Here is a 278092-nt window from a genome sequence, read left to right as displayed (position 1 = left end):
CACGTCGCGAAAGAACTATTGGCTGGTAAAGGTAAAAAGGTTTGCTTTAAAAACTGGCGAGGAAATGTACATTGGTTGCCCTGGATATGCTCTGTTGGAATAATGACTGGGGACGAAACTCTGCAGGATGGAAATTCCGTTTTTAGACACTAGAGAATCAAGTACGAGTTTCGACGCTGCTGCGTACGGGAAGGCCGACCCGAGCCGACCTCCGTCGCCTCCGACATACGTGTGGTCGCGTGGTTTGAAGCGAGCGGCCAGCCGCTGTTGCAGGCGTGAGGAAGTCCAGAAGTCGGGCAAGACGTAACTGTTTACTTCATAGCGAGAGATGAGCCGAAGCCAAAGAACAATGCCCCGACGGGCGAGGTTACATTACAGGACTTGAGCAGAGTGACAGCATTGATTCACTACTCAAACAGGAATGGTTTATAGCGCTTGAGGGGCTCATATTTATACCCAAAAGCGCCAACGGTCACAACAGCGTTCCCTCTAGATTGTGCACCCCACACGAACGGCACAGACACACACAACACTCTTTCCAGAGTTCGTGAGCAGTCGTTAGTAGCGGCGCACGCTGAGTCCGAGAGAGGGGAGAGAGGAGTTCTCTACAGTGGACGCGGGGCTTCTGTGTCCTTGGGGCAAGTGTCCACGTGTTGCTTCGGCACGTCATCGAATGTTGATGGCACCGATAGATAGGCGCCAGAGATCCTAGGCTTGTCGAGACGTGCGAGCGTGAGTCACCGACAAGGAGTGCCTGCCTGAAAGGCACACGTAGTGGAGGCTTCGCCGCACAGCCGAGGAGTATTGAAACGAAGCCCAGCGGCGGGCTCAATCGTAACAGCGGCAAGCAGTTCTCTGCTTTGGTTTGTTTGTGACCTTATTTAAACCTGGCTTGTTTTTGTTCATGGAGAAAATAATCGTTTCGTGAAACATGGTGCTCAGTCACTCGACAAATATGGTCACGTATGACACCGTCCCATGCGTCAATCGGCCAGTGTCGTCTACGACAACCCAAAGCCCCACAGCGCTGTGCATCTAAACCAAGCATAGTGCGCGCAGTACCAACAGCACTACGCATCGGTACTTCTACGTTTACGTGTTCTTTCATAACTTCCACTGTTTGTCCCACCATTCTTACTGATATAAAAATAATGTGCCCTAAATTTAAGCACAAATAGCTCGTTCGGCAAGCTTATCAGCTCTGCCTAATTTGCGTTTGCTTTTGCCGGCCTCCGCCAATCGCAGAGCTGGCTTATATGGCGTCAATGGTTCTGTTGCGGGAAATAGCTAGTGGTTCGCATGGCCATTCCCTTTTTTTCCTAATTATGTAGCTTATTTGAGCGAAGTTTCCGTTTAAAGTGGTCAGACGGTGATTCTCAGTATGATTCTAACGAGGCAATCTTTTGAATGAACAAAACTTGTGTTTTGTCTTCATGGCCCCTTTAAAGAGCATTGAGGGACTCTGATAAAACTAACATCAAAATGTGCGTGAAAATAAACTCGTAACATTCCTTTTAATGCTGCTTTCTAAACTTCACGTCGGAAATATTAGCAGCCAGTCCCATGAATTCAACCCCGAGCACGGCTCGCTGCATTAAGCCCGGGCCCACCTATAGGGAGCATTCACAAGCGGTTCAGCCGCGATGCCGCAAGGCCTTATGGGAAGGGCGACCGGGCGATCCGCCATAACGTTGGCGGTAGTTTTCTGGTGTGCTTGTTGGTTAGCAGCTTGCGGGTGGAGGTTCACAGTACTTCAGTACTACGTACACGGCTGCAACACGTCGATGCGATCGAGGTGGATGTGAAAACGATCAGCTGATCTTCCTTTTGGCGACTGAAGCTGTGAACAAGACGAAAGAGATGTCGACAAAGCGTCGCGCCGAGTGCACTCGGTGTGGTTTTGTCCTCTCAACGGCGGTGGCATCAACAGACAAGATACACACCAAAGTTTACTGCGATCATTTCGTTTCTGGTAAGTATATTTACAGCTCCGCATGTGCATGCGCTGTTTTCGTGCGTGCCGAGCGAGCGCGCTGGCGGGACAAGCGCGCTGGCACTGTATCGAGCTTCTCCCTTTGCTTCTTGGGCGCGATCTCGCTGGGCCTGAAAACAGCAGAAAAATGAAATGAACGATGCCGTCTGGTCCTAATGTCGCGTGTGCGCGCTAATAGGTTTGAGTCGCGTGATAGAAGGGTAAAAAAGTCCCGCGCCTTCCCGCGAGGGGAACACGAGTAAATGAAGAGCATTGGGGCCTCAGTACTGATTGAAGGCAGTGTTGCTTCCATCGCTTTTTCCGTGATGCTGGAGTAGCAGACACGAGTAAACGTGGGCACGAGCGTCAACCAAGGAAGGAAGGAGCAACGCAGTGACTGAAACATGAGCGACCGCTAGCCGCTATATTTGCAGCGCGCGCAGTAGAGGGAGAGCAGTACGGGGGGGAGAGCGCGCATGCGCAAGCAGCGCGCGCCCTTCCACGACCCACCGCGCTGCTATCACGCACCTGTTAGGCCGAGACCGCGACGGAGCGAACGGGCTGACTACGACGCATGCGCGCGCCAGCTGCTGTTGAGAGAGAGGAGGGAAGGAGAGGCGCACCTGCTGCGGACGCGAAACTGTTGACACCGTCCGACGCAGGAACAAGCGAGGCTAAGAAATGCTCTGCATTTAAAAGTGCATTCAATCGCCTAACCGTTACTGCCAACGACGCGCACAAATAATGCGCAGTGACAATCGTCGAGCTTAGGTACTCGCAGTCGTGCAATTAACAGCAAATTCATCTGACAGTACGTGTCACCCTGACCGTAGTAACCTGCCTTATGACCCGGGTTTTTTTCCACGGGGAAAGTGCGAAGCAATGGCAGCTCGAAAGTTCTATGAAAACGCTCGAAACGTACGCTGTTATGTTCCCACATGCACCGTACGGCTCGGCGCTGATTACATAAAACCCCTCGATGTCCTGATTGTTTCCTCTTATCGCCGCCAACAATTCTGCGTCGGCTTGCATTTTTCAGGGGAACTAAGCTGTCTGATTGATGACACTAACTCAACGCTGGGCTCTAAGACTGAACCTAAGCTACGTCAAAGCTGCTTAAATTGAGGTATTTGCTCACTCTTTGCAGCACAAGTTGGACACACGGTGTCCTGATTGTCTGCCTAGTGGTTATGAGACAAGTGCAGTACATAGTGAGGAGGATCTTCTACCTTGTATTTTATTACATCCACCAGTTAATTTCTAACAGTAGCAATGACAGCAGAAAGCCTACGTTATGCCCTAATTACACTGTGGGGACTTGTTCTGAAAGCTGCCCTGTTATGTTTATGTGCATGAACATTTGTGCTGTTGTGCCATGGATATTTTCATTGGCATCGCATAAGATGCCAGGTGAGGAATTCTCGTACAATTGTTGCAGGCATAAATGACGGTCCATGAGAGCCGACAAAAAGAAGCACCATGAAGTTGCAGGCCCTAGCTGAGTACTGCAACCTTCCAGCACAAACTGTCCAAATAATGGCAGTGTGAATGAATGTGTTCACGTCGGGGACACAGCTAGAGGTCGTACTTTATTACACTCACGTTTTCATGTTTCTTTATTTCTTACTGGCTGCCGTTTTGTTTACAGGGCCCTGTGTCAGAACTACAATGCTTGTGAAAGATTTACATGCATAACAGGGCGTTCAAAACAAAATAGTGTAGCTTGTAGTTCCATTTGAAGACAAGACGTGCAACCATGCCACAATATACACAGCCCTTCTCCTTCTATGCAGGTGAGTCAAACAACTCGGACAAGGATTGTGGAACACCGGGGGGCTCAATGTTGTGTATGTGCACCTGCTTAAATTGCAAAGGGGCGAGAACAAGGATACCTGTGGCACACCGTGCCCACGTGCTTCAAACAGGCATTTGCAACTTTGGTGGCAGATGTACCATCGGTTTCGAAGTGTTACAAGCCATCTTTAGTGCAAAGACGTGGTCTAGCCACAAGAATCACAATACTGGCACGTTTCTATTTGGGATTGCCCGACAGCGAGTCACGAATTTTATTTGTGAAGGCTGGAGAGGCAGGAAAAGGAACAGGAAGGTGCGAGAGTGCAACATAAGCTTGCCACCAGGTGATAGCGTATTATTGGCAATTGTGGGTGGTTCAAATGTAACATGAGCTCGACTGCTTTAGGAATCAGAGACTGACACTTCGTCTCTCTGATACGTGTGCCTACATTTGCTCTTCTGGACATAGAAATTCACGTATGTAATAAACGTCTCCCCTTTCTCATAGACCATTCTGTGGCTAAGTGGTTCTCATAAATATTCAAACAATCAAATTTTACACCAGTAAGAAGACACACTGCTCGGGCTGCTTCAGTGTGAAAAACATGATGGCAGTTGACATCAAAAACCAAATGCACACTTACATATCAACATTTGCAAACATTAAGCGATGATAGCGAACAAAGAACGACAAGACACATTTGGAGTACAACTTTCATTTTAACCTCACCAGCGGCAACTCCGGCAGAAATGCTGCGACTGCATACAAGAAAAGACCCTAAGCAATGTGCTCACGGCATGGTGCTTTCACTAAGCAACTACTAATTGATACAGACGCGCTGGGGCCAGCGCATGTGCAGTACTCTCTTCCACGGTTTCCTCTCCTTCGGGCGCGCTGCGCATATAACCGGTGTGCCGTTCTCCGGCGAAGCAACATCCACGCTTGGCTCAAACACCTAGAGTCCACGCCACTATACAAGTACGCCAACGTCGTCATCGACTGGGACCGACTTACGCAGTCCCCTCAACGTTATGCGCGCTATAAAACGCGGTCCCTTCGCCGCTCCGCCTATGCGTCGCATCTACACAGGGGTTCCCGCGAGGGGAGGTGGGAGTTTTTTCTTCTTTCGCGCTTTGTAAAATAATTACCGATTTGTCAACCGGCTAAACGATGAAAAGTGTGCTAATTTGAGCCAGTCCACGCAGTGCAAGCAAAAACGGGAGGTTGACAAATTCACTTCAGTGTCCCTTTAACAGCCATTTTTTAATTGAGTATATAGAAGACAAACGTCCTCACGATGTTCACTACATATGAGAATTTCGCTTAAACTAGTCTGTCTTAACGGGAAATGACTGCACATATATTGTCACATAGCCGAAGATGCTGCAGTTGTCTTGAAGGAAACACAGGTTTATTGCAGCGAACTTGTGCTCCCCTAACAAGAAAACACAGGCGGCGAAGCAGCAGTCAACAAAGTGACCTGCGCAGGCGAGTGTCGGTGAATCGAATACCGAGGCGGCAGCCCATGAAGTATTCATCTTTCGGCGTGGGTTGTCCTCCAAACGTGCTCGAAACGTCGGATTACAACTAAAACACTAGAGATAAAAGAAGATTATTCTAGGTGGTGACGTCAGGGCCAAACACTCTCCCGATAAAAATACGATAGCACGCGCGGAATTCTAAAGGAAGGAAAGGATACACGCACTTTGCGTGAAACACTGCTAACACAGCCGGGCGCCGCCGGGTGGTAAAAACTTCGCGGCAATATGCAAAGTAGGCGCACACACATCCTCCCCTAGGAAGGGCAGGCGGAACGTGAGATACAGAACATGAGATGAGATACAACGTACAGCTTTGAATAACGGGCCGCATTACATCCACAAACAAGGGTGGACAGGCACAATACGCACCAATGAATATACTGGAGTACGGAAGCACACAGAAAAAATCACAGCAAATTCACTCGCTCTCGCTTGTCTGCCACGATAAACCCGAGGTACATTGTGCGCTTCAGTTCCACTGGCAAAATCTCATGATCCCATCCTCGTCGTTCGTTCTGTGAAGTACATGTTTCATTTATATAAAAAAACAGACATAGTTCAAGCATGGAGATTATAGGTTTCCAGCTGCACTGGTAAACTTACAGCAAAATGTCAACTGTCGTAAAATATGGTGCACAACGCTTGCATGGATATCCACCCTTCGCAAACTACCTGATGGCGTTCTATCGGCTTCTTCGTTTGCAAAGTATGTTCTACCGATGCAATAGCGAAATTCAAACGACAACCCTGCGGAGACGAAGCTTATTGAAGCGACTGTTTCTGTGGTTTGTGATTAGAGTGTTAGTTTTAGGCAACTTCCCCTTTTCATCTCGCTACCTTCACTCCCCGTAAACAAGCATCGGCCGGCTGTCACATTCTACTCTGCCTTTGCTCTCCTTCAAAGTTGCCGCACCAAAAATCAGGCGAGCCCATGGTCGCGTTCCGTATCATATTCCGCTGCATGGCTTATGGGAAAAAATCGCAATAACAGTAATGCACATGACGTTTATCGAGCGTTAAAAATCCGAGATCACTTGGCACTTGTTATAGGCGGCTAATGGGAAAGTACCACAATACACTTCAATACTAGGACCTGGACAGAGCCGGACTGGACCCTTACAATGAGATCACATCATATTACCGCCAATACCGCCAGGTCTCCCCTCCTGTGGCCAACAAACTAACTACCAAGCACACATTTCGTGCCTCCTACGCAGAAATGCCTTCCCGAAACCCGCATGGCTAACACATTCCCCCATCCGTACACCCCACTCCTAACTGCTCCTATGTGCCGCCCAGCCAATCTACCTCACATAATGTAAGCCCTCCCATAAAATAACTTCCCCCTAATCATCCAGTTGAAGCCGTGGGAGACAGCTCTACATTGCTCGTACCCAGACGCGCCAGCCACTCTGGACCCGCTAGCTACAAAGGTCACACAATAAATATTATATCCGGCTCCAAAGAAGCCTGCCGTAATTATGCGCAAGGACGTATCTTCCCGACCGCCCATCACATCCTGCAATAAAACCGACACATTCCACCAGTCCATTTGATTTGGGCACATGGGCATGCTTCCCACCCTGGCAATGAGCGCATTTATGAGCCCTCACCCTCTGGGCACCAGCGGAAGACCAACCTAACCCAGACAATACAAACCATCACACTCACATACGCATATACTACACAGCCGCTGCACGGCGCTAGCTCCAAGCTAACACGTTCCATAACCTCTCGCCCCGACACATATTCTACCATACCGTGTACCCAGTCAGATGCCCATCCTGTGGAAGACACCCAAACTACTATTACTCCAGATAAAAATGTCCCAAACTCCCGACCCTAACTCCCATACCCAATCCCTCCCCCTCGTTTTCCAACGCCTCCTGGTAGAACGTTTCATCTTCATGCGCAAGAACGCGTACTAAAAGATCACACCGAGGCACTCGTTTTCCAACTCCTCGCGCTAGAACGCTTCGTGCTTCAAAGACACGAGGCTTTGCCGCAAAGCTGCAGACCTCTACATCCCAATGGTTTTATCTCCGTGAGCTTCAACGCCAAGGCGCCAAGAATGCACTTATACCCTGAATGCTTCGCTTATCGCCACGTTTCGCGTCAGTGGAGATGGCCCGGGATTTTTTTTGCAGCAACCGTGATTTATTCACGGCAAATAGTTCTCCTGGCTCAACTATACGCATTCCTTTTGTCGGTAAGGGTGGTTTGGCATCTCTTAGGTTGGTTTGGGGGCGGGTCCCCGTATATCAAAACGTTCACTTGGCATTCTGCATCGCAGCAGAATCGTTTGCCTTCTATTTATCTCGGTACGGAATAACACCTCACAGCAAGAAAGGCCTGGTGCTGTGGGACACCTCGCGCTATCCAAAACATTTTAAGCAGCCGTTTCGTGGCTTTCGACGTCAACGCTGGCTTTTTTGCTCAATGGCCATCTAATCCTTTCGCATGAACAATAACAAGGGGTACCAACTGTGTACGGCAGAGCTACGGCCATACCTGGAAGCAAACCCGTTACTCCCTGCGTGCAACCACTGAATTATGTTTCGACAGCGCCTGCCGAACAGCCGAAATGTTTATCAACGAAAAATAGCCCTGTCCCGTTTCGGCCCCACATCCGCAATTGCACTGATAGCGGTAACAGCCGCTAGTTGAATCGTTTGTTCCGGCCTTTTTTGCAAACATTCCGAGCGGCGAACGCCTAAATATCGTTCCCGGACAATCCGAAACCAGGAAGGATGCGGCGAAGTTATTTTCAGCACCGGAGGCACACCGGGCAACGAATCAGCTCTAATAATATATGCTGCACTGCGCGGAGTGTGCAATTAAAGGGGCTATATTTAATACACACCCCGATACCAGTCTATTTGTTACGTTGACCGATTTTGGATTGCGTTTTTTTTTCACCAACACATAACTTACATCGCTTCCACGCCATACCGTGCACTGCCGTGCGCACGCGCTTGCAATATTCTTGAAAACACTCAACAGAGAGTCGCACTTTCCTCTAACCATCCATTCTGCCTCGGTCACGCGTCTGCATCTATATACATAGCCGTTACTTATGTTCAATAAGCCGACACGTCGACACTGTCATGAAACGAAAAGCTCGCATCCTCTTTCCGTATCGGGGAGCGTTAAAAAAGGAAACCAATTGCGAATGTCCAGTTTTGTTTGTGGATAACCTGTACCTCCTTCCAGCTTTCCAGCTTTGCTGATGTAATCAGAACCCATGAAAAGTATATTGAGTGGTTTGGTGTTTCTTGAATTTTTCAGTTATTTCTATCTTTACTTCTGTATTCACGTATTACCTTCTTACGTTCATCATTTCATTCGTTGCTTTCTCTTTTTTGCCCATTTTCCCTTTCCCACATGCGGGATAGCAAATTAGGCTCTTGCCAGGTTAACTTTCTTGCCTTCCGTCTACACCCTTCCTTCCTTGCTTCTGTTTATTTGCGTTCATTCTTGTACGTACAGTCGCCATTCCCGCGCATACACAAACAGCCTCGTACATTGTTGGCGCTGCACTGCTAAACACACACCAGACGACTCAGGCCCGCTACAGAAGTTCCGTTTGTACGGTATGTTGACTCCAGTTACAAAAGGCATCCGGGAGACGTCAACGCAACACTGTTACGGTCTTTCTCCGCGCAAAACAGTTACTTTCCCTCCTAGTACTCGAGGGAAGCGGAACGGTCCATTGCGGCGGGCGGGGCGAGGGGCGCGTGCGAGCGACCAGATAGTAGTAGTAGCACCTTTATTGGTAAGGAGGGCCAGAGGCCGGTTTAGGGAAGAGGAAGGGGGAGTAGGGGAGGGGAATGCAGCGTCTTTTACAGGGACGTGGCAGCTTGCAGGGACCAGAGTCGATCCCAGCTACACTGCCTGTGCTAGGGCACTTTTGATAGCAAACAGCCCTATTTTGTGCAGTAGAGGTTTCTCCATAGTATGATAGTCTTCTGGGGTGCTTGTGGGCGCTTGGAAAGATGTAATGATGTCTGAGCGATGTTGCGAGAAGAAGGAGCAATCCCGAAGGAGATGGTTGAGGTCTGCATATGTGAGGGTATTGCAGAATGTACATTTTAGAGGGAGATTGGGTGAGAGCCATTTTCGGATTATGTGCGGGGTGTAGGCGGCATTTGCTAGGAGCTTGTTGAGAAATACCTCACCGGCTCGTGGCAGGGGAGGGATGCCGGATAAGTACCCTTGTGGGGTGGCAGCAATGTAGCGGTTCCTCTTGTCGCGTTTATGTCGAAGTAACTGCAGGGAAGGAGGTAGCGGTGACGGAGTCGGCGTGCAGGGAACCAGCGGAGGTGTGATACTGCTCTCCTGTGCCGCAGAATGGGCGGCCTGGTTACCCGTTCAAGCTGTCTCGTGGCCGGGAACCCAATCAATCCGTACAGATACCCCGTTGCGACGGAGTAGGGCAACATGGGTCAGGATTTTTGTGTGAGGGGGTTGAGAGAGGATTGGCGTCTGAGTTCTTGAACTACGCCGAAGGAGTCCGTGAGGATTCTAATGTGGGATGGGGGCATCTGCGAGACGTCGAAGCTTATGTGGTTGAGGGTACCGATGACAGCGTGGAGCTCAGCCTCCAACGGCGTGATGTGGACTAGGTTGAGGCTTGCTGTGCTGCTGAGATCTGGGTTCTCCGAGCAGTGCCAAGCCAGACCGACGATGTGGTCCCTGATGCTGGCATCCGTATAGATCTCAATCTCTCCGGGCAAACGGGACCGCTTGAGCTTTTCCAGGCGCTGTTTGCGCAGCATGGAGTGACCGCGCGGGACTGGTTTTGAAGGTGCATTAGGGACGACATCCGGGAGAGTCCATGGAGCCATTGGGTTTAGAAGGTTGTGCACCTGGATGGGCCGTTGGCTGTCCCAATCTGAGAGCGCCAGTCCTTGCAGGGTAATAGTCCGCTTGAAGTCCGCTTGCATTCGAGTTTCCTTCATTACCAGATCGATGGGGGGAAGTGGAGCAGCTTGTTCCAGTGCCGTAATTCGTGTATGCCGAGGTAAGCCGGTTATGGTTCGGAGTGTGGCTCTGGGAAGGGTGTGGAGGAATTTGAGATTAGTCTTGCTGAAGTCATATACAGGGGCACCTTATGCGAGGGCACCGATGGCCACAGCACGAGCCAAAGCAACGCATGAACTTTGTTGTGCACCGCCGTACTTGTTAGAGAGGCGCTTAATAAGGTGAAGCATCGGTTTCCATTGCTTTTTAATTTGGTTAGCCAGATCTTTGGGCTGTTGTGACTGCCCAGCGGGATGCCAAGCAGCCTTATGTGGCCGCAAGTGGCACGGATAGTGTTATTTGCGATGTGGGGGGCGGTTGGTTCCGTATCAGGCGAGGACTTGGTTCCGTGAACAAGGAGGAGTTCAGTTTTTTCAGGCGCCATCTCAAGCCCGAGTTGAGGCAGATGGTTCTCAAGGCTTGCGACAGCCGCCTGAAGTTCAGTAATCATACTGTCCGTGTTTTCGAAGTCATTACCTTCTGTCCATATCGTAATATCATCCGCGTAGATGGCGAAACGGGCGGATGTGTCTCGCTCGAGTTGACGAGCCATACGGGTCATCGCCAGATTAAAGAGGACTGGTCCGAGTATAGACCCTTGAGGAACTACTCTGTCCAGAAAGTAAGTACGGGGTGACCAGCCCGGATGGGAACCGTTAAGTTTTATGGGTCTACTCTGGAGAAAGTGGCGCACCCAGTCTTGATTTTTTTGGCTGGGATACGCTGGGGCTAATTCCTCTAGAATTGCGGTTTGACTGACTCTGTCGAAGGCCTTGCGGATGTCGACGGCTAAAACGTAGTCTGGTAGGCCACAACTCCTTGCCGAGCGGTTGATAACACGACGTAGAAGCCACAGACAGTCGTGTGTATCGAGATGAGGGCGAAAGGCGGTTTGGGAGGGGTGAAACCAGGGTTGAGCGTATTCGAGGTAGTATTGTAGCCGGGCATGGATGAGGCGTTCTATTAGTTTGCACAGAGTAGGAGTAAGTGAAATTGGCCGCAAGTTTGTGATAACATTTGGGTCTTTGTTTGGTTTGGGAATGGGATGGACAAGGGTGAGTTTCAGGTAATCAGGGACCTCACTCATCTCCCATAGCTTGTTCACGTGGGCTAGTAGTCGTGTCAGGGTAAAATCGTCCATGTTCCTAATTTGTTGCCAGGTGATGCCGTCATGGCCAGGTGCAGAACGTAGTTTTCCCTGCATTATGGCCGCCCGGAGTTCTGCCAGAGTGAACGGAGAGTCTAGGTCCTCGCTTGAATGGGGGACCTGGATGACCGGTAGTGAGGGGGGCTGGGCGAGTGATGCCGTGGGGAAGAAGGTAGTAATAAGTTGGTGCTCTACTGTGGCTGGATCGTCCGTCAGTGCAAGGGTGGAGAACAGTGGTTGGGGTTTTTTCGATTTCCCGGCGAGGCCTCTGTAAATTCGCCACAGCTTGGAGAGGCCACGTTCCTTGCTAAGTGAGGAGCACAAGTCATTCCAATGATCATTCATTAATTCCTTCTGATACGAATTAATCAGTTTGTATTGATGCCTGATGCGCATCAGGTCCCGATGGCGATGGCCATTGTAACGGTAGCGGTGGGTGAACTTCTCGACTCGCTTCCACAAATTCGATAAATGCCCGTCAATGGCAGGGGTGTCTTCATAACAGGTGACTTGTTCGGAAGCCGTGTGCGAGGCCTGTTGGACGCCAGCGATGAATGCCGAAAGATCGTGGTCCTCATGTGCATTGAGAGCTTGCCGAAAGGCACACCAGTCTGTTCGAGTGAGTTTTCGTCATGCGGAGTCGCTTGCCGCGTAATGTAATGGATATAGGATAGTGGTCACTACCCCACGTTGTGCTGTACGTAGACCAATTACGGATGAGGCCTGCAGTGGTCCATGTCAGGTCAGGGATGGTGTTCCGTTGAGATGGATGAAGCCCCACCCTTGTTGCGCAGGCGAGGTCGTTAACAAGGTGTAGATTGCATAGTTCAGCAGTTTCCTCAAGAGCCGCTCCTCTCTTGTCTGTATTGGTATAGCCCCAGGTGTGGCTCTTTGCATTGAAGTCGCCTCCAATAACCATATTTGTGCAGGGAAATTGAGACTTAAGTTGGTTTATTCAATTAAAACTGACATTACGGAGGGATCCTGTAATGGGCCTGTAGTAGACCGAGGCAACCACTATGGTTTTTCCACTAGGTAGTCGAGCATGAGCGACTACGACTTCATGCTGAGTAGACGTGAGGCCCGGCACAATGACTTGTCGGCTAGCGAGGTCTGCATGGACCAGTACGGCCGCATAGCCGGGTGTGAGGGTGGATCCATTTGAAGCAAAATGGAGAGGCGTCGGCCAGACCGGCCGCTGTCTTAATGTACGCCTGAGGGAGCATCATTCCTCTTTGAAAGGAAAGCCCTACACACACCTGGCTCAGAACTGTTCAAAATGCGGTTTTCAGCCACGTTGTCAGCCACTCTTCACGGACACGGTAGTAGTTTTTAAGCACAGAGACCGTGCCACCAGGGAACTTGCAGAAGCCTTTCACATCCGGATTAAGGGTCCCGATTGCATAAGTCACCCGTCACTGAGTATTTTAGATAAAGAAGTGCAACTTCTCAAGGAGAGGGGGTAGAGGATGAGGGAAAGGAGAAGAGAAAAGGGAAGGGGTTGGGGCGGTTCTCTTGTACGGCCGTACGCATGTGCGAAGGGCACACGTGCTGGGTTGTTCAGTCTGGGGGTGGTATATATGTGTTTCGTTTTCATTAAAACTTTCAGTTGATAGTAAGCGCCTGTGTCGTTCCCTTTCTCGTCCCTGTGAAAAATTTTGCGCTTAAGTTTCACTCATGGGATCCATTTGAGTTACGATGCGGTTTGCAGGTAATGCAGGGGCTGGTGTAGGTCGTATAGCCGCGAACGTTAGGAGTTGTGCGAGTTTCTTGGAGCAATATAAATAGCGGTTGAATTTGCCGAATACGTTGTAACAATGTGAGATGATTCTGCTGGTAGCTGCGGCAATTCCACTGTAGAATAGTAGGAGTAGCCATTATTGCTGAATAAGGACTTTACGCGGGGGTTCCTCTGGAGCCTCTGTTGGGGTTAGCCCTTCTGAAAAACGTTGCAGTAAGGCCGTTGCTTGTTGCACATGACTTTCGAGAAGACTTCGAATTTTACCGATGTCCTCTTGCCGTGTTGTACGTTCACGCTGAATGTCGGTTCGGATAGCGTGGAGAGCCTGCGTGAGCGCCGGGTCGATCCTACGTTGTGATGTGGGAGTACGTTTGATGCCGGGGCTCCGGCTAGGGCGCGTATTGTTGCGCTGAGATGGTTTATTGGGGTTCGTTTTGGCCAAATTCTGATTCTTTGCGGCTAGGGCTTTTTTGAGTTCCTGGTTTTCCGTCTTGAGCTGCTGGATTTCTTCTCGCAAGGCAGAAAGCTGAGCCAAGACGGCGGCGTAAGGGGGGACCGGTTGAGTGTCACAAGAACCTTGGCTCTTGTTTGGTTGGCGCTGAGTTTCGTTCTCACGTATTCTGTCCGCCCAAGAAATGCCCTTGGCAGAATCCTTAGCGGGTGTGCTATTGGAGGGGAGCCTGCTGGGGCACGTTGGACTGACAGCAATGTGGCCTGATTCATCACATGCAGCACAATATACTGTCGGACCGCAATCCTCACGTACAACATGTGGTCTACCGCAGGTCCTGCACACCGTCTGGCTGGGACAGTACTTGGACATATGACCGATGCGGTGGCAGTTGTAACATACCATTTTCTTGGGGATATAGCGGCTCACTTTAACGATGGCCATGCAATACTTCACCGCTTTTGGCAAAGTTGGGGAGTCGAACGTGACTACCGCACGGTTGGTTTTGCCGATGCGATGTACCGAGAGAATTTCTGCATGTTCGCAGCGAAGCCATTCGAAAATATCTTCGTTGGAATCTTCAGGCTCAACTGTAATTACTCCTCTTGTGGTATTTGGACGGTGCGGGGACTTTTTGATCTCAACTGGGATAGAGGTACATTTGCCATTTTGTTTAATCGTGAGTTGGGTAGTAGTCAGGATGCGTGAGGCATGTTCGTCATTGTAAACTGTGATGTAAAGGCAATTGCCGGCGGCGTCGTACTTGTGAGAGGCTATCTCGGAATGAAAGGCTTGTGGGGCCGTAGTGCCTATAAGGTTAGCGAAAGCACTCTTAGGTATTTCGCGAATGTTGATTTTGCATAGTGGCCTTAGCACTAACAGTGAGCGGGGTCGACTTACCCGGTCAGTCTTGGTGACGAGTGTTGTTCCGGTGCTCTTGTTGCAGTGCCAAAAAGTCCAGGGCGCTGGCTGGCTCGGTAAGCCGGGCCCTTGGTCGTGTTCCATTTCAACAGGTTCTGGTTGTTGTCCGGCGTCAGCAGAAGTGGTTGCTACTTGCGGCGAGGAGGTCGGAGGACCGTCTTGAATAACGGGATCCCCACCGAACGCTGAGGCAGACGCTGCTTTCAGCGGCGCTCCCAGCCTCGCGGGCCGGAGCAGTGAAGGGGGGACCGACGGCGTGGCGGCGGGTTAGGCTTAGCTTCATCCAAAAAAGAACAGGGCAATAACTGGCCCCAGAGAGGTCGTTGAGAGTCACTTTTGGCACGTACGTGTAGCGCTGCACTTCACGAGTACGTTGGTACCATTTTCAACAAGGAGGAAACACAATGTCCGCAGCAGAGGCCACTTAGAAGCGAAGCAGACTTGAGTGCCATTCACACAGATGGCGATCGCAGCGCCTCCCCCGCGACCAGATAACGTCACAATGAAAACCAACACGGAGTTCAATAGCTGCGAAGGAGAGGTTAGTGGCACCTGATGGACAAAATGAGAGCGGCCACAATTTATTGCGGGGTTGCGCAGGGAAATGCCGATTGCGGTTGCCGCGCAATTTCTCCCGCAAAAGAGGCCGTTAGCTTAGCCTGAGCCAAGCATCTAGGAAGCGAGATTTCCCTTCCTCTGTGGTTCTTACTCCGTGTACTGGGTCGCATGATGACCCCTGTTGCTCGTGCACATGCGCCAATAAGACTTCGAATGCCTTTTCACTCCAACTTGCATGAGCTTGCACGTCCTGCTTGGAAGTCCTGGGGGGACTTGCATGGGTTTTATTAACTCCTGGTACAACGAGTGGCCGGATTTTTGGGCATCAAAAAAGCGCGTTTTTTGCGCCGAAAAAAGGAATATAAGCACCAAAAAAGTATTACATAAATGCTAATAATTTCAAACGAAGGCGTGCGCGACGTGTATCTACGAAAAGAAACCAAAACTGTTATTGTTTATGATGGCACAAAACCGCCAACACTAAATATAGCCGTTCAATTGTCTATAAATATGGTAAACTAACGCCGATACTTTAGGTTATCAACAACCGCAGTGCTCACATTAATGCTGAATGGCCACTGTTGTTGCTCGAGCGTCGCATATAGCCAAACAGGCACGAAAAAGAAACGTTGAGGGCTGGGAATGCTGATTTTAAAACTTGGATACAATTAAGAACGAGACGATGTGTATCACTCCGCCGAAGCGATGGCCCCGTACGTCAGCAGAGAATTGAAAGAAGATTGCGCCTAATGTGTGACATCACCATCTTTTTCTCACGTAGTTTGTTTGTCGTCACCGCAGGAATTTGTAAGCAAATGAAGCATCAAAGGTAACTGAAACGACTCACGTAGTGTTAAAAATACTCACAGTAAGGCGGGCTTCGCGTCGCGCAGATGAACAGCCGGCTGCGGTCATTACGCGCACTGGCAACTTCCGTTGCCGTTCCTAAGTTGTACACAGGTATAGAGAATGTGATCCTGACGCAATTTAATCCCGACGACACAGAACCACATACAAATATTACACGGAAAAGTGACAACGATTTACCTAGAGGAGGAGGAGGGATATTGACAGAGGGTACGGGAATGCCCTCGTGGGGAAGGAGAGGGACGCGGAGGGAGGGAGGGAATAATCGAAACGATATCACTGCTCAAGGTTCAGTCACTGGAATTGGTGGAGAGCATTTTAAAGTCTGTGGGTCTGTTAGTAGATTTCGTGAGGAGACATGTGCGCAAGAACTTTTATGACAAGTGTCGGTCCAGGTTATCACACCAGCTTGTAGAACCAACTGGTTAGTGAGTATTCAATTATTTTGTCTAGCGCTGAGGGTCGGCTCGAACGCGTCGCAAATGCGCTTCTTCAACTGCGCGCACGCTCCTACATGGGGGCTGTTGCGTACAACTTTAGCAATTTTTTCATACACAATAATATCCTAATTGAGCAATCAGGATAACCCAACACTGTCAAATACTCTTCCCCACTTGAACAGCGTCATTTAAAAGGTGTTTAGCAGTAAAGAAATTTTTGATGCCGAAGCGCGTTTTAGAGCCTATCATCAGTGTGACTGTTAAGGCGTAAGGAAACGCCGCTGCGCAGTGATGGTCTGCCATCGGCTCTTCAATGTGGGAGGAATCTGCTGAGCAAAACATGTTCAATGCCCATCCCTTGCGTTGAAAATAGAGTTGATTTGAGTATGCTTCTCGAAACGAGGAGGCGACTACTCATGTTTGCAAAAAATCTGTTGGGAGAGCACGCGAAATGTAGTCCAAGAATCATTATCAAAGTTGTGGAAATAATTGCAAACTACCACCAGGTGCAGGTTTTTTTTATTCGAAATTGTGCCTCTTGATACGTAGAGTAAGCGCGGCATTCTACCGGTGGTAGGGGTGTTTCCCAGGAGTTGTTTGATCTAGGGGACCAGGTTGAACCCAATAGTGCTGTGAACAGTCAATGCTCCGCGGTAACGTGTATAGCGATCTGGAACTACGCTCAAAGCGAAACTTGAGGCTGCATACTGTTCATATAGGCGCCGATATTGAAAATAGGCCTTGAAAATAGGCATTTATAGGCTTTTGGAGGCATATAAGCACAAACGCCAAAATAGGCATTTATAACACCTACAAAAGCATAATAAAAGCCCTTCTTCAACTCAATTTCGTGCTCATATATCAAAATGATGTGATAGGAGCACAAGGAACAGAATAGGCATTTGCTTAATTTAAAGTATCGTCCCTAGTATTATCATCTTATACAGTCCATGATGCAGATGCAGATCATCCTACGGAAAATTTGCCGGCTTAAATGCAAGCACTAACGGCAAAAGAATTACACCAACTTCCCGTGGGGAACCCTGATGAGGATACGAAGCATCATGGGGGTTCCGTGTGGTTCCATTGTGTTGCCGTTATGTTGAGTGATCTAGTGTTTAGTAGCTCCAGAGGGAATTCCGCGTCCGGGTCCACACCGGTGGCAATGGTACGCAAGTATTGTTGTGTGACAGTGAGTAGGCGGTGGTTCTCGAGACGCCGATACTCGTCCATCATGTTCTTGTCGATGTTATCGTCTCTGTGGTACAGTCGGTAGTCTCCGTCAGCATTGGTGAGGTAAAGGTTGTTGACGTCGGTGCACCGGCTGAGAGCAACGTACACGCCTTCCTCTTCGCAGCTTTGCCTTCTTCTCCTTCTTCTTCCCAGTAGCAGCGCTAACGACACTAGACAAAGAGAAGAGGGCACAAACACTTTGTCTCTTTGTCTCGTGTCGTTAGCGCTGGTACAAAAAACATGTACCAACTCGCCCAATCTTCCGTTTTAGCTTCCTTCTTCTTCTTCAGTGGTTCCGCTACGGGAAAATGATGACGGTGGTTGAACGCGAAGCTATCTCGCGATGGATTAGCAACGTACACGCCCTCCTCTTCACAGCTTTGTCTTCTTCTCCTTCTTCTTCTTCAGCGGTTCCGCTACGGGAAGATGACGACGGTGGTTGAATGCGAAGCTATCTCGCGATGGATTAGCAACGTTCACTCCCTCCTCTTCACAGCTTTGTCTTCTTCTCCTTCTTCTTCTTCAGCGGTTCCCCTACGGGAAGATGACGACGGTGGTTGAACGCGAAGCTATCTCGTGATGGATTCTTTGGTTGGCCAATCCCTAGGGGCATCCTGCCACAATCATCATAAGAGGCGCTGCGGACGGGGCACGAACAAGTCACATCCCCCCGAGCAAGAGATGCTCCGCATCTAAAAACTATATTTTAGGTCATGCCCTGAGCTAGTGTATGCGATTTTATGTCTTTTATATTGACAAAAGAAGACTTTTCACTTCGCTGTCACCCTCTTTCTTGTATGTGTAACTTTCTAACCGCGTCCGTTACAGCGATCGATGATCAAGAAGCTGCCACGGCCTCAGCCGATGCTTGCGCGCAGGCACATATCCTTCGGCCGCTCGCCGCACCGCGCGTGAACGGGCCGGCGGGGCCGGGACCGACCTTCGGGGACGGTCGGCGTAGATTGCGGCAGATATTTGAGCATCGCTTCGAAAACCACAGCTGATGACACTACCTAGCACCATTTTTCACCACTCTAACATCCACATTCACCGCTGTGGAATTACTTTTCCACAACTAGCGTGATTTTAAACATCCCGATTTGATATTTGCCGCGCTTTCGAGGCGCTTTTTCGAAGAAAGTGCTAAAGTTGTGCCGCGCCTCCGCCAGCTGGCGCCACGGGTCCCGCGACCGAGAGAAGACGCAGTGAAACATCCCCCTCGCGAGGGGCACGATCAAATGCAGAGCATTTCCGGGGGCGCAGGACGATAAGTAGCTTGCGTTACGTTAATGTTGTTGCACTTGTGGCAACTGCTGACGAGAGAGCGCTCGTTAGCAGTAATTTGAATGAGTCAACGATATAAGGCGCGTTCATTGCGTCCCATTCTGTGTCAGCTTTGTGGCGCAGTGGGTAGAGCACCATGTACATAGCGTTCCGCCCGCAGGGTCGAGGGATCGAAACCGGGCGCCGGATAGTATTTTTTTTATATAGTAGGGAGGGTTGCGGTGCGGACTACGAACGTCAACGCGGGGGACATCGTGAGTTACTGAAATGCTCTGCATTTAACAAATACACCTTTGCTACAGGTTGATCTCGGGTACATAAAAAAACTGCTCCGGGCTGATACCCGCTCCCACCGAATACTTACTAGGGGGATTGACCAAGAAGCTGTAGGCGAATCAGTATACACAGATTTAGAAAGTCATGTCGCGTAAAGAGAAAACTGAGCCAAGTTCCTATCGACACTCCAACGCTTGGAACTTAAAAGCGGACGGCGGTATTGGCGTAACATGAATAAAAGCGGCAGTCGCCATTTCAGCAATGTCGCCTTGTTTGTCCGCTCATTGAGCCAGTGAGTTCACGTTTGTATTTCAAACAGTCGGAATGGTTTTTAGGGAATGGTCAATAGCCAGTCTTTTACTTGTTTATATGACAATTGTCATGTGTCAAGGGCACCCCCCGAGAGGGGACGCATCAAAACTCAAGAAAAGGGAAAAAAAAGAACAAAGAAACGCCAATTTGAACGGCACGCCACGAGCACACCAATGAGCGAATGCCAGTGCCTAAACCCCGAGGCATCATGGTCAAATATGGCAGCGTGCTGGTCAGCCAATTAGAGAACGACGCGCAGGAGACGAGAGGCGTGATGACCATATAAGGGCAAGAAAAAGCAAGGACCAAATGAGAGTGCGCCACGAGAGAGCCCACAGGGTGTAAAAGTGGGGCGCACACAAAAAAATCACGCCATATCCCCGGAATGAATGATGATAAGTGGGGCGAAGCTCGAGAGGGGGAGATCATCGGTAACCGTAACTCTCCCGTGAAAGTTCGCCCATTACATCATTAAGAAAGACGTAAGACTGTGTGCGTACATTGTACAAATCAACTTTTATTTTCGGAGTCAATGCTCCCAGGCCCAGACCTGGTGAAAGACCCCGCGCCATCGAGGACTACCCCGCACCTCCACCACAATTTGTCACGTAGGATGGGACACAACGGTAAAGAAAGAACTTTTATTTAGGGCGAACTTGTGCCCGAACAAGACGAGAGGAAACGAGCAAAGGTCCTTGCGTCTCGTTCGATCTCCGAGAACGACTGCCTGCGTTCGTGACGTGATCTCTTGCGTGATCTCCCCCTCGCAGTGCACGTGCGCTCGCGCCTCCGTTGGCGAACACAGACAAGCTCGCGCTCCCGGTGCCGAGTTTGCGCTGCCGGGTGCAGCCGGTTCTTGCGCGTGCAACGCGGCCCACTTTGCGACATCTCCGAAAGCATGCGGCGGTCACGTACCACGAGACACAAGGGATGGACAGACCCATGGCTTTAGGAGCTTCGCCCCTAAAAACCGGGAGAGCGAAGAAACCGGGGAGGCAAGAGACCAGGAGGCGGCAGGAGCACGTGAGCTTTAAGGAACGATCCAGGGGGACGTGGCCTGGCCAACGACTATGCCTACCAAGCCTGGGCGTGAGCAGGCCGACTTCTAATCGGCTGCGGAATCCTAGGTGCACCACGAAGCTGTGTCTTCGTGCCCCAGCGGGGGCGGTCGGGCCCCTGCGGCCAACGTCTACGCCCTGTGGACCTTCGCTTCGACCACCCCGAAGAGCTACGTTCGTGCCGAGACTACCTGGGACCTCACGCGGCAGCGGCTATCAGGGGGTAGCCACAGAGGAAACTTCAGGACGCGCGGAGCCCACACCGTCCAAGGAACGGCCGCGCGCTTCGAACGCCGGCACCGAATCGAGACGAGGACGGATACCACCGAGTCGCGGCCACGCAGCGGGTGCAACACGTCAGCGCCGACGACAGCGGGATAGGCCAGTCTATTAGGGACATAGTCATAGGACACAACTAGGGAGTAGTGGTGAAGAAGAGATTAAGTAGGACTTAAGGTAATGAGTGTATTTGGACTAAATGTGTAGAACTTTATTGTAAAGAGTTTTAGGTTTTGGTGTGGGCTGTATATTGGATTATTGAGTTAAGGGTTGAATGGTTGGTGGTTTTGTACGATTTATTTTTTGATTGCTTTGCTCTAGGGTTTCTTTAAGTGTGCGTTGTTTTAAACATGTCAACGGCTTTCCTGCGTCCATCTCTCTGAGCTGGTCTATAGGGACCGGGCAGCTAGACGGGTGGCGTCACCACTCGGCACTCCCGTCGTCAGTGGAATGAGCCGGTGCATTGGACTACACAGCCTCCCGTTGTTTTTGTCGTGTTTGCTTCGGTGCTTTGAATGTTTTGCTGGTGTTGTGAGCGTATATGTCCGGTGAAACAAAGTCTGGACAGATGTTTTGGGTTCTTAGATGCAGTAATGACTACGTAAACTTGTCGGACTCTTCTAAAGATGGGTATCGGCTGCAATGGCATGAGCGCTTTTTGCAGCGATCTGCGCTTGGCTACACCCGTTCTGAGTACGAATAAAAATACTATTATTAGTATTATTTTCTTCTTAAATGCACTAATGGCTACGCAAACTTATTGGATGCAGGTTGGGAAAGGGCTACATTGACACGAGCGCTTTTTGCAGCGCTCTGCTCCTGGCTCGGCGCGATCTGAGTAGGAATAAAACTATTACCAATATTATTATTCATTTCTACCACTTTAAATTATCTTCACTGGTTTCAATGACTACGGTTTCCACGCCAGCCTTAGAGATGGGATACCTCGATACGTGTGCTTTAAATAGAAAGGCACCTGTATACAAGATGGGTTACCGTGTAGCCGTAGAAATGTTGTGGTAGTTTACACTTTCTGTAACCGTGAACTTTGTGCCTTCGGTTTTGGTGAGCGACACTGTGACAGCATGGGAGCCTGAAAGCCGAAATGGAAATCGCACATTTGTGGTGGTCATTTTATCAGGAGCCAAAGTTATTCACCACCTCAACAGCCCACGCTACAAACCATCCACCATCGCTCCTCCTCCTCCCGTTTTACCACCTGCGTAGAATAAAGGCTGGCACCGATAGTTAAAAAATGTGGCAGTGTTAACATGAGCCGGTGTTTTTTAATGCTTAAGTATTCTTTACAGAGTACCTTTTAAAAAATCGTGTAATGCCTGGTGAATACACCAAAAACGCGCGATTAGTTGCCTCAAATATGGGTGCATCAGCCCGAGTCCTCCAGCAAAGACACATTTCGGACACGCTGGACAAAGTTTAGATTTGGAGACGGGGGCATGGAAGCTCAAAATTAAACAGCAAAATCATCTAGCCCTCCGTCTAATGATTATGATGGCTGAACGCAAGGCTTTCTTCCTGCGAAATCGAATGGGACATGGTCAAAGTCAAAGATGCTGCGATCAAAAGACCAAACTGCGTGCTGGTCAACGTTCCTTAAAGGGACACTGAAGTGATATGTAAACATTGCGGGATTACTTGCGCAAATTGTAGTCCGGAGTCCCCAGGCCATGTTTCGACCACCCTGGGCGCGTTTACGCGATTTTATTTAGTAGAAAAATTAATTCGAAAATGCTGTCCTCCTCTCTTTACGCTCGCCCATTTTCTTCGGCGTTTTCGTGTGACGTCAGGAGGGGATAAGCTGGCAATTGGCTGCGCGACTGCACGGTTCCCCGGCCTTCAGACAGAGTCAGTCGGCCCAGCGTTTCGTCCGCCGGCCGCCGACGGGTCGTCGCAATTCGTTCGCTCAGTTGAAACGAAGCTAGGACACGTTTATAAATGGTAGAATTTGCCTTTCTTTACTTGGTTAGTTGGTACACTGTATCTAGCTCCAAGTGAAGGTCGCTTCACACAAGCGCTGCACAAGCGCACATGCGACGCTTCGCTGACTGGTATGCCAGTAGGAAAATATAAGGCCTCTTGAAGGCGGGAGAAGAGTCAGCGAAGTCAATATAGGTACTAAGGAATTAAAATCAACTGATATTTTTACCGTACAGCGTAAAACTAGGGTGCGGGAAGCACTTTTTTGCGCTGGGCGAACAAGCACAGCGGTCAGCAGCACGACTACGCATCTGCGAACGCTTTTCCGTCTACGAAATGCAATTCCTAGACGTGAGCTATTGTGGAAACTCGGGCGACGCTTACTGCACGAGCGCAATACAACAAATAGTCACCTAAGCAGCTTGAAATGCCAAAACTAAAGAAAAGTGTAAACTGGTTGTACAATATATACCCTATATTACCTTTGCCAGCGGAGCCCGCTCCGTGGCCGAGCGGGTCACCGCAGCGTGCGGACGCGGAATCATGAGCTCCGTCGGAGCGGCGTTTGCGGCCCAGTCTCACCGCGGAAACAGGAATGCTGAAGATGCCCAGGATTACTCTGTTGTTCTGCCTCCCCTGCCAACCGGGTCTGTTGTTTTTAACACCATTTTTCTGCATGGAGACGTAAGGGCTCGACCGTACCGAGTTGAAGACTTTCGAGACGCGTTAGCGCAAGACGCTGTGCTCGCCGACATTGCTGCCCTCGGCACCTACCAAATGAATCATATCTGGGCAGTCACCTTTACGAGCGAAGAAGGGAAGAAGAAAGTGCTCGCGAAGAAAGAAATCACCGTCAAGGGCCACAGGTGCCTGGTAATTGACCCGTGCCAGCAAGACGTCCGCGTCAAGCTTCACTGGGTCCTACACAATGTTCCCGACGATCAGATAAAGGAAGCGTTCGCGCCGTACGGAACTGTGGTTGAAGTGACGAAAGAAAAGTGGCGTGCGACAGGGTGTGCGAATTTCAGCACCATGACACGCATTGTTGTTCTCTGGCTGAAAGGGGGAGTTGCAAGGGACGATTTGCCGCACCAGCTGCGTATCGGAACCGAGCTCGCTCTCGTCGCCGTGCCGGGAAGACCACCGCTGTGCCTACGGTGTCAACAGACTGGGCAGATTCGGAGGGAGTGTCGCGTTCCCAAGTGCAATGTGTGCCGGCGTTTCGGACATGATGGCGCCAATTGCGTGAAAACGTATGCGGCGGCCACCGGACCCGGAGCAACAGAAGAGCGTTGGAAGCACATAATGGACGAAGCGGAGGCGGAGGAGGTTGTCAAGGGCCTGGATGAGGAACATACACCGATTCCGGCGGACACGGACACACCAGCAGAAGTAGGGGACATTGACGAAGGTAGTGCTATCGAGTTGACGACGGGCACGGAAGAAACAGCGGCAGCTCAGGCGCCGGAGGTGCAGCCGCAAGATACCCCGCTGCCAAGTATTGACGACGGCTACCCAAGCGACGCCTCCATGGACGCCGAGGACGCCGCCACTCGTGGGAAGGATGGTGCATTCAATGAACTCGCGGCCAAGCGGCCACGTGAGGACAGTGCTGCGGACGCTGACGCGAAGAACCTGGTGGGTAGTGCCTCGACTGGGCCCACAGCGAGGAAAAAGCGTCCTGAATCGAAGACGAACATTTAAGTCGGAGAGAGGAGGCCGCCAAAGCCCCCCTCGTGACGAGATTTATGTGTGCCCAAGAACACGGGGCGAACGCCTCATGCCGCACTGACCTACGCTAGCGGACGCACACTCGCGCGTTTGTCATATGTCTGAGGTGAGCGGCATGCGGTCTAGTTTTTCCAAATGGCTGTACGCTTAGAAGCTGCAATTAACGTTGCCACGGTTAATGTGCGAGGCCTGGCAGCGAGACGGAAGCAATGCCAGCTTGGTAGGCTGTTCGCGGACCGAGAACTGGATATAATTGCGGTGCAAGAAACTAAAGTGGAAAGCCAGGAAATGACAGACCGCATGTTGCAACCTTTTAGAGCAAATTTTAATGTGTGTGTCTCGCACGCCGTGGGAACATCGGCTGGGTGGGCCCTTTTTATCAGGCGATCAATAGGGATTGTTGAACAGAGCGTTGTAGCTGATTCGAGTGGCCGCTATGTGTATTGCGACTTTTCATTTTGCGATATTGAATGGAGAGTTATATGTATTTATGCACCGAACAGACAGGGTGAGCGGGAGACTTTTTTCCAAACTATTAGTAAGCACCTTGAGTGCGAAAGGGCTGTTATCTTGCTTGGGGATTTCAACTGTGTGTGCATGGCAGAGGACAGAGCAGCCCACGAGCGGGTTACAGATAAAAGCGCCGAATGCTTAATGGACATAACTTCAAAATATTGTTTGGATGACGTAGCTCTCTGTACGACTAGAGATCCAATCTGGTTTACACATTTTCAAGGTGCCAGTCACGCGAGGCTGGATAGAGTGTACATATCAAGTGAACTTGTGCCACTGTGTGACAGTTATAAGGTCGAGGCCTTGTCCTACAGCGATCATTGCCTTGTGGCTTTCTGTCTGGGAAACAAACAGAAAGCCACGAAATGGAATTGGAAGTTGTGGAAATTAAATAGCCGGTTACTTAAAGATGAACCTTTTACAGCTAGGGTAAGTGAACTGTTTACTAATATGCACAGTGATACACAGACGAGCTGGGGAGTCAAGTGGGATCTTTTTAAAGAACAAGTTAAAATAGGTGCAGTCGAAAGAAGCACAATTATCAATAAACAGAAAAGAGAGAAGGAACAAGAACTCCGCCAACAGTTAAGGACTCTATTGTTAGAAGAAAGCGCAAACGCCGGCGAGTTTAAGCAAGAAATAAGAGACACAAAAAATAAACTAGAAGGCATCGATACTGAGCGTTATAGGGGAGCTATCGTGCGAGCACGAGCAGATAAGATGTGGTTCGGTGAAATGCCTACAAAGCGTGCGTTGTCTGATGAAAAACGTTACGCGCAGAAAAACGAAATCAGGGAAATACGGTGCAAAAATAGTGTTACGGCCCAAAAAGAAACGATTGAGCGGGCGTTCGTCGAGTATTACACTGAGCTGTTAGACAGGCACATTCCAATGAACGATGGCTTTGCTGATGAATTTTTATCGCTTATGCCCAAATTAGAACCAGAGCTTTGTGAAATAATGGAAGCACCAATTAGTGTGTGGGAATTAGAAAATGCAATAGAGGATCTGAACACCTGTAAGTCACCCGGGCCAGACGGGTTAAGCGCGGAATTTTACAAGGCTTTCAAAAGGGAAGTAGCTGTATCTTTATATGAAGTATTGTTAGAGGCTTACAAACTACATGTTCTCCCGCAGTCTTTTAAGGAGACACACATCATCTTGATACCGAAGTGTGAAGATGCAGTAAAACTGCTGTCCGTAAAGGCGTATAGGCCAATTAGTCTAGCCAACGTTGACTACAAAATTTACATGAAAGTCTTAGCTAGACGGTTGCAAAACGTAATTCAGTTTTTGGTAGGACCGCATCAAACTTGCGGTATTAAGCGTCGCACGATAAGTACCAATGTGCACGTCGCCAGAAGTGTGTTAGAGTGCTGTGATGCCTTCTCAGGTCGTGTGGCGATGGTGCAACTCGACCTTGAGAAGGCTTTTGACCGGGTGTCCCATGACATACTTTTCAGAATCTTAGAATACACGAATGTTGGGTCTGTTATCTTGAATGGTATAAAGATGGCGTATGCCGGATGCAAGGCGAGCATAATCGTTAACAAAAATTTAAGTGGAAGTATAAATGTTGGTTGTTCGGTCAGGCAAGGTTGTCCGTTATCACTTCTTCCTTTTGCGCTGTATCTCGAGCCTTTCTGTTTAAAAATAATCAAGCATGAACGAATACGGGGGTTTGCATTACAGAACACTGAAGTAAAACTGCTCGCATACGCAGATGATGTAGCGGTTTTCTGCCGCGATCAAAAGAGCATAAGCGAAGCAGTTAAGGTGGTTAAGTCCTTTTGTGAAAAATCTGGGGCTGCAATTAACTGGGATAAATGTTCGGGATTGTGGCACGGGAACTGGTGCTCAACCCCCGCCGTTTTTGAATGTATACAATGGACCACGGCACCAATAAAATATCTAGGGGTGCCTCTGGATCATTATAGGGATAGCCGAGACTACTGGACTAACGAAACCGAAAAGGTGAGAGACAAAACCAGAAACTGGCAAGGGCGCAATTTTTCTATGTTTGCCCGTGCCACTATCTGCAACCTTTTTTTGTTAGCCAAAGTTTGGTACGTGCTGCAAGTGTTGTGTATGTCACGTGCTAATGTCCAAAAAATCCATAGAGTATTTGCGGTCTTTATTTGGTCTTCCAGCTGGGAAAGAACCAGTCGCTCTAACATTTTTCGCCCAGTCAAAAAGGGGGGTCTTGGTCTTTGTCATTTATTTTTACGACAAGTTGTCGCAAGGTTTTGTTTTGTGCGGGATCAAAAAGACGCCTTCTTGCGCACTGTAATTCAAGTGCGGTTGCAAAATGTGCTGCCTGACTTTGTTGTGTCTTCAAGTGATATTGTGTGCAGGGGGGTGAAAGGATATTTGAGTGAAGTGGCTCCGTCTGTTCAATTTTTGAAGGTACGATTTTCTTTCGACTACCTGTGTAGTGTTTCCAGGAAGCGCCTGTACAAAGATTTAGTTGATGTTTGTTTACCTGTGGCACTGTATAGGTCGTTATACGGTGAGGGCACAGGGCTTGATGTTTTAAGGAGGGTTAAAAGTATGCCTGTGAAGCCTGCAATGAAGTCCTTTTTCTTTAAACTACACAGTGAAACCCTTCCCGTAGATACTTGGTTAGCAGAAAGAGGTATTTTTGTGCCGTGGACAACCGACTGCCGACGGTGCAAAAAGCCGGAAACTATTAATCACGTCTTCATCGACTGTTGGGACCCAGTGTTCCACTGGGACGTCCTCCAACGTACGTTAAAGAAAGACTTGCCCATAACGCCGCGTGGAATTCGGTTCTTACCTGTAAAAAATGAGGGCGGTGTGCCGTACGATTTGATCATGCTCCTCAGCCTTCATAGTATATGGAAGACGAGAATGGTGGTGAGGAATGCGGATATAAATGCCCGGCCTGTCAGGGAAAATTTCATTGAAAGCGTACAGTATATACGGGAAGTGTTTCGTGCTGAGGATGATCCCCCTGAGTGGTTGCCTGTGCTTGACGATTTAGTGTGTCTTAGAAAGTTTTAAAGCCAAGTAGTCAGCCAAGTAGGGTTGACAGATCATTACATGACATGATGTGTGATGTGCTGTACAAATGTCAAAGCAGGCATAAAAAAAAAAAAAAAACTCCGTGGCCGAGCGGTCTGGGTTGCTAGGTATGCCGCCCGAAGCGAGTATTTTGCAAGTCCCGAGTTCGAATCTCCGCGGGTACGTGTTTTTTTTTGTAAGTTAACTTTTTCGTTTTCCGCTGATGTTTTCTATATTGAGTTCACCTTTTTTTGAGCCGCAACGTTCATGTCTCCACGAACTAGTTCACAAAACGCGCGCAGGCTGGCACTGGCGCGCTAGCGAGTTCTCGTTGGCGTGCTGTTGCCATAAGCACCGACTGCTTGCAGGCAGTGGGCACAGGCCAGAATGAACAGACCCTTGGCCTGGTGCGAACACGCTTTTTACGACACAGGCATGAGGGAGGCAAGCTCCAAATATGGGGGAAAAGCGCATGACATTTGGGCGTCTGCGGGTATGCGGAGGGCGTTCATGCACTGCGTAGGTTTCGGCTAGTGAATGCTACGATTCCAATCCGTCCTAGGAGGCTTATCTTTATGCATTTTTACAGCTGACAACATGGCAGAAGCGCGGTACGATGATTACTGAGTTATTGAGAATGCCCATCCAACAACGTCAACGGTTGTGTTTTACAGAACCGAAACCGAAACCGAAACTTGTTTGGTTGCTCACCTTGGGCATCGTCCAATCACGGTGCCCGCTCCTCCTAACGTCACAGCTTTAGTTGGTGGGGCCGCCGCAAACCGCGCATGGTAGTTTTTCTTCTTTCGCGCTTTGTAAAATAATTACCGATTTGTCAACCGAATAAACGATGAAAAGTGTGCTAATTTGAGCCAGTCTACGAAGTGCAAGCAAAAACGGGAGCTTGACAAATTCACTTCAGTGTTCCTTTAATTTGTGTGAACGTTCCTTAAACTGTGTGAACGTTCCATAATTTGCCTTTATTGAGCGGCATTCGGTGGTCGCACGTATTCGGGAAACATTTTTACTCTCAAAATCAGTGTCAAGTCTCGATGCCGTCTATTGAGCAAGCGAGTCAAAGTCCAGCCGGTGGCTGGGGCAAAAACATGGCGTCGTAACAAGCAGCCCGCCCTCGCGCCAGGGACGTGAGCGCGTGAACCCCGGCCTACATAAGTGCCTGAACGCCGACCCCGGCACATATCGGAATGTAACACTCATCCCCCCCTGCTAGTTAGAGACTCTAAATCTTTCAGGACGACGTCGATTCCTCGGTGGATTCGTGCGCCGTTGCAATGCTGGCTAAGGACATGCTGCTGCGCCTTCTTCCGCGTCGACAACCGTAGTGAGCGGCGCTAGCTTCTCTCCGGAAGGGCTCCCAGCGGGTGTGCTGTCTTTATCATCACGCCGCTTTCCAGGTTCCTTCTTCCGTGTCAACAACCGCATTGGGCGCTAGCTTTTCTCCAGAGCGAGTGATCTCCGGACCCTATGAGTCCAGGGCTAACGGCATGGTAAAGCGACGGCAGATTTGAGTACTCGGTCCGCATTACGCATTAACTGTTCAGATATCTGTGAACCTGTTCAGCAGATCTCTGGACTAACCACGAGCGGAGTCCTTTCCTCTCGAGTAGCACGCCAGGAATCCATCGAGGCCCATTTCCGAAGTTTCTTAGGAAAACTTACTGTTTTTCAAAATGGTGGAATGTTCTGCATGACGGTAGGGCTTAGTCGGCACTAGCAACTGCAGATTTACCCGGAATTCCCGACCAAACAGTTGCGCTGGGCTTTTTCCTGTTGAGGAGCTAACAGTGGAGTGCTGTTTAAAAAGGAATCTTGCCAAGCGCAGGTTGCTGTCTGTACCTTTCTGTCCCGCCAGAGCCAGCTTACGTTTATACACCATGCGTTCCGCTTGGCCGTTAGTTGCCGGGTTGTATGGAGCACTTGTAATTTTATGACTTCCGTTCCTCTGACAAAAGGTTGTGATTTCGGCTGCAACGAACGCAGTACCGTTGTCGGTGACGAGCTTCTCCGGAATTCCAAAAGTCGTAAACAGTCGACGCTGCTCCAGGATGGCTATTGCCGAAGTAGTGTTCGGGACGCAGCGCACTTCCAACCATTTGGTTGGTGTATGCATCGACGATGACCAAAAACATTCGCCCTTGAAGCGGTCCAGCAAAGTTCAAATGTAGCGTCTGCCCAGGGCGCGATGGGCGTTCCCACATAGGCAAAGGAACTCTGGCTCCTTCCCTCCGGGACTATTGACACTGAACACATTCAGCTGCCGTTCGCTCGATTTCTCGATCTATAGCAGACCAAACGTAACTGTGTGCGACCGCCTTCATAGCGACTACACCTCTGCGGCCGGCATGAATAAGTTTCAAATCTTCAGGTCGAAGCACCATTGGTGCCACAACCCGTGACCCCCAAAGCAGGCAACTACGCAGTGTCGACGGCTCGGTGTCCTTTTTACGAAAAGTTGGAAGGTTTCCGCAGTTAGGTAACGAATCTTACCCTTTGGGAACGCATTGTAGACTTGAGGAAGCGTCGGGTCTTCCTACGTCAATGAGGCTATCTTTTGAGCAGATAGTGGGGGATTCGGAAGTCCTTCTGTCATGAGCACGTCAGCGGGAGGCCATGGTTGATCATCCATGGACGATACCGGAAGCCGACTAAGAATATTAGCATTTTGGTGTGACTTGCCGGGTCGGTACGCCAACTCATAGTCATACGCAGCTAGCTTGATGCCCCAGACCTTCATGCGCGGAGACACAGCGGCCGGAACCGGTTTCCCAGGGCTCAGAAGCCCAAGTAGAGGCTGGTGGTCCGTGCAAATGGTCACGTGATGGTTTGCCAGGTACTGATGGAAGTGAATGGCGCCAAAAACGACAGAAAGGCCTTCTCTGTCTAGTTGTGAATAGTTCCTCTCGGCTGGGCCTAGAGTTCTGAACGGAAAAAAATGTCGGCTTCCCGGCCTTGGCTGTCTTTGTAGACATGGACCGCGCCAATGCCATACGGCGAGGCGTCGCAGGAGAGGATCAACGGTTTCGATGGGTCGTAATGAGCCAGCACAGTTTTCTGCAGCACAAGCTGTTTGAGCCCTTTGAAAGCTGCGGCATCCTTGGCTTCCCATCTCCACGACCTGTGCTTGGCGAGCAACTGGTAGAGATCAATGGTAGCGGTAGCGCAATGCTCCAGGAACCGCTCTTACAAGGAAATCATGCCAAGAAACGACTGCAGTGTAGCCTTTGACGTAGGTTACGGCAACTCCTTAATTGCCCTAATCTTCTCGTCCGTCGCTGAAATCCCCTTGGCATCAATCCTGTATCCGAGGTAGACAACCTCCAGGAGCCCGAAGCGGCACTTAGAAATTTTGGCTCGGAGTCCCTTAGCCTGTAGCCTTGCAAGGACTTAACCTAGACGCTCATTGGGCTCCTTTTGCGCCGAACCACCCGAAACTATGATGTCATTCAGGTATGTGTAAACGCCTTTAATTCCAGCCAGGGTAGTGTACATACATCGCTGCAAAATGGTAGGAGCAGCCGAGATGCCAAACGGCAATCTCTTGACACAGTACAGGCCCTTGGACGTATTATTCGTCAAGGTGACCGATGTTTCATCCGTGACATTGAGCTGCTGGTAGGCTTGAGTCAGGTCCAATGTGGAGAACAACTTCCCACCTTCGAGCTTTGCCAGCACCTCACTTACGGTGGGTAGCAGATACGAAGTTTTTGTCAACGCCTCGTTGACAGTGCTTCGACAATTGCCACAAAGACCAATGCTCCCGTCCTTCAGAATAATGACAACTGGAGTGGCACATTCGGAATTTTGTATGGGTTCGATGATACCTTGCCTGGTTAGCCGATCAATTTCTTCCTCGACACGCTCTTAAAGGAGCCACGAAGACAAAATACAAGTTGGGTTAATTAGAAAGACTGCTTAGTCCCGATTACAATGATACCAATATCATCGCAACCTTCGAACAAATAACGGAAATATGAAGGAAACGTGTGAAGCAGTCGCGACCCCATAGCAAATTTCCCGCAACTTTCTGTGACGTCACGGAACCTTGTTTGCGCGATTGGCGGCCGCCTAACTGACCTGTCGCGACGACACATGGCTGGACGTCTGTAATGGGGCCTCTAGTCCCGCATTTGACCGCATCACTTGAATGCTAACGTGCAGTTAACGTACTGAAAATTATGTTTTATTGTTGTCCCGTATGACGTCATTCTTGCTCATAACACGTCACTGTGGCGCGAAATTTGAAAGTTTTTAAATACTTCTTGCTTTATTTTCGTTATAAAACATCTTTTGTGGCTGTAATGGAGCTGTGTGAGATACTGAATCCTAGTTCTTTCTATTTTTTCTTCACGGCTCCTTTAAGCGCAAACGACACAGTTCGGGCGCGGAGGAACTTTGGTGATACCGAGTCCTTGAGATCCAGCTTAATCAATGGCCCTTGTATTCCTTCAAGTTGTCATCGAAAACAGATCCAGAACTTCCCAGAATGACCTTGATGCTGCTGTCACAGGCTGAGATGTTAATACCATGAATGCTGATGCCTAGTGGCTTGAACCAGTTGCGGCCTAACAGGTTGCATCTAGGTGTCTTCATAATCCCCGATGGTAATCTCTGGGTCGTACCCTTGTACTGCACCTCGACGATGACAGTTCCCAGTGCTTGGAGGCCTTCCCCGAGCACGTGCGCAGAGCCACCGGCGTGTCCAGAAGGGAAGGTGGCCTCTTCGGCCAAGCACAGCGGAATGCGTCTTCGCTGAGGATGGAGTGCGATTCTCCATAATCCACATCGAAAACGACGTTCACACCATGAACGTGAAGTTCCACCAGATGCTTTGGTGTGAAAGGGCCAGCCAAGATATGATTGAGGTCGTAGCATTGGTCTTGGTGACATGGCTCGTTATTGCTAGGAATGCATGGAAGGACAGCGTGTAGTTTACCACTCTGAGGTCTAGCCCTGTGGCCTCTAGCCCTGTGGTCTCTACAAATGGGGTTCGGTCGGCACCAGAATCCCGGGACGCTCGCCGCCGAGTCTGTACACAAAGCAGCCGCATCGGCTTATTGCTTCGAAAGCGCGTCATCCCTATTTCATATTTGCTGCGCTTTCGAGGCGCTTTTTCAAAGAAAGTGCTACGAGTTGTGCCGCGCCTCCGCCAGATGGCGCCACGGGTTTCGCGACCGAGAGAAGACGCAGTGAAACATCCCCCTCGCGAGGGGCACGATCAAATGCAGACCATTTCCAGGGGCGCACGACGTTAAGTAGTTTGCGTTACGTTAATGTTGTTGCACTTGTGGCAACTGCTGACGAGAGAGCGCTCGTCAGCAGTAATTTGAATGAGTCAAGGATATAAGGCGCGTCCGTAGCCTCCCATTCTGTGTCGGCTTTGTGGCGCAGTGGGTAGAGCACCATGTACGTTGCGTTCCGCCCGCAGGGTCGAGGGAACGAAACCGGGCGCCGGATAGTATTTTTTTTATATAGTAGGGAGGGGTGCGGTGCGGGCTACGGACGTCAACGCGGGTGACATCGTGAGTTACTGAAATGCTCTGCATTTAAAAAATAATACTTACCGGCGCCAGGTTTCGATCCCACGACTCTGCGGGCGGAACGCAAGGTACATGGTGCTCTACCCACTGCGCCACAAAGCCGACACAGAACGGAAGCTTATGAACGCGCCTTATATCCTTGACTCATTCAACCGTCGGCCACAGGTGCGCCCTCGCTCCCGCGTTCTCCTCGCCTTCTCTCCGCTCGCAACACCCTCTCTCGCCGCGTTCGGTTCGGGCGCACAACAGGTGGGGACGTGCGCAACACCCTTTCTCGCCGCGTTGGGTTCGCGCTGAGCAACAGTCGGTTCGCGCGCAAGAACAGGTGGGGGCGCTCGCATCGCGCTCTCTCGCCGCGGTCGGTTCGCGCTTAAACCACATATGTCGTTTAAGCGCGCTCCGGTCGCTAACATCTGAGGCGTGATCGTGACGTCAGCATCACGCGTTCGTGTGGTGGCGCGATTTTGGCGCTATAACACTCTCTCGCGAGGGACATTGGATTGGATTCGATTGGATTGGCTTGGCTTGGCTTGGCTTGGATTGGATTGGTTTGGATTTGCATTGGATTGGATTAAAGTGGATTGTGTTGGATAGTGTTTCGTCATAGCCGCGCCACGTTGCGTCATAGCCGCTCCACGTTGCGTCATAGCCGCGGCAGGGAGTTCACGGCATGTTTCACGTTTCACCATCGACTTCATCGACAATGTCTACAATTACAACAACAACAACCAATACGTATTCCATAGGACTTGCAGGCGCGCCCCCCGCGGAAATGCTCTGCATTTGATCGTGCCCCTCGCAAGAGGGATGTTTTTTGTTTCTTGAGATATATGAATGACATTTATAGGGTATTGTTATAGCATCAACATTTTAAAAAGTACAAAGTTTCATCGAGCTACGGAGGTTAGTTCTCAAGTTATGAGTGTATACCACGGTGGTTTGTATGGGCTTCTTATCCCAGTCCTGGAGAATTAGCCAAGCGTGTTTTGTTTCTTGAGATATCTGAATGACATTTATAGGGTATTGTTATAGCATCATTATTTTAAAAAGTACAAAGTTTCATCGAGCTACGGAGGTCAGTTCTCAAGTTATGAGTGTATACCACGGTGGTTTGTATGGGCTTCTTATCCCAGTCCTGGAGAATTAGCCAAGCGTGCTGCGACTATGAAATTCATTATGGTTATTCCTGAATATGTACCTCAGAGCAAGACAGAGCCCTTCTTCTAAATTTTTTACCACAAAAAGTTTAGCAGAGCACCAAAATTAGTGTTGCTGATCAAACATGCAAGCATGATTTTGTTTTGATTTTTTACAAAATCAAGAAACAAAAATTTTCAGAAAACGGGCTTGTCTTGCCCTCGGAAATTTATTAAGGAATAGAATACAGAAAACGGGATGCAAATCTGACAAGCACGTCTTGAGATATCACTGGGATAAGGAGTCCCAAAAGGCAAAAAGTTCATTTTGAGAAAACGGCCTTCAAAGTTTGTGTACTCATTTTTACTTCTAGAAGGACGCCGCAGCATAGCTAGAGGTGTCTTAGCGCACTGTCTTCCTCCTCTGTTATATTTCCATCGTCTCCTGCTTTCGTTTGCTGGCCTTCTTCATGTGCAGGGCGTCCTTTTCAGCAGCTCGCTGGAGGGCTAGATGGCCTGGTGTGATGAGCCCCACAGACACGGATATTTCTCGAGTAGCCCTGTAGCAGCCCGCATTGTACCTCAGCATGGCTTCATGCAGTGCTGTGTCGACAGCAATCAATGAAACATGCAGTTCCATGGGCATCAGGGACCACGGGACTATTTGCATTTGCGCTAAGCGAAACTTCCCACCTTCACCTGTAACGATGGCACCGAACGCATGTAGCGTCCTGAACTTCACTCTGCGCATCGTGTCCGATCACGTACACGATCTGGCAGGCTACTCCGAACTATTGAAGTACGTCAGCGATTATGAGCACGGCAAGAAACTAAGTAGAATGAGCGGACAAGCGATCGAAAACGTGGTAAACACTGAGGCAGAACAACAAAGGAGCAGCGAAAAGCAGACGATAGAGCTGGGAATCTGGTGGATGCGAGCGGAGCAGGCCGCCTGCCGGGAAGAAGCGCGCATCATCACGCGCAGACGCCAATAGCATTCGCGCGTCAGCTCACTTGCCTCCCCCTCCTCCCCTTCCCACCGCACTGGGTTGTATGCATGGAGGAAGAAACAGGACTAGTCCGCTACAGTTTATGGTAAAGGGACAGAGCAGAAAGCAGTGGCCGCATGGAACATACTCAAAATGACCAGATTTTGTGTCTTGCTGTTGGAAGGGCATTAATCTACACCTCAAACAGCAATGATGTCAAAATTGTTTTTCAAGTGCGAGCGTGCAAGTATCGGTGCATGCTTTGTTAATGTATTTTCAAGAGAAGGAAGTTTAACATTTATAAACCTCACCGCGGGTAATGATACCAGTACCAGCATAATCGCGTTCCTCACAACTTAAGCAAGCAAAATTATGATTATCTGGAACTAACTTCCAAAACCTTTCGAGATAAACAGGTAAACATTCGGGCTATACCAATGACCCATCGAATTAAAAAAAAAAATTTTAGTTCAGTGAGTTCGAGCTAACGAGGTTTTAGTGTATTATCTGTTCGGGCACACCAAAAACATGCGCTTTAGAAACAAACACAACCACCCCACCGCCAAAAAAAGAGAAGAAAGACACACGAACAGATTTTTCCGGCCAAACATGCGCAATAAATAATGAAAACACACACAAAAAAGAAAATTCAAGTCGTAAGTGCACTTTTGTAGTTGACTTCGCCGCAAAGCGCGATTGCTTTGTGGCAAACGCGCGGGCGGGCGACGGTCATGGAAAACTTCCGCAACCTTTCCGTAAACTTCTTCGCCAACAATCACCCCGTAAATTCGATGTACAGCACTTGAAAATAACTAATACACCCACTAGCGGCACGATCTGGCGATTGTCGCTTTCCTCTTTCAGGGTTACTGCAACTGGGTCCCCGCTACGTATTTGAATGGTAAACAACGGTGAACAAAGTGCTATAAAAATGCTCATATCGGTTGACTCGCGTCAAGGAAAAGAAACGCACACACACAGCTGGCTGGCGCCGCATCTTTTCAAAGTGCTACGAGTTGTGCCGCGCCTCCGCCAGCTGGCGCCACGGGTCCCGCGACCGAGAGAAGACGCAGTGAAACATCCCCCTCGCGAGGGGCACGATCAAATGCAGAGCATTTCCGGGGGCGCACGACGTTAAGTAGTTTGCGTTACGTTAATGTTGTTGCACTTGTGGCAACTGCTGACGAGAGAGCGCTCGTCAGCAGTAATTTGAATGAGTCAACGATATAAGGCGCGTTCGTAGTGTCCCATTCTGTGTCGGCTTTGTGGCGCAGTGGGTAGAGCACCATGTACATTGCGTTCCGCCCGCAGGGTCGAGGAATCGAAACCGGGCATCGGATAGTATTTTTAAATGCAGAGCATTTCAGTTACTCACGATGTCACCCGTGTTGACGTCCGTAGTCCGCACCGCACCCCTCCCTACTATATAAAAAAAAATACTATCCGATGCCCGGTTTCGATCCCTCGACCCTGCGGGCGGAAAGCAATGGACATGGTGGTCTACCCACTGCGCCACAAAGCCGACAAGGAATGGGAGGCTACGGACGCGCCTTATATCCTTGACTCATTCAAATTACTGCTGACGAGCGCTCTCTCGTCAGCAGTTGCCACAAGTGCAACAACATTAACGTAACGCAAACTACTTAACGTCGTGCGCCCCCGGAAATGGTCTGCATTTGATCGTGCCCCTCGCGAGGGGGATGTTTCACTGCGTCTTCTCTCGGTCGCGAAACCCGTGGCGCCATCTGGCGGAGGCGCGGCACAACTCGTAGCACTTTCTTTGAAAAAGCGCCTCGAAAGCGCAGCAAATATGAAATAGGGATGACGCGCTTTCGAGGCAATCCGCCAACGCGGCTGCTTTGTGTACAGACTCGGCGGCGAGCGTCCCGGGATTCTGGTGCCGACCGAACCCTATTTGTAGGTCGATCCCGGATTACAAATTTTTTTATATAGTGTGGGGGGAGCGATGCGGACTACGGACGTCAACGCGAGTGACATCGTGAGTTACTGAAATGCTCTGCATTGAAAAAACTTAGCCTTCAAGGGTTCTCCCCTTAAGCGCAGCGGTGAACTGGCATCGATTTCCGCCACTCATCTCGGAGCAGACACATACAGAAATGCACGCACGCACACACACACACACACAAGACGAGTAAAAGACGAAAAACTAGAGAAAAAGGAAAAGCAAATAAAGGCTTGATAGTGAGAGAGCGTAGTCAAACACAAAGGGCGATGGCGAAGGGCTACGCTTACACATTGTTGCCAGACCACAATTTACATTCTCCCAATGACCGCTATATAAGACGAGGGGTGACTTTTTTGCGAAATTTTTTGGAAAAAAACTCGACCTATATACCGGTTTATATGGTAATCGCAGCCTTAGGCGTCACAGAGGAGTCTCCAGCAGCCTTCTCCGATGATTGTTGTTGATCCTAGTTTCGCGCCGCATACCCATGTGGGGGACTGGCCAGAAAACGGGCAATTTGACCGGTTATTGCACCTGAGCTGATTAAAACCAATAAATCAAACCAAAATAGCAGAAAATAAAACCTCAGTACATAAAAGAAAAGCAACGCGTACAATAAACGAAAAACACAAAAAACGCTGAAAAACAAAAACAAAAGCCAAAACGGACACATAAACAGAAGATAACCACATGGTAAAGGAATAGCACACGGGAAACACTGGCGAATCACTGCCGGGTCAATACAGCTAAAATATTTGAAGTGCTATTATGAAAGAAATGCTCGTGCAGCACAACCATAAACGTACATGAAGAACAGCAACAACCGAACATAACCTAAACGAGATAGCAAATAATAGAACAGAGCGCGAACGCTTTTTTTTATATAGTAGGGACAACGACAGTGCGGACTACGGACGTCAACGCGGATGACATCGTGAGTTAATGAAATGCTCTGCATTTAAAAGTTAGGAGACGGCATGAAGTCACGCAGCTAGCCTTCACAAGCCCACCTCGTTGAAGCCGCTCCCTCCGCCGTTTCTCTTTCTCAAGCCGCCGAAGTCGGCGCAGCACGTGACCTCCATGGTCGGGTGGGCCAGCGGCGGCGGCGGTCTCCGACTCCGGCGCGTCTCTCGTGTTTGGTTGGCGGTACCTTTTCCCCATCCTTCCTGCATTTGTCTGCTCGGTGATCTCCTGCCCGCGTGCGGGCAGGAGTGCCGCGTATGTGTGAAAGATAAAAGCCGTGGGAAAAAAACTAACATATAGCAGGCTTCGCGACAACGGGCAGCAGAGTAGTTTCGAGCAGACGAAATTGAAGAGCTCGCGGCGGGTCCGCGATGGGGTCAAATGGTGCAGTGACGCCTGGGCCGACTTCTATTTTACTTTTTATGTATAGGCTTCACGTTTCTCCGGTAGCGCCGTCTCCTAACTTTTTCTTCCTTCATGTCCGTGGGCTCAAGTCATGGCGGGACTCGGCTTCACAAATGTGACGTCAGGGCCTCTCCTAACCTTTTCTTTCCTCCATGCGTACGGTTAACGAAGCCTCTTCGGAGCCATGAAAGCCAGGCATACCTGCGCGAAATACGAGTTTCCTGGATTCTCCCGCTGCGAGGCAGGCCGATCGGCCTGGACGGCTGGCATGTCACTTCCGCTAAATGGCTGTTTCCGCGACACGCCGGCAGGTGCTTTGTCGTCTGCAAGGGCGTTATTTTGAGTGCCTAAAACTGAATAACCACGCATTGCACAGAGCTACCGGTCGCGTCGCAGTAGTTCTCATGGTACCCACTACACATGTCGAAGGTATTTAGCCAGGATGAAATTTGAGTGCAGTTGAGTCCGGGTCGGCAGGTCGAACCTTCGAGACCGGTATAGGTAGGCTTAGCATCGCGGCAGATATCTGATCGCCGCTTATAAAATAAGCGCTGATAACAATCTCTAGCCCAGTTTTTCACCATACTAACATCTACTTTCTCGCTCGTGGAACTTCTTTTTCTCGGTCAGATATTGGAAGAGTGGCGACACGCTGTTGCTACCGTGGTCTGCGCCGGTTCGAGCCCTTTAGTCGTTGCCGCTTAGTACCATATCGTTGCCGCTTAGTGCCAAGTTGGCCGAGTGGGCAGGTGCGGCCGCCGTGTGCGCGAACCGTTTCCGAGGGCATGCAGCTTCCCGATTGCCTGCGTCATCCATGTCTTGCGAACGGAGCACGGAATCTACACATTCAGCTCAGCGATCTTCGTAGTTTATCGGGTGGATCGGGAACGAGCCGCAGGTTTCGCTTCAGCCACGCCGTCTCAGGGTTTTCGCCGTATTGTTGATGAGGTCGCCGAAGCGAGCGAGGGCAGGGGTGGCACGACTGCTGAGACGGGATCGTCGCTGGCACAAGGCTGCTCTACCGTGTGTGGCGCCTGCCACGGTACAGCGCGCCGATGTCTGCTCCCAGCTCATCTCGCGAGGACCACGTCCCAGGAACGACCCCGGAGATGAGCACCCCGGCAGCGTTGGCCAAGGCCCCGCACTCCGCAACTGCAACCTGGCAGAAGCCGCTCAACAGGCCGTCCCTTGGTCCTGGGACAGGCCACCAGAACTCGATAAGGTATGAACGCTCTGGCCGATGGCCCGCAGCAGAAACGACGGCAGGAGCCCTTCCTCTGGAACGTCGCCCAGCCCGTGAATTCGTGGCATGAGACCCGTCGCAGTTCCACTTGTAGTGCTTCCGGCTTCGTTCTCTTTTTTCCTTGATTTTTGCCCAGCAGCCGTGCCACCTGCCCACAGTTTGTTGTCTTCTCTTCCGGTTTGCACAGGTAGCTCGCGTCCACACATGGCCCATGTCACAGTGTATTAATAAAAAAAAAACAGAACAAACGCGCAAAAAAAAACTTGTGTCCTTTCCTCACACTGGCTGACTTAATTATCAGGGGTACTTGAACTTCACAGCCCGACTCGCGGTGAAGCCGTTTTCAAACGAATGCAACGTTCCTCCCTCGCTGACTTGGAGAAGAGCATACTGAACTACGACTTTGCTACAACGGTATGACCACGAAAAAAACTGTGTTTACAATTAGGTACACAAACGCATGCAGAAGGGATGAGAAAACCTTGCTGCCTTGGCGATCGACTAACTAGGTTACACCCCAGGTGTCCGATGTTAGCGATCGACGCCTAGTTACGCCCGAAACGGCAAAGTATTACGTGCACTAACGGAGGCTCTCTGGCTTTTCGTTGTCCCGAAAAATTCCAGCAAAGTCTGCCGCTTGCTATCCAGGCTGGAGTTTGTCCTCGCGCCCATTGTATGCCGCGCAGCAGATTTCAGTGGTCAGGCCTACCTCTCGAATCAACCAATGGCGGATCCAAACGTTCCCCATTGAATTCCTGCCGTGAGTCTCCTTCCGCAGACGAGACGGAAACGCGAAGACGCGTATACGACGGAGAAGCGAGGTGGCCATTAGACGTCACGGCACTTACAAATGTCGCCACTCGGGTTTACGCAGGCCTGCAAGCGTAAGCCGCTGGGCCCAAGGCACGCAACTCCGTAAAAATGGCGCTTTGTTTCCATGATTTGGCACACCCTTTTGAAGCGTCTTGATCGGGAGCCGCGCTCCCCAAAAGGCCATCATGGCCAAAAGGCCACTCAGCAATAGTCTGCAAACCTCAAATGGCTCTAGTAATCGTTGTTTATCCTTAATCCTTGTTTTCTCAGTCAAGTTTTCTGAATACACCTTTTAAACATGCTGTGAAGGCGTATTCGGGAAGCTTGACTGGAAAAACACAGAATTGAGTACAAACGGAGAATGCGTGTGTAATTTGAGGTTTTCAGACGGCATAGTAATCCTGAGTGGGGCGAAAATATGAAAAAAAAATTATTTCATGTTCAGCTGTTGGCTAATTCCACATGCAAAAAGTACACGAACAATCATTAGAACGTTGTTCAAGCTACTCATCATATCGTTGCACATTGATTCAAACTTAAGAAAATATAATTATTATGATATGATTTGAATGCTTTAACTCTCAGATGGGAAAAGTCGGCCTGAAACCGAGTCCACGCTGTCGAGTCGGTCGAGCGAGAGAGAAAGATCCGCTGTTTCTGGTGCCCAGTGATCACTATATGGCTGCCACGAGTTGTTGTCCTCCCCTGGAGTGACAATGTGGCTTGTAGCTTGCGTGGGGCATGCGTATTCATGGTGAATGACGGATGCTGGCTACGTTTGTCGATTATTTCAAAGAGAATGGCGCTGACGACAGGTTTTCTTTCAATATAACGAAACAAAAGATGAAGGAACAAGGTGGAAAATAATCATTCAGCACCTCAGAGGAAAGAGAGGTGCCGTTCACCACAACGTATGTTTGACACACAAACATTTTAAAACCAGTTTATTCACCAGTGCGCAAGTAAATGTCCCATGCAAGAGCACAAACTGTTCCCTGGATAGTCTAGCGGCATTTTTGTATTAATTCGTCCTGTATGGTACGGGTACGGGGCCGCTCACCTGAAAAAGAAGGGACAATCGTATCAGCCTAATTCGAATTAAAAGAAGCGCTCTGGCAGTAGACGAGTTCTTTCTTAGGTTGCCCATTAAATATCCGTAGAACCAGTAATGAGGTGAGTGCCGTTCATTAATTTAAGAGGCAATGCCTTCTTAGTTCCATGCTCCTTAAAGTCTCTAGACCACCAATCTGCGCGACATACGTATTTGAGAGCCGCACTTGATGTTTTGCCATGCTCCACATCTTTGAGTAACACCAGAGATCGCCCGACACATCACAGAAACAAGTTTATATACCACCTTTCAAGCCATATTTCTGCTCCAAGGCAGCCCGTTTTGCAAAAATATTCTGGCCACAAAAACGCCACTAAAACGACCGAGCGTGGCCGTTGAGAGGATTACAACGACAATCTTAGCTGCTCGGTGTGTGAGGAGAGGACTCATCCGCCCGGCTAGCCAGGCTAGTCAGGCGGGCAGATGATTTTTGTTACATGCAAATGACCTATCAAATCATATCACGGTCCCGATAAGGTTGTTTGCCGACGACGGTGTTGTTTATAGCAGAATCGAGACTGAACACGATCAAGTTACCTAAACAACAATATTAAAAAAACAAAGGATTGGTGCGAAGAATGGAAAATGACTTTGAACGCAGACAAAACAGTCTTTATGTCTATAACCAGGAAGAAAGCACCTTTAAAATACAATTACCAGATTGACAATGCGAGCCGTGAGGGTGTACAAAACTATAAATATCTTGGGTTATGGCTTGCGCCCGACCTCCGGTAGAACACTCATATTGAACACTCATACTCCAGGGCTACAAATGCATTGCCTAGCCTTAGGCGTAACCTCTATAGCGCCCCATCTGATATAAAGTGCCTAGCCTACAAAACCATTGTCAGGCCTAATATCGGATATTCTGAAATTGTTTGCGACCCTTAGACATAGTCAAACTGAAATGAAATATTAAAAATACAGCGACTTGGTGCGAGGTTTGTTTTTAATAAATATCGCCGATATCATTCACCTAAAAAACTTTGTAGAACAGCGAGCCTGGATAGTCTGGAAATTAGGTCGAGGATTGTGCGACTGAAATTCTCTTTCCTGTTAATGAATAATCATTTTAGACTTACCTATTTAGATTTCTTCCAGGTCAACACACAAGAACTGAATTAATGTCTGAACATGTGTGTGGTCTCCCTCGTCCTTCGTTTTTTTCGCGCTGTTTTGCTTCAGTACACAAGAACACTCAGGACATCGCCATAGTTTCTACATACCACCCCTAGCACCACGTAACGACTGCTTTAAGTTCAGTTATTTTCCACGTGCTATCGAACATTGGAATATGTTGCCGGAGTATATAATTGGTCGTTCCTGTCTTACATCATTTGAACAGTATCTAAAATGGCTATTTTCTGAATAGCAGTGACAAATCTCTTTCGTTGTGTGTGTGCGTGTGTGCTTTTTGTTGGTCGCATGAGACTGCAATACTTGTGTTTCAAGTTCAAATCTTCAGCACGGTGCAAAAGTGCCGCCTCAAATGCATCATGTACTATTCTCAGCTTGTGCATTGCACTGCATGTGTGTTCAATGTTTTTGTTATATAAAACTTCGAGGTGCTGCTCGCAACAATACCGAGAAATTTTTATGGCGTGTAATGTACTTTTTTTTCGCAAATAATTTTTGCGCTTCCACCCTGTGACGACCCACTTCTGGGCTAACAGTATTATTAATGAAATGAAATGAATGTAAAGCTATAGCAAGAAATGCGTATTAGGCACGATATCACGTTCGTGATTCATAGGCGAAAGATGCCGATACAAGTCTAAAAATCCACCCATTAATCTTGAAGACATTTTTTTGGAAAGGCGATCCACGATATGCGACATCTCCTCTTACTGCACATGCGCTATGTACTTGAGATATCCTCGCGCCTCACCTGCCCTACAGGCGAGTACCCTGGCCGCCCACAAATACGCCAGATTTAATGGGAGTGTCATCCAACAGACCTCTCGCCCCGCCTGAGCTCCCGCATCGCTTACAAGGAGGACTCGCGGAATATGGCCCAAGGCGTCGACGTAAGTCCTGGTGGCCCACAGTCTTCGGGTTAGTGAGGAACTCTGCGAGAAATATAGACTGTCTTCGGTTAATGAAGAAACTGGCAAGTCGGCCTGGGATAAGGCCTCTCTCTTTCTCTCTTTCTCTCTCTCTCTGTCTCTCTCTCTGTCTCTCTCTCTCTCGGATCGGGTACTACAGCATCACTCACCGTATTTTTATTCAAAATATGGGCAGCAATATACATATGCACAAAACAAAACTGCATCTTTGAAGTTGTGCACATTTCCTGTGGCAATGTGAGGATGTGAGGCTCAATGATAGTTTTGGATTTATCCTTCACGAGCAAAACTCTCATGCGTGTTGCCTACTGAGTTTGGTATTTCGAGCTAGAATCACGGGGACGGGGACGAGCTGAAGCGGTTTACAGAATCTTGGTGGGACAGTGAAGCGCCTGGCAGTGGGACAGTGAAGCGCCAGTATTCACAGGCCAATACTAAGACTAGAATATGACACCACAATAACTGTTTCTGTGGTCGGAAAGGAACATCACCTGAATTGCGGTACTTTCTGTGTCAGCTGTGCAAAACAGAAAAGCCTAACTTGCAGAAAGGTTCAAAGAAGCGCTTTCTATGAAAGCAACACGATCACTCTATCACTTTGAGCCGTCATCCCTTTCCACTCTCCAGTCTGAGCTAACTTCGCACTCGACTATAGTGCAGGTCCGTGTCTCCAAAAAGTTGTCGCGAGGAAACTTTACTGCGAAGTTTACTGCCAACTTTATATTTTTTACCAAAATAAAATAAGTCTTCACAAACAAGACGAATACTGCAACCCTACGGCAGCACATGTCTCTCGTTTTTTGATCTAACAGTACCTTAGTGACATGCAGATAGGACGCAACGTGGAACAACGCGGCGACGTGTCATTGGAAAAATTCAAAAATGATTTCTTCTGCTAAAAAAGCTGATCCTCCACTTCTTTTTCTTCTCCTCGACATCTCAGCGCGTGCTCACGCGACCGCTTTCGCCTCAGAGCGATCGCGATCCCGCTTTGAGACTAGGATAGCACGCGCTGGTGCGACTCGCATTGCGCCAGTGCATGTGGCAATACTCCCCTCTCCAAAAAGAGGCATCGGCTCGATGCCTCGAATACACAAAAGGCGATAATGGGACAGCACATTACTAAACACCGGCGGGGGAACAACGTGGTCGAAAACTGAAGAAAAAAGAGTTTGAATTCATTATTGTATACAACACAAAAGTGGCAGTCCTATGCCAGAAAAAAAAGATACTGGCATTCACTTGTTCAGCAGAAAAGTAATCACACGGTAGGAAGGCACACATCACCGGCTGCCGGGTGGACTAGCGCGAAAAGTACGGTTTAATTCGCACCACATGAACTATTTCACTTCGCGGTTGGCGCCTAGTTCGCACAGTCCCGTCTGGAATAACCTCGTAGTTTATATCGCTGAGACGTCGCAGCACCTTGTAAGGTCCGAAATAGCGGTGCAGTAGCTTTTCTGAAAGGCCTGGCGGCGGATTGGAGTCCAGACCAAGACGTGATCACCTGGGTTGTAGTTTACCTCCCGGCGATGCGAGTTAAAGCGCGTCGTATCGGCCACTTGCTGGCGGTGGATGTGAAGCCGTGCCAGCTGGCGGGCTTCTTCTGCACGCTGGGTGAACAGTTCATCTTCTGTATCAATTTCCTCGTCACTGTCGCATGGTAGAATCGCGTCCAGCATCGTTCGAGCCTCACGGCCGTAAACTAAGCGAAACGGAGTGAAGCGGGTGGTTTCCTGCGTTGCAGTATTATAGGCGAACGTCAGATAGGGTAAAACTTCGTCCCATGTTTTATGCTGGACGTCGACATACACTGAAATCTTGTCGGCAATAGTCTTGTTTAGCCTTTCCGTCAACCCGTTTGTTTGGGGGTGGTAGGCTGTCGTTTTGCGGTGGGTCGTGTGACTTCACCGTGAAGGCTGCTTCACCGTGAAGGCTGCTTCACCGTGAAGGCTGCTCCCCTGTCCGTGATTACCTTTGATGGGGCGCCGTGTTGTAGCACAACGTTATGCAGAAAAAAACTCGCTACTTCGCTGGCAGTACCTTTAGGTAGCGCTTTTGTCACAGCGTAACGTGTCAAATAGTCTGTTGCCACAACAATCCATTTTTTCCCTGATAAAGACAGAGGGAAAGGTCCTAGTAGGTCCAAGCCTATGTGGTCGAAAGGTGCTGCAGGTGGTGAAATGGGGTGCAAGAAATCCGCAGGTTTTAATGGAGGAGTTTTCCTGCGTTGGCATTGACGGCATGTCTTCACGTAACGCTTGACGTTGACCGCAAGTTTTGGCCAGTGATATTTCTGGCGGACTCTCGAGAGCGTTCTCGTATATCCCAGATGACCCGACGTGGGTTCATCGTGGCAGGCAAACAGGACCTCGTCGCGCCGGTCTTTTGGCACGACCAGGAGATAGGGTGTGTCACTGTCTTCCGTGTTCTTCTTGTAAAGAACGCCGTCCCGTAAGCAGAACAAATGCACTCCTCGCGCAAGGTGTCGCGGTAAGGTGTCATTTCTGCCTTCAAGGTGGTCGATAACGGCGCGAAGCTCAGTGTCACCTCGCGGTCTCGTTGCCATATCGGAGGAGCTTATGGCACCCAGGAAAGCACTGTCTTCATCAGCGTCCTTACAGGCTTGTTCTAGAGGCGCCCGCGATAGGTGTCTTAGTGTCTTAGTGTTTGCGACCAGATTTATAGATGATGGTCAAATCAAACTCCTGTAGCCGCAAACTCCAATGAGCAAGGCGGCCTGATGGATCCCTGAGATTTGTTAACCAGCAAAGGGAATGATGGTCCGTGATCACTTAAAATGGCCTGCCGTAAAGATAGGGGCGAAATTTCGTAATTGCCCACACGACTGCGAGGCACTCCTTTTCGGTCTTGGAGTAGTTTGACTCGGCCCGCGAAAGGGTACGGCTCGCGTAAGCTATTACTCCTTCATGGCCTTCTTGCCGTTGCACGACCACAGCACCCAGTCCGATGTTGCTGGCGTCCGTGTGAAGCTCAGTCTCTGCGTCTTCATCAAAATGCGCCAGCACTTGAGCTGACTGCATGCGTCAGCGCAACTCGTTGAAGGCTTCCTGCTGCTCATCTCGCCAACAAAACGGAACGTCGTCTCTTGTCAGCCGGGTAAGTGGCTCAGCAATTTTGGAGAATCCCTCAATAAACCGGCGGTAGTAGGTGCAGAGGCCAAGAAAACGCCGGACAGCCTTTTTATCTCGAGGTGCGGTAAAAGAGGCAACGGCAGCTGTTTTTTCTGGGTCTGGTCGTATCCCTTCGGCGCCGACGATATGTCCCAGGAACTTAAGCTCTGTAAATCCAAAGTGGCATTTTTCGGGTTTCAGCGAAAGGCCGGCCTTGCACACTGCCTCGAGCACTTGTGTCAGCCCGGAAAGGGGGTCCTCAAACGTGGTTGAAAAAACTACCACGTCGTCCAAACACACAAGGCATGTCTGCCACTTGAGACCGGTGAGTACAGTGTCCATCATTCTTTGAAATGTGGCTGGGGCAGAACAGAGGCCGAAAGGGAGGACCTTAAACTCATAGAGTCCTTCGGGCGTGATGAAAGCGGTTTTCTCCCGGTCCCTTTCGTCGACTTCGGTCTGCCAGTAGCCACTTCTCAAGTCGATTGGCGAAAAGTACTTGGCCCCCCGGGGTCTGTCCAAAGAGTCATCGATGCGTGGTAGGGGATAAACGTCTTTTTTGGTCACACGGTTCAGCTTGCGGTAATCGACGCAAAAGCGTAGAGTCCCGTCTTTTTTTTTTACCAGGACAACTGGCGATGACCATGGGCTGTTCGATAACTGAATAACGTCATCATCAAGCATTGTTTCCACTTGCTCTTGAATAGCTTCTCGCTCTTTGTTAGATACGCGATACGGCTGCTGCCGTGTGAGTTGCGTATTTTCATGCGTAATTATGCGGTGTTTTGTCATTTTGGTTCGGCGAACTTTCGATGAGCGAGAGAAGCAGTCTTGAAACTCCAATAACAGTTTTCTTAGCAGTTTCTTCTGATCTTCCGAAAGGTCAGGATTGATGTCGATATTTTCGGTTGAATGCGCGTCTTGGTTTTCTGCATTGGTCACCGTCGCGATTTCTCCAAGCGTGAAACAGTCGGCAACCCGTGTAATTTTCTCAATGTGGGCTACTGCAGTATCCCGAAATAGATGCGGGTGCTCGTTGCTAAAATTCGTCACAAGCACACGCGTTCTTCCTTGCTGCACTTGCACGACGCCTCTTGCGATGCATACTCCCTGCGTGAAGACAAACGACAGATTGCCCTCAGCGACTGCTTCCCCTTCAGGCATTCCATCACACGAAACCTCAACAAAGACGCTTGACCGCGGTGGTATGGCAACGACATCATCCGTTATGCGAAGGACTAGCCGGCGGTCACCGTCGTTGTCCCCTGTCGCTAGTTCCGTAGTAAAAGAGACCCGCCGCTTTCGGAAGTCAATGACAGCACCGTATTCCCGGAGAAAGTCCATACCCAGAATAAGGTCTCCAGAGCATTCCCGCAGAACAAGGAAACTTGCGACGAAAGTTGATCTATGTATCTTAATTCGGGCCATGCACATGCCGATTGGTGTAACGATATGCCCTCCTGCTGTGCGAATTTGCGCTCCTGTCCATGGCATCGTCACCTTGCTCAAAATCGTCGCCAACCTACCACTTAGAATGGAGTAGTCGGCGCCAGTGTCTACTAACGCGTTCACGCACCGACCGTCGATATCAACATAAATATCTGAGGACGTGTTTTTACCGTCGGCACCTGTCGTCGTCTTCGAACTATGCGTCGACACTGATAACGATGGAAGCTCTTGATCGTCTCCGCCGTCAGCGACCCCGCCTCCAAAGGCCTCTGCGTCTAGTTTTCCCGACGGGGACTTGGTGATCGCGCACTGTTGGTACCAGCATGGTTCGTTCCATTTCGACGTGGAGACGGCGATCGGAAGGTCGGCGGGACGTCTGTAGTTGCCCGCGCTGGTTTGTCAGGTAGTCCTCGATATCGTGGGGTCGTTGGCCGGGTGTAGGTGGAGGGGCGTCGATTGCAAAAGCCCGTAAACCGAGCTCTCTGTACGGGCACTGACGATACACATGGCCGGCCTCGCCGCAGTGGTAACACAACGGGCTTAGGTCTGGGGTGCGCCACACTTCTGTTTTGCGTCGTCGTTCAGGGAAGCAGGGGGACGCTCGAACCGGCTCTGTAGCTCCCGGGACAGGATGAGGCCGGGGAGTGGACGCCTCACGGTCTAAGCGTACGTCAGTTGCACAGGTTCGAGCGGCGCCGGTGCCGCATCGTCATAGGCTGGCGAAGCCCTGACGGCTTGCTGCACCTCCTCTCGTACAATGCTCGCCATGGTCCCTGCGGTAGGCTGTGGTGCCGTGTTTTTTTATGTAGTTCCTCGTAGAATTTTATGTAGAATTTTATGTAGTTCCTCGCGGACCACGGAGCGGATCAGGTCTCGAAGACCACCCATGCTGTCCCCAAAGGCAGCGTTAGGATCATTCACCGGCGCTGCAGTTAAAACTTGACGCTCGAAGAAGTTGGAACGCTGTCGCAGGGTATTTTCCATCACGGATGCCTCGGAGATGAACTCGGCGACGGTCTTGGGAGGGTTTCGTACGAGGCAGACAAATAATTGCTCTTTCACGCCACGCATAAGGTGGCGCAGTTTGGTTTCCTCTGCCATGTTGGGGTCCGCTCGCCTGAAGAGGCGCGTCATTTCCTCCACGTACATGCTGACGCTTTCGTTCGGTAGCTGCACGCGAGTTCGCAGCGCGTGCTCGGCCTTTCCCCGACGATCCATGCTGGCATACGCTCGCAGGAAGTCATGGCAGAATTCCTGCCACGTGCTCAGCTTACCGTCCCTGTTCTCGATCCATGTTCGAGCGCCGTTTTCCAAGCTAAAATAGACGTTTGTGAGCTTCGCGGCGTCGTCCCACTGGTTGAAGCGTGCTACGCGTTCGAAGTGGCTCAACCAGTCTTCGGCGTCTTCGAAAAGATCGCCGTGGAAAGCTTGTGCCGTTCGTGGCTGAGAGAGAGAGAGAGAGAAGAAACTTTAATGAGCAAATATAAATTGTGGGGTGGCTTCCTAGTCCGGAAGTCCATGGGCTGTCCTGGCTCTGTCCGCTCGGTCAACCAAGATCATCTGGTCGTCGAGGCTCGAGCTGGACAACATGCTCTCCCACTGCTCACGGGAAGGGTTGGGAATGAGGGAAAGGTCGGGGTTTCGGTCGCACTCCCAGACGATGTGGTAGAGGGTGCCTGAATTGCCGCAAAAAGCACACTCCTGGGAGTATTGCGTGGGGAATAGATGATTTAATCGTACTGGATTTGGGAACGTGTTCGTTTGAATTCGTCTTAATGTGTTTTCCTGCATTTTAGATAAACTGCGTTGGGCGGGGGGAAAGGTCCTTCTACCTAATCTATAATATTCGGTTATTTCCTGGAACGTCTCAATCGGCGTTGGACTCTGCTCCTCCTCTGGGGCCCGGTTGGTGAGAGCGCGGGCCAATGCATGGGCTGTGTCGTTGCCCGGGAGATTGGAGTGGGCAGGGGTCCAGACGATTCTGACCGTGCGAGAGGGAGGGGTTTTGCTCAGGAGGCGCAGTGCTGTTGAAGAAACTGCTCCCGCCGCGTAGCTTCTGCATGCCGCTTGACAATCGGTGATTATCGTAATCGCCGTTGTTTCTGTTATGGCCAAGGCAATCGCCACTTCTTCCGCTTCCTGGATAGAACCGGTCTTGATTGTGAGACTGGTGAGTGGTTGATCCCTTGAGGTGACCACTGCAACCGCTGCTCCTCGGTAGCGCTGGTATGGGGCGGCATCTGTGTACACTGCTGAGGAGTCTTTTGAATACCGCTTGTCGAGGGCCGCTGCTCTGGCTTTTCTCCTCCCCTCATGATGGTCTGGGTGCATATTCTTTGGGAGGTTGGCGACGTAGACATTCTTTCTGATTTCTGGTGGAAGCATCTGCGGTTGCTGCTTCTCCTGAGCCTGCCATATATATGTAGCCAACAGTAGTCGCCCCGCAGTGGAGAAGCCTAATCGCAGTTTGTGGCTTGCGAGGTGGGCCTCGATAAGTTCTTCGGCAGTGTTGTGAAGGCCGAGACTGAGCAGGCGGGCCGTGGAGGTACTCATGGGTAATCCCAAAGCTTGCTTGTAGGCTTTTCGGATGATTATGTTTACTTTTTCGAGTTCTGCCTTGTATAGGACTGTGTAAGGGGTTGTGTACGTTATCCGGGAGATGACAAAGGCTTGCACGAGTCGTATTGTGTCCTGCTCCTTCATGCCGCGCTGTCTGTTCGAGATTCGGCGAATCATGTGCGTTACTTGTTCTGCTGAGTGCTTAAGGTGGTTCACCAGGATAGTGTTCTTGGCATCCGCTTGGATTATTAGCCCGAGAATTTTGAGGTGTTTGCAAGGGTTTATAGTGTGGCCGTCCAGTTTGATCTGAATGTCATTGGAGTCCTTGGCGGTGACTTTTTTCTTTACTAGTAGTAGCTCTGATTTTTGCGGGGCGCAGGAAAGGCCACATTCCTGGGCATATTGGCTAACAATGTCGGCTGCCTGTTGAAGGCTGTGTTGAAGGCCTCCCAGTGAATCAGAGCCAGTCCAAATTGTTATGTCGTCTGCGTACAAGGCGTGTTTTATATCGGGAACCTCGTTGAGTCGCCTCGGAAGATCGAGTAGTGCTAGGTTGAAAAGCAGGGGGGATAACACTGACCCCTGAGGGGTCCCCCTGTCTCCGAGATGGATAGGGGCTGAGGAGACGTCTCCAACTCTGAGCACTGCCACGCGGTTCGAGAGGAAGTCCGCGATGTAGTCGTAAGTTCGTTGTCCACATCCCGTTCCGGGCAGGCGCTGTAGGACTGCAGTATGTGCCACGTTGTCGAATGCCCCCTTGAGGTCCAGGGCGAGGATGGCTCTTGGGGAGTGGCGGGAGGCTGGAACTAGGATGTCTTCCTTAAGCTGGATCAGCACGTCTTGTCTTCCAAGGTGCTTGCGGAATCCGTACATAGTGTTTGGCATCTGACCTGTGTGGTCCAAGTGTTCTTGAAGCCTCACGAGTATGATGCGCTCTAAAATTTTGCCCACACACGAAGTGAGAGATATCGGCCTCAGGTTGTCGATGTGAGGAGATTTTCCCGGTTTAGGGATCATCCGGACTTCCGCTGTTTTCCAGGCGATAGGGAGTTTGCCAGAGCGCCAAAGGAGTTAAAATGGTCTGTGAGGCTTTGCATGGCTTTGTCGTCGAGGTTTGCCAGGAGCTTATAGGTGATTTTATCTTGTCCAGGTGTGCTGGCTCGCTTGCTTTCGGCGATGGCTGCTCGAACCTCGTGTAGTTGGATGTCCCGGTCGAGCAAGGGATTGGGGGTCCCAGTGTACGGTAAAGATGGAGATCCATTCCCGGCCTTGAGGTACTTGGTTGTAAGATCTCTAATGAGGTCTTCCGTCGTGCTTTTGTAAGAATTGAGAGTTTTAGTTAAAGTGCGGCTGCTTTCGCCCTTGCTTTTTAGCGGCTCAATTAGGTATCGAAGCAACCGCCATGTCTTCCGGGTGGACAGTGTTCCTCGAAGACCATCACACATTGTCAACCAGTTTTCCTTGCCTAGCGAATTTGCGTATTCCGCCGCTTTCTTGTTAAGTTGTGCTATACGCAGCTTAAGTTTTCTGTTATGTCGCTGCTTTTTCCACCTACGCGTAAGGCTGTGTCGTGCTTCCCAAATATGCAACAGCTTGGAGTCGACGTACGGGATTTGGTAAGACGTGGTTATAGTCTTTGTGGAGGTCTTCATGTCTTGAATGAGTTCATCGGCCCACTGGTCATAAGAGAGGTCCGGCGATGGAATCTCGCGCTCCCTCCGGATTTTGCGGAAAGTGTCCCAATCAGTGATATGCATAATGAGATACAACGCGCTAACAAGACGAGGACGAAGAGAGAATACACAAGCGTCTTGTTAGCGCGTTTTATCTCACTATGTGTCACCAACAGGCCCAAACCTCGTCCCTCTCAGTGATATGCGCCGAACCAATACGGGCATTGTAGTCCAAACCTTTAACTTGTATTTTGATAACATCATGATCCGACCCTAAAGATTCTGTTGTGTTGATCCAGGTGGCTTCATGGACGTTGTGAGTGATTGACAGGTCAGGGCATGTGTCCTTTGTCACACTGTTCCCAGTCCTTGTGGGAGTATTGAGGTCGTTGATAATTGTAAGGTCTTGATCTTCTATGGCTGTTACAAGCTCCAAACCTCTTTTATTGCTGTAGCAATAGCCCCACAGCTGATGAGGAGCGTAAAAGCCTCCTAGTATGAGGACTGGGGAACCGCCAGCAATTTGAAGCGCGGCTTTGATTGTGTCTTCAATTCCCGACTGCTTTTTCGTTGGCCTGCAGTACATGTTAAGTATGAACAGGCTCTTCTTGTTTTGGGAGGAACGAGGGATAAGCTCGGTGAGCGTGTGGTGACACTCTTTTTGAGGGAGAAGGTGCTGCGTGGACGCGATGGATTTTCGAATTAAAGTTGCTGTAGATTTGCCTGTGGGATCTATATGTGATACATACCCCGGTAATTTTGCGGGGACATTAGTTTCTTGAATAACGAGCACGTCCGGGGGTGGGTTCCAAGTTGACAGGTATTGCTGGAGCGTCCCGGCCTTGTTTTTGAACCCTCTACAGTTCCATTGCAGGACTGTAGTATCACACTGCCGATTATTTTTTGCGCCCATCGTTAACAGAAGTAGGGTCTTGGTTTTCAACTATCGATGATCGGGAATACGGCGATTGCCTCTTGCGGAGTGAGCTGCTTTCTATATTGTCTACGCGGGCCTGGAGTTGTTCTATTTTTGCCGATTGCTGGTCTATACGGGCTGATTGTCCGTCAATCTGCGCTCCTTGTTGTGTGACGAGTTCTTTCAAGTGAGCGATCTGCCGACATTGTTCGGTGAGTTGTGCACTAATTTTGTTTAGCAGAGTTGTAACACATTCGATGGAGTTGGGCTGGGCTCCTTCCTCTATCGGGCTTGGGCTGGGATTTGCATTTGACTCAGGAGGAACTGGCTGTGCCTGTCCTTGGATTTCTGGCGTTGTCGCCGTGCTTGAGCAAGCACTGGCCTCCTGAGCAAGGGGAGGAGTGATCGTTGGGGCTTGGGGCGAAGTGTCCATGGCAGAGCTACTTTCTGCCAAACGCTTCCCCGGCCGTTTACGTTTCTCGGGATTGGGTTGCTCACATTTCCTGCGAAGCTCGGCTAACTCGGCACACATCTCGTCAACTTTTCTCTCTAAGCGCTCACAGTTTTGGCATGACGGCTGCCTAATAGGTATGCGTTGATTTAAATTGGCGGTAGGAAAGGTGCAAGCAGTGGGAGAAGCGATGTTAGCCCAGCTCACCTGCCTAATGGTGCTGCCGCCCCTTGAAGAACGGCTACGGGATCTTGACTGGGACCGGGACCGCGATCGAGAGTTCCTTCGCGATGAAGTGGAGGAGCCCCGGCGGACCGGGGTGTTCCCGGGTCTCTGTCGACGGCGGCCACGTGGTGGTGCAGGCTGCTGTTGGTCCGCCGGAGCCTGGGATGCTGCACGTTGTCGCGCCAGCTCCTTCTGTCGCTTGACGTACGGTTCGCAGAACCGCTGCGGGTAGCCCTTAGATGCCGTGAGGTGCTCCCCCTTGCACAGGGAGCAGCAGGGCTTGCACACGTGACCATCAACCGGGTCCCTGGTTCCACAGGTGGGGCACGCCCGCACGTTGGGGCATGGATAGGCCGTTGATCGATGGCCCAGTTCGTGGCAGATGGTGCAGGCAGGAACCGTCTTCCTATACAAGTAGCAGCGGTGTTCAGCTCCAAGGTGGTACACGTAGAACGGCACCTTTTTCCCCAGGATTGTTACGATTACTGTAGTTGAATTTCCGAGCCTTCTACAGGCGATGAACTCAAATCCAGGGAGGAAGATGTTCTCGAGAATTTCTTGGCTTGAGTAGTGCAGGGGGATGTCGTGGATGACCCCCTTGACTGAATCGTCCGGGGCGAGACCGTAAAGTTGGACTGGGTGGACGGTCCCTCCAAACATAACTTGTTTCAGGTGGTGGAGCGCTTCCGCTGCCTCGCGGTGGGATGTGCTCACCGTTGCCGTATTTTGAACACCGTCGATGCGAAGACGGAACTCTGCCTTGCGCCACGTGAGCTTTGTTGCCCGGAGTAGGACTTCTGAGAGCTCCGTTGGACTAACTTTGGCGAGATTCAGGCCGCCCTGGGGTCTTATGACGAGCTTGTAGTCGTTGAAAGGCAGGGGAGGTGGTTTCGGCTTCCCGGTGGGTTGAGCGGTAGGCTTCATTGCCGGCTTGGTCGGGGTTAGGTCTGGCTGCTGAGAGGTTTTCTTCATGCGGCGTCGTTGGGCCCGAATCACGACGTCGATCCATTTCGAGCTTGCATCGCCCGTAGACGGGTTCTCTGCGGTGTAATCCCCTTCATCGGATGTCTGGTAAGCTATGACGTCCTCGGCATCGCTTGAGTTTTCGTTTAGGTGGCTCGGCGAAAGCGCCAAGCAGGCGGCGGAGCTCGACATTGTGCGCACTCGTCGCTAAGCCTACCCCAGTGGATGTAGGCCTAGCTCGCCGATGAGGAAAGTTGACCGTGAATTAGTGCAATATTCACTTACGGTCAAACAGTCGGTATCTTCGCACGCACGGTAACTTCACGGACACGATGGATTGGTTGAAAACGTCCATACGTTGGAAATTCCGCGTCTCTAAATGGAAACATGCGGAGCCCATGCGAGGCTCGTCATCACTGTTCCAAACAAGCTCGCGGAACCTTCGTGGCTGATGAAGGACGAACTGACCTTGCGCGCTGCTACCGGTGGTCATGGTGGCCGAGCTGAGCGTATGTGCCGTCGCTCTCCTTGTTGCGGCGGGTAGAAGCCCGAACTCAGGTGTGGCACCTTGAAGCCGGCGACTGCTCCGCTGATGGACGGCGTCAACTCGTTGGCTGCAATCGGGTGTCGGGCAGGACGGTCGTCTCGGGGCATGCAGAGGCTCTACCCAGCACCTCACCACAATTGTCACGGACAAACAAATACAATTAACCAAAAGACGTTTATTAGAGGCGAACTTGTGCCCAAAACAAGACAAAAAAAATCACGCCATATCCATGGAATGAATGATGATAAGTGGGGCGAAGCTCGAGAGGGGGAGATCATCGGTAACCGTAACTCACCCGTAAAAGTTCGCCCATTACATCATTAAGAAAGACGTAAGACTGTGTGCGTACATTGTACAAATAAAACTTTTATTTTGTTCTTTTATTTTGTTCTTGTTGGTTTGCTGTTGTTGTTGTAGGGTTCGTGAGGCTGCAAGCAAGCGCTCGTATCGGCAGGCAAACCCCGATGCAGTGAGAGCTCGCGAGGCGGCTGCAAAACGCATCAAGCGAGCTCAGCCCGAAGCTGCCGAAGCGCGGTTTAAGCGCGTCTTTCTAGACGAGATGCTTCGGCCTCTCTTTCGCGCACGGCGGGATCCTATCGGCGAGCGCGCGCTGCCGCCGCCCTGCGCGCCCTTCGCTCCGCAGCTTTGTCAACAACCACCTCCTCCATCCGGTGACTCGTTGCCCGATCAACTCCCCCTCTGTTACCACTGTGGCGAGGCAGGACACATGTACCGTCGGTGTCCTTACAGGGAACTCGGGTTACGGGGCTTCGGAGTCAATGCTCCCAGGCCCACACCTGGTGAAAGACCCCGCGCCATCGATGACTACCCCGCACCTCCACCACAATTTGTCACGTAGGATGGGACAGAACGGTAAAGAAAGAACTTTTATTTAGTGCGAACTTGTGCCCGAACAAGACGAGAGGAAACGAGCAAAGGTCCTTGCGTCTCGTTCGATCTCCGAGAACGACTGCCTGCGTTCGTGGCGTGATCTCTTGCGTGATCTCCCCCTCGCAGTGCACGTGCGCTCGCGCCTCCGTTGGCGAACACAGACAAGCTCGCGCTCCCGGTGCCGAGTTTGCGCTGCCGGTTGCAGCCGGTTCTTGCGCGTGCAACGCGGCCCACTTTGCGACATCTCCGAAAGCATGCGGCGGCCACGTACCACGAGACACAAGGGATGGACAGACCCATGGCTTTAGGAGCTTCACCCCTAAAAGAACCAGCGTGGCGTTCACGTTGCGAAGCACTGCCCAACTGCGCCCGCGTGATCCTCCACTTCTTTTAAATGCGAATGCATTTATTAGTCGGGGATTGTCTTGCGTCCATCGAGCGGCGTGCGCCTGCATTCCTCCAGCGCGAGCGCACGTGAGCGCGCGCCTCGTAGTTCTGCCTTCGTCGTCGTCGTCGTCGTAAATGCGAATGCATTTCTTAGTCGGGGGTTGTCATACTCCGTCGGCGTGCGCCCGCAGGTGTTATCTCTCCGCGCTCAATGCCGAACGCATGCGCTTGAAGCGAGCTGTACTAGTTTGCTCGAAGCGGCAAGGATGGCGAGTACTGCGGTGTTAGTCTCGTGTCTAACGTGTATGGGAACTTGATATCGCACGCCGTTGCCACGTCTCCCGTTCGGGACACGTCTCCGTACAAGGACTTGTACACCCTTGCCTACACCGGAGACGGAGTCTTTGTGGTGACCGTGTACCTCGCGCCCAACCTCGCTCGAGACGCCGTTGCCGCGCAGCTGGACGCGGCTATGGAAAGTGTGCGCGTGCGCTCCAAACCCTCTGAACCCATAGTCTTGGTTGGCGACTTCAACGTTGACGTGCGCAAGAAGAGTGGCGAGTGGCTGGTCGAGTACATGCAGACCAGGCACTCTATGCATTGTCTCTCTGCCGGCTTCGACACGTGCCCCACTACCATTCACGGGAGTTGCATTGATCTGGTCTTTACGCGAAACTGTGACGCGCGTATGCTTCTCAAAGACCCTTTGACCGTACACTTTAGCGATCACAAGGCAGTGATTGTGGCCGTCAGGTACAACGATAACACAAAAAGGTGCTGACGAATAAATGATTACGTTCACACTCTCGTCATTAATTACGCCATTACTCACCACTCACTCATCGGTGCACCCAATGCATTCGCATTTCTGCACGATTCCCTTCGGGGAGGTGCGGGGGAATTTTTTTTCCACAGACGCCGGCGCCAAGAGTGAGGAACACAAAGCTTCACATAAAAAATGGCGAAGCTTGCACAAAGTCGCGCAAGGCTTGAACCACAACGAAGCTGGGCGATTTCTTTCTGTGTTAGCACTTTCTTTCTATGTGAGCACCGCCACGTATTGCATTAGTTTTGAAATTGTTAATTACATGTTTTATCGTCGCTGTTCACTGTGGTAGTAGTAGTCATTGTCATATCCATCTATATCGTTGTTATCTTCACGCATGACTGGCGGGCCCGGATCGTTTTGCCCAAGGTGGCAACCGACTGCGCGAACTGGGCGTTTGTACCGTGAGCTGTCTCGTGCTATCCCTTAATGCGCGGAGCCGCGTGAACTGTTTTTTTTTGGTATTTTTTGCGAGAGCCATGCGCAAGCCTGGACGACGCCGGGCGCTCCCCGTGGGGCGCGTGCTCACGTGCGCGGTAAATGGCGGGAATAACTATGACGCAGTTTACTGATGATGCCGCACACCGCACAATTTACGGCCAGCAAAAACAGCCTCACCGTTAAAAGCACACGCTGAAAAAAGAGTAACAGGTAACCTATCAAAGTGAGAATGCGGCTGCTAAGCGCGACAGCTCAAAAAATATTTTCTATGGCGAAAGTCTTTCAGATACAACAATAGACTACAGGTAGCGGAGTCTGTTAATTTGCTAAACCGATTATTGCGCCCCCTATGAATAAAAACGAATTACCCCTCCATTTTTGTAGAGTGCTCTTTAGGTTACATTGTGCAAAAGATAACACACACGATGTAGGCAGTGCGAGCGCAGCTCTAAATTGATTTATTACAAGTGCAATATTTCCTCGGAGACCCAACACGTCGGAAGTGTTACAAGATACAAATAGAAGAAGGGGGGGGGGGGCAAGTGTGGGAAAACTTTTCACTATAACTCACAGGGGGTAGGCGGCAAAGCATCGTAAGCTGGTACGAGGCACTTTTCCTTTGTTTAATTTTATGAGTAGCAGAGTACTCTCTGCATGCTGCTTTTGATTTATGTGATTTAACACGCCACAACTACCTAGGTTATGAGGCGCGCCGTAGTGGAGGGCTTCGGATTAATTTTGACGACTTGGGGATCTTTAACGTCGCCTAAATCTCGAAAAAACAGGCGTTTTTGCTTTTCCCCTCCACATTAAAGGGGCACTGACACAAAAATTTAGCATCTTGTTTTTTTCGTTGCGATAAGTAGCTAGTGACCTACTTATAACCTGTAGAAACCTCATTTGCTTCAGCGTGCGACGGTTGTTTAATTAGATGGATTTTAAATGCGGCCAGTCGCAGTTTCGGTTTCAGCGAGTGCCGCGAAACGATGGATTTTGTGGATTTTGTGTGAACAAAGCTGACCACGTGACCGTCGGAGGGATATCACAGAGCAGAGCCGCCGTAGCACTGTCGAATCCGCATCGACGGCAGTTTCTGCGAATGCCCCCACGTACTGCTCTCGTGAGGCGCTTAATAAAAAGCGACCGTGGATGTGACGCAGGCGCTGCGAGTGCAAATGCTACCGCGGCTAAAGACGACGCGCGACGCTCGAGACGGTGGGTGGCAAGACGCGCGCTGGGAGCAGCCGGCCGGTCTGCCTACAGGTCCGCCTACAGATGTGTTCGGCTCAGCACTGCGGCGGATATTCGAGTGCCGCTCTCGTAAGCGGTGCAGATGACAATTTTTAATGCAACCCGCCATCGCATCATTAACTCCTTTCTCATGTAAGCCACTATGGTCGGGACTTGGGGACAATTTCGTGCAGCGGTAACAACCTATCACTCGAGCTACCTGCGCCGGCCTGGGCCACTTCGCGGCCGTGGCCGCCGCCTGCACAGCGACCGTGCGGCTAGCTCAGTGAGCTTTTCGTGCCTCCGGCGCGTTTTCGCATCCAATGGTAATAACAAGTAATAGAAACAGTGCCTGGAATCGCTGTAGAACTTTTGTCGCGGCCAGCTGCCCGATGAGCTTACGAAATCACGGCGCCTCCGCCGCCAACGATCGGGTCGTTCGTTCTCGAGAGCAGAAGCTCCGCCCTCCGGCCCTCCGATTGGAGCGGCGAGCCGGGCGAGCCCGCGTTTTTACGCGGGCTCGCCCGGCTCGCCGGTAGTGCGGAAGCGGCAAACACAAACTCGTGACGTGTTTGGATGTTGTTTATTTACAATTGCGCGTGGTCCTTTGCTGGCTGCTCGGTTGCGTTTCGCACACTTCAAAATTGATTTTAAATATGTTCTAGGCTGTATTAGCCGCTGATATTTTGCAGATGATGTATATGTGTTCCCACCAATCTATCTGCGACGTTATCTCGCCTTCAAAATTTTGTGTCAGTGCCCCTTTAAAGCGGCCGTCGCGGAAGTGAACCTAACCGGCGTAATTGGCGCTTTTTCCTTCCTTTTGCCGACTCTCTCTAAACTGCTTTTTATTAATTCTATTTCAGGTGCGGTCAGCATAACTGAGCATGTGCTTACGCATGTTCTCTGCTCGCTTGATGTGTGAGAAACTTCCGAAATTTCGCGTGTGGCTGATTTGTTATTTTGCCAAAACTGAAGTATTTTCCAACACTCGGCTGCACTCTCAATAATTCAGTGCATCGACAGATTGTCTCAGGGGGCTGTTTGCTGGCATGTGTAGCGGTGTTCTTGAGGCTTATTATCTAGGCATCTTGCTGTCCCTCCTGATGCCCATGCAAATATTGTACTTGTAATAAATAAGCTGATAGCTGCGGTTGTGCTGTCCCCCTAGTTCGTGAGTTTCTCTAATTTTGTGTACAGTGTAAACTACAACGCCGCCCACAATAATGCGAACCCAACTAGTCTTCTACTCCTCACCACAGCTGACACCGCTTTCACAACTGTTATTCCCCTCGCCATCACTGATTCCTCTTTCACAAGCTGCGCAATCGGCTAATAATGGCGTTACCAGGGCAACTCGCCCGCTTTGAACGCCGACGTGAGCCGATAATTTTTTAGCATGAAATGCACGGAGTGGTGTCCAGCAAAACACCCCCACGAAAGGATAGAAAACGGCAAGCAAGATGGAGGAAGGCTACCGGAGGGCGTGGCCGTGAACGCTTGGCACAGACAAGGCAAGGACTGAGGCGGCACCATGCCGTCGCGCCAGCACGGCGCCGCCTGACTTTAGTGCCGGCGTCCTCATGGAGCAAGATGGCTCACACCCGCGTCCCTCCTCCTCCTTCCTCGTCCCCCTCTGTAAGCGGCGCCAGCCGGCCGCAGAGCAAAGCCGCAGCTTCATCCTAAACTGCACCGTCATGCTCCCGCACGGGGCACCGAGGGGTGTTCACGTCGAAAGTTGATACGAAATAACGGGGAGAAGGGCGGTCATCGGAAACACACACGCACACAAGCCCACGCACGTACGCACGCACGCACGCACGCACGCACGCACGCACACAAACACGCACGCACACAAACACGAACACGCACGCAACGCGCACGATCTCACACACGCACGCACGCACACAAACGCACATGCATGCACACACGCACACCCGAACGCACACGAACACGCGCGCGCACGCACACATACGTACTCGCACGCGCTCACGCACGCAGAAACACGCACGCGAACGCCCACACGTGAACACGCTCACACGCACTCATTCACTCCACTCACTCACAAATTACGCTATCTTATTTCCGAGAAAGCGTACTATTAGCCACACCACACAGTGATCGCAGTACCTCTCCGCTAGTCTGTTCGCCATTGGCATGCGCACGACGATCTAATATGGGGCCGAAACATGAGGAACACTACACTAGGAAGTCCTTTTCAGCTAATTAGCGCAGCAAGCATAACGGAGACTGCAGTGTTCGGGCTAACCACAAGGCGGAATACGAAAATAAAGCAACAGAAGGAATCTCGCCTTCGTAAGCTGGTTGGCGACCGTGAACGGACAGAATGAAAAAAAGCAAACTGCGGCAGCCCAGGTCCCAATTTCAAGTTGGGCAGGCAAATTCCCAAGCGTAATCGTTAATGACCGTCGATAACTATAGCAGCGCGAACAGCGCACATTTTACCTTTCGCGATCTAAAGATATGAGATATAAATTTGACAAACTGCACGCAAAAGTAACGATTCGAACTTTATGATTCGGTAAGACGAATGAGGAGTCAGACATAACGTACGATTCTTGTAAATCTGCACCAACGGATGCGCAAACATTGTAATGTGGAATGTACGTGGTTTTATTCATTCATTCAAACTTCAATGCGAGACAGGGAACTAAACGAAGGGGTGCGTCAGCGAGTCATGTTGGCAAATACTATATCTGGTCTTTGTGAAGGCCAGCTACTTCGTTTGCTGCACGTTGCGATAGGTACGCACATCGGCCCATATAAAAAAAATGCAACGTTCACGCAACATAACGACACGCGAAAATTTTGGCGATTTTTGCAATAAAACAGCAGCGGTGAGGTTTGCCGGTGTGTCAAACGGGGACAGCGTCAAATCACATGCCTCAAGCTGCCGTACAAGGATGTGTGACGCCAGCTCCGCATGAAAGCGAAGTATCATAACAGAGTACGTTTAATACGCCAAGGCCTCGAAAATGGGAAACTTCTTACACAACACAAAAACCCGCCCATCCGAACCGTTTCGTCATCCTGATACGCGAATCCGTGAAAATGTGCGGCACCTTTTCAAACGAGTACGGGCACTCACAATTTGCGCTTCAGAACGGCCTATATAGTGACAGCTGGAACAAGCCGCACAAATATGTACAGTCTTTGTCAAAATTTTGTGGGCCACGGCGACCGTGGCCGGAGCAGGCGCGCGGCCGAGCAGGGGCGCTGCTCTTGCCGCTGTCGGCTGGTTGCGCGGCTAAAGAGAGCGAGGGGAACTTTTGTTCTTGCTTTTGTAGTGTGTCCGGCGCGACAAGTGCTGCGCAAAGTGCCTGGGCTGAAGCGAAGTGCGCCTTCTCTGAGAAACCGGCCCCGCTGCACTTATCGCGCCAGCCACACTACGAAAGGAAGCGCGAAAGTTCCCCTCACTCTCTTTAGCCGCGTAACCAGCCGACAGCAGCAAGCGCAGCGCCCCTGCTCGGCCGCGCGCCTGCTCCGGCCACGGTCGCCGTGGCCCACAAAATTTTGACAAACACTGTACCCCAAGAACTATGGCACTGTGCTTCCTAATGCTTACATCGCAGCGCTCAGTAGTAGTAAAGTGCATTCGCTTTGTTGCGACGACGTTACCGACACCAATTCCAATACAAAACGCTGCTATCCAGAAACATCATTCGGCGAAAGTGCGCGCAACAGCCCCTCAATGAGTCATAACAGTGAAAAGTATCAGTGCATTAAGGCGCAAGACTTCCATTCAAATCGTATTCCTAAATCAACACGTCACCGCAGATTTGATCCCGCGGTTTTCCCCTCAACGAGGGGAGCAGCGGCATATGCCCGAAGCTAAAGGCAATCGCTACATTAACTAGTGGCTGTGCGTACGAGCGTATATCGCCAGGTGCAATTACCACATCAAGCGGCTCCTGCGAGGAATGCCAACAGCGAATGATGCTCACCGCGGTAACTCCCGCACATCGCGCAAGAAGCGCGAGTGCACTCGCCACTCATGAGTGGTGAGCAGGGCTCACCGCGAGTGGCACTCGCACTCGCGAGTGGTCAGTCGGGCTCGCGGTGAGTGGAACTAGCATTCGCGAGTGATGAGTGGGGCTCACTGCGAGTGGAACTCGCACTCGCGAGTGGTGAGTGGGGCTCCCCGGGAGTGAAACTCGCACTCGCGAGTAGTGAGTGGGGCTCACCGCGACTGGCGTTCGCACTCGGGAGTGCTGAGCGGGGCTCGCCGCGAGTGGAACTCGCACTCGCGAGTGGTGAGTGGGTGTCACCGTGAGTGGCGCTCGCACTCACTCACACTCGCACTGACCAGGCCGAAACGACGATGACGATGATGATGATTACTATTGGTTTCACCTTTGTACCAGAGCGATGACATGTCAACTTACCAAAAAGGACTAATATACCTCTGTTTTATACGCTGTAGCGCTGCTTAGGGGAGGCACAAAAAGCTTATTACGCACAAAATACCCTTTTTTTCTGTTACAGGTGGTAACTGTAGTAGGCAATATTCCCCTCTTGGCATTTCGTCCACCAGCATTCTAATATTCTTTTCGTCGTCTCGACAGCCTTGAAGTTAACTTCCTCTGTGCTACAATTAAATCCTAGGGCTTCTGGAAGCCGAATATTTCCCACATTTAGATTTGGATGGATACCCTCGCATTCTAACACTATGTGCCGCATAGTTTCTGTTTCTTTAACGCAAACCACGCAAACCACGCATACCCCATCATTTTGTGAATACTTCCCCACAAAGATTGATGAGCGAAAAAAACAGCGCGAAGAACGGGACAAGGAAGGACAAACGGACGAAGCGCTGCTTCGTCCGATCAGCGCTTCGTCCGTTTGTCCTTCCTTGTCCCGTTCTTCGCGCTGTTTTTTTCGCTCATCAAAAAATGTACCAACCAGCCCAAATTTCCACCTTGTTGAAGTATCTTCCCCACAAAGCTCTTAGTTCGCAATCAACCTGGTCTAGCCTCAAAAAGCAAAGCAATGCCCTGGAAATTATCGAAGAAATTTTCCTTTCTGATGATCAATTTCTCACCCCCGTACATCTCTAATGACGTTTTAGCTTTTAATCTCCCTTGACTCTTTTTGGCTACCTTGGCTGTTTTGGATTCTCCACTGTTCTTTCCGTATTTCATCGTTAGCCGTCTAGTCTTCCTTAACCACTACGTGTCGACGCTTTTCAAGTATACGTACCTAAAAACCTTAGCTGCCCACCTTCGTCGATACATTGCTCTCAACATAATCTCAAAACATATTTTACTCTGTGCTTCTCGAACTTCAAACGACGCCCAGCCCATATCTCCCTGTACTGCTTCGTTAGTTGTTTTTCAATGCGTGCCTAAGACAAAACGGCCTACTGTTCGCTGGTTCACTTCAAGGCAGCGCGGCAAAACCAAATAAGGTTGCCATAGTTTACGAGCAATCGTTTGAACGTATGTTTGATTACCTCGAATGGAAACATTTTATGAGCGCAAATTTCTAAGCGGTTTTTCAATACCGTGATAAATGCGCAAAAAGAGTCATCATCGACTGTAGATTTCGAGAATTCAATTATAAATTTATCCTCTTTGCAGCAAGACGCAGGGAGTTACGGGCCAGGTGCGTCAGGTTCACTAACCACCCACGATGCTGAGGCTCACTCACCACTCACTCGTGAGTGGTGAAGGGGGGTGTGAGCGCACTCATAAGTGAGCCTGCCGACCTATGAACGGAGCATTCGCTTGGCCATTGTTCCGGGCGCTATGCATCTAGTCGAACCCGTTCCGTCAGGCACCCGGCCCGTAACTGTTCCCTGCGTCTTGTTGCAAAGAAGATAAATTTATGATTGAATTCCCGGAATCTACAGTCGACGACGACTCTTTTTGTGCATTTATCACGCTATTGAAAAACCATTTGGAAATTTTCCCTCGTAAAATGTTTCCATTCGAGGTAATCAATAATACGTTCAAGCGGTTGATCGTAAACTATGGCAACCTTATTTGGTTTTACCGCGCTGTCAGCCCATTCAGGTTGCTAAAGGCGCCTACAGATTTTTTATTTTGGAGAGCCTTGAATATTTATTGCAACAAGAGTCCGGGTACAACAGTTTTAAAAACGCCGTGTTATGTAAAATGTATGGATGTAGATGTATGTACAAGATTTATCAAATACGTAACTCTGGAAAATACGTAGGTATTTTATGTATATGAATTACCACGTAGTCGGGCGCAAGCGACAACACGCAAAGAGCCGGCAGAAACTGGCCTATAGACAATAAACACGACGCAAGTTTTGGATTACGCGCACAGGAGGTGCGCAGAAAGAGGAATAAAAAAGAGGAATATCAGCTCATTCGTTGTTTCATTCTTTTGGCCCGGCGTAGCACAAGAACAATAAAGAGCCGATGATTATTAACCATGGTAAATAGAAAGCCGACTAAGTGGGTGGGCCCTTTGAATGTTATTGATATTATTTCATTTTTAGCGTTCCTTTGATGCTATGTCAACATTAAGAGTCATTATATATCCCCCAAACGTCCAGGGTTTACGTATACTCTCTGTGAGGAGCGGAGGAAAGGAGATCGCCACACGGGCCCAGTTGTAACCAGTGCACTTCAACATGCCTTCCTGGTTCTTTATGGAGGAAACAAAATGGCCGTGAATCTCCTCCTTTCTTTGCTAATGTTGCCGAAACACGGTAGTCGATTGGCACCCCTGCAAAGTAAAGGCCTCCCTTCTCTTCCCCGCTCACCTCTGATTCGGTTCCTTTCCCGTCTCGTTCCCCTCAACATAACGCGCTAGAGGTTTGCTGAAGTCAATTTGAATTTACCGCGTTCCACTGCTCCAAGTCGGGTGACTCGATGCCAGCGCTGCCCTACGGCGGAGACTCGCGTGCATTGAGGCACCCCACTACAACGTTTATAGAACCACGTTTCATACTCCACGAGCGTGCCAAGTGGAACGTGGATCCCACCTAGTAGAACTTTTCGTTGCTATTGCTGTTTGATTTCTTAAATACCGCCAGAAGATACTGCTGGCAACAGCAGGCGATGGTTTTCTAGCGTTGATGTAGTATTTCATTTTCTATCGCAAAAAAGAAGCATCCATGAATTTTTTATAAAAAAAACGCTGCAAATATCACTTATGTGTTGATTTGCTGCCGTATATTTGCGTAATGTCTTGTTCTTGTTCAACAATCTTGACAAGTATGAACACTGACACCGCACTTAGACGTTTAGATTTGGCTGTGAGTATATAAGACTATTGCGCAGCCTTCATGTTACTTCGGCCGGGTGGCTGAATTGGGTCACAGACAGACAGGCAGACATAGAGACATTGCAAACTTTCTGCGTTTACGTAGCCCGAGAAAGGCTATCGTCTCTAAAAATATTTTCCACGGATACGATCCGTCCTGTGTGACATCTTCTGGCTGACCGCACCGCAACGGTGCATTTTGTAACGAAGATGCCTGCGCCAGCACCCACATTGTGTTCACACAAGTCCACCAGTAAATGAAGCAGCCTATTTATTAAAAAACTCCTTAAGAAAAGTCGTAGTAACTCTTCTATTTTAGAAGCAGAAACATCCCTCGCGTGGCTATTTAAAATAACGGGTATTTCACCTGTACCTGAGCAACGTCCTCTCAAGGGCTTCCCATTGTTCTTGGTCACGGTCGTTCAAATATTAAAAAAAATAAAAACGAAGCTTGTTCGCTAACCATATTTTTGTATGCAATTTGCTAAGTTTGCTAAACATGTCAGATATTATAGCAATCTCTGAGGGAGTTACTTCATATTACTTCCTATTCAAACTAGGGCACTTGGAAGTTTAGACCCCGTTTTGAAAGAAGAAAATTTCTTTGAAGGGAAGAAAAAATTAGTAAATAAATGTGGAAGTAGTAGATTTTAAGAAAATAGGAACAATTAAAGCACTCTAAATTAAAGCATCATTATCGCCATCCTATCTACGCTCACAGCCGGGCAAAAACCTCTTCTATAATTCTCTAATTACCCCGGTCATGTGCTAACTGCGACCAATCCATCCCCGCAAACTTCTTGATCTCATCTGCCCATCTAATTTCTGCCTCCCCTGATACGATTGCCATCTATAGGGATCCACTCTGTTACCCTTAATGACCAACGGTTATCTTGCCTTCGCAATATATGCCCTGCCAACGTCCATTTCTTCTTAATTTCTACTAATATGTCCTTAACACGCGCTTCTTCCCTGACCCACTCCGCTCTCTTCTTGTCCCTTAATGTTACACCTCTCATCGCCTGTTACATTGCTCTCTGAGTGGTCCTCAATTTAAGTTGAACCCTCTTAGTAAGCCTCCAAGTTTCTGCCATGTAGGCAGAAACTTGGAGGCTTACTAAGAGGCTTCAAATTAAAGCGCTTGCCGCAATTTCGCAATTTCTATATTCCGGTAGATTCTGCACCAAAGCGAATCTTGCGTATTTGTATTTGCCTTTCCAACCTAAAGACAACATTTAGCTTTTTTGGTTCCTACGCGTGTTTGATTAGCGGGTACAAATACGACTTTAAAAAAATTTGTTAAAACCAGCTATTTTTCAGCGTAGTCTGTGTACGTGTCGTGTGTCAATGCTGGCGTCGCTATACACCTTGGAAACGTAGACTTGGATGCCTATACCAATACCAGTGCACTCTCGTAATCCCAGATAAACACCTCCGAACCATTGTCTGAGCAACCTTGATTGCTCGCCTTTTTATACAAATTCTGCACCGTTTCTATTTCTGTAGGGAGACACTGAAACGGGTACACAGGAGTTTGACGGGCAGGCGTGTTAAGTGCGGGGTCTTATATACTTACGGCCAAGATGCGTCTGATGTAGCAGTTGTTGCTGAATGTTACATTTGTGAATTTTTCTTGTTTCGATCTTCGAATGAATTGCGGAGCCTGGGTGTGACCGCCGAAGGTTGTTTCCAAAAGCCACCCGCCAAAGGTGTTACTGGCTGTAATACGAAATTCTTCGTTTGCCTTTAGAGGTGTGTTCTTGTATATTGCGTACAGAGGTTCGCCATCGAGACCAACATGAATCCTGCAGAAAAAAAACAAAGGTTTGAACTGGTGCGTCGTGTCATCCCCAATCCCATCATCATCACCAGCCGGATCAGGTGCTGGACGAAGGCCTCTCTCACTGACCTGCAACCGCTCCTGTCCTGCGCTGATTCAGTCCACAGTTTACCCCCGAAGTTCCGTATTTCATCTTTCCATCCTGTTATTATCCATCCCCTTCTAGACCCATCCCTTGGTATCCACTCTGTTACCCTATTGTCGATTGGTTGTCGGTTCGTTTTACTATATGATGGCCAGCCCAAGTGGATTTTTTTATTTGAACTATGATATCGTCCTCTGTAGTTTGTTCTCCGATCCAGGTAGCTCGTTTCCTGTCCCTGAATGTTATTGCTAACAATATTCGTTCCATGGCCCGTTGAGCCGACCTAAGTTTGCTTTTTAGTTGTTTAGTTATTTGCCACGTCTCAGTGCCATATGGCTTCACCAGCAGTATGAACTGGCTGCAGATGTTTCTTTTTAGTGACACAGGTAGCTTAGTTTTCCTTATTTGGGAGTGCTTGCCCAGTGCTCCCCAACCCATACCTATTCTGCCCCGGATTTCCCTTTCGTGGTTGGGGTCAGCACTAACCATCTGTCCGAGGTAGTTGTATGCTTTTACTTCGTCTAGTGTTTCGTTTCGTAAGCTGATGAGGACGTTTTTGGGATGCTTATTCCTCATTATTTATTATTTGTTCATGTTTATTTTTGCCGCAGGTCGGGCTTTCTGATTGTACATCCTGAAGCATTGTTTGCATGTGTTCCGCAGTCCCACTCAGCAAGGCTATGTCGTCTGCAAACATCAAATGACTGAAGTATTCTCCTTTTATCCTTAATCCTATGCTTTCCTAGTAAAGCTATCTAAATACCCCCTCCAGACATGCTGTGGATAGTTTTGGAGAGATGGTATTTCCCTTTCTTACTCCCTTTCGGATCGGAAATTTATCACTGTGCTTGTAGAGCGTAATCCTGCCCGCGCATTTCTTGTCTGTCTTGTAGAGGTTTTACGTATGTTTCCTCCTGTCTCTGGTCTGTTATTGCTTCTAATACGGCTGCGGTGAGTAAGGAATCAAACGGTTTCTCCTAATCTATAAATGCCATGTCAGCGGGTTTAGTGTACTCTGCGGATGTTTTTATCGCTTGCTTGATGACATGAATGGCATCCATGGTTGAGTACCCTTTGCTAACACCAGTCTGCTCTCTGCGTTCATTGGAATCCAGGCTGTCACTTATAACTTTGGTAAACAGCTTGTAATTAACCGAGATTGGGCTGATAGGTCTGTAATTCTTAAGATCCGTGGGACCTCCGTTCTTGTGAATTAGAATCATTTTGGCGTTTTTTCAGGCTATTGGCACTTGATAATTCAAGCAATCCGGAAATAGTACAGAAAGATTTTCCAGTAAAAAAATCTCCTCGCTTCTTCAAAATATCTAGGGGTATGCCGTCGTAACCTGGAGCTTTTCTAATTTTGAAAGATGGAGGAAAGCTTGAAAGCCACTAAGACTTAGCTCGCCATCGGCAAAAACAGGATGCTCGCACTCAGAAATGAGCAGGGAACCATTACAGACAACTTAAAAGAGGCAAATAATGTTGTTGAGTTACTCTACAACAGGCTGTGTGCTAGCAACGTCAGATCATGGGAAACTACTGAAAATACAAGCTCAACTTGCCCTGTCCCTCTAGTAACTAAAGGGGAAGTTGGAAAGGCTCTCAAAGGCATACGAAATGGAAAGTGGCATATGCACAACGTAAAAAACAATAATTATAAGCAGGTAGTCCCAAGCCCGCCAAGTCTAACCATTATTACATTCCGGATGACATTTCAGCCATAGTTTTTGGGTTGATGTACATCAATGTTTCTAAGAGTGAGTACACAAGATAGAGTTTCTGTAGTTGGTCGTTAGGGTACCTTGGCTACCCTGTTTGCTCAAAAAGGCAACGCTAGCGTAATACTTGCTTTGGCAGAGGGGATACGTACAGCGTGATAAGATCGCCTAAGCATACTTTCAATGTGCTTGTGGTCACGAAACCCCGCCATAGCGCACTGGGAAATGTTCAGATGTTCTCCACACCGCCCAGGGGTGGTGCTGGAAGCGGTACCCGCTAACGTTACTGAAACTTTACATGGTGGAGGCCAAGCGAGACCTGCGCGCTGCGTCCAAGAAGCTCAGCTTCCACCGAATGCGCCAGAATCGGCAGTTTGTTTTCGTAGTTCCCAGTAATTTGTAGATGTGGCGTTTTTGATCGTATGGGTGGGAACAGTGGGCAAAAATGTCAAAATCCTTTGGTGTACCAAGATGTCGCTCCGGCTACAGAGAGGCGAGCGAAAGCCTATCGTCATTTGGTTCATAGAGTTTCTTTGGAATTATTGTATAGCGAGTAACACAGATCAGCTGGAGCAGCGCAGCCGTGAAATACCGTGACAGGAAGCCGGCGCCCTTTCCTATCACTCTAAACACGCGCATGTGTGTGGGAAAAAATTTGAGGTCACAGACGTTGTTCGAAGCGAAAATTTTTTTGCAAAAGGAGACTCTGCATCTTTACAACGTGGGAAGCCTAAGCTGCGACCCAGCGCCGCTCCTAGCCTGTTCGAAGTGTCCCGTCAACTTGACAAGATTTGTGGCATTTTGACGCTTGCTAAGTAGTCTAGTAAATAATTCGGAATGCGGCAGCATTATGCTCATGCACACGTGCGCTTATTATTTAATGAGGGACAACAAACCAGGAGTTTGTTTCAGTTGATCGAGTGTTCCCGCTACTATCCTCTTTGCGCCACGCCTTACAGTAGTAGCCATTCATAACAACACCCCCTGTTAATTGAAGCATGCAAAATAAATGGGGCTGCAGGATTTGCCACAGAAGGCGAGAAATTTGTTAAGCGCAACGGATTCGGCAGTGCGTGCTTCCTACATGCCCTTGAGTGGCTGCACTTCCGCTCGTGGAGTGCATACGTAACATTATTTTTGTTGAAGTTCCGTGCATGGAAATTAACACCGGGTAAATGCTAACCCGAAGTCAAGCTGGATTAGTTCCTAAATATCCCCCTGTCATCACGCCACGCACGTGATGAAAACTTCGTCGTTCCCGCTGGTAAATCTTGCCGAAACTCCATGTGATAGGCGCAGGGCTGAAGTTAACTTCAATCAACCGTAAACACGGGGAATCTTTTTTTGTTACTGCAGCCGCGAACTTTGGTGGCGTAGACAGTTGGATTTAATATAATTAGCACCATCGGCAATGCCACAGGTCTCGCTGCGAGACTCGAATTTGTGAGTTTCTAATGGTAAGGCTTCGACAGTGTCACAAGCCCAAGTAAAAAGCACGCGCTTAAACAAAGCGCCATCTTACGCTTACCTGCACGAGATAAAAAAAACGGCTGCAAAATCAGTGCTCGCCCAGCTATGCACCTAAGGTAAACGAGGAAAGAAGAAAATCTCGAGCACGCGACCTGTAGACAAACCTTTCAGAAACCAATAGGAGCCATGTCTACGTTGACGCTGCCGATTGTCTCAACGCCATGACAGTTGCAGTCGTCAGCAATGATAGACTCACAGTAGCGTCGGTATCCACGCCGGCCAGAGATCCCTCAGGGCGAGCAGAAGGCTATAGCCGTTTTTTATAAATTCTACCCGAGTGAGTGAGTGAAAAACGTTCATTGAGCCGGTGAAGTGGGAGTGGCTCTCTATTCCAGGAAGCCATGTTATGAGCGATCAGCCTTCGATCTGAAGGCCAAAAGTACCTGGACATCCAGATCACTGCTGGTCACCAGGTCCTCCCACAGCTCAGGGGTGGGAGGGGGGGGGGGGATAGAATAGTGGAGAGGTTGGAGTTGCACTCTAATATGATGTTAGGAAGAGTGCCGGTTGTAAGCAGAACTTGCGTTCGGTCGGAAATTGCGTTGGGAACATGCGATGGAGGCGGACTGGGTGAGGGAAGGTATTTCACTGCAGTCGACGAAGTAGGGATTCTTCTTATGAGAGTTTAGGATGTGGAGGAGGGATGTGCTGTCATTCGAGCCGGTAATATTCGAACAACAGCACTTCCCTCTTTCAAATCCCAAACTGAGCGACAGCAATCATTAGCCACTCGAAGTACACCATACTTTGCAAAGGCAGGATCTCCCCTTCGGCAGCCTCGCTGTTAGAGAAGACTCCCGATAAAAAAAAATGTTTCAATATAGACTCCCGCCCATTACAGACTACCGGAGCAATGAACTGGCCGAAGCGACCACTCAAGGTTTTGAAAACCGAGCTGTGTTACCGACGACGCCACGACAACCACCATCATCCCATACCAGACAGCACAGCAAGGCCAAGAAAAAGCTCACCCTATCAGATAACACAAAGACAGGGCAGTCACATGCAGGGATGCTACGAGTCACTACAGGTTAGCCAGATGCAAATATTCACCGGCCCAGCACACCCTTAGGAGGGAAGAGGCAGTCTCGTGGCGACGCTCTCAGACAGACACCTTTCGAAGCTTTATTTCCCCTAGCCGTTAGTATCGAGACCTTTAGTCCAACCTGAGCCCTCTGAGCAACAGCAGTTAAGACTTGGAGACCATGATGTGGTCTTGCCATGAGCTCCAAAAAAACCTGACTATAACCACAACTCCGGTATGAATACGCTTAGAAGATACAATATAAAGACTATAGAACAATGGGAGATTGTTCTGCTCAGCTCCACACCGGAGCCACATATCACAGCAGTCCGGATGGCAGAAGCCGGCGCAAGGATCCAAGGAATTCTGGCGGACGGCTGAGGAAGCGAGACCGAGGTCGACCCTTCAGAACCAACATCGGGCATCAAAGAAAGAAATAATCATCTATCTCTCTCTCTCTCTCTCGCTCTCTGTCTTACGGCAAGAGCGCGTACAATGGTGGATAAATAAAACGCGAACACAAAAATATGAATCGGAATAGAGAAATAGCGCCATTTCTTTCTACGCGATTAAATTCTCACACGGCTCAATAACAGTAACAAAGCTAGCAAAAGTCACTTTCAAATATAGAACTACAGCGCCTTTAAATTATCTCTACTAAAAGGAAGCTCACATTTTGTGTGTTATGGTTCATAATTTAGTGTTCCATTTCATTTGCCCCTGAGTACATTTATAATGCTGGTTCGCAGGACTGGTTCAATCGGAGCTTGGATACCTTGCAAAGGTAAGCGAAAAAACCGTTCTCACACTCCGATAGCAACCCCGTGTATTTCAGTCTAAATATTAGTGACTGCAGCCCCTCATCGTTTTGATGCACGATAAACGATTGCCTAAAGGAACGCATTAGCTCCGACCTAGCGCTGTGTGCGCTGGTAGCCTGGCACACAGTGCTCCCGCACCGATAGCGGTGATTCTAGTGGCAGCTTTTGCCCTTTAATTAAACTGCGGCCCCAGTTTCGTGAACAGAAAGGCATTGAAGCACTCTGTGAGAAGCTTGCTGTGATGAAAACGTTGTACCGTCGTAGCAGCTTTTTTTCCACGGTTCTCGTTCCCCTTTGCATCACTCTTAGAGCAACTATTAGCGCTTCAACGCGAATAAAATGATTAACCAGCGCAGCCGGAGCAACAATGATTAAGTTACCATGTAAAGCAGATCTAAAAACACGCCTCCAACAATTCTGTACCAGTGCCAAAAGCCTTACGTTGGACTTGGGAGAAAGCGTGTACTGGGAAAGCGGGGCAGAATACCTTGGATATATTAGCGCGCTCAGAAATGCAGATGTTTACGTTCCGGCGAGGGCACTCAGGTTTACAAGAACAAAATTTTGCTCTTTTTGAAATTCGAAACAGCGCGAAAAGACGGGACAAGGAAACGACGACAGAAGGCGCTGACTAACAACTGGTAGCAACGCTGATTTGAGACGTGGCCAGGGGCGCGAGGCCAGGAAGACATCCTGAACAGTCAAAAAAAGCTTGACTGTTCAGGATGTCTTCCTTGCCTCGCGCCTCTGGCCACGTCTCATATCAGCGTTGCTACCATTTAATCAATGCACGTGTATCAATCTTGTATTTTGTGTGCAATGTTCGATGCACTTTTTTTTCGTGCTCTTCTTCGTGCTTTCTTCTTTTTTATGGTGTTCCTTCACGCCTTCTTTTCGGGGTATATATCGCAAGCCGCGCAATAAACCAAGCAGTTGTTAGTCTGCGCCTTGTGTCGTTGTTACCTTGTCCCGCCTTTTTGCACTGTTTGGAATTTCAGTATGCACCAACCAGCCCAAACCACCGTTCTATTGTTGTTCTTTTTCGCCGCCGCTTTTTGGTGAACCACTGTAAACAGTTCGTATGCGGTTGCTTTCCTTTATTGGTTACATTGGCCACAGGATTTCGCTTGGGCAATCTGTTCTTGACTTCCTGGAGTATTACTTTCCTCAACTATCAAGGTGGCATTTGCTTTTTAAAGGAGCCATGAAGAGAAAATGCAAGTTGGTTTTATTCGAAAGATTTCGTGTTTTATAGTGCCCCCAGCGCTTGTCCGGATACAAACGGTGCTTTATTCACTGAGAAATTAAACAAAAATTTTCCCCCGCATTTCCCCGAGGGGGAGAATGTGAAAGTGCGAATGCACGGTTGTCGGCCCGCTTGCGGCGCTTGCGCTCGGCCCCCGCAGCCCACAGCCTCGCCGCCTTCTCTTCCATCTCTTCCATCAGGTTTGTAGTATCACGTGTACACCACGCAGTTATCAAGCCGCTATAACGCCGCTGAGTCGCCAACGCACGCCGCTGACGACGTAGTTTGAATGCGTTAAAGATATAAGGCGCGTCAACACTGATATCACCGTCGCGTCCGTGGCGTGATCGGTAGAGCGTCGCGCTGCGGCCGCAAAGTCCGCGGATCGAAACCTGGCGCCGGATGCTGTTTCTTTATAGAGGAGCACTGCGGACGCCGACGCCGCCGCCGGCGGTGGATGGTTTGGGGTCGCTTATAAAGTGTATTCACACTTAATATAGGTTAAAATTTTGATTTTCCCGCTCAATCGTGCGTTTTCGTGGTCCCAAGTGACATCACGGGAACCGACCGCTCTGCAGCCTAGAGTACCTTCATTCACGCATCCGCCGTACAGGGTAGAGACACGTAACGCTGGCGCCGCCATGTTCGGTTGCTCGCTCGCCGCCGAAGCAAGTCATTGTGTCAAAACCGCGCTAAAATTATCGCCGCAACGCGGTTTACTGAAGAAGTTTGAATCATATTGTCTGTTTCGCGTTGCTAGGTCTCGTGGGAAACGAAAAGAATAACGCGTTGAGCCCGTTGGCCCAATTGCGGCGGCACGGGACCGTTCAAAGGTTGTCTCCACCCTGTACAGCGGTGTTGGTTTGTTCCCGCGTTTCTTTACGTTCCGTAACCTAGATGGCGCCACCATACCGTGGCAAGCGTTTGGTTTGTTTTTGCCCGCATTTAAACCTGGCTTGTTTTTGTTCTGGGAGAAAATATTCGTTCCCTGAACAGTGCTCGCTCGACAAATGGGGTCACGTAAGACACCGTTGCTTGCGTCAATCGGCCAGTGTCGTCTGAGACAACCCCAAGCCCCGTAGTGCTGTGCAGCTAAACCAAAGCATGCTGTGCGCAGTACGAACAGCAGAACGCATCAGTACTTCTATGTTTACATGTGTTTCGTAACTTCCACTGTTTGTCCCATCATTCTTATTGCTTTGTAAAGAATGTGCCCTAAATTTAAGCGCAAATCGCTCGTTCGTCTAGTTTGTAAGCTCTACCTAATTTGCGTCTGCTTCTGCCAGCCTCCGCCAATCGCAGAGCTTAGCCCATGTGACATCACAGGTTCTGTTGCGGGAAATGAGCTGGTGGGTCGCGTGACCATTCCCGTTTTTCCTAATTATGTAGCTTATTTGAGCGAAGTTTACGTTAAAAGTGGTGTCAGTATGAATCTAACGAGACAATCTTTTGAATGAACCAAACTTGTGTTTTCTCTTCATGGCTCCTTTAACTGTTTGTGGAACATTGTTGATAAACCCTATGGTCGTTAAAGAGACAAGACGTCATCCTTATCCTTCCTATGGCTGTGTATGACAGCACATCAGTGCACAAACAGTACCGATGATCCCGTCTTTTTTGCCCCACTGAGTGGTACTCAGGTTGGTAGAAAACCGCACGTTCTGGTATACGTCCCAGCTGCAGCAGCCCTGTTCCCGTAGTTTAGTGCGAAGCAGTATTTTGTGTAACCCCCCTCCCCCGTTTTCATTCCGATGAACCCGCTTTACTCGACGTCGCTCCGGCGTTCCATTTCGCCACTGCCGGGCACTCTTTCACAACTGTTATTTTTCTGTGTCTTTACGTTCAGGCACGCGCACCGCACGCGCACAGGTGTATGCGCGCACGGGCGGGAAGTGGAGAGAGGGAAGGGGGCGTGCGTTCCAAGCTATAGTTTTCATGTCCTCCCTGGTGTGCTGGCGGTGTGCTGGCGGAAGGCATACACGTACACATCAAACAGCAGAAACCGACCTGTCTGGTGTCTTCACTGGTTGAGCGGATTGAGTGGTGTGTCGCACTGGCAGTACGATGCCTACGACGCGGGACGGAAACAGGCAGCCCCATGTTTGTTCGCTATAATAAAGCTCGAGTCCTTCCAAATTTCAGTAAGCGAAAGGGCTAGGAAGTATGCTCAATCGCGAATTACAAACAAACGTGATAGTTTCATGCACTCCGTCGACTGCGTCAAGCTTGGCAGGTCATCATAGAGTTAAAAAGCACTACGTTTTTTCTTTCTCGTCTGTTCTCATAGCTGGCCGTGGTCGTCGATTGAATTGCATTAAAACCTGCTATCCAGTACGTCACTTATTATTCTTTCCCATTTTCGTCCATGTTTAAATTGTTTTTGCGGCCAAAAACACTTACGTTTGACCGTCTGGAGTACCGCCCGTGAAGACCGCAAAGACGGTGACGTAGGAGCCGATTGGAAGCACGGAGTTGAAGAAGTAATATCGGTTCTGAGCAAAGAACAAGATCATTGTTCCTTTGTTAGAACAAACAAAAAAATGCGGTCGTATTCAGTTGCTCTACAACAACTTCTGCGAGAGTTAGTTTCAAGCAAGTTGTCGAAAAATGTAACACCTAGTCCTTACCCAATTCCTTGTCTTATATTAGCCCTCTATTTACTGATTCAGATTTATCTGTTTCCTTTGCAACGACATTCGTAATTTCTTTGGAGTCACTGCTATGCAGTCTTCTTGTTTGTACCTAACATTAGTTTTTGCAGTAACGCAAAGTGTGGGTGAAGCTGAGTGATGCAGTTGAGACGCCTCGATATTGGCTACTTCTATGCATGCTAATGAGGCTTGTTGCGAAACATTGCAAATACTTGCGCCTACCAATATCGGGCTTCCTAACCTTTTCCTAAGCGGAGATTGTTTGGTTTACGGCTGATGCAAACAGTTGGCACTCCTGCAGTCAAGACGTTGGATCACTTTGCTATATTGGGAAAACTAGCCATATAAATCTATCGAACTACTCAAACAATTCCCTTAACGTATATACATATTGTAACTGCAGCAAATTTCTAATTGTTACGGCAACGCATATTAACACAATATAAATATTTTCACAATCACGCATTAGGGACTTGAAAATTTCACAAGTGATGTGAATACCGCCACAAAAACGCATCCGTCAAAATTCAGAAAATTTCAAAAACATTAACCTGCTAGACAATGATACTGCCATCACCAAAGCCACTTCGTTTTATTGAAAATACTTAAGGCGCAAGAAACGCGTACACGAGCAGAAAACGAACAAGACAGACGAGGCGCCACTTCCAACTGAAATTTATTATTATATAAAAACTGCATATATATATATTATTCGTAGATGATATCATCCACTGCTTCCGGCGCGGTGGCTTAGTGGCTAAGGCTTTGTGGTGCTGTGCCCAAGGACGCATCTTCGATTCCGGGCTACGGCGGCCGCTTTTCTGGTGGAGGTAATAAGAGAAAATGCCCGTGTGTTCGAGATTTCGGCATCCGTTAAAGGTCCCCAGTGGTCAAAATTAATCCGGAGCCCTCTACTACGTTGCGCCTCATCGCCTGTGTCGCGGCTGCGCGTAAGCCTCATTATCATAAAATCACCCAAAGTGTTCCACTCCACTTCTTAGAAATGCAGCCTCTCTTGCTGAAAGGGCAGCAGATGGTACGCGGACGCTTTTTCGATTACAAGCGCTTCGATAATTTCCCTCTCAAGCCTATCACTGGCCCCGCGCTTACATCTGGTTTGCTGTAACCTCGGTACGCACTTACATTCTTTACAATGGTCGGACATGTGCCCGCCAGCTTTATTTTTCCCAGCCTATTTGGGTTAAGTTAAAAGAGCGATCGGCATGCCCGATGTAAACTTTGGAGAAGTCATTGGGACCTCACACACATTTTTGTGCTCTCAGTGGATTGCGTGTCATGCTTCTTTGTTCATTGCGGGCCTTCGTCCTTGACATCAACGGGCAAATCTTCGACAACTTGCCAGGTGCGTTAAAACGATATTCACATCATACCTCTGCGCTACTTTTTCATGCCATGTGACATGCGGCGCAATTGGAGAATGACGTGAACGTTCTACTAGTCTATCTTTAGTTGCTCAAACTCTTTTTTTCCTTTGTGCTTCACTTCCTGCTAAAGCGGCTCAGAAAGACCAGACAGAAAGAAAGATGGAAGCCCAGTTTCTTCGAAGCTCAAAGCTCAATTTTACTTCGTGAATACAGGACCTGTTTACGCAGCCATTGGGCCACTCTTGGCTTCAGCTTCTTTTATGCATTTTAAGAAGGAATGCGCCCTACGGCGCACTACTCCTGCCGAGTTCATTCAAAATAAGCGGAATATCTGCGCATACATCCTCTTACGACGTCGGTGTGCCTTGAAAAAGGTGCCGTATGTCTGGAATTCTTTCATCGATACTAAAACACTAGTGCCAAAGTGTGGACGACCCCGGTGAATAACACATGGCTAAGAAGGATTACGGCGGCAAGACGGGGTTTTGAATTGGTGTTTACATAGAGATAACCCACTAGTTGGAAGAAATTGAATGGAGTTAACCTCCCAACAAGCAGACGATTTGGCATATATTGTCGATTCTTTGCACACTTGTGTGCTGCTTGGCTGTTCTTAATAATTAAAACCATGCTTTCAGATCTAACTATCGGCCCAAAGGGCGTAATTTTTGGCATCCAAAAACGCAGATCACAAGAGATAAAGCGACCGCTTTCAGACGACTTAAAACCAACACCTATCCCTACCACCCTTTCTTTCATACCAAAACTACGACGGAGCATCAAGCCGCAAGTAACTACTGTCAATCACTCGGCGCCTCATAGCATCACGTACGAAAGGGATAGCGAACACGACGTCTACAACTCATAGCCAATACCTCCACTGAAGAGTGGACGATGCGGTTGGCCAACAAGGACTCTATGGTCCAGCTTGACGTAGTGAACAGGGCCCGCGCAGCCAGCAACAAACAACCCGTGGATCCCGGACAGAGGACCCCTTTACTGGCGGTGCGCTAATAGACGCGCTAGATGCTTTTTAAAGATTTAATTAATTAATTCATTCAAACAGACCGTGTCGCATGTAAATAAGAAATAAATAAAAAATCCCCTACATTAACCAAGTGCCCTCACCCGCTCGAATAATATCGCCATCGCCACATGTAAAGACAATAGAGCTTCCCGCCGCGAATTCGGTAAGAAAGGGGTTGTTTGCGTACTTTAGCACCGTTTTGCATGTAATCGCTCTCAGGAGAATATAAAATTTCCGCAACCTCAAAGGCATTTAAACACACCTAATTTCGTGTCAACCTAGTGCATGCCGCCATATACCAAGGGACATGCCGTTCCAACTGTACAACCCGGTGTATGGCTGTATGAATCACTGCTAAGCTTGGATAAAGAACATACTCGGCCACACCCACTTTCTGAGTACCGCGGTTCGCGCAGTAGAATCACTGCTAAGCTTGAAAAAAAGAACATATTCGGCCACACCCACTTTCTGCGTACCGCAGTTTGCGCAGTAGGCCGCTTGAACTGGTGCGAGAAAATGGGCACAGTAGGTCTATTTATCTATTTAGTCACGTTACCTTGTAACGCCAAATCGTAGAAGGGAAGACGATGACTATGTCAAGCTTTGAACTGCACGGGGAATAAATTGCAGCCGAGATTATGCCGACGAACGAGGCCTTCGCGAGAAGCGCATTCATCATTACATCGCCCACTTGGTGCTTCAACTGGCTCGCAGAGTACTCCTAATTCAAGGTCTGTTCTTGACTTCGTCTATAGATCAGGGCCTTCAGGGAAGTCCTGGTTTATTCTTAGGTGCGCATTTGCCTGGATGTCGAGCAGTGTACGGGAAAACCTTCACACTGAGTGGACGACGCTGTCCATGAAAAGCATACATAACGTTGTTCACACGGGAGGTGCTGTCAATGTAGACGGTGACGTGTGTATATTCCCAAAAATGCTTCAGCCTGCCCTCTCTTTCAGCTTCTGGAGCCTACTCGAAGACCATAGGTGATACTGCGGTAGTTGAAGTTTTAAAAGCGCAGCCAATGAACAGTCGTCAGCGCCCAGTGAATAAGGTATGACGGTTTTTGTCTGTAAATTACCTGATGGCATCTTCAACGACGAGCAGGTGGGAGTGTACAAAAAAGTGGCTTGCGCTTTGATGAATGCAACGAAACACTAATTTCAGTTAGGACGCGGGTTCGATTCCCGGCGCCGGTGGCCGCTTACCTGCTAGAGGCGAAAAGCAAAAACACCCGTTTGTACGACATTTCGACACGCTTTAAAAATCCCCAGGTGGTCAAAATTAATCCGGAGCCCGCCACTACGACACGTTTCATCGCCTACGTTGCGTCGGCACGTTAAACCTTGCAATCAATATATCAACTAAAATCAAGTAATTTGATTTAGTAGATGGTGCATAAATTGTCAACCTTCTGGCTTCCTTTGAGTTCCGAAACATTGAGATTTGCGAAATTTCACGCACTTTAGGCGTGAGGCCGAATTCGCGCTCCTACGTTTGCCCCTTGGTTTGTTCGACTGCCGTTTATGTTTCGTATTGTACCCCATCGGTTAGAAGTTTAGGGGTCCTTCGATTCCAGTGTTTTAATTTTACAACCACATCAGTAAATCGCCTCTTTTTGGGCGATAGATGTGTGAAAAGATAGGGTAGAACACTTTTGGGGATAGAGGCAGTGGATACGCCAGGTTGAACGAGCAATATGCAGGAGACATCGTCCCGGTCCACGCATGCTCAAAAAAGACGCCAATCACTTTCTTTATCTTCGCCGTAATCGTGTAGATGGAGATGTGTTGCGCCTATGAGCTCAGCGTTCCTTGTTAGGTGGCCACAGTAAATGAGAACAGGTGGTTGTGTGGTGACAGGAATCGGATTAAAAGAAGCTTCGGAATTATTGACATCGTCGGGTTTGAAATATTATTGCGCTGCTTTCGGATAACCATGATTTCATCCTTTATCTGATGTGTGTTGAGATAAGCACAGAAGAGAACTGGGGTGAACGCAGGTCTGCGTGAGAGCGCCTGAAAAAAAAAGTGCTGCCCTAAAGATATAGCTAGATCCACAGAGATGCGGCCAGAAAGGGAGGCAGGGGACTGAAAATGGGAGCGTTTCAAATGATCGCGCTTGAAAATTCTCGGCAACTACACCATGCCCAGGAGTCGAAAGGTCGTCAGTAAGGGACGCCAAACCCTTTGCAAAAAAGTAGCTCCATAAAGGTCAGAGGTATTCCCCACAGATGGCTTGCGCATGAAATAAAGCAGGACTTTGACCATCAATTTTTTAAGGCACCTAGGTAATAATTATAGAAAAAATGCTTCACTTACCAGTCCTCCGGATGGTAAACTTCCGCCAACTTCATCGCATAAATGAATCGAAACAATAAAGTTTTTCCCACTATAAATTTTCGTAGGCCACGTGGCAGCTGTTAGAAAAGAGCAGTAAGGGTACTTTGCGATAATGAATGAAGCATTCTTAAACCATAAGCATCTCTTCACGGAAGGAACCAATATTGCACGGGCTCACACCAGTACTGCTATTATCACCTTCACACTCTCCAGGAGGCAACAGCCTTCCCCCAGGATCGGGAACCGCGAATGAAAAGTATGTGCAGGAATATAGGACAGACATTTAAAGGCTGTCATTATATCTGCTCACAAAAACTAGGATGCCTGCTTCTGTACATATTGGAAGGGCGACACGTGGACACAAACACACGAATGTTACAGCTTACTGAAAATCAGACCACTCTTCTTTGTACAACATTCCAACTTGAATTAAAGACGGCCACATGTTACCCTGTTGTAGAGAACGCTGCTGCGATGCTCCATTCCTGGTGCGCACCTTTCCACATGCACTTCTTCACTAAACACTCCGAACATCAAAACTGTTTATTATTGAGAAACGACGTTTGGCGTGAACGTTTATTCGACCAGTCGGGCGAAGGAACAACCCAAGCGATTATACAGATTATGTTGAAGTGATGATGATGGCTGAGCCATTGAGGCTGGCACTTATGATAGTGTGATAATCATAATGAATCCCCAGAAACACAATCAAGAGTACTGGGCGTGTTGTTCAACGGGCTAACATTATCGCCAAACTAATCGTTCTAGCCCAGTACTTCACCTGCGTACACGCTGCCCCCAAATTAGCTACAACAAAAGCATGCCAGCGTGGGCAAAAATTATGCAAGAGACTGATGTTAAGAGGCAGCATCATTACATTAATTTGATAGCAATAGTTTCTGCGCGATTATTTACGACGAGAGCACGGTGTACCGTACTAGAAACCCGCGCATCACTCTGGTAGATGTACCTGCAGTCATGGTGTCACACAGGTATCTGCTTGCGGACTACGCTAAAATTTTATTGGATGCGTTAAGAACCGATTAGGGCTTTTTGTGATTCACCTTAATGCAAGATTACCAGTATAAGAAAAATTATCTTTATACGCTACATTTGTTGGCCCTGTTAAACATGCATTCAGGAAATATACTTTTCAATTTTTAGCCGTGGAAGTAATTGCGTGCTCATTAAGTTTACGTAGAGGCAATTGCGGTACCATGGAAGTAAATGCATGTTCATTGTGTAAATATATAAGCCTTTCCTTCGTTCGTTTTTTTTACACAAAATCTCATCAAAGAACAAACAACAAATTTTTTTGGCAGCATATACAAAGTAGAGATGTCAGGAAACCGGAAGAATCAGCTGTCTCAAAGGGCATCTGGAGAGAGCTGCGGGCCCCCGTGCGGCAAACACAGAAGCTAACTGGAAGAATAACGAAAATGGTTTTGCTTGCATGTAGCTGTTAGTTTAAGGCAAAATGCACAAAATTCAGCTGGAAATGCCGTACAATTTTAAAAACCACCTGCTGTAACTTGGAGTTCCAGCTGAAATTCAACCGAACCTTAAAATGCCGGCTAAAATTGCCATTATAAACTCCACGTTCCAAGTTCCAAATGCAAAACCCCTTTTTTTCTGACAAAAATGGACCTCATTTGACGCGACAACCCAGGTATTCTGCAAGACGTAGAGCTATTGGGCAGGATTTGCAGCAGCGATCATAGGATGGTTCGGTGCCCAGTAATTCTAAATATCAAAACAGAAAAAAGAACGACACTTGTGAAAGAAAGCAACCTAGCATAAAGTCAGCCAGAGCCAAGGCGCAGTAATTAAAAGGAACGCTTCAAAACAAATTCGTGCTTTCAAATGCAGTGAGAGAAGATAGTGAAGATAGGGTAAATTATCATAAATGATAGGGTAAATGATCGATTTAGTATTAGTTGGGTGAAACGGCATGTAGAAAACAAACTGTAAAACAAACTATGGAAATGATGGGACGTATTACGAAACGTAGGAATATGCAAGTCGCGAGCATGAAAAATCAACCAAATTAGTAGGGCTGTCGAAATGAATTACTAGAAGTAAAACGAACGTAAATCGTGTGTTGCAACATGGCAGTGATCGAGTAAATGCCGGAATGGGGGGGAGGCGAAGTTTAGATGCAACGAAGAGGAAAATAGCCATCGGCAAGGACAGGTTATACGCACTCAGAGAGGAGGAGGGTAACATTACGCACACCACGGCGACGATAATCAAAGAAGCCGAGTGATTCTACACCAGGCTATATGCTAGCGGAGTTAACCTTGGGTCAACTGCTGAGCGCACAAACCTAGCGGACGATGTCCTACTAGTAACTGAAGAAGAAGTAGACAAGGCTCCCAATTGCACGAATACAGGAAAACCTGGAGAGGATTATGGCATAACCGTGGATCCTTTAAAGGAGGGCGGACATATTATACCGCGAAAGTTTGTTGCATTTTCTTAAGAATGCACAAGGACTGTAAAAAAGAATGCATAGCCTGGAAAAACGCGAACATAATTCTGATTCACATTACTGCATTTATAGCGCCAACAAGAAACCAGGACGAAGGTGAGAGCGACATACGCAGGCGCTGACGTAAAACTGATGTTTATTGCTGCGACGCCTGGCATATAAGTAAAGTAGAAATCAAGGCAATCAACACATAGTAACACCAATAAATCGACTCATACCCAATGAAAACAACTTAACAAACTGTCCCAACCTTACTACCACCACGTGTTTACACACTGTCCAGCTAGGTAATTTCATTTGCTGGTAGCGTGGCAGAAGACGCGCTTACACACTTTTCTTCTTCGCTATTTCATGGGCCTTAATAATTTCCAATGGCAGTTCGTCCTTATTTGTATACAATATCGCGGCACTAGTGAAGATATGCTCCCATCCACCACAGAGAGAGAGAGAGAGAGAGAGAGAGAGAGAGAGAGAGAGAGAGAGATAGAGATAGATAGAGAGAGAGATAGAGAGAGAGAGAGAGAGAGAGAGAGAGAGAGAGAGAGAGAGAGAGAGAGCTCTTTATTAGATGAAAGCAGAGAGGTTTGCCGGCATGTTACCGCCTACATGCTACTCTGCGGGGATCGGGAGAAGGGAGTAAAAGCCCTAAGAGAAGTAGGGCAGAAGAAAGGGGGAAAAAGAAAAGGTTAAATGAAAAAAGTTAACACGAAGCTTTGCGTGGTGAGGTAAAAGTCAACACGATCTCACAGGTAAAGTTCTAAATTGTCTCTGCGACGCCGATTCCGTGTAAATAGTCAAATTAGGCCACCAACACTTTTCTCTGGGACGATAGAGAGGGCCAGGGTCTAAGGAGACCTTCCAAAGATATAGATGCGTTGTTGAGGCACTCAACCTTTTCTGTGAGGTGATTTCTTTCTTGCCTACAACTCACGCTTGCCCACATCAATGCCCGATATTCACATATGGCTCACATTTTTACTGACGGCTTAACTACGCCTCACGGTAGTTCTTCCGGCGTCTTCATTTCGTCGACCGGCAAAGGCTTGTCCTACCGCCTGGAACGAACAACCTCATCCACGTCTGCCGAGCTCCACACACTTAAACAAGCACTGTGTTACATTCTCCGTCAGCCACCAGCAGAATGGACTATATTCACGGACCCGAAGGCGGCGTTGCATACCTTACGGCGTGCCAGCTGATTTAGCCTTCACGAGCATGTATCTCGTGACATCACGTACCTGCACCATCTCGCCTATGTGGCCGGTCACCGAGTGACCCTACAATGGATGCCTGCTGTTGCGGATCGCGTAGTGTGACCGGTGATGGTGTTCGTTGATGAGGAGCTGGGGCAAACATTGGGGCCGCGTAGGGCGAAGCAAGAAACTTTGTATACAGATATTTACATGGCGTTTGACTGAGAGAACAGGGTTCTGCGCTCCTGTGTGCACGAGATTAAACAACCATGTTGGGTCCGCCCCCTTTTCCCCTTTTTCTCGGCTGACGTCAGGACGCACCAATCCGGGGCACTGAAACGGATGCCCACACTCTCACAAAGAGTAGGCACTTTCCCTCTCACAGGTCAGTCGGTTGGCTTCGATGGTGCAACCTTCCTTTAACAGCGCCGTCTCGGATCCACTACAAATCGACCGCACGATGCTCGGCTCGCAGCAGAAGATTGCCGCCGGAGGAGCAACGCAGCACGCCATTGTTCGTCCCTCCCTGCACCATTATCGCGCATTGTGACTTGCCTTGCCGGCGAGCGCTTGGGTTCCCGTGAAGCCGCGGAAAGAAGCTTGTGTCCAGTAACAGAATTAGTCACCCCGCGTCCTTGCGCACATAGCCTGGTCGCTCCCCGTCGATGAGGGGCGGGGGGGGGGGGGGGGGGAAGGAACCGGCGAAAAGCAAAGGACGGGAGGGTTGGGTGATTAAACCCGATAGTATGGCAGACGGTCGTGGCAATTGCCAATACGCCGATCGTAACACTGCACATTGCGGCATTCTCGGCAACGAGAAAGTGGATGAGGCAGCTCGCAGAGGCCTACAGCTGCGATATGTAAGAAAGATTCTTTTCACAAAACACGAGGCCGCAGCGCTAGCGAAAAAGCTTGCATTAGAGGAGCGAAACCGCCTCTGGTCTTGTCCTGAAACTCGGCACCCTTTCCTGCACCATATAGACCCTGGACTCAGAATGAGGCTACCAGAGCGGATTCTACATAAGCTCGAAACTCTTTACCGCCGGTTGCGTCTCAACGCCGCGCTCACGAATTCTTACCGCCATCACCTCGGTCTAACTGCAAATCCCTATTGCGATAATTGTGGATTGCCCAAAACAGTAGAGCACGTCCTTTTCGAGTGTCCGGCATACATCTACCACAGTGTGTACATTGTACCCCTAAATGACCAGTTTTGCACTTTTACACGCTCACATCCTATCTAGTCTCTACAATGTACTCTTAGATGACCGCTTTTGCATTTTTTCACGTTGTAAATGTGTTGTTATTATACCTCCCGGTTTGCGCGATATATTCTCTGCCACACATTAGAGCGATGGCGTAAGCTATGTTGGTGGCACATGGACTGAAGTGTCGTTAGTGCATCTTTCCACAAACCGGAGAACTAGGCGTATCCCTACTAACCCGCCTATGTGTCTCGAAAGTTTATTAGCCGCAGGAACAACAACATTCACTTTGGCGTGCTTAGCAGTACTTTTTAGAATATGTGATAACTTATGTATGGATGACCATACTGCAAACTTCTCTTTCTTTTGTGGTTTTGATCATCTTTTTGACTAGCCTTCAGTTTCTTTAACAGCTCTTCGGCAACGCACGTTAATAGGTGTCTTGGGAACCTGAATTAATAAGGCGATCAACGCGGTTCATAATACTATAGCGTATCATATTGAAGCATTACTAAACGACTGTATTTGTAAATCACAGATTCGCAATTCCTCTTTAATAAGTTTCGAAAGCGCCGAGTCATAATGAAGGACCGATTTCTTGCCTCACTGTTCTTATATCCAACAAATCTAGCATGAATCATGGAGAGTTTCAGATCGAAAAACCCGGTACATCCTGCATTGGGTACTTCATGGGTTACTACTAGTGACTTCAGGAGTCATTAAAATTTTTAGTAGTTGTTTCTTCGTAATATTGATGTTCTTGTGGTCACATGGAATTACCATGAGGTAATCGTAAAGAAATCAAAAATGTCTGCTAACATGGCTGCATTGCGTTGGTTGGTGAAAACCCTATCTTTGGGAGCTAACTAAAACTAATGCAAATGTCCTAGTTTTAAAGATAATTTTTGCCCTTCCAGGCTGATAAAGTAGAATTCAAATAAAAAGCAACAATCTCTAAATATCGGCAACCGTTATACCGGCAACGTTCCGAAATGCTACCGGTCCGTGAGAGTCGATTTTGTCCTTTATTTACAGACGCAATTCCTTTGTGGAACAAAATAATAAAGGTCTTGTATATCAAGTGAGCATGCAATGTAGTGGCTCGATTCCGTAGGAGACGCATATATCCTTCTCATGTGCTGCAGGCCTGGCCGGACACTTATTTTACGAAACTGAAGAGTTCCGGTGGTGGTTTTCGTGGAGGAACCCCAAACTTGGGTAGACGTCTGAGAGCACCGTGTACGGGATCTGAGAGGCTTACTCCGCAAGAAGTGTGGACTTGATTTCTTGATGTGTCTGTTTGGGTGGCGCGCTGGTACGGATATTGCGCAATATTGATCCCTCCATGGTGATAGTTCTTCTGATGTTATTAGGGTTTTCGATACAAAAGCAGACATGGTATGCTCATTTGATGTAAACGACCTTTCATATTTGATGCACTACAATGAAATTCTTCAGAATTCAGAGGATGAAGCCGACGTTCATGTACCGGTCGCATTTCACAGCGCTTCCGGCATGAGAGTTGCCGGTTTTTAAGAAGTTGCTGCTCATTATTTGAACTTTACTTTTCCAACGCGGAACTGCGAAGATTATTTCCGAAAGGATGAAATTTAGTATGGTTCATGCATCCCACCGATTTTAAGTTAGTTTTATTTATCTTACAAAGAGAAGGGTTTATACGACCGGCTGAAGACAGCCATATCAGTATATATTTTTGAATTTCTGGGTGATTACATCGTGGTACCATGTGACAGTAATGGCATTATTATTATGATACAACAGTTGCTAACAATTTTTATGTCTGTTTCAAGCCCCTAGTAGTAACAGATAGATGTGTAGATGTGTCCGGTTTCTCAATCTTAACCTCTGTGTTAATCATGCACACATTTGTTTGAGATACGACCCTCGAGGCAAGAAGTATATCCTTCCTTAAGACGCTTTCCATTCGAAACTAATTAAGAAAGGAATTATGAATCTGTGCATTACAAATTCAGTCATACAGTGATGCATTCATATAATACGCTCTAGTTTTATGTACCAGGTTAACTGCCTAATTAATGCAGGTTCCCAAGATATATATTAACGTGCTTTGGCGAAAGGCTGATGAATAAAATAGAGGCTAGGCGAAAAAATGACCGGAAAAACAAACGAAAAGAAAAGCTCGCAGTATAAGCATGCATACATCAGGTAACGCAAAATTTAAAAAGAGTAGCTAAGCGTGTCGACGTGAACGTTGTTGTTTCTGCTCCTAATAAACTTTCGAGACTGTGCTTAGAGGTTAGTAGGAAAACCCCTGTTTCTCCAGCTTGCAGGAAGAAGCACCAGCAACTGTTCATTCCATGTGAAAAAATAGTAGTTTAAAGAATCCCTTAATTTTGTGGCAAGGAATATATCAGGCAAACTGGGAGGTCGTAAATGATAGGGTAAAGGAACACAGTTACATCATGGAAAAGTGAAAAAGCGGTTATCTATGAGTACGTGGTAGAGACTGTGCTGAGTGCGAGCCTGTCTTCAAAAGTACCCCAATATTGTGTAAGAATAAGAAGAAACTGACAAGAGACATTATTGAGGCGCATGAAGTTGCAAAGAAAGCAGAAAAGTGTGTAGGCGTCCCTTCTCTGGCGCTATCAGCAAAAGAAAGCACCCATCTGGGCAGTGTGTAAGCCCATGGTGGTAGTTATGTTGTGGCACTTTTGTCATTTTGTCTTGATGTGCTGTGTCTATTTTGTGCTGCCTTGATTTCGGCCGTAATATTATGCCACAGTTCACAGTAATAAGCTTCAGTTGCAAGTCAGCACTCGCTTGTCCTGCTCTCCCTGTCGTCTTGGTTTCTTTGCGCTGTGAATTCAAGAACATGGAACACCAGTTTGCCCAGCATTAACGCTGGTCGGATTAAAAAAAGAAAGATACCAAATACCTTAAGAATTACAGACCCACCACGCTACTCTCTGCTGTATAGAAGCTATTTACCAAAGTAATAATTAACACCATAATTGATGGCCAAGATTGTTAACAACCCGGAGAGCTGGCTGGGTTTCGGAAAGTGTACTCAACGATGAATCACATTCGTGGATTCAGTCGAGTAATAGAAAAATATGCAGGGTGCACTATTCCCATTATATGGCTTTTATAGCCTGTGAACAAGCTTTTCCTTCAATAGACACTGCAGTAATGTGGAAAGTGTTGAGATAATATCCCTTTGCGATCAGAGCGAAAAGCTCCCGACCCGGGAGGGAGGGCGACAGGGAGACACCATATCACCAAAAATGTTCACAGGGAAGGTATTCAGGGAGCTTCACAGTGAAAACGCGAGCTTGCGGATAAATGGGGAATGCTTGAAACTTTTGCATTTTGCAGATGACAAAGTCTTGCTCACTGAAGCTGCAGTACAACTGCAAAAATGCTTGAAGAACTACAATCAGAAAGCTTCAATGTGGGGCCATAAGGAAATATGAATGAAGCTAAAGTAAAAATGAATAAACATGCTAAATGCGCCATCTTGAAGGCTGGTAACAAAACGTTAGAACAAGTAGATGCATATAACTATCTTGGCCAGATGGTCAGTGCTGCTTCCAGCTTCACGAAAAAAATCCGGGGCAGAATAAGAATGAGCTGGTGTGCATTCGGGAAGCACTCACAAATAATGGAGAGTGATGTGCCTCCATGCCTAAAAAATGAAGGATGCTCGCACTACCGTAGAAGACCTGAAGGTGGCGACGCTGTACGCAACCTTCACGACCATCACAAACGTTTAGGTTCACGATTGCAGCTCATTTGCTTCTGCTTCACTGCCGCAACGACATTTACTCCAAACGTGTTGCTATAAGTGTGAGCTTCCTTCATTTTTTTGGAAGTGGTATTCATTAGACATCACGTGGGAGGTGCATATGCTATTACATCTCTTCCTTGTCCGGAGCAAGTGCTGTCAATACTACAGTGAACGCTGCAGTTTTGGCGAATCCTGGTTACTCCAGGAGGGTTGCATGTTGGGCTAGTTGGTAGTCAGATGCACAGGAAGGAACATCGCACATTTTGACGAAGGGCAGACAGAAATACACACCACAAGCGCTGTAAGTGGGTCAAGTGGGTTAAGCCTACCGACAATCGCCCAAAGTGGGTAGGCTTGGCTCTCAAATGTGCGCCGGATACGCTGAGTGGTCGCAGCGAGGCACGCAGACACGAGCGCTTGGTATTGCCTTGGTATTTTAACTGCCGGGCGGTCGCCGCAATCTTGGGCAATCTCCCTAAGTGGGTATGTTTGGCTTGACAAACATTCGCCGTATAAGCTGGGCGGTCGTCGGAAGGCTTGCACGAACAAGCGCTCGTCATTGCCTTGGTTTTAAGTGCGAATGCACTTCTTAAGCGACCCTGAACCTGCGTCCACCGGCGATGTCCGCGCACGTGGAGATGGGCGCGCGCAGCCTGGCCGCTGACATGGCACATACCCACGTGGGGGATTGGCCAAGAATCGGGCGTGAGAAGGGCTAATGCACCTACTTAAAGGAGTACTGACACGAAATTTCAAAGCTGAGATCCGCTCTAGCAATCAAGTACAACGACAACACAAATAGGTGTCTGTGAATAAATGCATCTTTCTTTCTTTGTAGTTGTGTGTGTGTGTGTGTGTGATCTCTCTTTCGCGAACATTACCGAACCTCGCAAATTCAACTCGTGCATTCGCACTTTCACATTCTTCCCCTCGGGGAAATGCGGGGAATTTATTTATTGTTACCTTCTGAGCGTTCGCCGCGAGGCCTGTGCTTACGTGCTCGCGCTCAGCAATTGAGTGGCATTTCTAACCGCGGACATGAAAAATTACGATTTGCTGAACAACTTCGCTGTTAAAAGAATAGTAAGCAACCAATGCGTGTGCCTGGTGACGACGTGTGAAGCGAAAACTTGGCACCTTACGAAACATCTGGAAAGCAAACGAATGTCGACCAAGCGGGCCACGGAGCGAACGACAGGAATAATACCTAAAGACAGAAAATGAGCTCCGTGGATTAGGGAGAAAACTCGAACAGACTATATCATTGTTCGAACCAGGAAAAAGAAATGGAGTTGCAATGGCTATGCAGCGAGACGGACCGAGAACAAGTGGACCACGTGGGTTACAAAATGCATACCTTGAGACAGGACTTGACGAAGAAGAAGGAGACAGACATTAAAGGGACCCTGCAACACTCTTTGTGCAGTGCAAGTAAACCTGCGTGACATTTAAATTACACTGCCGGGAACACCCGAGCCAAATATTACACGTGCACGTGAAGCGGTAAGCGCACAAATCGCCGTGAAAGACGCGGAAAAACAAACCATGCTCTCTTCAATTTCTCTCATTATGCACCCCTGGTATGGCTCTACGACGTCATTCGGGCCTTGGCTATCCTGCCTGTCCTATTGGCTGTCGCTGGGCAACTTCGCTGCTAATTTCTGGCATTTCCTGTGACGGTCCGCCGTCGTCGGCGCTGTGTATCAACCTCTTCTATGTCTGAACCTGTCTGCATGCGTTTGCTGTTTCTTTTGTTTTGAGTGCGCGCAGAGTCTGAGTGACGAACTAAATATTCCACTTTCAACTAGCCCACTCGACAACAAGCGTTTATTGCTTCAAAAACGCCCTACTAGCCTGAGCGCTTACTAGCGAGCACGCCGCCATGGCTGCTTTTTTGTGGCACCAGACCGCAAATAGACCCCTCCACGTTACGGAGAAAAGGACAAAGATCCCCTGCCTGTGACATATCGAAGGCCACCGAACAGAACGCCGCGAGCAGCCCCCCTCTCCGGGACAGAGCGCACAGCTTTCGTAGCGTTGCCCGCGGTTGAGCTGAGAGGGAACAATTACGCGCGATTTTTCATCGCGCGTTGTTTCGGTCATAGTGAAGGGATTTTCATAATTCTTGCGGGAGGAGATTGCTGGGACAATGGAATTCACCCCAATATACATTCCGTGTAGTCGATGGTAAGTGTTGCAGTGTCCCTTTAACTTAATATAGAGACGAAACAAGAAAATTTTAAAGCAAAGAATCGACTCGGGCAGCCTAAGACAGGAGCGGGTGGAGGTCAATGAACGAGGCCTTAATTCTGAAATAGACCTAAATATGCTGTTGTTGTTGTTGTTGTGGTAGTCGTTGTCGTCGTCATTGTTGTTGTTTTAAATGAGGCTGAAAATGATGACGGGTTTCCAGGTGCAAACGTGCTTTTGAAGCTACAATATGTCCAAGAATTCCTGTCTTCACAGTTCATTCGGAAATAGAAGTACTTTTCGATGAAATGATCAAAGATGTTAGAAGTAGACTTTTATTTCTACTGAAATAACCACCCTGTAAGGCTATAAATGTTCCGCGCACTGTCCCTAGGACGCAAAAATTTAAGTTTAATCTATGTCACTGCAGCGTCGCAAAAGTTGACACTCCCTTATTGTTGCCTGGGTCAGTTTGCCTTAATACCTAATGCAGACATGAGAAATCAACAAAGGCGAGATAGGGCAGTAGCGCATTCTCTGGTGCTTGGCTATCGCTGTGGAATAAACGATACTCACCAGCGACTTTTTGACCCATGTCGTACCCACGTCCAACCCAGTCGTTGACCAAAGGCTGAAAAAAATCAGAAAACGTAATACTTCATTTGTTAATATTTGTAGGAGTGATAGTCGTGCGTGGTGGTTAACGAAACAGCGAAGACAAAAGACAAGCTTGGTCTATTGAAACAACTTCAGTGGCCGAGCAACAGCGGTTCCAACTTTAATGCAGACGTCCAACGAACAAGCTATATAGTAACTAGAAAAGCAGATTAATGCGTGGAGCTTCACGGGCCACTATCCGTGCAAATGGCTGTGACGTCAAAATGGTTTCAAAAAACGCTTGTATCTAGAACCAGCGCGAAGTACTTATGTTTTTTTCTGTTTCCACTATGGGCCGCTTCGGAGTAAGGCTCGCGCAACCGTCCGCAATGCGCTCCTAATACATGCAGTGCCCTCTATGATTTTTTTTCTCTGTGGAGACATGGCTGCGTTCGTTTTGTTCCATCCTCTGCGGCACACGTTTTGGTAGTTTATAGTTATGCACTACAAATGGGGTGTAGCCGGTGGGGTTGGTGTTTTGGTGTCAGAACACTTCCCAAAGTTTTGTACGAGGCGCATCGCCGCATTGTTTCTGCCTTTTTCTTGCATATGCATTTCACGCATAATCTATAAATTTAAATGTAAAACTAGAGTAGTTTAAGAAAACGAAAATGAGACATTGTTTCGGCCCAAGCGGTCTTTTCAATTTGCTTAATTGGTGGGACAAAGCACTCTTCCCCTAGAAAGAGTTTCTGGCTACGCCACGGCATCATCGCGCTGATCGCCCGTTAGTTTTTTGTTCCAAGAGAGACACGGCAGCTAGGCTGGGTTGCTATGTTTTTTGGTTCGAATGCATTTGGGAGAGGGTGAGGCGCTAATATAGACGTTCACTAAAAGAGACACAACAGATGAAAGGACCTCAAAAATTAGATAGCTGAGGACATCGGACGGCAGGCTACTAGCCTGGAAGCGGTTGATGACGGCAAAGGTTACATAAGACGGTTTCTTTTGTATATACGGCACGGCTGCTATATACGCTAACTCTCTCTTTTTTCCCTGCGTTGAATAAGAAAAGGCGCTCAGCTCTTACCCACTTTAGAGCTCGCTCTCCTTTCGGCCACTTTTTGACCTCCGACACTCGTAATTATTTAAGATGATGCAGAAGTGGGCTGTGGTGAACCAGCCCATGGAACACAGACTGAAGATGACAAGGCTATGATTGTGAAATAGCCGTGGTGTTCGCTAGGGGCGTAGCGCGAAACAACTTATTCCCCTCTGAACTCGTACGGTTCGGACTAGGGGTGGGCGATTGATCGATTAACCTTGCGATTAATCGATTAAGGCTTTAATGGCAATTAATTTTTAAGTTGGTTTATCGGTTGAAGTCGGGTGAGGTAATGAAACAATGCTGTCATGCTAAACTGGGCGCAAGCATGTTGGGCATTATATTTGGGTTCAAATGACGCGTCATACGTCCCAACAAAAAAAAAAAAAAACCGTGCACGTATGCTCAGCAATGATAGCGATGAGAACCACAAACTCTTATCGAAGAGAGACGAATAAATGACTATACTAAATACAAATGCTGGTACTGCCACCGCTTCACTATTTATCAAGCAAATACGCCGTAAGTAAACCAGGATTAATCAACGCCCCTGCAATTACGGCACGTGCCAGTGTTCCTGATTATATAAATAGTGGGAGTGGCGATCACGACGATAAGTGTCCCACCCGAATATGTGCCATGATAATCTGCTCCGCTCATTTGGTATGCCTGTGATGTGATAACCTGACTTAGCCCTATATTTAGGGAAGAAGCTCCTCTTGCTCGGGCCCTGTCCCGGCCGTACACGGCACATTGTACACGGCACATTGATGATGATTGTGACAGGATCCCCCTAGAGATTGGCCAACCAAAGATTGACCGAAAAGGTCATAACGTTAAACGCGTTCGTTGCTACCCAACAAGGAGGAGAGGAAGAAGAGGTTGCGTTCGTCGCCTGCGAGCTCAAGACTCTTACTCGCGCCCTGTCCCGTCCCTCGTTGCTGCCATACAGGGAGGAATGATGATTATTGTGGCAGGATCCCCCTAGGGATTGGCCAACCAAAGATTGGCCGAAGAGGTCAAAACGTTAAACGCGTTCGTTGCTACCCAACAAGGAGGAAAAGAAGAAGAAGAGGTTGTCGTTCGTCGCCTGCGAGCTGAAGACACGTACCGGGGGTCCGCGACACAAGACGCTCTGCAGAAGGCGACGGCCAAGGTGGCTAAAATGTCACACACCGAATTCACCAACTTACCCATGGAGATTCTGATCCTCCCAAACAAGCCCTACATAATCACAACAAACACCGACGTCGTCGACGGGCTTGTCAACGGAGCGGTGGAAAGCTTGACGTGTCGAGTCTTTATATGATGTGTGGTCGAATGTTTCACGGTTTTACCCATAAGCATTTTAGCTTCGCCCCTCTCATCATCATTCACTTCGTGGAGATGGAGGGATTTTTTACTCTTCTCCCCTTCTGCTCTATCTTTTCACTCCCCATCTACTCTTCTTCTGCCGCACTGGGTTGCATGCAGGGAAGCTACCTGGCCAGAGCACTTGCTTTCCTTTCCTCTTCCCTGTAACCAGTACAAGAAGGTTTGAACAGGGCCAGGATAATATTGATTATATTTGTTGGAAATTCCTCGCTGCTAGCAGACCACACTGATCATCATCATTTCATGCTGCTTTTCACGAGCTGTCGCATGCTCGCGTGGCTGCGCCGGCTCGCGCCCTTCTTCTTCTGATTCCATTGAAGCCTCATCGTATCACGACGTGTCGCTCCGCTTTCTGAGCACCGCGCCGCAGCTGGAGGACCCAGAGGTGCAACAATATTTATTAAGTTTTTATAAGTATTACAAAATATTATTTTTCTCAATTTCTTTAACCAACTCAACTTATGAATCGATCAGTGAACCGATTAATCGGCTAAAAATTTTGAATTGACGGCCAGCCCTAGTTTGAACCCATTCCTAAAACACCCTTCCGTTTGACCCACCCCCTGTGCGAGAGTTCCCGACACGACCTTCTTTGGGTGCTTCCTGTTTCAACACGTTTCCAAAACGCCCTTCCCATTTGAACCCGTATCGTTTCAACACATTCCAGTAACTGAAAATATGCGTTCCTGTTTTTGGAAGTGTTCCACAAAATGTGCATCCAAGGAAACGGACATGCGTTACTGTAAAAACGTCTCTGTAGCAATTTATTTGCAATTTATCGGCCGAAATTTCCTGCCGATAAAAGAGAGCGAATACCTGATGACAGCAGCGTACAAAGTGTGTGGGGAGGGAGGTGCGTCGGCGTGAGTTCAAAGATAATCCCCCGAAATTTGCTGGGCGCCCCACCACTCTCTTACCCTTCCTTAGGTCCTTTTTCTGCCTATGCTGTTTGCACACCCAATCGATGTATTATGTGAAACAAAAATAAGGATGTCGGTTGTAAAGCAGGAACTGACTATTTTTTTCTTTTTTTTGCAAGGGGGGGGGGGAACAGGATCTTTATTTGGTGTTGTTTTTGCGGCGGCATATTGTCACGAAGCCAAGGACGACGCAGTTGTCTTGCAGGAGAAACAAGTTTATTGGAGCGAACTTGTGCTCCCCTAACAACTCAAAAGAATACAGAGGCGGCGAAGCAGCGGTCAACAAAGTGACTTGCGTCAGCGGGCGTCGCAGAATCGAATGCCCCGGCGTCTGCTCTGCAGGCTTTTTATCTTTCGGCGCGCGTGGTTCTGGAACCGTCGATTCGCATCGAGAACATTGTAGATGCAAGAAGACTATTCCGGGATGTTCACGTTAGATCGAAATGCTCTCCCTATGAGAACAGATAACACATGCGGCACAGAAAGAAAGAATGGAACACGCGCTTCCCTTGGCACGGAGATAACACAGACCGGCGCAGCCGGGCGGTAAAAGCAAAACACAAATAAACAAACCCAATGCATGGTTCGCGGCATTACCCCCCCCCCCTCTAAGAGTGCATCGACCCGATGCTAACATAAGCGACAGTCCGAAAATGAAAATAAAAGTTCGTCATCGTTCGTAGAAAGGTTTTAAGCGAACCACGTGGACGACTTCGGGCCGCGTACGTCGCCGTGATGTGCCGGAGTCACAATCGGGGATCACTTCGTAGGTAAGTTGGCCAACACGTCGCAGAATCTGGTAGGGTCCGAAATACCATCGCAGAAGTTTCTCGCTCAGTCCGCGTCGTCGGATGGGAGTCCAAACCCACACACGATCCCCTGGTTGGTACTCGGCGTCTCGGCGTCGGAGGTTGTAGCGGCCGGCATCCACCAGCTGCTGGTCCCTTATACGAACTCGAGCGAGCTGGCGGGCCTCCTCGGCACGTTGAAGGTATCCTTGGACGTCGGCGTTGAGGTCGTCGTCTTCTACATGCGGAAGCATGGCGTCGAGCATCGTAGTCGGTCGTCTTCCGTAGACAAGCTCGAACGGTGTCATCTGCGTAGTTTCCTGCATCGCTGTATTGTACGCAAACGTGACATACGGGAGGACTTCGTCCCAAGTCTTATGTTCAACGTCGACGTACATGGACAGCATATCCGCAATTGTCTTGTTCAGACGTTCTGTTAGTCCGTTCGTTTGGGGGTGGTACGCCGTCGTTCTTCGGTGATCCGTGTTGCTGTAGCATAAGATTCCTTGCATCAGCTCCGCGGTAAAGGCCGTTCCGCGGTCCGTGATTAGGACTTCAGGGGCTCCATGTCGCAGCACAACTTGGTTTATAAAGAACTTGGCGACTTCTTGTGCAGTCCCCCGCGGAAGAGCGGCGGTCTCTGCGTAGCGCGTCATGTAGTCTGTCGCTACGACAATCCACTTGTTCTCCGATCGTGACGTCGGGAACGGGCCTAGAAGGTCCATTCCAATCTGTTGAAAGGGCCTCGACGGGACGGTGATCGGTTGTAGAAGTCCGGCGGGTTTTGTCGGCGGCGTTTTCCGTCGCTGGCAGTCCCGGCAACTCCGAACGTAGTGAGTGACGTCGGATGTAAGGCGGGGCCAGAAGTACTTCGCCTTAATTTTTGCAATAGTGCGAGCTGTGCCGAGATGTCCGGAAGACGGGTCGTCGTGGGACGCTTCCAAAATTTCGTCACGAAGGTCTGCGGGGATGACAAGTAGATAATTCGTTCGTGTTCCGGGGCTGAAATTCTTCTTCACGAGGACGGAGTTTTTGAGGCTGAATGCTGGTAAGTTACGCTTGAACGCTCTAGGCACGGCGCCGTTTCGTCCTTCGAGGTAGTCGATCATTACTCGTAAGTCGGGGTCGGCACGCTGCTGGGCGGCTAGGTCGCTCTCCGTAACAACCCCGAAGAACGCACTGTCTTCATCGGAGTCTTGTTGTGGTGGGTCGACAGGGGCGCGGGACAGGCAGTCGGCGTCGGAGTGTTTCCTGCCGGATTTGTAGACGATTGTAACGTCGAACTCTTGCAGGCGCAAACTCCACCGCCCAAGACGGCCAGAGGGGTCCTTCAAATTGGCGAGCCAACACAGCGCATGGTGGTCTGTTACAACCTTGAACGGTCTGCCATACACGTATGGCCGAAATTTTGAAATGGCCCATATAATAGCCAGGCACTCTTTTTCGGAGGCAGAGTAGTTTTTCTCCTCCTTCGACAGACCACGGCTGGCATAGGCGATTACGTTTTCGCACCCGCCTTGTTTTTGGACAAGGACGGCACCCAAGCCTATATCACTGGCGTCCGTGTGTATTTCCGTTTCGGCGTTTTCGTCGAAATGAGCGAGCACGGGCGGGCTTTGCAGGTGTTTTTGCAGCTCGCAGAATTCCTTTTCTTGGTCGTCTTCCCAGCTGAAAGCGGTGCTATCTTTCGTCAAGCGCGTGAGCGGCTCTGCAATGCGTGCGAAGTTTGCGACGAAGCGCCGGTAGTATGCGCACAGTCCGAGAAATCTGCGCACGCCCTTCTTATCTTTCGGCCTTGGGAAGTTCGCTATGGCTGAAGTTTTCGCCGGGTCAGGCAGGACTCCCGCGGCGTTGACCACATGGCCCAAAAACTTCAGTTCCTCGTACGCGAAGCGGCACTTTTCAGGCTTCAGCGTTAACCCCGATCTACGGATGGCCTCGAGTACAGACTGCAACCTTGCGAGGTGTTCGTCGAAAGTCCGGGAGAATACCACAACGTCGTCGAGGTATACGAGGCAGGTGTGCCACTTCAGGAAGCTAGCACAGTGTCCATGACTCTTTGGAACGTTGCTGGTGCCGTGCATAGCCCAAACGGCATTACCTTGAACTCGTATAGGCCGTCCGGGGTTATGAATGCAGTCTTCTCTCGATCTCTCTCGTCCACTTCAATTTGCCAGTAGCCGGTCTTCAGGTCCATCGACGAGAAGTACCTCGCATGGCAGAGGTGGTCGAGGGCGTCGTCGATTCGTGGCAGGGGGTACACGTCCTTTTTGGTGATCTTGTTCAATCGCCGGTAGTCAACGCAGAACCTTAGTGTGCCGTCTTTTTTCTTCACGAGTACGACCGGCGCAGCCCACGGACTTTTCGATGGCTGTATAATGTCGTCGTTGAGCATGTCGTCGACTTGAGTCCGGATGGCTTCGCGCTCGTGGGAAGAGACGCGGTACGGTGACTGCCGGGTAGGTCGGGCTCCATCCTCGGTTATTATCCGGTGCTTCGCCAGAGGTGTTTGACGTAACTTTGAGTTCGACGAAAAACACTCGCTGTAGCGACGCAGCAAAGCCAATAACTTGTTCCTTTCTTCTTGCGGTAGCGCCGGATTCACGTCGAAGGGGTGCGGAAGCTTGAAGGTATCGTCGGGTGCGCGTTCAAAGTCGGCGACTGCTATCACGTCACTTGCTTGTTGCGTTTCTTCGACGAACGCAATTGCAGCGCCCTTGTTTAAATGCTGGTACTCCTCGGTGAAATTGGTGACCAAAATGTGGGATTTGCGCTGCTTAAACTGCGCAATGCCTCTTGCGACAGACACACCGCGGTCAAGAAGCAACCTTTGGTCACTCTCCACGATAGCGTCGACGTCGGGAGCAGCACCTTCACAGTAGACGGTGATCATCAAGCTTGCGCGGGGTGGCAGGGTGACGTGATCATCGGCGATCCTTACAGCTGCACGGTGTTCGGGGTTCGATTCTGGCGTCATGGAGTGGTCGGAGGGAAAAGTTATCGACTTCGTCTGCAGATCGATTATTGCGCCGTTGTCCGTCAAAAAGTCCATTCCGAGAATTACGTCGCGGGAGGAGTTGGGCAAAACGACGAACACCGCAGGGTACGTCGTGCCGTCTATGGTGACGCGCGATGTGCACATTCCACTTGGCGTCACGAGGTGGCCTCCTGCTGTGCGTATATGTGGACCGTCCCATCTGGTCATAACCTTCTTCAGCTTAGACGCAAATGGTCCGCTCAATACGGAGTAGTCGGCTCCCGTGTCTACGAGGGCGACTACATCAAAGCCGTCGATGGACACCTTGACGTCGGATGCCGCCTTCCTCGAGTTCCGGGTGCGTCGGGGCGTCGCATCTCGGCTTGTGCGTGTTGACGGTCGGGCACTGTGCGTCGTCGTTGTCATCGTCTTCTCAGCGGACGTCTCGGTCCGGTCGGGTACGCGTCGCGGCGTATAGCTGTCGTCGTGTACGGGAGTCTCGTGAGGTCTGGGTCGGGTCGTCGGGATGAGGGCATGTTGTGAGTCACTGTCTTCCGCGAGTCGTTGCGTCGTTGGAGGGTTTTCATTTTTCCGCGATCGTGCAACTTTACCTCCAGAAGTTGCTGATTTTAGTTTCCCCCGCGTGGGCTGGGGGACCTTCCACGTGATAACTCAGCATTGCTACGGCGGTTCGGCGACTGGTATGGGTAGGGTGACGGCGAACGGTTGAAACGGGCTGGTCGACGGCTGGTGTTGGACAGGTACTCTTCGATCTCCGATGGGCGCTGGCCAGTTCGGGGGCGGGGTGCGTCGACGGAGAACCCTCGCAAACCGAGCCTCCTGTAGGGGTAGCGACGGTAGACGTGGTCGGCCTCTCCGCAGTGGTAGCACAGCGGACGATTGTCGGACGTTCGCCACACGTCGGTCTTCCTAGGGGAAGGGGGTTGCGCCGCAGGTGGTCGGGCCGGCGAGAGGGGACGACGGTACGGAGCCTCGTGACGATAGGGTGCAGGTGGGCGAGGGCGATGTACAGCAGCCGCGTAGGTCATGGCTTGCGGCTCGCGAGGTTCTACTGGCGTCGTTGAAGTTCCCAGCGCTTGCTGCACTTCTTCTCTAATGACGTCGGTAAGAGAAGCGACTTGTGGTTGCGGCGGCATCGGGAGCAGTTTCCGCAGCTCCTCCCTCACTATTTCGCGGATAGTGTCGCGTAGTGAGTCGGAGTTGATAGCGCTGGCACCAAGCGTCTCCGAAACCAGCGCATTGATTGGGCGGTCGTACTGCCTCGTTCGGATTTAGAGCGTCTTCTCCATCGCGGCGGCCTCAGATGCGAATTCGGACACGGTCTTGGGGGGGTTGCGAACAAGGCACGCGAAGAGCTCTTGCTTCACACCTCGCATCAGAAACCGTAGTTTCTTTTCTTCCGTCATTCCTGGGTCCGCACGGCGAAAAAGTCGCTTCATTTCCTCGACGAAGATTACGACTCCTTCGTTCGGGTGTTGCGTTCGAGTTTCCAGTAAAATCGCAGCTCGTTCTTTTCTCACCACGGTCGTGAAGGTCTTAAGAAAGTCGCTTTTGAATTGCGTCCAGTCGGTCAAGGCGCTCTCGTGGTTTTCAAACCAAGTTCGGACTGCATCCTCCAAGTAAAAGAAAACATGCCGGAAGGTTTCTTCATCGTCCCACCTGTTGAAGATCCGCACGCGCTCCAGCTTCTCCAACCATTCCTCTGGATCTTCAGCGGGGGCTCCCCGGAACGATGGCGGTTCCCGGGGCTGCTGCAGCATGATTGGCGACGTTGTTTCTTGTACCATGGTGTTGGTTGCAGCGTTCCTTCTCTTGGGCCCTTCTGGCATCAAACCGAACTCGGGTGGTAAATCTTGCAGGCGGAGGCTGGCTCTTGTTGGACTGGCTTGGCGGCTTCCCGAGGTTGCAGTGGGCATGAAGGGTGCGTACCCAGCACCTCCACCAGATGTCACGAAGCCAAGGACGACGCAGTTGTCTTGCAGGAAAAACAAGTTTATTGGAGCGAACTTGTGCTCCCCTAACAACTCAAAAGAATACAGAGGCGGCGAAGCAGCGGTCAACAAAGTGACTTGCGTCAGCGGACGTCGCAGAATCGAATGCCCCGGCGTCTGCTCTGCAGGCTTTTTATCTTTCGGCGCGCGTGGTTCTGGAACCGTCGATTCGCATCGAGAACATTGTAGATGCAAGAAGACTATTCCGGGATGTTCACGTTAGATCGAAATGCTCTCCCTATGAGAACAGATAACACATGCGGCACAGAAAGAAAGAATGGAACACGCGCTTCCCTTGGCACGGAGATAACACAGACCGGCGCAGCCGGGCGGTAAAAGCAAAACACAAATAAACAAACCCAATGCATGGTTCGCGGCATTATAACACCACCGCTGCCTCAGGGCGAAACTGTGCTCTTGAAGCTTTTTTAGAAAGAAGGAAATTCTCGAATTTCTCGTTGGTCAGGCTTCTGTACGGAAAGAAACATGTTTGTCAGTTTATTCATTGCTCTTCCCAGAAAAGAAACAACCTTGCACAAACAAAATTATGCTCTTGGAAGACATTCTTCCAGTACCGGTTCTACTAGCGGCCACCACGGCGGACTAATCAGTGAAGGCCGGAAAGATTTTGCTGTCAAAAACTTGCAAACGGAGCGTCCTGAATCGGTGGTGCAAATCCAGGGAGTTCCATGGTTTATTAATAAGCAGAAACCGTGCATCCAAAGTGAAAATGTAACGCAAACAACCCATTCGACGGAAGCGCGTGCATGGTATTTGATGCATGTCTGTGGTCAAATTTCAAATACAAGTTCTCCAGCCGGCAGCTGGTTCTGCAAAAAATGTTTGGAGCACGAGATGGATGACTAAATAAACGTTATGCACTACATAACATTTAAGTTACGCACTTTCTGTGTACTGCCTGCCCACCTATATATTATGCGTAAAATGCACACTCAAACATATAGCATGGAGTTTTCTTCACCCCTGGATAAAAAATGTCTACGAAGCATTTCCTCCAAAAAACAAATTAAGCTGCAAACCTCAATGGCCACCTTGTAGAAACCTTTGTACATAGAGTGAAGTCCCCCGTTACAATGGAACGTAAACCCATTGGCTTTGCCCATGCAGTTAAACCTGAATACAACGAAGTTCACAAAAGTACGCAATATTTCGTGACGTGGAGGTTTTCATTACATGTAGGCTTCGAGTTAAGGCTCCCGTGAATGAAGTAGAAACGAAAAAAAAATGCTATACATAAGTGAATGTGAACTCACACTTCAAGGGTTTATTTCACTGTGAAAAACAGCGTGGTTTCCGCCTGCTGCTTCCCACGAGCTTAGTCACTACACGTATTTACAAGGACGCTAGGTCACTTACACCCGTATTCGCAAGCGTAACTTAAGTGACACTTTTGCTTTTCAGACTTTTCGGTGCCATAACGTGTTTCAAGGCCACACTTGTGGCAAAAAGACGCCCTTCCGCGAACTTGATGCTCTTTTTAGCATATAAAATTGCTGAGAGAATGATAGCTGAAACACTGTACTGGGCGGTGTCGTTCTTCTTTCTTGCCGGCGGAGAGGCATTTAAAATTGTAAGCTTGTCTTAAAAAGACAAAACTTTTCGTTTTCTCACCGCAGAAAATATCCCGGACAAACCGCAACCCCAAATAACAATGAAGACGCTCGACTACACGCCAGTGGGCAGGCCTAGAAGCTAACCGACACCGCGCTCACACGTGGAAACACACGTTAGTTTGCGATGCGGGTAAAATTCCCTAAATTAGGGTATTTCTCAAGCCAATTCTCCAGAAAAACTGCAAAAAACAACGGCTCATCATCGTACAGAATTTGTTACATCAAGGTGAACTCCCGCAACGCCTTCGTTCCATAGTGGTCGCAATAACATGGGTTTCACTGAGGCTGGCCATGGGGAATTGAAAAACTTCGTTAAATTCTGGAATTCGTTACAAAGAGGTTCGTTACATCCAGGTTTAACTGTAATAGTTAGAGCTTTCATAAAACAAGTTTTTCCTTGCCTGTTGTGGTAATTACATTTAGCAAGATCTTTATCCAAGGTAGAAATAAGGCAGCAGCCGTTTACTACTTCTAATGAATTTTAGTTGTATTTGTTAAAAGACCCAGCTTTACACAAGCTACGTGTGCTACAATCTGGCAGCGCGCCCGACGATAGAAGTTACACTTTGTCCATTTTCGTCTTTTCCTTTTCTTTTGTGTTGCACACGGAAAGAAGGGCATATGCATTCGTATACAAAAAAATTCAATTCATTGAAGCTCCCATGCAACTGTTGCGACTCGAAGCTACACCACGTCCGTAGTACTAATGTGAGGACCACGCTCTGGACCACTCAGAGAACACGGAAACAGATGGATCTGTGCTGGGAAGAAAAATTCCAATTTCTAGCTTCCTAAAATCTCTATTTTTACATTTTTTTCCCGCAGGTTTCTCAAGAATTCGCTGGAAATCTCCCTGCATTTTTGTTTTGAAGCTGGTAGATATTTACGTATATTCCTTTGCAATTTTGGGCACTAGCCAGCGCCAACCATGTCTTCTTTAAGCAGCCGTCCGTGCATACACGCCGTTCAGAGAATCAGAGGTTCAGCGTGAACTAAATTCCACTACATCTGCCGCTCAGCAGCATTTGACTATGGATTTCACGTTTTGTACCAAACTGAATGCTTACTTTTCTAGCGAAAGCTCCAAGTTAAAACTGCCAATATGAAAAAGAACAAGACTTTGGATAATTGAGGTATATAACTCAGCGCCGGGACTGCTGGCGCCATCTCTTTTTGAGAACACGCGCCCGAAGGCGCACCCTAATTGCGAACTGGCTTCAGCCGTTCCGCCGCCACCGCACTTCATGCTTTACTAGCCATTGCTCATGAACTATTCCTTCCTTCATGCATCCCCCATGCCCCTATGCTTCCTCCTGTTTTATGAACTGGATTGGAAGCGGTCCTGGATGTCTGTGACTTGCGGGGAGACGAGTGCGGATATTGTAGAGAAAGCTACATACAGTACGCTACCTCTGGAAGTCTTGGCGGAGTGACCAGTTTTGACCTTGAGAGATAAAGGTCACAGCACACCCACTTCTGCAAGAGCCGTGCCCGGACTGGAGCAGCGCCCGATGGCGGGGAGAGATAGGCGAGGAGGGAACAGATTAGCGCGCGGGACCCGGGCCGCCACCTGGCGGAGGAAGGCGAGGACGCCGCCGGCGTAGCGATAAGTGCGCGCGACAAAGGAAGGCCCGTGCGCAAAGAGCCGTGTGCAATGGAGCAGGACGAACATCCTGCTGTGGTCGCTCGTAAAAAGGCGACGCTTAAACAACACTCTGAGGCGAAAAAGAGGAAGCACGCTACTGTGGCGTCCAGTTTCGCTACCGCCAAGTCTTAAAGGAGCCATGAAGAGAAAACAAAAGTTTGTTTTATTCGAAAGATTAGGTGTTTCATAGTACCCCAAGCGCTTTCCCGGAAGCAAATGATGCTTTATTCACTGAGAAATACGGCAATTTAAGCCAAAATTTTAAATCTCCCGCTAAAATTGCACATTTCGTGACGTGAACAATGGCGTCATACGAGCCGGTCCATGAAACAGATACTTAGTATGTCGACTCCTAATAGCACCTACACGCGGGAGTCAGACAGGAACCGGAAATCGTGCCGAAACCGGGCGGCCAATTTAAAATTACTAGTAAAACCTAGTGCACCCGCAGCCCTAGTCATGGAATCGCCTGATCCGGAGAACAAAACTCTCACCGAGGAGCTCGGGCTTGCATTTAACAACCTCACACAACTTGAACGCTCAATGCTTCTAAGTGCACGAGCGGCAGGAGTTGTGGGATACGCGGTGGACGGGAAAGCGACCATTCCGCGATAGCCACAACAGACGAACGCCCTGCCGTGGGCACCGCTGCCTCGTCAGTCCCGTCGCGACGGACGAATACAGACTGGTACGTATGTGCCGTATTTTTATTACGGTTAATAATAGTTCAATTTCAGTAGCAGTATCGCTTATGCCAGTTGGCAGGTGTCGTGTATGGAAAGCCGTTCGCGCGAGCTCTCTGCTCCGACCAGAAAGATACGAGCGTCAATGCGCGGTGTGTAAGGTGTTTTTTTTTTCCAAGCTCAGAGCGTTTTGACGGCGATTTGACCAAGTCGGCGACGAGCGCCAGCATGTCCCAGGAGTGAGCTAACGTAAGGGTCCCTGCCGTAATCACTTCGTCGGAAATGTAGCGAGCACACTCGTACTTCCTTTAGCACCCTTTCTCCTCCGTTTGCAAAGTTCACAAAACGTAGCCACTTGCTTCGCCGAGGTTCGTCGTTGGGCAGCACATGAAAGGAGATCTCTTCACCGGCGGGGATGTCGCACTCCCTCGACGATTTGCCCGTACTACATGGACATTTCAAAACGGAGCAACGAAATTTCATTGTAAAGTACTCGAACAAACTGAAGTTTTCAGTGGTTGTAAACTGGAAACGAGCTCGTAACGACAGCAGCAAGCCAACACCATTCGAAACTTCTGCGACGACTGGCACTGTCTCGTCGCTTCTTGCTGTTTCTTACTTTCCTCGTTTCTATTTTTACCTTTGCTGGTTGGCGATATGACGGCCAACCTCCTGTCAAGGGATTAAAATACCAAGCAAGGTCGAGGCTTACGTGCTGGAACGGTTCGTTGGCCCCTAAGAGCCTCGAACCCGAAAATTAGTCTGCGCGACGGCGAGATGTCGAGCTCGGCCGGCGGTAGTTTCCTAGGCATTGGCGCACACGCTTGCGTGTTCGTTCGGAACTTCAACCGTTTACTCCACCGTTCTATGTCATAAAAAGAATGTGCAGTATGTTTCACGGCCATATAGCTCACTATGCAAACTGTAAGCCCTGCCTAACATGCGTTTGCTTTTGCCGGCCTCCGCCAATCGCAGAGCATTCTCGAGTGACATCATAGGTTCTGTTGTGGACAATGAGCTGGTGGGTCGCATGGTCATTTCCTTTTTTCCTAATTATGTAGCTTATTTGAGCGAAGTTTGCGTTATAAGTGGTGTCATTATGGTTCTAACGAGGCAATCTTTCGAATGAACCAAACTTGTGTTTTCTCTTCATGGCTCCTTCAGGCGTTAGTGTGAGCTCCCTTCATTTTTTTCGACATAAATCGGAGAAGTGTTCAGAGAACATTAAAAAAACAAAGTAATAATTGATGCGAGGTCTGGTTTACAGACTATATTTTCCCTTTTTACTCCACGACTCCTAGAATTCTTTGCATTCATTACGGATTCCCTTGTTCCGTTTGTGTCAAAACTACTTCAGAAATGATTCCAAAAAGGGAAAAATTTCCGACACAGAATATCGCTGAGCAGACCGAAGAGGACGGTTTCAGCGGTAATTACTTAACGCTGCTCCAGTTCGTACGTCACGAAGCAACCTACGTGCTGTTCCTTAATTGACGACACGTATCGTAAAAGGTGTCATTGCAATTAGTTTGTGTAGATTAAAATTTGCAGAAATTCAGAGAATTGTCTATTAATGCGTAGGATTCTGATGCTGCTTGTCTTTTTGATTTTCTAAATCCTGTGCGACCAGTTGTCTCCATTTACTCTATTATAACCGTTAGAGTTCCAACCAAATCTCCATTTTTGTAAATGAGAGGTGTTACATGGCTAGCCGTTTTTCTAATCCCATATATTTCTTTGTTCCTAGTTTTCAAAATTTTGTTCTATCAATGACCTCCATTTACTCTACTAAAACGATTACAGAGAAAACTTCTCTGCATTAATGCTGAAATACATGGTGTTACAATGTTCACAATTTTCTGTATTTATTATATTTTTCTTAGTTTTCAGTTCTTCAAAATTTTGTTCGACCAAGTATTTTTATTTACGCTATTATAGCGATTACAGCTGTAACTTGCGAAAAATATGCCCTATTCTGGAAATGCAGGGTCTTATACGATTTGAAATTTTTGTGCAATTTTTTGTATATTTTTTCCATTTTTAATTTTCAAATATTCGTTCGACCAGTCATGTCCATCTACAGCATTAAAACGATTGCAGGTGGAACTTCTGCAAAACCATCCTTATTGTGGGAATTCATAGCGTTATACGTTGGTTTGACATTTTCCGTATTTTTTATATATTTTTTAGGTTTTCCAAAATTTTCTTTGACCAATTATCTCCATTTACTCTATTATAACGATTACAGGTGGAACTTTCGCGAAATCTGTAATATTGTGGAAATGCAGGGTGTTACTTGGTTCGTGATTTTCCTTAATTTTTTCATATTTTTATGTTTTTTAGTTGTTCAGGATTTCGTAAGACTAACTATCACCTTTACGCTTATTATAACGTTACTAATGGATATTTCGCAAAATTTGCCTATTGGTGGACATGCCGGTTGTTACTCGGTTCCCCATTTCCCGTATTTTTTAAATATATTCCTATTTTTTATGTTTTCCATGTTTCGTTCCACCATTATCTCCGCTTACGCTGTTATATGTATCACAGAAGGAACTTTCGTGAAATCTGCATTTTTGTAGAAATTCAGGGTGTCACATGGTTCGCCATTCTCCCTAATTTTTGTTCATACTTCTCTCATTTTTTAGTTTTTCAAAATTTTGTTTCACCAAGCAGCTCCATTTACGCTACTATAAGGATTACAGGTGAAACTTCCGCAAAATTTGCATTATTGTGAAAATGCAAGGAGTCACACGGTTCGCCATTTTGTGTATTTTTATATTGAATTATTTTCTAGTTTTTTTGTATTTGGTCGACCAATTATCTCCATTTACGCTATAGCGATTACAGGTGGAACTTCTGTGAAATCTGCATTTGTGGGGAAATTCACGGCGTTATACGTTTTGCTATTTTCCCTACATTTTTATATTTTTCTTATTTTTTGGTTTTTGAATATTTTTTATCACCAAGCATACTCATTCGCTTTATTATAACGATTGCAGGAGGAACTTCCTAAAAATCTTCATTATTTTGGAAATACAGGAAGTCATATTGTTCACCATTTTCTGTATTTTAAATATATTTATTGTATTTTTGATATTTTCGAAATTTCGCGTGACCAGTTTTCTCCATTTACTGCATTATAACGATCACAGGGAAAACTTTCGCGATATTAGCATTATTGTGGAAACGAAGGGCGTTACAAGGTTCGGCATTTCCGATAAATGTGTATATTATTCTTATTTTTTTAGTTGTTCACAATTTTCGTTCGGCCTGTTATCTCCATTTAGGTTATTATAACGAATACATGTGAAACCTGTGATATCTGCATTTTTGTGGAAATGCAGGGCGTCACAGGGTCCTGGCTTCGGGCGGCACTCGCAAAGAATGCTGTGCTTTGATAGGGAGTGTCTGTACGTTGGTTTTGTCAGCCGGAAGATTGTTTACTGTGGTATACGCTTGACGTAAATTCAATTCAATTTTCTGGTTACGTTCGCCCACGGTGTAAGAATATTTAGGTGTTGACACTGCGCGCGGCGGCGCGGCCAGATCTTGTTCGCCGCTCTAGGCGCTTCTCCGCAACGCCGCATGAGTGCGCCCCGCCACGAGGGCCTGTCTGCTCGCCGAGCTACGGCAGCCGTAATGCAGGTGCTGTGAGATTGTTCGGTGGAGCGGCGTGTACGTGAAGTTTTTTAATTGCAGATAGGCACAGACAGATTGAAAATGCTGTCGACAGCAAATAATTTTGCGCAACTTTCATTTTTACTCACAGAAACTGCAGCAGTCCGCGGAACAGCCGCGAGAACGCGGTCGTGCGACCCTTCCGAGATCGTTGTCGAAACGTTTCTATTGCGAATAATTTTTTTTCGCTCATCCGCACGACTCACGAGAGTGTAGTTACTTTGCCGCCTTTTAAAATAAAAAGTTGTCTCAAACGCACGCGGTGTCCTTTTTTTGTGTAGCGTAAGCTACACTGGCTGAGGTTGAGCAGTTTTGCGTGGACCTTGACGGGCCGTGCAGCGCAAGCTCCAGGAGAATTGGATTGGACTAAATTGGATTGTATTGGATTGCATGTAAATCCCCTCCAATTGGAGTACAGGTGTTCAGCAGAGTATTGGTTTGGGCGAGTTGGTACATAGCGACGTATCGAAGCGCAGCAAAGACGAGGACAGGAACACAGACGACACACCGAGCGCTCTGTGTGTCGTCTCCTGTGTTCCTGTCCTCGTCTCTGTCTGTCGTCTCCTGTGTTCCTGTCCTCGTCTTTGCTGCTCTTCGATACGTCAGTACGGGTGTGTAGAGGATTGGGTCTGCACATTTGCCGGTCTGCGCTTTCCAGAGGAATGACGTCATAGCCGCGTCTGACGCACTGGCGCCGGCGCGTGCCCAGCTGTGCGCCTCCGTTGCGCAGTAGCCAATTCTGACAGTGCGTCGGAGTTGCTTGATAGCCGTTTGGCGTGGCTCCTGCAGAGCCGTGCTGCGCATGCGCGAGGAGAAGTGAGTAGACTGGACTGGACTGGATTGGATTGAATTGAGCTGGATTGGATTGGAAATCGTTTTAGCAGCTGTGAGCATGATAATCTGCTAATTCTTCACAACCAAGAAACCTAAGAATGACCAGCCACGCTGCGTATATCCTGGCATAGTCGACCTAAGCCACTGCTAATTTTTTTTTCTTTTTCTGTTTTTGCTGGCACGCGATGCTCGAATGCGGGATGGCGCGTTTTTCTTTTTGTTTTTGCGACAGTGGCCTGCGTGGTTTTGACCGCTTCGACAAGTGTAAGCAGTCAATCATGTTTAGACGTTTCTAAGGCCTGTTCGTTGTTTTGGTTTCTACGGCAAATAGGGCTAAACGTCATGGTCTACCTTACCTGTGCGTCGTTTAAAAAATGTATTTACTAGCAACGCCCTTTTCCTTGAAGGTTCGAGGCACTTATTTTTCATTTTTCGACTACTCTGATTATACAAGCACGCAAATGTTTAAGTAGTTGTGGGAAAGCAGCGCATATTTTGCAGTATGGGCACGCAAAAAGTACGAATTAACCGAATGACGGAGTTTGAATTAGGCGGCCTATAAATACGTTGAAAGGGTAGCGGGCCAACCAAAAATTTGTATTTTGTTTGAATTAACCGAAAGTATGAATTATCAGAGTTTGAATGATCGCGAGTCAAGTGTATTTCCTTGCTAAAACATTTTTTGGCGACTCCCTTAGAATTCAGTTCATACACGCTCGTGGGACGTGCTTGATTAGTTTTAATAAAAGTTTCTTAGTGTAGTCTACACATGCATCACTAAAACAAGGCCTAGAGCCTCCTGGACGAACATGGTACTGCGTAAATATCTACGTGCGCAGTAAAAAACGGCGATCAGCTTTGAAAAATTACCACTGAGGCATTCAACAAAGTTTTCCCTGTGGAAATCCTGGTAGGGCGCAGTTAATCAGATATATATGGTTGGGTGGTGGCGATGGCCATTTTGCGCGTCCACAATTCCCCTGGCACCCGTAACGACACGCTGATGAGTGTTTTAAGGCTGGCGCTTATGAAGTCACTAGAGTGCGTAAGTTGAGTTTTAATTTTTTTGCGCTTTCCGTTAATAAAATGCCTTCGGTGCTCTTCGTCTTTCGCAGCCACGTCTTTTGTGGCTAGAATTGAGCTTAGCCAGCAACAAAGCGAATTGAAGGAGGAAGAGGAATTTCGTCTCCATGGCCCCACTAGAAGGATAGGATCTTTGCTGTGGGCGCTCAAGGCCGGTGACAGGCCAGTGACTGAATGGGCAGGGTTGGCCCTCGGCTCCATACCCCGAGCCCCGGACTAGATGAACTTTCGGCTAATAAAGTTACTTCTCTCGCTGGTTTTTCTGAATTAAGGGAGCGCGAAGTAAGTTGCTCAGAGAAAAAGTACTTTTTTGTTGGTTACGCATTCATTCTTTAGTTAGAGAAAATTCAGTCAATGAGGAGCATGTCGTCCGTGCCGGAGAGCTAAGGGAAAGGCAACTCAGGCAGATTTACGTCGTTATGGGAATCATTGGTCACCCCCCACAGAAAACGAAGCGTGCAAAGACAGGAGTGGGGCTGGTGTAAATAGAGAAGGATTACTTACACGAATAAAATTGCCGTCCATGCGAAAACCAATAGAAAAAAATTTACCAAGCGGAATTTTTTTTGTAGGATGGGTGTGATCGTCTTTTGTACTGCCATCTCCGTACGTAAGCGAGAGACTTGTGTCCTTTACTATTATGGAACCGAAGTAGGTAATTTCATGATTGTACAAAGCCATCCGAACTTTTTGGGTCCTGTGAGAAAATAGATTAGCAATAATTAGGCCATTTTTTGCTCCCGTCAATGTTACCGCACAATGACAGCAACAACAAAAAAATTGAAACTGTCCACGGCTTTTGTCGTTGTGCGCAATACGTGTACGCAAGAATGGCAGTTGCGGAAGGGAGTTCATATGAAACCGTTCGTTTGGCGTCCTTCCTACGGCACCGATATACATTATTCCGAAAATACTTAATTCCCCACTAGACTTCCGAGAACTGCTCTCAATTTTTGTGGCACTAAGCAGGTGCGAATGAATGAGAAATACGGGAAAATATTTAACCCTTCATACAACTGCGAAAATCGGTGACCCCTGTGGGCTCAATAATGTCCCAGTAGGATAAAGTGATGTCCTTGAATAGTTCAGTTATATTTTTTTCGTGCTATCTTCCAGATGAGAGACGTGATACACGAAATTAACAGGTTTGCGTTGGAATGTTGCAAAATATTATGGCTGGTCACCGCGGCCTGGTGATGCGGGAAACTTCATTTTCACGATTTTTATTTTCTAAATAAAGTTTATGTGCTCACTCACTCACTTTACGATTCCTTGCCCCAACATGCGCACGCAAGTGTGGCAAGGGGAATGTAGTCGGCAGTTTAGGTTGGGTCGCTAAAGCTTTGTGACTGCGCAGTTACGGCAGTACCGAGGTATAAACGAACCTTTATGGCTGTGGTTTGCTGTAGCTGTTCGCTGTTCGCTGTAGAGGTTTTGTTAGCTGTAGACATTTTGCAGAATTATGAGTGTTATCATTTATTTCAGTGTTTCGGTGAAAACCCGCCCTAATAAATCGCTATAAGACGTACCCCCCACTATGCTTTTTACATAACGTAGCTTACTACCAAGAAATAATGGAAAAACAAAGAAACACGCAAAAAACTCCAAACTTAACACATAATTTCTTACTCAGAGTCCCTGCGCCGTATCCTAATGGTGTCACTGATGAATATGTATTATTTTTTAGGGACAGCGTTATCCGGAATGCAGCGAACTTATATATTTTTTCCAATTCTTCCGCATTCAATCTGTAAAATGGAAGCTGCAGTTGATGCTGGTGTTCTTTTTTTTTTTAAGGCCCACGACACCCGAAGTTGTATATCAAGCTCTTATCGCTTTGAACAGCAGTGGCGCGATGTTAGGCAACATCAGTTCTGGTGATGTAACGGCTGTAGGAGGCAATACATGCAACATTCTGGCGCATATATATGTAACGCAATATTATAAGCGGGGTCTTTCCCAATAAACTAAACAGGAGTAAGATAGTGGCAGATTTCAAAAGTGACTACCAAAATATTTTGTCTGACAACAGTTCCATACCAATATTGCCCGTTTTGGTAACGTAAGTGAAACTGCCTGAATTAATATAATTAAACTACCTTTGAAAATTTACTCTTTTATCACTAAAAAAGGCCCACTTATCCAACTGAACTTGCATTCATTGAGCATACAGACTGTGTGAAGCTTTGTTTAGGCACTCCCTTGTTCGCGGGAGCATAAAATTTGATTTCACAAAGCAAAGACATTCGACACCACTTACAATAATGTTATATTGTTTTTTTTAGATTTAAGTTAAATCGCTTGGAATTTGTGGCCTTTTAGTATATTAACCAATCACCTAACCAACCGAACAGAGTTTGTGAAATGCGGCAGCGACCCCAGGGCGTTGGTGATGGATGAGTTCTAGGGCCCCTACTATTCTTGGTGAATATCATTGACCTCCCTATCTACCTTAACAACAGAAAGAATATTTTTATACTGTGACGATACAATATCTCAAATAAGGCAAGAAGGTTGACTCACATCTTCCAAAGGGTTCTGGAGAGATGAAAAAACCCTCCCACAAAGTAATGCGCGCAAATCTACTTTTATGATAGCTCATCCTGCCCACGAAGAACTGATATGCACGCATTATATTGTTCCTGACAATCAGGCCATCTATTCATCTTATTCGACAACCTTTCTTCGAGTTACACTACATAAAAATGGGCAATTCGACGAAGGTCGGTTACATCTGAATTCCCTTATGGCATTTGCCCCATTCTTGAAACTCGTTCGTAACCAACCCGCGCGTGAGTTGCACTCACTGACGTGACGCACATCCCGCCAACTATGTGTGTGCGCCTCCACGCTGTGCGTTCGCGACCCCGTCGCTAAGGTGACCTCGTATGCTCGGCCACTTTCCGATATCTGTCGCTATTCTCCAAGCTAACAATGCACTCGTTGCTACGCTACCATTGTATCTCAATCGGAATTGGAACGCAAATGGTCACAATTCCTTTCAAAGCGTCATTTGGCTTTTGCACTTAACGCCTCTGCCATGGGCAAGGTGTGGGCGCTTGCAGAATGGGCATTTTGTGCGTCTTGGCGGCTGCTTTCGCAAGCACAGCTCTGTTTTCTGTTGCTGCTGCGGCGTGGCGTTCTCTAAGGAAAGTAGGGCATCACCACAAAATGTCGCTGGGATTTTTATATCGGTTGATGCCAGGCCGAGAATCGGGTAATAACGGCGCTGACGACGGACGCCAGGGCCGGTTTTGAAGACGATAGTCTTTCTTGGGCTACTTAAACCCAGACATTTTGGTCTGTCTGTATGTCTGTCTGTCTGTCTGTCTGTGGCTCGATACAGCCACCCGGCGAAAGTAAAATGTGGACTGCGCAATAGTCTTATATACTCAGCCAAATGTGAGCGTCTAAGCCCGGTTTTTATGTTCATACTTGTCAACTTTGTTGAACATGAACAAGACATTACGCAAATATAAGACCGAAAATTAATACACAAGGGATATTTGCAGGGTTCCTTTATTTAAAATTCATGGATGCATGGTCTTTCGATAGCAAATGATATTCTACATCTACTGCAGAAAACCGCCGCCTGCTGTTGCCCACGCCACCTCCTGGCGGCATATGAGAAATCACGTGGCAACAGCAACGAAAGGTTCCACTAGCTAGGTTCCACGTTCTGCTTGGAACTCACGTGGAGCACGGCAACACGGTTCTATAAACCTTGAAGTCGGCCGCCTCAATTCACGCGCGTCTCCGCCGTACTGTAGCGCTGGCATCGAGGAACCCGACCTGTAGCAGTGGAACGCGGTAAATTCAAATCGCCTTGAGCAAACCTTTAGTGTGTTTACCTTGAGATGAGCGCGACGGAACAGGAACAGGATGAGAGGTGAGCGGGGAAGCAAAAAGGGGCATTTCCTTTCAAAATGTCTACAAAGATTATCCTCTTTTGACGACATTTGTACGAAATGAGCAGATACGCGGCCAATTTTTCCCCCGTGACATGCAGGCGCGTGAGCAGGCATGACGGGAACTGTCATAGATTGGCCAAGACAAGAAATCACCAGCCCAAATTTATGTGAGTACCATCGATTGATGGGCGAATTTTGATGGTTGGAATAGCTTCGAATTTCGCTTTTCGCATTCTAGACGTTACGAAAACCCGTTCACAACCACCTCGCGTATTGGTTGTAGTCATGGGGCAACACGTATAATACCCTTGTAGCTCGACTACATTGTCTTCAAAATTAAGCCATTAGTCTGGTTACATTCAATGCTTATCTATCACTTTGACAGCCATTCTACCGTAATCTCGGCATTCGTTGGCTATCTCTAGTACTCGTTTACCTATAAGAGAGAGAGAGAGAGAAAATTCTTTAATGAGCCCGAAGAGGTCAGCCCTGCATAATGCTGGGCTTGCTAGTTCAGATGGTTGGTGAACATGTGATAAGGGTTATATGCTTACACGAATAATACAAATAAGAAAAAAAAAACGAAAGAAACTCCACCAGACAGACACATGAACACACATACAAAACAAAAACAAAAAAAAGTCACACGCAGTCACAGGCTGGAGTCGAGTCCAGAGTCTCTGAGGAAACGCGCAAGAGCTTTAAAACCCCGCACCGCCCTGTCTTCGCTGTTACAGGGGCGGAAAAAATCCTCCATGCTGACAGTTCTCGCCCACAATAAACTTCGCGCTGTCGTTCGCGCCGAGTTAAAACGTGGGCAAACGCAGAACAGGTGTTCAGTGTCTTCTCGTACGCCGCAAAGCGTACACAGAGGTGATGCCATCAGACCAATTTTGTTAAGAAAGGTTTCTTAACAAAAGAAAATTGCCAAGGTGGTAACTCGGGTCTAATAGGACGTTGATAGTAAACCGGCAGGAATTCCCGCACATAACTTCTGGAGCTATCTGCCAAACGATGGGCAAATGAACCGCTAACATTGCGGAGGCAGACACGGATATTTTCTTGTCTAATAGTACCCTGGCTGAGAGGCATCTCGCTTCCCAAAGTGTCCCGGACGTTAAAGAGCACTTAGGGAGTCCCAGGCAAATACGCAGAGCTTGCGCCTGTAGTGCCTCTAGCTGATTTACGTTGCTCTTGGACAGTGAACCGAGGGTAGGCAGGCTGCAGCGAAGCAAACCAATAAAGAGTGCCCTGTAGAGTCGTAGCAGCGAAGCAACCAAGCAACCCCATGCAGTGCCTGCAAACATCCGTAGGATGTGCACGAAAGACTGTAGTTTGTCTTTGAGGCATCAAATATGATAAGTCCATGACATTGACCTGTCAAATACAATGACTAAGAATCGATGGCATCGCACATATTATATGGTGCAGCCTGCTACAGTCAGGGCATAACGAGACATGTCGCGTTTTGTAAATGCCATCGCAGCGCATTTTTCAGGAGAAAGAACCAGTCCAAAATTTTTCAGGTATCGCGCCAATCGTCGGATCGCCAGTTGCAGCTTCACTCGTATGCTTCGGTGGTTTCTCCCTGAGCACCATACACATATATCGTCAGCATACAATGATAGATTCACGCCAGAGGGTAATACTTTTGGGAGACCAACAAGACAGATGTTAAGGAGAGTGGGGCTAAGGACACCGCCTTGCGGAACACCTTGTCTTATAGTGTGACGGGTGGTATCTCCGCTAGTAGTGGTCATATATACAGTCCTGTCTTGAAGGTAGTCCTTTAGCCACGTAAACATCTGCCCCTTGATAACTGCAGCCGTCATTTCTCGGCAAATAGCATCATGGGCGACACTGTCAAAGGCAGCTTTGATGTCCAGAAAGACAGCTACGGCAATGTTCTTTAACGCCATCTGCTGGGTTATGTCCCGTGATATCATAAGAACATTATCCATGCTACTCCTTCCATGCATGAAACCCGACATTTGTGGTGGATATACTGCCTTGTTTTCAAGGTCCCAGACCAGACGCTCCAAAACCATCTTCTCCATAACCTTGCCAACGCAGCTCAAAAGTGTTATTGGTCGGTAGGAGTTCATGTCCGCTGGTGACTTGCCCGGTTTAAGAACTGGTCTCACAAGCCCGATCTTCCAGCTGGCAACGAGGCGCCCTGTGCTCCAGGAAGAATTGTAGATGGAGAGTAACTGCTGAAGGGCCTTCTCACCAAGATGGGCTAATGTGGGATAGGTAATCTTTCAGAGCCTGGTGCTGACGATCGGTTCACAGACGCTAAGGCATTAAGGGGCTCCCGCATGGTGAAAGGACAGTCCAAATTTACAGCGTTTGACGTAGAGAGTCCGGATGTCGCGAAAAAAGACACTACAGTGGAGGTGGAAGGGAAAGTGATCTTCTTGCAGTACGCTTCCGCCACTTCAATCTCACTTACTCCGCCACGTAGAGCCACTGATGGAAATGGGCGCATCTGACACGGCTCCGACATCAAGCTTCTGACTACGCGCCAGATGTGCGAGAGAGGCTTGCGTGGGTCCAGCCGTGAGCAGAACAGCCTCCATTGCTCCTTGCCAAGCTTGTCGATGTGTTTTCTTACATGCTTTTGTGCGCGCCGGGCAGCACGGATATCATCTGGCGATAACGTCCTTCGCGCACGGCGTTCGGCTCGGCGCCGGATGGCACGAAGCCGTTTGTATTCAGCGTCCGCCACAGAGCGTGACTTCAATTGTTGAACTCGAACTGTGCTTGTGCTTGCGGCACAACTCACGACGAACTCGACGAGCTCGTCGTGAGTTGTGATTCTGTCGCTGGAAGCCTCTAAATGAGCCCTGTAGCCATTCCAATCTACCCTAGCAACTTTGGATTGGAATGATCCCCTGCGTAGACCCTTGATAAGGATATAGGTTGGCACATGGTCACTTCCGAGGGCTTCAATGTCGGCGTGCCAGGTTACAGAGTTTATCAACGAGGAAAATACCATTGTGACGTCCAACGTGCTAGCCATCGAGCCACGAATGAATGTCGGGGTTCCTGTGTTTACCACCACCAGTCCTGCCTGACTGGCCATGTCCAGCAGGCGACGACCCCTCACGGTGAGTTTGTCACTTCCCCAAGAAGGGTAATGAGCATTAAAGTCGCCTGTTAGCACATGTGGTGGCTGGGTAGCCGTGAGCAGGGAACTAAACCGTTTGGCGTCAAACATGGCACGGGGTGGTACATATGCTGCGATTACAGTGAACGTAATATTTTTATGTTGCACCATTGCTGCGACATACTCATTCGACGAGTCCTTGGACACAGTGTGTGATATGAAGGTGAAGTCATTCCGAATCGCAAGTAGAACCCTGCTTTGGTCTGCGCCTGTGGCAGACTGGAAAATCGAGTATCCAGAAAGGCAAATTTGGGAAGGCAGCCGGGACTCGGAAATAGCTATAATTTGGAACCGGTGCTTTTGGATGAGTTGTCGGAGGTCTGATAGGCGGCTGCGGAGACCACGCGCGTTCCATTGAAAGACAGTAGCCTTGTTACGAATTTCACTTAGTACAGGTACTGGAGATTTAGACATTGTTGTTACCGCCATGGTGAGAATATCGGCTAAATCAATGAGAGTAAGTATGGCATGAGCCACTGGGGAGGAAGGAGGAGTGAGGAAGTTGCGAAGGGTGCCCAGTATCATTCCCACCAAATTGAAGACGCTTGTTGAGTTAGGGTGCGTGCTTTGATCGCGCGACTGTTTCGATCGCCTGCGGGGTGCAGGTTTCGGCGGTTGTGTACCGGGGCCCTGCGTAGGCATAGTCGCCACTTGCTCTGCAGGTGCTTGACCAGGCTGAGCTGGCGATAGTGGAGGGAAATTTTGAACATCTAGCTTTGGAGGAGTGGTGTTCACTCTAGTCTGCTTAGTTGCATTTCTAGCAGAAGGTGACCCATCCTTGCGGAGATTATGACGCGGCTTCTGCAATGCGGTTTTTGCCGCCATGTAGTCCATGTTTTCTGAGGTTTTCAGCTTGTAGATGGCCTTCTCTTTTCGCCGCAGAGAATTCATGCGTCCGTCCACAATTCGCGCAACGGAGGTTTTCAGTGACGCAGGCAGAACGCTCGTGATCGCCACCGCAACAAGGACATCGCTGTGAAAGCTTGCAGACACTAGCCACATGACCGTAACGCTGACACCTGGTGCACTGGCGTGGAGTCTCGTGGTACTCGTATATTCGGTACCGGGTATAGCCCAAGATTACATGTTCCGGAGTGGTCTCTGTGCAGAACACAATCCGCACATTCTCGGGTTTTTCTCCTAAGCGCCTAGCTGGCGTAACGGGAACCCTTTGCCGTAGTGCTTCAAGGATTTCAGAATTTGAGAGGTCTACAGGAACGTCCTTGATCACCCCAACTCCACAGTTCTTGGAGCGGGGCTCATGAGCCCTGGCAGCAATGCCAACAACAGTGGAGACTTTCAAAAAGCGCTCCGTAGCGGCAGCGTTCCGTGTGTCCAAAGCCAGGAGGTTGAGGCGGTGATTTGGTCTAACTTGAACAACACTGTGAGGAAGAACTTTCTCAAAGGCGTCTTTGAGTGTTAGCTGGTTAAAACGGGTGATGACGTTCTTTGCGTCCACGGGCTTAATAATGACTTATGTTGTGCTTAGGGGCGCTTACATGCGGTTGTCTGTCAAAAACGAGGTGCGAGCGCTTTGTGCTACGACGACGCTTTGAAGGAAGTACGAGTTCGAAACCATCGTTTTGGTCACACATATTGAGCTCCTCATGATTGTAGATGACTGTAGACGACATACTTGTTATGTCAGAGAGCATGTCCTCACCGTCTGGCGTAGCTTGCGCATTGGCGGAGCTGGTCGTGCAAGAAGTGGCGTGAGACGTTGGAGCTAGTAGCCCAGAAGCTTGCGTCGTTGCGGATGAAGGTCCCACTGGGTCTCCAGAAGTTGGCAGCAAGTCGGTGGGCACGGCCACTGGGGTGGCATGAAGCTTTTCAGGAGCTGGGAGCGGGATTGCAATTCCCGGCTGAACGCCGAGCTGTGACCCGAGAGGGATTTGTAGCGAGCCAGGCGGCGACCCTTGCGGTGCCGCGCCCGCCATTGTGAACAAATTAATGTTCGAGGCTTCAGATCAGAGGTCAGTAGCCTAACCAAAAGGAAAACGCAAAATTATGACGAGCGGAGCTGGCAGAACAGAGCCTCACTTCGTCTTCTTTTCTGCTGGGCTAGATTGCTGCTGGGCTAGGTGGTTCGTGGTTATCCTGTCCGTTTTCTGTTGTGTTCTGGTTTCTTGAAGCGCTAGCCTCCTTTGTAATGCTCATAGACTACTGTACTTACAGCTCATGAATGCGTAACACTGATTTTACCGCGTCCTTTGACAGAATGCGTTTGTTAAGCGAAAATAAGACCAATTTTTTAGTGCTCCATAATATACCGCTTCGTACGGTCCGAACTATATATAAACGATTTACAGTGAAACCCTGATAATATGACATTCAAGGCACCGCGCGAAAGCGTCGTATGACCGCGGTGCTGGTAAATGCCGGCGTAGTAGACGGTCTCACGTGTCAGGTGGGCGAAGAACTAAGAACTAAGAAGCCGCAACGCCGCCTTGAAATACTCTAATATACCTAGAGCAGAGAAAGGGTGAGAGAGAGCGTCGTGAAAGGGAGTACACATTGAGCGTGCGAGAAAAGCGGGTGTACGGTCATCGCTGTGGGGTTGCGTCGTATGTGTTTGCGCATTCGCCGGCGGCTCGATGGGAGCTTCACATTCACGGTACGCCAGCCCCCTGTACTTTGACTTCTAGGCGTTGGCGCGTCGGCGTACTGGGATCGCGTGGGGCAGTCAAAGATTAACTCCCGCTGTCGAGTACCTGCATGCATGCAGGTACTCGCAGGCAAGCAGGTACTGTTCAGCATGCAGGTACCGTTCAGCAAGTGGTCTGGCCTGCCGGCGGACCTTAGTACAAAAGCAGCGTCAAACAGGATTTAAGAATAAAAAATCGTCGGACGAGCTAGGGAAGCGGTGTAAATTATGGGAAAATAGCCGGTGTATCCGCGCCGGGGTCCGTTGTATAAAGCGGACCACGTGCGCCCGAGCGTCATATCATCAGGATTTTTAATGCAATTTTTCTGTGGGGAGTTTGCCGGGACTACGGCGATCCGTCGTAAGAAGCGGGTCCTTGTAGGTCCGGCGGACGTATCAGCGGGGTACCACTGTATAATTCTTTATCCCGGATATAAAGTGCATCGTAACCAGCACTTTTTATTAACGTCTGAGGAAAATTTTTATTTGGTGCTCTTATTATTATTCTAATATTATTATCCTATTTTTATTGGGTGTTTGTTCTTTTCCACAATAATTTCATGTTCAGTTCGGTGCCCATTCTTAAATGTGCCAAAAGCAAAACTTCTGCTGGATATCTGTTGGAAGTACGTACGGCGAACATTTTTATTGTGCTATTGCAAATCCACTATCAATTGACAATGTTTAAATCGACTTAACTATATATATGTGTATCTCTCTCTCTCTCTATATATATATATATATATATATATATATATATATATATATAGCGAATCAAGATAGGAAGTCAGGGCCTCGTTGAAAATAAGACAGAAATAAGGGTTGGCAGTCACGAAAACCTCGGAAAGCAAAGGGGAGGATGTGGAAGGTCATTGAAACGGATAAAGAATTTCGAAAGAAATAAAGTGGAGAAAAAATGCCCGCCAGGTGGGATCCGAACCCACGACCTCCAGAATACCGATCTGGTGCGATAACCACTACGCTACCGGCGGGGCGATTTTCCCCTACACTTTCTGGGGTATTTATGTTAGGTATTTTTCTTTCCTGCGCTTGGGGGTGGTAGCCAGCGCCACTCTGACTACTCGGGGTGAAGGGGACATTCTTTTTAACCCCCGGGTCGTGACTTGTCAAAGCTTGTCAACCACTCTTGACATGTCGTAGACACTCGAGTCACGACCCGGGGGTTAAAAAGAAGGTCCCCTTCACCCCGAGTAGTCCGAGGGGCCCTGGCTACCACACCCAAGCGCAGGAAACAAAAATACCTGACATAAATACCCCAGAAAGTGGAGGGGAAAATCGCCTTGCCGGTAGCGTAGTGGTTATCGCACCAGACCGGTATCCCAGGCGGCACAGAAAGTGTGTCCCAAGACCGGCCCGTCTATGGCCGCTTTCTCGAATGTCCGGCCAGCATTCAGGTTCTGGCAGCCACTGATCATACGATGAACGGCCAACATTCGGCAACCAGCGCTTCAGTATTTCTCCGGCCGCCCGTGTTCAAACGAACAACGGCAGCTGCCCGGCTGCGAGATATTCAGTTGCCTTTCGGCTGCGGATGTTGAGAAAGAAATTGGCCGAAGTACGGCTTTAGGGCATTTGTTTTTCCTTCGGGAAGCAGTGTTCAGCCAAAGCACGGCAAGCGACCGGCCACAGGATATCCTCATTCTTGTGGCAGTTGGTGTTCGAAAGGAGATCGGCCGTAGCGCGGCTGCCGCGCATCCGCTGTTTCAACGGTGAACTGCGCGTCCGGCGGCAGGATATTCGTTGTCTTCTTGCAGCCGGTGTTATAAAGGAGACCGGCCGACTTACGGCCTCAGGATTTACATTTTTCATTTGGTTAGCGGTCCGCGGCCGAATTACGGCAAGCGAACCGCCGCAGAATTTTCGACAACCGGTGTTCAAGAGGAGACCGGCCTTCGTAAGGTATCAGGTTATACGTCATTATGCGAACAACGGCGCGCGTCTGGGCGCCGAGAATTTATGCACAGACGTGCTTGGAAGAAGACCCGGCGATGTAGGACTGGTTTTTCTCTGGGTGAAGAACAGCCGTTAGGGACTCGAATGGCGCAGACAGGTTTTCCATCCGCTTTGTGTTTCTGCCTTTTAAAAGAACGAACTACGTTTGTCAAACAGTAATGAGTGTTCTAGGTGAACGGGCAAGGTGCAAGGACTCACTGGACATTACCAGGGAAACGTTTAGACCATCTAAATGCCATTTATTGCCACAAGAAGACTGTGCCACACCGACGGGTGAGGTAAGCCTCGCCAGTGATGGCCACTACAACGCCTCGCCCGTCGGCTTCGTCGACGCATCAGCTCGAGGCTTTTCGCCCCCTCAAGAAATGGAGACCATTGGAGACATCGACCCGGCAGCGATGTCAGACCCGAGATGGTGGTGGTTCACCAAAATAAGTAGCGCTAAAGGGTGTCGAGCAAGCGGCCATCACGCAGGAGCTCAACCGGCGCTATGTCAAAGACTCCCCCCAAAGAAAGGCAAGGGCGCGCAAAAGCGCGTTTCCGGCTATTCTTCTCACAATAATACTGCGAAAAATAATGTGCACTATATTGTTTGTGATTAACGTAGAAGAGGCTAAGCTCGTGCATTGGTAGGCTCAACTTCGTACCCTGCACTATGTTACTTCACGGGATTTTATGACAGCCTATTTAGAAACAAGTGTTATTTTGAACTTGCCATAACAACAGAGCCTTGTGAATGACGAAGCCTGGATGTTAATTTAGTTGCGGTGTTTGAAATAGAGATTAGCTACACTTGCGATGTGACTCATTTGGTTAAACATAATCGTCAGCATCCTAGCTAACACGAATTTCATCGGGTTTTTCTTGCTCAACGCAGCTTGTTGAGTTCACGCACGATTTGGCTCTAGCAATAGATAAGCTTAAAGTAGCTGATAATTTTCTTGTGCGGCAAAAAACCATTTGACGGTGTTTCCTATCACCTTCTTGTTTGTACATTGCGGGCAATAAACTGAATGAATCGGTTATTGCATGGATAGCCGGGTATATCTCTTTAAGACAGCAGTTGGTCGCTCTCAATGCTTGTTCGTCCGGATATGTTCCCGCGACCTCATGAATTCCCCAAGGCTCAATTGCGGGCCCTCTTTTGTTTGTGTGGCCTCAAATCTTTGTTAAAAATGTTCGCGAATGACTGTGTAACTTGCAGGACTATAGCGAATGAACGTGATTCCGAATACTTGCAGCATGATTCAAATTAATAACATCCTGGTGTGCTGATTCAAAAAAGTTGTTGAATCTTAAAAAGTGTGTTAACGTCAACTTTACAAGAAAAGCTTCATTCCGATTGAATGCGTATACAGTAAATTACACTGCTTTGAGAACGGCCGGGGAATATAAATAGCGAGGAGTTTATTTAACGAGTTGTTAGAGAAATAGGCACGTTCACTACATAAAAGTTACGGCTGCAGGTGTTTTTTGCTTTCCGAGATAAAATTTCAGCGAACTTTACCTAACTTAAAAGAACAACCGTATTTCACTCATGTGCGCTCAATGTAGGAGTACGCATGTGTTTTCTGGGATCCCTACAGCAAAGAGCTTGTTGATACGCTCGAAAACATACAGAATAGGGCAGTGCGATTTGTATTAGCTATTGGCACTGTCAACTTAGGATGAGGGAAAGCAAAAGTAAACTTAAATGGTGAGACGGGAAAGATCATAGACGAAACCTGAGGTTGGAATTTTTTCGTAATATCTATCATTCGAAAACTGGAATAGAAGGGGAGAAGTATATCCAAGCGCCATTCTACATATCCTAAAGTGGGATCGCTAGCTTGAAGCAAATTATTAACTTTCCTTTAAGGTGACGCCTTGCGCGATTCATTTTATTTTAGATCAACATGAGAGTGTAATTATCTTCCACGTATGATTTTATCCACTGTTTATAATGACGATTTTCCCCGCCCTTTGTAGAATTATTTTGTTATTTGGTCTCATATTTGATGCTTAGTGTTATGTATATCCCTGCTGTACGCTTGCAAGGGCAAGCAGGTATCAAATAAATAAATAAATAAATACATAAATAAATAAATAAATAAATAAATAAACGATAAATAAACAAATAAATAAATAAATAAATAAATAAACTTGCGGAGACGCAAGTTCACCTCCGACGGGTTGAGAACCCTACGCATTCAAACTTGACCAATGAAATATTTATTGCTTTATTCGTTGCAGTATGCAAGGTTTGCTGTATGAATACTACAATTGCTAAGTTATTTGTTTTAAAGAAAATATGAAACTGTTGTCTTACGCCTTTCCTTGCTTGAAGACAGAGGGATACAACTGCAGCCATCTGAAGAAGGGTGTCATTCGCAACACGTCTAGAATTTCCTTAACGTAGTAGAACTTTAGAGGAAAATTAAATTCTTTTGGAATATTAAGGAGTGTGCACGTAACTCATGAAAACAACATAAAAAATATATTGAAACTGAAAGTACTTTTTTGATCTCTTCTAGGATCATCCCTGTGAAAGATCATCAGAAAAGTTGATCGAGGGGAAAATTTCTTTGCAAGAAAACTGGGCAAATACTGGACATACTTTTTGTGTGAAGTATATTATATTGAATGCTCCTGAGTGTTTTGTGAAGTACCGAGCCGATTCGTAAAGGCATTCGCACCGGTTTTAGGTACAAAAAAACTGGTCAAGCAGCTGTTGTAAAAATAGTTGAATTAGGCAGAGCGTGAAAGTATTGTCTTAAAAGAAATTGGCTAAAAGCGGCGCTTTCATCTTTGTGAAATTCAACCCACTAAAGTATGCGCCTTCCGCCCCACCCCCTCCCCTCTTACTTCCTTGTTTATTACAGGTAAGCCGCCCCACAGAAGATATCAGGACCTGGACAATACACCTATTCCAGCTCTGCAAAGAAATGAATATTTGCTGTATTCGACAATAAAATAGGCACAGCAATTAAAGGAACGACCATTTGTGAGCACTGTTGAATAAATTAATTTTGGTGTAAACTGACGCTGATAGTTGAGCCAGGCTGCGCTGAAGGCTGGACGGCTGGTGGTTGCGCGCAGGCTCACTTTGATGTGGGTGCAGTGGACCCAAAATGGTGGATTTGTGCTGCTGGACAGCGCGATTGAGTCATCGGCTTGGGCTGCATGCAGTGGTCGTCCACCGGCGTCAGTACAGTTAACGTAGTGTGGCTGAACTACAATGCCCGTAGCACGGCCGAATTTCCGGCAGCTTTAGTCCGGCTGGAGTCCGACGACCGCATCTCGGCTGTCCTCCGGTGGCCATACTTCAGCCGCAAACGGGTGGCTTTGGGATGGCCGGAGCCCTACGGCTAGAATCTGGCCGTATGAACGTAAGCCGGTCGACTGGCTAACGGACACTGGCCGTTGGACAGTGATGGGAGTACGGCCGTATACGGCCAAAAGGCCCACATTTGGACACGGGCCGAACATGATTGCCCGAGAAAGGCCGGGCAGAAAATCACCGGCCAAAGTACACCGGCTTGAGTAAGGCTGAACAGTCCTGTGCTGCCTGGGATTCTGGAGGTCGTGGGTTCGGATCCCGCATGGCGGGCATTTTTTTTCCACTCTTTTTTCACAAATTCTTTATTCGTTTCAATGATCTACGACATCCTCCCCTTTGCTTTCCGATGTATTCTTGACAGCCACCTCTTATTTCTGATATATATATATATATATATATATCCTTGTTACTGGTGACGTGCATGTAAACTCACTGCTCGTGGCGGCGTGTGCTTTGTAGTTTTTCCCTCTCGGAGACACCGGATGTTTTTGGGCCTTTCGCCACACGTGAATTCGTCGCATTTCCTGTTATCCCCATAGTCGCGTTCATACAGTGTGTTCCTCCTTGCCACCTTGTTCCTCCCTCTACCTTTCCTCCTTTTTTTTTGTGAGGCTTTTTTTTCGCCTGCCTATGGCAGAATAAGCTCTGTATGGTGTGTGTGGTCGTTTGTGTGTTTGCTTCCCATGTGGCTTGTGGTTCGGGCCGCCGCCCCCACTCTGAGTCCGTACGATTTTACCCAAAGCTTTCATGCCTGAGAAAGACCTGTCTCAGGTCGAAACGTTGGAAATAAAGTCTCCGAAGAGCGTACTTCTACTTTGTGCGTATTCCAGCAGCAACTAAGGACTCTACTTCATATATATATATATATATATATATATATATATATATATATATACTCAAACTCGGTTATAGCGAACTTCAGTATGCGCCACGATTAGTTCGGTATATCAAATAGTTCGAAATAGCCGAACGCGCCTATAACGAGGTTTTCTGTTACGAGTGCGCAATACGCGGGAACCCCCCCCCCCAACCTGCCATCCCCGCATGCAGAAACGAACATAATAAAGTATGCCATTACCCTGCACAAAACTATCTAATTATTGCAAGCAGAAAGGCTACTTTCCGCTGCAACTACCTACTTTCCCAAAAAGCGCTGATTCTTGTTTTAACTTTTGTTTTGGCGGTGCAACTACAGCATTCTCTACATGAGACATCATTTGCATCAGTTGCAGTTCGTGTCCTTCAATATCGAAGCAATATTGGTGGAGCACATTGACTGTCAAAAGGACTTCATTAAGCATCGGACGGCTTCCGCTCGCGACATCCTCCACCTTTTTCGTGCTTCCAGGAGCGTCAGCAGCCATGCCATGGGCGACGGTGGTTGGCGTCCGAGGGGCTCACAGTGACGGCGCAACGTCGTCGTCGACACTCAGACAATCCTCAAGGGGCAATCCTTTCAGCACAACATAGGGAACGTTGGCGAGCTCTTCCCACAGTTCGCCAATGCTTCCATCTTGGCCCTGTCTCGCTGACTAGGAGGGTTTAATAATGAGTTAGGGGCGCCGGAAACTGTTACGGAAAGTGCAGAAAGTGACGTCGCTCCATGGGAGGCTCAAGATCTCCATCGCACCTAATCAACATCTCGATCGCCGCTCCGAGACCATGCATTTTGGCGGCACTTCTAGACGCTCCGAGGTCAGTATATCAGATGTGAACTTCGTCATAAGGAATATGTTTCGCGTGTATTTTCATGACAAATTTTTCTTTGTTCGATATATACCATAATTCGCTTTATCCGCCTTCCTTATAGTCGGGTTTGACTGTATATAGTCACAGGACATGGTGGACCATTCCCGCGGGGCCATGGCTCACAACCAACGAAGATGACAAGGACAGAGCTGTGTGCAGGGCGCAGCTAGCGGGGCTCAGTCATGCCCGCATATAAATTGTTCTTGGCATTATGTAAATACATCACCGACTCGCTACATGGTTGGTGTCATCTGCCGCCGCGTTTCAATATATTGCCGCAAACCATGCATTGGGTTTGTTTATTTATGTTTTGCTTTTAGCGCCCGGCTGCGCCGGTCTCTGTTATCTTTGTGCCAAGGGAAGCGGGTGTCCCATTCATTATTTCTATGCCGCACGTGTTATCTCTTTCTCTTTTGATGTGGAGAGCGTTTCCAACTAACGTCAACGGCCTATTATAATCTTGTTTGATCTACAATGTTCTGGATGTAAATCGACGTTTTGAGAAACACTCGCGCCTAAAGATAAAAGCGCGCAGAGCAGAAGCCGCGGCATTGGACTCGCCGACGCTCGCCTGCACACGTCACTTTGTTGGCTGCTGCTAAGCCGCCTGTGTATTCTTTGAGTAGTTAGGGGACCACAAGTAGCTCCAATAAACTTGTTTTCCTTGAAGAAAACGGCGTCGTCTTTGGCTTTGTGACATCTGGTGGAGGTGCTGGGTTTGCACCCTTTATGCTCCCTACGCCCTTTGGAAGCCGACAACCCAACCCAAGCCGTGCAAGCCGCCAACTTCAAGGTTTACCGGCACCCGTCGCGGTGGCTCAGTGGCTAAGGCGTTGCGCTGCCGAGCACGAGGTCGCGGGTTCGGTTCCCGGCCGCGGCGGCCACTATTCTGATGGAGGCGAAAAGTAGAAACGCCCGTGTGTTCGACATTCGGCACACGTTAAAGATCCCCAGGTGGTCAAAATTATTCCGGAGCCCTCCACTACGGCGCGCCTTATCGCTTGCGTTGCGTCGGCGCGTTAAACCCCATAATCAATCAATCCATATTTACCGGCCGAGTTTGGTCTCCTACCGAACAGAACGAAGAGTAAGAGCGCCGTAACCCACAACATGGTGAATGAAGCCACTCCTCCCATCGCCCTGCAACAGCCCCGGGAACCACCTTCATTCCGTGGATCTCCCGCTGAAGACCCCGAGGATTGGTTGGAGAAAGTGGAGGGTGTAGGGATTTTTAAGAGGTGGGATGACGAAGAAACGTTTTAGCATGTGTTCTTCTATTTGGAGGTTAAAGCTCGAACTTGGTTCGCGAACCAAGAAAGCTTTCTGTCTGACTGGGCTCTCTTCAAGAGTGAGTTCCTTAAGACGTTCGCCACCGTCGGGCGAAAGGAACTAGCCGCACTTTTGCTAAACACGTGCACGAAACACCCCAATGAAGGTGTAGGGATCTTTGTTGAGGAGATGAACAGATTATTTCGACGTGAGAATCTTATGCGAGGAGTAGAGCAGGAGCTTTTTGTTTGCCTTCTCCGCAGCCTTCAGAAGACGGTGGCCAATTCGCGTTTGAGGCGGCCGCGATGGAGAAGACGCTGGAAGTTCGACAGAGGCAGTACGATCGCCCGGTCAATGCGCTGGATTCCGACACGATCGGTGCCGGGACTGTTAGCTCCGATACACTACGCGAAACAATCCGTGCGATCGTCAGGGAGGAGCTTCGAAAACTTTTTCCAAAGACGCCGCAACCTCTAGTCGCTTCCCTGCATGACGTCATCCGAGAAGAGGTCTAACAGCCACTGGGGACCTTAACGCCATCCGAAGCACCCCGCGAGCCTTCACAAGCTGTGACCTACTCCGCAGCTGTTCGTCGACCCCGCCCTGCTCCAACCCGCCATCAAGAGGCCCCGCCATACCGCCGTCCACTGTCGCCCACCCGGCCCCCTGCAGCCCAAAAACCAGACGCCGAGGAAGACGGACGTATGGCGAACCGCTGATAATCTCCCGCGGTTCTACCTCTGCGGAGAGGCCGACCACATCTACCGTCGCTGCCCCTGCAAGAGGCTCGGTTTACGAGGGTTCTCCGTCGACGCGCCACGTCCCCTACCGGCAAGCACTCTACTGAGATTGAGGAATATCTGTCCAACATCAACCGAGGTCCAGCGCGCTTCAACCGTTCGCCGTCGCCATACCCATACCGATAGCCAAGCCGCCGAAACAACGAAGACATCCCTTGTGGAAGGTCCACAAGCCAACGCGGGGGAAACTAAAAGCAGCAACTTCTGGAGGTAAACTTGCACAACGCCGGAAAAACGAAAACACTCCAATGACGCAAGGACGCACTGAACACCATGCCCTCAGCCCGACGACCCGATCTAACCCTGAGTAGACTCCCCAACATGACGACAACGACACGACGAGACGCGCATTCGAAATGACAAAGCCTGCCGCTCAGAAGACGACGACAATCACGACGCATAGCACCCGACCACCAGCACGCATAAGCTGAGATACGACGCCCCGACGCACCCAAAACTCGAGGAAAGCGGCATCCGACATCCAGTTGTCCATCGACGGCTTTGACGTAGTTGCCCGCATCGACACAGGAGCCGACTACTCAGTAATGAGAGGGTCATTCATTTCTAAGCTGAAGAAAGTTACGCCAACATGGGACGGTCCGCACATACGCACAGCAGGAGGACATCTCGTAACGCCAAGTGGAACGTGCACATCGCACGTCAGCATATACGGCACCACGTACTCTGCTGCGTTCATCATTTTGCCTAGGTGCTCCCGCGATGTAATTCTTGGAATGGTCTTTTTACGGACAACGGTGCTGTAGCACGGCTGAGTCACTCTGACGTCACCGTCCCTTTTGCTAAAATCACGTGACCTGTTACGTCACCCTTCGTTCCTATATCTCCCCCGTAGCAACCGTAATAAACGTTGTTCGTCACCCGACTGCTGGCTCGCTTACGTGGTGGCAGCGGTGCCCAGCCGAAATGACCACGCCGCCAGCCACCCTGCCGCCAACGATGTTGCCGCCACCAAACCCCCTGGATCGGGGGTTCGGATCCAACGGACGGGCATTTTTTCTCAACTTTCTGTCCAAATTCTTTATATGTTCCAATGACCTACAACATTCTGCCCTTTGCTTTCCGAGGTTTTCTTGACTAGAAACCCTTATTTCTACGTGTATATATATATATATATATATATATATATATATATATATATATATATATATATATATATATATATATATATATATATATATATGTGTGTGTGTGTGTGTATGTATATATATATATATATATATATATGCAAGGTGATCAGAATTCAGTAGAGATGTTTTTAATATTAGGCGTTTAGATTTACGTGAAGACCACTTCTACAGTGACTTTATGCGCCCAGGGGGACAGCGAATTAGATGGCAATAATTGATGACGGTGGGTTAACTAAATTTGGCTAATTAACTTTTTAATGGCTGCAGTAAGCAGGCATGTTTGTATTGAAAAGTGACGCAATCGTGTTTATGAGCAGTTTCATTTGCCAGAATTCTTCTAACGCATCCTTGCTGCGAGATATCGAACTGCGAAGTTTATTTGCCATTCGCATGATTACGCATGCTAGACAGCACCAACCGGCACAAAGCTCTTCCTTTTTTTGTTCTATGTTTCGATAGCGGTTCCGCCTACTGCAGATTGCGATAACGCCAGCCATGACTGAAAGGGTGCCAGTTATCACTTCTGCCTATGCCTCCACCCCGTTGCCAAACTAAAAACGGAACACAGCAGACGCGTCACAAAAGGGAGGAGCTTTGCGCCGCTCTTCGCTGTGTAGCATGCGTAATGATAGGAACGGCGATAAAATTCCAAGCTCGATATATCGGAGTAGGAATGCGATAGAAGAATTCAGCCAAATGAAAATTTGTATAAACAAGACTGCGTCTAACTTTGCAATACAAATATGCCTGCTTACTGCAGTCGCTAAAAAGGTTATTATTCAATCTTAGTTAATTGAGCCACCGACATCAATAGTTATCATCGCATTGTGTGTCCCCCTCAACACATAACCTAATTAGATCTTTCGTCTCCTTGGAACGTTTTCCAGTATCCTGTCTAGCCATCGTGCCCCCGACCTCTACTGCACACTCCGTGATAATGTCTCTAAGATTGTAGCTGGCTTCCTTTATCGTAAACTATGCTTCCTCGGTAAGAGCTCAATATCGGTTCTGTAGTGCGATCTTGAATTCTTCAACTTTATGCCTTATTTTTAGCTCATTGATCGTCTTCTTTCGTACTAGCTTGTTGCGGTCCCTCCTCAAATCTAGCCTATACCGAAATCTCACCATACGGTGGTCACTACACCTTACCCTCCCGAGCACTTGCACATCCTGCATGACGCCAGGTTTATCGCATAATATCAAGTCTATTTCATTTTTATGCTCCTCATTCGGGCTCCTCCGCGTCCACATCCGGCTCTCCCGCTTGCAGAAGATGATGATGATGGTTGGATGTTTATGGCGCAAGGCCAACTGGGGCAAAGAGTACCAAAACAATAGTCATATACGAGGGGTGAAACCTTAAACACTAAGTAAAGTCAGCAAAAACAAAAGTAAAATCACAAAACGACAATGAGCATGGCTGGTGTATAAGGCCAGATTTCATTATGCGTGATAGGAGATGAGGTTTAAAAACTTGACGTCTGACAAATACTCAAAAACACGTTTCACGGAAACAATGGCATCGTCACCTAGAAAAAACGATGGATGTAGGGGAATATGTTGTCTGTAGAGTTCTCTGAAGTGTTTGTGTCGTGTTGTGTGAAGTGCCTTGCATGTGATTAGTATGTGCACTACGGATAGGGCCTCTCCGCAACTGCTGCACTGGGGTCTAGAAGATCCCGTCAGCAGATACGAGTGGGTTGCATGGGTGTGCCCTATCCGCAGCCTACCCAAGGCGACTTCCGTGTGTCTGTTGTGTGAGTCAGCTGTGTACCGTCCCAAGTGTGGCTTTATTACATGTAGTTTGTTGTCTGTCTGTTCGTCCTAGTGTGTTTGCCATGTTCTGCGCAGGTGTTGTCTTTGTGTGGCTTGAAGTCTGTGTAGGGTATCGTTGTAAAGTTTACAGTGTTCCTGAGTGCAGCAGCAGCGGCCTTTTGTCTGCCAACTCGTTCCCAGCGATCCCTGCGTGTCCTGGGACCCAGCAGAGGACCAGATCATGCTTTTGTGCATACGCGGACATGATACTGTTGAATACAAGATTAACTATGTGGTTTTTGGGGGGCTTGTGCGATGACACTGCGCGAACACTCAAAGAATCTGTATAGATGATGGAATTGGGAATTTGATTTTCAAGAATGTGTCGTACAAACAGTAAAATTCCAAAAGCTTCTACTGAAAAACTTGTTGTGTACATGCTCATTGTTCTGGCTGCATTGAAATTTGGACCATGAGCAGCGCACGACACCATAGTGGAGGTTTTAGAAGCGTCACTATAAAATTCTGCACATGTGTATTTAAACTGCAAAGATAGAACGTGCTGCAGTATTGCAGCTCGTGGTACACGATTTTTGTCAAGTCTCATAAAAAAAAGTTCGCACGACACAGGGCGAACTTGCCAAGGCGGTAAACTGTTAGAAAAGGATGACCTGTACACATCTAAAAACGAAGCACTGAGATCCGAAGCTCGCTGTCTCACTCTAAGTGAGAAGGGCAGAGGAACGGATGGGCGATTTACAAAGAGCAGAGATGTTGATGTATCGTTAAAGAGAGGATAAAAACCATGATTATTCAGCGATGAAATTTTAAAAGCATAAAGTAAGTCCATGTATGATCACTGGTTCTCAAGGCTCCACTTATTACATTCGACATACAGACTCTCGACAGGGCTAGTGCGAAACGCACCCGACGCAAGCCGTAGCCCCAAGTGCAGCACTGGGTCAAGCATTCGCAACGCTGTTTTAGTCGCCGACCCATATACCACACTGCCATAGTCTAAACGAGACCCAACCAAAGCAGTATAGAGCCGTATTAGGAGTTCTTTGTCGGAACCATACGATTGGTGGGAGAGAACCTTAAGTATATTCATTGTTTTGAGACATTTATTTTTAAGTTTCTTGATGTGGGGAATGAATGTGAGTTTGTGGTCAAACACAACACCTACGAACTTGTGCTCCTTGTTCACAGGAAGCGACACGCCATTAAGATGAATGTCTGGGTCCGGATGAACCCCGCGCTTCCTGGAGAACACAACGCAGGAGCTTTTTACAGGATTCAATTTAAAACCATTCTTGTCTGCCCAGCCGGCAAGTTTCTTTACACCAAGCTGGACTTGACGTTCGCAGATTGACATATTGCATGATTTATAGGATATCTGGACGTCATCTACATACATGGAATAAGAGATTGTAGGTGGCAGTGCCTTACCAAGAGAGTTCATTTTTACTTGAAGAGAGTGCAGCTCAACACACCACCTTGTGGCACGCCATTTTCTTGCACGTGAACCTTTGAGAGTGCACCACCGACTCTTACTTGGAACGTTATGTGTGACAAGTAACTGACAAGAGCGTTCAACATGTTACCCGAAACACCGAATGACGTGAGGTCACTAAGGATCCCATAACGCCAGGTGGTGTCGTCAGGGCAATAGGACGCTAACTTGAGGCGGATGACGGGTCCTTTCCCTCCTTCAGGAAAGCTACAACTATAGCCTCCTTCCAAGAGTTTGGAATGTGCCCCGAAAGCCATATCTTGTTATAGGTGTAAGAGTGTTAGAAGAGTGTCTGCGTGCAGGTGTTGTATCATTGTGTATGTGATGTTGTCTGGGCCTGGCGCTGGGAGTTTACAGGTGCTCAAAGCAGCCCTCAGCTCATGCAGTGAAAACTCTGAGTTATAAGAAGATGTTGACCTATTGTTATCTAGTATAGGCTTCTTTTCGGCCATTTGTTTGTGTTTCATGAAAGTGTTTGTGTAGTGTGCTGAACTAGAAACGTGTTGGAAGTGTTGTGCGAGTGTGTCAGCCTGGTCTTCGAGTGTGTCCCCTGTAGTGCTGACCAGAGGCAGGCTGTGTGTTTGTTGTCCCTTGAGTTTGCGTATTCGTGTCCATACCCTCCGTGTGTCTGTGTAGGAGTTTATTGATGTTATGAATGTGCGCCAACTCTCTCGTTTTGCCTCACGGCGCACACATTTTCCTAATGCCTTGGCCCGTTTGAACAAGAGGAGGTTTCCCGACGTGGGGTACCGACGAAGGATACCCCACGCCTTGTTCTGGGCCTCTCGCGCCCGCCTACAGTCCTCATTCCACCACGGCCTCCGCTGGTTTCGCGGGGCACCAGAGGCGTGGGGAATGGACTTTTCGGTGGCGTCGAGGATGTGCGCCGTGAGGAGTTGTGCGGCTTCTTCTACGTGTAGGTGTCTTATAGTTGTGTAGTGTAGTTTTGATGTCTCTGTAAATGTGTTCCAGTTAGCTCGTGCTTCATTGAACCTATTATGGGAGGATGAACTGCTTGGGCCTTTACCTATATATTTAAGTGAGGTGGGGAAGTGGTCACTGCCATATGGGTCAGTTCCCACACCCCACTCGAGAAGAGGAAAGAGAACTGCGGAGCCAATAGCCAAGTCAAGACATGAGTATGTGTTGTGTCCTATGTTATGATATGTAGGCTCTTTATTGTTGAAAAGGCATGCTCCTGAAGATGTTAGGAATTTCTCTATCAGGCGACCTCGGGCATCCGTGCGAGAAGAGCCCCAAAGAGAGTTGTGAGCATTAAGGTCGCCTGTAAGGATGTATGGTTCGGGCAGCTGGTCAACCAGCGCCTCGAAGTCAGAGCTCGAAAGTGCTACATCAGGAGGAATGTATATGGAGCATACCGTTATCAACCTATTAAATAATATTAAGCGTATTGCTACAGCCTCAAGGACAGTGTTCAAAGTGACAGGGTGGCATGCTAAGGATTTGCGGGCGATTATGGCCACACCGCCAGAAGAGTGTGTGCAGCCATCCCTGTCCTTTCTGTATACCAGGTAACTATTCAAGAAGTTTTTGTGTTTGGAATTCAAATGTGTTTCTTGAACACACATTACACTTGGCTGATTAGCATGCAGAATCTCATACACGTCGTCAAGATTATTCAGAAGGCCTCTGCAGTTCCATTGAACGATATTTTGTCTTCCCATTATGATGTGTTAGAGCTACTAGAGTGTGACTATTTATGTAGGGTCTTTCGGGGCTTGCACTCTTGGGAGGGGCTTTTTTGCCTTCTCTGGAGGTGTATATGAAGGGACTCGCTCCTTCCGCTGCAAGGCAGACAGGAAAGGTCCCACATTCATGTGGTCATCAGATTTGGAAGGGGTACCCGGCGTACCGGACCCCCCGGAGTTGGCACCCTATCGGGTGCCCTTCGTTTTGGCGGCGACCGCCGAGAGCGTCAGCAGCGCCCCAGGTGGCACAGGCGGTGCGGCGATGGTGGGGACTGCCGCGGTTTCCTCCGTCTCCATCTCCGCCGGGCCCTCGCGTGTGCTTCGGGCCGGTGGAGAGGAGGAAACAGTGGGTGCAGCAGCATCCCCACCGGACGTGGATGCCACCACAGCCGCTGCTAGCTCAGCGAGCGGCGCGGTGGTGGGTTGGGCCGCCGGAGGCAACCCATGGGGGGATGGGGGCGAGACCAAGTCTGACTCGCGGTACTGGGTCCCCGCCGAAACAAGACGCCACTCCGCCCCCCGGCGAGCTGCGGTGGCGTACCTCCCCAGGGGGAAAGAGGCAAACCTCTTCCGCGCCTCTGGGAAGGTGATGTTCTCTGTTACCTTGACATTAATTATCTGTTTCTCCTGCTTAAACTTTTCACATTTTCGCGAGTACGCTGCATGGGGTCCCTGGCAGTTGGCACAGTTGAAGGTTTCGGATTCACAATTTTCTGAGGGATGGTCATGCTGACCGCACTTAGCGCAGGTAAGTCGGCCACGGCAAGAGTTTGTGCCATGCCCGAACCGTTGGCACTTAAAACAGCGCCGTGGGTTCGGGATGTACGGGCGGACATTGCAATGTATATACCCGGCATTTATAGATTCTGGAAGGATGGATCTATCGAACGTCAGGATAATGTGTTTAGTCGCTATTTGTTTGTCATCGCGGCGTATGAATATGCGCTTTACAGCCGTGACGCCCTGATCCCTTAAGCCTTCCAAAAGGTCGGCATCGGTTTCAGAAATGAGATCTGCCTCAGAGATCACACCCTGAGAGCTGTTGAGGCTGCGGTGGGGTGTGACCCTGATCTCCAGATCTGCCATGCGGGTTTGTTTCAGGAGGATTGCGCATTGCTGCTGAGTTTTTACTTCAACTAGTACTTCGCCTGTTCGTAGTTTTTTTGCCTCGAAAGATTTGCCAATGATTGCTTCAAGGAACTTGGAGACGAGGAATAGAGACTGGGAGGAGACGGGTTTCGATTTATCTACTGATTCAATGACCAAAAAACGGGGATAGTTGTCAGGTTTCGGAGTGTTAATGGTTGGTAGGGATGGAAAGGAAACTTCGGTGCGGCCCCTTTTCGAGGGCCGATCACGTTTGGGGGGGGGAGGGTTTGAATTATCCATATGGCGTAGAAAAAAGCCGGGAGACAGGGGTACTTTCTCCTTTGACTTTACCCTGGTAGTCAAAGAGGTCCCGGAGCTCCCTGCCTGGTAGACAGACAGGGAGCCCATCGGCCGGAGCTTCACCAAGGCTCCGAAGGGCACCGTTTACGGCTTCTACCTTTCACCTTTAAACTCGTCGCCACGGTTGGACACGGCTTATGTATGGGAGCTCGGGGTCCGCGGTGTCGCTGCTCACCGTCACCATGAATACTCAAGGTACCCCGTGCGGGGCCGCTTGCATAAAAAGGTATTCATGATGCATAGAATATTTCGTTCTGCGAACTCAACTAGTAGGTCCCCCTGCTATTTCTACAGCCCACACCATAGTTCCCAACTGCCGTATCACCAGCCTAATTCTTGCCTACTTTAGCATTGAAGTCTCCCATAACTGTAATATACTGGGTTTTTACTTGGGCCATTGCCCATTCCACATCTTCATAGAAGCGTTGAACTAGCTGGTCGTCGTGGCTGGATGTAGGCGCGTAGCCCTGTACCACTTTGAGTTTCCACCTCTTATTAGGCGTAATCACAAGACCGGCTGCCCTTTTGTTAATGCTATAATATTCGGCGATGTTGCCAGCTGTGCTTTTATTGACTAGAAATCCGACTCCCAATTCTCTTCTGCCCACAAGGCCACGGTAACAAAGCACGTGCCCATTTTTCAGCACCGTAAGGGGTTCACCTGTCCTCCTAACCTCACTAAGCCCAATGACAGCCGATTTAACGTCCTCTAATTCGTCGAACAACACCTCTAGATTTGCCTCACTAGATAAAGTTCTCGCGTTAAAAATCGCTATTATATATATATATATATATATATATATATATATATATTGTAGAACAGAGACGTACGAAACGAGGGATTCCGTAAGGACACATATCAAAGTTGCAGTCCTTATTGCCAGTGCTGTTTGGCGTTTTAACAGTGTTTTATAGTGCCGAATGAGGTATGATTGCCTTTTTTTCATACAGGAATAAATAATTGAAAATTCAAGTCGAGAAAAAATGCGCCGTTTTTTCCGGAAGCGGGAATCGAACCCACAACCGCCGCATAACGCGTGCGGTGCTCTACCATTGAGCTAGTTCCGCGGCGACTCCCCTCTCGACTATACCACGGGGTTTTGTATTTACGACTGCTCAGAGCCCGGTCAACCAGCGCCGCCCCTCGACCACCGCGGGAAGACGTAGAACGTCTTTTCCCAGCGGCCGCACGTAAGACGTGGTCGGAAGTCGGGGATAGCCAAAGGCGTTTCAGACTGCTGAAGCCAGAACCCTCGTAATGCATTTTGTAGAACAGAGACGTACGGAACGAGGGATTCCGTAAGGACACATATCAAAGTTGCAGTCCTTATTGCCAGTGCTGTTTGGCGTTTTAACAGTGTTTTATAGTGCCGAATGAGGTATGATTGCCTTTTTTTATACAGGAATAAATAATTGAAAATCCAAGTCGAGAAAAAATGCGCCGTTTTTTCCGGAAGCGGGAATCGAACCCACAACCTCCGCATAACGCGTGCGGTGCTCTACCATTGAGCTAGTTCCGCGGCGACTCCCCTCTCGACTATACCACGGGGTTTTGTATTTACCTCGCTGGCAAGGAATGGTGGCCGATGGCTAGTGGCGGGCGTGAGGAGCTGAGGCATGGTCTGCAGCGAGGCCTCGCTGCCCGCGCTTTACGCCACCGGAACCACGATCACTCCAACGGGCGCAACAGCTTCTGGTCTTCTCGTCGGCAGCCCAGGCAGTGGCTCATACGGGAGAGCCGGCGACGGTCCTCGGGCCTACACCGCGAGGGTGGCCGTCTTCCTGCCGCCGAGAACGAACAGCTTCGCCTTCTTCCTCTTCCTCGTACCTTGCGTCTTTTTTGTCGGCTACACCCGTGGAAATCGGTGGATCGGCCTCTCCAGCGACACCTCATCACACTACCCCCACCTCAAGAAAGTTCCCGAGAGAACTATTCTAAACGTCGTAGGTGGCAAGGTAATCTATGTCCGTCAGAATTCCTGAGAGGTGATGACTGAAACTTCAGAAATGAGTCCTAAAAGAACAATCTACACAGTACACAGCACAGTCACTGGGGTAGGTCGAAAGGTTCACCAAAACAGTTCCTTCAATGTAACTCCTTTTGTACGGTGAGTTAAACTATGCGCCGTTTTAAACAACATGAAATGTCCACGGCGTATGTGCCACTTGTGTCGTAGGCGACGGCGAGCGGCTTCGTCAGCGACCGGAGCGAAGGCGCACCGCGCCGGCCCACGCACGAGCCCGCAAGAAGGAGTGCGACTTCGCTGTTACCACTGTTACAACCCCAGACAAAAAATGATTTATTCCACATCACAACGCACCACCGGACACGCATACGAATGTGATTGGATCATTCCCCTCACGTGCGTCCCACCGCAACGACATCTAGTTACAAACTAATACAACACAAGCGCACACAGTGCGCGGGCGCTCCACCGGAGGGCGCCACATCACCACATTATCTCCCCGTGCAAAAGAAGTCCGCACACTCTGTGAAACACATACTCCACATCATTCCCCCGTGCTTTAAAGAATGTCTGCATCGTCCTTACATTTGATCCACACAAAAGCACTCAGTCGCACACGACAGTCCTACATAGTCTCACAAAAGCACTGCCATTTGCGCAGGACCAGTGGAAGTATGAATAGCGGAGTCGCGCACACTCCTGTAAGTTGCACAAACGACACGCAACAGAGTAAGACATTTTTTAAGACCCCTTAAGAAAACCCGTTCGAAAACACTTTGAATGGTGATATGCGACCCAACACAAGACATGACACGTCCAACATGACACAAGGCATGAACCCTACGTCTACCCCCTACCGCACATAGTCGCGAAGCCACTGAGGCTGCTTAGTCTTACGGCGTGGATGCGTAGACGATGAACTTGAATTATGTGACAACCCAGACGCCCCCTCATTTTCCCTTGTGTCGTTTACATGGTTATTTGGATCTATTTGCTCACTATCACTATTTTCTTCGTGACATTGTACCGTTTCCTGAGGAACAACGCATCCAGACCTTCCACTTGAAGGAAGCTCTGACAGATCAGCGTCTGTCTGGACCCTGGGGTTTGCCCCATCTGTCAACGGTAGACTAGGGGACTGATTGACACAAATTAACACAAAACACAAAACGTTAGACGAAGAGTATAAAAACTCTTTATGCCTGGAAGAGAGTTCAACATTTTCATAAAAATCCGGTGCCGAGCCAACCTCAATTCCTTTCGGAATGACTGTGAGTTTTGAAGCATTCCAGATCTTTCCATCACTGAGCTTGAAAGTGAAAAGTGCAACCTGAGCCTGCACTGTCAACGGCTTACTATACTTCAGAAATCCTTGATTACGGACTTTTACTTTCACGACATCTCCCACCTTTATGCGGGTCTGCTGCGCACCTTTCCTTCTGTCAAAGTACTGTTTAGCTTTATGCTGCTTCGTGAAGACCTGATTCCGAACATGAAGCAGGAAATTGTCCGATTCTGCTGCCTTTTTACGTATCCTGAAGTTGCTAATATCCACTTTTGAACGAGATTGACGTCCATGCAGCAAAAAAGCTGGAGAAAGACCTGTCACTGGATGTGGTGTGACCCTATACGACCCAAGAAATTGTGCAATGCTTTTCGAAGCATCCTTGCCTTCAAGTCTGGCTACCTGTAAATGTTCTTTGAGAAACCTGTTAAACCGTTCAATCTGGCCGTTAGCCTGAGGGTAACAATTCGACGAGAACACGTGCGGATACCTTTCTCCTTTAGATACTCTTGCATTTGTTTGGAGACAAACTGGGGTCGATTATCCGTCACTAAAACCTCAGGGAGCCCTTCCCGACTGAAAGACCAGTCCAACAACTTAATGACATCCTCAGTTTAAATGGAATTTGTGCCTAGAACCTCAGGCCACTTAGAGTAGTAATCGACTAGTGTAACAAGAAATCGGGGGTACGACACATCTAACGGACTGACGATGTCCATTCCTAACTATTGACAAGGCCCTTCAGGCCATTCCACTGGGTGCAACGGAGCTACATGACGTTTAGCAGACTTGTCTGCCAGCTGACAAACATGACAATGCTTTACATGTTCTTTAACATTACGATCCATTTGAGGCCACCAGTAACGTTCCCGGAGAAGTTGTTTCGTACGTACTCTTCCTTGATGATTTTCATGTGCTAACTGGAGGAACGTAGGTACAAGTACACAAGAGATAACTACACGGTCATCACGCATGAGTAAACCGTCCACCACAAAGAGTTCATTCTTAACATGAAAATAAGCTGTTAATTCACTGTGTACTTTTTTCTTATCTGGCCAACCCTTAGACACATAATCTACTACCTTCTGCAACGTCACATCTGCCTTCGTTGCCAGCTGCACGGTTTCTTTATCGACTACTGATGTTACCAGCGACACTATCTCTTCCTCCTTAAGTTCCGGACCGGTCTGAATGGGTAATCTCGATAGAGCATCAGCCACCAGATTTTCTGATCCTTTGCAGTACTCGATGTCAAAATTGTAGTACAGCAGACGAGCCGACCACCTTGAAATTCTTAAAGGTCTCCGACCTGCATCTCCTGCGGCTAACAAAGCTACTACAGCCTGATGGTCAGTCCTAAGCGTGAACTGTCTACCCCAAAGAAAAATGTGGCACTTTTCGCACGCGAACAAACAAGCCAGCACTTCGCGCTCTCCAACAGAGTATTTGCTCTCAGTCTCCGACAAAGTTCTAGACGCAAAGGCTACGGTTTCAAGCCTAGAACCATACCGCTGCTGTAGTACCGCGCCAATTCCCACATAAGATGCGTCGGTAGTAACGACTACAGGCAAGTCAGGATTAAAGACCTTCAGGACAGGAGAACAAGTGAGGGACGCTTTCAACTGATCAAAACTGCGCTGAGCATCATCAGACCAACAAAACGTCTGACCCTTCCTGAGCATGAGGCGCAGTGGTTCAACTACCTCTGCATAATTCTTTATGAAGTTGGCATAGTATCCTGCAAGACCTAAAAATGATTGCAGTGACTTTATGTCCGTAGGAGCCGGAGCATGTACTACAGCTTTTACTTTGCTTTCCAAAGGTGAGATGCCCTCAGCCGAAATTCTGTGACCCAAAAAGTCAAGTTCTTTGACCGAAAAAAGACATTTGTCGTTCAACTTCATGCCACTGTTTGCTATACATGTTAAGACTTCAACCAAGCTCGCCTCATGCTCAGACTAAGTCTTTCCCCACACAAGAATATCATCAAGATAGCAAACGACATTTTTGCAATTCTTCAAGATCTGAGACATCATTTTTTGAAAGACCGCAGGCGCCGACGCCAGACCAAAACACACCCTCTTAAACCTGAATAAGCCTTCATGAGTCACGAAAGTAGTAAGTCCCTGCTTCCCTCTTCCAGTAACAACTGATGATAAGCCGACGCTAAGTCTAGCTTAGAAAAACAAACAGCCCCATGAAACATCTGCAACAGCTCCTCGACATGCGGCAAAGGATACCCATCAATGATAATTGCTTTATTCGGTTCCCGGAGGTCCACACACAGCCGAATGTCACCGTTCTTTTTCCGGACGACGACGAGTGGCGAAACCCACTCCGAGGCGTCGACACGTTCAATGACATCATTGTCCTCGAGGCGTCGCAGCTCACTTGACACTGGATCACTGAGAGCAAGAAGCAATCGTCGTATCTTAGATGCAACTTGAGTCACACCTGGCCGCCGTTGGATCTTATGCGAGACGTCTTTGACAAGACCCAACTCGCCATTGAAGAGATGTATGAAACCCGGGGGCACGTCCACGGGACACTGCACTGCACACACCGATGCTAGTCAACACGTAAGAGACGCACCGTCGATCTGAATACCCAATTGCTGGATGGCGTCGAGTCCCAAAAGTGATGTCCCTTTGTCTGTGACGTAGAATGTGACGGAGCAAGACCGTTGCAGGACTTGAACAGGAGCTTGGAATGAGCCACGGATGCCGATACGCTGCTTCGAAAAATTCCACAAGTCAACGCAGGCCTTCGACAGGGCATACTGTTTACTGAAATGACGCTTGAAATCTTCGGCAGTCATCAACGACACGGATGCTCCGGTATCGACCAAGAGTTGCATGGTCACTCCGCTGACTTCGGCTTGTACGACTAAGTCCTTTCTCGGATGACTGTTGACGCTGACTTACGCTTGGACGACTAAGTCCTTCCTCGAAGAAGTTCTGACTGTTAAGACGGAAGATCTCGAAGATGAGTTGATCTCCGTGGATGTTGGATGCTGTACAGGTTCCGGTGCCGGAGCGGAGCCCGTAGCTTCCTTCGAAGAAACTCGATGCACTGGTGCCGGCTTGCGGCACATCGACGCGAAATGTCCCCACTTGTTACAAGAGTTGCAGCGCCGATTTCAAGCTGGAAAATTTTGAAATACTGAATTATGCCATTTATTTCCGCATCGTTCGCACGACTGAAGCTTGCCTGCAAACGTCTTCGGCTGGACTGTACCGCGAAACTCTGCAGCTGAATGCGAATGGAAACGTCCATCTTGGGGGCCACCAACTTGTCTTCCCGAATCCGGTGGAATGACGTCACGGCCTCCCCGGCTAGCCAGGCCATCTTGAATTCCTATGCCGCCATCTTGAGAGCGCCGACTTCCCCGGCGGCCCATGCCATCTTGATTCTCCACGCCGCCATCTTGAGTGACGCCACCTTCTCCGCGTCGTCCTACCGCTTGTACTTGACGATGATGGGAACCGAAGGCTTGATTCGCCAACGACAACGATTCAAAACTCCGACCAATCTCTTCAGCCTTCTCCAAAGATAACTTTTCGCCATTCGCGAGCAGCTTTTCTCTAACTTGGGGATTAGACGTTCCATGTATAATTTGATCTCGGACGCGCTCCGCCTACGTCAGACCGAACTTGCAGCGTACGGCTTTCTCTTTTAGAACGGTCACGTATTCTAAAAAACTTTCCCCCTGTAATTGACGACGGCTTGTGAACTCGTGTCGTTCAACAAGCGTGTTTGTAGACGCGGCGAAGAGCCGGTCTAGCTGCTCCACGAGTTGGTCGAATTTCGAAACGGCCAACGCCGAGGATGCGGTCACACTAGAGTCGGCGGCGGAGTCTGTCACGTTAGGGTTGGTCACATTAGAGTCGGTCACGTTACTGGCGTCCCTCCTTGCTTCCTCCTGCTCCGTCTCGGCAAAATACCTCCGTTGCCTCTCCCTGCCCAAAACGCTGACGAGCGCCGACGCGCGCCGTCCGTCGCTCCACTCGCTGCCGCCAGCCGCCTCGAAATGGGCCTGCAACAATTTTCTCCAGTTATGCCACGGAATCAGAGGCGGCCCCGGCAATTCGAGGAAAACGGGCAGGTTATCGAAGAGGCCCATGCTGCCAAGCAGGAAGGAGAGAGACGCAGGAGCAGAAGCAGAAGAACGAAGTAGGGCGAGGCCTAGGCGATGGTTCGACGAGCGTCAGCACAAAAGAACGCTAGGCCTCGCGACGCCAGACGCGCCAATCACACTCGAGCGAGGGCAAACAACGCACTCACTTTTTCATTCTGCCGGTACCGTAGACGATGTCACTGTCGCAGCAGAAGAAAAGGATCCCATCCTCGTCGCGAAAAGATGTGTCGTGGGCGACGGCGAGCGGCCTCGGCAGCGACGGGAGCGAAGGCGCACCGCGCCGGCCCACGCACAAGCCCGCAAGGAGTGCGACCTCGCTGTTAAAGACCGTATCCCAGGAAAGGTCCGGACAAAGGCCGTGAAATTATGCAAAAGTGCTGGACTAACGGGACTCGCCAGTTCTGTAAAAAACAAGACATTGACCCCCACGCCATTTTTCACGGCAAAAGCGCACAAGAGAGAGCGCCCTTTCAGGGCCATAGTCACTGAGCGTAGAGCCTGGCAGTGGTGCTTGGGTGCGTATTTACAACGGTCCTTGTCGGTGCTCAAAGTCGATGATCCTTTTCTCATTCGGAGCCCTGTTGAGGTGTCCTGAGTACCTGAAAATGGTTTAACCGGTAGGCGTGAGGGCGTTTTTAATTGACATTACGGATTTATTCTACTCTCTGCCACATCCGGAAATACTCCAGGCCGTAAGAAATACCACTGACCATTACGGATCTGTCAGGCTCCAGAAGCATTGCAGCACAAGTGTCGGTCGATTGATGGAGCTACTTGCCTTCTACCTTGACTCATCACTTGTGGAATTTTAAGGGAATCTGTATGTGCAGAAGTCAGGCGTTTGTATTGGATCGTGCCTGGCTCCGTTGCTGAGTGACCTTCTCCTGGCCAATTTTGACAGGAAGTTGAATGACGAGTTGCATGCCACCCCAGTCACCAAGGTTTTTAGGTACATCGACGATTTCTTGGTCATGTACGAGTGTCCGGAAGGTATGACGTCTGAGCCAAAGGTTGACCATTTTTGCAGCATCTTCGAGTCGGCCTTGAGCGGTCTGGTATTAACCAGAGAACTTCCGGTCAACTCAGACTTCCTTCACGCACAACACGTCTGTTGGCAGTACTCCCTTCGTTCGCAGAAAACCCTACTGCCGTTTTCGTCGGCTCATTCAAAGGTGGTCAAGCGCGGAATTGCTCAAGACGCCTTGCAGAATGCTCTCCAGAGAAGTGGCCACAAGCTTGTCCCAGAGAGCCTCAAAGGGCAAGAATCGCGACTGAAGAAGGCGGGCTTCCCTGACTGTCTAATCAAGAGCCTGTCCGGAATTTTTCTAAAGGAAATCCACGACGATAGACTTGAGAAGAACCCGAACAGGGAAAAGGAATGAACAGCCGTCATTGCATACCTGCATGGTGTTTTCCACAAGCTGATTGAAACGGGAAGAAAGTGTGGCGTAAGAGTGGTTTTCTCGGCCCCAAACAAGCTTTCCCGGCTCTGCAGAAAGGTGAACAGCGGTGACCAAAGCTTTGGTCGCTGTGTGTTTAGGCATACAAATGCCTACACGGAATTCAGGAAAGGTGTTGTGTACAACGTACCTCTGTCCTGTGACAAGTCGTACGTAGGCCAGACGGGGCGTTGCATTAAAGGAGCCATGAAGAGAAAACACAAGTTTGGTTCATTCAAAAGATTGCCTGATTAGAATCATACTGACACCACTTTTAACGTAAACTTCGCTCAAATAAGCTACATAATTAGGAAAAATGGGAATGGTCATGCGACCCACCAGCTCATTTCCCGCAACAGAACCTTGATGTCACATGAGCTAAGCTCTGCGATTGGCGGAGGCTGGCAGAAGCAGACGCAAATTAGGTAGAGCTTACAAACGAGACGAACGAGCGATTTGCGCTTAAATTTAGGGCACATTCTTTACAAAGCAATAAGAATCATGGGACAAACAGTGGAAGTTACGAAAGCACATGTAAACATAGAAGTACTGATGCGTTCTGCTGTTCGTACTGCGCACAGCATGCTTGGTGTTTTGCTGCACAGCACTACGGGGCTTGGGGTTGTCTCAGACGACACTGGCTGATTGACGCAAGCAACGGTGTCTTACGTGACCCCATTTGTCGAGCGAGCACTGTTTCAGGGAACGAATATTTTCTCCCAGAACAAAAACAAGCCAGGTTTAAATGTTGGCAAAAACAAACCAAACGCTTGCCACGGTATGGTGTCGCCATCTAGGTTACGGAACGTAAAGAAACGCAGGAAGAAACCAACACCGCTGTACAGGGTGGAGACAACCTTTGAACGGTCCCGTGCCGCCGCAATTGGGCCAACGGGCTCAACGCGTTATGCTTTTCGTTTCCCACGAGATCTAGCAACGCGAAACAGACAATATGATTCAAACTTCTTCAGTAAACCGCGTTGCGGCGATAATTTTAGCGCGGTTTTGACACAATAACTTGCTTCGGCGGCGAGCGAGCAACCGAAAATGGCGGCGCCAGCATATACGTGTCTCTACCCTGTACGGCGGATGCGTGAATGAAGGTACTCTAGGCTGCAGAGCGGTCGGTTCCAGTGATGTCACTTACGACCACGAAAACGCACGATTGAGCGGTAAAATCAAAATTTTAACCTAAATTGTTTAATTTCTCAGTGAATAAAGCACCGTTTGTATCCGGACAAGCGCTGGGGGCACTATAAAACACAAAATCTTTCGAATAAAACCAACTTGCATTTTCTCTTTATGGCTCCTTTAATGACCACCTGCGCGAGCATGCAAACTCGCTCGAAAGGTTTCAGGGGATCAATCTGGCAATCCATTGCGGGAAGCATGACTGCTCACCGAAGCTCGACCACACCTTGATAGTAAGCAGACACCCGGACCAGCGCTCACGTGAAATTTCGGAGGCGTTTACTCTCTACAAAATGAGGGACTGTTGCGTCAGCATGCATCAATCGCTCTATATGCTCAAGAGATTAACTATTTCGGTAGTCTGACTGCCGTGGGTGATACCACGGAACAGCAATCTTAGTTTTTCGTGATGATTTCATTCTTTGGTTTGCATATGCTTTGTATTTCCCTTCATATGTCTCTGGTTTTTTCAGTAAACTTCAGTCATCAGTCAGCGCCTGTCTCTCTCTGTTTTCGCTCGTGTCCCTTCTTTGGCCCTGTTTTTAATAGATCATAGGATGGTGCAAGGTAAGGCTAAATCTCAAAAAAGAAAGAAGTAAGCGCGTAAAAAGTAAGAAGCCCAACGTCAGGTCAGTAAAAGACAGGACGCTTGAGGTGAAAATAACCCTTCAGAACATGTTCGCACCTCTAGGCGGTCAGAACGAGGACAGTGTGGACACTCTGAATGACAACCTAACAGCAACCACGGAGTCAGCAGCGGCTACTGGAGAAGCAGCATGTAGGAAGGAAAGTGGAAAACTAACTAGGCAAACAAAGGAACTTATTTTGCAGTGCCAGAAGATGATATTTTCAAGTAGGGTGGGTTAAACTGAACTAGCGGAGCTGTCAAAATTGATAAACAAAAGTAAAACAAATGACATTCGGGCGTACAACACGGCGGCTATCGAGGAAACTTTAGAAAGAGGAGAAAGCTTGAAGGCAACAAGGAGGAAGGTAGCTATTGGCAGAGACAGAATATACGCACCTAGAGAGGAACAGGGTAACGTTACGCACAATATGGAAGAGATAGTAAAAATCGCAGAACGGTTCTACACCAGGCTAGACGCCAGCGACGCTGGAGCGACACAAAGTACCGAGCCTACAAGTGCTGCTTGCGATGTTCCACCAGTAACAAAAGATGAAGTAGAAAAGGCACTTAAGGGCATGAAAACAGGGAAAGCTGCAGGCGACGACGGCATAACCATAGACCTTCTAGAGAGGGTGGAGATATAATACTAGACAAGCTTGCTGAACTATTCGCGGTGTGTTTACGGACTTTAAAAGTACCGAAAGCCTGGAAAAACGCCAACGTAGTTTTAATTCACAAGAAGGGAGATCGCAAAGATCTTAAGAACTCCAAACCCATCACACTTGTGTCGGTTGTTTACAAGCTACAAGCTATTTACCAAGATAGTAGCTAGCCGCAGAGCCGCCAGCCTAGACTTCCAACAACCCAGGAAACAGGCTGGGTTCAGAAAAGGATACTCTGCAATGGATCACATCCATGTCATCAACCAAGTAATAGAAAATGCGCAGAGTATGGTAAACCAGTTTACATGATATTTATAGACTATGAAAAAGCGTTCGATTCAGTAAGCACCACCGCAGTGATGGACGCCTTAAAGTACCAAGGAATAGATACGACCTACTTACGACTGTAGACGTCATCTATGAGGAATGCACAGGTATAAAAACACTTCACAAGCAAAGTGATAAATTCCCGATCCGAAGGGGAGTGCGACAAGGAGATACCATATCACCAAAATTGTCCACAGAATGTCTGGAGAGTGTATTGAGGAGGCTTGACTGGGAAAACTTAGGCTTACGAATAAGCGGCAAATACATGAGCCATTTAAGGTTTGCAGATTACATAGACTTGCTCAGTGAATCTGCAGAGCAACTCGAAAACATGATTAGGGAACTAAAATCAGAGAGCTTCGCTGTGGGGCTAAAGATAAACATGACTAAAACTAAGGTGATGATAAATGAACATGCTGAACGCTCTTTTTTATACTAGGAGACGAAACACTGGAACAAGTACAAGAATATAACTACCTTGGCCAGATGCTCACTGCGGACCGAAACCACGAGAAAGAAATCAGGCGTGGAATAGGACTGGGATGGGGTGCATTCGGAAAGCACTCGGAAATGATGAAAAGTAAGATGTCTCTATCCCTAAAAAGAAAGGTATTCAACCAATGCATCCTGCCGGTGATGACCTACGGAGCGGAAACTTGGCGACTTACCAAACGATTAGAAATCAAGCTTACGTCCGCTCAACGTGCATGGAGAGCATAATGTTAGGTGTAACGCGTAGGGACAGAAAACCAACTACGTGGATTAGGGAACAAACTAGGATATATGATATCATAGTTCAGGTTAAAACAGAAAAATGGTCTTGGGCTGGTCATGTGGTACGACGATTGACAACAGGTGGGCCACAAAAACAAGAGTTTGGACACCGCGAGACGAGACTACAGGACGGCCAATAACTTGAAAGAGAGATGAAATAAAAAAATTCGGAGGCAAGGAATGGACACGAGCAGCACAGAACAGAAACTGGTGGAGGTCGATGAGGGAGGCTTTTGTCCTGCAGTGGACCCAAATAGGCTGTTGATGATGGTGATGATGATGATGATGATGACGGGTTATTAAAAACTCTTAAAACTCATTACTGGTAAAGCGAAACCAAGGGGCGCGGCTGGTGACAATATAAATATTGCTCTGTGGGCGAGTACTAAGCGGCGGGCCACCGGTATTAATGTCGGAACACAAAGCAAAACGCGCTACAATCGGAGAAAAAGTAGACGCGACTGCGAATGGGGCAAAGGTGCGTTCTTGGAATGCTGTATTTACTCTGTGAACTCACGCGTTAACCTTGTTGTAAATGAACACACGGAGACTGCAGCCATCGTACTTAGGGTCAGGCCAATGGAAGTCCCAGTCTTTTCCCGTGACCTGGAAGCCGTGCTGAAAATAGAGAGAACGTGCGTTAAACAAGAAAAAGAAAATCAGAATAAGAGGTGTTCTGGACCTAAATTAGGCAAATGCCACGTTTACATACATATAAACAATCGGGTTATGAAAGCCGCGGAGTTTTTACACACTTGGAACTAGAGATGGATAAGGTAAACCAAAACGGCGTGGTCTACGACCGGAATTAGTAACGCTTCCGATGTACACATTCTTCTGATACAGGTGTACTACGTCTTCTGTGTTATAAGGAGTGACAATCGGGGCGTCCTCTCTCAACACATCCGGGGGTTGATGTTCTGATAGAAGAAAAAAACAGGTCGCCGCCGGAGAATCTCAGAGACCCATACCGAAAGCGGAAGCGGTGCGTAATAGCTTTTCCGAGCGTCCCACAAGAGGATAGTCCCACAGGAGTATTACAAGGCATAATATTAGGCTCTTTGGCTAACTTTCTGTGCAATTTTCTCTTCGCCACCAAAAGAAATGTGCACGGGAAACAGCAACCTGTAGTTGCATTTCAATCCTTATAGCCGGTGTCACACCTCCTCTGTAAGCCTAGGTGTTCCTTCTCGATACCATACCGAGACCCGTAGCGTCGCCGATTGCGCCACCTCACGCCGGTAGCATTTGAGTTAGTACTTGAAAGATCCTAAATATTCACTAGTTCGGTTATACGTCAGGCTCCTACCAACAACTATACAATTGATACTCACGATATTTAAATGGTTAGTTCTCTGAAGCAATGGTTCAAGATTTGGGTGAGCTTTTTGGGGGCCCTTGATGGAATGTGAACACCGAATACCATCGTTCGACATGAGGCCGGCTCCGTGTTGGATTACGCAACGCAGGCGGCGATTTTAAAGGTCACGCAGGCTTCTTACCTTTCGCTTGTGTTGAGCCGGCTTCCCTGACTGTTTCCAGTGACTTGCCCCGTGCTATTTTTCACGCCACGCACAGCGCCTCTTTCCTACCACCCCCTTGACCCCACGCATCCAAATGTTTTGTCTTTAAGTCACCACAGAGCATCACTTTATCTCAATCTTCGCAAGCTTCTATCGAATCAGATCAATATCCTTCCCTCCTAATAAACATTCTCCTCATGTTATTTCATTTCATATATTTAAACAGTTTTGCTAATAATTCGAAGTTACCTGATAGTCAATGTGCAATCCCTCCCTCTGCCGAAGTGAAACAACGTGTGACAAGGTTTTAAGGTCCATTTTTTCCGGTAGAGTGTTTGCCGCCATGGCTGTGCTTCAACTTTTTCCTGCGATGTAAAAGAATACCAAAGAAAGTTTTAAAAACGATAGTCCTTCTTGGGCGGCAGTACTACAAAAATTTCATGTCTGTGTTGGAACTTTGTTGTTAGAGGAAAAAGAAGTGACATTGAATGGTGGCGCTGGGCCTGCAATGCATGCTTGGGGTATGGGCCCGGCTGGTGCACTTCGTCGTCGTTCTCTTCATGTTCGGTCATGGAGGCGAACTGAGGGTGGTCTGCGAGACGCTCAATAAAGCCGCCTGTTGCCCTTGAAGGGCGCCGTCTTCTTGTCAAGCGTGGTGCCGAAATCCGGAGGACCACGAACCAGCGACGGCATTCCCATCACCGAAGGGCGGACGACCGTTTCAAGGACACCGCAACCGTGCCAGCGAGACCTTCCGAACACCTCGGCCCGCACCATCATGGATCAGCTGAAAAGCAAGCGAAAGTCGAACGCTCTCTACTAACGAAGCTGATTTCTGAAACCGAGGCTGCCTTGGACCGAGACGGGGTGAGTCTGAAGGACTACGTTACCTTCCATGACCGCGTTACTGCAATGTCTACCGAGCTGAAGCAGACCGACCGCGACATCGAGCCTCATTTGATGGGACAAGATATGGAGCAAGAATATCTTCGCACCGCAGAGTACAACGACAAAACCGTCACGTGTTTGTCTAAGCTAAGCCAACGCATCAATGAGTTGAGAGCCGCAGCCGCTGTGTCTTCGGCCGCCTCGACAGAACCAGTTCCGCCGCGTGGGGCCAGCCACGGTATCAAGCTTCCACGCATCGACTTACTGAAATTTGATGGCCATCCGCGCAACTGGAACCAATTCTGGGAGCAATTTGAGTCCACTGTCCACAACAACCCGACGCTAACCGACAGTGACAATTTCGCGTACCTCAGGTCATCGCTTGTAGGAACCGCATCGGCTGCCATCGCAGGCCTTACCGCAACGTCTCGATGTTACAAAGACGCAAGAGACATACTTGTCGACAGATTTGCGAAGTCGGACCTGATCGTGCAAGATCACATCGAGAACCTTATTGATCTGCAGCCCGTCCGCTCATCGGAAGACGTCCTTGGTCTGCGTCGTCTCTATGACACACTTCAGGCACATATCCGTGGACTAAAGACCTTACACGTCGCAGAGGACTCATTCTCTACTGTGCTCCGCCCCTTGATTTTTCGGAGACTTCCAAAAGACCTCATTTTGGAGTTCAATCGTCGCTCGGCCCATCAGGACAACGCAGCTACTTCTGGTGATGCAACTGCTTCCAATCCTGTGAGTTTACTCCTCTGCTTGATTTCCTCAAAGCAGAGGTAGAGTCGAGAGAACGCACGGACGGTTACTTGCGGGCGAACGAACCAAAACGTCCGGGTCGTCGCGAAGGACCTCAGAATTTGCAGAAGAGTTTTCGACCTTCCACTACTCGAGAATTCGCTTCAGTGACATCCGGAAGTCGCGAAACCTTTCCTTGTTTCTTCTGCAAATCGAAGGATCACTGTACCGACAGTTGCGACGCTCCCATTACAGTTCGGGACAAAAAGACAATGCTTCAGCAAGATGGTCGATGTTTCCGCTGCACAGCCCGGAATCATATGGCCAGAACCTGCAGGAAAAAGGTCAACTGCACCAAATGCCACCGCCGGCATGCTTCGACGATGTGCGAGCCCGACTTAACTTCTAGTTCAAGGCATCAAGGACCGCAGGCTACTCCCGTTCAACTAAAAGCAGCCGCATCCCCAACCGTCGCCACAAGGAAAATCATTTACTTACAAACTGCCGTGGTATACGCGTCTTCACAGAGGAAAGAAATTATGGCACGAATCCTATTCGACGGAGCCAGCCAACGAACCTTTGTTACGACTGGATTAGCCAGAAGATTAGCCTGCCCCACAGCGGACCGGGAAAAGCTTTCCGTGGGTTTCTTCGGCGGACACGACAAACCGAAGACGTTCCGTAGAGTTGAGATTGCTCTACGTGGAATCAACGAATGCCCTCCTTTTAAGATCGACGCCCTTGTTACTGAACAAATCTGTGACCGGCCTATTCTTGTACCTACCGAAAATGCCTTGAAAGAGCTACGCGAATGTGGTTGCACTCTAGCAGCAATAGATTTGCACACCGGTAAGGCGGTTTCAGATGAAATCGATATCCTGGTCGGCACTGAGCATCATTGGGACTCCATCACAGGCCGAACAAAGACCTTGAGAAATGGCCTGAAGGCCATCGAGACAGTTTTTGGGTGGACTCTACACGGACCTACTTCTGAGTCAACAACCGCAGCACTTTGTTCACAAACCGTAGTACTGAAATCTCATGCGGCCACCGCCGAACGTTTCCTAGAACGGTTCTGGGACCTCGACACTATCGGAATTCGCTACGAGGTGTGTGAGCAACCGCAAGACGAGGCAACACTGGCTCAGTTCAATAACTCTATACGGAAAATCGATGGTCGGTACGAAGTACGACTTCCCTGGAAGCCATCGGTCGAGCTGGACAATAACAAGGCGAACGCTGAACGACGGCTGACTCAACTTGTGCGAAGACTTCGACAAAGTCCCGACCTCTTGAGTGCGTATCACACAGCGATCTCGAAATACGCCAACGATGACATGGCTGAGAGGGTGGCTATGGGCAGCACTGAAGGCCCAGTTTATTACATGCCTCACCACGCTGTTATCAGGGAGGAGCGGACGACAAAAACTCGCGTTGTGTTTGACGCTTTGGCGCACGCACGTGGTCATGCATCTCTAAACGAAAGCCTCTACAGCAGTCCCAACCTGAATGCAGACCCATTAGGTCTGCTACTCAAGTTTCGCACGCACCGTATAGCATTGGTGGCAGACATAGAAAAGGCTTTTTTGCAAATCGCCATTCACAAATGCGACAGAGACGCTCTGCGTTACCTCTGGTTCGAGAAAGCGCCTATTCCAAAAGAACCCCTTCCGAGAGTAATGGAGTGGCGAATGAAACGGGTGCCCTTTGGTACAACTTCAAGTACGTTCTTACTTGCCGCCACAATTAACTACCACCTCCACAAAATGTCATCGCAGTTTCCAGACACTGTTGCTCGGTTACAAGGCTGCATTTACGTGGATGACATTTTAACAGGAGCCGAAACCATTTCCGAGGCACTGAAACTTTCCACCGAAGCTACAACACTTTTCGCAACCGCTTCAATGAAATTGCACAAGTGGGCATCAAATGACAAAGCCGTCCTTGAAAACCTTCGACTAAAGCAAACCTGCGAAGAGCTTCCCCTCGGACAAGCTCTCGGCCTATTCAAGGTTCTCGGCTTGGTTTGGCATGCAGACACTGACGAACTGGCCTTTTCTCCCGAAAGCGTGACCGATTTCGTTCAGCGTCGGAACGACACCAAGCGGTTCGTGCTACAAGCAACAAGCAGGTTATATGACCCGCTGGGATTTCTGGCACCTTTCACTATCAGAGCCAAACTTTGTTTCCAAAGAATTTGGAAATTGAAAACGGATTGGGACGCAGCGGTACCACGAGAAATATTGTCAGAGTGGCAGAACTGGTGCAACGAGCTTCCCGCATTGAGCACAATCGTGGTTCCACGGTTTTACCGACACAACCTTTTACCAGGAAGCACAAGAGGAGCTCTTCATATATTCGCAGATGCCAGCCCCCTAGCTTATGGAGCCGCAGTGTATTTGTGTACTTTCGACCAGCATGGAGAATCCTTCTCCACACTCCTGCTCAGCAAGTCTCGGATCGCTCCTATCAAGGAGATAAGCCTGGCGAGATTGGAGCTGCTGGCTTGTCTCGTGGCAGCACGACTATATGCATTTATAACGGCTCACCTTCCTGACGCCTTCAGTGACGTACATTTATGGACTGACTCCATGATTGCGATTCACTGGATAAGGGGAGATGTAAACCGATGGAAACAATTCGTGCGAAACAGAGTCACCGAAATCCACGCCAAGACCAAAACATTCTGGTGGAAACATTGCCCAGGAAAGGAGAACCCGGCCGATATAGTGACGAGAGTCATCACGTCACAACAGCTAATTTCATCGGACTTATGGTGGCATGGACCCCCGTGGTTAAAAGGTACCGAAGAGTGGCCGCCACAACCAATGTGCGACACAGACTTCACAGCCGAAGCAAAAAGGGAAGCAGTTTTGAACGATGCACTAAAAGTGCTCGTGCCTACATCTCAGACACACCCGCCGGTCATCGACATAGCACGTTTCAGCTCCATCGTTCGTTTAATCCGAACGACGGCATGGACTCTCCGCTTTCTCGACAAGCTACGTCACAAAAGCGTGCTGAAAGGATCCCTTACTCCAAATGAGATCGATAACGCGGGGAAGTTCTGGCTTCGAACCCTTCAAGCAGAAGCTTTCCACGACGACATCATAGCGGTACAAAAAGGAGAATTGCCACCTCGAGCTTCCCCCCTTCGAAACACTACCATATTTATCGATGACGAGGCTCTTCTGCGCGTGTCTGGAAGAATACACCACAGTCAGCGGTTGTATTCGGAGCGCCATCCCATTATTTTACCGAAGCAACACTTCTACTCTAAGCTTCTTGTGCAGAAACATCATCGTAAGCTTCTACACGCCGGTGTGAGAGACACGCTCGTAGACCTTCGACACCGGCACTGGATTCTTCAGGGACGACAGCTTGTGAAGAAAGTTATTTCTGAATGTACTGTTTGTCGACGGCACCATGCAAAACCCATGGAGGAAGTGGTTCCCCCTTTGCCAAAGGACAGAGTCACAGAAACCGACCCGTTCACTGTTGTCGGAATCGACTTCGCGGGACCGTTGTTTGTACGCACGGCACGGAAGTTCACAAAGGTGTACCTGGTGCTGTTTACTTGCGCTGTAATCAGGGCTATACATCTCGAACTCGTAGACGACCAGACAGCGCCATCCTTCTTGAATGCGTTTCGTCGCTTTGTTTCACGCAGAGGTTTTCCCTCTGTAGTGTACACCGATAACGCCCTCACCTTCAAACGCAGCAAAAAGGAAGTCACACAACTGTGGGAGACAATCCGTGATCCACAAGTGAAAAACACCTTTGCCAACCACAAGATTGAATGGAAATTCATCTTGCAGCGGGCGCCATGGTGGGGAGGATTTTACGAGCGCCTCATCCATTCGGTGAAGCTAGCACTGAAAAAGACTCTGGGACAACAATGTGTGACAAGAGATGAACTTGTTACCCTTCTCACCGAAGTGGAGGCCGTTATAAACTCCAGGCCACTCACGTACGTTTTCAACGATAGCCAGGAACCCGAGCCACTGACTCCAGCCCATTTTCTAACAGGGAACCGGCTGACCTCTGTTCCTTGCCCGACATCATCAGAACTCTGTCGTTTCCAACATCCGCATCTTCATAACCTGTGGGCAAAAAGGCAAGATATCCTGGAAACCTTCTGGCGAAGATGGGCAACCGAGTACCTGCTGGAGCTATCGTCTCGCCCCATCAAGTGAACAGCAGCTGTCAGAGTCGGAGACATCGTATTAGTCGATGATCCTCTCAGGCCTCGCCAAACCTGGAGACTGGCGCGCATCACAGATCTTCACGTTGGACGCGACGGAAAGATTAGAGCCTGCTCCGTCAAACTCGCTGATGGTTCGCAGTTACAGCGTTCCATTCGGATGCTGTACCCCTTAGAAGTGCGTTCTGAGGAAAACTCATAAACCCCGCCCTGCCAATTTCGTGGGGGGCAGGTTGTTGGAACTTTGTTGTTAGAGGAAAAAGCAGTGACATTGAATGGTGGCCCCGGGCCTGCATTGCATGCTTGGGGTATGGGCCCGGCTCGTGCACTTCGTCGTCGTTCTCTTCATGTTCGGTCATGGAGGCGAACTGAGGGTGGTCTGCGAGACGCTCAATAAAGCCGCCTGTTGTCCTTGAAGGGCGCCGTCTTCTTGTCAGTCTGTCTGTTTGCCTCTTTGTCTATCCCCGTTCCCGCCACCGAGCCAAACGTTAAAAATCTTGAACGAGGCGTTCATATAGCAAACACTTCCAAAATAATACAGTGGCTAGCGCACTAAAAACTTGTGGACATTGTTCAGCAGATAAAAAATAATACGCATGGCTCAAGCATAACATAGATACATAACTGATGCTGTTATTCTAATAAAAATAGATTGTGGTTTACTGTTAATACAGCAAAAAGGGACGTTCTGAAATTTTTACAGGAATTCAAAAAGCTCGCCCTCATTCCCGGATCCAGTGTTCGAGCGCTAAGTGAAGGAGTAACAGAGCGCCCCAAAACATGGCGCACGACCTAAAATAAGTGGCAAGAATTTTGAATTGAAATCAGTGAACCTGTATGCGTTTTTCACGGGAGGACCGAGACAGGGGAAAAAGAGCGTCTGAGTTTGGCGTGGAGAAATGGGAAGGAGTAACGTGGGAGGAGTTGCAGAGGACTGTACTCTTTCAACGGCATTTGCCTGGCAGCGACCAGATAAACGGCCAATATTTGCTTTTTGTTCCCCTGTTTAGATATTACAGTAAAGTCCGCTTATATCGAACAGCGCAAGGATTGTAAAATAGTTCGATATAGCAAAAATTCGATATAGACAGTGAAGAAAAAAAACTTATATGAGAGCAACATTGCAGACAGAGTCATGAGCTAACTCTGAGCTCTTACCAGCCTGCAGTTCACTAGTGATACGACACTTTCTCGGAAAGAAAACAACAAGTTATTGGGGCGGAAGAACTACGTGAGTGTAGCCTGCTTCTTGGACCGCAACGCCTTGCTGGTGACTGCTTGCTCCACGGTATCTAAAGAGTCGACAAGCACAAGACCGCTGCCGTCAATTGCACTGCAGCATCCCCGTAGCATGGCCACGGAAGCGACGGCTTCGCTCGTGCTCAGAAGCGGTACGGAGTCCTCGGAGTCTTCGACGGAGCGGAGACAGCATGGATACAAGGCAATAACGCTGACCCCAGCGAACCAAGCAAGTGGGCGCAGCGAGTGGCGCGGACTTGAAGTTCGGTGACAGCGCAGCCAGCAGCGCCCAATGTGGCGCTTTCGGCTCAAACGGCATGCATGCGTGGAGCTGGTCCACTCTACCACGGACAATTTGGACGCGCCCGAGCACGCGCGGGTGTCGCTTGCCACCGCTGCGCGCCGATGTATTGCGAAAAAGCCTGCCGCATGCCTAAGGAGAGCGAAAAATCCCGCGCGGGAGAGTTCGATATATCCATTGTGAGCAAAATCACGTTCGATATAAAAAGTTCTAAATGCATGTCATTTTTACCAGAAATATACAAGGGTTCGATATAGGCAATAATTCGCTATATCCGTGTTCGATGTAAGCGGACTTTACTGTATTAGAAGCTAAGCTTGAAAAAGAAATGCACGCCTGAATGTTGGATTTTGGTGAGATGTTAGATGTTTGTTAGATGTTTCTTGGAAAGTAGAATAAGCACATGAGTACGTAAATCCGAGGTAATTTTGGGCTGGCCCCAAAAGTAGCAAGTAAACATATAACGCGCTAGGAATTGCTTAAGCGCGAAATTACACATTCAAATGTTAGTGCCAAATGTTCTTCTGGAGTCTGATAAAAAAACTCACGCTGACACACCTGCAACTATAGTAAACATCCTAAGCTTCCGTAGGTAATTTCAAAAGATGAACTCCGATCGATTACTCAGTGCCAAGTAGGAAGAATTGGGGTGCAATATTAGAATGTCAGACGAACAAAAACTCGAGCAACATAATAACGGCCCTCAACTGGCATAAAAACGTGGGAAACGTGTATCTAGAAGGTTAACTACGTCAAGGATTGAAACTTTGCAAGACCCGCTGTCATGTGTCAGGGCACCGCCCCAGGGGATGCATCAAAACCCCAGAAAAGGAAAAAAAAGAACAAGGAATGGAGATTTGAAGTGCGCGCCAGGATCGCACCAATCAGCGAACGCCAGCAGCTAAACCGCGAGGCAGCATTGTCAAATATGGCAGCGCGCTGGTCAACCAATTAGAGAACGCTGCGCAGGAGACCAGATATGGAGATGAAAAAGGCAAGGAGCCAAAGAGAATGCGCCACAAGAGAGCCCAGAGGGGATAAAACCGGGCGCACAAAGAGAAGAGTACTGTTTTTTGAAATAAACTCCCCCCTCCCCCTTTAGAGCCGAAAGGAAAGACACCGAGAGGCAAGAAACCAGGAGGCGGTAGGAGCACCTGCGCTTCAAGGAACGAGCAGGGGGAAGCGGCCAGGCCATCTACCACGCCATCCGAGCCTAGGTGGGAGCGGGCCGACTTCGCATCGGCACCGTTACCCTAGGTCTACCACGAACCTGTGTCTTCACCGCCCAAGGAACGACCCGAGCGCATCGAGCGCCGGCATCAAGGACTTCCAGCGGGAGCGGCTACCAGGGGTAGCCACTAAGGAAATAAGTCAGGACGCGCGGAGCCCACGCCGTCCGAGGAGTGACCGCGCGCATCGAACGCCGGCACCGAAGCGAGACGAGGACGGCTACCACCGAGTCGCGGCCACGCAAGGGTGCGACACGTCAGCGCCGACGACCGGGGTAGACCAGTCCAATAGGGACGCAGTCATAGGAACCAACTAGCACTTCGGACGTGATGAAATAAGCTGATTTGAACTAGTTCTGTAGAACTTTATTGTAGAGACGTTTGGGCTTTGCCTTCAATTATATTTTGGTATTTTTAGTAAGGGGTTGAATGGTTAGCGGTTTTTCTGCAATTTTCTTGCTTTAGTTTGCCTTAGGGTTTTCCAAGTGTGCATTAAATGTATATTTTGTTCACCACGTCAACGGCTTTCCTGCGTCCCTCTCACTGAGCTGGTAAAGACAACCCCACCATCCGTTCATGTGACAATAAAAACAATTGGTGAGCCTGCCAGGATAGATTTACCCTCACCAAGGATACTTCTATAAGGCCCAGTCACGTGTCTTGCCAGCCGCGAGAATGGATTTAGTAAAATGGTTGACGTTGGTTCAAACGCGGGGGTTGAACAACGAGCAGCTTTTTCAATTGTTGAATGAAGAATCTCGTAAAGAAAAGAAGAGATTTGAGGCGGTGGAAAGAAGGATTGAGGAAGAGAAAAGAAAGGTTAAGGATAAGAAGAGAGAAATTGCATAGAACTGGTACAGTTGGAACGAGAGCATCCAGAACTAATGCGGTGCCCCGTTGAAAAAAAAAAGCAAAAAGAACGGTGAACGCGCCGCACGTGAGATCGAAGTCCGAGGATCACCGGCCGCGATGAGTCACGTGAGATAGAACACAGGTCGCAGATCACGATGAGGCACGTGAGATAGAAAGAACGCAGGTCGCACGCAACCTCGAGGCCATAAACAAAGAGGAAGGCAAAGAAAACAATTGTTTGTTTGGACAGCTCACTCAGAAGACAGGCGCGTTCGAAGGGCGATGCAGTGAACTGGCTGGGCGTGGCTCAACCGCAGGCCAGGCGCATGGAGATGAGCGCACTAAGAACACGCCAGGCGAAGACATCTTGCTGCTCCCTAGTAGCTCTACTGACGTAGTTGATTTTACGGTTTCCGAAAGGTTAACAAGTGAGACAGGGGTGTCTGCTGTACCAAGCGCTGGTAATGGCATCAGGACAGAAAGCCTTAGTGGTAATCATTCAGAAATGCGTATGAGTAGTGAGAGTAGACTCATCTCCGATAGGGCCAGTGCAATGTGTTTAGACAGTGAAGCGAGCAGTGCAGCGTCCGAGATTGTCAACGCGGACACTGGGGCGCAGCCAACTACGCGTATTTCAGAACAACCGGGAAAGCGCACTGAGACCAAATGCTTGGCAGTCGACCAATCCAAGCTGGAGAAGTAATTTAACAGGGCTACCGCAAAGGAGAAGGTGGGCGCATAGGAAAAGATCGCGCGAGCCGTCAGTAAGCAATCTCGCGTGCACATCAGCTAGAAAGAGCAAGTATCCCATAGTGAGCTTTCTCGGAGAAAAGGGAGGAAGTCTGCTGAGGCGTGGACGGGCTAGAGTGCGTGAGCGTAGCCCTGTAGAAAAATTCTGGCTAAGCATTAAAGGCGCCTACCTAACAGCCAAAGCTAGAAAGATGGGCAGACGATGGGTCCAGATGAGACAGGCCAATAGGGAGGCCCAGAGTAAGCACGAGAAGGGTAGCTTACGACAAAGATATGACTCGCTGGGCAGCTTGCTTGCTAGTAGTGGGCAAAGAAAAGCGCTCAATGGTAGAGCGGCGGGTGAAATTTGGTGTTTAGCAAAGCCATTGAGCCAAGCCCCGATCCAGCGACACGCCTGCTATGTAAGCACAGGAGGTTGTCTCAGCCGAGCTGATACTGTAGCCCAGGGTGCTGAGTTGTTGAGACGGAAGAAGGTGAAGATGAAGGCGAAGGGAAACTAACCTGACGGAATACACGGAGTTGGCTTGGACAGAAATAGGACCCATAATGGTGACGAATACGTTTTGTATTGTAGGGCAGCATAAATATTGTAGTGTGGTGAAAAAGCAATATTAAAGAAATGGATGAGATAATGATGAAGTTCAGTTTCGAAAATAGTGGTCCAATAGGATATTTAGTGAAGTTTTTGATTATATTGATGTTAAAGCAGATTGTTTGAGTAAGTTGGTGTAAGTGCATGGCGTCTACTAATAAATGATGTAGCCGAGTGAAAATGCCAGGTTATTCTAAGGGTATCAACTGTAGATTTAAAAGGAGTAGTTAGAAAAATGAGCATTGAGGAGCAGGAGGAGGAAAAAGGTTATTTTTTGCGGATCGAGAAGGAGTTACGGATTAGATATCTTGGAAGTTTTTGATTGCAGTAATGTGCTGGAGAAGAGTACGAGTATCTCGGTGGTCGAGCAAGTAATGTATTGCTGATAGGACGGGAACGTGGTGTGAAACAAGTGTGTGTGTTCTGTAGACGAGTGAACTACAGGCAATGGTGAAAAAAGTGGTGAGGTGAAGTGTGAAGATAAAAGTGCGACGAAAGAAGGGAGCAGTGGTAATGAACAGTGGACTCAGGAGAAGTGAGCAGGGGGTGTGGAACAAGAGGACAGAGGCAGCCAAGACAAAGCAGTTTTTTGAGAAAAAACACTTTTAGCGGGGGGCAGTTCCATGTGTCAGGGCACCCCCCGAGAGGGGATGCATCACAACCCCCAAACAAGGGAAAAAATAACAAAGGAATGGAAATTTGAAGTGCGTGCCAAGAGCGCAACAATGAGAGAACGCCAGCGCCTAAATCCCGAGGCATCATTTTCAAATATGGCAGCGTGCTGGTCAACCAATTAGAGAACGCCGCGCAGGAGACCATTGGCGTGATGACCACATGGAAAACGCAAGGAGCCACTGAGAGTGCCCCACGAGAGAGCCCAGAGGGGATGAAAGCGGGGCGCACAAAGACAAGAGGGAGGCCAGAACCGAGAGGAAAAAATTGCCGGCGTATCTGCTCCTTTCGTTGCAAATGCCGTCAAAAGACGATAGTCTTTATCGGCTTTTGCGAAGTAAATGCCTCCCTTCGCTTTCCCGCTGACCTCTCATGTTATTCCTCTTGCGTCGCGCTCCTCCCAAGGTAGAGATGCCAAACGTTTGCTGAAATCATTTTAAATTTCCCGCGTTCCACTGCTCCAAACCGGGTGTCTTGATGCGAACGCTGCCGTACGGCGAAGACGCGCGTTAATACAGGCGCCCTACTTCAACGTTTATAGAACCGCGTTTCCCTACTCCACGTGTGTTGCAAGCAGAACGTGAAATGTATCTAGTGGAACCTTGCGTAACTGTTGCCGGTTGATTTCTTAAAATGGCGCCAGAAGCGATAGTGGCGCAGGTGACAGCAGGCGACGGCGGAGTGATTTTTTTTTCTGCAGTATGTGAAGTATTTAATTTCGCAAAAGTCAAGCATGTTTGATTTTTTTATAAAGGAACACTGCAAATATCACTTCTGTATTGGTTTGTTGTCTCATATTTGCGTAATGTCTTGTTCTTTTTCAACAATGTTGACAAGTATGAACATTACACCGGACATACAAGGGTAGATTTAGCTGTGACTATATAAGACTACTAGCGGTAGTACCCGGCGGTGCCCGGGTTGGCCATTATATTAAGGACAGCAATTGGTATTTTTTAGTCGCCGTATTAGGCTACTTCATTGGGAAGTAGTACACACTCGGGAGCGCCTGCCTGCTGTCAGTACATAGGCTCCTACTGCGGCGCGACGTGGTAATGTGAAACGACTGGTACTCGTGTTTTACTCCAACTCTCGCTAAACAAACTGCACCAAGATGGCGCGTTTGAGCGAATGAGTCAGTGAGTGAAAAGGGTTTTATTGAGCTGGCGAAGTGGGAATGGTTCCCAATTTCTGAAAGCCATGTGATGAGTGCGCAGCCTTCGCTCTGGAGGAAGTATTGTCTGGAAATCCAGATCGCTGTTAATCACCAGGTTCTCCCACAGCTCATGGTTGGGAAAAGTGGATGGAAGGAGGAGGAGATTGGTTTGCTTGCACTCTTAATATGATATGAGAAATAGTGCCAGGTTGCAACCACAACTTGAATTCGGCAGGAGATTGCGCTGGGAACACGTGATGGAGGCCGGCTGGGTGAGGGGTATTCTTCCTCGTAGGAAGTGCTATCTCAGAAGATATGAACGACGCTTATCGGTACAGTTTTATCATAAGTAACATGGGCTCCCTACGGGAGGCGAGAAGTTGCAGGAAGTCCCAGCAGATGCCGAAGGCTAACCTTTGCGCTTTTTACTGGTAAATCTTCTCTTTTACATTTATGATATATGACACCTGCTCCTACGGGAGACGCGTAGTTTCCGAAGGTGTCAACAGATGGCGACCGCTAAGCGAACGCGGGAAAACTCAACTGAATTTTACGTTCAAAAGGATGCAGATAAAAAAATCTCGCTGGCCTTCTTATCCGCATGTTAGGACAAAATCCTGAAAGTAGTTTTTGGGCAATTAAATGGGCAGCATTTTCAAGGAAAAACAAATGGGAGATATCAACTGGCTGGGTGGTTATTTACGAAAGTGTAATAACACAGTGTTTTCCCGAAGTCCGGCTTGCCTTTAGTGGGAGGGTGTCATTTAAAAATGTTGTTAACAGTGTTGAGATACGTGAGTAAGTTGCCTATCTCAACAAAAACTAGTTCGATATCTCAGATGGCGGGGGGTAAAAAAATTAATATGTGAAAAACTATTTTACCGCTTTTCACTCTCTCCGTGGTGGAATTTTTAAAGTTTTTAAAAATATTGACTTCCAACACCGTAATCAGAATGTTCCCTTGCAATCTGTAGCCGTTTGAAAGAGCAGTTTGGCTAGACGTGTAGATAACCTGTCAGGCCTTTTTGGCTCATCAGCCGTGTTATTTGTAAAAAACAATTTGACCCTTTTAGCGGCGTCGCAGTGCGAAATCCTTAAAACGGTTCTGTGCATTTGTATGAGTAACATATTCTAGCAAAAATCAGTTGGATTACTGAATCGGTGAAGGATTTATTTGAGAATCTTTAGGAACATCGTTTTAGTTCCGGAATGCGGAATCACCTCGCTGGTGTAGGTTAGGGCGAAATCCAAAAACTACTTTTTAGGTATTCTTAAGGGCTACTTATATCAACAAAAAGCGCTTCGATATGTGAATGGGTGACCGAGATAATCACGAATTTGCGAAACCACAATTTCGCCCTTTTCTTCGGTTAGGAGGGCAATTTATAAAAAACCCGCCTTAGTGAGCACCTACTCAATGACGCAAATAAACGCGTGAAATTTCAAGTCTCTAGGTCTAACAGTTTTGGCCGGGCGTTGATGAGTCAGTCGGTCAGTCAGTCGGACACTTCTTTTTATAGGTATAGATGACACCTGCTCCTACGGGAGACGCTTAGTTGCCGAAGGTGTCAACCGATGGCGAACTCTAAGCGAACGCGGGAAAACTCAACTGAATTTTACGTCCAAAAGGATGCAGATTAAAAAATCTCGCTGGCCTTCTTATCCGCATGTTAGGACAAAATCCTGAAAGGTGTTTTTGGGCAAATAAATGGGCAGCATTTTCAAGGAAAAACGAATGGGAGATATTACCTGGCTGGGTGGTTATTTACGAATGTGTAAAAACACAGTGTTTTCCCGAAATCCCGCTTGCCTCTATTGGGAGGCTGTCATTGAAAAATGTTGTATAACAGTGTTGAGATACGTGAGTAAGTTGCCTATCTCAACAAAAACCAGTTCGACATCTCAGATGGTGGGCGGTAAAAAAATTAATATGTGAAAAACTATTTTACCGCTTTTCACTCTCTCCATTGTGGAATTTTTAATATTTTAAGAAATATTGACTTCCAACACCGTAATCAGAATGTTCCCTTGCAATCTGTAGCCGTTTGAAAGAGCAGTTTGGCTAGACGTGTACATAACCTGTCAGGCCTTTTTGGCTCATCAGCCGTGTTATTTGTAAAAAACAATTTGACCCTTTTAGCGGCGTCGCAGAGCGAAATACTTAAAAACGGTTCTGTGCATTTGTATGAGTAACATATTCTAGCAAAAATCAGTTGGATTACTGAATCGGTGAAAGAGTTATTTGAGAATGTTTAGGAACACCGTTTTAGTTCCGGAATGCGTAATCACCTCGCTGGTGTAGGTTATGGCGAAATCCAAAAACAACTTTTGAGTTATTCTTAAGGGCTACTTAAATCATCAAAAAGCGCTTCGATATGTGAATGGGTGACCGAGAAAATCATGAATTCGCGAAACCACAATTTCGCCCTTTTCTTCGGTTAGGAGGGCAATTTATAAAAAACCCGCCTTAGTGAGCACCTACTCAATGACACAAATAAACTCGTGAAATGTCAATTCTCTGGTCTAGCAGTTTTGGCCGGGCGTTGATGAGTCAGTCAGTCAGTCAGTCAGTCGGGCACTTCTTTTTATAGGTATAGATTGCGCAGGCATTGTTTTGCGTTAGCTGGGAGGCTGAATCGAGTCACAGACAGACAGACGGACAGACAGACAGACATACAGACAGACATACAGACAGACCAAAATTTCTGGGTTTAAGTAGCCCAAGAAAGACTATCGTCTTTAAAAAACCGAAAGGCAAGAAACCAGGAGGCGGTAGGAGCACCTGCGCCTCAAGGAACGAGCCAGGGGGACGCGGCCAGGCCATCGACCATGCCATCTGAGCCTGGGCGGGAGCGGGCCGACTTCGCATCGGCACCGTCATCCTAGGTGCACCACGAAGCTGTGTCTTCGTGGTCCCAGCCGCATCGGTCGGGCACCTGCGGCCAAAGTCTACGCTCCGTCGACCATCGCGTCGACGGCCCCAAAAGGCTAGGTTCGTGCCGAGACCTACCTGGGACCTCCAGCGGCAGCGATTACCAGAGGTAGCCACGAGGAAGCGCGCCGCCCAAGGACCGACCGAGCGCATCGAGCACGGGCATCAAGGACCTCCTGCGGGAGCGGCTACCAGGGGTAGCCACTAAGGAAATAAGTCAGGACGCGCGGAGCCCACGCCGTCCGAGGAGTGACCGCGCGTTTCAAACGCTGGCACGGAAGCGAGACGAGGACGGCTACCACCGAGTCGCGGCCACGCAAGGGTGCGACACGTCAGCGCCGACGACCGGGGTAGGCCAGTCCATAGGGACGCAGTCATAGGACACAACTCGGAGGTTGTGGTGGTAGAGAGACCACTTAGGACGTCATGAAATGTGCTGATTTGAACTCGTTGTGTAGAACGTTATTTCTAGAGACGTTTGGGCTTTGCCTTCAATTGTATTTTGTGATTTTTAGTAAGGGGTTGAATGGTCAGCGTTTTTTGTGCAATTTTCTTGAGTAGTTTGTTTTAAAGTTTTGTGCATTAAATGTATGTTTTGTTCAACACGTCAACGGCTTTCCTGCGTCCCTCTCTCTGAGCTGGTAAAGACAACCTCACCATTCGTTCATGTGACAATAAAAACAATTGGTGAGCCTGCCAGGATAGATTTTCCCTCACCAATGATACTTCTATAAGGCCCAGTCACGTGTCTTGCCACCCGCGAGAATGGGTTTAGTAAAGTGGTTGACGTTGGTTCAAACGCGGGGGTTGAACAACGAGCAGTTTTTTCCATTGTTGAATGAAGAATCTCGTAAAGAAAAGAAGAGATTTGAGGCGGTGGAAAGAAGGATTGAGGAGGAGAAAAGAAAGGTTATGGATAAGAAGAGAAAAATTGCATAGAACTGGCACAGTTGGAACGAGAGCATGCAGAACTAAAGTGGTGCCCCGATGAAAAGGAAAGCAAAAAATTGGCCGCGTATCTGCTCCTTTCGTTGCAAATGCCGTCAAAAGACGATAGTCTTTATCGGCTTTTGCGAAGTAAATGCCTCCCTTCGCTTTCCCGCTGACCTCTCATGTTGTTCCTCTTGCGTCGCGCTCCTCCCAAAGTAGAGATGCCAAAGGTTTGCTAAAATCATTTTAAATTTCCCGCGTTCCACTCCTCCAAACCGGGTGTCTCGATGCGAACGCGGCCGTACGGCGAAGACGCGCGTTAATCGAGGCGCCCTACTTCAACGTTTATAGAACCGCGTTTCCCTATTCTACGTGCGTTGCAAGCAGAACGTGAAATCTATCTAGTGGAACCTTGCGTAACTGTTGCCGGTTGATTTCTTAACATGGCGCCAGAAGCTATAGTGGCGCGGGCGACAGCAGGCGACGGCGGAGTGAATTCTTTTTCTGCAGTTGGTGAAGTATTTAATTTCGCAAAAGTCAAGGATGTTTGATTTTTTTATAAAGGAACACTGCAAATATCACTTCTGTATTGGTTTGTTGTCTCATATCTGCGTAATGTCTTGTTCTTCTTCAACAATGTTGACAAGTATGAACATTACACCGGTCATACACGGGTAGATTTAGCTGTGACTATATAAGGCTATTGCGCAGGCATTGTTTTGCTTTGGCCGGGAGGCTGAATCGAGTCATAGACAGACAGACGGACAGACGGACAGACGGACAGACAGACAGACATACAAACAGACCAAAATTTCTGGGTTTAAGTAGCCCAAGAAAGACTATCGTCTTTAAAAGAACGGTGAACGCGCCGCACGTGAGATCGGAGTCTGAGGATCACCGGCCGCGATGAGTCACGTGAGAAAGAAAGAACACAACCAATGACCGATCGACGTGTACAAACACCAGCTTAATTCTGGCTGAGCTATTTTCGCAAGAACTGCACTTGGTAAGATATTATCATATGAGGTAAGTTTATTCTTCCAATTAAAAGCATACATGTTAATAATCCATCCAGGATAAGCCCTAAGGCTTGTGTGTGAGGCTTGGCAGTCTCGGCTAAAAGCAGCTCAGCTAAAAACCTGATGAACCGACAGACAAGGAATACAACCCTGAACATATGCATACCAGGTCACTCGAAAAAGGAAGACCATTTTCTTTCAGAGAACACCACAAGAAATACCAAACAATACTGATCTTATGCAGGTGACAACAAATCAATAATACTGACAGGAGAAATCGCTACACGCAATGCAGTCATCGTTTCGGCAAAATAGTGCGTATTTTCTTAGGTATTTATTCATGCCCCGGAATGACGTGAGTATATCCTCTGTTGAAATGTTTTTGAAGAGAAGTAGATCGTAGTATACACGTGTTCTTTTGCCATAATTCATGTATGTTATCTGAACAGTATATTTATCAACACGTCTTAGAGGGTGTACTTTTATTTTGGTGTTTTGAAATTTAGAGAGAAGTACATTTTAATGAGTGCATCGAGCATAAATTCATCCTGAATGGGGAGCAAGCTAAAATTATTCATAGGGGCGGAATTGCCTTCCACATGTTGAGACTTTCGGTAGGCCAGATTATAAGAAATTTTACGAATAACCCCATTCTGTTCAATTGGTGCGCAGATGCTAGACGGGAAATAGTTCGCCCGTATCTTAATATAGATTCTTCTCAAGTTTTGTTAACCATCCTTCTAACCGAGATATGGGAGATTGACCTCAAAGTATACAGTTAAACACAAAGCAACCCTAATCGTTTCGCGACGTTTTCAATATAGGAACAGCAATATGTAGTATTATCAAAGTGTAAACAGAGATATTTTTTGTTACTTGCAAGTTTAAGAGGAGGGCAACATAACAATTGGCACTTACTGCTATGTGAGTATCCGGGATGCAAAGCCGGTATAATTTTGTTCGCACTGTGAAAATAGAAAAAAGGTTGCTTTGGATTTCTTTATAAAAATTTTGTTGCGTCCATAATAATTCAACAGAAGAATGTCCTTTTGCAGGATGCATACTTCTTTATTAACCTCTCAGCACGTCAGAGCAATTGCACTGGTTATGTCAGTAACATAGAGGTTAAGTAATAGAGGCCCCAGAACTCAGCCTTGAGGCAACGCGCAATTTACATTTAATGGTTTGCTGATGCATTCGGCCAACTTCACATATTGCACACGGTCGGTGAAATAGTTTAAAAGAAATGTAAAGTATGGACCTCTGAAACCAAAATTTTCTCATTTTTGAAGAAGCAGCAAGTGTTTAATGATATCAAACGCCTCTTGTAAGTCGACAAACAGCGTGAGCACGATGTTATTTTTCTCTATTTCTTTACAAACATACTCTTTATATTCTTCAAGGAAGTGTCTGGTGCTCAGTCTCCTACGAATTCTATGCTGGGCATTACTGATTAAATTGTATTTTTACAAAATGAAGACATGTTTATTTCAGCAGTTATTCCCAGAATACAACCAAAGAGTTTCGTATGGCGATTGGCTATACTTGGCCCTTTTTTGTGTAGAGGCCCGATAGCGCTACTTTTGAACTTACGTTGTCGAAAATATTTGGTTGACAGTGTACAGAAGAAGCGTTTTACACTCGTGAAATTATATATCAAATTTATGATCCTAATTTTATCAGTTTCTGGGGACTTCGTAATAGACATCGACTGGTAAACTGTCTATAACTCATCCTCATTGAGAGTTGGCCTGACCGCGGAAATAGCAGATTTTGTTGAATTGAACACATTGTTCATTAGGCTGTTACGCGTTAGGTTTTTTACCGATGAAACAAAGTGCTGAATAAATTTGGTGGCTAGCCAAAAATTATATTTACTAAGTCTCAGTGTTTGCGCCCATTTTTATTGCATACAGAAAACTGGTTTAGTAAGTAGTACTTTTTTGCCAGTCAAATTTACTACTACTATGAATGTTTTATTGGCGCAACGGCGTCGGAGGCCAAAGAGCGCCAAGACAATGTTTGCTTTGTCACATTTGTTGTTAAAATGCCATGGTGACGATTGTGATGTACTTGATAAAAATAGTGTATATATGTGTGCAAAGGGCCTTTACTCTAAAAAGCGAAGATGAAAAAGATGAGAGGTAACAATGACGATGTTTAGGTGCGTGCTGGGGTCGTCATAACAGAACAGGGATGGCACTGACGTCCTGGCACTTTATGAAAACGCTCAGGACCACCCTCACTATTTGCATTGGGTGGCCCTGATGTCACACATGGTATGAGATGAGTGCTAAAAATCCAATGTCAGCGAGGTAAGCTAAAAGGCGTTCACTCCTGATCGGGGGTTGATCAGATAAAAACAATGATGGGTGTAAGGGTATCGTGTAGGTGAATTGTTCGGGGAAGTGTCGTTTACTTGCGTCATAGTACGCCAAGCATTCAATCAATACGTGGAAGACTGTACGTCTTCGTTCGCATTTCTCATAAGCTGATGGTGAGGTTCTGTTTCAAAAATATGAGTGTGTAGCGTGTGCGTGACCTATTCTTAATCTGCATATTGATATTTCGGTCAACCTTTTCGGTTTCTCGGTGTTGTATTTCCTTATGTACGGTTTTATAATGTGCAGTTTTTTTTCGATTTGCGTGTCCCACTGTTCCTACCAGCGCCTCCGAAGCATACTCCGGACTAGTGGCTTCATTTCTAGATAGGGAACATGTAAGATATCTACAACACTGCGGATAGCTGCCACAGCGGCATTCTGGTCAGCAATTTTATTGCCTGAAATTCCGCTGTGATCAGGTACTCCGCACTCTACTACAGTAACTTTTAGAGCGTAGGCAGACATTATGGATTTTATGAGACGGTTTAAGATGAAGTTTCTCGTTGGTTTTTCTGAATGAAGAGCTATTACTACACTCAGGGAGTCTGTAAAAATAATAAAACTGTGTATTCTGGTTTCTGTAATGTGTTCCACAGTGGTTAAAATGCCGTGTGCTTCAGCCGTAAGAATACTGGTATTTTTGTTAATTGTCTTCGTGATAGCAAAATTTGGGCCATGTGCAGCGCATGACACAGAATGGGCGGACTTGAGGCGTGTGTGTAAAACGTTTTGTAGGGATATTTGTGTCGTAGGTGTACGAAGTGCTGCAAGATGAGTTCTCTTGGTACAGTGCTCTTGTTAATGCCTCTAAAAGATAAATCACAATAAACCGGGAAATTTCTATAGGCGCAACAAGGCCTGTGATCGAAGTTTTGCAAGTCTCGCTAAAAGAAATCCTAAGTTCCTCCCCTTGCACTTTCACTCTCAACAAAAAAACACATATAGACGGCCGACTGAGAAACGAGTGCATGGCAGAGGTGTCATTGACAATAAACGAAGAAGGGTGATTTTTTACGGATGTTGTCTTCACGGCACACAGTAGGTCTGTGTATAAGCGCTAGCCTTCCAGGCACCACTGGTCACATTCCACATAAAGGCTTGTGCAGGACTCATTCGGAATGCTCCTGACGAAAGGTAAAGCCCCAGGTGCAGAACAGGGTCAAGCATTTTTAAATCGGTTTTCGAAGCTGACCCGTCTACTACGCTCCCATAGTCCAACCACGACTTCACTAAACTGTTGTAGAGCCGAAGCAGGCACATCTTACCTGCGCCGTAGAAGTGGGGGATAGGACTTTTAGGATATTCATTGCCTTTATACATTTTATCTTGAGTAGCTTTATAGGTGGAATCGACAATGCCTAAAAACTTCTTCCTTCACAGGCACAGCTACTCCACTGAGCTGAATGGTCGGCTCAGGGTGAATACAACGCCTCTTGGAAAATAAGTCACATGTGCCCTTTTGAGGATTTAGATTAAAGCCATTTTTGTTGGCCCATTTTACAAGCCTGTTTGTGGCAAATAGTAACTTCCCTTCGCAGATAGACAGGTTACAGCACCGGAAGCTAATATGAATATAATCCACATAAATGGAGCAAAAAATGACATGGGGCAGAGCTTTTCCAAGCGTGTTCATTTTAGCTATAAAAAATTACGCCCACCTCCCCTCGCGGGAAACCTGGTGTGATGCGACGCTGAAGGGGGTTCCATTGTGCGTTTCCGTTGGGTCGATTACTCGAATTGCGTGAGCAATCGTCGGGTAATGCGAGAGAGAGAGAGACAGAGATGGAGAGCAAGCGTAGCGCGTACGACCATCGACTGAGAGACCGGCCGGAGCGCGGCACTCCGCTTATATGCGCAGCGCGCCCGAAGGATAGGATACCGCGGAGAGAGAGGGCGCTGCACATGCGCACAGCGCGCTTGCGCCGCGGCGGAGTGAGAGAGTGCGCCGCACTGCGAGCGCCACAGATGTTGGGGGAGAGGGCGCGCTACCACGGCGAGAGGAGAGGGTGTGAGCGGAGGAGAGACGTAGCTGTGCGGACGCCGACAACGACGGCGCAGGAAGGACAGGGCCGCCGGCAAGAGATGCTCCTCACAGCGTCGCATCTAAGAAGTGCGCACTAAATACTCCACCCTGTGGAACACCGTTTTCTTGCATATACAATGCGGATACTGCACCCCCGACCCTCACTCTGAATGTTCCTTCAGAGAGATAGCTTTCAAGGGTGTTAAGCATAACCCCACGAATACTAAAAGATTTCAGGCACAGCAGGATGCCGTAGCTCCAGGCAGTGTATGCTTTTTCTAGACCAAAAAATATGAAAATACAAAACTGTTTGTTAACAAAGGCATTTTTCACATAGGATTCAAAGGCGACAAGTTAGTCTGTTGTTGGTCTGCCCAACCGTAAACCTGCCTGGCAGCTGTCAAGAATACCATTGTATTCCAGGAAGTATAGTAACCTTCTGTTGATCATTTTTTCGAACAGCTTGCACAAGCAGCTGGTCAAAGCAATTTGACAATAACTTCAAATACAGGAGGCATCCTTCCTGTGTTTCAGCAGTGGCACAACGATAGCCTGATTCCATGCCTTAGGAAAGTGTCCAGCACGATGTATTCTGTTAAATAAAAACAGGGGAGTATTGATTGTGTCTGTATGAAAGTGTTTGATCATGCTGTACGTAATGTTATCTGCACCTGGCGCCGAAGAGTTGCAACAAGCAAACGTAGTCATGACCCTGTGTAGGGAGAATGGAGAGTTATAGTAATTTGATTGGTCGTGGTCACGTATGGACTTCCGCTCAGCTGACTTTTTGTAGTGTATAAATGTGCTTGTGTAATGTGTAGAGCTTGAGATGTGTTCGAAGTGTTGTGCCAACGCGTTTGCCTGGTCCTCTACGGTGCCACCAGTGGTGCTAACAAGGGGTAGGCCATGTGTGCTTTGTCCATTTAGTTTTCTTATCCGGTTCCAAACGTGTCGTGTACCTGTGAAAAAATTTCTTGAAGTAAAGAAGAACCTCCAGCTATCTTTTTGGCCTGACGGCGAATGCGCCTTCCCTTCGCTTTGGTGTGCTTGAACGCTACAAGGTTGTCCAGAGCTGGGTACCTGCGAAGAATTCCCCACGCCTTGTTCTGTGCCTGGCGTGCTTGTCAACACTCTTCATTCCCCCAGGGCCGCCTTAGGTTGCTTGTGTTACTAGAAGTCTCAGAAATTAGGTTCTCTGCAGCGTCAAGGATATGTGCTGTGACAGAGCTACAAGCTTCATCAATACCCAAGTGGAAGTGTGTGTGAGTTGAGATTTCCGCTTAAATTTCTCCCAGTATGCCGCGGTTCCTTTAACCCTTCTAGTTAAGATGTGAGTGTAGGGTCTCTGTCTAGGCTTCTCAGGAATACTGGAAAATTTTCACTTTGAAGCGGGTTTTTCTCTACCTGTCACTCAACGAGTGGAAAAAGAACAGCAGATTCGATTGCCAAGTCCATGTGTGAGCCTGTGTTGTGTGTGATGTGAAATTATGTAGGCTGTTTATTGTAAACAAACAAGCCCCAGATGATACTAGGAAATGCCATGAGCGTCAGTTCTCCAGAACCCCAGAGTTTGTTGTGTGCATTTAGGCCTCCAAGTAAGATAAATGGTTCAGGAAGCTCATCCACCAGCGTCTCAAATTCTGAGGTAGACAATTGATGATCTGGGGAAATGTATAAGGTACATACCATAATCAGCCGTCCTAAAATGATCACGCGGACAGCAACTGCCTCAAGGCTGGTGAGTAGTCCAATAGACTGGGATGGAATGGATTTTCGCCTCACAATGGCAACTCCGCCAGATTAATCAGCAAAGGCATCTCTATCTTTCCGGAAGTCAGTGTATTGTTTCATAAAGTTACTGTGCTTGGGATTCAGGTGTCGCTCTTTGAGGCAAACAATACTGGGTTGATGTCTACAAAGGAGTTCATATACATCATCTCACTTTTTATGAGACCCCCATAGTTCCATTGAACAAAGTGTTCAACGGCAATTATGAATTAAAGATAATAAAAATGTAGTTGTGAAGTTGCCTATTGTGGTTCATGTCTGTTATTCTTGTTTAGGGCCTGCGATACGAGGAGGTGGTTTTTTCCCACGGCCAAAACTGCTGCGGCGCTCATTTTACGCCTGCTGGGCAGGTTGAGATGCCGAAGGGCCCATGCCCTCGTCTGAGATTTCAGCCGACACCACAATAGTGTCCTTCCGACATCCACCTCATGAATTGGTTCCTGAGGTGGCCGCAGGCTTCTTTGTTCGAACCTGCGGTGTATCAAGGGAAGGAGTACGTGTAGGGCCCGCTGTGTTCATGCTCTCAATTCCCCCGGGTGTCGTGCGGGCCAATGAAGCTGGACTGGAAGAGGCCGGACCAGTCCCAACAGCGCCCGTCACCACGTTCTCCACGGGCTCCGCAGAAGTTGCGCTGTTGTGCTCGGCTGTGCATGGCAGCCCCGAAAGAGGAGGAACCACCAGGGCCTATGCTGTAGAGGCAGGAGCCCATAGCTCCTCGGAGGGACTTAATGACAGCGAAACATCAGCCAAGCTGCATTTTGTCGCAGTACTAACGAAACGTCACCCCAACCCCCGGCGGCCGGCGTCTGCATAAGATGCAGCGGAAAAAGTCTTGTGTTTTGGCGTGGTTCATGAAAACTGATATTTTCGGTTACTTTGATCTTAATGATCACTTTTTCTTTCTTCGGACATTTCATCATTGTGTGTTTGCAGTCATCAGAAGAGTGATCATTTTCGCTACTTTCGCGCAGGTGAACTTGCAACGGCGAGCTTGAGTTCCATGACCGTAGTGTGGACATTTAAAGCATCGCCTTGAGTTGTGCGTACACGACAGCTAATAAAAGCTGCCTTCACTTTCTCGGGCAGGGTAGAGCTAGCAAATGTTAGGATGAGGTGTTGGGTCTTTATCTCTGCTCCATCTCTTCTCATAATAATTCTACGTATGCTAACACTTTGGTCAGGCAGTCCCTCAAGGAGATCATCATCTGTCTCATGGAGGAGTTTTTTGTCAGAGATAGCACCTTGGACAGTGTCTGCCGTGCGGTATGGCGTAACGGTGACGGTCAAGTTTTGCAATTTTTTGTTGCTTCAGGAGGTTCTCGCTTTGGTTTCCAGAGGGGTCTCCAGAGGGCATCTTTTTGGCCTTGTAGTCTTTCCCAATAATGTTTTCAATACACTTGGCAATGAAGAAGACTGACAGGTCGGTGATAGTTTTTTCGTCGGTCGAGTGTACAACTAGGTATTTGCTGAAAGTTGCCTGAGGTGGCTGGGTGCGGAGTGCTTCTGTGCGACCCCTTTTAGGAGGTCTATAAGGGTGTTTTGCGGGAATTGAGAAGACAGCCATAGAACATGGAATCAATTCAGGGGCAAGGCCAGTTGCCCACCACCGAGCCCAACATGGGAACGTGACCTTGAAGCACACGTTAAGTGTACCTCGCCACTATAACCCTATGGTCGGAATCTAGGGTGATGTCCTCGCACAGGGTTAACCCTCACCGCCTGAAGAAGAATGTATAAATGTGGAAGAGAAAAGACCACATGATAGAGTTAGGAAAGGGAACGAGTGAAGAAGAGGACAGGAAATGGCGACTGGCTGATTCCCCCCGGGTCGGGTCATACTGGAGGCACCGTCTACGAGAAGCGGGGGCTAAAGTGGCTTGTTGCCGCTGCCAGGGCAGGGGGCTGTGAAGGTCCAAAACAACCTCGACTTTCGCTCGACCACCAGGATTCCCTTTTCCCCAAACACGGCAAAACCACGCACAGCCTAGGGCATGGGTGGGACCAACCCACATGGGCTACGGGTCCGCAGTGTCGCCACAACCGTCACCTTGAATAGTCAAGGTGCCCGTGCGGGGGCGAGTCAAATTTTAATGCGTAGCATTCTCTGCCGAGTACCCTCCCAGCATTATTGTGTAAAACTGAATTTCCACAAAAATGAATATATCGCGGAAGTTCCACCCATAACATCAAAATAGCGCAAATAGTATTACATAATATTGGAAAACTGAAAATAAGAAAATATCAAAAAATTGGCTCCAATCCAGGCTGTGAAGGTGAGTGGAAAGCAAAGTTTAAACGACACCCACAACCACTGCCCGAGCGACGTCACTTCAATTCACACTCGTTTGTCTACAAAGAGTGAAACCAGAGATTCGGCACGCCGTTTCCTGGAATTCGCAGAGGCGGCGTCCCGAACGCAGCAGCAGCGTCGGCCACGGCCGACTAGAGGTGTCGACGCCGCCGCTGTAGTCGGGCCATGCGTCGGCGGAAAGAAAACTGAGAGGAGAATCTTTCGAAGGGTGAGACAGCAGAACCTAGCCATCCTGATGTGCAAGCTCGGGGCTACACCACCACGCGACACAAGCGCAGACACCGAAACAATTTGGTATGCGAACTGAGTGATTCCCATTTAGATTAGTAAGTTTGAGAATTGCGAGAAAGCTGAGGGAAGTTTTATAATCGCCATTTTTTAGATCCAGTTGCTCTTTTCGCATTTTGTAATATCTCTTAAAACACAACCGAATTAGTATTCACCAATTTAGAAAACGGAGCCCCATTCGTGGCAAGCAAAAGGTAGCGTTTCTCTAGTGCCCATATGCCGCTATGTCGTCTCTAGATTTTGTTTTCCCGCCCTGAAAACCAGTCCTTAACGTATCTTTAGCGTACGCTCACATAACTCCGTCGGGTCTGAGTTACCCAGTAGGTGCTGTCGAAAAAGTTAATCAAACCGTGCAACGAAAGCGCGCAATGGATGTGAAGCAGCGCCAAAACAGGCCCAAAACAACTGTCGCTAAAGCAGACGACAAATCTGTCCCAGCGACCAGCCCGCCGGTGCGAGCAGTCACCTTTTTGCTAGCAACGCTGGGTAATAGCGCCCTATCACCGCACCATCTACACCGTGATTCATGAGTGAAAAGCACCCTCCCCATGCCCAGCCGCGTTTGGAGTTTCTTGTCGCGCACTCCACGAAAGAACCACTGGCAGGTAGAGGTAGGAAGCTTTACGTTGAAAATTACGGAAAATGGCGAACCGTATAACGCCATTTTCAAATAAATACAGATTTCACAGACGTTGCACCAGTAATCATAATAGCGTAAATGGAGGTGATTAGTACAACCAACTTCTGAAAAACTAAAAATAAGACAAATATAAGGAATACGGAAGATGGCCAACAATGTAACGCCCGGCATTTCCCCAATAATGCACGTTACACCGAACTTCCACCGGCCATGGTTTTATTAGTCTAAATGAAGATAATTGCTCGAACAAAATTTTGAAAAACAAAGAGAAATAAAAAATATACAAAACTACGGGAAATGGTGAACCGGGTAACGCCCTACATTCCCACAATAATGCAGATTTCGCGGAAGTTCTGCCTGCAGCAGTGATTATAGCGTAAATGGAGATATTTGGTCTAACAGAATTTTGAGAAACAAAAAAATAAGAATAATATTAAAAATTTACGGAAAATGGCGAACCGTATAACACCCTGAATTTCCACAATAATGCAGATTGCGCGGAGGTTCCACCGGTAGTCGTTATATTAGACTAAATAAACATAATTAGGACCAAATTTAGAAAAACGAAATATTTGGTTGTTTAAGAACTCAACCTCAAGACAAGCGGCATAAAAATGCCGTGCATTAGTGGACAATCCTCGAAATTTCTGCAAATTTTTTGCTGTAACTTTATTGCTCCACCCTTTAGATTGTAGTCTCGCAGTGCCATCGCCGCCAGCCTAATTTCTTTTACTTCCCTAGAAATATAAACAGCTCGGTTAAATAAAGGGTTATTTTTAGGGTATACCTGTACGCACCACATATCAGATATTCTTCGTTAGCCTTTGTTATCAATACAGCCAACATCTAAGTCTCGCATAAAGCCCACATCAATGTGGTCACATAACCAACTGTTCCTGACGTATAGGAAGATACCATCACCCCTTCTATCATTCTGGCAGACGGCAACAGTTTGGAAATATGTATTATCAAACTGTGAGAAGGGGTCGTCAGTTATTAATTTCAATTAGAATTAACACTTCATACCGCAGTGAATATTTCTAAATGAGCACTTGTAGTGTACTAAAAAGCCTGTGCAAGCGTCTTACAACAGTTATGTGGAAAAATACCACTGTCATTACAACTGTACACGAACAAGAAAAAAACAACACCGAACTTTGTACATAAAGCGCCACCAGAACGTGCCACAGAAACGCTCCTAACCAGATTATTTACCGTCGCTATTTGGCCTCAAATATTTTAGACAACTTCTAGAAACGTGCATGGAACCCAACACTTTAGGCTTACTGGCTCCAGACCTTAGCACTGTGCCAGCCTGGCTGAATCTGCAAGGGGCTGCGTTTCTAGCGAAACTGCTCCTCTCAAATTGTGGTCGTCTGTCTCAGGTCAGCAAAATATCAGCTCCTCAGAGCGGGCGAAATAGCATATACGCAAATTCTCTCGCAATCAGACAACAGTCAAGATCTCGGAGAAAAAGGCCTAGGAGAACTAGGAGAACAAGGCCTTTAGCACTGTCAGCATGCACAAGTGGCCTGCTTGCCCTTAATGCTGGCTTCTGTTTCTTGCCACAGGGATTACTTCTGTTGCAAGCAAACTAGAGGACATCAAGGCGGATACACGGCTCGGCGTCATAAAGCGTGCCGTGTTGCCGGGATTTCTGCGAAATATTGGCGGTTAGCACCTGATAGGGTTCGTGTAGGGAAATTCTGCCGTTCTTGTAATTTGCCAAACTTACCCATGGCACAGGACCGAGGTAATTGGAGAATAATGGGAGAGGCCTTTGCCCTGCAGTGGGCGTAGACAGGCTGGTGATGATGATGATGATGATGATGACCCATAACACGATCTGTCTCCACGAAGGACAGGGCATTTCAAGTTATTATGCAGTGTGTATTGACTAAGAAAATTACCGGTAATTTTTTGTCTCGCAAGAGGGACTTTCCCTCATTGAGTTCTGTCTGAAGAATGCAGTGATTCCCTTTTAAATGCAGAGCATTTCAGTAACTCACGATGTCACCCGCGTTGGCGTCCGTAGTCCGCACGCTCACTGCGCATGCGCGTCGAGTCGAGGTGATAGCGAACACTCACGCGAGGGGCATTGGATTGGATTCGAACACTCTCTCGTGAGGGGCATTGGATTGGATTCGATTGAATTGGCATGGATTGGATTGGCTTGGCTTGGCTTGGCTTGACTTGGATTGGATTGGATTCGGATTGGATCGGATTGGATTAAAGTGGATTGTGTTGCATTGTGTTGCGTCATAGCCCCGGCACGTTGCGTCATAGCCGCGGCAGACGCGCTGGGGCTGGCGCATGTTCCTCTTCCGCGGTTTCCTCTCCTTCGGGAGCGCTGCGCATATAACCGGTGTGCCGTTCTCCGGCGAAGCAACATCCGCTCTTGGCTCAAACACCTAGAGTCCACGCCGCTTTACAAGTACGCCGACGTCGTCGACTGGGACCGGCTTACGCAGTCCCCTCAACGTATATAAGCGGCGGAGCGCGCGTTCGGAATTCAGTCAAGGACGTCTTTGCTTGGCTTTCGCTTGACGTGACGCTTTGCTTGACTCGAGTAGATGCGACGCATTTACTCGAGTTCCCCCTGTGGGAAGATGCGGGCAGCTTTTTTAGTTAGGTTGATTTATAAAGCCGTACTTTGTCAGAATAGAACTTATAATATACACAGCCTGACTATTTTGAGAAGCTATTTCGTTGTCGACGCTTAAGCCACACGTCTCGTTGCTTCTAGGAGTCGTCATGATCCTACTAGGGCTGAGTGTAATGAATGGTCAGCTTCTATGTATGTCGGCGTTTTTGAGAGTATTTTGAGATTGCAGTATGTGGGTGTTTATGGCGCAAGGGTAGCCAAGGCCAAAGAGCGCCAAGATAATATTTAGTGGTCCTTCGCTGTCATTTTAGTGTCTAAAATGTGTATTGTATGAGTATGATCCTAGTACTAAAAGAGCTTAATATATCGGTGTAAGGGGACCTGATATTCAAAATATGAAGATGGTCATAATGGTGGATGAAGGTGACCATGATGGGTGGATAACCCTCGGTAGCTCTCTTAATGCTGAGAGATCCGAAAGTTAGCTGTGGTACGAGATGAGATTTTAAAAATCGGCTTCAGCGAGATATGATAATACAAGTTTGTTCGTGACCGCTGGTTCGTCTCTTAAAAATAAAGAGGCATGAAGTGGAATTCTGCACTTGTATAAATCAGGGAAGTGTCGCTGTCTCACATCGTTTAAGGATTTGCATTCGAATAATATAGTAGTATTGAAAGCCACTCCGCAAACCTTCTGTAGACTGGGGGTAATGAACCAGTTAAGAGATACGAATGTGTGCCATGTGTATGGCCTATTCGAAGCCTGCACATGGATGTTTCATTGAACCTATTTTGTTTGTCTGTAATGTATTTGCCTATCTGTGGTTTTATGGTGTGTAATCTATTGTGTGTTTGTTCATCCCAGTGTTATTGCCAACGTTCGCGGAGACGTCTTCGTATTACTGGTTTCATGTCCTCGTATAGTATCTGTGAGATTTCGACATCACGGCGCAAAGCGATCAGCACAGCATTTTGTCAGCGATCTCATTTCCTCGCATACCACAATGCCCTGGAACCCAGCATATTATTATCTTAAGCCCTAGAGCATGTGCTGTCACCATTCCCTGACTGACTCGGTTCATGACTACATTGCGACTATGATTTCCTGATTGTAGTGACCTAACGACGCTCAGAGAATCTGTAAAAATAATATATTGCTGTGTTTTTGTTCGTGTAATGTGCCGTAGTGTTAGAAGAATTCCATGTGCGTTTGCCGTGAAAATTACAGAATTTACATTCATCTTTTTTCCACTGCAAAAGTTAAGGCCATGTGCAGCACATGAAACAGCAGTAGCACTTTTCGAGCCATCTGTATAGAAAGCATTGTATTGGTGGTACTTGTGTTGTATGTGTAGAAAATATTGTACAATGAGCTCTCTTGGTGCATTGCTTTTAACGATTTCTCTAAAGGAAAAGTCGCAGGCAAATGATGACACACCCCAGGGTGCAGTAAGGTCTGCTACACTGGTTTCGTAGAGTTCATTGAAGGATATCCCTAGTTCTTCAGCTTGTCTTCTCACTCGCAAAGCGAAGGGCAGAAAAAGTGAAGGACGGTTTGAAAACAGGCTTATAGTGGATGTGTCTTGGATAATAGTGTTACACGGATTCCTTATATTTGAAGACATCTTAAGAGCATACGTTAGGGCCATAAACATGCGCTGGTACTCCAAACACCACCGGTCACACTCTACTTACAAACTCTAAGCGGGGCTTGTACGGAAATCGCCAGACGCAAGACGGACCCCGAGGTGCAGAACTGGCTCTAGCATTTTTAAAGCAGTTGTGCTGGCTGATCAATGTACCACGCTTAAATAGTCCGTGCGGAGCATAACCAAGCTGGTGAAAAGATGAAAGAGGCACTCCTTATCTGCACCATAGGACTGATGAGACAGGACTTTCAGTATGTTTAATGTTTTTAAGCATTTTAATTTGGTTTTCTTTATATGTGATATAAACGTCAGTCTTTCATCAAGGACAAGACCCAGAAACTTGTGTTTTTTTGTGACAGCTAACGGTAGTCTATTTCAAGTGATGTCAGGTTCAAGACAGAGCCCACAACATTTTTTGGAACAGGATACAGGTACTTTTCTCTGGGTTTAATTTAAATCCATTCTCTTCTGTCCATTTAGAGAGTTTATTTACACCTTGGTGAACCTTCCTTTCACACATTGAGAGGTTGCACGACTTGTAACTAATCTGTACATCGTCAACGTAAATGGAGCATGATATTGAAGGTGGCAACGACTTTCTGAGCGTGTTCATTTTGATAATAAATAACGTACAGCTTAATACTCTACCCTGAGGAACCCCATTTTTTTGTACAGACACTCTGGAGAGTGCCGTACCAACCCTTACACAAAATGTCCGTTCTGACAAGTATCCTTCTGTTGTGTTAAGCATGTTTCCTGATACACCAATAGATTTAAGGTCACGAAGAATGCCGTAGCGCCAAGTAGTGTCGTATGCCTTCTCAAGGTCAGAAAACACAGAGACAATATTGTTTACGAATGAAGACATCTTTGACATATGACTCAAACGCTACCAGCTGGTCTGTTGTGCAGCTACATGGACGAAATCTTGCCTGGCAGTCATCCAGGATGTCATTATACTCAAGGAAATATGTCAGTCTTCCATTTATCATTTTCTTACACGTGCCTTACACGTGCCGAGAACGAACATCACCTCCTGCATAGTGAGTTCAGAGTTGTACCGCTGTTTTCATTGTCTGTTATGCCAAATCGGCTTGCGTTTCACATATTTCTTGTGTTCGATGAGTGTATTTGTGTAATGGGCAGAGCTCGATATGTATTCAAAATGTTGTGCAAGTGCATTTGCTTGGTCTAAAAGCGTGTCACCAGTAGCACACACCAAAGGTACATTGTGCGTTTTCTGTCCTTTAAAGTTTCGAATCCTCTTCCATACTTTCCGCGCATCTGTATACGAATTTATTGAAATTAAAAAAGACTGCCCGCTATCTCTTTTGGCCTGCCGGCGAGTGCGCCTACCCAGTGCCTTTGATCGCTTGAAGGCTACTAAGTTTCCAGCCGTTGGATATCTGCGTAAGACACCCCACGCCTTATTTTGGGCCTTTCGCGCAAGTCTGCATTCTTCATTCCACCAAGGCCTCCGAAGATTACGAGCACCGCTCAAGCTCTGGGGAATGGTGCTTTCGGCACTGAAGAATATGCGAAGTGAGGAAGCTACAAGATTCATCAATGCCTAAATGGCTGATGGTAGTGTAGGGGAGTTTAGATTTTTCCCTAAACTTTCCTCAGTCGGCATCACATTTTCTGAATTTTATATGTGGAATTGAACTGTGGGGGCCAGATTCTCGACATATTAGGGTGACATGGAAGTGGTCACTTCCGTATGGGTTAGTGTTCATTTCCCATTCAAGAAGCGGAAAAGAATAAAAGAGCCTATAGCCAGATCGATGTGCGAGTATGTGTGGTGTGTTGTACTGTAATATGTGGGCTGTTTTATTGAATAGGCAGGCTCCGTATGATATAGGAAACTTTTCCAGCAAGCGACCTCGGGCATCCGTGCGTTCCGACCCCCTGAGTTCACAGTGAGCATTAGGGTCGCCTACTAGTAAAAATTTTCCGGAAGCTTGCCAATGAGGGATTCGAATTCTGAGCTTGACAGGTGGTAGTCAGGAAGAATGTATATACAGCAGACTGTAACTAACCTATTAAAAATTATTGCCCGGACAGCTACTGCTTCGAGGGGAGTAAGTAGCTGAAGAGATTGACAGGGAACAGATTTTTCATGACAATTGCTACACCACGAGACGAGTGAGTGCTGCTGTCTCTGTCTTTCCTGAATGCCGCGTATTGAGTGAGGAAGTTGGTTTGTGTGGGTTTCAAATGTCTTGTAGGCACATGATATTTGCTGGTGTTTGTGCAGGATTTCCTAGAAGTCATCGAGGTTTCTCATTAGGCCACTACAGTTCCATTGGACAATGTTGTGAACTGCCAGAAAAGTCCACAAAAAGAATTGATGCTGCTAGTAGAGTAGATTCATTATTCAAGGGGTCTTTTATGTGCCTATTATGTGCTCTGTGTAGGAGCTGTTACCCTGGGCAGTGGCTTTTTTGGCGCTCAACAGAGTGCCGTCTCTCCTTGGACGTCTGTGATGCCGGTGAGGATGGCGTTAAATCCATTTCATCATCTGATGCAATTGGAGTTGCCATTGGGTCACGTTCCTTCGCACGGGCGCCCCGAGGGACGCTTGGTGGCCGAGGCCCATGGGCAGGCCGCGGCGGGGCGGATGACGCGGTGGCAGCCGCTGCTCCCATGTCAGTGTTGGTAGTACCCCCCCAGCCACAGAGGGGCATTGGAACAGGCACAAGAGAGGCGGCACCACCTCCGAATGTGTTTGTCGCCACTGTGACTGCGGAGTCTGCAGGCACTGTGGTGGCGTGGGCTGCCGAGGGCAGCATAGGAGGCGGTGGCGAGACAAAGTCAGCAGTGCTGTACTGGTTTCCCACCGAAACCTGACGCCGCCCCACCCCCCGGCGAGCAGCATCGGCGTAGCTTCCTGAAGAAAGCATTGCGTGTCTTTTCCGAGCCTCAAGGTAAGAGCTGTTTCCAGTTACTTTGAGATTTATTATTTCCTTCTCGTCTTTAAACTTCTGTCATGACCGAGAGTAAGCGGCATGAGGCCCATCACAGTTACAACATTTGAACTGGGCGGTGCGGCAATCGTCGGTCTTGTGATCGTGCTCTGAGCATTTTGACATCTTTCTTGGCCTCGACAGTTCTTAATAACATGGCCGTACCGTTGACACTTAAAGCAGCGTCGCGGATACGGGATGTATGGTCTCGTCTGGCAGTGGAGGAAACCTGCTTTTACGGACTCTGGTAGGGTGCTACGGTGGAACGTCAGGATTATAAGTTTGGTTCTAATCTCTTTTCCATCGCGCCTCATTGTGATACGTCTGGCTGCCGTAACACCTTGCTCACGGAGGCCTTCGAGGATATCAGCATCACTTTCATTGAGAAGTTCAACTGACGAGATAACTCCTTGGCAGCTATTGAGAGTACGGTGGGGTGTAACAGTGATTGGTAGATCTCCAATGTTTGTTTGCTTTAGTAAGTTACAAGACTGCTCTTTACTCTTGACTTCAATGAGCATGTCACCAGAGGTTAGCTTTCTTGCCTAGTAGTTTTTTCAACAACACTTTCCATAAATTTTGCAAACAGGAACACAGATTTGGTGGTGATTGGTGTTTCTTTGTCCACTGACTGCATGACTAAAAATCGTGGGATGTTGTCCGGATTTGCGAACACACGGTTTGAAACTGGCGTGAATATCGCTTCGGTGCGGGTCCTCTTCGGGGCCCGATCAGGTCCAGAAAAGTGTTTAGAAAATGCCATGCGAAATAGTATACAGCAGGGAAAAGGGGTGCTTTCTTCTCTACCCTTACCCTGATAAATATAGAGGTCCCGGAGCTCCTCGCCCGCTAAACGGACAGGGAGCCCATCGGCCGGAGCTTGACCAAGCCTCCGACGGCCACCGTTAGGGGCTTCTATCCCTCCGCCTTTCGACTCATTCTCACGGTTGGTCACAGCGTGAATGTGGGGGCTCGGGGTCCGCGGTGTCGCCAGTACCATCACCAAGATTGCTCAAGCTGCCCCGTGCGGGGTGTATTTTAAGATTGAGAATGATCTTTGGTACGCCTGTTTATTTCCAGCAAAGGACTTCTTACTATGACGCACCGCCCAGTTGGCTACATAAGCTTGCGGATGGCCATTATGTCATTCATCTCCGCAGCGCACAGATCATGGTACAAAGGGGAGGATAACACAGGACAAGCGCTGCACCAAATAGCCCGGTTTTCTACGTCACTTTATGTCATGACACAAAAAAGCGTGACGAGGTACTTGTTTAGCGCAGTACTCCGATACAGCACCGTGATTATGACTCGCCTTACTATAGAATACCGATTTTGTTTACTCTGTGGTCCACACCTCTTTACAGTATCTGAAGCTTCATTGAATTCCGAGGCATTTGATGCGCGTAATTCAACTTATATTGTTGGCGACACCCTATGCATAAAATAGTTGTAATGGCTCTCATGTGACTTGCTTCAATCCTGAATAACAAAGTTTAGAGCCTAAACATTTTAATGTTGGCAAATGACGCTGCGAATCTAGCGCGTTTAGGCAAAGACTCGTCCATCGAAGAAACTCCTTTGAGGACCTGTTCAACGGAACGGGTTGCGTTGGAATAAACTTTGCGAGGCTCTTACGGCTGTCCGAGGCCACCACTTTAGCAAAATCTGGTCAACATGTTGTGCCTTATTTTTTGCGCATTGCCATGATTACATAAAATGAGGTGATGACGTAGCCCCGGAGCTGAGTAGTCTCGCAGTATATATTCCGCTATAGATGAGTTAACCAGAAGTGTAGTGTTGCTGCTTATTGTTTCGCCTAACCATTTTTTCGGAGAATCTGGCATCAAGAAAAATAAATTCTAATTGCTTTCATGGTCTGTAGGAAGTCACCCCTCGCTGTACAGTAAAAAGTGCTTCAGGGGTGGTTGGGTCTACCGTCAAGGCTGAAGCTGATGGCGATTTGCAAGTTTGTTGTTATATTTTCAATATCTAATTGAATAATCAGGCGGAGATTTTGGGTTAATAAAAGCGAGTAGGTTTTTATCCCTTTTCCATGAAGAATATGTGGCTTGAAGAGATATGCCCTTCTTCATCGACATGATGATGCGACCCGAGACTGAACCTAATCTATTCAAGTTTTTCGCTATTCTCTGGCTTACCTTGATGGAAACGGTAGTGCTGGGAGAAAAGAAGTTTCGTGTGTGATGCCGGAAGTGGTCCAAATGAAGCAACACCGTGTGCGGTACAAGAATGACTCTTGGGTCTTTCGGGTGGCCCTTTTATGCATAGTCAAGCTTGGTAGGCAGCGAGCGTGAGTTTCTTTATGCGAGCAGTTGTCCGCCAATGCGAAAGGTTCTCCTGTTGCTACGTAGAAAATGACTGGCTGCCGGGTGCCGTTAGAAACTGCATTAACTGCGTAGTAGAATACCATTGGCTGCCAAGAGTGTATAGCAACTCTCCTAGCCACATGCAGTCGACCGCAATTGGCTACAGCACCCGGATAGAAACTGCACTAGCCAAGCGACCTAACGCAATTGGCTGCCTCGAGCGTGTAGCTACTGCCATGGGAGGAACTCACTGCTCACCTTTCCTAACGCTGCCCAATACTTGCTAACGTTGTCCATAAGGCAAGTGGGCTGGCGCCTTTGTGCGGATCTGTTTGAATACCTGATGAAAATGTATGCACGTCACATTTTATGCGCCCTGTTCTACTATCTACAGCAACTCTGTTTACTGTGATTCGTAGTGGAATAGTTCTGTTCATAATCAGGGTAATAATAAAACATATGTATAATCATTTCGCATAAAAATGGTATCTCAGAATTAAAATATTGAACGCTTGCAAATGTTACACATTTTCAAAACAACGCTGTTTTGATAGCTGTGGAATGTTTAATGCTGCAATGCCACTAGTGTTCGAGCTATAGCACACGTAGGCACTTCTCTGTTTTCAAGACCCTGCATGACATATGTTCATAATACACAACTTAGAACAGACTCTTCTTTAAGGGTATTTACGAATTGTGCATTGGTAATCAACAAGGCCTATGCTATGAACAATTTCATAAATGACCGTGATGGCAAAGAATGCGTCCACTTAGCATAAAAAACATTCCCTAAATACTCAGCATATGAATAGCAAGCCGTGGTGGCCTTCAAGAAGAGACGTTTCGCTAAGTTAGAGCGACTTATAGTTCTGTTTGAACTCACGGCAATAACAGAACATTTGTATAATCATTTCGGGAAAAATGGCATCTGAGAATTAAAAAAATTGAACGTCTGCAAATGTTCCACATTTTCAAAACAACGCGCTTTGGTAGCCATGGAATGTTTAATACTGCAATGCCACTTGTGTTCAAGCTATGGCGGGGAACAGTGATCACACTAGGGAAGCCTGTCGAAATGTGCCGTGATTGCGTTGCTGTGAAAGTTAATTTTAGGTTTGGGAACTTTATTCAACGAATAAAAACCCATGTCATTTGATGTCCCATTTCTACCTTCTTCTCGATCTAAGAGATTCATCTGTTGCCAATTTACATTAAGGAGTATCCCTCCACTCTAAAATACAAGAACCATTTTTTGGCCCATGATGGCCTGTTTTGTTATATTTCTACCGACAAAGACGCTGTCTTAAGTCCCACCTGACTATTGTAAACAACATATACTAGTAATGGGTAAGGACGGCATACATAAAACATGCTTGTAGCTAGAACTATCAATCTTGCCGTCATGTATTTTTTGAACATTCAGAGGTTTATACTTTATATAACGTAATCTGGATTCACCTAATGTGGATTCTAACCGGAACTCGAGAGGATTCTACCTACTGAATGCATTATTATTGGGCCAACCTTATGGTGAATTATTTACACCTAAAATATATATTCTGGTCCATATTTACCACTTCTGGATGCATCACTCATGAGCTCTAAAGCGAATTATGCCATGTGAGTAGTGGATCTTGTCTTTGGATCCACTACTGGGCTATACCGTAAAATCTGCTGTGCCGAGTGCATGCAGGCGTAACATTCTTCAATGGTGTTACGTACGGAACATGAAGCTCAGTGCTGATAAACTTAAATCAGGGAAAATAAAGCTTCGCACATTGCTTCTTTATTTTTGTGACTATTCTCTCTACCAAATACCTTGGTGGGAACTCAACTAAGCTCACCTTTTCCCTAGGCCTTTATTATTGTTGTGCTCTGCAATTATACATTCTCAGCTGGAGCATGCCTACTGAATTCAGGCCCCAACCATGCTTTGCTATTTCACAAATGCAGCTGTCTCAAATGTTGCTGTTTAGGTTTAGCCAATGATTTCCTACAGGCCACTAAACTAGTGTCAAAATCCTTTTATACCTTTAATTGCTATTCATAGCAAATAGTATTCTAAATTTGTCATAACACATTTTGTTGTAACCTCACTCAATGATTTTTTTACCCCGCCAGCCTGGTTCATAAATCTTGGCGTGAACATAAATGTCTTATTGCAGTACATTCACATGCCCGTCTTGCAGCAAATCTGCAGTGACAGACACCACATGTTTTGGATTCCCAGCGTAGCTTTGGTGTCAGCAAAAAGTAATCTTTTTTCTTGGCTCCTCTGCAGCGCTCTGTAATCGAGCAAAAAGATCACTTGCTGGTTTATCATTTCTGCCGGACTCTAGTGTAGTGCAAGAAAGTATCAATCGCTTATTCCTTTTTTGTTGTTTTAATGCTGGCATCTTCCAGAAAAACCCTGGCATTTTGTTTGGAAAGGGAGCTTCACACTACAGACTGTGCAGAGAAAGTAGCGCTACTCACTTTTTGCATAGCCACGGACGTTTTGTAGATCTCTTGTCATTGACAAACAAGTGCGATTTCTGGCTTAAAGTGCGACGCTGGGATAGTTGGTTACTAGTTGGGGGGAAAACAGCGCTGATAAACGGTACTGAAGTACTAGGCAGGTGCCGTGATGAACATGGTTTCCACGTGTTGGCAGCTTTTTGTCCAGTTTTTTCCAGTGTTTTTTATGGATATTTGCTAGGATGCCTGAACATGGTCGGTTTTCGTGTAACAAAACTGTCAATAGCGAAGTGTTTTTTATGCCATGGTGCCAGGGTGCCTGAACATGGCCTGTTTTTGTGTAACAAAAATGTCAACAGCAAAGCACTTATGAATGCTCACATGCTGCTTATTGATACCAGAGCAGAAGTAGGTGCAGTAGTCATTTTATTGCTGAAACCATCCATCATCCATACACCTTCCAGCTGTACTGCAACTTTCACAAACACCAACAGACATTCACATCCACACAGGTGGCCTTGGCTCAAGTTCTTGCACAACAAGGCATTAACAAGTGCTCTCGGGAGCAGGCAATGTCAAGCTCGACACCAACCATTTCCCCATAGTTGTACTTGATAAACTATTTTTAAGCCTGTTGGCTTAAAGGATTGTTTAAATGCCCGTTTTCTAAAAAAACAGCTAATGGGCACACAACACACAACCTGTGAATGCGCTTTCTGGCAGCTGGCCACTGATGAGACTTGCACCAGTGGGAACGAAATGTGGGAAATTTTGTTATGCCCCTTACCACTAAGTTATTCAGTGGAGCAATTTTCCGAAACAGTTTACACAGCGCGGAGTTTAAAAGCAATAGCATGTGAAACATCCCCTCAGAATTGGAAACTCTTCCTGTTCACTACCCAAAAGGCTTGGACAGCAGACGCTTAAGCACTCGTAACCAGTTGCGAATACAAGCATTATTGTCAATTTCAATTCCGCAGAGTGCTTGGGATGGGCATATAGATGTCACAGCCACTTGGAATTCGTAGAAAGACTGCAAGCCTTCGACAGAAGTTCTCATCATCATTGGCCCATCCCGTTGAGAGTGAGGAAGTATTGTGGCTGGTTATGTTTAATTCTAAGCCAAACATTTAATTCTTAAGACGTGCCTTGGTCTCTTTGATCAGGGTATCAATAGAGGGAAGGGGTACAATTTTGTAAAGAATGTCGACGGGAGTGAATTGAGCAAGACCACTAATTGTATGGAGAAGATGCCGATTCAATATATGGAGATCCTTTACGTGAGCTGGGCGAAGATCACACCGCACGGGGCACCTTGAGTATTCATGGTGACGGTGTGCAGCGACACCGGGGACCCTGAGCTCCCATACATAAGCCGTGTCCAACCGTGGCGAGGTGTTTAAAGGTGAAGGGCAGAAGCCGTAAACGGTGGCCGTCGGAGCCTTGGTCAAGCTCCAGCCGACGGGCTCCTTGCCTGTCTACCAGGCAGGGAGCTCCGGGACCTCTTTGACTACCAGAATAAGGTCAAAGGAGAAAGTACCCCCGTCTTCCTGCTTTTATACTATGGTTTATGGTGTTGTCTAAAACGCCCTCCAAACGTGATCGGCCCCCTAAAAGGGGCCGCACCGAAGTACCGCTTCCCCCATTGCCATCTTTGACATATCCCGAACCAGATCATTACTCTCGATTTCTTGTCATAGAGTCCCTCAATCCAACACACCCTCTTGAACCTCAGTCAGTCTTCTTATCGCCAAGTATCTTGAAGCCATAATAGGAAAATCGTATAAGTGCAAAAAACAAAGGTCTGGTTAACTCCTAATCGAAATAAATGACAAGCAGCAGTCTGCAAAGCTTCTAGCTCAGACTAAACTGGCTGATCTCGACATCAGGGTCACACCCCATCGGAGCCTCAACAGCTCGCAGGGTGTGATATCCGAGACAGATCTCCTGAATGAAACGGATGCGGATATCCTTGCCGGCTTGAAGGATCAGGGCGTCACTGCCGTGAGACGCATCACTATTCGCAGAGACGACAAGTAGATTCCCACCAAGCACATTATCTTGACTTTTGAACGCGCAGTTCTTCCACAACACATAAATGCAGGCTTTATCCGCTGCTCCATCCGTCCGTACATCCCGAACCCGCGGCGGGTTAAAAGTGCCAGCGCTACGGGCATGGTACAAACTCTTGCCGTGGCCGAACGACGTGTGCGAAATGCGCGGCGCATGATCATCCGAGCGACAATTGTCCACATCCGATACCCTGTCTTGTGTGAACTTTCCTGTTCACACAAGGTAAAAAATTCCTGTTCCCTATTTTCCATGCGTACCAAATACGCTGCTTTGCTAGTGCTGCCGAGCCCCAACTGTTGCTTAGAGATTGTTTGTAGTTGTATTCGCGCCCTGCGAGTGCTGTTGCTATTATGTGGCGACATCGAGACTAACCCTGGCCCTGCAACTCGATCCGCCAATGCTGAAACCCCTAGCAACATTATGTCTGTCCTCAGCGATATCAATCCGGACAGGCAGCCATCCTTAATGAAATGAAATCCACACGTGCTACGCTGCTGCAACACGAGAAAAAATTTGAAGAAATTACTAAAAGTCTCTCTAAAATTGAAGACAACTGCTCTGTAATAGCCACGGTAAAAGAAAAGGTCGACGGCTTGCAGACACTAACTGAGCAAAACAGCGGTGATATCGCTAGCCTTGTCGCCAGGATGGACGACTCTGAGGACAGACAGCGACGATCCAACCTTGTCGTTTACGGTTTTGAAGATGCCAGTGACGAGACTTGGGCACAGTCTGAGAAGCGCGTCATCGATTTATGTTTTGCCAATCTTGAAGTCTCAGTCCACTCTAGAGACATTGAACGCGCTCACCGCATAGGGCGTTTTCAACCAGGTAAAAATAGGCCCATCATTGTGCGGTTCTGCCATTTCAAGGACCGAGAACTAGTGCTGTCTAACGCCAAAAAACTAAAAGACACCAATTTCACCATTAGCGAAGATCTTTCCCCCTACACGCGCAAGGCCCGTAAGCACCTCATTGAATTTGGTAAAGCATCTCGCAAGACGTATAAACTTCGGTACAACAAGCTAACCATTGACGACACTACTTACGTTTTCGATCGCTGTTCTGAAAAAGTAATCCCCCTCCGCCCATAGCTACCACCTCCCACCCCAGCGAATCCTAAATCAAACCCTGAACTTTTGTCAATTGTACACACTAATATTAGAAGCCTCTTGCCGAAACGCGACTCCCTTTTTAATCTTATCTGCACGACAGAATGCACCGTTGTTCTTTTTACTGAAACGTGGCTAAACCCTTCAATAAGCGATTCCGAATTAACACCATGCTTTCCTGGCTTTACAATTTTTCGGCGAGATCGTGATGGTTAGCGTGGTGGTGGCATTCTTATGGCTGCTCACAGTCGATTAATTGCTCCCCAGTGGTCATCCCTTCCAGCCTCGAATTATTGTTTGTCTGCTGCAGAAATTCATATCCTCCGGTTATCATTGGAGTCTGCTACCGCCCCCTGACTCAGATGCTTCATTTATCGCTAAATTCCACAGTGCTCTTAACTTCCTGAATGCCTCTCATCCTAACATACCGGTTATTTTAATGGGGGACTTTAACTTTCCAGGAATAAACTGGTCTAACCTCGCGCTCACGGTATCTAAACACGCTATGGAAAGCGACTTTGTTAACACGTGCCTAACATTTGGTTTATCTTGACTTGTTTCCTTCCCAACGCGAGTTACTGGGCACTCTTCAAATATTCTTGACCTCATTCTCACGTCACACCCCGGCAATCTTGTATCGCTAGTTCCTCTCCCCGAGATAAGTGATCATGCTGTACTTCACGCTTCGTTTTCTGATCAACTACCAGGCCCAAGACATTCCAAGAAAACCCTCACGCTGTACGAAAAGGGTAACTATGCCGCCTTTAACAATGAACTATCCATATTTTGTGACTGGTATTTAAACAACTTCTTCCAATGCCCCCTTGAAACTAACTGGTCTTTGTTCAAGTACAAAATCTATGATTTGATCAATAGGTTTACCCACAATTACAATTACAGAACGGGCGTCTTCACCTTGGTTTAACACTTCTCTTAAGCGTCTTAACAATAAGAAAAAGCGATTATATCGCTCGGCTAAACTGTCTAACACCGCGAGCGCTTGGAACAGGTACCGCGGAGCAGCAAAGGAATTTGAATCGCTTGCTGCGAAGGCTAAGCGTTCTTTTTTCTCTTCTACATTACCTAATATGCTACGCAATAATCATAAACAATTTTGGAGAGCCATTAACCCCAACCCCACAAAACCATTATCATTACTTGATGAACTCGGTGATCCTATTCCAGATCATATTACCCCTCAAGTATTAAATTATGCCTTCTCTTCCGTATTTACCCCTGAATCTTGCAGCCCGCTTCCACACTTCCCATTCCTTGATTATCCTGTCATGCCAGGCATTACATTCGATTCATACGGCATTGCAAAACTAATTGACGAATTGAAACTAACGTCATCCGCGGGAATGGACGGCATTAATTCCAAAATACTGAAAAACACTAAGCCTATAACAAGCATTATTCTTTCGTACATATTTCAGCAGTCCATTTCATGTGGAGTGGTGCTGGAGGACTGGAAGATTGGTAAGATCGTTCCTGTCCCGAAAAAAGGTCTTTCATCTTCACCGAGTAATTATCGCCCCATTTCGATCACAAGTGTATGCTCTAAGTTAATGGAACACATAATTTATTCCCACATAGTACATTTTTTACGTTCAGTACATTTCTTTCACCCTAACCAACATGGTTTTCAAAAAGGACTTATATGTAACACTCAACGCGCCCTATTCGTTAACGACCTGAGTTCTAGCCTGCATATTAACATACCTGTAGACGCCGTTTTCTTTGATTTCGAAAAAGCCTTTGATAAAGTTCCCCATAATAGATTATTTTTGAAGCTTTCACGTCTTAACCTTAATTGTCTTGTTTTTAATTGGATATGTGACTTCTTGACTAACCGTAAGCAGTTCGTTTGTGCTAACAACCATCGCTCCTCCTTATCCGCTGTAACCTCCGGCGTACCTCAAGGCACGATCCTTGGTCCTCTACTATTCCTAATCTATATTAACGACCTCCCCAATAACTTAGCTTCTAACATTCGTCTATTTGCAGACGACTGTGTCATTTATCGTCCTATTCACAATGCAAGCGACACTGTCAGCCTACAGTTGATTCAATCATGGTGCGAAAAATGGCTGATGTCCCTTAAGATAAAGAACACTTGTGTCATTTCTTTCCATCGCCGACAATCTTATTCCTCCAATAAATACTTCCTGTTTGATTCTGAAATTACAGCAGCTAATTCATGTAAATACCTCGGTATCACTCTAACTTCAGATCTGACCTGGTCATCCCACATAATGAACATCACTAATGACGCTAACCGTGTTCTTGGCTATCTCCGTAGAAACTTACGTCTAGCCCCACCTTCTGTTAAACTTTTAACCTATCTAACACTAGTTCGCCCGAAGCTAGAATACGCATGTGCCATCTGGGATCCCCATCATATCACTCTTATTCAAACACTTGAATCCATCCAAAATCGCGCAGCCAGATTCATTTATTCAGACTACTCCTATCACAGTAGCGTCACCGAACTAAAATCTCAAGCTAACATGGTTAACTTAGCTTCACGCCGCAAAATTTCAAGACTGTGTTTGTTTCATAAATTTTATCATGCGTTGCACCTAAACCATGTTATCATTCCAGCTCATCGTCTTTCATGCCGTATTAGCCATTCGAAAGCGGTTTATCCATCCCGTGCGCATACCACTGCTCATCACTCTTCATTTTTTGTGCAAACATCAATAGAATGGAACGATCTTCCTGCTGACATCATGCACCACTCCAGCATCGCCCATTTCAAAGAAGCCATCGAACAAATCATCTGTTTGTGAACTGTCTACCCCCTCATGTAACCCTCCTTGACTGGGGCCCTTGAGGTATTATAAATAAATAAATAAACTGCGGCGAGCCGCATGCAGCGTGCTCCCGCAAGTATGAAAAATTCCAACTGAAAATAAAAAGATAATCAATCTCAAAGTGACAGAAAACATCACCTTCCCAGAGGCGCGGAAGAGGTTCGCCTCTTTCCCCCTGGGGAGGTACGCCGACGCAGTTCGCCGGGGGGGCGGAGCAGCGTCTGGTGTCCACAGGGACCCAGTTCAGCGAGTCTGACCTGGTCCCGCCCCAGCCCCCCGCTTGGTTGCCTCACGCAGCCCAACCCGGCACCACGCCGCTTTCCGAGGCAGAGCGGTTGTGGTGCAAACCACTTCTGTTGGGACCGGTGCCGCTCCCGCCTCTGCCTCCGCGTCCTCCAGTGCGTTGGAGGGTGCCGAGGGGATGGGCACCACGGGCCCCGCATCGGCTCCCACCGCCACCGCACCGCCCGTTCCACCTCTGGCGCTCCCGACGGTAGCGGCTCAAACGAAGGGCTCCCGAAACGGGGCCAAGTCCGGGGGGCCCGGTTAGACGGGCACCCCCCGGACATCTGAGAACGATATGAACGTCACGCCGTTCTTGCCTGCAACGCGCCGCAAGGAGCGGCCTCCGACGACCAAGCCAGCAGAAAGGCCTAAAAAGCCCAATCCAAGAGTAACAGCCCCAAAAGACGACACACGAACACACACACTCCAGTCATTCTTAAATTTAAATAATGGGAACAGAAAACATGATCCAATGGAACTGCAGAGGCCTCCTTAAAAATCTTGACGATGTGTATGAGATTCTGCATGCCAGTCAGCCAAGTATCATGTGTCTCCAGGAAACCCACCTCAATTCTAAACAAACAAATTTCTTAAATAGGCACATGGTATTCAGAAATGACAGGCTTGGCTGCACCCACTCTTCAGGAGGTGTGGCCATAATATCCAGGAAATCATTAGCATGCCACACTCTCTCTTTAAACACTGTCCTCGAGGCTGTAGCGATCCGTACAATAATATTTAATAGGTTGATAACGGCATGCTCCATTTACATCTCTCCTGATTTTGCACTTCTGAGCTCTGATTTCAAGGCACTGGTTGACCAGCTGCCCGAACCATACATACTAACAGGCGACCTTAATGCGCACAACTCACTTTGGGGCTCCTCCAGAACGGATTCTTTAGGTCGCCTGGTAGAGAAGTCTCTTATATCCTCCGGAGCATGCGTTTTCGGAGCATGCCTCCCGTGCGTCCCGCACCCCAAGGAGGCCCTGGTGGAACGAGGACTGCAGGCAGGCGCGAGAGGCCCAGAACAAGGCGTGGAGTGTCCTTCGCCGGTACCCCACCTCAGGTAACCTCATTTCTTTTAAACGGGCAAAGGCTTTTGGGAAGCGAGTCCGTCGTGAGAAGAAAAGGGAGAGTTGGCGCACCTTCCTCACTTCCATCAACTCATACACTGACACACACAAAGTCTGGACACGAATACGCAAACTAAAAGGACAATAGACACACAGCCTGCCCCTGGTTAGTTTAACAGGGGACAGCCTGGAAGACCAGGCTAACACACTCGCACAACACTTCCAACACGTGTCCAGTTCAGCGCACTACGCAAACACTTTCATCAAAACAAAACATCTGTAGAAAAGAAGTTCCTGCTTGATAACAACAAGGCGCACACTTCTTACAATTGTCCTTTTTAATTCATGAGCTGAAGGCTGCTCTGAGCACATGTAATCCTTCAGCCCCTGGTGCAGACAAAATGACATACACCATGATACAGCACCTACACCCAGACACTCTTGAAACACTCCTACATCTATACAACAACATATGGCTTTCGGGGCGCATCCCTCGCTCTTAGAGTGGGCCATAGTAGTGGCTTTCCTGAAGGAAAGAAAGGACCCTTCCTCTCCCGCTAGCTATCGGCCCATCGCCCTTACAAGCTGCCTGTGCAAGCTCCCCGAGAAGATGATAAACAGGAGACTTGTGTACTTTCTCGAGTACAACAGTCTTCTCGAGGGCTGCCAGGCAGGCTTCAGGGCGGGGCGATCTGCAAATGACCAACTTGTCGCCCTTGAATCATACATCAAGGACGCTTTCATTCACAAACAGTTTTGCGCAATGGTGTTTTTTGACCTTGAGAAGGCCTATGATACCGCTTGGAGTTATGGGATCCTCATTGACCTGAAGCCTTTCGGTGTTTCGGGCCATATGCTCAGCACCCTTGCTAGTTATTTGTCCGAAAGAACATTTCGCGTGAGAGTAGGTAACGCAGTCTCAAGAGTTCATGTGCAAGAAAACGGCGTTCCGCAAGGTGGAGTTCTAAGCTGCACTCTGTTCATAGTTAAGATGAACGCCCTTGGGAAGGCATTGCCACCTACAATTTCTTAATCAATGTATGTAGACGACGTTCAGGTATCTTTTAAATCATGCAATATGTCCATCTGTGAACGTCAAGTCCAGCTCGGTGTCAAAAAACGTGCCAGCTGGGCAGACAAGAACGGTTTTAAACTTAACACAGAAAAAAGCACCTGTGATGTCTTCTCCAGGAAGCGTGGGATCCATCCGGACCAAGACATTACCGTTAATGGCGTATCGATTCCTGTGAGGAAGGAACACAAGTTTTTTATGTGGTGTTGAATGAAAAGCTTACATTCATCCCTCACATTAAACAATTAAAACATAAATGTCTTAAGGCTCTCAACATTCTTAAAATCTTGTCCAACCAGTCCTATGGAACGGACAAGCACCTCCTGTTACGTATTTTCACAAGCCTAGTGGGGTCTAGATTGGACTATGGGAGTGTTGTGTATGGGTAAGCCACGAAAACAGCACTTAAAATGCTCGACCCAGTGCTTCACTTGGGGCTTCGCCTCTCTTGTGGCGCATTCCGTACGAGCCCTGTACAGAGTCTTTACGCAGAGTGTGACAAATGGTGCTTATCACACCAGCGAACCTATGTTCACTTGTTATATGCCTCAAAAATTTCATCAATGGATAACCATCCATTTAAACCGGTTTTAATGATACATCCACATCACAGCTCTTTTTAAATCGCCCATCCATTCCTGTTCCCTTCTCGCAGAGAGTGAGGGACGAGGTCACTATTCATGAGGTCTTTTTAGACACATTCAAGTCATCTCACACTGATCTTGTAGCACCATGGTATCTTCGTCCTGTTGCATATGACTTGTATTTCTTAAAATACAATAAGAACAGGACACCAAGAAGTGGGATTTTGCAGCATTTCATGTATGTGCAGGACAAATACAGGGCTGCAGAGTTTTTCAGCCATGCATCTAAAACGTTCACTGCAGTCTCCTGTGCTGCGCATGGACCCAATTTTGAAGCATCTAGAACCATGAATGTAAAGACAAGTATATTTAAGGCAGAGACATATGGCATTTTTCTTGTTATAAGTCACATAGTTGAACATCATATTTCTCAATCCATTATCTATACAGATTCGCTGAGCGTCGTCCGTGCATTATCATCTGGAAAGTCATCGAAAAACCATGTCGCTAATCGTGTCCTCAAATCATTTATGCTAGCTTATTCGTCAAACCTTGGGGTGACTGTGTGTTGGGTGCCAGGCCACTGCGGCATTGCAGGAAACGAACTGGCCGATGAAATGGCCGCCAGTGTTGCACTCCGAAACACAGTAGACTTAACAACAGTACCTTACACAGACCTCAAGCCACACATAAGACAGCAACTCCGTCAAACTTGGCAAGCAGACTGGAGCTAACAGTCAGGCAACAAACTACACGTAATAAAACCACACTTGGGACAATACACTACTGACTCACACAACAGGCACATTGAAGTTACCTTAGCTAGGTTACGGATAGGCCATACGCATGTAACACACTCGCACCTGCTCACGGGATCTCCAAGACCCTTGTGTAGCAGGTGTGGGGAGGGCCTATCCGTGATACACATCCTCATTCAATGCAAGGCACTCGATATTACACGACGCAAACACTTCAGAGAGCTTTACAGACAACATATTCCATTACATCCCTCATACTTTTTAGGAGACAATGCCATGTTTTCTGTGCAGCGCACCTTCAAGTTTCTTTCAGAAGTTCAATTCTTACAGCTCATCTCATACCACCCATAGTTTTACCCCTGGTCCTATACACCAGCCACCTCCTTTTTTTAAAACCACTTTTGGTCTTCATCCTGGCCCTTTACACCAGCCGTGCTCATAGTCTTTAATTGATTTTATTCGTGTTCCCACTAACCTTTTTGTTGTCACCAATTCATCAAACCACTTTCTTGGCGCTCTTTGCCCTAGCTGACCTTGCGCCATTAACCTTCAAACATCGTCATCATGGGCGAAGGTCATATACCGGAAAACCGTAAGTGAGGCGGCCGTGTGCTATTGCACGGCCAGGCATTGTACAAGCCTGCTGACGAGCACCACCAAACTTCCTTCATAGGCGAAGGATGGCGTGCAAGGTGTTCTGCCAAGTGGCTTTCAGATTAAGGATCCATTTACGGGGCCTATTGCAACTGCTAATGCGCAGGCCGAGGAGGCGAATGGTGCCGTTATGAGAATCCAGCTGCGTATCCCCAATCTGGATGAACATGATCTGATCTGAATTTGTGCCATTTTTCCGTCAACGCTGAGTAGCTCTGTTTTAGTGGGTGATAGCCGTAATTGAAACTGGAAATAAAAGCCAAGCAGTAATTGGGGACGAAATTCTGTGGTGCAAGCAGACAATCAACTGGCAAGGGTGAAGGGCTATCCTATCCATCCTTTGTCACTTCGTTACACCCACTTGAGCAGATAAGAACTTTTTCATCAAACTTGCTAGCTGCCAGTTCCGCGTACCCTCTGTGGATAATTTCAAGGTAGGCAAAACGCTACAAATCTGTTTCGTGTGCATTCAATAAAGGCTGCTTACAGATTGCTTAAAATTCGCAGCTCATTTTAAGTCTTGCCCATCATTTCATTAGGAATTTCCAAGTTAAAAGCACAATTGGTACTCGAAGCAACAAATTTGAACATAGATGAACAATAACTGAACTATCACTTGTTTACCTTATGCACACTGCCTCAAAACACTATTTCGCAGAAGTTCCAAACTTGACCGACATGGCGATCTTATCGGCTGCACTTCTCCCATGCTTGCACAGTTGGAGCTTGAACCTCCCTCCACAAGAAGCCAGCTAGACAGCGAATGGTTTCAGTGGTATCTTCAGCAGATGTCCATGGACGGCCAGTTGAGCTCCACCCACGGAAGTGAAGTGAAGCTCCCTCCACGGATTCTGCAGCGCCACGTGCACAGATCGTTTCCGCGGAGTAGTCAGGATACACTTCTCGTCGGTAGTAGCCGCGGGAGACATCGCAGAAGCTACATGCGAGGACGGATTGCGTTCGATGATGCCATGCGCTACCTGACGACACTCGATTCGTGCACACGCTGACACTGCGTCGCTCGCATTGTCATGTCATCAAAGGCAGCTACCTCGGTAGCCACGGTGCTACGCGATGTAAAATACTGATCCCCACCTTTAATGATTGAATCACCAGAATCAGAACAAAAGGCTTGGCATGGGAAGTAGCGAGGCACAAGCAGACAACGAATGCAGGCGCGTAAGGCAGATGGCACGCGAACTGCAAGACAACACGAAGCCTACAAAATATTAAACGACAACATCTCAGTTCCAGGAGCATGTAAAAAGCGGGGCGAAGCAGCGTTTAGAAAAGGATGAGTTAGGCTTACCAAGGCGTGCAACAGCAAGTTTACGAAAAATACCCAATCTAAATAATTACAAGCAATCCTCCCAACAAGAAAAAAAATCGCGCCAATCCACCCTGTGAATGTGGTTGGAAAGCAAAGCTGCAAACGGCACCCACAACAATCGCCCATACGACGTCCCTTAAATTCAGTCACGTCGCTCTACAAAGAATGGCCGAGATAGTGGAGGAGGAGGAGGACGAGGAGCAGAAGGAGTAGGATTAAGTACTTCTATTCAGATTTCTGAATGGCCCAGAGTGCGGCCCAGGGGAGTGGTTCTGTCTTCACTGAAGCCCCTATAGAGTCCGCGCCGCCTTTGCTCTGTCCACCAACTGAAGCTGGGTAGGCAGACAGGGGCTAGACAGCAACATCTCCCATCTCTCTTGTTGGGTAGTTGACGGAAAGAGAGGAGGGTGCTCAGGGCTACAGTCGCACACACCGATTATGTGGCAGCGTGTTCCTGCTTCTGAGCAATATTGACATTCAGCGTCGTACCGATTCGGGTGCAATTAGTGCAGAGGCGTTGGGTACGGGAAAGAGCCGGATTGTACGTGCCGTAGGGTAGTTTGTTTTTCTCTTCAAAGGTCAGGGTAAGGCAAAGGTAGGGTCCGTCTCTGAAGGTGATAATTCTGGGCTATGTCCCTGAACGAGACAAGCGGGTGACTGTTCTCGTGTAGCTCCATAGCACGTGGGTAAAAGCGCAGGCTTGTTGGTGGGCATATTCCTTGCCCTCCATGGAAGCGTGGGCGGGTGTCCAGATAAGCTGAATGGGTTGAACCGTTTGGGGATCGGGTTTTTAACACGCGCAGTGCACGTCGGGACACCCAACCCCACTGGTAATTCCGGTAGGCTTGTTGGGAATCGGTTGCTACCTTCCGAACCCCTGGTTGATTGAGAGCCAAGGCGATGGCTGCCTCTTCTGCTGCCATCATGTCTTGGGTCTTGAGTGAGGCACACGCAAGAAGGTTGGTTCTGGAGGTAGCCACGATGACGGCGTACTACTGCCCTCAATGTTGAGAGGCGCCAGTGTAGATAAGTGCATGATCCCCACAGAGGGTGGTGTTGAGCGCTTGAGCCCGTGCTTGTTGGTGACCCTCGTCGTGTGAGGGGCTCAGAATTCTAAGCAAAGGGAGCATCTTTAGTTCTTGTCACCAAGAGTGCGGGAGTACATCAAGCGGAGTGACATTCTGTGCTGCCCAGCCAATCTGGAGAAGAATGCGGCGACCCACCGCTGTTCTGCTCATTCGGAGCTTCTGGTTAGAAGGATGGCCCTCTATCAGCTCTTCTACCATATTGTGGAGCCCCTTGCTATGCAGCCCATCTGTGGACTCACTCAGGGGAAGACTAATGGCCTGTTCAACCGCCTTTTTAATTATTATATAAATCATCTTTATGTCCTCCTTGCCGAGAAAAAGACAGGGGGTGACGTAAGTGATTCTCGAGAGGTCAAAAGCTTCAATTAATCGAAAGGTATCGGATTCCTTGAGGTCTCATTCCTTGGAGGCAACTCCCCAGATCATGTGTATGATTTGATTGATGCTGTGTGTGAGGCGCTGCCCATATATACGTCACTCTTGGTGTTGGCCTGGAGATGTAGGCCCAGGGTCTTGATGCTGGGGCTTGGAGGGATGACCTGGCCATCAAGGAGTATTTGAATGTGTTCCTTGATGTGTCGTTTGGCGTGAGGGTGGAGAGAGAATGAGCTGTTATTTTTTAGGGGAACACTGGAGGCGACAGGCTTTAGCACATTAGCGTACTAGAAGTGAGAAGCCATGCGTTGGTGTGAGCTTCCTTTTATTTTTGTAACTCCTAACACACGCGCAACGCGCGCACAGGGCCGCTAGACGTGCCGCGGACGGAGCGCACAGCGGCGGGTGAGGTCGCGTGACGCAATCACATGGCATTCAGCGAGAATGGGGGGGAAGGGCAAACCCTTAGATGTGCTTGGTGAGTCCACCACCTGTCTTCCCCGTCTCCGCGTGGGCTCGTAGCTGAATCGGTAAGACAACGGGCTCTCGCTTTGTGGTGCTGTTAGTTTCAGGTTCAATTCCTTGCCGTGCGAGTAAATTCTTTTATTTATTCGCGGGAGTTTTCTGTTGACACCAACGGTCGCGAAAGAACTCTTGGGGGGTAGAGGTACAAAGCTTTGCTTTAAAAGCGCCGCAAAGCAGCCGCTGTACAGGGAGATAAGGACATAACGATGCGTCAGGCTTGCCATTCGAACCACGAGCGGAGAACATCGGGACACACGACGTGAAACCCGCGCTGCCGCCGTCGTTAGCACAAAAACAGCGTCATCAATTGACGTAAATATGACGTATATTTTGTGACGTCACAGGAAGTCACGTGATTAGCTTAGCTTGACGCCACTTCTGCGTGGCAGTAGCCACCGCGAAGGGGGCGCGTCTCGTACCACGCGCGTGGCACGAGACATACCCTACATTTTTTTGCAACTAAGTTCAAAGAAGGCGCAAAGGAACTGCTGATCAGGTGCGTTTGAAAACAATACTGAACACGATTCCGAGGAGAAAAAACTCAAAAAGAATGGTGCAGGATATTGGTGTCAGTGTGATACAACCACCTGAATTGCTTGAGTGCTTTACACCATACATCAGTAAATGTTGGTCTGTCCAGCTCTACTACGTTGCTCTTTTTCCCAAGCAAGGGGAAACTACGGAAAGCAGGTGGCAAAAGGCAACCGTATTTTTGTAAGGGAAATTGAAAGAACTCAGAAATACTAGTGATTAGTGTATTTAAAGGGATTGTTAACAAAACATGTGATGGCCTTGCCTTCCCCGCACGGGGAACCTTGAGTAATCTTCGTGACGGTATTGGTGACACCGCGGACCCCGAGCCCCCATAATCACGCTGTAACCAACCATGGTAATGAGTTTTAAGGTGAAGGGTAGAAACCTCAAACGTTGGCCGTCAAAGCACAGGTCAAGCTCCGGCAGATGGCCTCCCTGTCTGTTTACCAGGCAGGGAGCTCCGGGACCTCTCAAGCTATCAGGGTAAGTTTTGAGAAGAAAGTACCCCCGACCCCTGCTTCCCGTACATGCTGTATGGTGTCTTTTAAACCACCCTCCAAACATTATCAGCCCCCGAAAAGGGGCCGCACCGAATCACCTTTTTCCACAACTCTCAACAATCATCTTTTCCAAGCCCGACAGCTATTATCGCTTTTTGGTGATTCAGTCAGCTGACTCAGCAAGACCTGTAGCGCCGACATCTATATTCGTGATTTGAAAGTTCCTGCATAGCATTCTCGGTGATAAGTATAAGGCTAAACAACTCGACGGGAGAAATCCTTGTTGAGGTCAACACATAAAAACAGGCCGACAACCTCCTTGCCCAAACCTGCATCCTCGATCTCGGCATCAGGGTCACACCCCAATGGAGCCTGAGCAGCTCCCAGGGTGTGATATCTGAGCCAGACTTGCTGACCGAAACTGATGCCGACCTGCTTGAAGGCCTGAGGAAGCAGGGTGTTACGGCGGTGAGGCGCATCACTATCCGAAGAGATGATAAGATAATCCCAACGAAGCACATAATCTTGACAATCAACCGATCCAAACATCCTGAACACATCAATGCAGGCTTCATCCGATGTGATGTCCGACCCTACATACCAAACCTGCGCCGCTGCTTCAAGTGCCAGCGGTTCGGGCACGGTATTAATTCTTGCCGTGGAAGAACGACCTGTGCAAAGTGCGCTGCACAGGACCACCCAACTGACAACTGTCCGTCCACCACTACACTTACTTGTGCTAACTGCCGGGGACCGCACGCGGCATACTCCCGGGCCAGTGAGAAATTTCAAATGGAGAAAAAAATCATCGATGTCAAGGTAACAGAAAACACCACCTTCTCTGAGGCGCGGAAGAGGCTCGCCGCTTTCCCACCGGAGATGTACGCCGAGGCAGCTCGCCGGGGGGCGGAGCGGCGTCTAGTTTTGGCGGGGACCAAGTACCGCGAGCCGGACTTGGTGCTACCCCCACCCCCCACAGGGTTGCCTCAGGCAGCCCAACCCGCCTTCGCACCGCTCGCTGAGCCAGCAGGGTGTGGTGGCAACCACGTCGGTTGGGGATGCTGCTGCATCCAGTTTCCTCTCCACCGGCCCAAAGCATATACCAAGGCACGGAGGAGATGGAGACGGAAGGTACCCGCAACAGCTCCCACCCTCGCTGCACCACCTGCGCAATCCGAGGCGTTCTTGAAGCCATCGGCGGCTGCGGGCCAGGCAATACGTGCCCAAATGGGTACGCGGTCCAAGGAGTCTGATCATTCAGGCACTCCGACGACATCTGACGACAAAATGGATGTCGGACCGTTCTTGCCTGCGGTCCACTCCAAGGAACGTGTCCCGACACCACGGCCTTCCGATAAGCCCAAAAAGACGATAGTCACAGCCCCGAAAGACGACACATAAACATACACACTCCAGTAGCTCTCACACTAAATAACGGGAAGAGAAAACATAATTCAATGGCACTGTATAGGCCTTCTTAAAGATCTTGACGATGTGTATGAGATACTGCACTCCAATCAGCCAAGTGTCCTGTGTCTACAAGAAACACATTTAAATTCCAATCATATAAATTTTTTGAATAGTTACCTGGTATTTAGGAAGGACAGGGATGGGGGTGCTACATCTTCAAGGGGTGTCTCCATCATTGCCCGAAAGTACATGGCGTGTCACAGTATCGAATTACAGACCGTTCTTGAGGCTGTCGCCATTTGCACCATAATTTTCAAGAGGCAAATAACGCTATGCTCCGTATACATCCCTCCTGATTTCCAGCTCTCGAGCACAGATTTAGAGGGCCTTCTAGATCAGCTACCCGCACCTTTCATTCCTTTAGGCGACCTCAACGCACATAACTAACTCTCTTTGGTGCTCTGCTCGCCCGGATGCCCGAGGTCGCCTTGTAGAAAAATATCTAACATCTTCGGGAGCATGCCTATTTAATAAAAACAAGGCTACAAACCATAATATAGGACACAACACGTATTCACACCTGGCATTGGCTATTGGCTCTGCAGTACTCTTTCCATCTCTTGAGTGGGATGTTTGCACTAACCCATATGGTAGTGACCACTTCCCGACCACGTTAGCATACATAGGTGAAGGCCCGAACAGTTTACCTTCCCATAACAGGTTCAATGAAGCTAGAGCGCACTAGAGTACATTTACAGAAACATCCAAACTGCACCACACATCTATGACACACCTCCACATTGAAGAAGCTACCCAAGTACTCACGGCACACATCCTCCACGCCGACAAGAAGGCCATTCTCCACGTCTCCGGTGCTCCGCGCAACCCGAAGAGGCCATCGTGGAATGAGGACTGCTGCCGAACGCGACAGGCCCAGAACAAAAGTGGGGTGTCCTTCGCAGGTACCCCCCATCGGCGAACACAATTTCTTTCAAAAGAGCAAAGGCTTTTGGAAAGCGCGTGTGCCGTGAGGCAAAACAAGATAGTGGCGGTCCTTCATAGCATCCATAAATTCATACACAGACACACGGAAGGTATGGACACAAATACGTAAACTTAATGGACAACATACACATAGCCTGCCCTTGATCAGCACAACAGAGAACACACTCGAAGATCAGGCTAACACACTTGCACAACACTTTCAACCCGTGTCCAGCTCTGCACATTACACAAACACTTTCCTGAAACATAAAGCCTCTTGTGAAAAAAAGTCCCTACGTGACAACAACAAATTAGAGACTTCTTACAACTCCCCGTTTTCACTACATGAGCTGAGGGCTCCTCTCGGCACCTGTAAACCCTCAGCTCCTGGCCCATACATCACGTGTACAATGATACCACACCTACACGCATACACTCTTTTAACACTCCTCCACCTATACAACAAGATATGGCTCTCGGGGCAGATTCCAAGGTCATGGCGGGAGGCCATAGCAGTGGCTTTCTTGAAGGCGGGATAGGACTCCCTCTCCTCCTCATGTTACTGTCCCATCGCCGTGATGAGCTGCCTGTGCAAGCTTCTCGAGATGATAAACCGGAGGCTCGTGTACTTTTTGGAGTGCAACGACATTCTCGAGAGCTGGCGGGCAGGCTTCAGGGCAGAGCGATCCACGAACGACCACCTCGTGGCACTTGAAGCATATATCAATGATGCCTTCATACACAAAAAGTTCTGCCTTACGGTGTTTTTTGACATAGAGAAGGCCTATGACACCGCATGGTGTTAGGGCATACTTAGTGACCTCAAGTCATTCGGGACCTCCGATAACATGCTAAATACCCCCATTAGTTACTTGTCGGAAAGAACCTTTCGCGTGAGAGTCGGTAGTGCACTCTCAAGGGTTCACGTGCAAGAAAATGGCGTGCCACAAGGTAGAGTGTTCAGCTGCACTCTTTTCATAGTTAAGATGAACTCTCTTGTAAAGGCATTGCCACCTACAATCTCTTATTCAATGTATTTAGATGACGTCCAGATATTTAAATCATATAATATGTCAATCTGCGAACGTCAAGAAATTTGCCGGCTGGGCATACCAGAATGGTTTTAAACTGAATCCTGCAAAAATCTCTTGCGTTGTGTTCTCCAGGAAGCGTGGGGTTCATCCGGACATAAACATTATCCGAATGGTGTTGCGCATGCTGTGAACAACGAGCACACGTTTTTAATTGTTGTGTTTGATGACAAACTCAGATTCATTCCTCAAATCAAGCAACTGAAGCATAATGTCTCAAAACAGTGAATATCCTTAAGGTCCTCTCACACCAATCGTATGGTGCCGACAAAGAACTCCTGCTACGCCTGTATACTGCTTTGGCTGGGTCTCGTTCGGACTGTGGCAGTGTGGTGTATGGGTCGGCGACACAAACGCCATTAATAATGCTCGACTCAGTGCTACACTTGGGGCTCGCATTGCGTCGGGTGCTTTCCGCACTAGCCCCGTCCAAACTTTGTATGCTGCGTTCAACAACTGGTGCATTGAGGACCAACGAACGTACATGGACTTGCTCTACGCTTTTAAAATTTTATCGCTGAATAACCATCCTTTTAAATCATTTTAAGTGATAAATCCGCATCTCTAATGTTTGTAAATCGCCCGTCCGTTTGTTTGCCGTTCTCACTTACTGTGAGACAGGAAGTTTCGGGTTTCAATATCTCCTTTTTAGATATTTACACATTTTCTTTTAGTGACGTTTTACCACACTGACAGCTTCAACCTGTACCTTGAGACTTGTCCATAAAAACTGATAAAACCAGGGCACCACAACCTGCTATTTTGCAGCACTTCTTGCCCTGCAGTATGAATATCAATGTGCATAATTTTATAGTGACACATCAAACAGAGCAACCATGGTGTCTTGCACTGCTCATGGGCCAAACTTTCATGGATGCAGAAACATGAGCACATAAACCACAATTTATTCAGCTAAAGCATATGGTATCTTACTCATTGCACAACAGATTTTTGAACACAAAATTCCAAAGTCCATCATATACATATACTGACTCCTTGAGCGTTGTGCGCGCATTGGCATCACGCAAGCCGTGCAAAAACAGAATTGTCAATATGTTCCTGAACACTATCATGTCTATATATGCCCAAAAACTATTTCTGGTCTTGTGCTGGGTTCCAGGCCACGCTGGGATCGCTGGCAATGAGGTTGCTGATGAGCGGGCAGCCGCCGCCGCACTCAAGAACACAGTAGACATAACAACACTACCACTCAGTGACCTTAAGCCACAAATTCAACAATACCTTCGTAACAAATGGCAAGCACAATAGAATGAACAGGCAGAAAACAAACTACATATAATAAAGCCACACTTGCGACGATACACAACTGACTCACACAACAGACATACCGAATTGACCTTAGCAAGGTTGCGGATTGGCCACACACATGCAACACACCCGCACCTGCTCACTGGATCTCCAAGACCCAAACCACATGCAGCGGGTGTGGAGAGGGCCTATCCGTCATCCATATACTCAAACAATGCAAGGCACTAGAAATAGCACGAAACAAACACTTTGCACAAGTATGCAGACAACACATTCCACTACACCTATCGTATTATTTAGGGGACGACCCTATAATCACCCACAAGCGTACTTTTACGTTTCTTAGCGATGTCAAATTTTTACACCTCATTACATACCATGCATGTAAAAACACTGGCTCTTTACACTAGTCATCTTCATTGCCTTGTATGTCATTTCACTTATATTTTAGTTAAATGTTTTACACTTACTATCACTTCGTCCTCGTGAAACAACTTTTCCTTGGCGCTCTTTGCCCTTAGTCGGCCTTGCGCCAAAAAACCTAACCATCATCATCATCATGATGGCCTTGCCCTAATAAACCAGCTGGAGCAGCATTTACGGAACAATACTTGAGAATATTCTAGCCATTTATTGCTTCTAGATTGTATTAGACGACTTCAGAATGCTCATTCTAAGGCGCATCGCAAGAGATTATGCGGCCATGATGGTCGGTGTAAGAACGAGCAGTGACATTCTATATGGATTATTCTAAAGCTAAGGGGTCACTGGGTATTCAACTTTTTGAAACAATAAACGACCAATTGTCAAGATATTACATCCTTTATTTGTAGACGTGGTTCTTTTTTGTATTGTAGCTTCATGCGTGCGTTTAAGGGGCAGGACAGGAGCCACATGTTGACATGTAAGTTCATATTTTTGAAGTTTACTACTTGGCTACGAACTTATTATCGCATGCTATCGCAATATTTTCTCACTACCTGACTACAGATGGGTTTCGAAGTTTTGATTATAGCCCAAAAATGGGAAACACTGTGAACATTCGGCAATTTATCGGCGCGGGAAGGCGGTGGCCACAATACAATGTAAAAATGGACCGTGTGATGGTGCCACCACAGCAGACATAGAAACGTATATTCTTCAATCTGATCATTTTTTTCGATCGTGTCCATTAGTGCCATTCAGTATCTTCAGATTCAAGTATAACTACATAATGCCGTACTTTATTTCAAGATTCCAGATGAGAATATGTGGATCCACCACACAGGCACCATCATCCTAAACGTAAGCTTCATACTCTCCCTTCTACACGGTCGCTTGTACATGTCTTTACTGCGGATGTGAAGTTTGCTCGTAGTCAGACAAGTCACCCGTAGAAGTTGTTACGGTGCGTTTCTCTTAGAACATCTATTTACATTCGCGCCTGGCACTGCGAAGGCACTCCCGCTGGCTAGCACGCAGTTCAAAAGGCGCCAACACCAAGTGTAGAAAAACTGATACAAGCACTCACTGGGGCGTATCCACTACCGTCGCTTTATAGCGTCCCGGCTGGTTTTGCTTAGGCCAGCGTAATTTGGTGTAAGATGAAACCAAGGGAAGCGCCCTCCCAGATAGGTTTCAGTTTCAGTTTTACTTTCAGTTTATTAGTGCTTCCAAAAAGTAGTACACCAGTAATACTATACATACCAGGGCCTCCAAGTTAAAAAATCCGCCGCGGTGGATCAGAGGCCAAATCGTTAAGCTGCTGAGCACGATGTCGCGGGTTCAACTCCTGGCCGCGGCGGCCGCTTTTCTGATGGAGGCGAATCGGGTAACCGCAAGGAACCTTTTAATGAATTGATTTAAATTCTGGTGATTTGCTCACCGAATCTCGGACCGCAGTGGGCGTTTCCGGTTTTTTGGACCCCAGGGGATCTTTAACACGTGCCCAAATCTCGACATACTGGCGTTTTGGCTTTTCGGTTCCACCAGAAAAACGATGCCAATAAATTGGCGGGAATATTTTAATTAGCCCTAAATTTCCGAAATCTAAAAGGAGGCACTACGCACTGTCTTAACATGACACTAGCGTTTGTTTGCAAACCACTCCGTCGCTTTCAAAGCGGGCCTAAAAAACTGATCAGTGGGAAAGGAAAGATTTCTTTTTATTATTGTTTTAGCAGTGGGAAAGTTTTCTAATTGTTTTAATGTGGCGTACAGTTAAAGGTATATTGTCGGATGTCTTTTTGCGAAGGTTGCCAGCATTCATTTTGTCAGCATACTTAAGGTTGGTTGATCAAAAGAGGAGTTTTCTAACGTTCCAGGAATCATTTCAAGGTGTATTAGTTGATTTCCTTTTATTTGAGCTGGAAAGCATATACGCCACAAAAATCGGTTTGCTCTTTCTTCGAAAAACACGAATGCTGAATACCGGTGGCAATGCTACAGATCCACAGGCCTGTGGTGTTATTAAGAATCTGATTGCATATACGATTCAGATACCGGCAACGCACATAGAGCCTATCATGAAAACCACGGAGCCGCTTTCGACCGGTCCGCTCAGTGTGTTCCGCTCATAAATGGGACAATCCTTTGATTGGTTACCTTACTCCTTCCCACAAAGCAAGATATCATCGCCTGGCAGAGGTTAATAAAGTCCTGCTAATAGAGATTCGCGTATGTGCACTTTCTCCGTTTGAATATTCGTTGCTGAAACCCCATGTGGCCAAGGCAAAGGATATAATTTGCTTGAAAATGCTTCGCCGGAATGTCTTTTATTCTGTACCTGATGAGAGCGAGGATTTCACACAGTTCTGTAGTTGCCACTAGAGGCATTTTGGGACGCCCGTCAACCCGGCAGACATTTTGAATTGCCAGGAAGAGCAAATTTACTTTTAAGTATTATTGTATATACTGGTTACATGCCTAGGAATTCACCCTTAGGAATTCACCCTTAAGTTTTAGGCATAGATATTTTTCCAACTGAATTCAAGTGATATACACGAAATTTGTATGGCTTTTACGAATTCCGCATTTTTTGGTACCTGCATTCATTCAAGGACTAAACAATGGCTGATTCCACGAAGCAGACAGGGAACAGGCTTGCGCTGGCTCGATGAAATAAAGGTGGCCGGCCAAAGGAGAAGAAAAAAAAGGCAGCCGCTAAAAACAATAAAGAGAGCCAACCCCTCCCAATATTATAATGAAAACATCTACTTTTTAACACACTACCCTGAAAGAATACAAAACTCGCTTCATCCTAATAGCCAGTGACCGCAATTTATTCTAATCGGGTTTGGCACTCAAATTTTACTATCCCAGCAGCTGCACACAATATGACGTTTGTACGCCGAATGCACGCGCAACGATATGCGGCCTTTGTGTAAACCAGTGATTTATTGGTTGGCTGCGTATTCACTCGAAAGCCTTGCAATTCACTCTCCAGCTTCATGTGCACTTGGTGGGTCTGCTTCCCGACGGGTCTAGTTGTAAAGTATACCGCATGCAAAAGGGAATTGTCTGCGAAGGGCTATCTCGCTTGTTGGGAGGGAAGACTTTATTATCCCTGTGCTGGAAGAAACTGATGAAAGTGAAATTTCTTAGCCATCATTGTAGCTCTCAATTGAGAAGTCTTGAAATAGCATATCGAAAGCGTCAACACGAATCATCTTAAACCTCCCCGAATTAGACAAGAGCACATCTCGTAATGCGTCTTCAACATCAAACCCACAACTAAAAATTTGCGGCTTCCACAGACAGAGCACATCCATGATGGAGCAGAAACTTTTCGATGGACCGCATGTTCTATGCTAGGTCTGGTACCGCGCCGCAACATATGGGTGCATATCTTTTCGTGGAAAGATGGAGGCCTGCACCTGACGCTACAACACCGGCCACTGGCAGGACTATTGCACTGGGCTGCAAAACGCCACAAACTGCGACCGGAGTGGTGCCCTTGACGTACAGGAGAAGCATCAATTCACGCCGGGGTGTACTGTCTGTGGAGGGAGGCATTTGTGCGGCTCCAGGCAGTGCAAGCATAGGTGTTGTCCTCGAGAGAACTACGCCAATGCAGCCTGCACAATGCTCACCAAGGGTAAATTTCCGTCATTGCTCAACGAGAGGAGAAGCTGGAACCACACAAGCAAAAGGGCGGAAGAACTAACAAGAAGCCCTGCTGACCCCATCTAGCGATGTCCCGGGAACAAACAACGCACCAACAGCGGGAGTTGTCACTTGTCTCCGTCTGCTGACATTATTTTGCATGTCATCAGTGTAAAATAACACTTTCTAATCAAAGGAAGATATGATTACAGAATTGCGCACTATTAAGCTTCGAATCGCCTCTCTTAAAGCGGACAACGCAGGTCCTAAAAACGTACATGTGTATCTCAAAACTCGCAAGCAAATGGTCACACTTTAGTCTGACCAAGCAGCACTCCATAATCCCACAAAATGCAAAGCATCATGCCCGCGTATTCTGAAAAAACAAACACCGCTCCCACTTGCAGCTTGTTCGAAAGTTAGCAACTTTTAAAAAATCGAAAGATTTACAGTATCACAAAAAACTGAATATCTGTGGTTACACAAGATCCTCCTAGGAATCCTAAACACCATGCAGCCCACCATAGATGGAATAATAGCAGAAGAGAACAAAATGCAGAACCATATCAAACGCATAAATATCACCATAGAAATAACAAACACCCTCGTGGTAGACATCACAAATGTTGATGTCCCCTGATTCGGCTCAACAACGTACCAAGAATGCATAACATCACCAGACTTTGGTAGAGGAACAGCAGGGGCTTCTCACAGAAAAAAGTTGTCCTACAAAAGCATATTGAAAATGTAGATCCCCCAGCCCCCGGTATTATAGCTCTACAAGAAGTTGGAAATAAGTAAAACATCCGGGATAGAATACATACGGAGCAGAACCTAGCAGAAATACGGTGGTTTACAGCGTAACATTCCTGCCAACAGGACTCCATTTGACACCATCGATATCCTTCACGATTTCATCCCTATCTTACCCATAAAGAGAAATCAAACCAAACTTTTCCAGCTTAACATATACGGTACACCTAAGGACAAAGAGCATATATTTAGCTTACTTTCCTCGCTTGTTCGCACGGAAGCAGGTCTCCATATCCTAGTCATAGTTGGAGATGGTAGTGCGCCACACACGGCTTCGGAATACCTCCAGAATACAAGAAAAGGGAAGCTCCCTTTGGGATCAAGCACAACTACATCACCTTACAATCGAAGAACGAAACGAACAGCCCCCCCCCCTCCAGTATAGGAAACAGCATAAAACAAAATTCTACACCAGACCGTACATTCACTACACACTAAATAATCACAATGGAGAGTAACAGCAGTTATTCTCGGCATTGACCACTTTATTTTACAACCCGGTCTTGAACTCAAGCACCCAGTTAATAGGCTATACGTTAACAAATTCGGCTCATAGAATCGAAAGAATGCAGGAAACAACTCCTCGGCAATCAGGTTTGGCAAAACAGTGTAGACATTATCGATCTATAAATCTAGACCGCACAACTCATACAACACATAAAATTGACCACAAGAACATTAGAGTCTAAGAACCCCACTAACGATGCAGACTCACATCTGCTACATTTATGGGTGGCACAGGACAGCATAAACAGGGGGTGTAGAGGCAATAAACACAATTGTAAACGTAAGTGCAAACACACCGCATTGGAAGTGCAAAAAAAGAACATGCCACATACCTTGCACACGGTCAATGGGACGAAATTGGCAAACGAATGCAGGGTAGCCTGAGCATGAAGCGCACTCAGCATTTACTGAAGTATCTAATAAATCTCAAACACTCCAAAGTGGAGCTGAATATCCGGCTTACTCACACCATTCATAATTACCAGGTTCTCATGAAACACCCCTTAACGAAATCATAGGCACGTGCTTACCTAAAGACAGCCCCATGATACACTTCCAACCTACAGCGTCCTTGAAAACCCCGAACTAGATAGATTTCCGAGGGAGAGGTTAGGGAAGCTATCCCTAAAGTCCGACCGAACTCTGCGCCGGGTGTAGACCAGATTACCAACAGCATGCTAAGGAATCACGATGATGACTCTGTTATAACCATCCCGAACTTAAATCACCATTGGGCTCAAAGCACTTTACCTCAATCCAGGGAACACTCAAAAATTACAAAAATCCTCAAACCAGGAAAACCACAGACGCTTGAGCATCTTCGACTGATCTCCCTCACCTGCAGCCTAGGAAACCTCATTAGTCAAATTGTACACAACAGTTTGGTCAGGAAATTACATCGCTGGACTGAAGTGTAAATACACTTATTATACTTAAGCAAAGCGGCTTCGGTATAATGTAAGAAAGTAGTGGCGACAGCAGACAGCTATGCCTAACCTAGGATCGTAGGTCAGTACTTTCACTTAACTCCTTGTTTACAACAATGTCTGTTCTGTAGTGTGCATACGCCGTTTCCAGACGTTCCTGTATGATGGTTGTAAATTTAAGTGGTCTAATATCGCCGTTACTTCATACGACAACTTATTTGATACCTTCTCTAAGTCAAGTCGCAAAACTGCCACCCGACCTTGAAGGGGATCACAACCCGCTTAGATGCACTTACCTACGCGTGTATTGGTAAATATTGTGCGTCCGTTTGTACCCCACGTCTGGAGTAGTCCACATAATTGCTCTATTACTGACTTCAACCTTCTTGGCACCACTTCACTTAAATCTTATAATAAACGTTAGTTACGTTGATCCGCCTCGAGGGTTTAACAAAAAGTAGCGTCACCGCTTCTCCCTACTTAAAAATAAAATAATGTATGACTGCACGAAAGACAATTGCAGCACTACTGATCCATACCCTTCATCAACAGCGTGTTAAAATAAATCGGCAGTATCGAATTCTGAATGCCTTATAAAACTCCGCATTTAAACCATCTGGCCCAGAAGTCTTAGCGGAACGTAACTCGTTTCTGGCATTTTTTCTCTTTCCCGTGCAGTAATTGGTGCCTTTAATGAATCCCATACCTGTTCATCTAATTTCGACAGAAATTCCGCCTTAAAACTCGCATCCATAGAACGCTTGTTCCGAGGAGCATGCGAGAAATGCATCCCTAATTGCTTCATTATCGCGTTGTGTTACTCTTCTGTAACTGATTTCTTTAATTGCATTGTGCTGGCAACATCTCTTGTCATTGCCTACCGCACGCTTTGTTGGCATTTACCCGGACCATATGTAATCGGTGCACGCAAGTGCACAATAGCACCACTGTATCCTTCGTCATATAGTGCTCCAACTTTGCTTTTATTATCTGTTATTTCAAGTTTAAGCTCGCCTGGGTGGTTACTTTCTTTTATTGTTATTGCCTGCAGTTGATTGCGAAGTTTCTTTTCAGATTTTTGCATTCAGGGCAGACAGCATTCTCGTTGGGTTCGTAGCACGGTCGTTGGCTTTGGACATGTCCGCGGGTTCTACCACGCGCTAACGCGGTCCACATTGGGAGAGATGTGAAAGCCTGCGGACGGAACGATTCCTGCCTGCCAGTCATGGAGAACTTTCAGTGGCAAGTTCGGAAATGGCAAGTTCGGCAACAGCAGGATCTCTGATGAAGAGAGAGGGGTTGCCAGCACTGCTGTTTCTTGAGCTCGGCACTATTAGTGCAAGCTGCGCCAATATTCGATTGCTAATAGATTTTTTGCAACTAAGTTCAAAGAAGGCCCAAAGGAACTGCTAATATGGTGTATTTAAAAACACAATACTGAACACGATACCCAGGAACAAAATCTAAAAAAGGAATCATGCAGAATATTGGGGTCAGTGTGATACAACTACTTGAATTGCGTGAATGATTTACACCATACACGGTTAAATGTTGGTCTGTCGAGCTCTACTATGTTCCTGTTCTTTTCCCAAGCGAGTGGAAATTCCCTATGGAAAGCAGGCGGCAAAAAACATCCGCATTTTTTTGTGAGGGGAATTGGAAGAACCCAGAAATGCTTGTGATTAGTGTATTTAATGCGGTTGTTAACAAAAAATGTGAATGCCTTACCTTAATTTAGTCAGCTGGAACAGCAGTTTAAGAACAATATTCGAAAATATTCTAGCCATTCATTGCTTTTAGGTTATATTAGGCGACTTGAGAATGCTCATTCTAAGGCGCATCGTAAGATATTATGCCGCCATGTTGGGCGACAGCAGAACTATCAGTGGCGTTATATTTATAATATTCGATAGTTAAATTGCCGCTGGGTATACTACTTTCTGAAACATTAAATGACATATTATCAAAATGTTGCGTCCTTTATTGGTAAAGGTTGTCTTTTGTATTGTAGCTTCATGCGTGCGCTTGTGCGGCAAGGCAGTAGCCACATGATGACATGTAAGTCCATATTTTTGAAGTTTACTACTTGGTTACGAACATATTATCGCATTCTATGGCAATATTTTTTCACTCCCTCAATACAGATGGGTTTCGAAGTTTCGATTACAGCCCATTATTGGGAAACTGATAATATTCGGCCATTTATCGACGCTAGAATGCCGTGGCCACAATACCATCTAAAAATGGACCATGTGATGGTGCCACCACATAAGACGCAGAAAGATATATTCTTCAATCTGATCAGTCTTTTCGACCGTCTCCATTAATGCCATTAAGTAACTTCAAACTAAAGTGTAACTACAAACAGCCGTAAATCATTTCAAAGATCCCAAATGAGAATATGTGGATCCCACACACAGGCACATCGCCCTAAACGTAAGCTTTATACTCGCCCTTCTACACGGTCGCTTGTACATCAGAAGAGTTTAATCTTGAGCCGGTTGGTACATAACCTTAAAGGGACACTGAAGTGATATGTAAACATTGCGGGATTACTAGCGCAAATTGTAGTCCGGAGTCCCCAGGCCATGTTTAGACCACTCTAGGCGCGTTTACGCGATTTTATTTAGTAGAAAAACTAATTCGAAAATGCTGTCCTCCTCTCTTTACGCTCGCCCATTTTCTGTGGCGTTTTCGTGTGACGTCAGGAGGGGATGAGCTGGCAATTGGCTGCGCCACGGCTGCGCTACTGCACGGCTCCCCAGCCGACAGAGTCAGTCGGCCCAGCGTTTCGTCCGCCGGCCGCCGGCGGGTCGTCGCAATCAAGGAGGTTAAAAAAAATTGCTTGGTCGCAATTCGTTCGCTTAGTTGAAACGAAGCCAGGACACGTTTGTGAATGGAAGAATGTGCCTTTCTTTACTTGGTTTGTTTGTACACTGTATCTAGCTCCAAGTCAAGGTCGCTTCACACAAGCACACATGCGACGCTTCGCTGACTGGTACGCCAGTAGGAAAATATAAGGCCTCTTGAAGGCGGGAGAAGAGTCAGCGAAGTCAATATAGGTACTAAGCAAATAAAATCAACTGATATTTTTACCGTACAACGTAAAACTAGGGCGCGGGAAGCACTTTTTTGCGCTGGGCGAACAAGCACAGCGGTCAGCAGCACGACTACGCATCTGCGAACGCTTTTCCGTCTACGAAATGCAATTGCTAGACGTAAGCTACTGTGGAAACTCGGGCGACGCTTACTGCACGATCGCAGTACAACAAATAGTCACCTAAGCGGCTTGAAATGCCAAAACTAAATAAAAGTGTAAACCGGTTGTACAATATATACCCTATATTAGGAAGGCAATGGCGTCCCGCTCCGTGGCCTAGCGGTCTGGGGCGCTGGGTATATCACCGCAGATGTTTTGCGAGTCACGAGTTCGAATCCCCGCGGGTACGTGCTTTTTTTTTGTAAGTTAACTTTTTTCTTTTCCGCCGATGTTTTCTATATTTAGTTCACCTTTTTTTGGGCCGCAACGTTCATGGCTACACGAACTAGTTCACAAAACGCGCGCAGGCTGGCACTGGCACGCTGGCGAGTTCTCGTTGGCGTGCTGTTGCCATAAGCACCGACTGCTTGCAGGCAGCGGGCACAGGCCAGAGTGAACAGACCCTTGGCCTGGTGCGAACACGCTTTTTACGATACAGGCATGAGGGAGGCAAGCTCCAAATATGGGGGAAAAGCGCATGACATTTGGGCGTCTGCGGGTACGCGGAGGGCGTTCATGCACTGCGTAGGTCTCGGCTAGTGAATGCTACGACTACAAGCCGTCCTGGGAGGCTTATCTTGTGCATTTTACAGCCGACAACATGGCAGAAGCGCGGTACGATGATTACTGAGATATTGAGAATGCGCATCCAACAAAGCCATTGGTTATGTTTTACAGAACCGAAACCGAAACTTGTGTGATTGCTAACCTTGGGCATCGTCCAATCACGGCGCCCCTCCTCCCAACGTCACAGCCTAAGTTGGTGCGGCCGCCGCAAACCGCGCATGGTAGTTTCTCTTCTTTCGCGCTTTGTAAAATAATTACCGATTTGTCAACCGGATAAACGATGAAAAGTGAGCTATTTTGAGCCAGTCTACGCAGTGCAAGCAAAAAAGGGAGCTTGACAAATTCACTTCAGTGTCCCTTTAAGAGTAGAGGGCAGCGCAGTGAATGAGACGAGGCGGAGAGGACACAAACACAAGCGCTTACTCACACTCAAATGATTTACTGCATCGGGGCGTCAGTTTAATACATGCTGGTCGACCATCAAACAACAACAAGGAAGAAAGAAGAAGGGGTGGGCGAGAAGGAACAAGGGAAAGCAGAACCAAATTGATTCCTAAAAAACGCACAGCAAGTAGACACGTGTCAAGTTCTTAGTGAATCTCTTTTTCTAAAAGCGAAATGCTCGGTGCGCTACTACATACTTAACTCTAGTGAACAATGCAAAACGCTACATAAATATCGCGTGCCTTCTGCTCCCGATAACGGCCCAATATACTGCATTTTTCAAACATCTTACCTAAAGCTCTCCTTTTGCAGTCTACGGGAGTTTAGATCTAGAACTAACATTTACTAACTGTCACATGTGTTGTGCATATGCTTCCCACTATCAAAAGCGCCTTCTCCCCCACTCCTCATGCGACTCCAAACTTGAGAAGAGGCATAGCAAAATCTTGCCTGGGTGCGGCCATTAAGCGGTCATGCGAGCATTCAGTGGAGGCGAACTTCAATTCGCAGGTGTCTAGTCTGGTCGAAGCGGGCTTCCCAAGCCAAATTTTAAAATGTGTAGCAGCTTCACTTCTTCGCGATATCACTTCCCCCAACAAAGCCAGTCGGGAACCGGCTGATGTGGCCAGAAATATCACGGCTGCAATCCCTATTGTGCATAAGGTTTCACACAATATCAAAAAATTGGTAGAGCCGCAGTGCGCGTTGTTTTCACCGCGCCGAACAAACTTACACGCCTGTGCAGCGTGTTCAATACAAGAACAGTCGAGCCAAGTTCTGCGAAAAGAGCATGCTCGACCTGATGTTCAATACAAATCTCAAGTAGTGTACAGCATCCCACTGAATTGCAAAAAGTACTGCATAGGCCAGACGGGTCGTTTCATTAACGACCGTCTACATGAACACGCCAATGTGCTGAATGCGTCTGCTGGCGGGCACCTTGCCAGGGGGATGAAACTTCGCCGTTTCCCTGTCCCGTAACTGCAGAGATCCTAATGTTTGAGGGCTGTACTACAAACGACCATAGACGAACGTTGTTATTGTATTTCATATTTATTACCAGGTTACTTTTTAACTCTGGAGATTTTAATATACACATGAGCCTAAATGCTGCAGTTCGAGCATCTAAAAAAAACTGTGCGCAAATTAACGGGCACAAGAACCTATGAAGACAGCACAAGCGCAGTGCTGTCCCCGTTCATGCGTTCTTGTCACCGTCAATTTGTGCGCAGTTTGTTTTTTTGAGATGCATCATTACCAACTCGCCAAACTCTCAACCCTTTTGCAGTTCGAGATTTGTCGACGTTTGCAACGAACAAAGAAGATACGTGGCCGCCAGTTTTTTTTGTGTTCGTCTTTGTGATCATACCCAGAGCCACTTCCCTTCAAAAGTTTGCATAAACAGCAATGGCTTGAGTACCGCTTGCGAAGAACGAAATGAGCTCCGGGAGGCAATATTTCGCATCCTGGTTATATGTAGCCGCCACAAAACAGTAGCCTTTTTCCGTTGTTTAGGACGAGAAAACGCTTGCATTGTGGGGTTCATGCGGGACTCTACGCCAAATTGCACGTTGTAAAAAGCGAGCAAGGGCTGTTAGAATATACTTGCGATTAACTAAACGTGGGCATAAGTGAAATGAAGTGGCACATGCGAGCGGGAAAACTTCTCGGAGGCCTAACAGAATCATGGCACATGTCCCCAGGGGTGATTTTAAAGGGGCCCTGAAAGGCATTTTGAGCGCACTAAATAAACTAGCGCAATCGTTAGATTGGGTCGTCAACGTCAGCTGTGCCAAGTATTACTCTTTTACGTGAAGCGGAAAGCTCACACTTTTGTTGCAAAGTTTACCGCTCTTTACTCACTCTTCCCTGCGTGTTTTTGGACGCCGCCATCTTCACATGTCTACGTCACCGATTCCCAGATGTTCCTCATGAGGTGGACATCCTGCTATTGGGCGGCTTTTTCACGCACTCTCGGCAAAGAGATGTGTCGTCTGCTCAGCGTCGACTCGCCGGCTGATCTGCCAGCGGAGTGCCGGAGTGCTTGGACATTTTACGACTATCCAAATAAGTGTAAACAAACGCTTAACCGTTTGTATTGAATGCAACACGGCCATAACACGACATGGATATTCTCTTATCTGACTACATTCCATAAAGAAAGCGTTGAAGCCCCTTGGCACTTCTTTCGTGCAATCGCAGGGAACGCCCTGTGCCGAAGCCCGGGTTTGACGCATACATTTTTTTCAACTTCAAAACAACCCAGAGATGCCTTTCGAACGAACACAACGTCACAACATGCGTTGCAATTCTGAACCGCTATGCACAGGCGATGGGTTGCCTCCTCCTGCCCGTCGTAAATTCGGCACTCACCTTGCGCGCGGTTTGCGGGGACGAACATCAAGTCACTTAACTGTGGCGCACAAGCCGGGATGGCTTTTAGCCACGCACACTGCGCTTACCCCATGCGAGGTTGAGTCGTACGTCGCTCGAGAAATATAATCCAGACCATGGGAAGCACTATCCACCCGCAGAAGCACAACGTCGCATTTCATCGCGAAACAAAGGCGTCCACAACACACACATCATCGCCTCCTGTAATGCCAAACACATGTCGCACTTCCCAGTGGGAGTGAGTGGTACGCCTGCAGTGCCCACATGTCGCGAGGTGGGGCCCCGAGCTGAACCGGGATCACGCAACCGTAACTGACCTCTAGAGCGGTTTGTGCCTTGTTGCCAAGGCAACCGATGTTTGAGATTGTCAAAGAAATGGCGCTCGCTCCAGCGCTAGAAAGCTCAGAGCCGCGGCGGAGCATGTTTTGCTAACGCTGCCGCTCTCCACCACGCGTCGGCCCAAGCTGAACTGCTCACATGATTGAAGCGGTTGGTGCGCGGGTTCTGTATCGGCTTAAAATGTTTTTTTTTTCACATGCCGCCCGCAGGAATTACCACCGCCGCAAAATAAGACCCAGCACCAGCGGGGCCACATCTGATACGGCGCTTTTTGGATAAACAGTGCGCGGTGCATCAAAGGGACCGAGCGCACGATCCTCTCCGTGCGGCTGCGAGTTCGCCGCCGATAAAAAGTCACGTACAACCGACAGCAACTGCAGCACCGTACACCGCGAAAGGGCAAGTCCAGGCCGCCGCACACATGCGGCCAGATTTTTCGTTCGCTTTTCCAGCCTTGAGCTGAGTGCGGTATTCATGGTGTCAACAAAACTTGCCCGTAGAAGACGGCCGTCTGAGGAACGCAATAGCGGATGTACGTCACCGCTAAGGAGCGCAGGATCATAGGAGGGAAGGCTCTCGCGCAGTCAGCAGCGAAGAATAAGTTGAAAGGAGGAGGAAACGCGGCGCTAAGATAATGCCCGGTTTTTTATTTACAATATCTCACCTAATACTCATCGCTTTAAAGGAGTACTGACACAAAATTTCAACGACTAAAAAATGATATAATTGGCTTCAGTAGTTTGTACAGATCTCTCACAGAAATGTTTGCAGCGAACCAAGGCCGGAATCACATTTAAAATCGATTTTGATTGTCCCGGCCGTTAGCTTCCACAAATCGGCAGCACTATCGAAATCGCTTTCGGCGTGACGAAACATTGGCCGGCGTGTCTGGCCGGTTCAGAATGACGTCATATAGTCGTTTTCGGGTCCGTAAACCATAGAGTTTCATACAACTCTGTGCCGGAAACGATATCCTGGGCTACTGCTGTCAGTGGTATTCGTTGGGGAAGGAGACGTAGGTGTACCTGTGTGAGCAATGCTTGTAAACTTTGCGCACTTTGCGTGTTCGACGTCCTTTGCTCTTCAGTTCGTGGCCGGCGCATGGTGTTCCCTTGCACCGGTGCCGAAAACTGCACGGTGCCGGCACCGCGCGGTGCGCGATGTCGACGCGCACCGCGGCGACACGGTGGTGCGTGTCGCCGAGCTCGCCCAAGTTGTGATATGGCAAGCTCGCGGAATGCGAAGTACTGCTCGTGGAAGCCTGTCTGAGTAAATCGAACACGACGCCAAAATGCATTATTTTCCACGCGAGGACATGCAGCGCTAAACGTGGACTGAGTTTATTCGCGGCGGCGGCCGCAAGAACTGTCGCCCAAGCCAGCGGACTCGGCGTTGCTAGGGTCAGCTTGGGTGTTGGGAACTTTAGGCTTAGTATTATGGCGAATATTTGATCGCCGGTATCTGTACAACTGCGAATGACCATCCCTTACACAACTTTTCACCACACTATCATCCCCTTTTTCGCATATGTAGCTTTATTTTGGCGATAATTGCCGTTTCAGCGATCGGCGACCAAGACATCTGCCGTGGCTTGTTTTGATTCTAGCACGCAGGTGGTGCCATCTTTCGGCCGCTCGCCGCACCGCTGTGCCGGCAGTGCTGGGTCGGAGCGCCGAACCTCCGCTGGCGGTCAGCGTAGGCTTACCATCGCGGCAAATATCTGAACGCCGCTTTTAAATTCAGCGTTGATAACAACCCCTAGCACAATTTTTCATCTCACTAACATCTACTTTCTCGCATGTGGAACTTCTTTTACGCGATCAGATTGATTAGAAGAGTGGCGACAAGCTGTTGCTATCACGGTCTGCGCGGGTTCGAGCCACAGTGATATTAAAAAAACGGACGACGGCGAAGACATCGCCGGCCTAATCGCCTGGCCAAATAAAGTTGTTCTGTCTGTCTGTCTGTCGGGTGGCAGCGACTCATCCGAGTCTAACGATTCATACAACATGTCAACTGCGCGGGCGAGTGCGGGCCATGTGCAATCGTAGCAGACGAAGCGGCGAACGTCCCTGACGTCACGGGTGAGACCGTGATGTGAGACTGGTCCGCTTGCAGGCTGGCCTTCGAACGGCCATTTTCCCGCGCGGCGACCGAATTTGAAACTGATTGCAATAAACGTGCTATAATTAATTCTATGTTGGTGGCTGACGGCTTTCGGTTCGATTTTCGTAATTACTGGGCCAATAGGTATTTTTTACAGCATAAAAACTGAAAGCGAGAAATTTAGTGTCAGTACTCCTGTAACAAATTTCTTGCGGGAGGAGATTGCTAATACATTGCTTTATTTGGTTACATGTACATCCATGCATCGGCGGAAGGTATTTCAGGACCCCTTTAACACAGGGCCAGTGATCCCTTTTGATAAGAGTTGGGGAACTGGTATTGTGATGTTGGTCAGTGAACAATTTGCACTTGGAGCTAGAATCGACCTTGCATTTATTGATTCCCCCATTTTGTCTTATTTTTATGCTAACCCGTGTCATATTGTGAAACTTTAGCGTTTCTGGTTAGGTCCCAAACACTTATTTGCCTGCTTTTCGTGTGTGTGGCTTTCTTGCACAGCTTTGATGTTGCACAACAAGCCGACTTTAAAACTGCAAGACACGTGTACGTCGTCATGTAGAGAAGCCACTGTATTTTAGATGCGACTGCATCTTATTCACTCGCCTTGTACCTCCATACGGCGTTGTTGTTGTCCGTCCACACCCCTCCCCCATTCTCCTCGCCGCGCGAGCTGCGCTCTCCACCGCTCACTCCCTCTCCTCTCCGATAGCGAACACTCTCTTGCGAGGGGCATTGGGTTGGCTTGGATTAGATTGGATTTGGATTGGATTGGATTAAAGTGGATTGTGTTGGATTGTGTTGCGTCATGGCCGCGCCACGTTGCGTCATAGCCGCGGTCGTTCCAGCACCGGCGTTCCGATTTCCATCGATGCGTTGAATGGAGCCTAACAATTCTGCTATCGTCCGCGCAACCGTAACAAGCACCGATCACTGTGATAACAGGAATGCTAGCACCACTGAAGACAAGGCTGCGAAGCGGCGTGAACGTGATGCTGAACGCAAATGATTGAAGCGAGCAGCCGATTCCGAACTTCGTGAACGTGATACCGAACGCAAACGGTTGAAGCGAGCAGCCTATGCTGAACTTCGTCAACGTGAAGCCCCTGCCGTACGCGAGAAGCGAGCGGACGATGCTGAACGCCGCGTGTTAAATAAAGAATACATCATACGCGTTCCTCACACGTTTCACGCAATTAGAGAATCAACCCCACGGAAACACCAAAGTGAACCCCCAAGATGCGTCGCATCTCCACAGGGTTCCCCTCGCGGGAAGGTGGGGTAATTTTTCTTTTTTTTTGCGTTGCCGGTTTAGCTTGGCAAAAGAAAAAAAGATTTTTGGGGCGAGGGAGGTCATAGTTTCGAGGATTGCTTCGCAGACCATCTCAGGTACCCAAACTGCCATTATACTCGGTGACAACTTAAGAACGGCACCGGAAGTTGCCGCTGTGCCTTATCACCGTAGCCGGATGTTTCTCCGCGCGGCGCAAGTAGGGCGTTACTGGGAATATTTTTGAACATGGCCGGAGCCGTTCCCGTGATTTTTTGGACTTAATATGCTTATAAACGACTCCAGTGACGACAAACAAACTGCGTGAGACAAGGCAGACGATACCACGCATTCATAGCAAACCCCTTTCAAAACGCGCGGGCACTGACGTCACAGGTCCGGCGCTGTGACGTCACAGGTCCGGTCACAGGTCCGGAGTGATACACGACATGAGGTGGTGCCGTTCTTGAGTTGTAACCGAGTATAGTAAAACATTGGAACAGTCCAAGGATAAAGAAACTAGAGTTCTCGCTATATTACCCGCCATTTAAAGGCATTTATTCTTAAACTGCAGCCTTGGACCATGCCCAGCAGTTTCAACAGCAGCAGTTGCAGCAGCAGCAGCAGCAGCAGCAGACCAAGCAAGACATGGGCGTGCAGACCACTTGCTCAACTACGCCGTTGTCTCTCGAGGAGGCCGACTCGAATGCGTCAGACGCCATGGGCGCAGCCGCATTTGCCACACCCCACTACGGAGTTTTCTTCGCGTCTTCCTCCAGTCTGGCTTCGTCGCCGTGAATTGTGTTCTGTTTTGCTTTTGAAAAAAATGTTTACAGAATTTACATATAACTCAAGCGCGCTGTTTATTTATATCACTAACCAACGGATTGTTTGTGACTTAAAAAGAATTTGAAAACGTATTTCGAGGAGTGTTTTTATTTACTTCGTATGCCGGTTTTATTGCTCCAAAGGCAGCCCAAGTCGGCAGTACGCCCCCAGTGGCTTCTAACTGAATCTTGGCAGCTATGGGAGACGCACATTCAGATCAAATTTAGTCTTGTTTGTACTGAAAAGTGCGTTTTTAATACACGACTAATGTTTTAGGTCGCGGAAGTTAACTTTTACAGCTCGCGGAATTCCCGTATGATTGTTTTTATATTGCCTTAACCACGGCACTCGTTTATAAATACCTTTTACGCTACGTTTGCGTGTGAAAGTTTTTGGGCCCTGTCGAGAAAGCGTCAAAGTGGAAGTTACTGTGACCCTCCTGGAATACATCCAGGGAGTAGACCACATAGGGGCACGGCAGAAGCACAATATGCACTATTACTACCGTCAAAATAAAATCGTCATAATTGGTAGGGGTGGGGGGAAAGGCTGGTGTCGAGGAGCAGCAGCAGCGGCGCTGACTGTGCCCGTTAAAAGGCGACGTGTTCCAAAACAATTTTTACGCTCATTTTGGACCCCCGTACTTATTGTTGAGACTACAGAGCGCGATACGGGCGCTGCTTATCTCTCAAGGCGCTCATAATCATCCTTCCCCCCACATGCGAAGCGTCATGCATGCTTCACTGCAAAAGTTAGTGTCTGTCATTTTATTACTATACCCGCCGCGGTGGCTCAGTGGCTAAGGCGTTTGCTGCTGAGCACGATGACGCGGGTTCGATTCCCGGCCGCGGCGGGAATTAATCCGGAGCCCTCCACTCGCGGCGCGCCTCATCGCCTGTGTAGCGTCGGCGCGTCGAACTCTACAATCAATCATCGAACCCTCCCTCACACGCAAAGCGTCATGCTTCACTGGGACATACAGTGTCTGTCATTGCATTACTATCGGCGGAAATGAAGTATCCCGCAGTGACATATTTCGAAAGCCCATACAGCACTGGAATGAAGGTGAGTGCGAACGAGAGCTGGTTATTTGAGTTTCGAGGGGAACCGTTCAGTGGCTTCAAACAATCACGAGAGTAAATAATGGGTGAGGTTGAACACTTCTAGCCTTAGTTATCGCAAGTGAAAGCTCTGCTTGGCCTGGCGTGTCCTTGCAAAGACTTTGCAAACAGTGTTTTATGAGAGTTTGGTCACATCTGCCAAACCTGCGCACCGGTGGCGGGGCGCCATCCACGGCGAGACGGCGACCAGGCGCCGGCGAAGCATCCATTAAAGGGGCCCTAAACGGCGTTTTGAGCACACTAAATTACTAGCGCAATCGTTAGATTAGGTCGTCAACGTCAGCTGTGCCAAGTATTACTCTTTTACGTGCAGCGGAAGGCTCACACTTTTGTTGCAAAATTTGTCGCTTTTTTCTCATCCTTCCCTTCGTGCTTTTGGACGCCGCCATCTTCATATGTCTACGTCATCGATTCCCAGATGTTCGTCATGTGCTAGACATCCTGCTATTGGGCGGCTTTTTCACGCACTTCCGGCAAACAGATGTGTGTCGTCTGCTCAGCGTCGGCTCGCCTGCTTATCTGCCAGCGGAGTGCCGGACTGCTTGGACATTTTACGATTATCCAAACAAGTGTAAACGAACCCTTAACCGTTTGTATTGAATGCAACACGGCCATAACACGACATGGATATTCTCTTATCTGACTACGTACCATAAAGAAAGCGTCCAAGCCCAATGGCACTTCTTTCGTGCAATCGCTGAGAACGCCCTGAGCCAAATGCCCGTGTTTGACGCATACATTTTATTTAACTTCAAAACAATCCAATGATGCGTTTCGAAGGAACACAACGTCACAACATGCGTTGCAAGTCTGAACGGCGATTGACAGACGATCGGTTGCCTCCTCCTGCCCGTCGTAAATTCGCAACTCACCTCGCGCGCGGTTTGCGGGCACGAACAGCAAGTCCGCGCAAGCCGAGAAGGCTTTTAGCCACGCACACTGCACATACCCCATGCGAGGTTGAATCGTATGTCGCTCGAGAAAGATAATCCAGACCACTGGAAGTACTATCCACCCGCAGAAGTACAACGCCCCATTTCATCGCGAAATGAACGCGTCCACAACACAGCAGGCGATGCACACACACACAAAGCTTCGCTTGCTGCCTTGGATTAGCTGCAAGCTTCGTTCGGACAGTGAGCGATGTTACGACGATACAGAGCTGCGTGATGGCGTCGTGCTAACCACTTGACGTATTCAAACACACAGGGGCAAAGAACTTGGTTCATTGGAAGCAAAAAAAATCACGCCATATCCACGGAGTGAATGATGATAAGTGGGGCGAAGCTCGAGAGGGGGAGATCATCAGTAAGCGTAACTCTCCCGTGAAAGTTCGCCCATTACATCATTAATAAAGACGTAAGACTGTGTGCGTACATTGTACAAATCAACTTTTATTTTCGGAGTCAATGTTCCCAGGCCCAGACCTTGTGAAAGACCCCGCGCCATCGAGAACTACCCCGCACCACCACCACAATTTGTCACGTAGGATGCGACACAACGGTAAAGAAAGAACTTTTATTTAGGGCGAAATTGTGCCCGAGCAAGACGAGAGGAAACGAGCAAAGGTCCTTGCGTCTCGTTCGATCTCCGAGAACGACTGCCTGCGTTCGTGGCGTGATCTCTTGCGTGATCTCCCCCTCGCAGTGCACGTGCGCTCGCGCCTCCGTTGGCGAACACAGACAAGCTCGCGCTCCCGGTGCCGAGTTTGCGCTGCCGGTTGCAGCCGGTTCTTGCGCGTGCAACGCGGCCTACTTTGCGATATCTCCGAAAGCATGCGGCGGTCGCGTACCACGAGACACAAGGGATGGACAGACCCATGGCTTTAGGAGCTTCGCCCCTAAAATATTTGCTCCATATCGCCCTACTTGCCGCCATGTTGCTGCCTCACGTACGCACGCTATTTTGCTGCTAATAGAGAGTTTCAGTACAGCGTTTGTTGCCTTTGCATACGCTAAACGCTAAATTTTTGCGTCCCGCTACGTAAACACCGCGAGGGGAGTTTTAGGAGAGCGTCTCATCAGTTTTGCGTAGCGACACGCTAATGCATACGGCGCAATCTGTCGAATGTTTTGAGAAATGACTCGCCGACTGATCTGCTAGCGGAAGGCCGGAGTGCTTGGTCATTTTACGATTATCCAAACAAGTGCAAACAAACGCTTTCCCGTCAGTGTTGAATGCAACACATGGGTGCAGCTTGTCAGAACATGGGTGCTCGGTGCTCGAGTGCGGCGCTGGTTTGCTCTGCACCTTCCCGTTCATTGCAACTGATAAAGCGATCCGATCCGGCGCGTTTTGTGCACGGGTTCTGTGTCGGTTTAAAATGTCTTTTTCACACGCCGCCGATAGGGATTACCACCGCCGCAATATAAGACCCGGCACCAGCGGGGCCACATTTGACTCCTCCAGGACGGGGAGGCGGTGCCGCCCGCGTCGGCTGCTGCGGCGCAGCCGCAGTGGGGGCTTCTCTTCGAGGCATGGATAACCGGAGTGACGTCATCATGGGGGCGCGTGGAAAAGGGTCGCGGAACTCTTACCTCCCTTCGGGAGCTATATAGAGGAATTCTAACGGTGTGTAAAGGCCGAACCGCATGGAGCGTTTTTTCGTGCGATTCGCGCGCGTCGGCGTTGCGCGTACGTTTTTTCGACGCCCGCGTCAACGATTCCGCGCCCGCGGCAGCATCTCGCGGCAGCGGCAGGAGCCTAGCGACTCGCGCCAATGGGGAGGCGCGCGCCTCATGGCAGCGGTTTCGAAGCGCTCGAGACAGCCGGCTGGCTCCGCCGGGGATGTTTAGGCTTACCACCACAGCAGATATTGAATGGGCGCTTTCAGTAGCGGCGCGGATGATATTATATAGTACCGTTTTCACCCACATTATAAGCTCCTTTATCGCACAAGCAACTTCGTTCGTGCCTCGAGCGGCATTTTAGAGAGCGCTTAGACGCGGTCGCTTGAGCTCCCGACACCTCTTCGCTGCCGAAGCCGCCGCCATGTTGCCGCCGCCGGCCGGGTCGCGCGCAGCGTGCGGGTAGTTACGCGGCAGTATCAGCGCGCCTGTGGCGTGCGCGGCGCGTTTTCGCGAGCAAAAAACGCTCCATGCGGTTCACGCTTAAGGCCCGTACTGTGAGCGGAGATGTTTCAGCGTCGTGTTCGGAGTGCTCAGGTTCACGGGAGGCCTGGAAAACGGCTGCTGACCCGAACGCGCGCAGTTCCCAGGCGACCGACGTTCCGCAGGAAAGCCTACATCGTGACGTTAGCAAAAGGGGGCAACACGAGTCCATTGAAACGAAAGGTGTTTCTCCGGACGCGAGTTCAGAACCGAGCTACGCTGGGGCAGAGCCGGCAGTCGGGACACTGAGCGGTTTTCATGGTACAGCTAAGCTTGACGACGCCGCAACTGAGCAAGTCGCTAGCGTTCCACCTGCAACTCAGATACTCGATGTCGAGCAACGGCCAGCTGAGCACGTAGCGATTCCGGTGTCGCCTGGGGTTGAACCGTCTTCTAAGACCGGGCCGCTTGTATCTAGATTGGCCTTGACAGCCGGAAGCGAGAGCGAAAACACCTTTCGGTGTTCACTTACCGACGGTGTCGGAAAAAAGTGTGGCAAGAGCTCCTACGCGGGCCTTCCAAGTGGCAGCGCCGCACGCATGCTTTGCGCCGGGTCTCAGCGGACCTCGGAGCGGCCTAGAACGAAATCGCACGCCTTGCTCGAGCGGTGGAAATTAGAGCAGTGTCCTCCGCGCGCTCGAGATAAGTCTCGGAAGAAGGCCGATGTCCTCTTGGCCGGTCGCAGCAGCTTGCGGAGAACGGGCGCACCTAAGGTGCGATTCAAAAAGGGGAAAGCTCAGGGCAATGACGAGAGCTCAAATCGCAGCTCTCAGCGCGAGAAGTGGTCTGTCGACGGCTGATTTTCTCATTTGCATTATTTTTTCTGAAGCAGGTTTCGCCCTTTACAATTACATTTTTTTCTGTGGGACATTTCCAATCACGCGAAATGTCACCTTTAAAATTTGTGCTTGGCTAAAGTACTCCTGGGCTAAAGTATAACTAGTGTAGTCAGTATAACATATTTTATCGCAACTAAAAGCCTGGTAGGGCTTCCGTGTGGATTTGTCTTCGCACTTGCCGGTGATGCGGTTGTGTCTTCCTGTGTTGTTCTGTTGCTTGCCTGACGAAGCCAGACGCATTTTTGGCAAGCCACTATTCGTCCAGTGGCCGGCCCGGTGAAGCTCCAGCACGGTGTCGTACAGCCCAGGTCTGGAGTCGAGCTTCTGGCGAGCACTTCTTCCCGAAAGCATCTCTCCGGACAACGGTTGAAAGCCCTTATTCATCGGGATCTCGGACCCCCGGCGAAGCTGTTACGACTCACCCGCCGCAATACTCCTCGGTGGTGCGGGGAAGCCTCCACTACGTGCGCCTTTCAAGCAGGCCCCCCTTGTCGGTGACTCACGCTTGCAGCCGACAATTCAAAGAAGCTGCAACTAGCCTGGATCTCAGGCGCCTCGCAACCTATCGCTGCTATTGAAACCGGCGTTGGCAGACAAGGCAGGCTTCAACCTGTCCGAAAGACGCAGAAGTCGCCACAGAGACCTCCTCTCTCCCCTCTCTCGGACGCAGAGTGCGCCGCTACTACCGACCGCTCACGAACTCTGGAAAGAGTGCTGTGTGTGTCTGTGCCGTTGGTATTGTGTGCACAATCTAGAGGGAACGCTTGTTTTGACCGTTGAGAGAGAGAGAGAAGAAACTTTATTTAAGAGTCGTTCGTTGCGAACTCCACACTGGACGGAGGTGGTTCCCTGTTCACGGGAATCCATATGCTGCTCTCGCCGCCTGGCCCCTGGTGACCAGTAGTAGCTGATCCTCCAGGGCGGGGCTGGTCAGCAAGATCCTCCATCTCTCGTTAAAATGTAGAATGGGGTTGGTGGGCGCTTTGGGTATAAATAAGACCTCCCAAGCGCTCTAGTTCATTCCTGTTTGAGCATTGAATCAATGCTGTCACTCTGCTCGAGTCCTGTACTGTAACCTCACCCGTCGGGCATTGTTCTTTGGCTTCGGCTCGTCTCTCGCTATGAAGTAAACAGTTACGTTTGCCTACGGCTTCTGGACTTCTTCACGGGTGCAACATCGGCTGGCCGCTCGCTGCAAACCACGCTACCACACGCATATCGGAGGCGACGGAGCTCGGCTCGGGTCGGCCTTCCCTGATGCAACAGGGTATAGCGATCCTGCGTGAACTTCGGTCGGTTGTCTTATATTTACATCTACATTGGAAAACTGTTTTCGGGCGCATGTTCAGCCTATACTTTTGCATAACTTTGCATTTTGTGTAACTCTGTTCCTTTTTTCTGTTTGTGTTCTGAGAACGCTTTCCGCTTGTTTTCAGCGCGGATATTTGCACAGGGTTCTTCAGAACAGCATTTCCCCTATTTTCTGTTGTATTACGGCTAAGCAGTACCTCTAATAGCCAAGGACATTTTCGTCTCCACGTCAGCAGAAAACGCCAGGCTAAATGAAAGATATTACTGGCACCGCCAGGAATGGAAGCGGAACCCGAATGGAGAAATGGAATTACACCCTGTCGTCTTAGCGACTCAGCTATGCCAACACGAGGAGAAGGGGAGATAGATGGTGTACTCAACAACGTTTGTACTCAACGGGCACAGCGTAGGGTCTACTCAAAGCCCTCGCGTGAAGTGCAAACCGCATAATGTACGATAACGGCGTTCATGGGGTTTAGATTAGCGGCGAACCTAACCGCATCGGCTGTCAATATCAGGGCCTTGGGGGCGACGCATGGAACAATTGTGAGGGGGAGGCAGTGAGAGACAGGACGCCATTGTCATGCGTGCCGCCCTCCTCCTCACCCTTCACCCGACGCCCCTCTCCATTTTCTTTCTGCCATCGCTGCTGCGTTTGGGACACGACACCAGGAATCCCAGGTATCAGCTGCCAGAGTCTCTGGTTTAGTATCGAGTGACATGTGCGAATTCGCGTGACGCCGCATGGGTAATCGTTGTGGGTGTCGTTTACAGCTTCGCAGTCCAACCACCTCCACAGCCTGGATTGGAGCCAATTTGTTACTATTCTTGCCGCTTTCTGTTTTTGTCTCAAACAACCCCACCTCTCTTCAATGTTTGTGTGATTAAGGGTACGTGAAATGAACGAACGAACGAACCAGCAAACAAACAAACGAACAATTCAACAAATAAACAAATAAAAGCAAATAAATAAATAGTCACAAACACGCGATCGCATCATTCTAATTAGGTTAACAACGAAGCTTGCTTTCACAGAAATACATCACATTGTATACATAGACTCTAACGCGAAAATACGTGACAAATGGGAATGGCACAGAAAAATTGTATTCCTTCAAACTCATTCGAAACAAACACTGTAGCTTACTCTCGAAAAACCATACCTAATTCATATAAACCGCAATATTTCAAGATTAGTATTTCTGTGAGCTTCATCATAAAAGAAAAAAAAACTATAGTGCCCGTATAAATACAACAAAAAAACCCGTTCATTTCGTGAGCCTGGCTCGTTTGTACAACAGTCCGCATTAATTGCGAGCCAGTACGCAAAAACCTTCACTCTTCAAACTGCTCCGGCACGCCGAAGACTGCGCACACTTCTACGCTGCCCATGAAGTCCTCCGGGTAGCAGCGGAAGCCCAGGTAGAAGCCTAGCACGTTCCGCACGGCGATGTTGCACACCGCCTTGGCGCCGGCTGCAGCCACGGAATTCTGCGGGGCCTTGACGTAGCCGGAGCACCAGAGCCAGCAGTGGCGCTCGAAGAAGGCGCGGCGCTCCAGGTCTCCACCGGGGAAGCCAGACGAGCTTTCGAGCGCGTCGTACGCCAACTGCAGCGCCGCGGAGTGGCGGAAAAGCGCGACGGGGTCACCGGGCTTCTGGTCGTCGATGAGGCTCGTCTTGGTGAGGGCGTCCAGTTGTCGCGCGAGACACTGCAACGTCGCCGCGAAGTGGCGCGCAGCTTCCGACCCTTGAGGCGCATTCTTGAGGGCAGCGTAAAGCACGTCGGCGAACGGCGCTGCCAGAAGGAAGCCGAGCGTCGGGAGGTTCACGAAGGATTCAGCGTCGGCGTAGAAGAGGGGCGGGGACGCTCCCCGAGGGAACACGCACGCCCTCCGGGCAGACGGGAACGAAACGCCGCCCAAGTCGTTGTCGAGGCAGCCTAAGTGCCGCTGTACCAGACCGGTGTTGTCGCCCAGCGCTGAAGGGGATCGAAGCCGCGCCTCGAAGTATCCACCGTGAGGGCGGATGTCGATGTTCGCGTACATCTCTTCCGTATGCCTGGCGTCGGCGTCGGACTTGGGGCCTAAGAAGATCGTAAGTTCTACGTCCTCAATAGCCTGGAATAAAGACAGAAAAGAGGGGCGTTTGTTTACACCAATCTTTATGTAGTAAGGGGGACAAAAACAAAAACACACTGTAGTCGCAGTGCACTAAATCCGATAACTATTTACAGGATATCGATGCAGTTTTTTTTTTGCAATTGACAAAAAGTGTATGAAATCACTGACGAATCCCTGAACGTTATAATTGGTAGATACAAAAAAAAATCAGGTACTACATTGGGGGGGTTTTCAACAAATGAATAACGTCTATTGGCCAAATTTAGTAGACAGTATTCATCGTCACGGATCCTAAATATGGTTTTTCAAATAAACTTAGTTCGTATGCAAGACTACCGCATTCCAGCCAGGCTCCCTGATATCAGTGTCCTGAGTAACACAGCTAAAACAACGTCGACGTTGTTCCGAACAATAATTCTGAACATAGTGTCGCGAAGCGGAAGTCTGTTATTTTTTGGTTGTTTTGAGTTCTGTGCCTGCTGCCAGGGCTCTTGCTTCCAAGTGCTTTGTGTGAGAACGGTTCGGACGGGGAGTTGCCTTGGCCCCCTTTTTTTCTGAGAAATGGCTCCGTAACCTGTGTTTGCGCTCGGACCGACCGAAGTGCGCGACTCTTGAGGGGAGCGAGCCATCGGCCCCTCTCAGGTTACCACAGTGGCGTCACCGACCCCCCGTTGCGTCTACGCGGGCCGCTCTGTTCTCCGAACCCCGGTCTCGCTTAAACGACCGCCTGTTTTTTTTCCCTTTCGAGTTTGTATACCCTTGCTTCATTCTCAACAGTAATTCTTTTGCCAGAAACGGGTGCCTTCGAGTTTATACTTTGTGTCTTCTGTATTTGATTTTTCCTTTTCTCTTTGGCGGGAACATGGCTGATTGGAGCTAAGAAGCGTCTCCCCGATTGGCTGCAGAAAGCCGTGTTCCATTGCGTCCGCACGCTCCAGGATGCACTTTTTCCCCCAATACGTCCCCCACCAGACCGCTTGAAGCGAATTTAACGCGGCTCTTCCGGCTATTGAGGGCGGCGGGCGGCCTGCACAAGGGCTCACTTCAGAAACTCTGCCGCTCGTCGTTGTGCCCTCCCGCCGGGAGACTGAGATCCAGTCAGCCATATCCCGCTAAGTACTCTTGATCTATTGACTGTCTTTCTCATTTATGTAACCAGTGTATTCGTTCTGATTCTTATGTGCTAAATGTCATCAAGGTTACCAGCAAATTAAATCAGTTAACTTTAAAACCTCTTCAACGGCTCGACTTTTCCCTGCGAAATCATGCTACCGTAGCGGCAGGCATTGGACCAAATTACGCCGTTACAATAGCAAACTTAATTAAATTGTCATGCCCACTGAATGCCCGGCGGTGGCAGCAGCAATGCAACTCCATCCAGTAGCGAGGGGGCAGGCGCATTAGCGTAAGGGTAGCGACCTTTCTGTCTACCTGCACACCACTGGGTGGGCAAACTCCTTGTACAAAAAAACGATGACTATGACGTTAAAGTGTCTGGATTTAGCAACTTCACTGCCCTCCCACTATGTGAAGAAACATGACCAGCAAAACTGTAGTTCCAAGCATCAATGTGAACGACAATATGCTTTGACCGGGACGTAGCACAAGAGGTGCACGAAGAAAAACCCCTTGATTTGTTAATTGCGATTGAGCACACATCCTGGTAAATTGCCTGAATGTATTCAATGAAGTAGAAGTTTTTGTAGTGGACAAACATGGGGCTATCTGCTTTCCTCCCTAGAAGCTCATGTATTGAAAGAAGACAACATTTCGACAATATTTATAACTCCACTGGGAACTGCGTTATTTTAGGAACAAAACTCGGCATAATGTTCAAGTCGTGTGAGCGGCTAACCATCATATAATTGGTTAATGAAGCGTTTCAATCATGTTAAAGCCCCTTTAGGGGATGACGTTCTCTCCGAAGATGGACTTGCTTCACTGTGCCATAATCAATGTGAGAAAATCATCTTACGCAGACCAAGCTTATAACCATCTCCTTAATGTCGGCTTCACATCTGAACACAACTGCATTCCTGGGAAGACGTTCTTCTAAAGGAATATAAGCAGCCTTATATAAAAAAATCAAGGGCGTAGGAGTTCATAATAATTTTTGAGCTTTTGGGTAAAAACATCAGCGCTCGTGGTTGTCACTTCATGTATTTCGTCTGTGTGGCGCTGTTCCCCTCTTTATAGTTCATACGCTAAATGTGTGGCGCATTGTTTTACCATCCCAGGGATTGCAGTGGACGCCGCCACGTGGCGCTACGCTCACGTATGGTTCTTGTCATCATCGCTCTGTTGGCGTAAACCATCTGCTGGATCCTAGCCACAGACAGCTTTGATGAAAAAAACGTATGCTTGCTTTCAACAATACCGGCTGTATACGAACAAGGGCTCCGCCAAGCGATCATTAGCTCTTTGGTGACTCCTGGCGGGATACCGTCTTTCGCCACTGCCCGTTATAGAAGTCTAGGAGATAACTGTCCAGAGATGTGATGGCAGGCTTCCAGAAGGGAAGTCAAAACCGCTACTATGAGACAGAGCAACACAAAGGGGAAACGGGCGACTGGAAGGGTCAAACAAAGCCTTGATGTTCCCTTTGAGCCGACGTGGAAGGCGTTGAAGTTTCCTTGAGTAGCACAGGCTCCTTTAATCGGGCGTTTTCTCGAAAGCACAAGTTCAATTTGCATTTCAGGCAAGAGCTCCGTAAGACTACCCGACGTTCTGCCGCGAGGTCTACGACATTGCGAAGCCGCGGTTTCAAAATAGCCCGGTGCAACCTTTGCCCACTACCCGACCCGTGAACCTCTACAGCTCCCGCCGGCGGCATTCCCTCCCGCGAACTTCGCATTGCGTCCAGGGTACCGTTCAGATCTTAGAAGGAGGGTGAGCGTTCGCTCAACGACAACGTGTCTATGGAGCGACCCCGAGGCTTCCCAATTTCCTAACCCAGGCCGTTCACCCGTACTTCCTGCTGGAATCCCTCATCAAATTTCCATGAGACAACACGGGAGGTCAAGAAAGTAGATGTTTAATAAACATTTTTGACGCAGAGGTATTCGTTAGGTTATTGTAATTGAATGGTTCGAAAGGCGATGCCGCCGCTGTGTGGTCGGAAGAAAAACATGCAGCGATCGAGACAAGACTTACAAGATTAACGTTTAGGGACAGGAAACAAACGCCGTGCATCACCATGACAAGAAGCTCTCGCTGAAGACACCATAGTTCAATACGGAGCTCTGACAATCGGTGGACCACCAGCGTGACGGGGTGGCTGCCGAGTGACGGGACTGGAAGTTCGGGAAGAAAACAGAGCTGCCCGGCTCAGAATGTTCTTGAACACCGTCAGATGCCTATACGTTGTCCGAAAAAGTTTCCGCAATGGCGAACGTACAGCTCGTGTGGCTTGCTACCGCACCCTTTTTAATCCATTTGTTGTCAGTGTCAGTGGGGAGTATTTTTTTGTTTGTTCTGCTGAAACTTCTCTCATTTTAATGCTTTATTCTTCAACTTTTCGGATGTTGTGTGGTCAACTGTCAGCAGTTTAATCATTTTCAGCAGTTTAAACTAGCAGTTTAAACATTTAATCAGCAGTTTAAACTAGCTCTAATCCTTTCTTTGCAGTTGTTGTTGTAATACACTCGCGGTTTTTATGAGGACCTTTGTGTTCTGTGACAGTTTACAGCTTTCTCACAGACTTTTTTCTCCTGTCAGACCCCAGTGTTGACTCTGGGATTATCGCCGGCAGTTTGTCATTCTCTAAACTAATGTTACCTCCTCCATCTCCAGTCAAGACTGCGCATGTGTCACGAGGCATTGATCTAAGTTCTAAAACAACCCCCGAGGAATGCCCACAGGTCCACGTCAACTAGAAATGCTTGAACATACTCCCACTAGTTTGCGACGTTCCGAAAATGCCAAGCAGCTACGTCATTGTATTGACGGGCTAAGCGATGCGGATAAGAATACTGTAGGCACTAACGCCGTACGCACCTCAAGAGTCTCGTGAAGAAGGCCGCCCCGAAAGAGCCTCTTAGCCGAGCGGACAGCTTGAGACCGCAGCAGATCCATCATCGCGGCCACTGCGGGCTCAGTGCCTGCAGAGCCCTCAGAGGACTCCCAGAGGAAGGCGTTCATGACTACGCCGTACAGAGAGGAGTGAGACTGCCTGTAGCAAAAGGACGAGGGCGCTTGGCTCATCTGGTCAGCGGGAGCCCTTCGCACGACCTCGGCTTCAAGCGCGGGCAAGAGGGCGTGGGAGAGGAGCCACAGGGACCGCGTTGTGCGCGTCGCATTCATGAAGATGAACTTGGTAAAGGTGCGCAGGGAGGACAGGTGCAGCACTTGCACGACCGTGGTCGGCTGCAGCACGACCGTGGCTTCCGGCAGCGCGCCCAGCGCCACACTCCAGGTGTCCCAGTTCTGCGGGTAGATCTCGTAGAGGAGCCGGTCGAACGGCAGCGGCACGGCTTCTTCGTGGGTTTGGGGGCGGTGAACGAGCGAGTCGTCGAAGATTATCAGCTCTGTCAGCTCGGAGCCCACGTTAACGCTGGTAGCGGTAAGGGCCGCTCTGAGGATCGATTCCAGCTCGTTTCGGGGCACTTCGAGTCGGCTCCGAAGGCCACCGCGAGGGCTGAGGTGGACGTTGCTTCCTTCGATGCGCAACCTGAGGCCCAAGTCGAGGTTGTGCGCCATAGTCAGATTGAGCAGGAACTTGAGCGTGGTGTAGTTGGTCTCCGCGAAGTTCCGGATTTTCGCCACGCTTACCTTGACAATGAAAGAAACAGAATATGTTGATTTTAAGGAAAAATATGGCGAAATTCAGAGTTGTCTACGCCGAGTAGGGACTGCGGTATTAGCCATCACCAGCTGAATGCCACAACTTCACTACACGCCCAGATCAAACAGAGACATTTAGAACATTGACCTGCCTCAGCCAATTCAAGTGGGGATTAAGGTTACTATTATTTCCCCGTGACTGAGAAAAATTGTCATAAATGCACGCCTTGAATCAAATGAAAGGCATAGGTGAAGCAGCAGTCCCCTAGCATTAACAATATAGACAACTGGCTGTTGCGAGTCAGAAGCAGTTCAGGGTGAAATGGTCGCGAGTAGCTTTACGAAGCACAAATTGATCTCAACCGAAGCAGGCTTGCAGAATCAACGTAAAAAGGGTGAACAATGCGTGGGAGGGCTGCTCAGGTGACGCGAAGTGTATATTACCTCAATCTACGAAAGATCTGTTTTCTGCATTCGGCAAAATCAGACTGCATGATACGGCTATTGCTGTTCATTAAGGCGAACGTCTTCTCATAGAACGCGAAACGCGATCGTCTTGGTCGACCGTCAGCATGAATGGTTCGCAACTTCCCCCGCTGTAAGGAGAAAGTGAAAGCTCATTTGAATTCATGCGCTGACTGAATCCGGGTTGCTACAGCTGGATCCAAGAGCACTAAGTACTGGTCTAGACCCTGAGGACCTGGCTAGAACCACTGATTAAGCTAGGATTAAGGGAAACGACTGTGATGCACGGCGACAGCCATTTTGGTGCCTGTCGCCAAGGTGGCCGGCTTTATGCGCTCTATCGCGGCTGGCCTTGACGGGCGGAATTTGACCCGACGAAGTTCAGCAACCATGACAGGTGTGTTTACTTTTCTTTGATTTCGAGACAGCGCTCCGGTGCGACAGGATCAGGCTCGATTACGCTAGCGTAGCTTATTTAGTAGCTGTTGATTAAGCTAGAGCCACTCAATAAGGTACGCTTTTCCAGTGGCTGTAGGTTACAGTAGGCCACTGGCGCTATAGCTCTTTCTCACTGGGAAGCAAAGCGGGCGTGTTCCATCTTCCGGCGTGTTGAAACAGCCCGGTACAGAGCAGTACTGCATAATACTCTGTCTGAGGATTAAAAACTCACACTCGACGTGTGACGAGCCGCACTGCGCTCCTAAAATTACGATTTATCGAAGAACGAGCGCTCGCAGCAACACAGAGGCACCAAGATGTCCACCCCCATGGGTCTTCCGGCGTAAACAAAGGTACCGTGAAGCGGTTCAACCAATGGCTGGGGTTGGCGGCATACAACAGGGAGATAAGTGTGTCGATACTTCGAAGCCTGATCTAGTTAGTGGCTCTGGAGCTAGTAAAAATCCCAGCAAAGTATCAGAGATAGTACAACCTTCAGAGCAAGGAGAACGTTATGGACATCACGTTGGAGAGCCGAACCAGACTCGGAAGGCTTTAACAGCTCCTGGCAGCTGGCGAAGAAGTGCGCCAGTTTGTGCGCAGCCCTGATGGCCGTGGGGCTCTGGGCGGCCATCTGGAGAAGAGCCGCCGAGGCAGCTCGCTCCCACTGAATGGCCAGCGCATTGTCCGCCACGCCGTGGCCGCACAGGTGCTCGTGGAAGCCGTCGCAGGGCAGCATGCGAGGATGCGCAAAGCGTCGCGCCAGGTACAGCGCCTTGTCGCAGGGCTTCGTACCGCACGGGGGATCGTAGAAGCCGAGCGCAGCCTGCGACAACACCGCTCCGGCTAGCACCACAACGGTGATCACGGCCACCACGAAAGCCTCGGCGCATATGAACTGCTTCCAGGGCAGGTGCTGGTTGAGCCATAGGATCCGCGCGGGGATAGCGTCCTCGGAAACGGCGGGTTCCCTGCGAGGCGGCCATAAAATTTCACTTTGGTTCGAAGGCAACAATGCTGCGGCTTCAATGTCGGGCCCCAAGTCTCGTTCAGCCGGACGTCGTCATGGGCACACTTTGAACGTGACAACACCATCTATTAAGCCAATGTTAATAAATGGTACGTCAGACACACATTCAAAATGCAAACGCCGAGAACGCCGAGTAGCGTCCCTATGACCTCGAAACCAGCGAAGGTCAAGCAAGCACCTGGTGCGGTTTCGCGGCGCCGACGGAAGAGGCCCCGACCACGCTTCTGTTGCTGGCGGAAGCAAATAACGTCTCGTGGCCTTGTGAGAGCAGACAAATGCTTCAAAAGCACCCTGTGACAACGAATTCGGAACGGTACGCAATTCAACCTTCGCGATGCATGCCTGTGCGTAAGATTCTTACATTTTTATTGTTTCCTTATTTATTTGTTTGAAATAATAGCTCCAATATTGCATCCAAAGACACCATTGCAGAGGGCAGTTTACAAACAAACGTCTAGCAATCAAACACGCCTTTGAGCAATACAACGGTGTGTGAAGCAGAAATATGAAAAGCAGAACAGCATATAATATTGTCGGCAGCGTCACTGTAATTTGTGACAAGAAACACTTTGTTTGGTCGTTCATTCCAGTCATTATTAGCTTTCTGAAAAGAAAAGAACTTTCGAGCACATTAATGGGCGTTGATATTTTGTAGTCTTTTGTGTATTGCCTCGGCGTACTGATGTTTATTGGAATTATTTTCAATGCAAACTTTTATGTGTACCCATTTCGCTATTTTAAATGCTTTGTAGGAATTTCAACTTTACCAGCTTCGTCTCTGATACAAAGATTTCCATCCAAGGTTAAATAAGTAGTATTTGTGAACCTTCCCCTCTGATGTCAAGGCTGTTAGTTTCGAATTGGGCATCTCCATTTCGAGCTCGTCTTAGCTTGCCTTGTGACGTTGTCGCAGCTGTAATATTCGATCAGAGGTTTTGTACTTGTAAGATAAAATGTTTCTTTAAGTGTTTGGAGGTCGTCTTGAAAAATTCTCTAGAAGAAGCAAAGAAGACGCTATGATTTACTGGTTATAGCGTCAATGTGACCGCTTTATTCTAATGTTGCTGGGAGTCTCACACGTCCTGAATCGAAAATGAACGGGGTACTTTATTTCCATTTGAAGACTAGGGGATGACACTTGGAGGTATTTAGGTTCTCCTGCCACATTGCTCTCAAACAGATAATTTTGTCGTCATCAGCCTGCAATACAGCGGCAACTTCAGCACATTTCACAGGGCAATGTATGGTGCAGTCTTCTGACTATAGCCCAGCAATGCATTGCTATCAGATCGGTAAGCAAACGCCTTGGACAGACGACATGGCTGGTAGGCCAGGGATTCGGGAATGAGATTTCGGAGAATGAATCAAATTGTTTCCCAAGAAGATGGAGACGAAAAGCTAAAACGCCCACGTGTACGAGACTTCGGCGCATGGTGCGTATCCCCAGGTGGTAAAAATTAATCCTGAGTGCTCCACCATACGGCGCGCCTCATCGCCTGTGTGGCGTCAGCGCTTTAAACCGTACAATCTCAATCAATCAATACAGCCATCAATCAATAAATGAATCGGTTTTCCAAACAAATGGACTGAGAAGGCATAAACGCTTTCCATCCACCCACGCAGGCGCGACAAGCCCGTCTACATCGACGTCTTCATCTCACCTCTTACCCCGGGCAGATGCTTGTCTTATGCGGCAAGCGTAAACGGACAGCCTTCCAACCCCACACATACTACATCACTCTCAACTCATCTTAAATCCCTTTCACCTCCTCCCTCTTCCCTCCAAGAGTGGCTGGCGCTGCCGGAGGGACCGGACCGAGCGGCCTGGTGGCGAGCTCTGGTGGCTCAAGTTCGTCAGGTCCTCCCGTCTGTTTAGATAATTATTTACCGTGTGTGTGTGTGTGTGTGTGCGTGCGTGCGTGCGTGCGTGTGTGTGTGTGTGTGTGTGTGTGTGTGTGTGTGTGTGTGTGTGTGTGTGTGTGTGTGTGTGTGTGTGTGTGTGTGTGTGTGTGTGTGTGTGTGTGTGTGTGTGTGTGTGTGTGTGTGTGTGTGTGTGTGTGTGTGTGTGTGTGTGTGTGTGTGTGTGTGTGTGTGTGTGTGTGTGTGTGTGTGTGTGTGTGTGTGTGTGTGTGTGTGTGTGTGTGTGTGTGTGTGTGTGTGTGTGTGTGTGTGTGTGTGTGTGTGTGTGTGTGTGTGTGTGTGTGTGTGTGTGTGTGTGTGTGTGTGTGTGTGTGTGTGTGTGTGTGTGTGTGTGTGTGTGTGTGTGTGTGTGTGTGTGTGTGTGTGTGTGTGTGTGTGTGTGTGTGTGTGTGTGTGTGTGTGTGTGTGTGTGTGTGTGTGTGTGTGTGTGTGTGTGTGTGTGTGTGTGTGTGTGTGTGTGTGTGTGTGTGTGTGTGTGTGTGTGTGTGTGTGTGTGTGTGTGTGTGTGTGTGTGTGTGTGTGTGTGTGTGTGTGTGTGTGTGTGTGTGTGTGTGTGTGTGTGTGTGTGTGTGTGTGTGTGTGTGTGTGTGTGTGTGTGTGTGTGTGTGTGTGTGTGTGTGTGTGTGTGTGTGTGTGTGTGTGTGTGTGTGTGTGTGTGTGTGTGTGTGTGTGTGTGTGTGTGTGTGTGTGTGTGTGTGTGTGTGTGTGTGTGTGTGTGTGTGTGTGTGTGTGTGTGTGTGTGTGTGTGTGTGTGTGTGTGTGTGTGTGTGTGTGTGTGTGTGTGTGTGTGTGTGTGTGTGTGTGTGTGTGTGTGTGTGTGTGTGTGTGTGTGTGTGTGTGTGTGTGTGTGTGTGTGTGTGTGTGTGTGTGTGCGTGTGTGTGCGTGTGTGCGTGTGTGTGTGTGTGTGTGTGTGTGTGTGTGTGTGTGTGTGTGTGTGTGTGTGTGTGTGTGTGTGTGTGTTAGACGCAGATAAAGGCTGCGTCTAATCTCACGGCAGCCGTGAGAATTACCTCCTGGAAGTTCTCACGGCAGTTTCCATAAAAGCTGGCTGGCCTAAAATTTGCTTCAAAATATTACGTCCCAACGTAAGCTTACGTAACATAACCTCACCAAACCTAGCGTACTCTACCGAACCCGTCATAACCTAGACCCAAATGCAGCCAAGCTGCAACAAACCTAATATAACCAAGCCCAACGACACAGAACACAACCTATATTAAACGTAATTCAACCCATTCTAGAAGTCCTGTGCGTCATCTCTTAATATAGTAAAACCCAATGTAAAAAAGTATTAACAAAATCACGACGACCGAAAAATTCTGGAAGCTAAAAAAGCATCGCATCGTCGGATTAGAACCTGAGCCTTCCCGTATAAAACCAATTTCGATACCACAGCGTTACAGGGGCAGCTGCAAACACGGCTTTTCAGGGAATATTTATCCCGCGGTACCTCCGTGTAGCGTGCTTAGCCAATGAGAGGCCACTGCAATGAGAAATTTCTGACGGTAATTCTCACGGTTGCCGGGATAATAGATAATACCACAGATCAAAGGAGGAGGTCCCTCATACTACCCGGCAGCCGCACGACCAGCAGCACTCGCAGCTGATCCACTTGCACACTTCATCGATAGGAAACGATGGACATCTGTTTTCTATGATGTTTCCCTCTGATTTTCTGAGACGCCACAAAACCTTCAGATTGCCAACAATGGCGACGACCTCATCTTCCTCGTAACAGAAACCCGTGGTAGGCCTTTCTCCAGTTCGTCACACCAACCGCTGACAAAATACAGCGCTATTCTGTTCAAGCTTGCCTTGAATCGCTCGACAGAAGAACCAAGAGGTCACTCACTGTTTCGTAGCTGCAGCCATCCTCGGCGGTGATTACGTGTGCAATAATAGGGGTGTATCCGTTGGGGATAATGGGGTGATTGCGACAGCAATGCTCTTAGAGATCAGCTGACGAGGACGACGATGATGATGATGCTTTCGTTCTGGAACGTCTGCATACAAAGGGATTTACCACAGCTGAGGTGCACTACCTACGGAGCAGGAAATATTGCGGAGGCGAAAAAGGGCATGCTCGGATGATATGCTCGGATGGCCCGATAATGTTACGGCGTACGTCACGGCACCGACGCACCCACTGTGGTGACTCGGCAAATGGAAAACGTGCACGGTGTGTGCACGTGAAAACGTGCATAGTTCCAAGTCGATTCGGTGGCAGTTCACCTCCAGCGCTGTACGCACGAATGGGTCTCTCTTGAACTGTTTCTTGCGGCACTTCGCCGGCTCGAAATGCCCTCCGAAACTAAGGGGGAAAAAACGCGTTACTTATTTTTCCTTTCCTTTCCTATATTTGTCTTTCCTTGTAATTACACGAGCCCACACTTCAAACCGTACCGGGTAACTAGAATATTTACAGGGGCCATACAAACAAAACACAAGTGTAGTTAATTCGAAAGATTGCCTCGCTACAATCATGCAGACACCACCACTTTTAACGCACAATTCGCTTAAATAAGCTAAAAAATTAGGGAAAAAGGAAAGGGCCATGCGACCCACTAGCTCATTTCCCGCAAAAGAACCCATGATGCCATATGCCCAGCAGTGAGATTGGCAGAGGCCGGCAAAAGCAAACGCAAATTAGGCAGCACTGATAAACTTGACGAACGAGTACTTTGCACTTAAATGTGATATGTTCATGTTACAGCTGTGAGAATGTTGGGGTAAACAATGAAAGGTACGAAAAAGTACCGATGCGCACGGCTGTTGGTACGGCGCGCACTAGGCTTGTTTTAGCTGCACCGTAGTACCCCGCTTTGGAGTTGTCCTACACGGCACTGGCGGATTGGCGTAAGCGACGTTGTCTTACGTGACCCTGCTTGTCGAGCATACCCTATGTGTCACGAAAAGTATACTTTCTGCAGCAACAAGAACAAACTAGGTGCAAATACGGTCGAATATAAAGCAATGGCGGACAACGGTATGGTAGCGCCATCTGAGAGGACCTACGGTAAGCAAGGTTGCAGAGCCTAATGATGCACTGGAAGTTAATTTCAATACCCGCCTTTGTGATTCCATGGCAGATCCCAGGAAAACGCACTAGTTGGCGGGAGAATCAAAATTATAACCTACATTGATTAATTTCTCAATTAATACGATATCGTTTGCTGCCGGACAAGCGCTAGGGCACTATAAAACACCAAATCTTTCGAATAACCCAAGCTTGTACTTTGTGTGCGTGGCTCCTTTATTGGTCATCACCTTTTTCTTGCAGGATGCGCAACTACTGCAGATCGGACCGGCACATTAACGCCCCATCCTTAAAAGGACATTGAAGTGATTTGTAAACATTGTGAAATTACTTGCGAAAATTGATGCCTGGGGTCCCTAGGCCTTGTCTTGACCACTCTGGGTGCGTTTACGCGAACTTATTTAGTAGAACAATCAATTAGAAAATGCTGTGATCCTCTCTTTATCCTCTTTGCCGATTTTTTATGATGTATTGTGTGACGCTCATTTTAGCAGCCGAGGTTGACTGCACTGCTCGCCGGTATCCCGACCGAGTCAGTCGGCCTGCCACCTGCAGGCCGTCGCAATTCTTTCGCTCAATTAAAACTAAGCCATGACAAGGTTGGCGTCCGGAGGAATGTGACTTTAGTTTGTTAATTTGTGTGCTGTATCAATCTTGGTGATGCCTATGATGTCAAAGCAGCTACACAAATGCCCATGCGGCGTTTCGCAGACTTCGCTGGATCTGTAAGCGGCATATGCCTGTGTGACTGGTACGGCAGCAGAAAATCCAAGACTAATAAAAGGCGTCAGAAGAGTCATTGAAGTTACAAATGTAGAAAGGAAGTTAAATCAACTGACACTTTTATTGTAAGTCGTAAAACCAAGGTGCGGGAAGCACTTTGGCGCAGCGTGAACTTGCACAGCGATCAGCGGGATGACCGCACATTTGTGTTTTTTTTTTTCTGCGAAGGAACGCACGCGCTAGTAATAACACATCTCTGGAGAGTTGGTGGACGCTTACTGCTCAAGTGTAGTTCAAGCAATATTCATCTGAGCTGATCAGAATGCTTTAACGAAAACGGTAAACATCAGATGCGATATGTTCTTCGTATTTACTCCCCGACAACTGCGGTGGTATGGCCGAGCGTTAGCCCAGCACCCCCTGACCAGTGCCGGATTAATGTGGGGGCTACGGGGGTTGCAGCCCCGGGCCCCGCGGCTTCCAGGGGCCACCTGCATCCGCCCCCCGCTCGACTATTTAAAAAAAGAAATATTGATGAGCATGTTTCGTTGAGGGGCTCGGTTGAGATCCCGGCCATCGGATAAAAATCCGCCGGCCGGGGCCTCAGCCTCAACTCGACGCAGACGCTGACTAATCCGTGACGTGTAGGGACGAGCCGGCGCAGCCCCATGCCTCAAGGTAGAGATCACCGGCTTTCATTTCAATGCAATTACTTTATTTTGCTCATACGTTTCTCATCAAGCTTCCCGGACTAAAAAATATGAAGGAAGCTCACACTAATGTGTAAAACTTGAAATTAGCGGGGCTGTACGCAACCTTCACAACCATCACAACGGTTTAAGTCCACGATCGGACTTAAACGAACGAACGGAACCCGAGATCTTAGACTAGGCTTTCGAAAGTGCAACGTGTACCTTATCACGTTTTTTTTTTCTATCAAAGCAGGTGGTGTAATTCCTCGCCACAAAGCCGGAACCTAGTGAGTAAGCCGTTTGAATCTCGGGTAAGTAATTCGCGGCCATAGCCGAGTGGATACGACGAATAACTCCGTTGATCTATCAGACACAGGTCCGAATTCTGACGGGGCCGGTGATTTCTTTTCTTTACACTGTTATACTGACTTTGTTGAAACACCGGAATCCACGAATTGCTGAACAGCTTCGCTGTTTAAAGCTTTGTACACAACTTAACGGTGTCAATGAACCCGCTAAATGAAGCCCCAAGCCCCGCTACGGTCTTTTCGGTTGAGGGCGTTTCGGGTCAGTCTTTTTGTTACCCGGACGTTTCTGTTAATGGATGTTTCGGTGCTAAGAAGGGTTCAGGCGTGAGCATAATTGACTTATTTCCGCAGAACGTTCGGTACTTTTTAAACCCAAGGGACATTCAATGTAATAATTGACAACTTGAGCACTGGCTTACTGGCTCGAAAATCTGCGTACACAGTTTTTGGCAGAAATTACAAAGTATAGCGTTTGACAAAGACGTTCATAGCGATCACAACCTTGTCAGTCAATGTAGTTGGTTTTGGAAGTGCATCAGTGCGATCTCGACGAATTTTTTTCACTACCTAGAGAATTGCAGTTTCCAAGACAGAGGTGCGGGTGGTCGTCTCAAAATGTTACAGCAAGAAAAATGTGTTTATCGTACAGTTTCTATTGCTTTAAGAGAGTCTATCTTGGTAACCAACTGTGAGACCGAACACTGCTTTGTGAAAACTGTTTTTAATTAAAAATAGCTTACGCTATACTATCTGCAAGAAGCATTGATGTCTTTAGCCATCATGTCGATCGTAAGGGAACTGCTGAAAGATATTTCTTTTGATGAACAAAAATGTGAATTTGCGAGTGCAAAAGGCTATAACGCCCTGTATTAAATTTTCTACTTGTTCATGTTTAATCTTAAAGCTAAATTGTCTCATTTTTCAACCACTGTACTGTGTGAAGGAAGTCGTTGTTTGTTCCCATTTTGTCACAAGTGATTGAGTCAGACGTGACTGATTTTGTTAAATGTATTGAATGTAAAGGTTTATTTAGAAGCGAACTCAATGTACATGATTCGTATGGCTATTTCGATGTTCAAAGGCTGCGACTACACATGTGTTTCCTTCAAATCTAACGAGGATTAAAGTGTTTTTTTTTTCGAAGAAAGTGCTCTCATGTTCTTTGGCCTGTCATGCGTGCCAATGCGGCATTTCGATTATTTAAAATGGTGATGGACTGGCAAATAAACCATACTGACGTGCACATCAAGTAATAATCGTTAAATAATATAACAAAGAAAAATAAAAAATCAGTTTCCGGAAAGCAATAAAATTAAGTATATTTTTTCACTGATCATTGCGCATAACATGTGGTATTCGGAGATTTCAACGTCTTAATCCAGTCATCATTATCGTCATCATCATTATTAGGGCCCCCACGATTAACTCAATGGGCCCCAAAGAGGTAGGTAGCCCCGGGCCCCGAAATTTCTTATCCGGCACTGCCCCCTGACACAAATGAAATAAAGTAATTATCCCTGTGCAGAGATTCCCGTTGAGATTCTACACATAAGGTGGAAAAACTCTATGTAAAGCTTTGACTTTCGAACGCTCAAATTGAAGCCCATTTGCGGGAACAGGCGGCGTTGCTGTGAATTATGCGGCGCATACTGCAGCTGAATGTGTAGCAAGGTGGCGAGTTGGGCGAGTTGGTGTACTTGCATCTTGGGGAACAGCGCGAACTAACAGGGACACAAATAAGAAAGAAGTGAACAGGACAACAGGACAGGACAGCACTTGTCCTGTTCACTTCTTTCTTATTTGTGTCCCTGTTAGTTCGCGCTGTTCCCCAAGATGCAGCTGAATCTGTTGGAGGCATGTGTCTGCTTGCAGGAGTTTTCACGAAAGCCATCTTTTACATGCAGTGAGGGGCATTATCTTGGATGACGGCTAACTTTTGTACTGTGCAATAATTGAAAGTTTGCCATGCTGTGACGACAAAAAAAAATGGCCGAGAGGTCTGAAGCTCTGGATGCCGGGTGTCGTGGTGACCAGGTTCAATCCGCTTTTGGACTTTTTTTTTCTTGAGTCAATTTTTGTTTTAAGTAATGTTTTCTATTGCGAATTCATCAAATTCGCGCAGCAACGTTAATTGCTACACGAACGAGTTGGCAGACTGCGTGCAGACTAACACTAACACGCTCGCGAGTTCTCGTTGGCGTGGTGTTCACGTAAGCAGCGACAGCTTGTGGACGCTGTGCCGAAGCAGCCGACTGTCTGCCTGGTGTGCACAATTGAGTTTCTTAGTAAGTATGCTAGAAAGGAAAATGTGCCTGGGGATCCTTGTGTTAGGGGGGGTTATGGGAAGACCGCCGCTTCTGGCTTGGGTTTGGCATAACAAATGGATTCTTAAGTGTTTTTTTTATTTATTTTCTGCACTATGTATTAAAACGTCTACCAGCTGCTGTGGTATGGCCGGCAACGACTTTGGCAACGCAAATTGAGTTTTTGTTTGAAAAACTGCTGCCAAAAGTGCCGCTGTTAACAAATTTTATTTTGTATAAGACATGGCGTTAGAGGTCTTATGTTGCAAAAGAAATTTTGGGGGTTACAAAGGGAAAAAAAGCAGAAGGCCTGCCTTTGGCTCACGCCGCCAGATACAGCGGGCCGTCCCGGATATATCTTTCAATCATTACATACTCCAAACAGGGTAAGGTTTTCTTTGATTGTAATATTTAGCTGAAAACAATTATTTAGGTTGTCTTAAACTGTGTTGTTCCTTCCTCTCAATACAGTATTATTATCGTATGCTACGCGCTTTGGCATGCAATATAGACATGCAAAATAGAGATGCAAGAATGATGTACTCGTGTCGTATTTATTCATTTTGTCCAAGCAGATATAAATAGACCTAGAGGCGAAGCCTATTACCTCAAGCAAGTCTTCAAGCACGCGCGCAAAGCATTATAAAATTGCATGAATGTTTTAAATGGCAAATAAATATACTGGCTTGCCGAGTCGCCATGTATATTGCCTCATTGCGCCGGCCAAAGGCAGTGCATGCTTCAAGGGGTGAGTACACGCAGCGACGGCGACGATCGCGCGAAGATCCAAACTGAATGGTACAGAAAATGGATAGTGCGGGCTGGCGTAGCTTATTTAGTGGCCGTAGTGTGGGCGGCGGCGGCAAGCGGTATAAAGCGGTATAACAGGCCGCTGCGACCCTCGCTCGCTTTTTGCCGGCCAGAAGCATCCCATCAGCGAGCGGCAGTGACGATGCAGTGAACTGTAGCGACTAGCGACGACGACAGAGGACATTGGCGGCAGTATATTAATTTTTTTTCGCTTGTCGCCGTCACCCAATACACTCTGTTGTTGTACCTTTCGAGTTACGTTTCCCGCGTCGCTTGACGCCGTCGCTGCATGTTGTCACCCCTTCATTTTAAGAAACGCCCCGCTAACGCGAGCACATGCGTTAAGTGCTAATCACCTTGTTATTTAGACATATCTGTCATAGCTATTGAATGCTAGAAAGTGGCATCCTGAAAAAGGAAAAGCATACCCAAAACAGAACTAACAAGCACTTCAGAGACGAGAACCTTAATCCAAAGCCCTCTGCACTAGCCACTTGCTGCCAATCCGATTCCCACAGTACCTCCGTGCACAGTACCCACAATCCCAATGGCGGTGTGCGATCGCAGAGACACTTTCCACTCTAGGTGATATTGAGAACCTGTATGCATACGAGCGTGGCCTCCGCGATTTGCTGCCGGCGGCGCGCCGCCGGTAGCCGATCGCGGAGGCCACGATCCGAGCATCCCCTGTTTCGCCTCCACAATATTTCCTGCTCCGTAGGTAGTGCACCTCACCTGTGGTAAATCCCTTTGTATGCAGACGTTCCAGAAAGAAAGCATCATCATCATCGTCGTCCTCGTCAGCTGATCGCTAAGAGCATTGCTCTCGCAATCACCCCGTCATCCCCAACGGATACATCACCATTACCGCACACGTAATCACCGGGGAGGATGGCTGCAGCTACGAAACAGTGAGTGACCTCTCGGTTCTTCTTTCGAATGATTCAAGGCAAGCTTGAACAGATTAGCGCTGTGTTCTGTCGGCAGTTGGTGTGGCGAACTGGAGAAAGGCCTACCACGGGTTTCTGTTACGTGGAAGATGAGGTCATCGCTATTGTTGGCAATTTAAAGGGTTTGTGGCGTCTCAGAAAATCAGGGGGAAACATCATAGAAAACAGATGCCCATCGTCCCCTATCGATGAAGTGTGCACGCGGATCAGCTGCGAGTGCTGCTGGTCGTGCGGCTGCCGGGTAGTATGAGGAACCTCCTCCACTGATCTGTGGTATTGTCTATTATCCCGGCAACCGTGAGAATTACCGTCAGAAATTTATCACGGCAGTCGCCTCTCGTTGGCTAAGCACGCTAAGCAGAGATACCGCGGGATACATATTCCCTGAAAAGCCGTGTTTGCAGCTGCCCCTGTAACGCTGCCCTTTTAGCGCTTCGTATTATGCAGTAAGGCTCAGGTTCAATCCGACGAAGCGATGTTTTTTGTAGCGTAAGCTACACTGGCCAAGGTTGAGCAGTTTCGCATGGGCCGTGACGGGCCGTCCTACGCAAGCGCGAGAAGCATTGCATTGGTTTGGATCGGATCAGAACGAATTAGATCGGATTGGCTTCGATTTGATTGGATTAAACTGGATTGTTTTGGACTGACATCCAATCCAATTGGAGTACGGGTGTGTTGAGAATTGGGTCTGCACATCGCCGGTCTGCGCATTGCAAAGGAGTGACGTCATAGCCGCGGCAGACTCACTGGCGCTGGCGCGTGCCTAGCTGTGCGCCTCCGTTGCGCAGTAGCTAAGTCTGACGCTGCGCTGGAGGCGCTTGATACCCGTTTCTCGTGGCTCCTGGAAAGCCGTGCTGCGCATGCGCGAGTAGTAGTGACTGGACTGGACTGGACTGGACTGGACTGAACTGAACTGGATTGGTTTGGATTGGATTCGACGGGACTAGATTGGATTGAATCAGATTGGATTGGATTCGACGGGACTAGATTGGATTGAATCAGATTGGATTGGAAATCGTTTTAGCAGCAGTAAGCATAATCAGCTAATCCTAGAGAACCAGGAAACATAATAATAATCAGCTGAACCTTAGCTCACGCTACGAATACCCTGGCATAGCCGAGTTAAGTCACTGCTAATTTTTTTTAACTTTCACAATTTTTCCGTCATCGTGATTTTGTTAACACTTTTTTACTCTGGTTTTTACTATAGCAAGAGATTACGCACAGGACTTCTAGAATGGGTTGAATTACGTTGAATATAGGTTGTCTTTTGTGTCGTTGCGATGAGTTAGATTATGTTTGTTACGATTTGGCTGCATTTATGTAGGTTTATGACGCGTTCGGTTAGGTTACGCTAGGTTCGGTGATATTATGATACGTTAGGTTACGTTGGGACGTAATATTATTCACCAAATCTTAGGCCACCAGCTTTTACGGAAACTGCACTGAGTATTTCCCGGAGGTAATTCTCAGGGCTGCCGTGAGGTTAGATGGAGCCTTTATCTGTAGTCAATGTGCGAAGGCAGCGGTGAGCGTTTCTGCCTCCTCAGTCTATTTTTTTTTTAAACTGATTGATTGATTGATTGATTGATTGATGGAATGAATAATTAAATAAATAATTATAATTATTAACTAATTAATTAATTAGTTAATTACATCATTACTTAATTAATTAATTATAATATATTGATTGATGGATTGATTGATTGATTGATTGATTGATTGATTGATTGATTGATTGATTGATTGATTGATTGATTGATTGATTGATTGATTGATTGATTGATTGATTGATTGATTGATTGATTGATTGATTGATTGATTGATTGATTGATTGATTGTACGGTTAACGCGCCGACGCAACGCAGGCGATGAGGCGTGCCGTATAGTGGAGGGCTCAGGATTAATTTTTGACACCTGGGGATACGCAACATGCACCGAAGTCCCGTACACACGGGCGTTTTCCCTTTTCGCATCCATATTTTTCGGAAACATTTTAATTCATTCCTTCTAAACCTCATTCCCGAATCCCTGGCCTACCAGCCATGTCGTCTGTACAAGTCGTTTGCTTACCGATCTTAAAGCAATGCATTGCGGGGTTATATTCAGAAGACTGCACCACACATCGTCCTGTGAAATTAGCTGAAGTTGCCGCTGTATTGCAGGCTAATGACGACAAAATTACCTCTGTGTGCAATGTGGCAGAAGAACTTAAATACATCCGAATGTCATCCCGTAGTCTAGAAATGGAAATAAAGTATCCTGTTCATTTTCGTTTCAGGTCGTGTGAGACTCCCAGCAACATTAGAATAAAGCGCTCACATCGACGCAATAACCAGTAAATCATAGCGTCTTATTTGCTTCTTCCAGATAATTTTTAAACATGCCCTCAACACACTAAAAGAAACATTTTATCTCGCAAGTACAAAACCTCTGATCCAATCTTCTAGCTGCTACAACGTTTTAAGACGAGCCAAGACGAACTCAAAATTGAGATGCCTCATTTGTAACTAACATCCATGACATCACAGGGGATGGTTCACAAATACTATAGTTATTTAACCTTGGATGAAAATCATTGTATCAGAGACGAAGGTGCTCAGGTTGAAATTCCTACAAAGAATTCAAAATAGCGCAACGGGAATACATAAAGTTTTGCGTTGGAATTAACTCCAATACACATCAGCACGCTGAGGCAACACACAAAAGACTACAAAATATCAACGCCGAATAATTTATCGAATATTCTTTTCTTTTTCAGAAAGCTACTACCGACTGGAATAAACGGCTGAATGAAGTGTTTCTTGTCACAAATTACACTGACGCTGCCGACAATATTATATGCTGTTCTGCTTTTCGTATTTCTGCTTCACACACTGTTGTATTGCTCAAATGCGTTTTTGATTGCTAGTTGTTCTTCAGTGTCACATTTGTGTAACGAATACTGTTTGTAAACTGCCCTCTGCAATGATGCCTATGGATGCAATATTGCAGCCAATACTTCAAATAAATATGTAATGGAATAAAAATTGACGAATCTCATACACAGGCATGAGTCGACTTGACACGAAGCTTGAATTCCATGCCGTTTTGAATTCGTCGTCAAAGGGTGTTTTTGAAGCATTTATCTGCGGCAACAAACGAGACGTACTGCTCTCACAAGACCACGAGACGTTATTTGCTCCGGCAGGCAACAGAAGCATGGTCGGGGCCTCTTCCGTCGGCGCCGCGAAACCGCACCAGGTGCTTGCTTGACCTTCGTTGGTTTCGAGGTCATAGGGACGCTACTCGGCGTTCTCGGCGTTTGCACTTTGAATGTGTGTCTGACGTAGAAATACCATTTATTAACATTGGCTTAATACATCGTGTTGCCGTGTTCAAAGCGTGCCCATGACGACGTCTGGCTGAACGAGACTTGGGGCCCGACATTGAAGCCGCACCATTGTTGGCTTCAAACCCAAGTGAATTTTTATGGCCGCCTCGCAGGGAGCCCGCCGTTTCCGAGGACGCTATCCCCGCGCGGATCCTTTGGCTCAACCAGCACCTGCCCTGGAAGCAGTTCATGTGCGCCGAGGCTTTCGTGGTTGCCGTGATCACTGTTGTGGTGCTAGCCGGAGCGGTGTTGTCGCAGGCTGCGCTCGGCTTCTACGATCCCCCGTGCGGTACGAAGCCCTGCGACAAGGCGCTGTACCTGGCGCGACGCTTTGCGCATCCTCGCATGCTTCCCTGCGACGGCTTCCACGAGCACCTGTGCGGCCACGGCGTGGCGGACAATGCGCTGGCCATTCAGTGGGAGCGAGCTGCCTCGGCGGCTCTTCTCCAGATGGCCGCCCAGAGCCCCACAGCCATCAGGGCTGCGCACAAACTGGCGCACTTCTTCGCCAGCTGCCAGGAGCTGTTCGTGCCTTCCGAGTCTGATTCGGCTCTCCAGCGTGATGTCCATAACGTCCTCCTTGCTCTGAAGGTTGTACTATCTCTGATACTTTGCTGGGATTTTTACCAGCTCCAGAGCCACCAACTACATCAGGCTTCGAAGTATCGACATTCTTATCTCCCTGTTGTATGCCGCCAGCCCCGGCCATTCGTTGAACCGCTTCACGGTACCTTTGTTTACGCCGGAAGGCCCATGGGAGTGGACATTTTGGTGCCTCTGTGTTGCCGCGAGCGCTCGTTCTTCGATAAATCGTAATTTTACAGCCAGTCCGGCTCGTCACACGTTGATAGTGAGTTTTTAATCCTCAGACAGAGTATTGATTCAGTGCTGCTCTGTACCGGGCTGTTTCAACACGCCGGAAGATGGAACACGCCCGCTTTGCTTCCCAGTGAGGAAGAGCTATAGCGCCAGTGGCCTAGTGTAACCTACAGCCACTGGAAAAAGCGTACCTTATTGAGTGGCTCTAGGGTAATCAACAGCTACTAAATAAGCTACGCTAGCGCAACCGAGCCTGATCCTGTCGCACCGGAGCGCTGTCTCGAAATCAAAGAAGAATAAACATACCTTTCATGGTTGCCAACCTTCGACCGGTCAAATTCCGCCCGTCAAGGCAGGCCGCGATAGAGCGCATAAAGCCGGCCACCTTGGCGACAGGCACCAAAATGGCTGTCGCCGTGCATCAATGTCGTTTCCCTTAATCCTAGCTTAATCAGTGGTTCTAGCCAGGTACTCAGGGTCTAGACCAGTACTTAGTGCTCTTGGATCCAGCTGTAGCAACCCGGATTCAGTCATCGCATGAACTCAAATGAGCTTTCACTTTCTCTTTACAGCGGAGGAATTTGCGAGCCATTCATGCTGACTGTCGACCAAGACGATCGCTTTTCGCGTCCCAAGAGAAGACTTTCGCCTTAATGAACACTATAGTCGTATTATGCAGTCTGATTTTGCCGAATGCAGAAAACAGATCTTTCGGCGATTAATTTAATATACACTTCGTGCTACCTGAGCAGTCCTCCGACGCATTGGTCGCCCTTTTTATACTGATTGTGCAAGCCTGCTTCGGGAGAGATCTATTCGCGCTTCGTAAAGCTACTCGCGACCATTTCACCCTGAACTGCTTAGGATTCGCAACAGCCAGTTGTCTATATTGTTACTGCTAGGGGACTGCTGCTTCACCTATGCCTTTCGTTTGATTCAAGGCGTGCATTTACGACAATTTGTCTCAATCCTTAATCCCCACTCAAACCTTAATCCCCACTTGAATTGAGTGTGGCAGGTAGATGTTGCTAAATGTCTCTGTTTGATCAGGGCGTGTAGTGAAGTTGTGGCATTCAGCTGGTGATAGCTAATACCGCAGTGCCTACTCTACGTAGACGACTCTGAATTTCGCCATATTTTTTCTTACAATCAACATATTCACTTTTTTTCATTGTCAAGGTAAGCGTGGTGAACATCCTGAACTTCGCGGACACCAACTACACCACGCTCAAGTTCCTGCTCAATCTGACTATGGCCCATAACCTTGACTTGGGCCTCAGGTTGCGCATCCAGGGAAGCAACGTCCACCTCAGCCCTCGCGGTGGCCTTCGGAGCCGACTCGAAGTGCCCCGAAACGAGCTGGAATCGATCCTCAGAGCAGCCCTTACCGCTACCAGCGTTAAGGTGGGCTCCGAGCTGACAGAGCTGATAATCTTCGACGACTCGCTCGTTCACCACCCCCAGACCCACGAAGAAGCCGTGCCGCTGCCGTTCGACCGGCTCCTCCACGAGATCTACCCGCAGAAATGGGACACCTGGAGTGTGGCGCTGGGCGCGCTGCCGGAAGCCACGGTCGTGCTGCAGCCGACCATGGTCGTGCAAGTGCTACACCTATCCTCCCTGCGCACCTTTACCAAGTTCATCTTCCTGAATGCGACGCGCACAACGCGGTCCCTGTGGCTCCTCTTCCACGCCCTCTTGCCCGCGCTTGAAGCCGAGGTCGTGCGAAGGGCTCCCGCTGACGGGATGAGCCAAGCGGCCACGTCCTTTTGCTACAGGCAGTCTCACCGCTCTCTGTACGGCGTTGTCATGAATGCCTTCCTCTGGAAGTCCTCTGAGGGCTCCGCAGACACTGAGCACGCAGTGGCCGCGATGATGGATCTGCTGCGGTCTCAAGCTGTCCGCTCGGCTAAGAGGCTCTTTCGGGGCGGCCTTCTCCACGAGACTCTTGAGGTGCGTACGGCGTTAGTGCCCTGTCTTCTTATCCGCATCGCTTAGCCCGTCAATACAATGACGTAGCAGCTTTCCATTTTCAGAACATCGCAAACTAGTGGGAGTATGTTCAAGCATTTCTAGTTGACGTGGACCTGTGGGCGTTCCTCAGCGGTTTTTTTTTTAGAATTTAGGTCAATCCTGCAAGACACTTGCGCAGTCTTGACTGTAGATGGAGGAGGTAACATTAGTGTAGAGAGCGACAAACTGACGTAGATAATCGCAGAGTCAACACTGGCTCTGACAGGAGAAAAGGTTCTGTGAGAAAGCTGTAAACGGTCACAGAACACAAAGGTCCTCATAAAAACCGCGAGGGTATTACAGCAACAACTGCGAAGACAGGAGTAGAGCTAGTTGAGTATTCCAAAGTAATTAAAAAAGTAAAACTGCTGACAGTCGACCACACAACATCGGAAAAGTTGAAGAATTAAGCTTTAAAAATGAAGGAAGTTTGGGCAGAACAAAAAAAGAGACTCACCATTGACACTGACAACAAATAGATGAAAAGGGTGCAGTAGGAAGCCACACGAGCTATATATTTGCCATTGCGGACTTTTTGGGAGAAGGTATAGGCATCTGACGGCGTTGAAGAACATTCTGAGCGCGGTAGCTCTGTAGCTCTGTTTTCTTCCCGAACTTCCAGTCCCGTCCCTCGGCAGCCACCCCGTCACGCTGGTGGTCCACCGATTGTCAGATCTCCGTATTTAACTATGGTGTCTTCAGCGAGAGCTTCTTGTCATGGTGATTTACGACGTTTGTTTCCTGTCCCCAAGTGTTACTCTTGTAAGTCTTGTCTCCATCGCTGCATGTTTTTTCTTGCGACTACACAGCGGCCACAGCGCCTTTCGAACCATTCAATTACAATAGCGTAACGAATACCACTGCGTCAAAAATGATTATTAAACATCTACTTTCTTGACCTCCCTAGATGCCTTCTGGAAATTTGAGGAGCGATTCCAGCGGGAAGTACGGGTGGACGGCCGAGGTTAGGAAATTGGGAAGCCTCGGCGTCGCTCCATATACACGTTGTCGTTGAGCGAACACTCACCCTCATTCTAGGATCTCAATGCTACCGTGGACGCAACGCGAAGTACACGGGATTGAATGGCGCCTGCGGTAGCTGTAGCATGTCACGGGTAGGGTAGTGGGCAAATGTCGCGCCGTGCCATTCTTTCGCCGCAACTCGCGGAGAAACGCCTGGTAGTCTTACGGAGGTCATGTCTGAAATCCAAATTGAACTTGTGCTTTTGAGAAAACATCCGATAAATGAAGCCCATGCTACTCAAGGCAACTTCGACGCCTTGCACATTGACTCAAGGGGAACATCAAGCCTTTCCTTGACCCTTCAAGTCACCCGTTTCCCATTTTTGTTGCTCTCCTGCACAGCAGCGGTTGCGACTTCCCATCTGGAACTTGCCATCACATCTCTGGACAGTTATCTGCTAGACTTCTATAACGGACAGTGGCGAAAGGCGGTCTCCCGCCTGGAGTCACCAAAGAGCTAATGATCTCTTAGCGGAGCCCTTGTTGGTATACACCCGGTATTGTTGAGAGCAAGCATACGTTTTTTCCATCAAAGCTGTCTGTGCCTTGGACCCAGCAGATCGTCTACGCCAACAGAGCGATGATGACAAGAATCATACGTGAGCGTAGCGCCACGTGGCGGCGTCCACTGCAATCCCCAGGATGGTAAAACTATTCGTCACGCATTCAGCGCATTCAGCCACAATGACGAAACACATGAAGTGAAAACCACGACCGCTGATGTTTTTACCCAAAAGCTCAAAAATTTTTATAAACTCCTACGGCCTCGATTTTTTATATAAGGCTGCTTATATTCCCTTAACAGAACGTCTCCCAGGAATGCAGTTGTGTTCAGACGTGAAGCCGACATTAAGGAGATGGATATAAGCTTGGTATCCGTAAGATGATTTTTCCACATTGATTATTGCACACTGAAGCACGTCCATCTTCGGAGGGAGTGTCATCACCGAAAGGGGCTTTAACATGATTGAAACGATTCATAAACCAATTATATTAAGATCAGCCGCTCAGACGACTTGAACATTATTCCGAGTTTTGTTCCTAAAATTACGTAGTTCACAGTGGAGTTATAAATATTGTCGAAGTCCCATCTGGTCTCAAAATATGAGCTTCTAGGAAGTAAATTAAATAGCCCCATGTTTGTCCACTAGAATAAAGCTGAGCTTCATCAAATACATCCAGGAAATTTACCACGATGTGTGCACAATCGCAATTAACAAATAAAAGTACCTCTTGGGCTACGTCCCGGTCAAATCATATTGTCGTTCACATTGATGCTCGACACTACAATTTTGCTGGTCATCTTTCTTCACATAGTGGGAGGGCAGTGAAGTTGTTAAATCCGGATACTTTAACGTCATCGTCATCGTTTTTTTTTTTTTTTTTTTTTTTGTTCGCAAGGAGTTTGCCCACCCAGTGGTGTGCAGGTAGACAGAAAGGTCGCTACCCTTACGCTAATGCGTCTGCTACCTCGCTACTGGATGGAGTTGCATTACTGTTGCCACCGGCGAGCATTCAGTGGGCATGACAAGTTAAGTTTATTATGTTCAGGATTATTGTTCGTAACAACGTCGACGTTGTTTCAGCTGTGTTACGCAGGGCACTGATTTAAGGGAGCCTGGCTGGAATGGGGTAGTCTTGCCTACGAACTAAGTTTCTTTGAAAAAGCATATTTACGATCCGTGACGATGAATACTGTCTACTCAATTTGGCCACTATAGGTTATTCATTTGTTGAAAACCCCCAGCAAGTAGTACCCGATTTTTTTTTTTGTATCTACCAATTCTAACGTTCAGGGATTCGTCAGTGATTTCATACACGTTTTGGCAATTGCAAAAAAAAACTGCATTTTTGTAGCGATATCCTGTAACTGGTTATCGGATTTAGTGCACAGCGAATACAGTGTGTTTTTGTCCCCGTTACTACGTAACGATTGGTGTAAACAAACGCCCCTCTTTTCTGTCTTTATTTCAGGCTATTGAAGACGTCGAACTTACGATCTTCTTAGGCCCCAAGTCCGACGCCGACGCCAGGCATACGGAAGAGATTTACGCGAACATCGACATCCGCCCTCACGGTGGATACTTCGAGACGCGGCTTCGATCCCCCTCAGCGCTGGGCGACAACACCGGGCTGGTACAGCGGCACTTGGGCTGCCTGGACGACCACTTGGGCGGCGTTTCGTTCCCGTCTGCCCGGAGGGCGTGCGTGTTCCCTCGGGGAGCGTCCCCGCCCCTCTTCTACGCCGACGCGGAGTCCTTCGTGAACCTCCCGACGCTCGGCTTCCTTCTGGCAGCGCCGTTCGCCGACGTGCTTTACGCTGCCCTCAAGAATGCGCCGCAAGGGTCGGAGGCTGCGGGCCACTTCGCGGCGACGTTGAAGTGTCTCGCGCGCCAAGTGGACGCCCTCACCAAGACGAGCCTCATCGACGACCAGAAGCCCGGTGACCCCGTCGCGCTTTTCCACCACTCCGCGGCGCTGCAGTTGGCGTACGACGCGGTCGAAAGCTCGTCTGGCTTCTCCGGTGGAGACCTGGAGCGCCGCGCCTTCTTCGAGCGCCACTGCTGGCTCTGGTGTTCCGGCTACGTGAAGGCCCCGCAGAATTCCGTGGCCGCAGCCGGCGCCAAGGCGGTGTGCAACATCGCCGTGCGGAACGTGCTAGGCTTCTACCTGGCCTTCCGCTGCTACCCGGAGGACTTCATGGGCAGCGTAGAAGTGTGCGCAGTCTTCGGCGTGCCGGAGCAGTTTGAAGAGTGAAGGTTTTTGCGTACTGGCTCGCAGTCTACGCGGACCGTTGTACAAAGGAGCCAGGTTCACGAAATGAACGGGTTTTTTGTTGTATTTATACGGGCACTATAGTTTTTTTTTTCTTTTGTGATGAAGATCACAGAAATAGTAATCTTAAAATATTGCGGTTTGTATGAGTTAGGTATGGTTTTTCGGGAGTGAGCTACAGCGTTTTTTTCTGATGAGTTTGGTGTAATGCATTTTTTCTGTACCATTCCCATTTGTCTCGTATTTTCGCTTTAGAGTCTATGCATACGATGTGATGTATTTCAGTGAAAGCGAGCTTCGATGTTTCCCTAATTAGAATGATGCGAGCGCATTTTTGTAACGATTTATTTATTTATTTATTTATTTATTCTTATTTATTTATTTATTTATTTATTTATTTATTTATTTATTTATTTATTTATTTATTTATTTATTTATTTATTTATTTATTCGTCTATTTCACGTACCCTTCATCACACAAACATTGAAGAGACGAGGGGTTGTTTAAGACAAAAACAGAAAGCGGCAAGAATAACACAAACAAATTGGCTCCAATCCAGGCTGTGAAGGTGGTTGTACTGCGAAGCTGCAAACGACACCCACGATGATTACCTCTGTGGCGTCACTGGTATTCACACAAGTGGATGAAGACTAAGCCAGAGACTCTGGCACCCGCCACCTGGGATTAGCATGGGCGGTGTCCCGAACGCAGCAGCGATGGCAGAAAGAAAACGGAGTGGGGCGTCAGGTGAAGGGTGAGAAGGAGGGCGGCACGCATGGCAATGGCTTCCTCTCTCTCACTGCCTCCCCGTCACACTTGTTTCATGCGTCGCCCCCAAGGCCCTGACATTGACGCCAGACGCTTTTCAGTTCGCCGCTAATCCAAACCACGTTAACGCCGTTATCGTACATTATGCGGTTCGCACTTGACACGGGGGCTTTGGGTAGACCCTGCGCTGTGCTCGTTGAGTACAAACGTTGTTTAGTACACCATCTGTCTCCCCTTCTCCTCGTGTGGGCAGGCAGCGTTATTCAGAACAAGTTCAGGCGTTCTCTCGATGCGCAAGCGCCTCAGTGCTGAAGGCCTCAGCATCCATCAGCAGTGGCTCCCTGCTCACGTAGGCAATTGGGAATTGAGGAGGTCAATCGCCTGGCAAAAGGAGCGCATCACCCATTTACTTCGATGAGTGGGCCGATCATCCCCCGGACGTCGCGTGGTGCCTTATCCGAAGGGACCTCCAAGCCGTGCACCTTCACCCCCGAAGTGCACCCGGAAAGCCACCTCACTGCGATCTCCTTCGTCTGCGAATTGGCTGTCACGGCTGCGTAGAAAGAAGTCAAAGTCGTCGCATATTGCTACTTCACCCACATTCCCACACTGTCCGGCAATGGAGACCATCGCACATCCGTAGTGCGAATGTCCGCAACACATCTCCGACTCGGTCCGCCCTGATAGCGTCGTACGGAAAACTCGGACTGCCTTCATGCACCCATTCGAACTTGTTGTTCCCGGACTGTTGTCCTTCAGATTGCGACAACGCGTTCATTGCCCTGCTGAACCTTTTAAAGGGGCCCTGAAAGGCCTTCTGAGCACAGTAAATGAAATAGCGGATTCGTTAGGTTAGGTGGCCAACGTTGTCTGTGCCAAGTATAACATTTCTACATGCAGCGGAACGTGTAGTGTTCGCGGAGCGCGAGAAACGTACAACCGACACGGCTGGCGTTCAGTCTGAGAGTGCCTTTATTTTTCAGTTCCCCTCCCCGGGTCGCGCCCTCGTAATTCCTTCGTCGGGCGGGCCGAGCCGCCGGCTGCGCGCCGTCGGCTCGGGTTTCCCTTGCGTCTCGGCATAAACACACAGCACAGAATGCTCACGCTTTCGTTGGAACGTTTGCTGCCGCGTTCCAAATCTACTCCCAATCCGCTTCCCAACTTTTGAGCAGTGGATGGCTCGTCTTGTCGATCCGGTACTTGGACACCAGCAACAACGGGTCAAGAGGGCCTGGACGTCAAGTCGCAGCCTGGGTATACCGGAATAAGGAGGCCCTCAACGGGGCGAGTGCCGTGCCATCAGCACTTACGCTCAATAAATGTTTATTCTCCTCCGCCTCCCGCCCGTTCCTGCGTGTTTTTGGGCTCCGCCTTCTTTCGTCACCTTTTCTCCTATGTGCGTCACGAAGCAGAAATCGTACAAATGGACGGCTTTTTCTCACTAACGGCGAAGAGAAGCGTCGTCTGCTCAGCGTCACCTGGTGGCGGGGGCGCCTTTGGTTAAATAGCGCTTCCTTTAGCACGCTTACCGCCGTGAGGGATATTGGTGTACAGAGAAGCGACGTCCAAAGTGACGAGTAGTGTGAGTCGGGCGGGACGCGAAGTTCAATAATATCAGCAAGAAATGGTTTGTATCTTTTTCAAACGAAGGAAACCTAGTTGGCATTTTGTTGATCAGCGAGTCCACATAAAAAGAGTTTTTTCGTCTGGGCGACTATCTGGATATATATATATATATATATATATATATATATATATATATATATATATATATATATATATATATATATATATATATATATATATATATATATATATATATATATATATATATATATATAGAATATGAAAGTAGAGTCAGGAAAAAAAATTAAATGTGAACTCTTAGCTGGCTAGCAGGAAAACCGGCCTGTCGCCGCAACATAAGAGTGAAGGGAGGACACAACATCCCTGTGGCAGACTCCTAGGGGGGAAGCGCCTAGTGACAGAACCTCGGAAGTAGATAGCGGTAGGTGGAGGCGCCGAAAGATTGACTCTAGATTCGTGCGTCGCATTGGGGAGAAGCTGCGAAAAGTAAACAGGAAATGTTCTATGTTTTCCCGTTCGTCGCAGAAAGGCATTGCGGAGGAGATGAAGCCAGACCACATTTATAATGATAAAAATTTAATGGGGGAATTTCGCACCGAAGTTTAGTGATTGCTGCCTCGCTTGACTCACAAAACATCGGCTTCCAGGTATGACGAAGGTGACTATAATCTCTATGAGAGAGAAGGGCGTCTTGCCGATAAATCTGGAGTAGTTTCAATCGTCTAAATCTCGCCCACAATAGAAAGCTATCATTTGGACATTGCACGACAACAGGGCCACCAAGAGACATACTGGCTAATTGATCAGCCACTTCATTGTATGAGGTTCCTGCGTGTTCTGGAACCCACACTAGCCTAATCTCACAAAGCTGATGCAGAACAAATTACCGGAATGTGCGGATAATTTAAGAATGTTTTTCGCATGTTAATGCGCAACACAGAGAGGGAGTCAGAATAACAACATGGGAAAATCTATGCTGAAGTTTTTGAACAGCCAAAATCACTGCCAATAATTCCGCCTGGAAAATAGGAGTGTAATCAGGTAACCTAATTGAAAAGGTCCAATCGAGGGACTGGGAGAATATCCCGACTCCATCCTTCTCATCACTTCGCGAGGCATCGGTAGCACTGACGACATGGGAATGAAAAGTGGACAAATGATCCTCCAGCAACTCATTGAGGATTCGGGAAGGCAACATTTTTGCATTCGGGGGGAAGATATTATCAAGGTTTATTTCCACAGATGATACACTAATACAAGGAGGGAGCAGCCGAAAAGGGTATGCGTGAAGTGGTTGAAGCCATGACTGTACTAGATCCATTTGGGGGCTCTGGAACCGCGGCCACTGAATGCCTTGTAGTGGCGGCAGCTTCATGCACTATCAGCACCCCTATAATCACCACTGCATCCCACAATCATCATCAGCGGTGCCTGGCCAGGTCAGCAGTGCCACGCAAGAGTTAGAACACGGCTGCGCTCCAGGGGCGGTCGTATGCCATCGCCGCTCTCAAGACGTGATCCCCGGCCAACGGCACACCGACACATAGGTCAGCGTACTCACTCGTGGTACACTCATTTGTACTCATTTGTACTCAAACTCACGAGTGAGTATGATGATGAGTGAGTACACACCCAGATTTAAAAAGTGAGTACGATGACGAGTGAGTACAGGGGTAAGTTCACTACTCGTGAGTACAGTGCTCATGAGTACACTACTCATGAGTATGAGTACTCATGAGTATGAGTACTCATGAGTACAGTGTTCATGAGTATGAGTAGTCATGAGTGTTAACACTCATGAGTATGAGTACTCATGAATACATAGTTCCCATCAGTAGTACTCATGAGTACTACTCATGAGTAGTATTTTGCACTACTTCTTTACACTACTGTATTTTCGAGTGCTTGCACTCTTGAGTACATGCACTCGTGAGTACGGTAGTGCAGCGATGTTCCATCACGAACGCGACTCTGGACGCGCGTGTACGAGTCGCAAATATTTAGCGGTGCGGTTCTTTACTTTCAGGTAGTGCATTCTTTCCGGATTATAACAATGCCTCGTCCACATTGTAGTCACCAACGCTGCTCTTACCGATTTGACACGATAGGCCAGTTTATTATCCCCGACCTTCCTTATCGGCTTTCCAGGCACCATAAGATGATGAAAACCGGCCAAGTCCACTAATAAGAAAGAATAGCAGTATTTACATTAGATAGCTAAGAATGTCCATGGCTTCTGATGATCCTCGACTTCCTTCTTCAGACCAAGGCTGCCCCGTTGGTGCGTCCTTCTCTTCATCTGGGTTATCTCTATGTATCCGACAACTTAAAATGCAACAACCGGCATGCCTGAAGGAGGAGGAATAAATGTTTATTCCACGAGCTCTGGTGCTGCTGTTAGGGCACCCGCCCGGTAGGGGGCGTCCCTAGTCCGGGATGCCTAAGGTCCCTGAAAGAACTAAGGTAGCGCCAACTGCTCCCTCCATCTCCGCTGCCCTCCTCTTTTTCTCTCCCCTCACCCGCGGCGCCGCCGTCCCTTTAACTCCGCGGCGGGGCCGCCATATTTGTTGGCCACTTGAGAGCAGACGCCCTCGCTACGCTTCAGGGCGCTCGCTGCAGTTTGCTCTTGTTTTCGCGCCGAAATCGCTCTTTGGTAGCATTTATAGGATTTCTAGAGCCCCGTTTTACCAACAGACACTGAGTGATAGTGTTTTGTTTTATATTTTTGTCTACAAGGGGATATTTGCGGGGCGGATGCCGCTGGCGCATACGCACAGCGCGGTTTTTGTTTACGTGTGCGGCATTCTGTAACACCTCAGGATAGCTCGTGAATGCGAAAGGATCGAGCGTGGACATTTCAAACTGCTCTGTTACGGTAGTTCCGTTCTTGCATTCGCGTGACTGTGGTCGTGCAATCACTGCACAGAGGTCTTGCGCACGGTTCGCGGCAGTATACAGTGCGCTTCATTCGCAAATGCCGTAGTTCGAGCGCTGCGCTGGCGTCCTTGCACTCGCCTTTCTTGCGATAATTGTGTATCCTCAGCGGCGTTCACTCTGCGCCCGCTTTTACTAACGACCTACAGCCTACCTTAATTACGCGCAGTTTAGAGTGCTTTGCCGTTTTTGTAGAAATGTTTCCTTCACCTTCATGTCGTTATAGGCTGCTGTGAGTAGACTAAAACATACACATGCTGTTGTGCGTGTGTGCACGTACAGCGACGTGAAAAGCCCCTGCTTCCCCGACTTCGCAGCCGGATACACTAAAGTACACTCGCGGCCGTACGTTCATGTGCGAACCTAGTGAAAAACGCAGACTTGTAATTCTGGGAATACGCGCCAGAGAAGACTGCGATCAATCGATCGGGTAGACTGAAATTACAGTCCCTCTAGGTACAAATTATGTAACTAGTTACTGCAGTTAATTAATCATGCAATACGTTTTTTCACCGGGCGCAGTCGTTTACAGCCGTTATTAATGGAGGCGCCTGGACAGAATTGTTTTGTGCTGGGATATATTCTGGCAGATTTGTACATTGCACTAACACAGGGATACACCCGAAAGAAATTCGAAAGAGGACCAATGTCACGATGATTATCAAGAGAAAAAAATAAATCACAAAAATGAATTGGTGCCAGCAAATAGATATTTTATTGGAACAAACGTCCGTAATGACGTCGTGCAGGTGGCTTGTGCTGCTGACGTGGCTTCCCGTGAGAAAAAATGTTGGGAGTGGCATTTGGGTTTAGTTTTTTTAACGCCAAGCTTCTCCAATATCCGTTGCTCAAATTGATCCGTGAAATAATCCTATTGAGAAGGGAAAAGAGATGTCGCCACCGAGTTTGAGATGCGCCACAAACACTCCGCAAATATAGGCAATAATGCATTGCAGAAGGGAGTTAGTGACTGTTCTACCGTAGCATGGTCAAATTCGTGTTCGCGCATCTGCTCAGTGCCGCGTCCGCCCAACTCGCTACACTAAATCCGTTTAGCAAGCGCTTTGCTGGACAAAAATACGTCTGCTGAAAATAATATAGTCGCCCAGTGTGTTTTGGTTCAAATCGCAATGACTGGATACGTTGCGCCATTGACTACTAAGATGAAGTAAGCGCGCACACTGCAAATGTACGGCATCACGTGTAATGCAAACGTAAGTCGTAATTAACGTTCCTCTGTGCATACACGGAAGAAAGGGCGTACAGCCGCTACGGTGCGAATATGCATTTGAAGTGCTAATTCAAACGTGCGCGAATTTAATAAAGCGATAACAGAAATTGCGCACCAAACGTACGTCAACGGCGCGGTCACTATATTAGCTGACCTTAAATTGTTTTACCTAGCCGCAATTTTTTTTTCTCGCAACAGCCTCAATTTGCGCCGCACCGACCAAGCCCATATTACGCAGCAAATCACTCCGATGTCATAACAACGGGATTATAATACCACCCGGGTAGCTAACACACAAAACATGACTTCACGCCAAAAAGAGCGTACACGCACTCGGAACGCACACGATACATGGTCAGACGCAAGCTGCCGTCGGCCAAAACAAGCATGAATTCAGGTGAACAATTCTCGCGTCACGAAACCCTTACGACAACTGACTGAACATGCTACGCCGCTGATATTGATGCTGGAAGTTAAGCGCGCACATGACAAATACACGGCCTCTTATCCAAACCAAAGCTTACGACGGGACGAACTCGGCGCTGCGCGCAATGCCTACTCAGAACAAAGCGTGGACGACGGTCGCGAAGGGAATACGCATTTCTTCGTAAGTGACCGCTCAAGCTCGCGCAGAATTTAACAGAGCAAGAACAAGCATTCAGAAACTTACCTCGCAAAAGAGTGATGGTAGCGTCGGCCTGAAGTATGCCCGTTCAAATCTATGCAACCAAACATTTCTCCTTTCTGCGTCGCGTTTCCCGGACGGAATAACGAAGTCTTGTGTCCTGCCTGACGATATTCGCGCTGCCTAAGGCACAACACATCGACACCGAGAAGCAACCTAAAACGACACCGGTGCGACATTTTTTCGAAGCGAGCAGCTAATTCCGGTACTGAAGCACGGTGGCGACGGTGGCTCGGAAGCCAGCAATGGCGTCGCAGCGGCGGCGTTGCGCAATGTCCCAGCCGGCGAGGCATCGGCGAGGCGACCCGGCGGCGGAGCAAAAAAAACAAAACCACGTGACTTTTCCCTTGGCCAATGGCGCGCGGCGTTCGCCGGCGAAAAAGAAAATGGCAAAAAACGAAGTAAAAGAGGAGCGCGGGCGAGGGCGAAAGGCGGCGAGATCTAAAGATGGCGCTACCTTAGTAATTTTAGGGACCTTAGGGATGCCCTGGGCTTGGCTGGCAGTCCAGGCCCTCTTCACCAGTATACGCTGGGTCCCAGGGTCTGGACTTTTCAGGCAGGCCACCCACTGCTCGTAAGAGGGGGGAGGGTTGGGGGGTAGGCCTGGGGTTTGTCCGCACTCCCATACTTGGTGGTAAAGCGTGCCCGGCAAGGGACAGAAATTGCAGGTGGCCGGGTATATGGTGGTGTAGATCGCGTGAAAGAGGGTGCGATGGGGATAGGAGTTCCTTTGTATCCTTCTCAGGCTGGTGGCTTCTTGTCTCGATAACTGGGGATGTGGAGCCGGGAATAATCTTCTGCCTTGGCGATAGTGGGCCAGAATGTCTCCATATTTGACAAGAGGTTCTGTTTTGGGAGCGGCAGGCGATGTTTGTCCCTCGTAGATAATGGCCCGGTGTACGTGCGCGCGGGCAGCGGCATGGGCCGCCTCATTACCAGCGAGGGATGTGTGTCCGGGTACCCAGACGATTTCTATTTCAGGTAGCTGACCCTTGGTTTCGAGGATGCGGAGGGCTGTTTTGGAGATGCGTCCCCGTAGATAGCTGCGGCACGCTGCTTGCGAATCCGTAAGCACTGTGATTGCGTCCTCGCTAGTCATTGCGGCCAGAGCAATAGCCACTTCCTCTGCGCTTTCCGTGTGCGTTGTATGGACGGTGAGGCAGGTCACTTCTTGCCCTGTTGAATTGGTGACGCATACCGCGTGCGCTGGTCGCTGCAGATAAGGAGACGCGTCAGTGTACCTTGTGGTCGGATTTCGCCCATACTTTATGTCCATGGTCCTGGCTCGTGCGATTCTGCGAGCTTGATTGTAAATTGGGTGCATGTGGCGTGGTAGTGGCCTTACCCTGATGTTCTGTCGAATAAGTAGGGGAATCCTAACCTTGTGGTCTTGTATTGGCGGCGTTTTATAGTGCAATCTTCTTAGGGTCGCACGTCCTTTTGGCGTTAATTTGAGGCGTTCTATTTGAGAAGTATGATGGGCTTCCTCTATCTCTTCCCAGGTATTGTGTAATCCAAGTTGAAGCAATTTCTTTGTCGATGTCTTGCAGGGCAATCCTATGGTGGTCTTATATGCTTGGCGGATAAAGATATTCAATCTTGCCTTCTCATTCTTTTTGAGAGCCAAGTACGGCGCACCGTACGCCATCCGGCTGACTAGTACTGCCTGCACCATGCGCAAGGTGTCCGACTCTTGCAATCCAAATCGGCGATTTGATACGCGGTGTATTAAGTGAGTCAATTGACTGAGCGTCCTTTTTAGTGGGGCTATGGTGTGGAGGCCTGATCCATTTTGGGCGATTGTAAGTCCCAAAATGCGCATATGGGATACCTTTGGGACTGGTTTTCCTGCTATGTGAATTTCCGGATCCGGAATGCTCCGCTTCTTTCGTTGAGCCGTCCCACTACTGAGAGCAAGGAGTGCCGACTTTTCTGGTGCGCATTCGAGACTTCTAGCCCGCAGATAAAGATGCGCCTCTTCTATGGCTGTTTGCAGAGCATCTTGCTGCTCACCTATAGATCCTGTGGGTGTCCAGAGGGTGAGGTCATCTGCGTACAGTGCGTGCCGGAGATGCGGGATGTCTTCCAGTAGAGAAGGAAGGTCCTTCATCGCTATGTTGAAAAGAAACGGCGATATCACAGATCCTTGAGGGGTGCCCCTGGGTATTGTCCTGAATGTCATCGATCGAAGGTGACCGATTCCTATTGTTGCTGTGCGCCCGGTCAGGAAGTCTGCGACGTAGTGGTACATTCGTTCCCCACAGTTGATAGAAGTTAGTCCTTGAAGGATGGCTTGGTGGCTGATATTATCAAAGGCGCCCTTGATGTCCATGGTCAGGATGCACCTCTTGTGTGTATTAGAAAGCCGGTCAATGATCTCTTCCTTCAACTGCAAAAGGATGTCTTGTGTGGACAAGTGGGGGCGGAACCCGTACATGGTGCTGGGGAAGTGCCCATTATCTTCAATGTAGGGGGAGAGGCGATTTTGAACCATATGTTCTAGTACCTTTCCAACACAAGAAGTGAGGGAAATAGGTCGCAGGTTAGCAGGGGTTAGCGGTTTTCCAGGTTTCGGTATCAAGGTAATATCTGCATGCTTCCACTGAGGAGGGATATTGCCGGTTGTCCAATGTTCATTAATGTAGTCTAGAAGGGTCTCTAACGCTGCGGCATCCAGATTTCGAAGCAACTTGTTTGGAATCTTGTCTTTCCCGGGCGTAGTATTTCTCGTTAAACCTCGTACCGCTGCTTCAATTTCCACTAGGGTGAAAGGGCTGTCCATTTCAGGGTTTGGAGCACCGGTGTATGGCTGAAGAGGGGAAGGGGTCGGATTAGTTACGTCCTGCCATGGTTTCTTGATTTCCTCAAGGAGATCTTCTTCCGTGCCGTCGTAGTTGTGGATAAGACGTTTTAGTTGGTGGTCTGTGACTGATTTACTTTCCTTAGTTCCCATTAGGGATCTTAGGAGATGCCACGTGCGTCGGGTGCCGAGTGTGCCTTGCAGTTTTGTGCAGAAATCAGACCAATTTTCTTGGCTAAGTTTACATGCATAGTCTGCAGCTTCTTGCGTTAGTTGGGCTATTCTGAGCCGTAATTTTCGATTTGTTCGTCGAGTTTTCCACCGTTTTGTTAGTCCTCGTCGGGCCTCCCAAAGGTGCAGTAGGTGGGCATCTACGGCGGAACAATCCTGGGTGAGCGGCAGTTCTTTAATTTGCTTTTTTGCAGCTTCCAACATTTCTTCAGTCCACTTTTCAATGTCGTCAATGGGGTTCGCTGGAGCTGTTTCTCGGAATTTTCGCCAATCGGTGACGCGGGCAGTTCCTATTCTCTGTGGTGGGGTTTTGTGATGCGGAAGTTGCAGTTGAATGACATAATGGTCACTTCCGAGTGTTTCTTCTAGGCATTCCCAGATGATATCTTTAATGCCGTATGTTAGAGCAAGGTCAGGGGAAGTGTCTCTGGAGATACTATTCCCTATTCTCGTAGGAGTGTCGCTTGCATTGCATAAATGCAGGTTATTGTTCCGGATTGGAATCATGGAGTTGCTGGCCCTTTTTGTTATCACGCTGATAGCCCCAGGTGGTGTGATGGGCATTGAAATCACCGACAATAATCAAAGCGTGTCCTTTCGTGCGTTGCTTCGCGATTTTAAAGACGCGATCGATGTCTCCTAGCGATGATGATGGCTTACTGTAAATGTTGACAATAAACAGGCTGGTTTGCGTCTTCTTGTTCGGAATTAGCTCAACAAATGTGTAGTCCATTGTAGTGGGGAGGGTGTGTGCCTGCGCTGTTTAACTTGCACGGACTAGGGTTGCCGTCTTCAAATTTGTCTCTGCAGAGTACGTGTTGTATCCCATCAGCGTTACTTTTTCGGTGCCTGTTTCTTGGAGAGCGATTACTGTGGGCGTATGTAGTGATGAAAAATGAGATAAGGAATTTCGCTTGCTTCTATACGATCGGCAATTCCACTGCCAAATCACTGTTGGTTTTATAGGGGAGCTTTTAGAGTTCCCCGCTTTCACACGGTTCGAAATCATCGTCGGATGGTATTGTGCTAGGCGGGTTGCTGGGGCCTGGGGTCTTTTGTTTCCTACGATTCTTCCTCCTCACAGTTTCATTAGCTTCCTGTCGTTGTTCTACAGTTATGCGACTTTCCATTTGTTGTCCAATCTCTCGAATAAGTTTTTCTAGCCTTCCGATATCCGACGGTGTGGGTGGCACGCAAGGTTGCTGCATTACTGCTGAAGCAGGCGTAACTTGTGATGTGCTCTCTGCCGGTGCCGGCGCGAGTTTTTGCAGATGAGTTAGCAGTTCTTCTATGCGGCGCTCGAGCTGTTCTGTGCGGGCTGCCTGGGCTTCTAACTGTTTCCTGAGTTGCGCATTTTCTTGCTCTAATTGTTGAATGCGGGGGCTGTTGTCAGGCGCAGGGATTGTCGGTGAAAGCAATGGGGGGAAGTCTTGTGGGGCGACAAATTCGGGCGCTACGACTGAAGACCAGCTTACTTGTTGCGACGAGTGGTACTGGCGACGAGCGTTGTCCTGAATCTGGGTCGGAGGCGGCGGATGGGCGGCAGCAGCTGGTTGTTGGGGCTGTCGTTGGTAGGTTACCGCGGTCCTGGCTAGGCGTTCGCGGACATGCAGAGGTGGCGGTGGTGGGTGAAGCTTCTTGCGGCACTCTTTGCTTGCCGTGAGATGTGCGAGGCCGCATAATTTGCACTTTGGGGTGCATGTGTGCTCGGCCGAAGGATCTCGCTCGTGACATTGGGCACAGACGGTCACCTCCGGTGTCGGGCATACATCCCGCCGGTGACCGATGTCGCCGCACAACGTACAACACTGTATGGACCGTCGGTAAGGCCTGCAGCGAGTGTGAAGTCCGTGTGCTCGGATGAAAAACGGCACATGCGGGCCCTCGAAAGTCACTACTGCTGATGTTGACTGGCCAAGTATTCTGACCTGCACTATCCGTGGTCCTGATGATGCAAGTATGTAGGGCAGTTGTTCGGTGGTCGTGGATGACACCCCGCACCGTACCCGGAAAATGTTTTAAATACGGCTGGAGATTGTATGTGGCGGCACCCAGAATGATGGACGTGACCTTGCATAGCGCGGCAGCACACTCCTGGTTGGGGGTACTGGTGACAATGAGGTTTTGGATAGCTTGCACCTGCACGGTTACCTGTTGGTTAAATGCTATCTCTGGTATTTTGCTTGCCAGCTGTACCCCTGCCGTGATTTGATTTGGCGGTTGCTCCAGGATGCCAGGCGTAGCCCGTCTCGTGGTCGATAGATGACTTTAAAGTCAGATTCTGGGAGTCTCGGGGCAAGCGGAACTCGAGAAGGCTTACTTGGTGCTGGTTCCATGATCGGTGAG

The 278092-nt window shown here is 48.2% G+C and overlaps 1 protein-coding gene and 1 pseudogene across 1 annotated transcript; one reads left to right on the top strand and one right to left on the bottom strand.

Moving 5' to 3' along the window:
• The first annotated feature begins 23378 nt into the window (after window positions 1-23378).
• LOC144168025 (uncharacterized) lies at window positions 23379-24539 on the top strand. Its single transcript, XM_077697117.1, has one exon. The coding sequence runs from the start codon at window positions 23379-23381 to the stop codon at window positions 24537-24539; it is 1161 nt and encodes a 386-aa protein (XP_077553243.1).
• Window positions 24540-56212: 31673 nt separating this feature from the next.
• LOC144168024 (uncharacterized) lies at window positions 56213-154795 on the bottom strand (annotated as a pseudogene).
• Between the last annotated feature and the right edge of the window lie 123297 nt (window positions 154796-278092).

The sequence above is a fragment of the Haemaphysalis longicornis genome, unplaced genomic scaffold, assembly GCF_048455015.1.
Source record: "Haemaphysalis longicornis isolate Haplotype H1 unplaced genomic scaffold, Haemaphysalis longicornis Haplotype H1 scaffold_2, whole genome shotgun sequence".
NCBI lineage: Eukaryota > Metazoa > Arthropoda > Arachnida > Ixodida > Ixodidae > Haemaphysalis > Haemaphysalis longicornis.
Note: the sequence above shows the minus strand (reverse complement) of the source record. Positions and strands in the feature narration are given on the sequence as shown.

Coding starts and splice junctions, on each gene's coding strand:
- LOC144168025 (XM_077697117.1), top strand. CDS start 23,379: ATGAGCTCCGTCGGAGCGGCGTTTGCGGCCCAGTCTCACCGCGGAAAC.